General features: G+C 33.8%; 1 protein-coding gene across 1 annotated transcript; it reads right to left on the bottom strand.

Moving 5' to 3' along the window:
* Positions 1–24,334: 24,334 nt before the first annotated feature.
* Positions 24,335–238,160, bottom strand: LOC118188415 (rho GTPase-activating protein 100F-like). The gene is given in 14 exon segments (XM_085827589.1): positions 24,335–24,466; positions 24,468–24,571; positions 45,837–46,035; positions 52,478–52,638; positions 52,808–52,968; positions 56,695–56,943; positions 57,695–57,994; positions 60,497–60,666; positions 63,058–63,239; positions 86,393–87,338; positions 99,806–100,083; positions 104,446–104,824; positions 125,550–125,679; positions 234,820–238,160. Coding segments are annotated over 13 exon segments (3,240 nt in total). The 5' UTR covers positions 125,637–125,679; positions 234,820–238,160; the 3' UTR covers positions 24,335–24,442.
* Between the last annotated feature and the right edge of the window lie 50,198 nt (positions 238,161–288,358).

Below are 288,358 nucleotides of genomic sequence, written 5' to 3' on the forward strand. Positions count from 1 at the left end.
GTTGAATTTTTTCCACAAGTTGTTCGTTAACAGTCGAGCTCATCCTCGTAAATGCTTGATCTTTTCAGCATGGAAATGGCAAGCAATAATCTTCCTAATATTTTTCGGGATTTTATAGCAATTTCTAGAATTTTGGCGGTTTTCTACAAATATTTTGGGTACGGTTAGCTATTATACAGTTGCTACTAATGTGGAATTTAAAGCCAAAAATGTACTCCTTCGTTGATTTGAGAGATCGCATTTCGAATTTAAACGGAAGTTTAAATGAATCTGATACAATCTTAGCACAGACTAGAAGAATTATTTCTCTGTGTTGGATGGATTTTTCTCACTTTTCTGCATTTGATAGATTAAATGCATAAAGCAGACACGCACAAATAGAATTTAAATACATTTATTTAAATAAATTTCTATTTTCATTTAAAATTTTTCATTATTAGCACCTCTCGCAGTTTTATGCAATCATAGAATTTTCCGAATTCTATTAGGTCGTTAACATAATTTCAAGGCCGAATAGAAAAGTGATAATATGGAAAGACTACGTCTTAAGTACCAATAGCCAAGTATTTGTAATTAAATAAAAATAAATATTGAATACCAGCCGCTTTCTTATTTATTTTTAGTCATATAACAAAAGATAAACAAGAATACTATTACATCTAAGAATTATTTAGTAAATTATTTTGCTAATGTTATATGAATGATGAAACACGTAAAAATGTTTTAATGATTGAATTCAAAGTTAAAAATCAAACAAACCCCAAAATTCCTTTTTCCCAAAACTTCGTAAAATGTTTTGATTAAATATGATTTGAATAAGTTTTCCAATTCTGTTTTGAGTGATATAAATGAGGATATAAATATTATTAAATTAGGATATAAATATTAGGATATAAATTATTATTAGTAATAATTTTTGTATTATAACTTAGCAGAATATCGTTTACCGTTAAAAATTATATCTAAAAGAATTAAATTTTGTAAAAGAATAAAAAATATAATTAACTGTTCCATTTTGTCCTCTATGCATCTATTTATATAAAAAAGGAATCTGGCTAGGGAATTTACGACTTATATATGAACTAAAAATTGGTATCTTGACAAAACTTGTCAGAGCATAAAAAGCGTATATTCTGTGATATTAGTGTATTAATCATACTTCTGTATCCGTAAATGCAGCTTATAATTACCAGCATTAGTATCATAATGGATTTTATTAAAACGACGAAAACTGAATGCATTATCAAAGTACGGCTCTTTATCCCGTTAAGTATTGCTTGGGTCGTAACCAACACGAGTTTTATTTTTGAAATATTATTCCAAATAAATCAGGAAGCGTTAAACTATATGCATTTTAAACAGTTTTACTTTTTTATATGCATACAAATGTTAAGTAGCTTTAAATTGTACTTCATTTCTGAAACTTCTGCGGTATTATTTTTAGAACAGATGAAGGACTTTAAAGAACAAGTACATTTTAGTAATATGCAACGTTAATGATATAGTTCAAATGTTATTGAAAAACTGTACGATTTGTAACTGGCACTGGAAGAAGCAAAATTTATCTACAACTTTCCCTTTCTTCCCAAATTCGTCTGATTAGCAAGGATTGAATAGATAATTGTAAACGTCTTTGCTAAAAATAATAATAATCGGGAAGAATCCTTTCTACCCCTGCCTCCTGGGAAAAGAAAACGACTAGGAAGGGAGCCTGATCTCCGCAGGCTAACTGACACTAAGGTCTCCAAAGACTATTTCTAGTCAATAGAGTTTTTTCATTGTAGAAATACTCATTATCTAGAGCTATCTTTTTTTCTAGCCATTGTAAGCTACAGATGTAGTGGGAAAAAATTCTCATTTTACATAATTTTCGGATAATTACATTTTACGTTAAATAATTTTAGATTTTGATTAACGCAATCGATGAATATGGCAGAATAATAGTTTGTTGTAAACATTGTAAATTTCAACGTTTTTTTAAGTAAAGATTTCAAGTAAACCAAACCAAAGATTATTAAATTAGTCTTATAATGTTTACTGTTTGGTTTTCAGTGTTCTGAATTTGCATTTTAAAAACATAATTTAAATAATCTTTCTTTACGCTAGTCGCTTTTAAAATGTTTACCTATGTAAACACTTACTAATGTTTAATGTAGCAACTTTGTATGTACTTAACGAAAGACTTAGAGGAATTTATAAAGAAAACTAGTTCACATGGAAAAAATCATGAAATCTTCCTTACAGCCAACGTATTGACCAGAAACCAAAACCAGGTCAAAATACTTATGATCATCTCTTTTATCCACATAGCCATCGGTAAAATTTTCAAACTTATACTTGTTCTTATTGCAGTTATGAACAAAAATGTGAACACTCAGATACTGCGCTTGTTAAAGTTAGTACAGTCTGCGGCTGATTCTATATCTGCCGAGGTGTTTTCGAAAAAAACTTGAAAGATAATAAATTATGTTACCTGCTGAGTCATCGAAATATTATATAATTGTTTATTGAAACTGAAAATTTTATAATTTTCTATAAAACTGCGATGGAATTATTGCATTGAGTAATCTTCAGTGTGATGTAATTAGTGTCCTAAATATAAAAGTATGTAAAAATCAAATTGGAAATTGCAGCAAATCAGTCCCTAGAAATATGCTATGCCTGTATTAATGTAGTAGCAATCAATTATTCATGAACATTATAGTATGTATGCCATATAACAATTTGTCAGCAGTACAGGAAACAATTTCGATATGCGCGCCTTTTCTTTTAACATAGTTTTTCTCTCGTTACTTTTAAGATAAACATATAACTTGAAATAGTTTTTCTTCCTCCAGCTTTCACTTATTTACTTCTTAAAATATCTCCACTAAAATCAGAGTGATATTATCAACGATTTTTCTTTATTATATAAATATAAAATTTATCCTTTATTATATAAATAATTGAAATGCTTAAATTTGACATTCTAATAAATATTTTATAGTAACTCTCTGAAAAATTTAACTTCTTTTAAAATGGATGAAAATGAATTAAATCGTGTATTTTTTCCAGTCTTAATGATAATAAAATTTTAGAATCATCAGTTATATATCCGTATTGATTATGAGAAATTATCTCATTCTTCTTTGAGCTGGAAATTGCTCAATGGATCTTCTTCCAGCTAGAATTTGAACTCGGGGTGTAAGTGATAGTAGATCGGACTATAGGATAACGGATGTTTCGTGTTTTTTTTTTTTTATTATTATTATTTTTCCTCGTAAAAACGCTATGTCTCTTCAATGGCACCCCAACGAAAACATGTCAGACGATAATTCGTTAACACATGAATTATTCCGACAGGGCCTCGTGCTTCTTCTCTCTCGCCCTTTAAATGAAACAAATAATAAAGGAATTATGTCATTCTCACTATCTTGTTATAAATGGAAGTCCTTCCAGCTAGAATTTGGAAGACCTCCTTATTAGAAGCACAATGAGGGCACTGCTGAATTTTCGCATTTCTTGCTTCGAAAAAAATCCAATGTCTCTGCATGGTATCTTTCTGTTTGTGCAGCATTCGAAATTATTCCGCTTTCGCAAATTTTTCAAATTTACTTTTTCTTGTATCATTTTTCCATTTGTCGTATATTGATAGGTGAAACAATGCAGATTTCTGTCTATTTTTTTAGTTTTCGTATTTTTTTAGTTTTCGTGTCGGCAGAAAAATATACTGTCGCATTTAAAATTGGTTTTAATGCTGAAAATGATTTGTTTGTTTGGTTCTATTTTTCCTTTTTCTTCCTTTAAAGACTTATTTTTCTTCCATATACTTATTTATTTATTACATTTTAATCTAATAGTCTCCCCAAAACTAAAGCGATGAAAAAGTTCTTTGATTCCAAGATAAAAGAAACTTTCATTATGCTTTGAATTTCTTCAGCAATCTTTCACCAGTAGGATTTATTTTCTTCTTTCACCTACTGATACTATGTGATTCTATATCTGTATATGTATGTGTGTAAGTATGTCTAATGGTTTAATTGATATATATATGTCATCAATGATATATATATATATATATAATCAATGATATATATATGCATTCATATTTTAGCATATGTATATATTAGAATGCATATATATATATATATATTTCATTTTATAATTTCATTACACAAAAATTTTATACCTTAGGGAGTATATCTTTTATAGTAGATTTTGGGAATGCTTGAATTTTGAGTGAAAAGGAAAGTCAAGATTTCTACTACTTTACCCCGTTCAGTGTTTTCTCTTTTACTAAGGAATTAACATCATAGGAGGGCTGTTTTTGCCCAAATGTTCGGCTTTTGTGGGAAAGGTTAGGGGAAACCGGAAAAGCAAGAAATAATTTTTCATTCATGAATTGACATCTTCAAGAAGCATTGACTCTCAGTGAGTAAAAGACAAACATCTGGAAAGATGTATTTAAGCATAAAATGGTTTTCGAATCCAAATAACATTAATTTAGAGAAATTTTTGTGGATGCAATATATAATATTGAGATAAAAGTATAAAAGTAAGTACAAGAGGGCGATGTAGAGTGATTTCACTGTTCGACTATTCGATACACTATTCGACTATGTTAGAGAAAGGCCTCAAACATAGTACTGTCGGCTCTGTGTTTAGATTTGCTAAATTTACTAAAGCACACGATATCTATCTACCAAGATAGAGGTATTCTACTTCCGACGAGCTTTCTAAGAAACACTTACAAGCATTTAGTTTAAATGTTGAGAAAAATCATAAAAATTCCATGCAGTTGATCTATTTCGTCGCTGAAAATAGAAGCCAAGAAGAATCGATAGTGTTCTCTGGCTTCAGGCGCCTTGATTTTTCACTTTTAATTTGGAATTAGAAATATAATTACAAATGTCTCTACTAGGGGAGATCAAAATTCATTATTTTTTCCAACATGTAAAATCTGGTTAAATACATTTTCTCGTTTATAAATTACAGAAGATTGTTCAATAATTCCTGATATTTTAAAGGAAAGTTTTGATGTATTTGTTTCCTGTAACAGGTCTAAATAATCATTCATTACAGCCACACTAATTTTAACGATCTGAAAATTAAGAAATGAGTTGAACTCTTTCATAATTATGATAAAAAACTTAATTTGGGTTTAAAATTACCTCAGAAGTGAATTTTTTTTTATTTCTTAATTTAGATGCCTTACAATCCAACAGTTATTTCCCCTATTAAAATACGGAGATATTAGTGGCCGGTAAATACTGGTAGTTCGACTTAGATTTACACCCTGACGAACAAATACGATGGCTGAATGGTATTTTCCCATGTTTTTTCCTATGTATAACATGAATATGAGACTTTTCTCGTTAAAAAGTCCTCTACGAAGGCATCTCTTTCCTTAAAAGCAGATAGTCCTCGTGTGTTTTGCTGTATTCAAGTAATCCTAATCTTCAAACTACGGCACCTGTCACACTAAATCAAGATAACAGGTTTCTAAACAAGATTTTTAATCGGTCTGCGGGCCCCAATGGCCAAGCGCTAAAACCGCTGAGTACTGGTAATCCTACATAAGTTCAAATCCTGTTGAACACGCTTGTTCGGTGAAGGTTTTCTACGTTCAATGTGAAGGAAATCTAGTTTTCCTTAGAAAGTCCTCCCTGATAGTTTCCGTCCTCTTGCGCAGATGCCAATTCCATTAAATTTTCTGCATTAAACACAATTGTAATTCTTTCTTTTTAAAGAAATCTCAGGGGAAATAATTGTAAACATCAGATTCAGTGCGATTATGAATTATTATTTTAAAGTAGTTAACATTTTGAGTGGGAAAAGCATTTTTAATACGCTCATAAACAACCCATCCTCTAAACTGGCATCAAACTGTGTCGATTTCTACAAGAATCTATATAAATACGTTTCCAAAAAATTCTGCTAAAATATTAAAAGTTGTATTTGTAGAGCATTTATTAGTTAGACTACCTACTCAACTTTTGGTTTTCATAACCTATAAGCTATTTTATCCCGCCTTCTTAGCATACCTTCGTGGTGTAATGGTCAGCACGCACGGCGTGTATTCGAGAGGTTGGTGGTTCGAGTTCCGGCGAAGGCATTGCTCCTATTTCACATGTCCTGCTTCGAAATAACCTAATGTTTCTATAGTGGCACCCAAACCAAAAAAGGTGGTGGATGATGATTCTCCGCCGCAAGGATTTGGCGTTTCGGTCCCCTAATCCCCAGTCGCCCTTTAAAAGGGGGAGTATATACGGTATTTTCTCCCTCCCTTTTAGCATGCCTTCGTGGTCTCAGTACGCTCGGCGCGCATTCGAGAAGTCCGTGGTTCGCGTCCCGGGTGAGGCATTGCTCATTTTTCATGTCTCTTGCTGTTAAAAAAAAATGTAATGTCTCTACAAACCTTCCATTCATCAGAATAGTAATAAAGTTATGAAGCATAGGGGGTAGGGGGAAAAAGGAATTTTAAAGAAAAGATTATTTTTACAAAATGACTCAAAATTTCTTGAGACAGTATAAGTAGTTATATAACTCAAATAATTAAATATTTGACCTCTTAATTTTACCAGTATTTCTGTATAGAAATAAAACATAATTAAATATCTTTAATGAGTATCATAGATAGTGGAGCACATCGAGTGAGCTTCACAATATTTTCAAAAGCAGCCACTTTGACAAATGAACAGAACTGTCGGGAATCGCTTATGAATGTCACTTACACGTTTCATAATGCCAAGAATGTTATAAAAATAACGGTTATGCTATATCAACAACTTACCGATCTTTCCAAAGTGCTTAAAAATAGAGCTGTTCCAAAAATTGTATTCAGTTCATTCACGGTGTTTAATCAAAAGCTCGTCGTCGATTTTTGAACTACTTATCGATAAGCTATTGAATTCAAATTTTGTACACACACCGTTTACGGATGATAATAATTCGATTTAGAGTTTTTAAAATTTAATGTCGAAGAAATTTTTTGCGCATATTTCCATTTAAGAATAAACTAAAAATCTCAAAATTTTTAAGTTTGCATCATTTTACAGAGCGTAAAATAGCTTTTGAAATAAAATTTGCATGAAATTCGTAACCTAATTTCTGATTTTGGGGCGAATTTTGTTTTAAATTTATATATCTTTTCGATTATTTGAGATAAAAGGATACTTGGAAGTAAAAGACTGAACCAATAGTAATAATAATAATAATAATTTATTGCATAGATTAATGGTAATAAGAGATTACTTAATAGCTTCTTTGCTAAATTCCTGTACAGTTTTATAAGAAGAATCATAGGTCCTTAAATTACGAAATCAAATAATTGAATCGCATTGTCAGATGCATAATATTTATAAATTTATCAAGACAGCCTCACGTTTTTGTTATTCGTGATATAAATTTGTAGATAAATTTCTTAAAGAGAATTATTTAATCTCGTATTCCCATTAAATTACACGATACATTATTTTTAAAACAAAGGGCGTTAGCCGAGAAGGTCTATTAACTTCCTTTTTTCATTTTCCGTTGAAAACTATGTCAGTTCACTTTTCAAACTGTTGCTACCACATATTACAGCCCTGTATTATATTTAAAGAAATTAAATAATGGTTTTGGTTTATTAGATTACGGCAAAGCACTCGAGGCTATCTGCCTTAAAATTAAATAATGAATAATCTGCATAAATATAAGTATGTTTCTCGCATTGTGATAAAACAACGGTACCTAGACCTATCCAATTTTGAATAACGTACATTTCCACCCGAATATGGGCATCTCGAAGCCGAGATTTGGAATTTGTTTTATTATATGTTTCATATTTCGTAAAACTTCAATGAATTTTTAATTAAGAAACTCAACGATTTTAGAGCGAGCAAAGGCAACACTGTATGAAAATAAAAATATAAAAAATTATCTTCAACGGACGAGACTGTGTATCGGAAATTCTAAAGATATGCTCATTTAAAATTTATTTTGCGGTATTGCTGTTTAACTGAAGTTTTATGGTTTAAGTGCGAAGAACATGATATTTAAAAATAAAGGTAACCCACAAACCGTTAAAAAACGCCCTTTGTGCTTAATGTAAAATCTGAAAGATTTGCATTTTCAGATTTTTATGTTTGCATTTATTACTTTTATTTTTCTCGTTTTAATTCATTAATGCTCTTATAGGTAAACGTTCATTTTATAAAAAATTCTATTTTTTATTCAATAACTGCTCTAAAACGGAAATTCTTAAATCCCTTTACATATGCATCCACTTTGTAACTGGTAATAAATTTGTTTCTTTAGAGTCAGTGTAAGGCCTTTATCCCAAAACATCAAGAAGATTGCTCCCCACGCTAATGACAGCCATTACCCATTGTCGTCAGAATTGCATGGACCCTTGTCGCTTTAGGCATTGGGGGTTGGAAGACATACAAAAATACGGGCTAGTCCTTTTTAGCGCGTTTTTTCGATAATACAAAAACACGGGACTGTCCGTTTTCGAGGGTACATTTAAACTAACAATAATCCGTAACGAACCGTTAAGAGACCTGCATAAAAGAACGAGAAAATCCGGGCGAAACCGTTAATGGGTTAAGCCAATTCTAACATATGCGTTCTGTTAAGGAATCAACACCCTAAACTTCATATATCTCTTTGTAAGGCTCAGTCGCTTTGATAGGAATATGTGGTCATTTTAGCTTAATTCATGCTATAATGTGTTGAAAAATGTAAGTTAACTACTACTATGTTGGATCATTATATGGAATTTATATTAATTTACATAATTAATTACATGTCAAATGCATGTAATCCAATCTCCAGTCGCCCTTTAAAAGAAGGATTATATAAGGTATTTTCTAACTCCTTCCGGCATTCCTTCGTGGAGTAATCGGAAGCATGCTCAACTTGTGTTCGGGAGTCCAGAGTAAAAAAAAAAAAACCTAATGACTGTACAATCTGAGCAAATGTGTATTAAAACGTCCAATAAACCACTAAAACAATAATAAGACATAAAATAGTGTTTTTCAGTAAAGCCTTGCTGTCCATTTTTTCATCTTCTAGGTGACATTAGATATCATAAAAATTCGTAATCTGTAAGAAATTTAATTAAACTTTGTAGAGACATTAGGTTAATTTTAGGAAGCAGCAGCGGCAGGCGTTGTGGTCTTGCTAGCACCAGCTCTAGCCAAGCTGTCCACAATTTCATTTCCAGCAACGTCGACGTGGGTCGGAATCCACTGAAAGTGGATCCGATGAAAAAAAGGAAAAGTTGTTTTAGTTTCCTGAGGATGTCTGCACTTGTACTTTCCCTCATATTATGCTAATCAGCCAAGTGCTGGACGGCACTTCTACTATCCGAAAAGACCCGGATATTTTTTAACTGTGGAAGTCCACACCCTCCAGAATTGCAAAAAGCTCGCTTCGAAATATCGAGCAGAAGCCTGGATTTCTTCTTTGAATTCTTATTTCTTGATCCCGAAATCTAGTATAAATGCCACTTCCAGAACTGTCATTAACAAGTTTACTGCCGTCCGTATACATGTGGACAGCATCCATAGGAACATTACTAATTATTTCAAGAGCTAACTGTTTTAAGTAACAAGGCAATTCCATCTGTTTGCTTACTTGGACAGAAAGGTTAACAAGAAAGTAAACCCCATCACATCATTCCGAGGTGTCGATAATCTGAGGTAAGCTGTGATAACTGGCGATAAGGTTGTGAGAAACAATCTGTCCAAAGGGACATTTGAGCCACGTTTGCCACGTTGAGCCACGTTTGAGCCACGTTGAGCCACGTTTGAGCCACATTGAGCCACGTTTGAGCCACGTTGAGCCACGTTTGAGCCACGTTGAGCCACGTTTGAGCCACGTTGAGCCAAGTTTGAGCCTCTGGTTATTGCTCCATAACTCTAGAAATTTCGAGGTACGATTCTGGAGGCCAAACCTGGAGAGCTTATTGTAGTACTTCTAAACATGCATTTCTCCTAAGACTTAAAGGCTGCAGATTGGCTTCATAAAGCACAATATCTTTCGGGCATGAATTGCGAAGGCCAAAAATAATCCTTGCAGCACTAAGCTGTACACGCTCAAGTTTCTGTAGGTTTGAATTAGAGGCACAACAGAAGATGGCGAAGCCGTACTCCAAAATGGGTCAAATAAGGGAAATATATGTGTTTCTGAGGTTACTAGCATCGGCACCCCAATCACTGCCCGAGATGTACTAGTGTATGGCAACTGGGGGCCAGGGACAGTTTTGCCTTGGTCGCAGGGGTAGGAATTCTAACGATTGAGGCTTGACGACTATTTTACGACACCCTAACGAGTGCGTTCTTTTGAGGGATTCCGCTAATGGGTAGGGGTAGTTGTCAGTAGTTTGAACTCGCATGACTTGTTTGCGAATTCGGTGTCTTCCGAGAAATATTTTCTCAAGGGGAGAGAATAAAAAGACTAATTTGTTACTTCGATTCTCACACGTTTGCGTTTTAAGATCTTTCTTCAATTTTTTTTTCTTTTGCAAATACAGTTATAAATTCTTTGAGTTGATATTTATCATTTTTTCGAGTTCGGTATTAAATAATGGCTAAACGTAAAGGAAATTTTCTTTGTTTCATTCTTTTTGTAATTGTTTATTTCAATTTATTCCAGTTTTTAATGTGCATGTAAAGGCAGTGTAATGAATATAAACGTTTCAGGTGATGAAAATTAATTTTAATGTTATTTCTAAATGACATACATTCCACGACTACTGTTTACTTGAGTGAAATTTTGGTTTGTTATGTTCTAAATTATAACTAGCGGCTGAGCGGATAAATTTTCTTTAACACTAATAATTCAACCCGGGTTCAAATTTCGAAGAACGGATTGACTGCATGAACCTTTCGTATTCTTTCATGTATATGAGCCAATTTCCTTCGAACGTCCTCCACAAAAGCCTCATTCGATTAGGCAAATAATCTTTTCTTTAATCAGACGAATGAAAATAAAATTATATTCGAAATAAGAAAGCTATGTTTATAAGCGTCTCATAACTATATTTAGAAACCCTTCCTTTTATGAATAATTTTGATGACAAAATGAATTTCGACTGTGCGATAAATGAAACACGAATTTTTATTAAAGCAGTTAGTAAAGAACATTTTATAGTTCAAAATTTAAAAAAGTTTCAAAACTTATTAATTTATCCGTTGTTATATGTTTGCGTCTATAAGATGATATCTGTATCAATTCTTTCAGAAAGTAGATACGTTAGTTTAGATTAATTAAACATGGGAAAACACACGAAGGCTGCCTTTCTAAGGGAAAGGATACCTACCTATCGAAAAGGATGCCTTCGAGGAGAACTTTTAAGGGAAACTATCTCGTATTCACGTTTCACATGGGGCAAACAACGAAAATGCCATGCAGCCAATCCAATCGCCTGGCTTCGAACCCAATTCGAACTACCAGTATTCAGCGGTTTTGACCACTCAGTCACAGGTAGTGTTCAAAAAGTAATTAATTTTTACGTGAGAATTGTATTTTGGAGGGAATCAAACGATATATTAGGATACTAAGGATGTATAAAGTAATTGAGATGTGTACTATATTTTAATTCCCTGAATTTAATCCTCAGTACGATTCTTTATTAATATTCATCAACTCAGTATGAATCTTCATTCCGACCTTGATTACTCCGAAAGAAAGCAACAATAAAAAGCTTGAGATCTGAAAATTTCGCATAACAATCTGATACCTCAAAGGCGATTTTAGCTTTCTGAAAATGCAGATCATAAAAAACTGAAGAAATATTTCTCCATTCGACTAAAATGTTTACTTTTTAAAATTTTAATGTGTTCCTGAATATGCAATTTTGCTTTTGAAGAAAAAATGCAGCAACAATATAAATCGACGAACAACTATTTCCCTTCTATTCTAAGGTAAAAGCAATATATAATATCTCTAAGGGGTAAACCTAAATTTTTGTTATTGAATACATTGAAACTCTATTCAATAATTATTCAATAATAATTCAATATTATTTTCTCAACATCCAGCGTTGCGTTTGATCCTGCATTTCTTTACCGAACCAAAAACTGTGAAGTGGTTAAAAAAATTAAAGATCTTATATCCCTGATATGAAGGCAGATCAAGCTTGGGAACGCTATTTGCAACGTCACATAGAAGAAAAATTTATTTAAAAAATTCTTACCTCGTGCATTGGTAAATTTTTGTTAGTGCATGTTTGTTAGTGTTGTTCAATAATGATTCAATGCAGCACAAACGTAGTTACCAATTTCTTTCTCTCCAGAAGTTAATTTTACAGAAGTGTAAATCCAATAACACTCATTTGGGAACTCGAAAATGCTTTCTAAATGACACTTATAAGAATTAAACTGTATTTAATTTGCTCTTCCATATCAGGATAATTATAATACTTAAAATGAAAAGCTATATATTCTTTGAAGGATATGTTTGAATATTTTAAATCACTAAATTCTCTATACTGTGACAAGTCAATATAGGTAACTCTGTTTACCTCGCTTATTTTTCAGTATATAACCTATGTGCAAATTTAAAAAGCTATTTTAACCAAAAAATGAACAAAATTTCTAGTTGTAGCATAAAACATTTCGTCTGAAAATAAAACAATAAATTACGTTTCGTGGGAAAACTGCATACATCTATCTGCAGTGTGAAAGCGATTAGAATACTTCCTTCATTCTATCGCCTAGAGCTTCGGAACTGGACCGAAAAGAAATGCTGACCGTTTCTCTGCATGCCAACAAAGAGCACTAATCACCTCGTCGTTAAGACTTGATCTGAAAATTTTTACCCCCTTTCCCTAACCGCTGAGCGAAGAGCCCCCGATGAAGGAATACAACTATTTTTCGAGCCCACGTGAAAAGATTAAGGATATTAATGCGTTTCCTAGCTCTCAAAACAAGATGTTCCAAGTGACTATTACCCAAAATCTCAGGGTCCAATAAATGAAGCCCAAATATCTTGGGTGTTTCTCCACTTCCAATGGCTGAGTGTTCAACAACTTATCTTAGAGAAGTTAAAAGAAATTTATAAAGTTTATATTATATACAAATTTAAGAGAAGTTCAACAACTTCTCTTATATATAAATATTAACTTTATAAACTTATATATTCTCCATATAAGTTTTCTCATACTTATATGGAACTATTTTCTAAATGTAAGGCAAAGAATAAGGCCGTTTGGATAGTCCCACCAGTGCACCCATGGTATCAGAGTAAGTGCCCTGATAGCTCGTTGGTTCAGAGCAGCAATAGACGAGATCAAACTGCACTTACTAGATCTGGTTCAAGAACCCCTTTTTCTACTCGACTCTTTCAGGGTGAATGAGCTCATGGACCTGATCTAGCTCTGCTGGTCACGGGTATGAGAAACAACAACAACAGAAACAGCAGGAAGCAGCAGAGATGAAAAATATGCAACGCCTTCGCCGGGAATAAAACCACGGATCTCTCAATTACGCGCTAAGCGTGCAGATCACTACACCACGAAGGCTCGCCAAGAAGGCAGGAGAAATACCTTATATACTCCCCCTTGAGGTTGATTCCTTCTCTGTTGTCGGCCGTGAGTCAGAGATACCATACGAGGACGGTTGTAGGAAAAAATGTCACCCGGAAAAAAGGGAAACGGAAAGAATATCCACGGAAAATAAGGAACGGAAAAAATGTCACCCTTCGTTTGCAATGGGAAATATAAGGCATGTTTAGAAAGATCGCCAATCTGGGTGATAAAAGTTTTATCTCAACAACCGTAACTTCGGATGACCGGAAACATGTGCGAGTAGAAGCAAGAAGACGTGTTGGCTGCTTGTTTCTTCCATGGAGCCTACCTCCATAGTTTCTTCGCTAAGGTTAAAAATAGAGGGTTGTTTAGAGAGGGAAGCTTTCGCGACGGACGCCAGGGGAGAAAGGCGGGTTGTCCAGCGTCGGTCAATGTCAGGTCTTTAGTAATTACTCTCCTCGCACTGCATGTAGTTATAGCCTTAAGCTGCGGTTTAGTGAAACATTTATTGACGCACAACAGAAAACTAATTCAACCTGAGCTTTGGTATAAGAAACAGTTGTAGATGCAATTTCAAGGTACGGTTTGCGATAAGAATAGGACTAAATTTTTTACCTAATTAATTTTCGCATTTTTTTTTCTCATTTGATTTTAATTAAAAGTAACGCATCTGCACAGGAAACATTTGTTTAAATTTGCACTTAAGTTTGAAAACAAGAATACCACAGTTATTAAAATTAAGTGGTTTATTTCAAAATTATTAGTCTCTGAGGGACTAATGTTTTTATTTTGCGTCGAATCACTCTGAATGTCCGTTTCACTTTTCAAATTGTTGCCACCAAATATTGTGATAAAACAACGGTACCTACAGCCATCGAGTTCCGAATGACGTAATCCTACTGCGAATATGGGCAACTGGAAGCCCAAATTTGAAATTTGGAATTCGTTTTATTATCGATTTTATATTTTGTAACGAATTTTTGATTAACAAACTCAAGAATTTCAAAGCGAGCCATGGCAATGTTGTACAGAAAAAACATTTTTATCTCCAGCGCGTGAGACTGTGAATCGGAAATTCTAAAAATGTGCTCAATTTAAAATTATTTTGCGATACTGCTCTTGAACTGAATTTTATGGTTTAAGTGCGAAGAATATGATATTTAATAAATAAAGGTAACACACAAAATGTTAAAAAAAGGCCCCTTTGGACGTAATTTAAAATCTGAAACCTTTCAGATTTTTTATTTTACTAAAATTTTAAAATCTAATTAAAATGGATCCCATAACCACGCGATCTGGATTTAAACATTTAATATGCAATGAACCCTCTTATGGCGACCTCTTCCAAAATAATTTCTCAGAGTAGAAATTAACACTTGCACCGAGCATTATCTCTTTAAGATGACCACTTCCACCAAAGACCAAAATAATTAGAAACGTGGATGATCGTATTAGAGAGGATTTAATGCATTTTACAATGCACCAATGCGTAACCTACTCAGAGCCGGACCATCTAGTAGCCCATAAACGATTAGCGACCATCTCCTTAAGACGATCACTTCCAAAAGTGACCGGCATTTCTATAGGTATAAACAAACACTTGCACTGAATATCATCTTTCTAGGGTGGTGATCTTCACAGATATCAAAAATCAACTAGAAACATGGATGGATTAGGATTATTCAATTATGGCAAAGCGCACGAGGGCTATCTACCTAAAGGGAGGGATGCCTTCGTGGAGAACTTTCTAAGGGAAACCGGCTTGTATACATATTACACATGGGGAAAACCACGAAAGTGCCCATGCAGCCAGCCCGTTCGCGGGATTGGAATCTCGGACCGAAATACCAGTGTTCAGCGTCTTTACCGCTCGGCCGCTGATAGGCTGAAATCTGATGGATATCTTAGAAAGGATTTTTACTTATAGTAGTTATATTAATTACAATTACGTGTAGAGCTTATGAAAACTTAAAAGCGGCCGAGCGGTTAAGTTGCTGAATACCCTGGTTGTTATATCTGGGTACGATTCCTAGCAAAGCAGCTTTTTGTAGTTTTTCCCCTATATAACGTGGTTACGAGCTAGTTTTCCTTAGGAAGCCCTCCACGAAGGCAACCATTCTCTTAGGCAGATACCTTTCGTGCGCTTTGTTATAGTCAAGTAAACCAAACCAAATTAAAGAAGCTTATTTATTCTACTCTCCAAATTGAGCTCCAAATAAGTCATACGTGGGAGCTTTTCGTATTCATAACGTAAAACGTATCAAAATGGGGAAATTAAATAAATTTAATTATTTAATTTGGTTATCTAGAATTCCAGTTTTTTTTTTCCAGAACCAAATTTTAATTTATCTCTTGTTTCCAAAAATCTGAGTATGAATAAATGTGTAATAAAGCATAGACAGATAACTTTGAAATTCAGAGAATAACTTAAATGACCTTTGACCACTAGCAGCCGAGAGGTAAAAATAGTTGAATATTGGTAGTTCGACTGGCACGCCACGCAAATTTCCTGGTAAGCTGCTTACCAGGAAATTTTCGTGTTTTTCTCCTGTGTAACATAAATACGAGTCAGTTTCTATTAGACGTATGAAATAATTTTTGTCAACTACTCGCTATAAACGGTCCTCCATGAAGGCATCCATATTCACTTTGGCAGATAATCTTATGGTACTTTGCCATAACCTAAATAATCTGATTTGGTGATTATGCTAATTTTTTCTAATACTGAATCCTGTGATGCTTTAATTAATGTTTTATTTATCATAAACTGTGTTAACTGCTTTAAATTAACCAAATCAGGATTTTTTCTGTTAGATTTCCTTTTTGAAATTTTTCACATCATTTTAGAAGCCTAAATATGTCAGATCGTTTTAGTAAGACGTATTATTTGTAACTGTTTTACATATAAGTACAGAGAATCTCATGACGGCGAACTCTAAAAGTGTTTCCTACAACATAAATAAACAGGCTTTTATACATTTGCCTCTCTAATGCAACCATCTATATAAGTGGCTTAAAAATCGCTTGAAGCCGCCGTTAGTGGTCGCATTAGAAAAGTCTCATTATATTTGCATTTTTGTGGCATTTAATAATTTCAGTTACATGTCTGCCTTATAAATTATAATATTGATTTTTCAAGGTCGTGTAACAACTTTCAATATAAATTAGAATAGTAATAATCTTTTACATTCCATTCGGATTATTGTATTCGTACAAAAGCCTTGAATCAATTGTTGATCATTCTTTTGTACGTATGCTATTGAAAAAATTTAAAAATTCTTAATTATGATATTTTCCAATATTCGGGCTTTAAATGCCCAAGTTATTTAATTTTATGCCAAGATTTAAACTTTGTGCATTTACAATAAGAAGGTCTTAATTCTGGAACTTTTTAACATCTGAAGCTGGTTAAAACTGGTTGAAATGTGTTGCAGTCGCAGTTCGTATGCAAAACCATTCTCGCACTGATTTGTTTTATGCTCAATTTATAGCAATTTCCCTAAGTAACCAAATTTTAGATTTATATCATTTTTTTTTTTTAAATTGTGAAAATAAACAAAAAGAAAGGAGAAAATTTTTCTTTCTTACATTATAATTTTTTTCAGTTCATCTTTTATGATAATTAGTGTATTTTTCAATTTTCCTCAACTGTCAAATCTTGTTGTATTTCTAAATATCTTTAGATTATTTACAGTCCCTGCAATTTTAGAGTTTTTATGTTAAACTCTAAAATAGTTATTAGAATAATTTTTAGAAGCATTTGGTGTAATTAATGACGTACGTCGCCCATAGATTCGCAAATTTTGAATTTTCAATATTGTTGTAAGCACTTGAGCAGAAAATTCGTCTTTTCTAGCAAATTGCAAATTTTAAAATTCAAAAAATTCAACTCCATCAATCCAATTTTCAGACTCAATTAAAGGCACTGAAGTTATTTAACATTTAAGAACTCTCGGTGATTTAGAACTCCCCGGAATTGGTACTCAAGAAATGCTTTCAAAAATGCTCTTCTACATCTATTAATAATTGTTCTATCCCTTGAATAGCTAGTATCTACTGCATTTTCTCCTCATTTCTTCTTTGGTGGTTATTTGAATCATGGCAAAGCACGGAAACTGTGTGTCTAAGAGAAGGGATGCCTTCGTGGAGGACTTAACGAAGTATGAGAATGGGAAACTTGATTGTATTTACCTTACACAGGAAGAAATAACTAAATTATCTTGCAACCAGCTTGTTTGCTGGGATTTGAGCCCCTGTCGAACTGTCAGTGTTAAGCGACCGCCAGAGTCGTAGCTAGGATTTTCAGCGCCCAGGGACAACTGAAGATTAATTCTACAATGTTGTAATATCACTTTGGCGCCCCTTGGATTCTGCGCCCGGGGACAGATGCCCCTTTTGCCCCCTTCTAGCTACGGCCCTGGCGACCGCTGGAGCGCTGATGAGCTGCATTATGTATTCTGCTTAAGAATATAGAACACAAATGACTGTCAATTTTATTATATCATCAGTGTTTGGTAACTTTCCCTATGAAAATAAAATTGTTAGAAATATGAGTGAAAAGACATGTAAATATTTTGAATTCGGATTCAATTTAATCCCCTTCATGTAACATATAATCCTGTAGTTTAAGTAATAGCATTTAAAATTTTTGAATATATTAACACAAAAGGATACGGCAATGCTGTTACGGCATTCGACAAAATATGTCTCGTTTACGTATATATATATACGTATATATTCTTTGCAGAAGGAAGAAAATTATAGCCAATGCAGAAAATTTCTTTTTTTATTTTAAGAATTTAAATTCAATTTCGTCAGATAAATTTTACATAAAATGAAAAAAAACAATTTTCAGTACATATAAATAATTAATTGAATGAATGTAAATTTTTACTGCAGAATGCATAAACTTATTTTCAGCTCAATGTAAAACTGTTCCCACGCAAAATTTATATTATAAGAAAAAGTTAAATGTCTGTTATGTCGAATATTTCTTCACTTAGATTGCAGAGACATTCGATAGTTTATGGAAGCAGGAGACTTGAAAAATGAGCAACCCCGTCTCCGGGAATCGAACTGCGGATCTCTGGAATACGCGCCCAGCGTGCAGACCACTACACCACGAAAGCACGTCAAGAAGGCTGAATTCTAAAATTTATGCATATTTAGTATTAATTCTATATTTTGCATATTAACATTTTAAAAATACCTGACTAAATTACTCCTGGACGATTGTGTATAAACCTATGGTTTGTTTGATCAAGTGCGACTCATTTGTTAAGTATTGAATGGTGTATTCCCTTAAAAACCTTGTGAATTTTGTTTTTCTTGAAAAATCGGCAATACTAAGTATGATTGCTAAATATTACATTCTTTTTAAGGGAAAATTATAGTATAATAATAAGAATATTTTCTCCTGGGATATACTTTTATCAATGATATTTTACTGTAGCGCAGTTTTGCTAAATTCCTATAAATCAGTTCTAATTATTCTAAGCTGATTTACTAAGACTTGGAATGATGCTCAAGGCCGGCGCTAGACGTTTTGCCGCACGGTGCCTGCTTTACAACTTCAAAATTCTGCCGCCCAGCTCTTTCCAAAGTTCTAAAAATTTTGCGTTCTCTCAATTCTGCCGCCCGGTGCGGCCGCACCGATTGCATATGCTCTGGCACCAGCCCTGATGATACTAGGAATGACTAGGAAACGATAATTCAGATAATACTTATTATCTGAATTTTCATTTCCTCATAAACATGATGCTTATTAAAAATTACAGATGTTTTAATTAATAACAACCTTAAACCTGGTTGTTAGTAGCTTTAATTTTGACTCCATACACTTGAACAATTAAAAAAGCCAAAAGATAGGAAGTTTCCTTGTCAGCTCTTTTTGAGTCCTTTTCTAATACTGCTAAAATTCTGCATGATATTTGTTTTAGAACTGCTAACAAACTGCTAACAAAATTTTAAATACAAAAGTTATACTGCAATTTTAAGTCTGAAAAGTAATTAATTCAGACTTGAAACCTCTTGAAACATAGAACTTGAGCTCAAAACAATAAGAATAGAATTTTGCATTCATTTTTTTAATTATACGATTGTTGCTTCATTGATAACAATGTTATAAATAGTTCATTTAGAATTACACTACAATTGCTGCATTAGAATCCATATTTCTTACTAATTATTTAAACATGAAAAATGAGAACTATAATATTTATATGTACTTTTTAATCTCCAAAGTCATAATAAAGTTTTCTCATAAATAGGAAATTGACTGTTTTCAACAGTTTAACCTCTTCGTCAAGATGCATTTCTTTTACGGTCCTAATTAAAAATTACAGAACAGCAGAACATAATCTTCTATCTCACGAAATTTGCTAAAACAAATTCTTTCGCATTAATTTTGAATTTTATTTAACTCTAATTTATTCAATATTTCGAGTTCTGGATAATCAAATTAGCGGTATCATTCTAAAGCTGCAAAATGTAATTAAGAAGCTCAGCTTCGTTTTTAATGATTCATTTTACCACGCCACTGGGGGAAAAAAAAATATCTGAGTTTTCAGATTTTCAATTACGTCCAAAGGGCGTTTTTCTTAACATTTTGTGTGTTAACTTTATTTATCAAATATCATGTTCTTGGCACTTAAACCATAAAATTCAATTCAATAGCAATGCCGCAGCATATCTTTAGAATTTCCCATACACACTTCCGCGCGCTGGAGACAAAAAGGTTTTTCCCAGCCGTAGAGTGTTGCCATTGCTCCCTTTTAAATCGCTGAGTTTGCTACTCAAAAATTCGTTAAAGTTTTGCAAAATATAAAATCGATAATAAATCAAATTCCAAATTTCAAATTTGGTCTTCCACATGCCCATATTCGTAGGAGGATTACGTCATTCAAAATTCGATGGCTCTATGTACCGTTGTTTTATCACAATGCGAGAAATATACATACATTTATGCAGATTTTTCATTATTTAAAGGAAAATTTGAAAGCTTTCATATTTCATATTGCGCCCAAAAGGATTTTTTTAACGTTTTGTGTGGTACCTTTATTTATTAAATATAATGTTCTTCGCACTTTACCATAAAATTCAATTCCACAGCAATATCACAAAATATTTAAAAAGCGCAAAATTTAAGAATTTCCAATACACAGTTTCGGGCGCTGGAGATACATTTCTTTTTTCGTACAGTGTTCCCGTTGCACGCTTTTAAATCGATGAGTTTATTAATTAAAAAATTCGTTAATGTGCTGCAAAATTGGGAATAGCTAATAAAACAAATTCCAAATTCGGAATTTCAAGTGCTCATGTTTGGTTGGAGTACTGCGTTATTCAAAATTGGATGGCTCTAGGTACTGTTGTATGAAAATGCGGAAACATTCATGCATTCATGCAGAATCTTCATTATTTAGTTTCTTTAAATATAATGCATGGCAATAATATTTTGTAGCAACAGTTTGAAAAGTGAATCAACGCAAAATGTCGTTTTGAGACTAATAGCCCTTTGGGTCTAACGCCCCTTTGGGCTTAAAAAAAAAAAATGAATGTTAGATTAGCAAGTTAAAAGTCAGAAATAGCAACATTTAACCGATAAGAAAGTCAGAACTCTTTACTACCTCGCTCGAAAAATGCAATTTTGAATAAAATGATAATTTTGCTTCTTTATTAAATTATTCGTATAACAGGGTTTGCATGAATGGATTATATTCTACTATAAGAAATTTTTTCATACCAATAAATTGCCACAGTTAGAGACAGAAAGTACAGTAAACCCTTTCTAAGATGACCACAGGTTCATAAGATTTTGGGCTTTTGCGAATTAGAGAAATAGCTCTCAGCACCGATGTCCAAGTTCTCAGAAATACTAATCATCATAGGAAGATAATCACCAGAAGAAAGTTCACTGTTCACATTCGGAAGTGCATTATTCTATAAATGAAAGTACATTAAGCCGATTCGATTGCGTGTATGGCCGTATCTATTTATATATAGGAAAAATTTTAATATAAAATAAATGTAGCGTAAAATATATGTTACCGTTAAAGCGTATAATTAAGTTATTTCCTCGAATAAGTAAATATTTGGCGGGGGGGGGGAACTAGCCAAGCCGGTTTAGCTAATTATTTTAAAATAACTATATTAATTAGTATAGAATATAATATTCTATAAACTAACCAATGATAAATGCCGCTCAGACGGTGTAGTGGTTAAGGGAGCCAACTTCGATACCTAGCGTCTTGGGTTCGAATCCAGGGGAATGCATAGTTCTAATGGTCCGTCCCTTCATAGAAGGCAAAGGTGGCCCACCTATTAGGTGACTGCATAATAAAGTGACAACTGCTTCTGGTCAAGTCGAAGTCGGCTGAGGGACCATCATTCATGTTTAAAAAAAAAAAAAAAAAAAAAAACTTTATAACAAACAAAAAAATCTCAAAGGTTTCAGGTTTTAAACTACGTCCAAAGAGGGCGTTTTTTTTTAACGTTTTGTGTGCTACCTTTATTTATTACATATCATATTCTTTGCACTTAAACCATAAAATTCATTTAAATAGCAATGTCGCAAAAGAATTTTAAAAAAGCATATCTTTAGAAGAATTTCCGATACACAGTTCCGCGCGCTGGAGATAATTTTTTTTTCGTATAGTGTTGCCATTCCTCGCTTTTAAATCGTTGAGTTTGTTAATCAAAAATTCGTTAAAGTTTTACAAAATATGAAATAGATAATAAAACAAATTTCAAATTTGGGCTTCCAGATGCCCATATTCGCAGGAGGATTACGTCATTCAAAATTCGATGGCTCTATGTACCGTTGTTTTATCACAATGCGAGAAATATGCATATATTTATGCATATTTTTCATTATTTAATTTCTTCGAATATAATGCAGGACTCTAACACGAAAAGAATGGTCCTCCAGGATCAAAGTCTCTTACACCTAATGATAAACCGTTAAAGTGGGGAAAAAAAATGACACTATAAAATATCTGTTGTTTTATAAATTAACTGATGATAAACCGTTAGTGTTTAGAAAATTATATTTCATATTACGGATAGATTAAATAATAACGGAATGCATAATATAATATTATTGCTAGATTCGTTAAACCGTAATAAAAAATAACAAACTATACTACGCCAATAGTTCTGTTTAGCAGCTTTCGTGTGCCGTCTTTACTGACAATTCGTCATTTATCAACACTGTGAACAAGCTGTTAGCTTTCAGTTAGGGATGGATGAAATTTAGTTTAAAGACCGGCAATCATTATTTAACAGAGGAGAAACATTTGCTCCCCGTGAATTCTTTCCTTCCGGGTGAGGTGGGTCGGTTTCTTTAAAGAAACCGGTGAAGCAAACTACGGGGGGAGAACATACGATTTTCCCGCAGGCAAGTTGGAAAAACCTGCTATTGAAATGACCTTGCTCAGCTGCAGCCAGCTCAACGTCTTACCTTTAAAACCTCCCTCAAGAGAGCCCGCTATAACCCTGCCCGTTTGGCAGGTTTCCCCATCTCCAATTGGCGACATTATTTGGCGAGATTTTAGAGTTCCTTTTTTTCCGTTCCTTATTTTCCGAGTGACATTTTTTCCGTTCCTTATTTTCCAGGGACATTCTTTCCGTTTCCCTTTTTTCCGGGTGACATTTTTTCCGCACACCTACGAGGACTGATGCAGATTAGAACTTATTCATAGGAAATTTTAAATGTCCTAACTGTGTGAATTCCAGACTGTAAAAGTTTTAAGACGGTAGGCCAGTTTTTATTTTGTCTCAAGTAAGTGCCAAGTTAGAGTTGTATTTACTTTAAATTACTTAAGCTAAGATATTAATAAATGTTTATCTCCTGTTTTTGAGTTGCTCAGGTTAACAGCTATGAGTAGATGCTAAATCAAGACAATCTGAGGAGAAATCATTTAATTTAGAACTATACACACAATATCCTTCATTAAACAGACGTGACTAGCCTGTTATGAGAATTTCTCAGCTTAGCCAGTTGTTTATGGGATTACTGACTTAAAAATGAATTTTTTTAACTAAAAAAGATTTCAAAATTGGGAAGTCCAGTTCCTATATAATGAAGTTCCTTTGAAAAATCTTGCATATTTTTCCCGCGATATTTCATACTTTTTCACGATATTTCTTTCTGGTTTAGCATGTTTTAAGTTTACTAACTGGAATTTATTTAAGCATATCGAGAATTACTATTTGACTTATATGAAATAACTATTTCCGCTGTAATTTAGGAATAATAAATTTATTAAATCTTTTCAAATCAAATTGATTGACTTTTTTCCTCAAGACGACTGCCTTTTTGAACAAAAATGCGCCTTAAATTTAATGATTTTTAAAGTATACTTTAAATAATATGTGTACTCTATGCTTCATGAACACTGCATTGAATGCCATTAGCAAATTTCTGATATTTTAGCAGATATAGGAAAAATATATGTAGTTTTGTTTTATTTAATTTTTAATCCTTTTTGTATATTTAGCAGATGCTACCTTTATCATTTCGCCATTCAGTTTTCGTTTATTTTTTAAACTCAACATTTCAAACTGTTTCTCTCTCAGCTTTTATAAATGATTTACGTTGTCACGTTGCAGCTTCGTAAAAATATTTTTTCAGTAAGAAGAATCTGTTTCTCAGACAGAGAATACAAATCCATACTTATCTCTAATCAATCAATAATCTGATTAGTAATCTCAGACAGAGAATACTAATCAGATTATTGATTTATGTGAGAATTTTGGAGCTGTTTTCTGCGAGGAAGTACTCACATATTATTTTCAAATATGCAGAAAGAATAGCTGGTGAGATAAAATTAAACAGAGGTCAACAGGGCAGATACTTTTTTTTATTTAATATCAAACAATGACACGTCCAACTAGAGGGAAAGGATTTAACAAAGAACTTCTTTCCATGCGCATCAACATTCACTAGGTTTAGTATGGCACATGGTCAACAAGAGGACTCTGGAAGCAGTCGGTGTCCTAACCAGGCTCCGTCCAACGACTCCAACAGCTCGGATAAGACGCTGCTGTCCCAACTGCTGCTGCTACTCGACCAAGACGCTGAAAAAAGAAGCAAATAATGTTCACAGAAGATAGATGAAAAAATCAAATTTAAAATTTCGAAATTAAGGAACCTTATGCTATGTATGAGGGATTAGACAAGATTTTTCTTGTTCTCAATCACACTGAAGGACACTTTAGTTTTGAAAACTTAACTTCGATCTCTGTAGACAGTAAAGAGTAAATCGTTTCAATCTTTTATATGCAGAATGTTAGGTTCAATGCAGCAGGGATATAAAAATGATATAAAAGTAGAAAATTTTTAAATGTTAATTTTTTTGGTACATTTTAGTTTAAACTTTTGTTACTAAAATGGCTTAGAATTCATATTTATTTTACAATATTATTTTCAAATATGAAGTTATTTATGGCATTGCAATAGAGATCAACCACTTTTTTTTAATACTTCCTTTTGTTTATTTTTATTTCTCTATTTCATTAACATTTCATTTGGTAATCAGGTATTAAATTACCTAATTCAAGGAACAAAAATTATAAGATCAGGTAATGAGAAAACTAGGAACAAGCCACCAAAAATTATCATAAAGGAAAGAAAAAAATACATATTCGTATAATGGCAATATCCTTTATTAAACAGACGTGACTAGCCTGTTATGAGAATTTCTCAGCTTAGCCAGTTGTTTATGGGATTACTGACTTAAATATGAATTGTTTTTATTAAAAAATATTTCAAAATTGGGAAGTCCAGTTCCTATATAATGAAGTCTTTTGAAAAATCTTACATATTTTCCCCGCGATATTTCACACTTTTTCACGATATTTCTTTCTGGTTTATCATGTGTTAAGCTTACTAACTGGAATTTACTAGGCATGGGGATTGCAATTGTGAATCTATTTAAGGTTTACCCAAATAAATGTTATAAATTTTATTTCTTAAGAACAACTGAATCTGCACTGAAGATTAAAATGGTGTTAATAATGAATAAGAAGAGGATAAGGAACAGAGAATCCAAACATTGCCCTTTTCCTGTTTAAAAGTTCAGCATGGACAGAGAAAACAGTATGCATTTTCTTCCAAGTTGAACTGATGTATTTTCTAAGCAAAGGGTAATCTAAGAGGTAAATTCTATATAAACTGACTGTGGATCCAATTCTTCAAATCCGAGCAAAATGCGGTAGTGTGGATTTTCGTTAGAAAAAACAGTATTATCTATGAGCTGCCTTTTACGACATTTATCATAATAAACAAATTAATTCTCGTCAGTTGTTGAATTAATGCTAAAACATGCGAAAACAAAACTGTTTAAATATTTATAAAAATTTTTGATTCTACAAGGGGTGATTAAGGTCTGAAGAAGAAAGGATATTGCATTAAAATTCATATTTTGCTATATAGTTTAACAAGAATAAAAATGAACAGGAATAATATTTTGTCAGTCAATGTTTCTGGAAATTCTATTTATGTAACTAATAACAAATAAAGATATATTTTGCCTTTTTAAGGGCTTGACAATGCATTAGATTCTCAAATTTACATCCTTAGGCCATACTGAATTCCAAAGGTGCAGAGAACAGCTCAGAGAATTCTTCAAGAAAATGTTGAAAACAAATATTATCCATGAATGATTATGAGAAAAGATGTCTCAATAATCCCGCGTTTAAATCAATTCATATCTGGACTTTGACTCTTTCCCACTTGTTACTATGAGAAAAATATCCCTTCTTAAGACAGCTGTATTTGTGGAGAAAGAGGATCTCGAGAACACTACCTCTTCTCATGCTCATTAACACATGTACATCACAGAGTAATTCGAGTTTCAAAGATTCGAGTTTCAAAAATTTCATCAAAAAATGAACAATATTGTAAAATACATTTTCGAGCAAGCGCAAGATATTAATTAAAGTGTTACGAAAAAGTATTTATATTAGAATAAAAATTTTTCTAATAACTGCATGAAAATGTTTTGTAGAGCTTCTTTAGGATGCTTCAATGGACCAGTAGCAATACGGTACAGTTCCTGTATTGCTATACGGTAAAGTCCTAGTGGCTCTTATCTTATTCCTATCCTGTCCTCTCCTGTCAAGTGGAAGAGAATTTCGGAAATGTAAAAACCAAAAGGCATCGTCAATGAGAATGAGACCGACTCCATAAATATCTTTACCAAAAATATCCTGATCTTTACCAAAAATATAACGTTCATTCGTCAGAAATGCTTTGGAAATAATGATAAGCAATGGTGATTCTCAAGAATAATGCAAATACGAAATGAAATGAAAACAAATGAGCTTTTAATCAATTGTAAAGAGTAAAGATCTAAATTGTTTGTGAGGAAAAAATCCTTGAATTATGATTTTAACTAGAAGTTATAGATTGCATTTGAAATGTTTAAACATAGAAACTAAAATTATATATATGTACAGTGGCACAGGGTGTTAAAATTAGTTCGGTTACTAATAAACTCCTTGTTCACTCTTCAAATGTCCATGAAAGTTTTCAAAATGTAAAAACTGCATTTGTTTGACCAAATTCCCCCTTTCAAACCAACTAATATATTAAAGGCTGGCTCAAAATTTAAATACAAAATGCAGCAAAATATAAAAGTAAATAATTATGGAAATTCAAAACGATCAATTTATATGCAAAGTAAAATTAGGTAAATGCATATGTGAACTTTCCATTTCTAAGTAGAATTACTGCATGACCGTAGCAGCAATTTGCACTTTTTTCACGAAATCTGAATTCATGCCCTAAGGTAGAAATGCTTTGTATGCTGTTTCCTTGGAAAATGATTTAAATAACAAAGATGAAACTTTAGTTTCATAAAATATGGCTGTATGGAAAGAGCATGGAAAAATTAGCATTAAGCAATTAAATGGTTTTCTTTCTCCATTTTTGTATTGCAAAGACACTTGATTATGCATCCTTGACCCCCATGCATCAAATATGAATGAGATTGGATCATGAAAAAAAATGTAAAATTAGAAAATACAAAAGTGCAAAATAATAATCAGCATAATTACAATAAAAATAACTACATTAAAACTGCGAAATAGATTAGTAAATGACTAATTTAAGCATTAATAATAATAATAATAATAATAATAATAATAATAATAATAATAATAATAATGATAATAATATATTAGTCTCTGGATGTCAACTGTATCAATGCTCTAGCCCGCCAATATCGATTGTATAGGTTTTCTTCCTTCAACGAGGAAGATTTTTAGCAAATGATTCTCTGTCCATCTCAAAATTCTGGTTGTACAAAGTACACAAGAGACTGTCATACATACCAGTGCAAGACAGATGTTTAGTGAGACAATCATGTCCGGTCACCAAACAAAATACCGCAACTGCGATGGATCTGGGAGTGTCCGGGATATTATAACTCGAATCCCTTCACTTCTTATTCTTAATTTCTTCAAGTAATTTAACTTCAAAATTAAACTGCGATGGATCTGGGAGTGTCCGGGATATTATAACTCGAATCCCTTCACTTCTTATTCTTAATTTCTTCAAGTAATTTAACTTCAAAATTTTTCCTCGGGGTATTTTTTCTATTCTTTTCATTGATGTAAATGGTACTCCACTATTATTTTAATTGTAAAATTTCAGTTTCCTTTTTAGCTAGTTTATCAGCCCGTTCATTACCAGTAACTCCAACATACTCTGGCATTCACTGTAAACAACAGTCATCTCTTTTGAGGCTAGAAGATAAAAAATTCTTCTGAAAGATTCAATACTGTTTTATTCCGAGATATTATGTGCAGAAATCGCTTGAATGGCTGAAAGAGAGTCTGATAAAATAACAATATTTTTGAGTTGGATTGTTCCAACAATAATTTGTTCAGTTAGAACTCCAATTGCCTCCAGTTCTCCATCGAAATTGGCCCGAAATGGACCAAGAAAAGAATAGTGGAATGCAAAAGCTCTGAATACACGCCAGCTCCAACTTTGTCGGCATTTTCGATTCAACAGTATATATGGGAAGCCTATTATTCTTTGGTCACCTGGAGTAAATTTTCTCCATAGCAGCTGCTTTAGTTCACTATGATGATGACTTTGCTTTAGCGTACACCAAATAAAATTCAATTATAACAGATCCTAGTGAGTTAGACGTGTTAGTTATCATAGCTATTCTGTGGGAACATCCAGGAGTGAATAGTCTGATTCCAATTTTAAAACCTTTTGAAAAAAAAAAATCCATTCTGATTTTTCAGTTTTCTATGTCTGGAGATATCACAATGTCTCCATAGCTCTGTCGATGGTAATCTGATTAATTTTTCGTATAGTATTAAAGCTCTCTTCCGCATAATTCCCTTCAATGGTTTATTGCCTGTGAGGGCAAGCATTGCCTATATTGGAGTGGTTTTCAAATCATTTTTACAAATAAAGATGTTGAAATTTCAGAACGTTTAACTGAAGCGAATATTTTGGCTGGCATTAAAATCGCAGCTAAAAGGATAATGAGGAAGATGCGGAATTGAAAATAAAATTGAATTTAGACGGCTTCACTCTATGGGCTAAACATGCAGAATCCAAAACGATCCGAGATTTGTGCGAAATAAAGGGTTGCAAAAAATAAAGTTAAACATTCTCTGTCTTATTATTAAGCACCAAAGCAATACAACATTCCTGAAACAAGAATGATCTTAGACGCAAAAATCCGAAGAACTATAACAACAATCCTGAAAATACGAGCCCCTTATTGCAATGTAAAGGGTGATGAAGCAGTAGTCAAACTGTTGAAAGAGAGGATACAAAAATGGATATTCAGCTCAATAGACGCTCTTAATTCTAAATCTTATCTAAACATAAAATACGAAAGTTGCTTCTTACACAGTTGCAAACTAAACAGAAAAAATGGCTTCCGTGGCCGACACTTTTCCCCTGAAAAATAACGGCAGTATTTAAATTTGAGTCTTCTACTGCCTTCTTACGCAGTAGATGACTCGAAGCTTTCATCTGAATTTCATGATGCTTGTCAATATCTTTCGAGTATTGCTCTGGGTATCAACAATACTTCTGTTTGTTTGTGGACCATTTGATATGGTTTATTTCTTTAGATTTGTCCAGAATACCATCAGAACTATTGATGGTCAACGCAAGCTGCGGCTGCAGTATTGGGTTTATCAAACTCGTGCAGTAAAGAAAGTCTCGGATGCTTTTATTGGTTATTATTTGAAACCCTTGAACTCGTGAGTTATTGGGAACAACTCGGTGCCTCTACATGTTGTATTTGATAGTGAAAGATTGCTGTCACCTATATTATCATCACTACGCTATTTGAATCCTAAACTATATGCTATCCTACAGTATTTGCATCTATAAAAGGGGTAGAACATTTGTAAATACCCATTATATACTACTTTATATCAAAACTGACTGATTGTCTACTTCATGTACTATTCATGTACAACTATAAATATGTTGCTAAATATATGATATTTGTATCGTTCAAATATAAAATTCAGATAAATAATTTAAATCAAATAAGTATTAAGCTAATTATAATACAATTTTACGCTTAAAAGGCATATATTACAACAGAAACTTACAAGCAATTATCAAAAAGAGAAAACGTTCGTAGCTTAACTTTAAAAGATTTTTCTTAAATTTAAGCAAAAATTTATTTTTAGTAAACACTGAATTCAATTTACATGAACAACTGCCAGCGAATTTCTGCATCCCTGCAAAAATTTAAATTAAATCATGGTGTGTTATCTGATAGATTCCTAAATGTATATTCTTTTTTTCAAATAAATTTTTTTAAATAAAACAAAAACTTCATTTGGCGTATTTATTATCAGTCGTTTTCTGCAATTTACTTTGGAAATGAAATAAAAAAGCATCGAGTTTTTTTTTAATGAATATAGTTTTTGTGAACGGGTTTTTCTGCAGTCATATTTTAATCAAAAGTTTAATGAAAATTTTAATTTTTTTCACTAAAATATAAAAATATAAATCTAAGTGATAGTGGTTACAAATATACTCAGAACTAGTTTCGTAATCAGTCAGTTAATGAAGAAAACATTTGATCTACCGAAAAAAAATTGCTGTTAAAAAAAATTTTTTTTTGAGTTAATGAGTTTTGACCGAGATTTCTTATTTTGAATCTGAGACTCTGATTTTTTGACTCTGAATACTGACAATTTTGAGACGAAACACATATGTGTTTCGTCTCAAAACTGTCAGTATTTGCAACGTGCTTAAAAGCAAGAATATTTTAAGAACTATCTTTGAGAAAATCTGAATAACGATTTCAGTTTTTCTGGAAACGTTTTCTAATAAACATTCAAATTTTATAAGAATTACCTTATTTATAAAAGTTTACTAAATTTTAATCTCATATATAATAATCTGTATCATCAGACTGACTGATGAACATTTACAATTTATGATAGTTTCTACGTTTCCTCCAAGGTTACAAGCTTTATCAAAATCAAAATGCCATGAGTTGTTGAAGTTGAAAGTCGTAATAAGAAAAAAAGGAAATTTATAATTATTTATGCGCAAATATATGTAATTACATAATGTCAAATATATCAAAATTTAAGATAAAAAGTTTTAATTTTACAAGAATTACTTTTTTTTATTAGAGTTTACTAAATTTTAATCTGATATACACTCTTCTGGAGAAAAAAAAAATCGAAGCACCATGAAGGAAGCGGTTTGTTTTGATGAAACTGAATATGTGTATAGCTCATAGATGGAGAATAAAATGATTAAAAAATCAAGGTCATAGTACCTGTTTACGGCTCATATCACCCATTGAGTGTTAAAATTAGTAGTTGGTCGAAACGTCCCTGGCGGCAATGCATGCTTGAATTCGTCGAGACAACGAGTGGTTAAAGGTTCCTAATGTCATCCTGCCAGGCATTCATCAGTTGTCGCTCCAGATCTACGATATTTTGTGGAGCCCGAATCTGGCGGCCAACGACGTCCCAAAATGCCCGATTGATGAAAGGTCTGGTGACCTTGCTGGCCAAGGAAGAGTATCAACTGCACAGAGACAGTGCAGAGATATGTGGCCTTGTATTATCTTGTTGGATAATGGCCTCAGAATGACGTGCCATGAAGGGTACCGGAATGACGTCAGAATGACGTGCCATGCAACCGGCCGCAGAATGATATCAACATATCGTTGAGCTGTTAAAGATGTACGGATGATGACTAGAGATAACCTGCTGTCATAAGAAATAGTGCACCACACCATCACACCAGGGGTTATGGCTGTATGCCTTTGTAAAACAAAGGCTGAATGGGACCAATGGCCTTCATCCTCTCCAGAGACGAACATGGTGGTCATCTGCTTCAAGAGTGAAGCGGGATTCATCGCTGAACACTATACGATGCCAGTCTGATGACAGCCAAGTTGATCGGCTGCGACACCACCTCAGACTACTCCGCCGATGTTGTGGGGTCAAAGGCAAACGTCTTAAAGGCCTCTCTGAGTGTAACCTCGCCTCGGATGATGGACGGTATCACGGGAGGTATAGGTGAGGCTGTAGTGCATTGAATAGTCGACAATGATACCGTTGGGCAGTTCGGGCCTGGCGAACAATCATGCTATCTTGTCTCGCGTTTGTGCTCCTTGGCCTCCCAGAGCCTTCATTTCGTTGGCAGTTTCCTTTTAGCAACCATTGCTGCCAACATTTTTGCACAGCAGTGTCTGTACGCTGCAGGTGGCGGCCTATTGCTCGGTATAACCACCGAACTTCACGCACCCCGACAGTGTGACCATGTTCGAAGACGTTTTAGTTGTCTGTAAGGTCTTCGATATCGTCGTAATGACATATTGAATTCCGTCTTTACGAAATTACTGTGGCAGCAACAAAAAAGATAAATTTTTCGATTGCGAATTGCGCACCAGACAGGCGCGCTATGATCACAATTACTGTTCATTTGCCTCGAAACTTTGTTCATTCGCATGCTCGATCAAAATGTTTTTACATACCAAATTTCGTCACGATCTCAAAAGTCCTTCTTGAAGCTTCAATTTTTTTGCAACAGAGTGTATAATATTATGTATGCTTACATAATGTCAAAAATATCAAAATTTAAAGTAAATTCAAATTATATAAGAATTACTTTTTATTACAGTTTACAAAATTTTAATCTGATATATAATATTATATATACTTACATAATATCAAAACTATCAAAATTTAAGGTAAACAGAATTCAAATTTTATAACAATTACTTTTTATATTAAAGTTTACTAAATTTTAATCTGATATATAATAAATAATATGGGTACTTACATAATGTAAAAAATATCAAAATTTAAGGTACAATATTCGTAATATAAGAACAAGCAGAGATTTATTATAGTAAATCTGGAATTTATTAAAGTTATTTTGTAACCATGTTTATTTCACTCATGTATTATTTGAAGTATGTAATCCATTAAACATAGCTGTTTAGGGAAATGAAAGGGAATCTTGGGATTTATCAAGCGTGAAAGCAAATATCTGGCATTTATTTATTACGTTCTCGATATTTATGATTTTTGAAATACAAGTAAAAGGTTTTGTCAAAACGCTAATTGTCAGTTATGATATTGCTTTTTTATCTAAAAGATAGATGTGATAATGTTTCATTTAGGGTTTCAGAATATGCTAAAAAATCCCTACACATATTTTTTTTGGAAATTATTCAATTGTCTGAGGTCATACAGATAACAAATATTACACTATAAAATACATAAATCAGCCTTAAGTACACCAACTCTTACATTCAAAACGAACAAACATTAATAAACTACAAAATGTACACAGCATGCTATATCTGCACTGGAATTATTCATATTTAATTATATTCAAAAATCACAATAGTGCATAACATTTTTAAAAGTGTTTGAATGTGCTTCGTGAATTTTTCCTTCGGGTTTAAGAAATTCATGAAAATAGGTTTTCATCAAGTGCAGGTGATTTTAAAAAAGTGCACCTGAAAAAAAGTCATTTCTTCTATTTTACGAAAAGAATACAAAAACCACCTTTATTTAAAAAAACATGATTAAAAAGAGAAAAAAAAATGAAAAGACATGAACGTACAAACGCCCAACCTGTGGTTGAGGCAGGGTTCCATTAGCTGAGGAACATCTCACCAGAGGGCCAGAGAGTGATTACATTCTGTAGACTTCGCCACAGGAGGCGTCGTACCAGAGTCGTGGGCCTGCAAACAGCACACAGAGATAGATATCAGGAAAAAGGGGAAAATGTGAAGTGTCAAGATGGTAAAGGGATACATCTGGTGTTTCACCACAACTGAAGTTAAACCAAACGATACTGAATTTCTTTCTGTTTTACTCTCGAAAACAGCGTGCCTTACTATCGATTACTAACGATTTTAGATCAGTTAAATCCTCCTCTTAAAATTTCGAACTGATAAATTTATACTAAATATGTGAATTAAATATCTGTATAATGCTCGCAACAGCAAACGGCCAAGTTTACATGTAACTTTTGTTACATCAACGCATCGGATCTATCATGCTTTTTTTTTTAGAAATAATATAAAAATTTTATGTTTGAAGCAGCAAAGAATATCTCAATTTGAAAATATTTGAATTTTTAAAATTATACTAAGCTTTTGAGAATATCAAATTTAATGCACGGGAGGGTATCCTAAACATCATTTCAAATAAATTACAATGAAATGCTATAATTGAAATGGATGCATTTTTGATAAACCTACATGTACTCATCTGATTGGAACATACGAGGTTGTTTTTAATTAAATTCTGATAAGCTTGGAAATAAAATTACTAATGAAGAAAAGCGCTTTAAAATTCTTCAAAACGATTAGATTTCCCAATTAGAAGCAGATATCTTTCCGATTAAAATACTTATTACAACGCCACCAATTATGGTATGCCTTTGTCATAAGAGCTTGCCGCTTAACCATTGTATATCATCAGTCCTCGAGTATTTCCTTCTCCACGTTTCTTTCATGGATGTTTGTTCATCTTTCTTGAAACTTCATAGTATGCGCAACACTATCAATAATGCAATTCTTTGATAAGACGTTTATTGTCACGCAAGTTTGTAAGAAAATTTCTTTTAAGCCATAAGTGCTGCTATATTACGCGCCAGTTGTTCCCGTTCGTAGGAGTTTAGAACCTCTAGAACGAAGCATTTTGGAACATGCATTCAGTTTAAAATCTTTTCTCATGAACGAAGTATCTAAAAAAGTGATGTGAGATTCGAAAATTATTTCTTTTCCAAATATTTTTTCATCAGTCATAAATGCCTGAAATTTTTTGTGTTAAAATTGCTGCCACAACTTTTTGCAATGTCTAAAAGAAAAATGGAAGTGTCACATTTAAGTGAATCACATAGCATAAGAAGAAATGTTGGCGAAGGAGGCCTCAAAAGAACCTTTGCCAATTATCAATTCACTGACATATCTTGAACTGCATTCCATTAGAAGACATGCTGATAGGCAAATTTGGATCGTTCCCCCGAGTCATCCCTGGTATCAAGCTGATTGTCCTGGAAGGTCCCTTGCTATGGATTGCGAAAGATGTGTTCAGACAACACTTTCCCGATTCTTCAGTGGGCACCTGAGGGGACTTAGTGGTATCAAGATGCACCCAATTTGTTCTAAGTGTCACAATGCACCCGCATCACCGGCACATATCCTTGAGTGCCTGGAGTTGTCTCTTGTGGACCTTTACGGGTCTCCTAAGCTTGTTTTCGATTTTTTAAAGGTGAATGGACTCGCTGACAGGCAAATTTGGCTCGTTCCCCCGAGTCATCCCTGGTATCAAGCTGATTGTCCTGGAAGGTCCCATGTTATGGATTGCGAAAGATGTGTTCAGACAGCACTATCCCGATTCTTCAGTGGGCACCTGAGGGGACTTACTTTTGAGAGTGGTATCAAGATGCACCCAATTTGTTCTAAGTGTCACAATGCACCCGCATCACCGGCACATATCCTTGAGTGCCTGGAGTTGTCTCTTGTGGACCTTTACGGGTCTCCTAAGCTTGTTTTCGATTTTTTAAACGTGAATGGACTCGTGGACCTCGTCTAGTATATTCCTAGGCATGGAGATTAGTAACAACAACAACAGCAACAGAAGAAACCTGTTGCGAGGCTTAAAAAATTCTAATAGTATCCAGAGGAACAGTTGAGATCTTTCAGAAAGATTGTTTAGTAAGTTTTAGGATTGTTTAAGAAGAAAGAAAAGTTGATACCGAAGAATGCACAATTCAGTTTAGTGAGCGGAATTAATTTAGCTTTTGGCAACAATCCTTTTCGTTTCTTCCTCTCAACAAACAACAATCGTTATTTCAAATACATACTTCACCTCGTAAGTACTCAAAGAACTGCCACTCGAATACGGGTTAAGCGGCAGTCAAGGTGTTGATAGGCGATGACCAATCTGCGATGAGTTCCAAATGCGTTTTAGCTTTCAGAGTGAATAGAATCTCCAGACATAATAAAGTCCTCATTCTATTGGTGTTTTGACTCCAATAGGCGTAATTACTCATACACTAAACAGTCCTGAATACTAGATAGAAATAAGAGTGACTAAGCATTTGTATTAACGTACTTGAATAACATAACAAAGATCTAATTTCTGTCAATCCTATGTTTATTCCCAAGCTCTTCAAAATTTAATTAAAAACAGCTCTCTCGTTTTTCGAGTAAGGACTGAATTAAATTTATCCTCCTGAAAATTGCTAATATTTAATTTAAATACTGAAGAAAATATATCAGGATCATGCTTAAGCAATACAATATTTTTTTGAGTCATTTCATACATTTGAATCAATTATATTTTGTTTCGAGAGTAAAACATGGAAGATAACTGAAAGCAGGGGCAGGTGCAACATGCAAGGAACAGCAGGATTAGCTCTACGTTAGGATGAATTTTCAGCCACCTAAAACAATACATAATTCTTTGACTGAAACATCCAAATGCTGTTCTCATACTTTAACAAACAAACATCCAGAGACGACAAGAATTTCAATTTTCATTACTACTGAGATTTTAAAAATTAGTTGATAATTATTCTCTAACAACATACTACTTACTTCAAAATCCAAGTAACATATTGCTGGTATTTAGTAATAAAAATGCAGAACTCAGAATGCTTTCATCAAAGGTGTAGATAATTTTTTTAATCGATAAATAATTGTTCTGACATTTATTGGAAATTTGAAGATAAAAGTGTTGAGCAACATGCCAAACTGCATCCGTAAAACATAAGCAAGACAAAAGAAACAGAGAATACTATGAAAAAGAGTTAATGATAAATAAGAAAAATTTCAAGAATATCTATATAAGAACTAATTATCGAAACTGAACTCTTAATTGAAAGAAAAATATGGTAGATTGCAGAGTGATATAACCAGGGACAGATTAAAAAATTATTCTGCTTCAAGAATGGAACATAAGAACCAATTATATGTCTTCCTTTCCTAGGGTAAAACCAAAACGATTCTTGTCAAGAATTTAAAAAGAATTTTCCAACTGTTGAAAGGATTCAAAATTTACAAAAAAAATTCGGAAAAACGTAAGAAAAAATTATATTCAAAATTCTTGTAATAAAATACTGAATTTTTTTCAATCAAAATTCCAAAATTGTATTTCAAAAATACCTTGTATCGTTTAAAAATGGTGCTGAAAATAAGCAAAAATTATCATGATTTTACACCGCTTTGAATATTAGTAAAAAATCTTCATTTTCAAAATTATTGTCTGAATTACTTAACGAAACTAACGATTAACGTATATTCGTGCAGAAACGTATCAAAAACAATGATAAAATAAATAACATCGTGCTACAAAATAGGGAATGATCATGCACATGCTTTTCTGCAAAAGGTGAAGTTTACCATGCAGTGTCCTGAAAAAATTAAAGCAATTAAATAATTTCATTCATATAGTATTTACATACACACACACATCATTTTTAGAAGCAGACAGACATGCTTAAATTATTGACAGATACAATAATGTGACAAAAATAGTATTACATACAGTAAAGTATAGTTTGAAAACAGGTAATTATTAATTAAACATAGTAACTAGAATGTTCATTTTACAAGAAACATTTTCGCACATTATGTGCAAATTCAGCATTTACCACAAAACATACAAGTGACACACTGCATTTAAAAGTGAAACATGCATTACTTAAATGCAAATAGTAAATCAAAATTTAAAATATTTTATACACATTTTTGGAATAATTTCCAAATTGCATAACGTTTCGGGAATAGTAATACACAGGAAGTTGCTTAAGGTTTAATGTTTTATACATAACTGAAATCTAGTTTTAAAAGGTTTATAAAAGTAGCAGTAAGTATGGTTAAAGATGAATGAAATTTTTCTTTTACCTATTTAATTTAATTTTCTTTTACCTATAAAATTTCTTTTACCTATTAATTTTACCTAATAATTTATTAATATTTTTAGCTGAAAATACTAAAAATATTATAGCAAAATAGTTGTTAGAAATAAAAAGCAGTAATTAATTAACAGATGCAGTACAAAACAATTTTTTTTGTAATCAATAATATAGTGTACCACAATTAAAACTGTTTACTGTGTTTTTGAGTTCGAGAATAAATTCTATGCAGTATTAAGTTTGCTTAAAAATTAAAATACACTGAGAATGCGTTTAGACCGAAATATTTCGATACAAAAATGAAATCGCAGCGGGGGAAGGAGGAGGAAGATTTATAAAGAATTTATTGTGCTTCTGTTTTAAAATCCTGCTTTAACTGTAGAGTTATACAGTTACTTTATTCCAAATTGGAAAAACTCTTTAAATCTATTAAAAAAATAATTCTTAGTCATTTACTACATTTCTCATTAACAATATTTTAGGACAAAATTAAAATTTAGAACAAATTTAAAACTATCTTTTCTTTTTACTTCCTTGTACGAAGTAAAAAGGAAGTATTGTAATCGCGAAAAGTTTCAGGCAGCATATTTTAACGAAAATATCCATTTTGACCGCTATCGAATGCAATTTAACGATGTTCTTGCGTGATGTCTGTACGTAAGGACAGAATAAAAGACTCGTTTCCTCCAAAAAATATAAAACTGCTTTAAAATGAATTCTGAAGAGAATTTTTCATGGCATCTGTACGAACGTATGTACGTACGTATCTCGCATAACTCAAAAACGAGTAGCCTCAGAACGTTGAAATTTTATATATAGGACTGATATAACATCTAGATGTGCACCTCGTATTTTAGTTGCAATCGGCCGCGCCAAACGTATATAAATACATTTATAAATATATCCACTCTGTTACCCTGCTCAGTGATCTCAGTTTCTTTACTCGTATATGTTTGTAAAATGTACATTTTTTGCTTTAAAAATGATTGAATTATGTGGTTTTTATCTTCCGGTTAAGGGTTTTATGCCTTTACTAAATCTGTATGCAATATTTTTAGAATTATCAACAATTTTAAAGTTGTTTAAGTGTCGCTAAGCCTTTTTCTTTATGGCGGCCATTGATTGTTTACATTTGAAAAAGCAGACTAGTGGATTTGTTGCCAATCTAGAGAAACTTAGCTTCGCAACGACAAAGATAACGCCTTCCTTTATTATTGCCACTTAAATCATGCTTAATCCTTTCTGGAATTTTTTCGAGGAAATAAGTGTTTAAGATTTACTTCGTAATTTTTAATACAGATATTTTGAGTTTTTATGTATTTTTGCCTTGTCGCGAAGTGAGAACTGAATTAATTGAATGAGAAATACTCAATCGTCTGTGAAAAACTGTTTCCTTTTTCTTTTGTTTGCTTAATTTCTTTTATACATCGTTCTAGCTTTATTATAGTATTTGAATAGAAACATGTGGCAACGATTAGATAATTCTATTCTTTAAATGATATAAATTTTGTGCATTGTGAGCTATAATATGAACGAAATATAATACTGTTAAGTGAATCTAGCGCCAGAGTGTCGCTATGGTAAACAAATATTAGAGTGAATTTTAAAGAATGCATTTATTCTATTGTGGTTTATGCGCTGTCGGCGGAGTAGATTTAATTCAATCCAATAAGTTTAAATGAAATGCAAGAAAAATGTATATAATTTAATATTCCGTACAAGGAAGTCATGTGGTGTACACATCAGATTTTTTTCCATATACGAAAACTAATTAGAAATCTTGATAAAAGATTAAAAATATCTTGAAAGCGTACTGAAGAAAATATTTACTTTAAAATAAAAAATGTTTCCTCGACTGCTGCTACCCATAATAACAAATTAATTAACATTTTTTCATGAAAATTGCTTTTAATTTCTCCTTTTGTCAGTAGAGAAAACCCAAAGTAGCGAAAAAACTGACCTCTTACCAAAAGGTGTACATAGTTTCTTTTATCGCGTTACTAAAAGAATTTTACTTTTTTTTGCACACTGACTAATTTAAAAATTTAAATAGATATTTAGAAAGATTATAAGTTACTATGATTAGTGTTTGTTTTCATACTCATCATTGTTATGATCGTGTATTTCTTAATATGTCCACTGATATAATCACATGAAATTATCTAATGTTGGTTCAGAGAAAAGACCATTTAAATATTTGGCGCTTCCGTAAAAGTCAAGTTGTGATTTTTAGACATTAATTCTTTTATATGCTTTTCATATAAAATTAACTTCTTTCTCTTTTAGCATAGCATAAAATCTGCTAAAGGATCTAAAAAGTACGTTTAGGGGAAATTTCACACTTTTCAGTTTCACACACAAATTCAGTTTTGGGGTTTGCACAAATTCCCAAATTCTTGGTCAAAAAATATTCTTGGTTTTTGCAAATTTCCGTAGTGCTTTTTGCTTGAGTTCAATGCTTTGAGTTTTAAAAAATAATTCTTGTCTACAACTTCGCATTTCATTCTTCCAATATTTTAATCTATTTAAATGAACTGAAATTAATGCAATATGGCTTTTGAATAATTTCCGTGCAATAATTTCGTTTAATAATTCCATTCTCTGTCGTCCTTCCACGTCTCGATGGTGTTTATTAAGAAAATCTAACATTGTTGACTGCTTGAAATTAATTTTATTATTTCTCTTGATTAAAGCATGGATTTAACCCTATTCGAATCACATTCATCCGCTTTTAATTTGTATTTTGTCCCTTTCTGATTTCGACTGCAAAATAATCTGATGTGGACACATGATCTGATTGTTAAAATGGATATTTATGTTGAAACATAATACCCAAAAAATTTCGTGATTACAGTACTTTGTACAAGGAACTGAAAATGCTCTCTCCAGAAGAAGATATACATTAGTCAAAGTGAATAACAGTTTACATATACTTGTATTAAATAAGGCATGTTATTACAATTGTAAGTGGAAATTTTGTGCTTTGACTTAAATTAAATCGAATTATTTTCTGTGTATTACTCATTCTACGACTTTGCTTCCGGTTATTATTGACAGGATTCTTCAGATGGTAAATAACAATTCCTAGATCTATATCTGTTAATCAACAGGCGCGTGTAGATATCCTGGCTGGATATAGTCATGGATAATATACAGATCGTAAAATCAGATAAATGGGTGAAACTAGAAGAGCGGTTCTAAGCGTTCATATCAAGTACGTTTAATGAACAGCATTATAACAGTTTAAGTTGTACATTTGACCTACCAGCAGGAACATCTGCTAAGACAGCAGCATCTGTTGTAGAAATACAATTTTATTTTGATTATCAGTTTGTTAGAGGATTGAAAAGTTAAAAAGTAAAGTCAAAGAAAACTAAGAAAACACAGGAAATGATAGCTTAGTAGACTGAATAAAGGAAATTCCAGGCTGAGAGGTAACTACTATTGGTGATATTGACGAATACGTGAGAGAGGTTGATAATGATCACCTGCTAGGAATATTGAAAATGTTGTACTGATATAAGAAAAGACTGAAGAACTTGAGAATGAGAAAGTGGAAGACGACGGAAAAGTTAATGAGGTGATGCATGTAGAAGAACGTTTTGCATCTTATGAGAAAATCCTATATTTTATTGAGTTAAAACGGGCTTTTGTAATGGATATTATAATCCTCCTTTGCTTATATGATAAAGCAACGCGAAGAAGGAATGAATATGAAAGACAATAAGATACAACAAATCTTTTTTTCTGCAACTGTAACCATTCTCCTATAAACATAAACGCCGGCTAGCTTTAAAAGTACTTACTAACAAGAAAATATACATCAGAACAGAACATAGACCAAAACGGAACAACTAACATTTAGAATTAACGTTAGAGTCACGAAGACATAATTTGATTTTAAATTTTCTAACAGCAGATTACAAAGACAGCTGTATATAGAACAAGCAAAAATGGAAGAGACCATCAAAACTACACACATCAAATTCACATTATAATCGATAAACCTATTTTGTGTCTCGCCTCCTGATATCTCTCCCAGAGTTATCAGCAATAAATGCAGGGCAACGACTTAGATGTGAGGCATCCATTTCCTTGTGAAGTTTGCACAATTTACAAATTGGAGTTGGGATAATGTTCATTCAATGCAGATGCTTTAAAAGGCAATCATGGACAGTAGCAAGACAAAAGATAGCAAAAGATTTCTTTCTGGACCATAAAAGAGTGTAAAAAAGTCTGCTAATCCATACTTTATGATTGTTCCTTCCCGTAATGTCTTTCCAAAAAACTTCTTTATAGTAATTTTTTATTACTCGTTTGGCAATGTAAGAAAAGGATGTGGTTGTCAGTTATTTGGAGAATATTGGTCCTTTTCTTTTCCAACAAATCTGCCTTATTATTTCCATAAACGCCACAGTGTGATGATATCCAGACCGGAGACATAACACTGGACAGTCTATCCTCATCGCAGATGGAGATTGACTGCTCGAAGTTGTTCTCGTCGCCACTAGATGGCGTTCGATAAAATAGTTCGGTTACATCCAAATACTTCTGTTACATAACGAGGCTTAATTGTTTTGCTTACATATAATTTTTATACCTAACTTTCAAAACACAGTAATTGTTGTTTTTGCAAGATTACATATGTTCTTTCGTTTTATATGCAATCAAAGGCGATTAACAGATGAAGTTATAGTTAAGTATGATACGTTGTAAATACGTTTAGTACTTAGGTATTAAGAGACAGCCACATCAGATTCCAAAACTCGTTAAGTAACTTTTTGTTTATTCTATATTCTACAGTATTAGGTTTTTTTTCCTCCCAGAAAGGGAAAAATGAAAAACCCTCAGTATGAAGAGGCCTTCAGCATGAATCAAACCACGGATTTATCTATTCTACAGTAGTAGTAGGTTTTTTTTCCCAGAAAGGAAAAATGAAAATCAACTAGGCCCTATTTTCCATTCTCTAGTTAAATGTAATGATTACTACATCAAAATGTTACGCATGGTAGTAATGCTATTATCCCTTGCTATTTCTCGCATTTCAAAGACGAATGATCAGCAGAATAAGACTTAAGTTGGTCAGATCCAAGTTGCAGCGAGTTAAATACAACTTCATTTCGGTGCCGAAAACTGCAGAAAGGTGAGATAGGAAAATCAGAGTGTGGATTTACAGAGAGCTGAACCATAAGTCTTTCCGTAACTAACTAGGTCTAAAAACTATTATACTACAAGAGTGTTCCCAGGACAAATGCTACATTTCCTTACAAATTTTATTAATCAACTGATATAATTCAACGCAGGTAATATGATATGAAAATATTGCTTTGCTAAGAGTCATCTTAAAGATACTAATATAAAACAGAAGAAGTGTTCAATGTAACTGCCGTGATTAGTACGCAGTAAATGGTAAACCAAGCAAAGTCATAACACATCTGATCTATTGAAAACTGTCAAAATAGTCTGTATACAAATTGCTTAAATATGGACTCCAGGGCTGACAGTTAAGAAATAAATAACGCAGTTATCTGATTAGGGAAACGTTACTCCCTTTTCAATTAATTGTTGTAACAGTAAGAGGCTCTAGAATACTAATAACGAGTTTTTCTCTGTCTTACATGAGCGATTGAGACCGCACATTCACATAATTGTAGTTGGCGAGTACCAGGTTTTCCAACAAATTAACTCAGTTATGCTGTATCTCATCCAGCTTAATATCTATCTTAATTTAATTCCATAGAAGTAACTCTTATTACCTTCCATGATCCTTTTTTTAATCTCAATTACGAACTTTGTCATGTTAGGATAGAAAAAGATATGCCTTTTTCGTACGAGTTCTACACAGGATGTGGTTTTTATAACCCGGGTGCCTGCTGATAAGTGTTTCTAACACCTGAGTCTAATGTCATAATAGCTGATAAACTTCGTGAAAAGACCACAAAACTTGATTCCTTGATAAAGGTTAATTTTTAAGGACATCACTGGAATCTATAAATATTTAAATCTGATGTCGCATTTGTAGAGCAACAGAATGAACTCTCATTTTAACAGGACACGATGATTATTTCAGCTTGTTTTATAATCTTTAGTTTATTAAAATATCATTTATGTCATTTTCTATGCTAAAGAGTTAGTTTCTCATCTTAAAATCAACTATGCAACCTGTAAATAAGATTCTGAAACGTTATAAAAATCGAAAATTATCAATATTAGAATCATGTTTAGCGAGATAATTCTGATTTTATCATTACAAACGGCACATCATTCTTATTTAATGAACACCTGTTTTAAATCTTTCAAACATTTACGCCATCCATGGCAATCGTATAAAATTAACTCATCCAGCTACTTTGTGCTAAGACCTGTGTTTCTGCTGTTAACAAATATCAATAGCTTTTGTTATTAAAAGCATTAATCATATCTATTACCATATATAATATATATGTATCTTGAATAGAATATTTATAGTGTATTTAAATGCAAAATATCGAGGTTTACTCGATTTTATATTAAGCGGTATAAAAAACATTTTTGAAGAGCTGAGTAAATTAATTTATCTGCTAATTAATTTTCCAAAATTTTATCGTCAACCAAATGCTTAATTTTTAAAGCTGGTATTAAACTTTATTCTTTTACTTAAGTTCAATAGAAAAATATGATATCAATTAACTTTACGTTTTATATTTCCTATAGATTTAAGCACGTAATAAGTATAAAAGTGCTATGCACCTAAATAACAGTAAGAGGTTAGTATTGTTTTCTAAGTTGTTGGAAATCTAGAAACGATTATTATATTTTTAAATAATAAAGATTTTAAATAAATAAAAAGAACATATAAGAGTAAATATTTATTTAAGAAATGTTTATAAAAGAAAAAAAAATTGAATAAAATTTAAATGTAAACATAGCAACAAAAAGTGCTTAATGAGACTGTCAAGGATCAAATCTGATTATATTACAACACATCATAATATTAACTATTAAATGGGAGAAGAAGCTACTGTTATTCGGCCTTAATCTATAAATAACATAATCTTCGTATATAAGGGGGAAAATACTGTAGAAGTACAATGTGTAAAATATTATGCTCATGACCATTCAGATTTTATCTGACATTTAAGTGGTTGCTATGGAAATACATCACAATAGGATGCAGGTGTTGAAAGGTGTATTAGGATTTAAAATTATGGTTATATAAATGAAAAGACAGACTCAAAAGTTTTTTTTTTCTGTTCCCTGATATTTCGAAAGATCTAAATTAAAGCAAAATTCTAAATTAAAAACGCTTATTTCTTAAAATGTATTTATTACGACTGTTTAATTTTTTCATTGCTTATTTATTTATTTTTATTTCTCATTTTGTTTCCTTTCTTTTTTGATTTTATTTATTTAGTGGTAATACTTTCTTTCCCTTTTTCTGGTATAATTCTTATTTGATAAAAATGACTGCAAGAGTATGAATTATTTTTTTATTTCGTAATTAGTTGACTACAGATATGTAACATAGTTTCACGTTATGGTTTTCCGAACATAACGTATTTCAAGAAATTTAAAATTATTTTGTTTATTCGTTTTTAAAAATATAACGTTTTTATTCCACGGTTTTGAAACTTTGTTAGCATGTGACTAACTTTTTCGAAGAGTGTTTTCAATGCTTTTCATATGGAAAGGTTAAAAACGGTAAATTTAATATGAAAAAAAAATTATTATTTTGCAATTTTCAATTCAGATATTTCTGAATTGCTAAACCCAAGGAGTTTATGCATATGACTAAAACTAATGAGCAAATTTAGCGTCCTTTTAACGTCAAACATTAAATCTGATAAATTTATAAGTTTCGAACATATTTAGGTTTTTTTATAACATGAACAAAAAATTACGTATAATGATTTGTTTATGACACTGCACTTAAAAAAGATTGCAAAAGAAACTTACTTCTCTTGTTGGGCCACATTTTGACCAAAAAACTCATGATGTCTATGGGTTTTCGTATGTCAACAGTCGCAGTGGGAGTCTCTGCGTGGCACATCAGTACCGGACCAAAGGCTGTCGCCAGTCCCTGAGGCGTCATCTTGTTGCGGTCACAGTGAGTGGCGACCAGCCGTAAGTGATCCAGCAGTAATAGGACAGTGCACTAAGAATACGCAGAATGTTATGTAAGATTGAAAACTAAAGACCAAATATTTATATTTAACTTTTTACAAAACCGTTACAAATTTTACAATTAATTTATTATTTGTAAATTACAAAATTTAAATTAGTACAAAAGAAACAAATTTCGAGAAAAAACAATCTTTCTTGAGAATCCAGATTAAGTATCAAAAGATACCAGCTGTAGTTACCTGAAGTAATTTATTATTTATTATACTCCTCTATCAAAACGGCTCGCCAGGTTTCGTTGTATTTGCAAATTTCATCTTCGCAGCATTTCTTTGCAAGGAACAAATGGATACAGCAAGCGAATTGATATAGCAGAATGCAAAACAGCGAAATAGTTATTTGCTTAGCTGTATAATTTTTTATAAAGCACTCTTAAATTTGTTAGATTATTTGAATAATCCTAAACGTTAAGATTTCCTCCAAAAATATTATTGCCATTATCTGGAATTTTCTGTTTATCTAAGAAAATTTTCTGTCTCATTAACAATATTCCACGCTTTTAGTTTAGATCAGGTACTTTATCGAAATTTAATGTGCGCTTCATGACTTAGTAGCCTGTGCATTCAGCGCTCAAAAACCGTCTGAATGTAATGGGTGCAATCATATAGAACAGTGGCTAAAGTACCAAATTAGTCCACAAGTACAAATTGGTAACTTCAATAAGCAGGAGCAATTTTCAAATATTAAAAACATAAGTAACTTAAAAAAATTTTCAGGTAGTTCTACTAAAAGAAAACTAATTAATCATTTAATAAGATACATCGAGATCTGGGACTCTGCAGTAAAAATAATAACATGTATAAGTTTAAAATGGAATTTTGTAAATTTCATTCTTTACAAAATATGTTTATTCTATTATTCTTATCTTTATTCTATAGTAGTTTTCTATTATAAATTATTCTACTTTATTCTATAATTATTTTTATCTCTATCTTATAATACTTTTCTATTATAATATTAGTCTATCTTTATTCCATAACATCCTTATTCTATCGTTACTTAAATAATAGCTTTAATTCAGGTGGCTGCAGTAAAATTAATAATACACATAGATTAAATTTATATTTTTAAACTGTGTTCTTTCAAAACTATCTTTATTCTATTATTATTATGCTTATTCCATAATATTATTCTATCTTTATACTATTTTATTTAAATAATATCTTTTATTGAGGAGGGCATAATAAAAATAGCAATATGCATAGGTCAAATTATAACTTTTTTAATGTGTTCTCTAAATAATATCTTTATTCTATTTCTTATAATATCATACGAAATTCATTCAATTAACAATTTAACAATAATTTAACAATGAGAAAAAATAAAACTCCACGAAAAGTTTTAGGACTCCAATATTTTCCAAAGAATTTAGGCTTTAATTAAAGTTTTTATTCTAAATTTTTGTTTCGAAATTATAGCAATAATTTAAATATAACTTTACGTAATGTTTGAAAATGTCTTATGCAAATAAATTTAAATTTAGTGCGTTCTGTAACAACTTGGCATTAAGAAATGTTAAATGAAGTTAGAAAATTAGCTATTTTTCATTTCAAAAATTGTAAATCTGTGAAGCGAATTGCTAAAAACTTGAACTGAGTACTTTCAACACGTTTCAGTTTTATAAAGAGATTCAAAAAAGAAGGAAACAGAATTCTAGCCAAGAAAAGAAAAGAAGCCATCGTCCATAGAAGCAACGCTTTTACTTAATTTTTTTTAAAAAGAAATCTAGGCTTGAAAGCTATACAACTTTCTGCAAAGTTTAATGAAAGATTTAAAACACAAGCTTTTATTTATGAAATCAATCGTAAATAGAACTTAATTTCATTTGATGTTAGGTCGTTTTTGTATATGACAGTAATACAATTTCAGGTGGTCGCATTATTGTTTGGCGAAGGATGATCTAAGTTTAAACAGTTTGGTATTTTTATGGCATAGTGTAATATTGTATGTCTGCATTAGGGTAATTTATTTATTTCTTATTGATATTGAAGAAGATAATGAAAAAATTACGAGCATTCTAAAAGAGAAGATGGTGACAACGGCGCAAAAATTGGCTATCACAAACATTATTCTTTAGATCTTGGCAACAACACTAAGAATGTCGATTTAGCCCGTTCGCCAACAATGTGTTAAAGGTCAACAATGTGTAAATGTTACTGTCTCCCACAGACCTACAGTATATTTTTGTACAATAATACCCAAAGCTAATTCCATTATGAAAATTCAGTGTTTTATAATCAAAAACATAATTTTAATATTCTTTTAATAATTTTAATATTATTTAATCCTTATAAAACCGAAGTCTTCGCTAACCTGTACGCTTAAAATACTGAAATGCCCGGCCCGTCCATTACACGTCCCTTCCGTTTCCTCCCTTCCCCGTCCATTAATGCACAAAGAATTGTGAAGATTTTGAATGACATCCTTTCTACTTTCTAATAAAGAAACTATCTTTTAAGCAAACTGTTAGCCTTTTAAGACAAACTGTCTGCAATAAACTGATACAGTGCATTTGGGGAAACTACAGCTGTTACTGTATACTTTAGGGGAAGGGAAGGAAACAACATCGAAATCTCGGCCAATTCAGGCGTTTGTGGTGTTTGAATGAAAGGACGTGTCGGGCGTTTTGGCTTTCAAAGGGTTAAACAAGTCAAAGACTGAAACCCTGTTTCACAAATATAAGTCATAGCTTTGGATAGACCACTTCTTAATATAAGTACATTTTTAATGGACTTCATCGGAAAATTATAAGGAGACTATGCTTCTGCTACCGTTTCACATATGAGTAGCTGACTGTTTGAGGAGCAAACCAAATAGCTTATATAGGAGCCGCTCAGTAGCAAATGCTTTAAATTTTTACTTCTTGTTGTTGTACAGTTGTTCAAAAGGAATAATTTAAATCCAGTTAAAGATATTTGGTTTGAAAAAATACTGGATTAATTTTAGTGCAGAAGTTACAAAAAATGTCTGTTCAGTTTATACCAAAATTGTTACAATGTAGAAAAAAGCAAACGAATGACCCACGAAATAATAATCTTATAGAAGTTAAATATTTTTAGTGCTTTTTAGCAATTTCTTTTCAGTATCTCAAATCGACAATGGAATTTTATTTGCATTCTTGATTAATTTTTATTTTTTTAAACTCGTAAATTATTACTTAAAATTTTTTATAATATTTTATAAGGAAGAGAATAAAAATATTATTTAAAAAATTACATTAATAATTTCTGTTTTAGTCTACTAGTATTTTTGCTGCAGAATTTAAGATAATCCAACACTTTTGATAACCACTGTGGTTTGGAAAGTTTCAAATAATTTAAAAATGTATACACTTCAAAAACTACATAAATAATATACCTTCGAATCTTCCATCTATTTTTTTAAATGAATGTTGAGAAACTGAATATATTTCTACAATTAAATGAAACAGCAATGAGAATATTTTAAAATGTTATCTCCCACAACCAAATAATATCATAGTACTTTATTAGAATCATAGTAATACAGATAGAAAAATAGTTTTTCAATTACTTAATATCTAATGCTTTAATGTTTAAGAAATATGTAAAAGTATGTAACATTTAGATATGGTATGCTTAAAATTAATTCTATATATTACTGCTCCTTTGGTTTCTAAATAAATTAAAAATATAGATATTTTATAATAAAAAATTTCATTTATTATCCAGTCTATGATTTTTTTATAAATTTCCATACAATATTTTATGATGATGGAAACCAAATCATGAGCTAGAAGTATTAAAATAATAGAATATTCTTTAAAATACAGAAATCACATCATTATTTCGATGTTTCTAACATTCAAACAAAAAAGTATAAGAAGTGTATTTTAACAGTTATTATTAAAAATATCATATTCTTAAAGATATAATATATTGGTATTGTGTTAGGACCGTATTGCTGCTTGCATTTTCATTGCATAAATGGAAGTGCTAAAGTCAGGAAATAAATTAGTAAATTAAACCTAATTTATATGATAATGTAATTCATAATTACAATAAAACTTCGCTACAAAATTTGCTCCAAAAATCTAGACTGAAAGTGCACCTTCATGCCGTTTTCCGCAATATTTTCTTATCATGTGTGTGTGTGATTATGGCAAAGCCTCTAGGGCTATCTGCCTAAGGGGAGGGATGCCTTCGTGGAGGGCTTTCTAAGGGAAACTGGCTCGTATACACGTTACACATGGGGAAAACCACGAAAACGTCCATGCAGCCAGCCCGTTCGCGGGATTCGAACCTCGAGCCGAACTACCAGTGTTCAGCCACTTTACCGCTCGGCCGCTGGTAGGCCCTATTTTCTTATCAAGCAGATGCTGTAGTAAACCTTCATTTAAAATTTCATTCAAATTTCTTCCGACTTGATGACAAATTATTTCCTTTGTAAAAGAATGGTCTTTATAAATAATAGTTTTCGTAAATAAATTAAATCCTTAGCAATGAATTTCTCTCAAATTCAGTGCTTATTAAAGAAGATAAAGTATTATGCAATTCATTCTATATAACTTCTATAAAATCATCTATAATATGTCAAATATGAAAGTAGTCCTGGAGGTATAATAGGATGACTATTTTATTCCGAACTTCAAGGGTACATTTTCCGTTCTCGCTAAAGACTTGATTGTTTGTATGTGTTCTTCTCCTTTCCTTTTAAGCGCACTACTGTTATACCCCTTATGATGCACCTTGGGTAACATTCTGGGCACTACTGGTATACCCCTTATGATGCACCCTGGGTAACATTCTTGGAGAGATGGCTAAAAGAACGATAGGTTAGACCATTCCCAATGAAATGATTTAGTTAAGCTGTTGGATTAAAATATTAAATATAGAATAAGATAAAAAAGTATCTGAGAATTTAAAATTGTGCATTCATCTTAAAAATTAACTGACTTTTAATGTTTTGGTTATCTGGGATACTCAAGTATAAAATTATTTAAAGCTTCAGAATTTACTCACTCACATTAGAAATGCGATTGCACTGGAATAGTCGAATTGCAAGTCGAATAAGAATTTTGCCACAAAATTATAAAGACGTTATCACTGAACACCTTTTCCTATTATTCTATTTGCATTAATCTTATACTCGACCTGATATTTTTTAGAACTCTATGATTGTTAATGCACGGATATGCTCTTTAAAGTAATAAAAAGTGCAGCTCTCTGAAGTTGAATAGCAAGGGATAGGTTGGAGTATACGTAGTTATATCTCAGGGAAAACAACTTTTAAAACATTTCTTATGTATATACATACCTAAGAAGACATTATGCAACAATTGCGTATGTTATTAATATATGTGTAATAAATCTTTAGAGCAATAATTTCATTATGAATTCTGGTCCTTGAAAAAGTTGCTGTGACTGATTTCATACGTGTCTCAAGCTAAGTGTCTTGTTCATTTGATTTTTAAATTGAGTTTGCATTATTTCACGCTACTAATAAAACAGTTACAAAATACAGGATGTTTATAAAGTCCCGGACCCATTTTGATGTTTAATAACTCATAAAATAATGAAGATATAAACAAACTTATGGCATTTATTGATGGAATAACTTATATATTTTCCTTTTCAGGTTTGAATATCTTTACTTTTGTAAATATCGTCTGCAGGTGTGTTTAATTTCAGATAATTTCATTTTCCAGTCTAAATATCTGTACTTTTCTAAATATGTCTGCATATTAATTGCATTTTTCTCTCTTTTGTTTTTGGCATCTTTCTGGCAATGTTAATAGCCATAATGGGCTCATATGGGGATATGAAAACCACCATGAATACCGTGAGGCACAAAGGGATTCCCCATTTTTACAGAAAAGACGGTCTCATCAGTCGTATACTTAGACATGTTGGAAAACTTCGTATTTCCACAACTAGAAGAGCTTCAGCCACATGTCTTTTGGCAACAAGATGGTGCACCACCTCATTGGGGTACCATCGTTCGTAGTTCTTTGAATGACCATTTTACAGGAAGATGGATTGAGCAAGGAAGTCCAATTCCTTGGCCACCCAGATCACCTGATATAACGCCGCTGTACCTTTGGAGATTTTTAAAGGACTACGTTTACAGGAGGAGAGTGTCGAACATTGATGACCTGAAAGCCAGAATTGCAACCGCAATAGCCTCTGTGGATGCCGACACGCTTGCCGGTACCTGGCGTGAAATTGAATATCGACTTGATATTCTCCGTGCGACGAAGGGGGCACACGTGGAAGTTCATTGACAAGGGTCATGAAACTTTTTGAGTGTATATAACCATTTATGTTATTAATTTTAATCTATCTTTACTATTTTATGAGTTATTAAACATCAAAATGGGCCCGGGACTTTATAAATACCCTGTATTTATTTCCAGTACGTTTATTCTGAGTTTGAGAAGGTAAAAGCTGTCTTCTTACCAGGTTAGCTTTAGGTAAACATTCAAGAATACTGAACATGAGTTTGGCGTTGCCATCCGGATCATCCGGCAGACAAACACTGAAACCGTCAACTAACATGTCGTAGAGACTTTTCGTGAATAACGGTTCTGGCAGTTCTCGTAGGTAATCTTTTAACAAACCTGGAAGAGAATAAAAAGGTAACTCAGTCAGATTCAGACAACATGAATCGAGTACGCTTTTCAATGATGTGTAAGGTTTCTATGCTTCATTTACGATTAAAACACTTCTTCCTCAATATATGAGCCATTTTCTTTTAAAGAAAAAGGGACACCCAAGAAAACTGTTTACTTGTAACAACATTAATATCGGGAACGTGTTCCACTGAGAGGTTGGCCAGGAGTGTGTTCCTTTCAAATTCTTCCTTGAGAAGTCTCTTCCTGAGAGCGGATCCACACAGTCGATAGATTCCAACAATGTCCAAACCTCTGCGTTCCACCTCTTCTGTGCACCTGAAGTTTGAAAACGGATTATAATTAATAAAATATTATAATTAGATAATTTCAGTAAATATTTAATGATGTGCATTATTGCCTTTCTTCACATGATTCAAAGAAGTGTGGATTATATTTATAATTTTTATTTAATCGTTAATAGAATCACAATTTTCTAATAAATATAAAATTAGAGTTCGTTGAAATCAGGATTATCATTACAGCATACAACTTTGAAGACTAAATGCTTCATTTTAATAACGTTCATGGCAGTAGTTTTATAATGAATGAAGTAGTCTTGTAAGGATTTATGTATTTATTTTTGATTAATAAATTAAATTACCAATTTAATTTGGAATTAAAGTACTTTTCTGTCACTCTCCTTTTCGCTCACGCTTTTCATGCTAGAATGCAAACGAGATAACGAGCATTTATTCAGATTGAGAGAGAAAAAAGGGTTTCGCAAGCTGATTTTAGAGCGTGTTCTGCCTACTGGAAAACCACGTTGTTACCGTGACTAAATAGAGATTTGATTCTGTGGCGTTAAGTGCTTTCAGCCGTTAGGCTAGTCTCACCGGTTTTCTAAATCCACAGCCTTTTTGCGCGTTACTGTATTCTGTGAGCCGTTAGCCTAATCTAACTACATTTGATTTTAGTTCAGCATAACTTATTTAAGACAGAAATATTGGATTACGTAAGCCCAAGTGGGGCCATCTGTTGAGATCTTTGTGTTTGAATAAAAGGGTCTTATACACCCTTAATCTGACTTTTGCTTGTGTCATAAGATTTGAAGATAATTCTTCTCAGTATACTAGATACTATAATCTTATAATAACTACATTAATTTGAAATATCTTACAATCATGGTGCTTAAAATACAACACAGGCATGCATACAAATGAACTGGACAGAAAGATTTATTTTCCTTTTCTTGGAAATGTATTTTACTTACTTATCGTATGGCTTAAGTAACCTTTTCCTTCATCTAAGAGAAACAATTTTTGTCATTTAAAGGAATCAAGTTTTATTAAATTTTTTACAAGATAATGAATGTAATTTAATGTGGTTTGAAAAATTTATAAAAAAATCTCTAATTAACTCGCTAATTCCTAATCTTAAATAAATGATGACAAATGAACCAGTGTGCTTTCAACGTCTTCCATACTTTATTAATCAAGTGATAAATTCAATACGATAAGCATCATTGAAAGAAGAAAAGAAAACCATTTTTACAAAGTACGTTATAAGTGATAAACATCTTCCATTACTTAGAGTAATATATTTTAATTTATGTCAGTAATTTATATTTTTAAAATAATAAAATAAAAATTTAAGCTATTAAGAAATACATTAATTACTTTTAAATCCCTCACTCTGCTAAGCAGTTACAGACTAATTAAATTAAACATCTTAATTTTTTCGAATGGCAACACTTTAATCATTGGCTATGCTCTAACCGCATTAAAGATAAATTAAACATCATTCCTTCTTTCAGTGGTAATGCCTTCCGAAATGGGTATACGCAAGGCGTATGGAAAACAAATTAACTAACTTTGATTTTCGTTCAGTGGCAACAGTTACTAGGAGAGAGGGATGATATATCAACAGTAGTGTAATATGACGCTCCAAAAAATGTTTTTGGAGACATTCGTTTATGGATGTTTTCAATGTCAAAATGATGGAAAGAACTCTGCTAAGAACATTTCTGGCATCAAAATTTAATCGATGGACCATAATTTTAGACAACATTCTTCGTTTGTGGCCGGTGAATTAGAAGATGATGACATCGAACTAAACCACATGTCACTAGAATGAAGCAGTTAGATTAGAATTTAGTTAGGTTCTTTAATTAAAAATTACACTGAAGCAGATCGATGCTGACAACTGGTTGGCTGACTATTAATGATGGTCAACCAGTAAATCACAACTGTAGAACAAAATAATAAATTAAATCAGACTGGTACAATTGTATATGTTTCAAGTATTTTGATTGCTCGCTATCCAAGTTTTCGGGTACTTAGAATAAATTCGTAGGTCCCCGATGCAGAGAAAATTTTAAATTTAGAGAAGCGTTTAAAATTAAATCGTAGTATACCATTGCCCGTCAATATTATTAATAACTAGTGCATGTTAATGTTCTTCAAACCGGTGAGATGCAGTTTGGGGATCATTGGAGGTAAACCTATAAATCTTCAATATCGGGCAGTACGATAAATTTAGATATATTTCAAAAGTCAAAATTAAATTAGAAAAATCGAGGCTTGTAAGACTTCTTTTCACCAATGGCCTACGGGTTGAGGATCGTTTGAAATCAGTTCATAGGTCCCCACTGTTGAGTAGTGCATGAAATTTAGATAAATATTTAAATTAAAATTAGATCGAAGTACACGTTGCCGTTGCCCAACAAGATTGCTGGTCATGGGTGCCCTTTGAGGTCAGCCATCGGCCTACAGTTTGAGTGCCATTTGTGGTAAACCTATAGATCTCCGATGTGAGGCAGTGTAGTAAGCTTATGCAGGTATTTTAAATCAAAACTAAATTACAGCATATCTTTTCATTTCAAGGGTATTAGTCACCAGTGATCAGGAGGGCAATACAGTAAATTACGACGATGCTTTCATTAAAATTGAAGAATATCGATGCACCTCAAAGTCATAAATTACCTACAGATCGAGAGGCGCTTGATTTCATGTGGAAGCAGTATAATAAATTTTAAAATTAAAACTAAGTCGGAATATATAGGGGAGGTACAAGTTGAGGTCATTTCAAAGATCATCACTGTGGTAAAATGTTGTACGTTTATACAGCTATTAATTTAAAATTTAATAGAAGCATATTGATGCTTTCAAGGCTGTTGGTTATGAGAGTTCGTCAGTACTCCTAACAGTCACTAATGACTGCAGTTTGAAAGTAACTTCATAGTGTCAAACATAGAGCATTTATGCGGGACAGTGCAATAAGTTTACATCAGTATTTAAGCTAAAATTAAATCGGAATACATCAGCGTGTTTGAATGTGTTCGTCATTGGTAACCTACACGGTAAGGATCACTTAGGGTCAACTCATAGATCATCACATTAGGGCAGTGGAATAAAATTAGATAAATATTTAAAATTATAATTCAGTCGAAGTACAGCAGTGTCTGCCAATTCCTGTCAAGGTCATTGATATCGTACAAGCGGAAAATGATTGGAGTTAACCAGTGGGTATATAATGTAAGACAATGCACTATTAGTAAATTTTTTTTTAAAATTAAAATTGCATGGGAGCACAATTATACCTGGAAAGGCTTTTGATTACTAACGACCTGGAGGCTGACGGTCACTGCTTCTCACCAGAAACTGAATCAACAGAAATCAATAAATCATCAAAATGGGCAGTGTAATGATTTAAGATAAATTTTTAGATTAAATAGAAACGCAGTTCACCATTGCCCAAGGTCGTTGGCCACCAGGGATCTATATTCCTAAAACTGCCTTATTTTCTAGCTAGCTATTAAGTGACAAAAAAGAATGTGCTCAAAGTCAGGAAAATGTGTTAAAGGTAAAGAAAATCAGTTTATAACTTAAATCAGAGCTTACTGAGACGTAACTGAGAATCACAGGTCATACATCAATTTTTTTCAGGTGCAGAAATAGGCATATCATCATGCTTCTTTTCAAGTCTTATCTAAATTTATATTGCTTGATCGAATATTGGGGTTTAGTTAGTTAAAGCAGTGCAGAAGAGTATTATAAAAAATACCTTTTGACAATGAGAGGCACTCCGTATCCTGAATCCTCTTTGACCAGCACTGTTTCTAGATCCACCCCAAAAACACCCTCATCTGCCGTTGCCGGCATTCGCTGGAAAGTTTGCGTCGGATTCTTGTAACGCAGCTTCAGATACAGTGTTCCTCGGGGCTCCAGCTTCAGCGCGAGGCTGTGCACAGGGGACTCCCGGAGTAGGGCAGGCAGATGAAGGGTGCCCTTGTAGCACAACTTGTGCCGAAACCTGTAATAGCACACCAATTTCTAACTTTTAAAGGTAATCCTAAAAAGAAAATTTTAACAAAAGTTTAAACTAGTAAGATTTAATCTGAGCATTAGAAAAATTCCCCGTGATGAACTTGTTTATCCCATCAAAAGCAGTCTATTACTAATTTATCGGCAGTACAGAATTCCGTTAGTAGTTTGCTGATAGTTTCTGATCAAGGAAACAGCTGCTGCTTTCAAATTTTACGTGTAGATAACTTCTATAAACACTTAAAAAAGCAGACATTATGATGTCTACGTACTTCGAAACAGATAATAATGCGTACGCACGTTCACCCCAACAAAGCAAAAACAAAAGGTTCTAGTAATAGCTTAACGTAAAATTTTTATTTTCAGAGGTCCTGCCACAAATTGATAATTTTTAGAGCACTGAAACAATTACGTACAACTTTCTTGAGATTGAAATCAGCGAATCATCGGAACCTTTGTTTGAGATTTATGCACCTGATTATTAACTGACAACTTATTGTCAGACATTCGCTGGAGCGATAAATAATTCCAAAAGGACTGGAATTTAATAACGAAGACAATTTAAAATTAGCGTCTTTAAAACATCTTTTACAGTTCCTTGGTCCAGAAAGCTTAAGAATCTCCACAAATCGGAATGATAAAAATACATAACTGATATACGGTTAGATGGTACTAAACAAAGTAATTCATTTTTAATTTGATTTTGCGGTAGGAACTCAAGACATAATGAGTTTACATACCTGGGGTCCCAAGTGTAAAGTAGGAAAGCTATTTCTCTATTTTCGACGAGGTCGATTTCGAAGACCTCGTCCCAGTCGAAGCTGTGCTCGCCCGTTCGGATAACTGTTCGCGCTTTGTGAACCCTGTCGCACTCGATGACGCAATACAGGTCACGGAAGTGGTCCCCGTGGGTAGTTGGCTTGAGGCCCCGTCCTGACAGTAGATGGATCCAAAGCAGACCGCTGTAGCCTTTGGGAGCCTCCATCGGTTCTCGAGGGCCCACGCTGATAGGAGTGACCGTCGGCCTAGGCCGATACTTGCTGCAATTAAATTTTACTAAATTTTAAAAACTCAATTATGATTATAAATATTACTAAAACATTTTTTGGGTACTTGCTCTTAACGTACGATGCTATAAAGTTCGGATACACGCAGTTAGATTGCGATGCTGAAAAGTTCTGAAAATTGTAGCTTAAATGTCACATGACTAAAATAATATTTAATGTTGGTATAACCAATAAAATTCCATATTTTAAAGGCTTTCATTTCTTAAAAATTTAATTCTTATTGGAAAACGTTTGCAACGTGAAAATTTAATAAACTGATTTGCTGCACTTAATAGCTTATACATACAAATAGTTTATATATATATATATATGCTTTGTAAGCAAAGTTTCAAGCTTGAATTTCATCATTCTGAAGAGGGCATCTTTGGTTTGCTTAATCAAGAACCAATTAAAATGGATTCCATAGCAAAATAAAGGAATTATTCAATAGATCCAAAGATACAAAAGATTTGTTCAATAGTTAGATTGCAACAGATTTTACGATATTTTTTAATGAAGTGAACTTTGCTAAGGAAAGAAGCTGTGTGAAATATGGTAATTGTCTTCAAAAACTTGTAGTGTACGTTTAGAATATTTAAAATAACCGTGAAACAATGTTTTTTCTTGTGCTAACACTTATTGTTTACAACGAAAGGATTACAATTAACTACAGTTAAGCCTTTTGTGCCCTGTTTAGAACGCAGAAATTCAAGATAGAATCTTCTTAAGTGACTACTTAAAGGCGTGAACCAATCGCTTTGGATTGAAGCAATAGCATACAATTAGATTCATTGGCATTTCTTAAAGTTGACGAAATGTGAATCTATTTCACTATTGTATTACAAGAGCTGCTTAAAAAAGTTTTATTTTGATTTAGTACATTCTTCTTACTGTCCTAAAGGAAGTAACATGCTTATAATTAATTTATTATTTCTGAAGTAGAACGTTGTCAGATGATATTCGTATAACCTTATTATTAGGGTTATTAGTGTTATATGCTATAGAATTTGACTTTCTTGAGGAGCATATACTAGTATCAAACTCCTAGCAGACTTGGAGCGAATTATCGCTTGGTCTGAAGTAAGAACAGAGTGCTAAAAAGGTTTAAAACACCCTTTTTATTTAGTAAGAACTAGTATATGTATTTTAAACTAGTATATGTATTAAGTATTTTAAACGCATGTCTTGTGCTTAAGGAACAATTACATTTACGGCAAAGAAACTTAAAAGTAACAGTCCAGGTCAAATTGAAAACTAACCTAGTAGTCAAAGACAATTGATTTTAAATTCTCAATTGACTCAGAACTTCTCACCGATGTAACAATTAAATAACCGCAGCAATAACACAAAGTCGAAGAATTACGTTCTTATCAGAGATAACGAAACATAGTAACGTGGATCGCGAGGCAGAAACTGTCTTACAATCCGAAAAACCTCAGCTTAAATACTATCTAACTAAATTTGCAATCTGATGAAGGAAAGGAAAGGAGAACTGATAATAAAGACTGAAATTATAAATAACTTGTTAGGAAATTGCAATAGGATTGCGGTAATAACCCTATAACGCATGTTATCATTACTTTTTTTCCGTATTCTGACGAAGTCAAACAAGGTCCAAAACACTGCTCTTTCTTAAAGTCGAGAAGAAGAAAGCCATTGGTTTAAATATCCTTTCTCGAGAAGTCCAAACAGACCAAAATATATCCGGCAGAAGGCTGATTTTCTCAGCATTTGGCGCATATTGGAAACGATTTTCATGTCCTCCTTGAAAGAGAAGCACTTAATGTGACCGCTGGCAATATGTGAGAGCGCAGCTTGCGAGTTCCTGTCCCACTCAAGGTCTACAATACATAAACTTACATAATAGAAAAAACATACCAATTTTCCAATTACCAATGTTCACTGGTTTTAACCATTCGGCCGCTGATAAAAACACATTATTTGAACGGTTCGAAAAAACGTATAATGATAAAACAAAACTCGTAAATTTAAAAACTGAGAAAATAAGTACAAATTCTAATTTTTTTATTATTTTATATTCTTTGGGTCAAGTTGACCAGCGACTTTCCGAGGTGAGGATTTTTATTTCTTTAAACATAAATTAAGGTTAAACTTAAATTAACGCACATAAATTAGAGATGCAGAGACTAATATAAGTTAAAGTTCAGTGATAGAAAATGCTGGATAATAATGGAGTTTATCTATCTTCGCGCTTCATATGTTGCATAATACCGCATACGGATGTTGCATTATCGTGCAATATTTTATCTACACAACTAATTCGGACACATGCAGCTTTCATTAGCGATTTTTTATCCTAAGCATTCCTTTTGTCTTAAGCTATTTTAGCAATTATATTTCGTATTCAAAAGCAAATACGAGGTATTACATGCAGCAGATAGTCTTCAGAGATTACACCATAGTTTCAAGAACTTAAATTTTTTAGTTCTAATATCTGTTATAGCAGATTGCAATAGTAACGAAATCTGAACTTACTTGAAGTCCCTGGGGTCCAAGCTGACTAGGTGCAGGCGATCCTCCGAGGGTTTAATGGGCGTGGGGTGGGGGACGGACAACCTGGGTACGTACGTCCCTCCCGCTGGCAGTGAATCTTCACTCGGAGTGTGGAGACGCCGGGGAAATGTGTAGATTCCTCGATACTCATCCTGAAAGATAAAAAATCGCATTTCACATTAAATACTGTCTATAGCGATTAAACATACGATTAGGCATTTTTTATTTAAAGCCTATACTTTGTAGAGACATTAGGATTTTTTTTTTTTTTTGAAAGCAAGAGAGATTGAAAAATATGCAAATGCCTTCACCGGGAATCGAACCCCGGACCTCTGGAATACCAGCCCAGCGTGCAGAGCCACTACACCACGAGGCATGCAAGGAAAGTGGGAGAAATACCTTATATACTCTCCCTTTCTAAAGGCCGACTGGGGATTTAAGGGGACCCAATCGCCAAATTTGGGTGCGGAGAATCATCATTCACAGCACCATTTTAGTTCGGGCGTCATTGTAGAGACATTAGGATTTTTTGAAAGCAAGAGAGATTGAAAAATATGCAAACGCCTTTGCCGGAAATCGAACCACGGACCTCTGGAATACCGGCCCAGCGTTCAGAACCACTACACCACGAAGGCACGCTAGGAAAGTGGGAGAAATACCTTATAACTTACTAAACTTTAAAGGTCTTAAAAAGATTATTGTCGTGTCGTAAATTATATTTCTAGCTTCAAAACAAGTTAGGTTTATGCTGGTTTTCATAGTTTTCTAATGTGTAATGATAAACAATTTCTCTCGGCGAGACCTTAAGGGGTATCAGAAACCCCTATACCGACAATGTTAAATTGGCCATTTTCGATGTACCTTTTCTCAAAATCTGCTGTAGATACAAGCTTGAAATATTTTCTGTAATTTAAGTATACCTATCGGATTATACTGAAATGAGCTTCTGAAACATTTTGAATTTTAGAATAAATTACAGGATATTTTGTTAGGGATAGTAAAATTTAGCACTTTTCTCACACAAAAAAATTTAAAAAATTTTTTTTTCTAAGTTTATTACAAAAAGCTCATTTCAGTAAATATTAGGGAACCTAATAAATAAGCCATAAAACGTTTAGATACCTGTGAGCAGTAGCTCCTGAGAAAAGGTACATCGAGTATAAAAAAAGTCACGTTTGGAGAAAAACGCGTTTTTATGTAAAAATCCTCATTGACCAAAGAAGTAGATGACAAATTAAAACTAGATTTTTTTACAGTTATAATTTTCATAGAGATTAAAGAATGGTATTTTTAGAAAGATAAAAGTGTAGAGAATTTGAAAATGTAAAAATCTGAAATCACAATTTTTTGAAGATTTTGGGGTTCCAACTCCTTTTAACAAAATATTCCTCCTGTTTGACTTTTTGCTATAACAGAAGCTACTGTATTTCACATATCACGAACTCACGTAATTTGATTCGTTTCGTAATTGACTTCTATTATTTTTATTAATGAATACTTTCCATGTGCTCTCCTATTGTATGGTCAATGGCTTCACCTAAACTCGAAGTTTAAATCCAGTTTTCGACAGCAGCACAGTTAATAGTTTTGAAATTGCCTGCTTCAGAAATGACTAATAACACTATAATTGCCGCCGACATTTTTTAGTTCTAATATATGTTACAGCAAATTGCAATAGGAGATTGCAATAGGATTGCAGTAGATTGCAATAGGATTGCAATTTGTTATAGGAAAGGGATTTACATCACGAACTTGATTGACTTAGTTGACTAGTCCCCCCGGGGGGTCGACGTAGAGAACTCTGCGAAGCTACTGGCTAGGATCTGTACCTAGGCAGTCTCGGTCACGGGGGTATAAAATCACGAGCCTGGCGGTTCCAGAGCCCGGGGTTGGGTCATATGTATGGCTGGACCTCGGGGGAAAGGCGTAAGCCGTATACCAGATGGTTCTGTAGCTTGGTGTGGGACGGCACCACGGTGTTGGACGGCACCGAGTTTGCTAGGTAATGTCCTGATGGGACGCGCTGCCCGTGTAGTACTGGTGGGAGCATTTAAACGACGGGTCAAACCGTCAAGTCAATATTTTGCCCATCCGCGGCGAAACCTGAGAGCCGGGAGTGGTGACCCCACGCGCCCAGGCGTACCCGTGGACTTGGAGGAAAATTCAAAAAGTCTGCCACTTCGGATTGGGTCCCCGGAGTTGCAACAACGCGGACTTTCGTTCCTCTCGGGAAAAAGTTGACTGCGATCCTCCCCTTGCCTGATATGGGGGTTTTCAGCTGGGTCCAGTCCGTGTAATACCTAACAGAAGGTGAGGCACGTAAAGATATTAATTAATTAGTCGACTAGTGCCCCCCCCGAAAGCAAGGAATTTTGTCCTAAAGGAAGTAAAAATATTTTTAAAAGATTGCAAAATACGATTAACAATTGAAATAGAAACTAAGAATATGAGATAAATATTTTAATAAGTCTCTGCCTAAGAAAACGGTGAGAAACTCTAATCAAGGCTTAGTAGATACCAAGCAAAAATGTATCGTCACTTACTTGTCGCATGGTGTCCAACAGGGACTCCGCACTATGTGCGATCCTTCCCAATGTAGATGTAGCCTGGTGACCCCGTCTTAGCCTTTCGTATATTGCTGAGGTGGATGGAGCGCGGCTCATCCATGCTTGGTACTCGTTCGATGTGAACACACTCGGTGATCGGCGACTACCGTGAGGAGGTGCTGTAGGGAGAAACATTAATGGTAATTAATGGTAATTACCGACATTACTTGTAAAAAGAGGACCAAATGAAAAAATTGATTTCGGTGATAAAATTAGTATTACATTTTCTACGTTTTAGGAACTCATCATCTTTCACACAAAAATATAAAATTTACAAAAATGAAAGTTTTAGAAATGTGTAGTTTGGCTCTTTTACAAACACAGACTTTGAAACTATTTATATTTTCGTCCTTTAGAAGCACATTAAGCATAAAGAATGGAGAACATTTTTACAAGTCATTACATTTTTATAATGAGTCATTTTATAGAAGGACAGCCACAATTATAATATGATGATATATAATAATATTAAATGCATAATTTTCATATTGTTTAACTTCCGAAGCCACCACGCATAAATACACAAATGGAATAATATTCAAACAATTATTCACTATCCTTAGAAAATTAACAGTTTTAATAAAAAGGGAAAGCTACTAAAATAAAAGCATGGATGCATGGGATTCAGATTTAATTTACCTACTTTACATCTATTAAACCTTTTTCACATCGGGAAGTAAAATGCAAAATTAATTGCATATCCACTTTACGAAGTGAAACATTTCCCAAAATAATAAACCCCTTACTACAGAAATAACTCCAATGAATTATTTTGTACTTATTTTTCCATATATGGATCAGGAGAAACATAATTAGAAACTGAAACAAAGCTAGTACCATACACCAGATACGCCAGATGAACATCCCCGCTTTCTAATTATGAGTCAAAATTGCAAAGCGTCAGATAAATTCTTTCGTAACCATATGCAAAGAAGAAAAAGCGAAATTCATTTGAAGTCTTGTTAAATAAGTTGATCTTGCCCAAGAAGAAAATAGTGAAAATTATTACAAGCAATAAGAACTAAAGCTGTAAATAATGGCACTAAAATCCTTAAATAATTTATAGGAAATCTCGATTGCTCACTAAATATAAGCAAATTTTCATGCCCATTTCAAAAGTTTTTCTTTTAAACATAAAGTTTTATACAATAAACAAGTGATTTCTGATCGTTTTCTGTTTGCAAATCTCTTTTCCAATAACATGGAAGTTGTAGATAGCAATTTTTCTTGTAAGTATCCTAACAAAGGCCATAAGCACTGAGCTACTTATGGCTTTCGTTATGTTTTCAAGTGAGTTATTTTGAATATGTTCAGTAGCATAAGTAGTCATTTCAGTAAAAAAACAGAAACGGAATTTAAAGATTTAACACATTAAAATGATGCATATTTAATATATTCTGAATTGGAATTAACATACTCAGCTTTTTTACTTTCATTTCAAAATTTCATATTAATATATTCTGCTTAATCGTTTAGTTGACTGGATTGAATTTGAAAAACTGGAAAACACTTCGATTAAAACAGAGCACTCACAAAAAAGGATGTAAGACATATAAAATGCAGTTCGAAAATACTCATATGATGCTTACTATGAAGCACATGTCCATAGTAATATACGTGATTTGGAATATGAAATACAATTTTTATGCGACACATGACTGTTACTAAAGGAGAAGAAATAAATAATAAATGAAATTTATTAATACGTAAAATGCAATTTTATTATTTAATTATATTAATAAAATATCGGAAATATACGATCTCGAAAAGTGTGCTGAGGATTAATACTTCCGTAATGAAATATTAATACTTCCGTAAAAACAATCTCTGTTAGGGGTCCGCCGATAACGTCGCAGCAAAAACATCGTGGACGAAAATGTCGCGGAGAAAACAACGCAAGGCGAAAACGTCGTACTACAAACATCGTGGGAGAAAACATCGCAGCTCTAAAACATCATGGTACAAAACATCGTCGTCGAAAATAAAGCGGTTCAAAAACTTCGCAGTTTAAAAACATCGTCGTCAAAAATATCGTGGTAAAAAATAAAGTATCTACAAATCATCGCATGACGATAACATCGCAGACATGCTTTTTTCAGGCTTTAATAACTGTAAATGGATATTCCCATAATGATTTGTGAGCGCAAGATATAAAGATGGGTAATTTTTACTTTCACGTTTTTTATTAACTAATAAATTTTTGCTGAAAACGTAAGAAAGAAACTTAAGCATAGAAAATTAAATGCAACATATAGATTATACTTTTCATGAAAAATTACCAGTAAAAACTTTATAAAAATGATTTATTAATGGTCTTTGTTAGTTAACTATTTCGGTTTAAAATTTTATTAAGTGCTATAAGTTGCATTACTTTTCTATGCTTAAGTTTCCTTCTTATTTTCTCAGCAAAATTTATTAGTTAATAAAAAATATGAAAGTAAAAATTATCCTTCTTTCCATCTTGCGCTAACAAATCATTATGCGAATATCCATTTACAGTTATTAAAGTCCTGAAAAAAGCGTGTCTACGATGTTATCGTCATGCGATGATTTGTAGATACTTTATTTATTACCACGATATTTTCGACGACGATGTTTTTAAACTGCGAAGTTCTTGAACCGCTATATTTTCGACGACGATGTTTTGTACCACGATGTTTTAGAACGACGATGTTTTTTCTTTGCGATGTTTTCTCCCACGATGTTTTGTAGCACAACGTTTTCGCCTTGTGTTGTTTTCTCCGCGACGTTTTCGTCCGCGATGTTTTTGCCGCGATGTTTTCGGCTGTAACCCTCTGTTAACTGTGGAATCTTATCAGACTCCTTTTTAATTCAAAAGAGTATTGAAATGTAAGGAACAGTTCTAAAGATAAATTTATATTTTAGTGTTAAAGAATAAAAGTGCCCCAGATGTTTATATCTTTTAAAACTATTATTTCTAATTAACAGAGGGCTTTAATCTTAACCTTGATTTCATTTCCACCAGCAGCTGAAAACAGATTGTTCGTCAGTCTAAGTTCGAAGCAGATTCGAACCCCGTCGAACGGGCTAACCATGTGAAAGCTTTCATGTTTTCCTTAAAATGTCCTCCGTAAAAAGCATCCTAATCCTGGTGAATACCCTGGTGCATGTCCCCATAATCCATACCTAAGAAAAACTTTTTCTCTTGAAAACCTAACTTTTCCCGATATTTATCTAACCTGTTCCATTTAATGGGTTAAAAATTCACTTTACAATTAAGTGAATAAAGTGTAATAATTCCACAGTATCTCTGAAGTAGAACTTCTTAATACATTTTTTATTATAATTATTTTATTAAAAATGATGTTCGCATAACAGTTACACACTTATGCGAAAATAAAGTATGGAAAATCGAAGTATGAAGCAGTCTTATTGTAGTAACTATAAATGAAACCTGGTAGTTTGGACTGTAAAATTACGCATGACTTGTACCTTTAGTTGATAAAGATTTAGAGAAATACTACATGCATTTTGAGCGAAACTATCACACGTTTCTTTTCTTCTATAGACAAAGGAAAGTAGTTTTATCAATGGTGTAATAAAGGTCCGGAATGACTTCATTTAGCTCTAGGTAAGTGTTATATAATTAAATTTTGTTTCTGATAAAGTTTTAACTCAAGATCAGAATAAGTGATTTTTCATCTTTCTAGAGATGAGGGTTAACTCTATTTGCATATAAAATATGAAAGAAAATTAATAACTGATTACTAACTGAATTAAGAGTATACTTTTTAATTCCTGCTTCTAATTTGACCACATCTCAGTCCTGGAATCTGAGTCACTTACGTCATTAATTTCATCTGCAATACTCTGTAATACGAAAGTACTTGTTCCAATCACCGTTTAAAACTGAAACAAAGGATTTTGAGGCTATATAAACCTCAGTTGCTAATATAGATATTCCCCATTCTGTGCAGCAGTCTTCAGTTATTTGCATTAACTTTTGGGGCTTTCAGATCACTTGCGTTTCGCTTGTTGATTTGACTGCCAAGGTGGTATCATCATCATAACCATGAAATAATTTGTATAATTTATTGGTTTGGGAAAGCCCATCACGTGGAGGAGGTATAAAATAGGGCCTAATATAGAACCCTGTGGAACTCCAGCTCTGATTTCTCTTAAATCTCACTGTTCTTTATCAATAGTAACTGTAAATTTCTTCATTTATAAGGAAGGCCACGATTAAAAATATTATTTCATTATGGAAATTCAAGTTTATTAATTTGTAAATTAGTCCTCATGCCAGACACCGTCGAATACTTTCGCCAGTTCCAGCAGGAGCAAAGCAAATTTTTGACGATTACTAAGCTTGCTAGCGCGTCTCTTCATAATCCGTTAATAATATCGCTTTCTACATATATTTGCATAACGTTTCAGTGACAGATTTTCATCTAAATTTCATAATTAATTAAATTTTATTTTTAACTAAATTAATCTAAATTTAATTTCCTTCCGTTCTGTTGTACATTTCTCACACATGAACGTAAATGTGAACTTCAGAACTACGCACTTTCTGTTTTAGGAAGGGTGACTTCGTATGCTACAATTGCTTGGTTGAATGATATAGGACTGTTAAAGTGATAAATTCTGAAAAATTTAAAGGAATAAGATATTTAAAATTTACACGAGTATTAAATTTGTAACTAATATTTTATAACAAATTAGCTAATTTTTTTTAAGAAATTTTCTCTTTGCTTGCAACAGCCGCAATAATATATTACGGTGGTACACTGTCATACGGAAATCCTCACATAATGAAAGTTCCACATAACAAACAAGCACACGGATCTAGAATCGTGCCTCTTAACGAACTCTGTTCCACATTACAAACTGCAAGCGAATTTCGCCGTATATTATTAAAGTGTTAAACGTGAAACTAAATTATTTTAGCTTCTGTTTAAACAACCGAAAATATGATGAAATATGATGAAGTAGCAAGTGAAATTTTTCTTTGATGAAAAGGAGGAAGAAGGAGGCGGGAGCGCAATACAACCACGAAGGCCCTTCTACGGATATGAAGGGATATCCAGGTCTTTAGCTAAGAAGTAGTATTACAATCAAGCTGACGTGAGAGAAGAGTAGCAGCTCTGTTCAATAGTAATGGCAACGCAATGCACTACTTCAGGACTGTCTTGAAGGAAAGATTTAATTAAGACTTTCTGGAATCTGAATCTATCCAAAAGCCGAATATAGATATGTAAGAATATCAAGGATGTCCTTTGCCTCCAGTGAAAGATTGAGAGTCTCAAACATCCATTCCTGACTAGAATAGAAACTGTTCTCAGGCTGCGCATGCTGTTGAAAAGACTTTTGGGATTCTGGGTTACTATAACCCACGTGATTTCAGTATAAGACGAGTTTTGAGTCTTGTCAGCTAGCGGGTGCTGCTGTCCCAGTCGTTCTGCAATAGTTCGCCAGAATGTTTCAGTTGGGGAGAAAATCTGGAGAAAGTTCCAGGATACATTTTATCTTTTCACCAACACTGAGGCAACTTATCCACTGGAACGTTAGCATATAGGTCCAAAACTGTTGTAGTTGGCCATAATACAATGCCTAGAATGCTTATGCTTGTAGGGTTTCTGCCAAATACTTACATAATGTAGTGGTCGAGGAAGCAAATGCATAGTATTGTAACAAATTACTAGTAATTAATGGCTGAAAACGGAAGATGATCAAATACCACAGAATAAATAAATAAATAAGAACTGAAAATAAAGGATAGTTAAATAAATGATAAAACTTAATGAATAAATAAAGAGGTTACGCAAAATCAGTTAGTGCGTACATACTTACAACATGCAGTTACATAAATACATAGTGGTCAAGTTTCGACATACTGCATACAGTAATTAAAAGCAGAAGAATATGCTTTAGAACAAATTGCAATTATAAACCAAAGTCAATTATAAGGCAGAGTGACTGCATTATAAACCTGTCATAATGAAGATTTCATAAAAACACAAATAGCTAAATAAATAGGGACCTTATTGTATTATGATAATGCAAAAGAGGTAAATTTAGGATTATATATACAATATAATTCTATTACATAACAGGGAAAGATACTCAAAATTGTCAACACAAAATCGTGGTAGCAAAAATCTCAGAAATAAAGAACAGGGAATGAATGATATGATGAAAAAAAAAAAAAAAAAGGCAAAAAATACAGCAGTACATAAGGTAATACAAAAATGAATGGCAGAATCACATAAAATGCACTTATTATCATAAATTTAAGGAAAAATTACAAAAATCTCCATTACTGAAAAGATTACATGTAGAATTTTATAAAACTTACCCACAGTATACAACACATAGTAAGGTATCAAATAACATAAAAATAAATTACCAGACAATTATGATAGTATAGAAATCAGTAGATGTATAAAATGAAAAAATCGAAGATGTAAGTTTACTATAGGAAACGTACCTTCTATATAGAATGTGATCGCCTCTAGAAGCAATACAGCGCATACAGCGATGTGTGACGCTTTCAGTTATGCGGTCTATCAGTTCCATATGAAGCGAGAGCCATTGCTCTTGCAAATCAGTTGCAAGCGCGGCAAGGGTCTGAGGGGGCGGATTGAGAGCAGCTAATCGTCTCACTAAAGCATCCCAAACGTGCTCTATAGGATTTAAGACCGGGGATCGAGCTGGCTGCTCCATGCGTGTAATTGTTTCCTGTTGAAGATAATCATCTACGATTCGAGCCCTGTGTGGTCTTGCGTTGTTGTTCTGTAACAGGAAAGCATCACCTATTGCCCCGGCACATGGGCGCACATAAGCATCAAGGATGCCATCTCTATAAACCTGAGCATTACCGGTTCCCCTCGGAAAGACATGGAGGTCTGTGCGTCCACCCAAAGAGGTGCCACCCCAAACACAGACACTGTCTCTTCCGTATGCATCTCTTTCACGGATGTTTGACATATGATAACGGGTTCCAGGTTCTCACCATATCAAATAACGCCTACTATTGCTTTCTAGACTAAACCTGGACTCATCCGTAAAGAGAACAGTCCTCCGTTGATCAGGCGTCCAGTAGACATGTTGTCGTGCTCACTGCAAACGGAGCCTCTTATCCCGTCACGTGAGCGGCACGCAAATGCCTGATCACCTCGCGTACAGACCACCTTCGTGAAGTCTTTTACGCACAGTTGACGTCGACACCAACTTTTCGGTGGCTGCAGCAAGGGAGGATCTAAGAAACGTCGGAATAGCAGTTCTATTCCTGCGTGCACATAATGTCAAACATCGGTCATCGGCGCTCGTCGTAGCTCGTCGACAATGGAAAATGCACGTTTCCATTTTTCTCTGTGCCTCTACGCACGGATACGCTCATCGTGTTGTGAGCAAAAGCAAGATTTGTCAGTAAAGACGACTGCACGCGAATGATGCATCTTTGTATGTTGCTGAACGCACCATTTTTAATACTCTTTTCAGACCTGTAGCATTACATGAAGTCAAAGATGATTGCTCTGCTAACAATCCGTGACGTTTTACAGGTATTTGAGCCATGCATGCACCTAGATAGTCCTAATCCAGGGTGCGTAAATATGGCTGAATGATCCTTAATTGCGATGGGCTCAAAATCGAATTTTTGAGTTTAAAGGATAAAGAACCTCTTTATCTTCCTGCCTTAGATCACTCCATGAGAGCTTTTACTGTCCTCAGGCCTTAAATAGGATCAATTCAGTGTTCTGGTAAGATACACATAGTAAGCTGAACACCAGGAATAGAAAGTGAATAGTGAAATAGTGAAATAGAATAAACTTCGAAGAAACTTCGAAGTTTATTCTATTAGAAGTTTATTCTAACTTAGAAATAACTTCGAAGTGAAATAGATAAAATATCTAAGTTAAAAAGCAACGAGAAAAAGATAACTGTCGTACCGGGCATTATCGAATGGATGTCACTGAGATCTTATATAATGCTCAGGGTAGCTATCCTGAACTCTTTAACCCCTTGATTATGGGATATATTTGAGAAAAATGTGCCAAAAATTGAATTTTTTCTCTTTAATTTTGTTCGTTATTGCCATCAAAATGTAAGAAATAGATTATTGTTTTAAAAATCAAAATTTTAAACGAAATAACTACTATATTTAATATTTTCACACATTTGCGAAATGTTAATGGATTAGAGCAATTTTGTGTTCAAATTATAGCAAAATAAATCAAATGAAATAATCTTCAAGATTAATATAATAAACTAATACAACAATATTATTAGACTAGAAGAGAAACACGCTAATGTGACAATCAAAATCGTAAAAAACAACCTTATATTTAGCGTAGGTATAATGAAACACTCAATCGATTTCGTATTTCGTACAAAATTTGAGCGTAATGTGCATTTGCCCCTCGCTCCCTATTTTAACTTCGCTAATATTTCTTTATGCTTGTTCAGACAGCCTGGCTCAGTAAAAGTAGGCGGCCAGTGCAACTCTGATTAAAAATCTAGTTATAACCGCGTGCAGTGCTGATAAGCACCACGTGTTTCTGTGATTCCTATTTTTTTCTTTCTATGTAATTCTTTCTCCTGATGAGGAGGGACCTTTAGCTGCCCTCGAAATCGATTGAGTGTTTCATTATACCTACGCTAAATATAAGGTTGTTTTTTACGATTTTGAACAATATTATTATTTGTATCAATTGTCATGAATTTCATATCCCAGATTTTTACATGAATGAGCCAAATTTTGTGCAGTTTTGGATTAGGGTGTGTTTCAAGGTCGATTCCTTCATTGTTCACATAATGTATAAATATTTTCTTTTTTTGGAATCTGTCGTAGTACATAACTTTGCGAAAGCATGAAGTTTCAAGACATGTCTTTTTTTTAACCATTTTTGATCGGTATTTTGGCTTCAGGTATTGCCTTTCAATACATTGCTGTGCATATCTATTTTAGTCTCTTCCGTAATAGCGTGAATCAAATAGTCATCGAAAAATAGTACAAAATATTGTTTTTCTTGAGTAAACGTAAAAGTGTCAATTGTTTCACCCACTTGTGGTCGTTGGAATGGGCATCTTGGAGCGGCTGGAGAAGATTATTCAAACATAGCGGCATCTAGTTTCGGTATTGAAGGTTTCTCTTTCGTCGCCACTTTCAGAATAGTCATACTCTTCCGGTGAAATACTGGTATCTGAACATGAAGATCCTAACAATTATTTTTCATCATCGTATGATTACGACATTGCAAACATAATGTGGTTTGAATAAAATTTGGAAAGAAATGCAAAACAACAAGAATCCAAAAAATGGCTCGAAACTGCCGAACATTTCGCTGGGAAGCATCACGATCTATTGGAAAAATGGTAAATTACATATTATGCATTGGACGAACTGAGTTTGGGATTCAGGGAACTGAAAAACCGATTTTTCTTTTGCCCGGATTCAGCTCGGGCATTCCAAAATTGACGCATTTGTGTTGCCCGAACTGAGTTCGGGCGTCACAGGCAAGGGGTTAAAAACTCTCACAACTGTCATTGGATCTTGACCAAAGCGAACAGCAGTTGCACGGTACGATAATATGGAATACCAGCAGGCTGTGATTCCCCTGCTGTCTAATTCTGGGATACGTTGGCATGAGTTTCTTCTTTTTACACGAGGCACAACATGACAGCCATCGCATAAAACAGCAATTAAATGCAATTTTCGAATCAAACATCGGCATTTCACCCTACTTTCTTACATTGCTTCGAAGTGTCATAACTTTTACCTGCAACATGCGCATGCAGTGAAGTGTTAATCATTTACATATGATGCTTTGCAGTTCATGTAAATTTCAGGTTTATGTTCAGTTCTCTAGTGCCACAGCACTTTTAATGGCCATAAATCTATATCTATAATTAAAAAATTAGCAAATGCCTAGAATTTTCAGCATTAGTAATGTTTGTAATGTTCTTTGAAACTTTTTACTCTGCTTCACGAATTTTGACTGGGCTTGGAAATGGTTAAAAGCATTCTAATAGTAATAGTAACTTAATTAAAAAATTAGCAAATGCCTAGAATTTTCAGCATTAGTAATGTTTTCAATGTTCTTTGAAACTTTTTACTCCGCTTCACGAATTTTGAGTGGGCTTGGAAATGGTTAAAAGCATTCTAATAGTAATAGTAACTTAATTAAAAAATTAGCAAATGCCTAGAATTTTCAGTATTAGTAATGTTTGTAATGTTCTTTGAAACGTTTTACTCCGCTTCACGAATTTTGACTGGGCTTGGAAATGGTTTAAAAGCATTCTAATAGTAATAGTAACTTAAGAGGAAAGAATCTCGCATAATGAATAAGATGCATAATGAAAGCAGTCTTGAAATAGATTACTTTCGTTAAGACGAGGTACCGCTGTATTTGTCTGAATATTTATTTCATATGTAAATAAGGATTTTGATGATTTTGATTTAAGAGGAACAGTCTAAATATATCAGAAAGAGAAGAAACGAAAGAAGAAACTCCTTCCTCAAGGAATAAATGTTAATTACTTCTATTTCTCATTAGACCTTTTGTTTCTATTACTGGTATTTGACGTACGCCGTCTTTTTTCTGATTTTATATTTCTATTTTTTCTGTAGCGCTGTCTTATTTATTATTATTATTATTATTATTTGTTAAACAGAAAATCTTTTCAAAATTTTTAAAAGTTCTTAATAGCTTGAAAATTAAAAAATTACTTTTATGAGGTAATGTTCTTTTAGCGTTGTAGTTGTGACTAATCTCGTATTTCTGACATCAAAGCTAGCCCACGAAATTCATCGGTTCAAGGGGGCAAGGTTGTGCCTATCGTTGGCGAAAACCTTGGGCGCCATACAGGTGACAATTACGAGTTTGCTCATTTCTGCTCTTAATTTTGAAGAAGAGCCCGCCAGAGCTCCACTCTTATTTTCCTACCAACAACCTCTTCAGAAGACTTTCGGCTCGTATCATATTTTATGTGCCCCCACGCCGCACAGATACCATCCACTTATAAGCATCACTGGGGTTCAAACCGGGGTCCTTCGGTACGGCAATCACTATCCCGGTTGGAAGCATGAAGTAATGTAAATAAATATGTAAATAAGTATGCAAACAGATTCTTCATTTTCAAAATATGCAAATTGTAATAAAAATTGCGATTAAAACAGGATATTTAAATATATCAGCGAATTAGCATATTAGTCAGATATATGTCTCTTTAGATGGTCAGGAATGTTCTGAGAAATTCTTTAAGTAAAGTTCTAAAATATTGAATTCTTTATTGGTTCAATGTTTGATCATCTCTTGTTGCGCATGATATAGATAGAGATGGCTACAGCCTTTGTTTATTATTTACTAATCCTAAATCTGTCCCTATAAATAGAGTTTCACACAATTGCATAGAAAATTCTAAGGAAACACTCTCAGCACAGCAAGTAAAAAAAAAAGTTTCGAAATATAAAAGTTTTTTTTTTTTTTTTTTTTTTTTTTTTCCCCTCCGCTACAAAGAGGAAAACTAGAATCAGTAAAATATTTTTTTTTCCCTCCGCTACAAAGAGGAAAACTAGAATCAGTAAAATATTTTTTTTTTCCCTCCGCTACAAAGAGGAAAACTAGAATCAGTAAAATATTTTTTTTTTTTCCCTCCGCTACAAAGAGGAAAACTAGAATCAGTAAAATTTTTTTTTTTCCCTCCGCTACAAAGAGGAAAACTAGAATCAGTAAAATATTTTTTTTTTTCCCTCCGCTACAAAGAGGAAAACTAGAATCAGTAAAATATTTTTTTTTTCCCTCCGCTACAAAGAGGAAAACTAGAATCAGTAAAATATTTTTTTTTCCCTCCGCTACAAAGAGGAAAACTAGAATCAGTAAAATATTTTTTTTTTTCCCTCCGCTACAAAGAGGAAAACTAGAATCAGTAAAATATTCTTCATGATTTAATAAACCAAATATAACAATTTTCATATTTGTAAATGTGAATTTCGCAGAGATATGCTTTATTAATATTTGTGTGCGACAAGTTTCAAATTAAAAAATGTGCATTACGGATACTGAGTCGGAGGAAAAAGTTAAATCTGAGAGAGAGGAAACTCCAGTTCCTGATAACAGATATTGAAAAATTAGCTTAGTCTGTTACGTTTCTTTTCGAATACTTCTTCGGATTTGCATCATTCCGCGAATTTGACTCTTTTGTATTCAGAAATTACATTCGACAGTAATCAAAATAAATATTTTCGTTGAAATATGATACCCGAAATTTTTCGCTATTACAATACTTCCTTTTTACTTCGTACAATTAAGTAAAAATACTGAGCTTACTAAGCCGAGTAACAGAGTGGGTATATATATATATATATATATATATATATATATATATATTTGTAATAATAAAATTCCATAGTCAAAAATACACTTAAAATTCTAACTGTATGTTCTTTTCATTTTTAATGGCGACGTTCTCTTATTTGAAAGTACGTGGAATTAAATCCACAGCCCCGTAGTCAAGTTGTTTTTCCCGCCTTTTCTACACGTACAGTTTTAGAATGTTCTGGAAATATTTAAAGCAAACTGGATTGGCTGACGAGGCTGACGTCATTTCTTGGAAGCTCCGACTTTCCAGTGGCTATAAAAGGACTCACAAAGGAATATCAGGGGCTTTTTCTTAAATGTCATGATGCAGTAAACTTCATACAAAATGTTATTAGTAGATCTTTTTTATTTACTCCGGATATCTGATTATGTAACTGCTATTTCTCCTGACCAATAATAAATGGATCCTGTTTTTTAAACTTATCGTCTGATATTTTAAGCTACGACTACATTTATGATTCTTCAACAATGTATTTATTCCTGACAAAAGCTGGTACATCACACACACACACATATATATATAATATATATCTACAATATATATATATATATCTACATATATATATATATATTAGATATAAAGGACTGTTCCGAATAGCATGATATGCGTTATTCGGAACAGACACGTACGGTCTGTTATGTAGAGAAGAATATGCTACAATTTAAATTATAAGCCATAGATAATATTTCATGTAACCAGTCAACAAAATGAGATTTCTAATAGATAATTCTTTAGAAAAGTTCCTTCATCTATAGACTGATATTCCAGAAAATAAAGGAAAATCGATATTCTGCGCTAAAAATAATGCCGGCATTTTTTCTTAATGGTTTCGTAAGGTTTCAGAACTCCGACTCTTTCTGACGTAACTCCATTCGCTGTGCTGCTAAATTTATCCTTAATCGCACTTTCTTTGCACCGATGGATTCAATTTCCGCCGAGAGATCCATCTGTGGCTTCCAATCACAAATTTGGATCGAGCCTCAGCTTAACTTCTGTTTGGCGTTTGAGTAGAGGTTTAGGTAGTAATAAATTTTATTTAATGGGACTCATGCTTCTGCAGTAATTTCACGAGGGCACGGATTAATGTTGCTTATTTAAAGGTCTGTTAAATAGTGTCCGTACTTGACTCTGCTACTAAGTTCCTTGATTCAGTGTTCATGCTGCAAATTTATATGTGGCTTTTAGAATTTAAAATATGCATTAACATTGTGTAATAAAAGATTTAAGTCTGGGGAAGATTCAAAATAAGTTAAAAGAAAAAAAATATGAAACAAAGGTTTCTTTTGAAGTCAATAATTTTACATAAAAATTACGAGCTCACCAGCGGCCGAGCGGTAAAGTCGCTGAACACTGGTAGTTCGGTCCGAGGTTCGAATCCCGCGAACGGGCCGGCTGCATGGGTGTTTTCGTGGTTTTCCCCATGTGTAACGTGTATACGAGCCAGTTTCCCTTAGAAAGTCCTCCACAAAGGCATCCCTTCCCTTAGACAGATAGCCCTAGTGTGCTTTGCCATAATTAAATACACCACACCATAATTAAATACATAAAAATTACAGCAATCTGGACAAGTCCACAAAGTTTCCTGTATAACAGAAAGATATCGTGATTTTTTTTCCTCAAAGGAGCATTAGCTCAGATCCTCGATACGGGATTTTGCGTTCAATGACTTTTTACATTGTAGCCACCAAATATTACCGCCCTGTATTATATTTAAAGAAATCGAAAAATAAAGAACCATGAATGTATGTACGCTTCTCGCACTGTGAAAAAACAACGGTACGTAGAGTCATCAAATTTTATATAACGTAGTCCTCCACTCGAATATGGGCATCTGGAAATTGGAATTTGGAATTTGTTTTATTATTTATTTGTTTGTAAAACTTTAACGAATTTTTGATCAACAACTCAGCGATTTCAAAGCGAGCTATAGCAAAACTGTAAGGGAAAAAAATGGCTAATCTTTGGAATATGGTAACAGGTAGTTTGGCGACATTTTGGTAAGGCGATAAAGGTTACTAGCTAGGACTTTAGCAGTGTACATGGATAAAGTCAAGAGTGTGCGCAATGCCATTTTTGTACAATTCTGGAATGTTTTTTTAAGTGAAAATAGGTCGACGTGTACATAGATACTGTGTATGTGCAATTCTTAAAAACGCGGCAAGCAGTGGGCGATTCTGCACTTTATCTCAATTTCGCACCTAATCTTCGTCATGATTAAGCACTTTTGTTCCATAAAAGTTCTAGCATGAGCGTAATTCGGCTAGCAGATTGTTGGAAAAAAAAAAATAAAAAAACCTATCATGCCTTTACTTTGTGAAAACAAAATGGCGTCCAAAAAAAACTAGCAGGTTGCTGTAGCAGGGTTGGTCGCCAAATTTTCGCCAAAAAGTCGCCTAATTACCATAATTCGAAGATTAACCCAAAAAATTATCGTAAATTCTAAAGAGAGGCTCTTTTTAAATTATTTTGTGGTATTGCTGATGAATTGAATTTTATGAGGTTTAAGTGAACAACATGATATTTTATAAATAATGATAACACACAAAACGTTAAAAAAAAACCTTTTTGGACGTAATGTAAAATCTGAAAGCTTTCAGATTTTTTTTTTTTGTTTAATTATTTATCTGTTTATGTTTTTAAACCCAAAAGGGTCGTTAATCCCGAATGAGATATTAGATTCGAAACGGCATTTTGCATTCAGTAACTATAAACGGAGTATCACTTTTCAAATTATTACCATCAAATACCTAGAGCAATCAATTTAATTAAATCAAGGAGACGGTACCTAGAGTCGTCAAATTTTGAATAACGTAAACGATTTCAAAGTGAGGAATGGTAACACTGTGCGGAAAAAACATTTTTAACTCCAGCGCCGAGACTATCTATCGGAAATTCTAAAGATATGCTGATTTTAAACTAATTTATATATTACTGTTGAATTGAATTGTATATGGCTTAAGTGCGAAGATAAAGGTTAAAAAAAGGCCTCTTTGGGCTTAATATAAAATCTAAAAGCTTTCAGATTTTTTTAAAAACATTTTCTGAATTAAATGAGACCTAAATGTCTGAAGGTTTTACTTCTTACAAAATAATTCTGGTCACAAAACCCAACAAATCGTACGAAAATAATGAGCTGTAGGGAAAACATTGTTTTAGTAATTATATGCTTATTTTGATCACAAAAATACTCATTCTAAAAATTAATGTATCCTCTGTATTGTTAAAATTATTAATAGTTACCTACAACAAAAGCGTCGTTCTATAAACATTAGGGCTGCATTATTGATTTGGCAATGAAAAGTTTAAACTGAACTCGCATTGAGCCTTTCAAATTTGAAGGGTCAAACGTTGTGCTAACATTTTAAGCACAAATAATGTCAAATTAAATAGTTGTTAAAATATAGATTTAACTATTTATTACATTCTTATAAACCTAAAACATGTGAAAATTTTATAACTATTTTTAGTGACAATATGAAGACACTACTACATAAAGTTATTCTACATTTATCAGTCACTACTTCATTTAGCTTAATACGTAATAATCAAAATATTACAAACAGTAAGCAAGAATATGTAGAATATATAATCTTAGCAAGAGTATATAATCTTAATTAGCAACAAGAATGAGTATATCATATAACAGCAAAATAATCTGAATTAACATTTGCAAGGAATTTTCTTCTTTTATACCATGTGCCGTCTTGGTATAATTGGAAGCACTTCGGGGTGGCAATCGGGAGGTCGGTTCGGAGTTCAAATCCGGAAGAAGATATCGCTGAATTTTCTGTAGTTCCTGTTTTGAAAAGTACTTGATAACTCTACAGTGTGATCCGAGAAAGCGGAAGAAATTAACTGTCATTTCGTTGTCAAATTAATTGTTTTACTTCCTTGCACAAAGTAAAAAGGAAGTATTGTATTCGCGAAAAGTTTCAGGCAGCATATTTCAACAAAAATATCCATTTTGACCGCTATCGAATGCAATTTAACGATGTTTTTGAGTGATATCTGTACGTAAAACAGAATAAAATACTCTTTTCCTTCAAAAAATTATAAAACTGCTTTAAAATTAATTATGAAGAGAATTATTCGTGGCGTCTGTACGAACGTATGTACGCACGTGCGTACGTACGTACGTACGAACGTACGTACTTATCTCGCGTAACTCAAAAACGAGTAGCCTCAGAACGTTGAAATTTTATATATAGGACTGCTATAACATGTAGATGTGCACCTCGTATTTTGGTTGCAATCGGCCGCACCAAACGTATACAAATATATTTATATATATATCCACTCTGTTACCCGGCTCAGTGACCTCAGTTTCTTTACTCTTATATGTTTGTAAATTGTACATTTTCTGCTTTAAAAATGATTGTATTATGTTGTTTTTATCTTCCGGTTAAGGTTTTTATGCCTTCAGTAAATCTGTAAGCAATATTTTTAGACTTATTAACAATTTTAAAGTTGTCTAAGTGCCGCTAAGCCTTTTTTTATGGCGGCCATTGAAGTTTACGTTTGAAACAGGAGACTAGTGGATTTGTTGCCAATCAAGAGAAACTTAGCTTCGCAAAAACAAAGATAACGCATTCATTTATTATTGCCAATTAAATCATGCTTATTTCTTTCTGGAATTTTTTCGAGGAAATAAGTGTTTAAGATTTAGTTCGTAATTTTTAATATAGATATTTTGAGTTTTTATTTATTTTTGCCTTCTCGCGAAGTGAGAACTGAATTAATTCAATGAGAAATACTCAATGGTCTGTGAAAAAACTGTTTCTTTTTTGTTTTGTTTGCTTAATTTCTTTTATACATCATTCTAGCTTTATTATAGTATTTGAATAGAACATGTGGCAACGATTAGATAATTCTATTCTTTAAATGATATAAATTTTGTGCATTATGAGTTATAATATGGACGAAATATATAAGTTAACTGTTATATTATTATATAACAGTTAACTTAGTTTCCGTTATGTAATTATTATATAAGTTAACTGTTATATAATAATTAATACTGTTAAGTGAATCTAGCGCGAGAGTGTCGCTATGGTAAACAAAGTGAATTTTAAAGAATGCATTTATTCTATTGTGGTTTATGCACTGTCGGCGAAGTAGATTTCATTCAATCCAATAAGTTTAAATGAAATGCAAGAAAAAATGCGTATAATTTAATATTCTGTACAAGGAATTCATGTGGTGCACACATCAGATTTTTTTTAAACGTATTGTTTAGAAGATAAGCTGAAAAATCGAAATATGACAAGCTCAATTCAATATGCATGAGTAAAGAGATAAGAATGTTTAATAAAAATAGAAAAAAAAACATTCTGAGAACAAACGCTGTTCTCCATTTCAATGACCTATTCAGTGGAAACGATTGTCAAAATGCTCCATCTGTATTTACCTGACAAGTATTGCTTGGATTCAAGTGAAGATGATTTTACTCTTAAGACACATCATAGACATTATGCGAACGGTAAAAATGTATTGCAGTTATAAAAAATCGTATTTTTACTAGATACTATGAAAAGGTTTCATTTATACGAATACATTTTAATATTTTTACGCATGAGCCAAATGTTACAGAAGAATGCTTTCTGCACATGCGCATACTGACTTTCTGTCTTTACTAAATCACGATTAAAGGAATTGATAATCAACATAAACTGACTGAATTTTTTTCTATTTTATCTATTGTAGACACTTAATAGTGCAAGGTTTCAACAAAATTGGGGTTTTGAACGAAATGAAGACAGCAAAGATATTCAAGTTTTTCAGTTCCACCGATCCCACGCTTATACATATGTTAGCAACCGATAGATGGCATTGTAGAAAAGCCGCCGATAGGGGGCGCACGATGGCAATCGAGAATCGGGAAGCGAGAGAATGTGATTAAGGTTAAGAATGTTTCGTAATTATATGTATAAATGTATGTATTTACTGTAATAATAAAGCATTTATAAAATGCAAGAGTTATCCAGATTGAATGAAAAGTGAAAGCCCAACTTACCCCTAGCCGTCCTGAGATTAATAACGGAGATTAAAGATAACACATATCAGGATCTTTTTGATTCGGAGATTAATTTCCATGGTGACTGTGTAGAGACATTAGGTATTTTTAGAAGGCAGGCAAGATGAAAAATTAGCAACGCCTTCGCCGGGAATCGAACCACGGACCTCTGGAATATGCACCCAGCGTGCAGACCACCACACCACGAAGGCATGCCAAGAAGGCGGGAGAAATACCTTATAACTGTATGAATATAAAGTGACGTTGTACTGTTGATAAATAAATTATACTCGAACAAACGTGAAACTGATATTGAACCGTAATGAGAATTGAGAATGTCAAGCATTCCTTCATATATTTAGACTAGAAAAATCTGTTAAAAACTCACAAAATTTCTGAGTTCCAGAAAATGAAGTATTTGTCAATCGTCAACGGTTACTAGTTAGTCTTAATACATTACCTAACTGTCGGAATTCAGTTTCATCCAGAACAATATCCTGCAGATGATAATAAGGCTTAGTCTTTATATAAACCATAAAGCTAAGCGATCTTTGGTTACTCATGAGGTTAAGGAGCAGAACTTTGTCCAAACTCAGAATCGTGTGACTACGAAGGGTGACTTATTTTAACTTGTAAATGCATTTGACTCTCGATTGCCGTAAATTATATAAATAAAGTGATAAAAAGCTGCTATGTATGTGAAGCGCTAACCATTGCGCCATCGGGCCTTCAAGAAAGTGTAATTGCAAAATAATAAACATTTGCTTTAGTCTTGATTAAAATTTCGGTATTAAGGAAGAATATCAATTGAACATAACAGTAAGTTTGAGATTCTCTTTCAGTGATATGTAGTGTAGGGTGTTTAAGGCTTGGTAACTGACAACTTGCAAGTGAGAAACTGCCTAGTAAGTAGTACAACACATATTTTTACAATATTCGTCTACGTTAAACATCCTGTTTACGTAATTCAGCAGTGTTTATTTTTATGTTTAAGTAAAACTTAAATTTTTACAATATTCGTCTAAGTGAAATATCCTGCTTACATAATTCAGCAGTGTTTATTTTTATTCAGCCCGTTGGAATTGGAATCAGCAATAAGTTATTGCTGATAATGATGTCTGTATGACTTAACATTTAGAAATCAAGGTAACTGTGCATCTATTCAAATTTGAAAGGCGAGCATCGACAGCATGACTGTTCAACTGATGCAGATTGTTGAAGTCAGAAAGATGCGCTATAACTCAGGGGTTAACTTCGTTTGTCGCTCTTTAAGGAGTAAAGAGGTCAGGGGGGTCCCGGGGTGTCGAAGCAGGAAAACCGGTGGAGCTACTGGCTGGGATCTGCACTTACGCAGTTTTGGCCACAGGGGTATATAATCACTCTTCACAGGAATAGAACCAAAGATCTGTGCTAGAGCTCCATTCATTCGGAGGATGGTTCAAGCCTCGGCAGGGACCATACTCTACTGTCTTGTCTGTCCCTTGGCTGTTCACTTCATGAACTAAGTTCAGTCGTTTTAGGCGCCTGAGTAGAAACCCTATCACAGTGTAACAAGTAGATCTGTTTCCGAATATCGTCGATCATGAAGGTCCTTTGGACCCTTGGTTTGGAATTTTTTTAATTCTTGTGTGGGGGGTCGTTATACTTTTAGATATTGTGGCTATCCTTGGGGGTTTGGTTCCATTAGATCCTTTGCTGGAGGACTGACAGAGTGGATGGAACATCCTTATGAATGTTTGTGATGCGACCGGAGTGGTGCTCGGAAACAAAGTTGTCATCGAATTTTTTAATTCATGTGTGAGGGTACTTTTTCCCAAGCTTTTTCCAAGGACCGCGGGTGTTGCGCCTGCATGGATGGTCTCCGGATTCTGGACGTTCTCTCCTGAAAGGTATATAAACGGGGCAGGAGTTCATGTCTGAAGTTCTGTCTCTTTATGGAAAGCAGTGGTAAGCATACACAAAGAACATTTAATTTTTAGAAATACATCCGTTACACAAGATCGTAGTAAGCATCACTAAACGGATAAAGAATTCGACATCCGTCTCGCCAGAGAAATATGGTAAACGCCCAAAAAGAGAGATGTTACATCAAATTATATTTGAATTTATTGCTAATTCTTCTTATTCATGATTAAGAGAATTTCAAAGTGGATTGTAGAATAAAAAAACATGATATGGAGTGGAATAATCGGATGATAAAGAATCATTGTTATTATTACGGCGACGGAGGATGGATTTGCCTTGAACCTGGGAATGTTATCATGAATTGCGAATGATTATACTAATAGACTGAAAATTAAATGCGTTTGAACTGCATGAGGCAGTAAATCTACCATTTAAGTTAGAGAAGAATGTTTCATAGTGTGGAGTGCATTCCATTGGCATATCGATGAGACTCATTAGTTCAAGTAGATAATTTTTTGGTAGAGAGGGTCATACATTTCTAATTTCAGTCATTTTTTCTAAGAAATCCATGCCGTGCATAAATGACAAATTGTCTGAATGAACATTATCCTGAATTTAAGGTGCGTTTTTCAAATCAGATCCAACTAGATGACTTGCGAAGTATTCAACAAAGAGACTGCATTATGGGCAACCACAGAATGTATTTATCATTTCTTCCTGATAAGGAGTGAAGCTTTTATTCGACTCGATACCGTATCGAGTACTTTCAATTATTCGAGCACTTGGAAGAGCTGGTCATGAGTTTCTGTACTTGTCTTTCTGACTGTACTTGAACCCAAAGCAATTCACAACCTCTCAAAAGTACCTTCATCGTATATGCCCATTCAAAAAAGTTATCAGCATATTATTAAAGTGAGCTGTCATTAAAATCTCTTACAGGGAATGAGAGAGTGGTAAATTAATAAACAAATAAATAGTTAATAAGCTGAAATTTAAAAATAAAAACCTTAGGCACAAATTGTCACAGAAAGCATTTACCTTGTTGTTCCTGACGAAATTTATGAATACATTAATGCCATACATAATTGTTTATATATCACTCTCATAATTACAAATAAAAATAATTTAGTTACCTATAAGTAGAAATTTTAAAAAAAATATTAGCAGGTTCAAAAGATATATGTAGCATTAGTTACTGATAAAAGGCGATTAAGCGATTGCAGTAACACCTTTTGGCTTAGGACTATTAAGTGTTAATCAAACTTACTGTATATAGAATTTATAATTTTAAGATAATTAGCTTCATCATACAGTGAAACATGAATTTGTGCCAGCCATTTCTGTTGAAATAATACAGACAGCAATTTGCTAAACAATGTTGCTTACAAAATTTTAGAAATGTGAAGTGATAATTCCTTTTCATTTTTTCGGAAAAATCTTATACTTGTACAAATTTGACAAAAGTAACCTAAGCGATTTTCCTCTTTGTTAAAATGTAAAAACATTTTCCCTTTAAATAACGTTTTTTTCTTTCTTTTCTTTATAGTACAAAGGGGGCTTTGTCCCTGAAGGACTATTTTCGTTTTGCCTTTTTGCGTTGAATCATTATAAATGCCCGTTTCCCTTTTCAAACTGTTGCCACCAAATATTAGAAATTTGTAAAACTTTAACGAATTTCTGATTAACAAACTCAAGGATTTACAAGCGAGCAATGGCAACACTCTATGGGGGGGGGACCTTTTTATCTCCAGAAACGAAAATACCGGAACTGTGTATCGGAAATTCTAAAGATAGGCTCATTTTAAAATTATTTTGCGACATTGCTATTGAACTTAATTTTATGATTTAAGTGCAAATAACATGATATTTAATAAATAAAGGTAACACAAAAAATGTTAAAAAAAAAAAAAACGCCCCTTTGGACGTAATTTAAAATCTGAAAACTTTCAATTTTCTTTTCTTTTTCAAACTTGGTAATTTTGCTAAGGCATAGATTAGTATTTAATGACGTAGACCGAAATTTAATATCTTATTTTGAGTTGTCTGTCCTCTTTTATCATATCTATTTTTAACTTCACCAAAATTTTTAAGCTAGAAGTGCTAAATGTTGTGGAAGAAAAATGCAAGAAGAACACTGATGGTTTTTGTTAAGTCGATCGCCTTTAGCTTTCAAACTAAATTTTACACTGCCTTGGAGAAAAATATTGTAGAAACTGGATTTTTAATTGATGATTTCATGTATGAGGATACTCTTAACATACGGAAATTTGGTTAGAAAAGACTCAATGAATGCGCGTGAAAATACGTGATACGTATTTCAATAATGCTTATAAAATTTCTTTATGGAAAATTAGTAGCATTTTTAACTTGTTACATTGACTTCGATACATTTTCTAAAGGGAAATATTATCTTACGCTTAAAAATAGCTCACCTCTATTAGAATGAAAACTGTGAGGTAGACTTTAAAGCATCAGGCCTTTCACATAACACCAGACTGAATCTTTATATTTCAGATGATTTGCTGACAGATAATTCTTTACATTTCACATGATGTGTTGCTAGTACAAGATTTGTTGAAAACATTTTCTTTCCAATACAATGCGGCTAGACGTTCTCATCTCGCGTGCTTGACAACCATACGAGAGGGGTGCAAGCGTTTCATTTAAGCGTCTCCTGTCCATATTGATTATGCCTATGTGCTGGCTACATTGTTAATCGTTTCGGTCTTCTCAGTTAATATAGAGAACCATTGGCAATGTACCTTCTACCAACATGATGTCTTGCACTCTAAAGTTTGAAAGAAAATATTCATATTATTTAAATATGGGAAAAATGGATGGTATAACCTGTAATTGAATCTGATAGTCCGCTGTTCGCATTGAGGTATGTATTAGGGGGTTGCTGGAAAAAAGGTATAATCTAGAGAAGATTTACTGGATTAGTGCAAAACATGTTTCATCTTCAGTTTTAAAGCACAGCATAATATTTATATAGAGACATAGACTCACGCCTCCTCAGCGATCTTGTGGCTGGAAGCTCTGGCGCGGAGACGGCCCCGTCGCTCTCCTCCTGGGAATCGTAAGGCAGGGAGGTGGTGAAGCGGACCGCCTGGCGACGGTCGAAGCCGCTCCTTAGAGATCGTGGCAGTGAATTGCTGCGGCCACCATAGTGACTATAGCTGCGTCGGGAACCACCCATCGTCCAAAAGTCTTGTGCTTCTGTGTCAGACGCACTCTCGAAGCCGCCGCCTTCCCTTCCGGCGCCCCTCCGACGCAGAATACCCCCACTTCGGGGAGGCTCTTCGTACCGGCGGACGCGACCTCTGTGTTGCATAGTGGGTGAAACATGGAAGCTTCTTCTTGGCGGCATGCGATAATCACTCTCTGTCCTCAACATACCTGTAGATCGTCGCAAAGGGGTGGTTGCCTCTATATCATAGCCCACACCGCCTCTGCTTGGTGGAACCATACTTCGAGTCCTACGATGGTGTGGTTCATATCGGTCACGTGGTAGCTGTTCTTCGGGGTAGAACGAGGGCACCCTCTCCGCAAGCCGTTCCATGCTCTCCTGTGGTTGGTAGGACGGCCCGGCCATCTTGGTAGGCTGCTCTGTAACGACAGGTGGTACCACCCATCGGGGAGCGGTCGAGGGCGGCTCCTCTCTTCTCCTACTGGCAGTGTACTGTTGGTGCGAAGGTGGAGGCTGATGGTAAGGGCGGTGGTGATGGGTAATCTTGGGCGGGTGGTGCAGGCTAGTTGGAGGCTGGGAGTTGTAATAGAGATCCTCAGGCGGAGGCTGCTTCGGCTGTACGTATCGATGACGTTCTCGTTGATGATCTCGCTCACTTAGCTTGACAGCGATGGCCGGGACTTCAGGCGGTAGACCCTTGGTGCGGGCTCGTATAAGGACGCCGTTTTCGCTGTTCTCCTCCATCGTCAGTTCTTCTGAGGTTTCCTGAGAACAAAATGAGAATAAATGCCCTCAAACTAACGTAGATACTAAGTTAGGTAACTGATTACAGCAAATCAATCAATATTTATGTGATAAGAAAGTCTGATTTCGTGATACATTTTTCTCAGGAAAACCAGCTTTCATTTACATTACGCATTCTCCAAATACATGGGAGTTCGATTTCGATCATATCGACTCACTTAGATTATCAAATCAGATAATTATTCTGTAGTGCTAACTTTAGAATTATCTGCTATCTATTTTGCGCTTTAATATATAACTAAGTTATGATGGAGAAAGTTTGTCATGTATACTTACTTGTCCAGTGCGTCAAAATCTTCAGAAATTTTTTCATGACACACAGAATCCTTTAGTTATGGAAGTCATAATACTGAGCTTAAGGAATGTTTGGTACGCTGTTCTTTCTTGTTGGATTCTAGGACATGAGCGGATAATAAGATAACAGACATGATCATAAAGTCTGTTGTGGAATTACCCAGTCGATTTATTTCTTTTAGAGATATGACAATTCACAGTAAGCTAAACATTCTCAATAAATGGTAACTTGTTTGGGATTAGCATCTAAAACGTAAACTGAGACGTATTAAACTTTGAGTGGGACACTGGGAGGGAGAGATTAAGTAGCCTTAAAGTTGATCGCTTTCGAGTTATTCATACTTAATGTTTTCAAAGCTGAGACTAAACCTATTAGCTCAATAGTTATATATAGTTCTATCTATTATATAGTTCTATCTCATTTTAGTAGATTGCCTGTGCTTTAACACAATTCGTTTGAAGAAATTTAGCAGCTCATGTGTACGCCTCGACCATTTACTCGGAAAAAGACATAAACTTGTTTCAATATTTAAGACAGACTGGTTTTTATTACCCCATCTGAATTGGATTTAATGTTGTTTATTAGGTACATTATATATTTTAATGTATTTAATTTATTGAGATTTTACTTTATTTTATACTTGTATTGATCGTTTTTTTTTTTTGAGATTTTTACTTTATTCTATAACTGTAACCATCTTTCAGGTTTTATTAATGTTATGTATCTTACTAATAAATTGCTATGATACTGTTCAAAAAACTGTTTTCGTTATTTTATTCTCTCCATATTCAACGTATATCAGGCGTATGAGACTTAAGATTATGCGCCGTAAATATTCACTAGCATATTCTACCCTAATCTTATAACAATATTTTATCATATTTGATAAGTTATTCAGACGTAGTAAAATGTTACTATAAGATAAATCATAAAGTAATTAAGATATACATATTCTACAGAATATTAATTTATGGTGGGTTAATTAACTAATGAAAAGAGAGGCGTTTCCATATCATTGAAGAAGAAATCATGTATTTATAACATTACAGATTTCCATGAAATAATATTGGAACATTTGCTTGAGAAATCAGGTCATTAATGTTAGGGTATTTGCTTGAATCATCAGTGAACGTCTTTTATTTCCTGAGAAAACTGATTTATTTAAACTAGCATTAATATCTGAATAGGAAAGAGTGTCTTAAGTCATAAGAAGAATTACCTTCATTCATTTTACAAGAGGGAAAAAAATGTAATTTTGGATTTTGGAGTTTAGCCTAGCAATCTTTTCAGCAATTCAGGAAAAGCATTGCAGTCATATCACTCGCAAAATTGGTTATAATAAGATTAGTTGCAAGATTTCGAAATTGCTGATTGAAGAAGCTGATGGTAAAATTATCAGGCAACTAAAGTGAAAGTTACTCTTTCTTTTCTTGTTAACTTTCGCGTTTATTCTTTTCTAGTGTTATGAAAAGTCTCTATGTAAAGATTACAAATCTCAATTTGTAAAGGAATATCATTCTTTTTTTTTAAGCTAACTCTTTTGCTCAGGCTAGTAAATTTATAATTAAGACACGAATGTACCACTAAACAAAAGCGCTTAAAGCGTACCACTAAACTAAAGTGCTTAAAGCATACCATTAAACAAATGTTCTTAGCTCTTAACCCTTTGACGCGCGGTGGTTGCACCCTGAAACCACCAATTTTCGAATTTTTTTCTCCTCTTTCTTCGGAAATTTATGAGAAAATAAATTGATTACTGATCTTTGATCTCTAAATAACATAAAATGACTACAGAATCATACATGTTTTAGGTCTTAGTACTTCAAATAGGATGCCTTTTAAAATTCGTTTTCAATGAGACAAAATAACTTACTTTTATTAATATAAACAACTTTAAATTTCAAAAGTTATTCATCGCACATCATGATTTCTATCATAAACAATAAAAAATATCAATAATTAAACTGCATATATAAAAAAAAACCCCTCTATATATATGGCATTTGCTTTGTGGTTTCAGGGCTCGACCACTGCCCCACTAGAGCATTGTGTCACAATGCTCTAGAGACTTGGTGGTCGCGCCTTGGAACCACTGCTCTTTACAATGGCGTTTGCTTGCTTCTCAAATAGGAATGTTTATTTTTACCCGGATATAGATAAGGGGTTTTGAAATCACGGAGTTATTTTATTACTAAACAATACACTCACCTGCCCAGTAAAAAGGCCTTTCTTTTCCAGAGACTTTTCTCTGACCTCAACACACTTGCTCCCCAAGCTAGTATTGTGATTTTATTAATTATTTCCTGTGGTTTAAATTTAATGTAAATATACTTTGCTGTAATTAAAAATAGAAAACGCGTAAAGTTTTATTTAAATTAAAAATATTTTCTGAATATTTTGAGACGAAATACGAATAAAATAAGTATGAATGGGAAACGAATGATCCGTACCAAAGCCAAAACGACCAAGCCCTCCCCCTCATTAACATAAAAAAACCACAAATGTCATGTGCCAGATGAAAAGAAACTAAATAACGCTGGGCATAAACCGGGGAAATTTAGATCCAATCAGTGTACATTTTGTAGCACAAGGAAGAAACATCATGGAAGATAGTACATGTGCGAAACATGCAATGTGGGTCTATGCATGTACTAAAAGGTAAAACATGCTTTGAACAGTGTCACAAAAAATATTTGATCTTTGAAATTTAAAAAAAAAAAAAAAAAAAAAAGTCTGAGTCTTTTTTTTTATCCTTATTTTACTGAGTTTTTTAATCCATGCAACCAAACGTCCTTATTATGTAGATACTTATACATTCACTGCTATAGAAAAATTACATAAATGTTTATTTTTAAATTTTTTCTAACGATTTAGTTTGTAAAATAATGTAAAATATATATATCATGCAATTCTTACATGCATTTGTTTTAAAAAATTCATAAATTTCGTCATTTATTGGAAACGCACACGGGAAAAGGTAAGTTTTTTTTTTTCCTACTACCTAGGTAAGTTTCGAAGTCCTAGACGCGCGGTGGTTTCACAGTGCGACCACCACCCACAAAAGAATGGACAAGAGTAGTTTTTTTTTAATTCATATATTATTTGTCTCTAGGATCATTATATTCAATTTCTATAGTTTTTAGTTAAAAAAATTATAAAAATAATATCGCGCGCGTCAAAGGGTTAAAACTCAAATTTAACAAAGTTATTTTATGATCGTTAAGTAAATTCTAAGAAAATGATGCCAGTCACGTATCTTAGATGTATCCGCTAATACAGAGCAACTTGGCTTTCAATAATTAACGGCAATGGAGCCGCCTGAACTCTTATACGGTATGAGATGCTCACGTATCCGAAATTTACGTATGAGTATAATAATTCAAAGTTATCGCCGTGTAATCCGCCGAACCAATTTGTTGCATTTGTACTATCTAAATACACTGAAGTGACAAAAGTCATGGGATAGCAATATGCAAATATACAGATGGCAGTAGTATCGCGTAGAAAATGTATAAATGCGAAGTGATTTGGCATTGTTTTCATTTGTGTTCAAGTTATTCATGTGAAGAGGCTTTGACGTGATTATGGCCGCACGGCGAGAATTAACAGCCTTTGAACTCGGAATGGTAGTTGGAGCTAGACGCATGGGTTTTCCATTTCGGATATCGTTAGGGAATTCAACATTCCGAGATCCACAGTGTCAAGAGTGTGCCGATAGTATCTAATTTCAGGCATAACATCCCACCATGGACAGCGCAGTGGCCGACCACCTGCACTTAATGACCGAAACCAGCGACGTCTGCGTAGAGTTGTCAATGTTCATAGACAAGCAACACTGCGTCAAATAACCGCAGAAATCAATGTGAGACGTACGAGGGACGTGTCCGATAGCACAGTGCGGTGAAATTTGTCTTCCTTGGGCTATGCCAGCAGAAGACCGACTCGAGTGCCTTTACTGACAGCCACACGTCGCCTGCAGCGACTCTCGTGGGCTCGTGAGCATATCGGTTGGTCCCTAAACGAATGGAAAACCGTGGCTTGGTCAGATGAGTCACGATTTCAGTTGGTAAGAGCTGATGGTAGGGTTCGAGTATGGCGCAGACCCCACGAAGCCATGGACCCAAGTTGTCAACAAGGCACTGTTCAAGCTGGTGGTGGTTCCATAATGGTCTGGGCTGTTTTTACATGGCATGGACTCGGTCCTTTGGTGCAACTGAACCGATCATTGACTGGAAATGGATACCTTCAGCTACTTGGAGATTCACTTACAGCCATTCATGGACTTCATGTACTCAAACAACGATGGGAGTTTTATGGATGACAATGCGCCATGTCACCGGGCCTCAATTGTTCGCGATTGGTTAGAAGAACATTCTGGACAATTCCAGCGAATGATCTGGCCACCTAGATCGCCCGACATGAATCCCACCGAACATTTATGGGACATCATCGAGAGGTCAGTTCGTGCCCAAAACCCTGCACCGTCAACACTTTCACAATTATGGACGTCTATAGAGGCAGCATGGCTCAATATTCCTGCAGGGGACTTCCAACGACTTGTTGAGTCCATGCCACTTCGAGTTGCTGCACTTCGCCGTGCAAAAGGAGGACCGACAATATATTAGGAGGTATCTCATGACTTTTGTCACTTCAGTGTATTCGAAGCCGGTGAGTTTATAAATTTATGAAGCTTTTCGTTTAGAGGTCATAAGATAACAAGAAAGCAAGGAAAAATGAAACTACCCCTACCGACGAAGTGCATTTCAAAGATATTTTAAATGTTTACGAGAAGTATAAAACCTTGAAATTTTCATCGCGCCTCAAAATCGATTCGATAATTTCATAACCGGAAAGATTGCAGAAAAATTGGAAGCAGGCCTCACAATCATAAAAGTTGTCCTAGGTTTTGATTTGCATAACGTGTTATCTCTATGTTTTGGGCAGCCATTTAGATTATTGAAATGTATTCCATATAACCGATTGTCAACAAGACGACCAAAATTTAGTGAAAAATAGCTAAATATAAACGAAGTCATATAGTCATATAATATAAAATCGCCTCTATTTCAGCACAGGAACTAACATTCTCCGTCAAATTGTGACTTAGAGGGGTTAAGAGTCATAACATAAGGCAAAGTATGATGATTGATAGAAGTACTGAGATACAGGTACTGGACAGTGACACTACGATATACAATCAGTATTTTAACCATTATTAAAGGCAATTTTACTTTGTTTTATGGTGCTCCTGGCGAATCATTTCTTTTTAATAAGTGATACTGTTATGTCTCATTGAAAAGAACAGCAGAGTATGTCTTAGGCTGCTATCACACGTCGGTTTGTTTCGGAAGAACAACTGTTTGGAACAATTTTTCTGCTTTGTCACCACAGCCAATCACCATAGGTCGCTTTGAGGTTAATACAGGGAAAACTGGTTCCCCATTACAAACAAGCTGATAGCTGATTGGTTGAAAAGGAACAACTTTGTGATACTTCTTTGGCAATATGAAGCAACTCCAATGATGGAACACAGAAAAAACTTTATTTAGCACTCAAATGGCGACATACAAAACAAGAAGAAAAAAGAATACTAGCATTTAAAAATAATTTACATTCTTCGTGCGAGAGTCGCACGTGGCACTCGAGCCTGGTTTCAAATATCGCCATTCACAAATACCTTAATGTTCATCTATTTAAATTATTTAAACTACAAGATTTTAATAATATTTAAAGCTGTTACAACTTGCAATTTTTTGGAAAGGAAGGAAAAAGTCGCACGTCTTTCTTTCAATAGTAAACCAGGCAGAAAAATTGTCCGAAACAGTTGTTCGTGTGAAACAAACGCCGTGTGATATGGACTTTAGAGAGTGAGGATATCCAGCTTGCGTATACAGGGTGTGCCATCAAGACCACCCAATTTCTGCACAGCCATATTCCTTGCTTGAAATACATAAAAATTGCCTAGAGAACTGCACCTGTACGATCCACAGTTTTCAAGATAAATTCGAAAGAAAAATATAACGTCACATCCAGTGCAAGGAAACAAAAAATGTTTTTTTGGAAACATGAATATCTGTATTTGCTTATAGGAAGACATTCAAAATGACGTTCCACCGTACATATCGAAGCATTTATAATGTCTTGATATGCGCGGTTTCCAATAGTTTTTTACCTTGCTCCAGATATGACGTCATACTTTTCTTTCGCATTTATTTCGAAAACTATGAGTCTTACAGGTACAGTTCTTTGGACATCTTTAAGTATTCTAAGCCAGGAATGTAGCTGTGAAGAATTTAGATCGTTTTGATGGGACACACTCTATCCCTATACAGCATAGTGTACAGAGATGAACTGCAATTGGCATTATTTTGGCGGAAAATGAACAAGACCAATTTTGTTATCTAAAGGCAGAATGCAACAATATATAGCAAGAACTTTCAAGCCATTTAGTAATGAACGTACCATGACGATGTGACTGTTTCATTGTGACTGTTGGATTTCCGATTGAAAAGACAAACCGTCTGGCCATTTTTAAGTAATATTTGTATTTTTCTTCCATCCTCGACTTATGTTCATTGCCTAGAAGTAATGTTTTTTTAAACGACTTGCTAGGATTGCTTTGATTCGCTCTTTCAAAAAGGCTGAGTTCGGTACCAGAAAATAAATATTTTCATACCTGTAAATGTAGTCATTTAAATTTTGGACACGTGTATACATCATATTAAGCCACTTAACCGTCACTTAAGAGCTCTGTATAGCTAAAGATTATACATCAGACTGTTGAGATTCTTAATTCTTAATGTTAGTTATGGAAATTCTTAAAATTCCGTTATACGTAGCTTGCTCTATGACATGTCATAATATAGACTGCAACGTATTTTATTTATTTTCTGGTACCGAATTAAGTTGATACAATTATTTGAATCTAATCAGTAATGCACAATAAATGATTTTATATGTATTTATTGCAATTTAAAGGTATAGGGGATGATTGCATGAAACGCTGGATTTCAATTTACGTTCAAAATAATCTACTGCTGCAATACAGATTATTTTTTCCAAAGTTCCAAACATCTTTTTTTTTTCTTAAGTAATATTTGTGAAATTCATTGAGTATTTACAGCGAAATTTACATACATAAAATAATTTACCTACATAAAACGGTGAAGCAGTTTTAACGGCAGAAATAAGAAAAAGTTACATGATGTCAGATCAAATGAACAAAGCTTGAGAAGCCATATTTATTTAAGTTTTGGCAAAATATTTATAAATGGTAAAAGAAATTCTAGTTGGTTAGAAACCAGCAGCAACCTCAAGCTGAATGTCGCACTCCTATGGACTGCTCATTAGTTCTTTTTATCAATGGGCAAATCTCAGGATGAGTTAATATGTTGTAAGGATTATGTTAATTTTATTAACAGTTAAATTTTGAATTAAACTTCCTTTCCTATCGCTTCTTAATTTCAACTTTCTACTTCCGGCCAGAACGTAGTTTCAGAATCACGTGTGAATGCTAGTGAGGAAGAGCGGTATTTAACCGCGAAGTTCTACTGTCTTAGTGAAAGAGATTGGAAGAGATACCAGATATTCTGGTTACACGCGTCTGTCTTTTTGGGCTACTCTCTCGTAAGCTATTATTACGCTCGGGCGTACTTTAGGCGCTTGATAGCTTCGCAGTCAATTAGCGCTAAGGGGACAATTCTGCAAGAATTTTGATAGCTTCGGCTATATCTCTTTAGTTAAGATTAGTTTGATTCTTAGTCTCTTAAGTTCAAGCCCAAGTATCGGCTTTATTGTACAACTCCAAGACGGAGTTCTGTTAAATCTTAGTTGAATAATAAAGGGTCTTTTAAAAACCCTTTCCAAGTTTATTTATTGTCTCACGAACTCAAGCGATTATTCGCTTGCTAGTACTTAAGATTCCTCACTTTTAACTGTAAATTAGAATTACATAGTCGGGAATCCTGCATTGTAAGCAAAGTAATAAGCACTCTCATTATCATGGTTAAAAACGGAATTGTGCTACCGCAGTGCAGGGTGTTTTCTCCTAATTATTTTAAGAAAATGCCCCAAAATATTAAAATGGTATTTTTTATTCACAGTGTTTTCAGCAGTTGGTAAAAATTCGCATCGGAAAAGTCCAAGAAGTGCCTTGATTTTTGACCTCACTTTGACATGGCCTTGTCGGTTTTGCTTCGTGTTTCGAACAGCATTCTCTCGATTGTTAATATCAAAAGCTTACTTATCAAAAGTAAATCAAGTTTCTATTACGGATTTTAAGGATGTGCCTTAATAAAATGTGTTTCACGAGTGATTTGACCAAATTGCATATTTTAAGGAGAAAAATTTAAAGTTTTTGAAACAACTATAGGAACGAAGTGCCGTAAGCCTAATGATCTTTCAAAATTGCTTTCTTGAATCCAGCATATCATGCGTATCGCAGAGAAGATTGTGGTAAACTTTGTAGGGTTGTACTTGAAATAGTAATGTGAATTAGACCAATAAACCTAAGAGATAAGATGCGAATAATGGCATAAATGAGAAGGTTAAAATAACTTTTTTATTTAAACATACTTTAGAATACAAATTAAAAAATACGCAAGCTGAATAATTCAAAAATATACTGTAGTACAAGAATGCTACACTATATGCCCCAACTCATGGTGATACAACTAAACAGAACAATCAAATCTAAGTTAAACTTTGAACAGTAGTCAACAACTGCGCAATTAGCTATTACTCGTAGCTGGCTCACTAGTCTACCAGGGAGTCAGAAATTTAATGTCGGCAGGAATTGCCGACGCCGAATAATTACAAATATAAAAGTTGATAAGAAACTAACATGTAGTATGTACCGGAAGCCAGAGACAAATTTTTTTGTCTTAAAATCCAATAACCTCAGCTTAAATATTGGCTACATATTTGTTGTAAAGAATATAGAAAGAAGAAGTTATAGAAAAGAACGAAATCATAATAACTGGTTATTTTAAAATAATAACCTTACAACTTTGACAAAAAAGAAATGCCAGCTTCATTGGCTTTGAGAAAGGGTTTCGACAAAATTTGATACCATAATCTTATTTATAAGCTCATGGAACTTTACTCTCTCTCTCATTTATATGATTGCTGATTATCTCATTTAGGCAGAATATTTAATGAAACGTAATCTTCAATATTACCAAGCCAATTAAAGCTCGAGTTCCCCAGGGTTCCGCACCAGGACCATAGCTCTTCAATTTGTAAATTAATTACTTCCGACAGATAGTGTAATAAAAGTACATGCAAATGACACTGTTCATAATGGCAAACTCTTTAAGACAGCAAAATACAGTTTTCAAGCTCCAAGCAGCTTTCAACAGTATTGAACATTGTTACTTTAAATACAGAATGTAAGTAAAAAACGCTCAGTGAAATATCTTAGTTGATACTTTTCTGAAGACACAAAATGCGGCCAGTATTAGTCAGTAATATTGCTTTCATTTGTGATATACTTATGTAATAAGAGTTAAATATTTAAGAGTCCTACTGGTTTCAAAGTTTTGTTAAGAAATAAGGGACAAGTGCCATCGAAAAATCTACTGGTGCGACGACGCCCTTGTGCTCTTAACGTGGATGGAAATCTAATCTTGCCATAGTAACTAAGAGATTTACCTTCATCTTAAGATTACGTCCATATTTACATACGCCTGGCCAGTTGGGACAATAGCAGTAAATTCACACAGGAAAAGATTATAAACATTTCAAAAGGTCCTTTACATAATCCTTAAGGCTTTCAGGTTGGTTAGAAACCAGTAGCAACCTCAAGCTGAATGTCACACTGCTATGGACTGCACATTAGTTCTTTTTATCAATGGGCAAATCTCAGGATGAGTTAATATGTTGTAAGGATTATGTTAATTTTATTAACAGTTAAATTTTGAACTAAACTTCCTTTCCTATCGCTTCTTAATTTCAACTTACTACTTCCGGCCAGAACGTAGTTTTAGAATCACATCTGAATGCTAGTGAGGAAGAGCGGTATTTAACCGCGAAGTTCTACTGTCTTAGTGAAAGAGATTGAAAGAGATAACAGATATTCTGCTTACACGCGTCTGTCCTTTTGGGCTACTCTCTCGTAAGCTATTATTACGCTCGGTCGTACTTTAGGCGCTTGATAGCTTCGCAGTCAATTAGCGCTAAGGGGACAATTCTGCAAGAATTTTGATAGCTTCGGCTATATCTCTTTAGTTAAGATTAGTTTGATTCTTAGTCTCTTAAGTTCAAGCCCAAGTATCGTCTTTATTGTACAACTCCAAGACGGACTTCTGTTAAATCTTAGTTGAATAATAAAGGGCCTTTTAAAAGCCCTTTCCAAGTTTATTTATTGTCTCACGAACTCAAGCGATTATTCGCTTGCTAGTACTTAAGATTCGTCACTTTTAACTGTAAATTAGAATTACATAGTCGGGAATCCTACATTGAAACCAAAGTAATTTTGTCGCTACCGAAAATTACAAATACAGAAGACCAAGAATTATTTCCCACAAAGAGGTATAACAAATGCCAGCTCAAAGTTTTAAGCAGCGCAAATGTCTTTTCGTAAATTTAAAAAAATGCTACTCTCTAAAGTAAATGACTTAAGAACGAAAAGGCAAAAGCAGGAACTTGAATATTCTTCACATCCTAAAGAATCTAATTGATAGTGGAATATGTTCAGTAATGTCTTAAACTGTTAAATAATGATAACTAGAAGCAGATCGCTAACTGAATAGGCACATTCTGCGTTAGTTGAAATCAATGGTCCGTCAAAGCGTGCTAAATCTTCTACGAGTTTTTTTCTTGTTTAAACGTACTCAAATCTACTATTTTCTTCTCTAAGCTACTCAAATCTATTATTTTCTCAAAGGCATGCTTTTGATCAAGCCCTCTCCCAGAGATGTTTTGTAACGTTTCAAATACTTTCGTAGTAGAAATTTCATTGCAAACAAAAAAAAATTGATTAATATTCCTTCCTCAATTCAAATCAAAATTTGAAAATGTTCAAAAAATTCCAAATTGCTAAAGCAAACACTTGTGCCTTAAAAACGAGTTTATTTGCAAATAACAAAATACGTGAAATAAGGACTGTTACCCAGATATTAATGAAAATCGTAACAATTTCTGGAAAATTTCTGCAAGCGATTTCTTGCAGCTGTGTATTTTACATGCATCATAGCCGGTGTCTTTTGATCCCAGTAGTATCGCTTTTAATTATTTTCCAAGCAGACAATATCCTTAATGATTATTCCAGTAGTTATCATAAATCGTATTTTGGTTTAATTAGTTGTGTAAAGTGTCATATAGGATTGGCATCATTTTAAATTACCAGTATGAAAATTTATTACATATATTTCTATGACCTTGACAAAAAAAAAAAAAAAAAAATTAGGCAAAAAATTGTGCCCGTATAAGACCCCGAAAAACAGTTTTTCTAGGCATAATATTTAGTTTGCTGTAACCGCTCCATTTTGAAAACCAGAACTCGCGAACATAGAAAAAATACAAATCACGATATTCCACAAAGTAAATATCTAAAATTTCTATAATGAAATGCATATGCTAGATAGGAAAGGAGCAACAAAACAAAATAAAAGGGCAAGAAGAATGAGAATGGAAGAACTCTAGACGCTATATCATTATCTGCATGTTTTAACCCCTGTTTAATAAAAAAGATTAGTTAAATAACAAAGTGGCATACTGTGTAATTCTTTGAATTTTAAAATATGCACAGATAAAGAGGAAAAACTTCATATCACTCAGCGCCAACAAAAGATGATGTTTTGTCAATTTGTTATTGAATGCAGCTATTTCATTTTCATCGGTGCTTTGTAAAATGTTAATAATTTCGTGCTTGTAAACATTCGAAAAAGAATGGTATTAAGGTTACCAAAATAATAATTCATTTGAAGAACCACTAAACATTTATTTCAAGAGCCACCAAAATTACTCAAACATGCATTGAGTGTGAAAGAAATTTCACTCGTACTTTATAAGGTTTTTAAAACATCTGGAAAAAAGTGTTTTTCTTTAACATTTCTTTTCCTTTTCGCAACATTAAAGTATATGATACGATTTTCAAGATGAGTAAAATAGTACAAAAAAGTATAACGTTTACCTTTTTTATAACAACAACAGGCGGCCTCCCTTCCTGCGGCTTTCTAGTCAGCTCCCTAATGCGCGTCCCTCCACTATAGATTCTCGAGCGGATGGTAAGGACAAGGCGTCGAGGGATGGACATGATGATTACTACATCGTCCAGGCTCATGTGACGAACGTCTACCAGGTTAACGGCCAGGATTTCGTCGCCTACCCTTAGTAGACCGCTGTTGTACACTGCCGATTCCAGGGCTATTCGGGAAATGAACACTCCTTCAGTCTCCCTTAAGCCATCACCTATCAGAAGACAGAAATCATTCGTCTTGGATATTGTTCAGCCATAATTATGTCATTGAAAATACATTCATTTTTAGATTCTAAATTGGCAAAGTGTACTGTAATAAAATTCCATTCGGTTAATATGAGGTTAAAACTGCAAGCTGTCATGGCTTGCAGCCAGGAAAACTCATTAAACACTCATTTCAGTGAAACAATTTATGAATCTTGAATAACAGATTGAAATCTGGACATGGACGTTTGTTGAGAGAAGGCAACGGAAAGTCGGTTAATTTATTTATTAGGATAATTAATGTTTGTATTAAATGACATTGCTTATTTCACTGTAATTTTGTTATATGTAATACATTTAAAAAAATTTTTTTTTATATATATAGTTCTTCTGCAAAATAAAATTCTGAGCAGTTTTTAAATTTAACGTTTGGTGTTCCCTTCAGGAATTTTTCGGGTACATTTAAAGGCCAGATGAAGGCTGGCCGCGTAGCTGCTAATAAAATATATTTTAGTGATATTCAGTTCAAGTTTTATTTGCAAAGATAGCGTACTGCATTCTATTTCGAGAGAAGTGGCAACAGTTAAAATCGCAAATGAGAAATAAACCTACTTTTGAGCTCATTGGTATATTTTCGTTAATCTGAAAGATTTTTTTTTTAGATGTAAGACACATGTCTTAACTCCTGAGCATCTGGAAATTTTCGGTTCGTTCTGAATACTTCTTTTTAATCCTACATGAACTTGCATAACGAAATCAATTTTGTATTAAATATATACAACGCAATGATATTTAATTCCAGTTGTATGAAGATATGTTTCCACACTTCTTAGATTATGTAACTGAGAAAATGCTATTTGCATTGAAAGACGAGGAATTCTTATGCCTTTTAGTGTATTTGTCCTCTTTCCTGCATTACCTACTTGTCTATTAAAATTCATTCTAAAGGCTTATTGCACCCGGTAACAAGCAATAGCATTAGAAGGCTAGAATTATTATCTGCTCTGAATTATTCTGCTTTAGAATTATTCTGAAAGTAAAACTTCTAAATAAAAACTATTTATGCACTTTAAGCTACAGGGTAGCCACAGTTTTACAGATTTTTTTAAATATGTTGTTCAATATAATAATTTCTTTTGGAGAAAGTATTCAACAAATACTGCAAGCCTTTACAAAGTCAACTGACCGATTCATTTAAGCAGAAATATTGTTATGATCTACGGGTCCGTGGATTTCGAGTATTCGGGGAGTTTAAGTAACTTATGATAACACTTGATGAAGAATCAAAACGCAATTTATTTGCCAGTTTTACACAGGACAGTTCCAAAGACGAGGTTTACGTTCGTCGAAAAACTACGACAAGCACGCTGAAATAATCAGCAAAACATCCTTCAGGCTATAACGGTGAACATAGCTTCAAGGCGAGGTTCAAGACGAGGTTTACGTTCGTCGAAAAACTACGACAAGCACGCTGAAATAATCAGCAAAACATCCTTCAGGCTATAACGGTGAACATAGCTTCAAGGCGAGGTTCAAGACGAGGTTTACGTTCGTCGAAAAACTACGACAAGCACGCTGAAATAATCAGCAAAACATCCTTCAGGCTATAACGGTGAACATAGCTTCAAGGCGAGGTTCAAGACGAGGTTTACGTTCGTCGAAAAACTACGACAAGCACGCTGAAATAATCAGCAAAACATCCTTCAGGCTATAACGGTGAACATAGCTTCAAGGCAAAGCAATAAAGTTCAGCTCCTCAGTTAATATCTGAACTCAAGACACTCCTCTCTCTCACAGAACAGGGAGGGTGTCTATAACTTTAACCTTCCTTCGAGAATATTCTCGAGAAAACCGCTAAAAATTGCGTTTTAGAATGTTCTCGCTTCGTCTGTGACATATCGGCATACCAAATATTGCCAACTGGGCAATTTCGCGCCGGATCTGGTAATCCTACCTTTCTCTGCCCCTTTCTGGCAACTCTGCTTTCTGGCAACGCTTTGCGGGGAAACTATCTCATAGCGCAGCCGCTAGGCATTTCCCAGCAATATAAGAGCCACTTATATTTCCCAGTTACTGTTTCTGTTATCAATTAAAAAATTAAAAATCCTTTGTAAAAGATAAAGAACTTAGAGTTTGTGAAACAGTTATATTTTTTCCTTAAACAAGTTAGTATTAGCAAAACTTGAAGGTGTCCGCAGATAACATCGCGAACGAAAACGTCGCGGAGAAAACAACGCAAGACGAAAACGTCGTGTTACAAAACATCGTAGGAGAAAACATCGCAAAGAGAAAACATCGCAGTTCTAAAACATCGTGGTGCAAAACATCGTCGTCGAAAATAAAGCGGTTCAAAAACTTCGCGGTTTAAAAACATCGTCGTCGAAAACATCGTGGTAAAAAATAAAGTATCTACAAATCATCGCATGACGCTAACATCGCAGACATGCTTTTTTCAGATTTTAATAAATGTAAATGGATATTCCCATAATGATTTGTGAGCGCAAGATGTAAAGAAGGATAATTTTTGCTTTCACATTTTTTTATTAACTAATAAATTTTTGCTGAAAACGTAAGAAGGAAACTTAAGCATAGAAAATTAAATGCAACATATAGATTATACTTTTCATGAAAAATTACCAGTAAAAACTTTATAAAAATGATTTATTAATGGCCTTTGTTAGTTAACTACTCGTATGTCGGTTTAAAATTCTATTAAGTGCTATACATTGCATTAATTTTCTACGCTTAAGTTTCCTTTTTATTTTCTCAGCAAAAAATTATTAATTAATAAAAATTATGAAAGTAAAAATTATCCTTCTTTCCATCTTGCGCTCACAAATCACTATGGGAATATCCATTTAAGTTATTAAAGCCTGAAAAAAGCATGTTTGCGATGTTATCGTCATGCGATGATTTGTAGATACTTTATTTTTTACCACGATGTTTTCGACGACGATGTTTTTAAACCGCGAAGTTTTGGAACCGCTTTATTTTCGACGACGATGTTTTGTACCACGATGTTTTAGAACTGCGATGTTTTCTCTTTGCGATGTTTTCTCCCACGATGTTTTGTAGCACGACGTTTTCGCCTTGCGTTGTTTTCTCCGCGACGTTTTCTTCTGCGATGTTTTTGCCGGGATGTTTTCGGCTGTAACCAACTTGAATAATGAAGTAAGTGCGTAAAATATATTATGGGTTTGAAGACTTGAATCTAATATCTCTTTGCTTACAGGTGTCTCCCTGATAACTGTTTTGAAGTGATATTGGTTTCGTTTCATCTTATAGTTAGTTAATAGCCAAAGTATACCTTCTTCTAACATGGAAGAAGAGTGTGTTGCCTTATAAGTAGCTATGCAAGGGAAATTTTTTTTAAGTCTCATATCTTTTATATTAGTATCATTATAAATTCATTTGAAGCAAAATTTAAGCATGATATCTTTTCACATCAGAATCCATTTTCTTTTAGTTAGATTATTAACTGGTACACATATTTGCCTTGCTTACGTACATAACATTCTATGTACCTTTTTAACTCAAAATACAATATTATATTAAATTACCAAATATTGCATGTTAAACTTTACAGGGTCTCCTTGAAATCATTGAACATCATTTGGTATTAATTTTTATTTTCAGATACTATTTCGTCGTTCCTTGCTAGTGAAAGCCTGTCAAAGGATTTATATTACTGCACTTTCAGATTCTTTTAGAAAGTAATTAGCTTAGGTGTCATTTGAGTACAAGCTAACTACAATGTTTATATTGTTCTACAGTTCATCATTATAATCAGCGTGGACAGCTTGTACGCTATTTGTGTAAACGATAAATAAGTTTAATCTTATTTCATCTAGTTAACTCTCTTTATTAATACTAACGATTTCTTATATTCAAAATTATATAATTAATATCATGTGTTTTGAAGAATAGGTTAAAAGAAACAGACAGTTGGTATAGTTCGACCGCCTCATTCGCGACCATGAGCCCAACATGCATGCGCCATTCGGACCGAATTATTCTCAAAACAGGGTGGGAGGATGGAGACTTTCTTTTCCTCGAGCACATAAATTCTCTTTTTCCGGAGAAGAGAAGACTTTCACGTGAGATTTCACGTCGCAGCAAGTAATAACGCCCCTTTTGGACGAGTCTATGTCTTTTGGCAGAATGCCAGCCAAGGTTGAGGTTGAGCGGTCGAACTATACTTAAAAATAGTTTTGAATTGATTTAAATTTCTTTGAGGCAAACATAGATTCGCTCAACGTAAACTACGTAACTAAAAGGTGATGAAATTGTTCGTTGTGAAATACTGGCAAAAGTAACTCAGCTGTTATTTTTTGAGTTGATGGTTAAGCATAAAAGAATCGTATTATTACCTTCTCGTATATAAAGTCCAAGGGTCTGTCCAGGCCTTTTGATGATCTCGACGAAACGAACGACGTGAGTGGCGTCTGCAGCACTTAGGTACTTTCTGTAAGATTCAGCGCCCACGCGACCCAAACTGCAAGGGTCGAACATGCGAATCAGCATCTCGCCCCCTCTCCTTTCCACTGCGTCCACGTGGGCTGCCGTCGCTGCGTCGTAGTCGTTTTCTACGGCCTCGATCTGGCGGAAGATATCAGAGCTGATGCCGCTCACTTTCCGGAAGTCCCTCTGTACCACGATGCCATGATGCGGGGGTGGTGGACGGTGCCGAAGCACACGTCGCATACCCCCTTCTTCCGTGACCGTTTCCACTGTGTCTCCTCTCGAATCCTAGTCAAGAATTATATACATGTATAAGATGAAACAAACAGCCATACAAACACAAAAGTTGTTCACTAAAATATCCAAATTAGTTATCCAAACTACTTTAATAATAAAAAAAAAACAGTGGAGTTAGCTGAAGATGGGATATTCGTACCCTCGAATTACAAGAACCTCTCTGTTTTTCTCTGTTCTCTGTGTTTGTTCATCATTTGAATATTTTTAATCTTAATCTAAAACCATTAAAAGCTTTAACTTAAAAGTCCAGAAAAATCAGTTTAATTAATAACCAAATCAAACCTTCCATTTTTTTTTTTTTTTTTTTTTTTTTTTGCCAAAATGCCATTTTTTGCAATTTCAGCTGATTTGGATTATTGATATCATCTCGCGAATCACTTCTGCCACATTCCTAAATTTCAAGAGAGAACACTGCGTTCTATGTTTAACATTTCTGTATGTTAGCTTTTGAAATAACCTTCTCCTCTCTCCATTTGCTTTGATTTAAAAGAGCTCAGAAAATGAGAAAATGTCAGATGTTGCTCAATAAGTTTTGTCAGATTTATCTTTAGGGAAATGAATTCCAAAATGTTTTAATTTATATACTTAAATTACTAAATTTCATGTGTAGCCTTTTTAATAAAGTTGGTGCAGAAGTCTGTCGGATTTAAATCCAAACGACTCTGCTGCAGGTAGAATATACAAGGCTGGGAAACATTTTTAAATGGTATTAAAAAATTACCTACTTATCTCATGTATTATAAATTATATGTATTAAAGTTATATCATTTATTTAAATCTTTAAAACAAAATTAAAATGCAGGTGCAGGTAGAAGTGGGCGGGATACCAGAAATTCACCTCTAGTCGTACAGATATAATTCCGACACACTAACTGCGCAGTTCCAGCTTAGGATTTGAGTGAGAACGGTCAGAGGATTTTTTACTTCTTTTTCCCTACTAGTCAACTTCTGGAGAGAATATCGGCTCGTTCTGTATTTTGAATGCCGCGCAAACACCATACACTTACAAATACTCATGACTTCTCCAAAATTCAGTGCGGCAGTCAGCGTCACTAACTATTATGCCCTCTGGGTGGTAAATTAAAAATCAGTAAATTTAGGCAAATATTTGAAATGAAAATTAAATAGAAGAGTACTGGGGCCTCCAAGGCTATGAGTCACCAATGACTGTCAGTGCTAAAACTACACATTACCTGAATAACAGTTTCCACCCATCCGCAAGCTGAGGTCAGTTGTGATTAATGAGACTATTGAAACCATTAAGACTATTGAGAGTCACTTGATGTCAATCACAGGATCACCGTATAAGGCAGTAAATTTTGATGTAATTTAAAATCGTAATTGCATCGAAACATATTGGCACTTTTCTAGATGTTAGTCACGGTTGAAATTTACTGGGATCAATCAATAGATCACCAATGGGGAACAATGAATTAAATTTTGATTTGTATTTAAATCAAAACTAAATCGAATCGCAATTTGCTCGCCAAGGTCGTCAGTCACCATCTCCCGTTAAAAATTTCCAGAGTCATTGATTATTTACTGGCTGAATGGCATCTAAAGTTAACCTAAATTTAGATAAGTTGAAAACTTAAAGCTAAAGCTAAATACACAGAAATCTTTTAAGAAAACAGAAATCTGCTAGTTACCAGCGACCTATGCAATGAAGGCCATTAGCGGGATCAATTTGTAAGTGACCACTGTAGCACAGTGCAGTAAATTTAGATAGATATTTAAGCTAACTTTAAATGTAAGAACAGGGATGCATTTCAGGACTGTTGGTCAATGGTGAACATCAATGTGCTTTGAGATCACCATTACCTTGTAGTATGAATGTTTTGGAGGTCAATCCATGGGTCTCCTATGTGAGGCAAAACAGTAAGTTTAGATAAATATTAAAACTAAGACTATGTTGTAGATCATGGGCCCATTTTAAGCATGTTGGTCATATAGCTTGAAAAAATATAGGCCGCCATTGTAGTCAGCGTAATAAACTTATACAACACTGACTACAGGGGGTGACACATATTAAAATTAAATCAAAGCAAGCCCATACCCATCAAGATAACGTGTGATCCAATGGATTAGGGTCACTAAATTTAGATATATTTTTTTAATTAAAATTAAATCGGAATATATCGAAGACATTTAAAGATTGTTGACCTGTAACTTGAAAGCCCCTTGCAGTCAAATTAAAAGTTACCAGTATGAAGCTATGCTGCAAATTTAAGTAGATATTAAAATGAAAAATCAGTTGGAAGCTCACCGAAGTTCGTCAAAGCTATTGGTCAAAACTACTTATCAGTGTCCTTCCACATCACCAAAGATCTGCAGTTAAAAGACCATTTGATCTTAACTCAAATGCCATCCATATGGAACGTTGAAGTAAGTTTAGACAGATATTTAAATTGAAATTAAATAGAAATACACCATTGCCTTTCAAGGGTATTGTTCTCTGCTGACATACAAATTTAGTGTCTTTTGGGGCAACTCAGAGATTGCATGATGGAGCAGTGCAGAAAATTTCTACATATATATTTAAAATTAAATTGGAGTACACCTATGCTCGTCAAGCCTGTGTGTTGGTTACCAATGCAAATCTACGTAAATGTGATCTAGATGTTGGAGGATCACTTGGAATCACTGGTGTAGGGCAGTGCATTTAAATATATTTTTTTAATTTAAATTAAAATTAAGCACATCAATACCTTTATTTCTCTCAGTTCTCTTAACCTTTTGAAGACGAGATGGCCATTATAGTGGCCCTAGAATCCTCTCTTTGAAAAGACGGGGTTGTTCACTTTAGTGGTCATGTCTTTTTCCCCCATTTTCCAGGCTGAAAAGCGGGGTGTAATGTCAAATTTGACGTCCCTGGGGTTTTAACCACTTATCTCTTTCAAAGGTCTTCCTTTTGCGACATAGATGCACCCTTCTGAGAATCCATTAAACTACACACAAGAATCTTTGTTGTAAATACGAGGTGATTCCTTAAAGGGGGAAAGCATTCGGTTCAAGATTCCCCGTTCTTTGGTAGCTTTTACTGCTACCGAAGCCCCGGCCTCAAAAGGTTAAGTCAGCTGTGTCACACAGTAAATTTAGATGGTTATTAAAATTAATGGAAAATCAGCAATGGTCGCCAAGATGGTTTTGTTGGTTATCAGCATCCATCAGTGTTATTAATGAATACTAATGACAAACTGGAAAACATCTGGAACAGTAAACACGCTTAAATATATATCTAAATAAATATTCCCAGCACATCGATGCGTTTCGCAGATGTTGGTCACTGGTTGCTGTAAGCTGAAGATGGTTTGAGTTCAACTAATAGGTCACTGGCGTAGTCAGTTAAGGTACACTTTTAAATTAAAATGAGAGGAAAGTGTAATATAATAAGAAAGGCCATTATTCAGTAGTGATCAGCAAGCTGGAACTAATCAGCAACCTAGAGATCATCGGTTACTACCCTTACATCAATGACCAGTGTTGTATGGTGCAGAAAATTTAAACAAAAATTTTAATTAACATGTAAATGAAATACAACAGTGTCCGTTCGAGCTTTTATTAGTGATCTATGGATTGATATTCAATGAATGTCGAACACAGACCATTAATGTAGAGGAATGGAATAAAATTGAGTAAGTTTTTAAAATAAAATCGCACTGAAAGACACTGCTGTCAATCAGATCTGTTCTTCGTTTACGCGTTGGTCACCAGTGACCTGTAGGTACTGGCGAGAATCCATAAGGTACTCGTAATGGGCAGTCAAATGAATGAAATGCTACAGAAGAACAGCCTCACTAGTCACTGGTGACCTATGGGTTTTCACTTATCAGAATAGGGCAGTGCGGTACTATTGTAGTAATCATATTTGCCAAAGAAATGAAGTATGTCCTAGATCATAACATGATGCAAAAGTTATGATTTAAAACGTTATAAGGTTTTTCTCCCACTTTCCTAGTGTGCCTTCGTGCTGTGATGGTTCTGCGCGCTGGGCCGGTATTTCAGAGGCCTGTGGCGAAGGTGATTGCTCATTTTTCATCTTACCTGCTTCCAAAAATACCTAATGTCTCTACAGTGGCGTCCGAACTAAAAGGGTTGTGGATGATGATTCTCCACACCCAGGACTTGGCGACTAGGTCCCCTGAAACCCTAGTCGCCTTTTAAAAAGGGGAGTATATAAGGTATTTATCCCACTTTCCTAGCGTGGCTTCGTGGTGTAGTGGTTCTGCACGCTGGGCTTGTATTCCAGAGGTCCGTGGTTCGATTCCCGGCGAAGGCGGTTGCTTATTTTTCATCTCTCCGGGTTTTTCAATTAGCCAAATGTCTCTACAAAGTACCTGTTACAGACGTTTCTAACGTGAAAACTAATTTCTTGAATATGTTTTGGAATTCTTCAGGTTTTGGTTTTCTGAAAACTTATCATCCGTCCCACATCTAGAGGAAGGGAATCTTAATTGTTTTCTTTGAGGGGGGAGAAAAACACTAAAATGTTTAATGGTTCTAAATTTGGAAGAAAACATGGTAATGTGATTTATGATTGTTATCTCTTACGTATAAAAAGTTGCCATTATGTTTAATTTAAACTGATATACTAGAAAGATTAAATATATATGAGAATTAAATTTTGAAGATTTATATCCAGACATATTTCCAAATTTTGATTATTTTTGTTCTGTAGTAAAATGCTGGAAGTAGTGTTACGGTTTTTGTATTTACTTAGCTATTTTTAATAGAATTTGTAATTAAAATTGTTTTATATTCCCGTGCAATGCAACGCGAGACTTATTCGAAGAGACAGCTACGGCGGAAAAATTAAAACACAGGAGCACGTGCATTTAACATTTTAATAACAGATATCTCGTAATTGTACACTTTTGCTATCCAGAAAAATCGAGAAAGTACGAGAATGTGCTCGTGCACAATTAAAAAGCTTTAAAAGCTGGAGGAAAACGTCTCAATTCAATTGTTGTTTGGGTAACTGTAGTTGTTTACTTATTGCTGTTAATGATTGTAGTATATTTGCGGTAAAACCGGATTAGTTTTCTGTGTTTTGAATTAAGTTCTGTTGAACGTTTTAGTAGTTTGAAAGATAACTACTGTAAGATATTGCGATATTGTACGAATATCTTTAAGGAATTTTAAGCATTTTGTTTTTATTTGTTGTTATAAGAATAAACGGTACTATTCAGTTTCGAGGGCCGTAAAAAATCGCCAAACTATTGTTGATGCCAATGCTGCCAAAAATAATTGCGGCAACCCTAATAATTGCCGCAAGAAAGGAAGTACAATAGTAAATAACTATCTAAGATGGATGTTTTAATTTAGGTGAAAGGTTAATTTCATATAATACTTTTTTATTATTATATTTTATATGAAAAAGGCTAAACATGACTGAATGGAAGCATAAGAAGAAATAACTATTTCAGATCATTATTATAATTTATATAAAAATTGGGTACTTTTCCGTTTCGCCGGCGCAAATCTCGCCAAGCAGACATAATTGGAGACAACATACAGTATACACATAAAAAATATTAAAAAAATGTTAGTTCTAAGAATTCTTTTTTTGAAGGCATAAACATTTTAATATCGCTTAAAATTTTATAAAAAGCCAATAAATAAAGACAATAAATTTATAAAAAGACATTAATTTAAGAATTTACTATGTTTTCATGGTTTAACATCCTGATTCGCCGGTTCATATCACGTGACCCCAAGCGATCTCATCTCACGTAAACTACTGTACAAAAATTTAATGCTCTCAGTAATTATCTACATTCTACATTAATTTTAAGTTAAATCTTAATTTGGAACACAAGTTTAAATGCAAGAAATATTTCAATTCGTACGAATAGCTTACTCAGAAATTATGTAAAACTGCAGTGCTTTACTTTGCTAATGCATTCTCATTAGAATTGATGAATTTAACCCTTGACTTTACCTTTTCTATATTTTCGGCTTCGGGTAAGCGCTATGATTGCATCCTAATTGATTTAATTACCGAAAATGGCCTTAGACATAAAACTGAACTATCTGATAAATATTCTATAAAATTATGTGCCAGTATTGAAAGAAACAATCAATCTGATAGGAAAAAGCTGCGACTTGTTTTGAAAATGAGACGTAAAAGGTTACCAGCGAGAATATTTCGTTTGGCATCGGTTGTACCATTATTGGCGACTTTATCGCTTGCGCCGGCAAAAATTGCTAAAGATAGCTGAATGGATGCCTGCATTGCTATTTTGCTACGGAGTCATCTCTAAAGCATAATTTCATCTCGATGGTTGTTCAAGCATAATTTTCTATAATAAATGATGCCTTTTGTTTGAAAAAATTCTCGGTAAAGTGCAGAATCGCCCACTTATTTGTTTGTCGCTTTTTACAAGGGTAAAAACAATTGGATTTTTGTCAAGTTTCTTTTACTCTTCGAGTGAAAATACGTCGATGTGTACATAGATAAAGTCAAGGGTGTGCGCAGTGCCATTTTCGTGCAATTCTGGGATTTTTTGTTTTTTAAAGTGAAAATAGGTCAATGTGTACATGGATACCGAGTATGTGCAATTCTTAAAAACGCATCAAGCAGTAGGCGATTCTGCACTTTACCCAAAATTCTATTTCAGACTTTTCATCACGGGTAATTCCTAAATTGTTAAATCCATAGGATATCAAAAAAAGGATTTAAAATTAAACTAGTATTTCAATGGAGTCTTAAGAAATATAGAACTATGTAAACTTGTGCAATTTGAAATCAGCGCGTACGCTAGATTTGGCGCGCTGTTAAATGGGCGCGTTTGCTAGATTTGGCGCTTTTGCGCATACATTTTCGCTGCAATTTTTTTACGGTCCTCAAAACGGAATAGTACCGAATAAACTTTATTCGCTTCTCATCGGACTTGTGCATTCAATTTGTTACGAATCCGTACTCATGCGACAATATCAATTTTATTCATGTTAATGAAAATAAATATTTAGTCTTTTATGGCTACAAATAACTGAGTAACAGAGTTTTCTCACACATTCCTTCATTTATTGATACTTATCTCACAAGTTTGGTTATAATTCCAAAGGAGTAGAACGTTTGGTGATATGAATAATTCATTTATATAAAATAATTAATTAAATACGAAAGAACGAACGAAAGAGTTACCTAATAGCTTTTATAAACATTTTCTAGATAAAAAGTTCCTTTAAAATTTCATTTATTTGCAAATAAAACTATATACTTATAATAATATATTGTATCGAAGATTTGAGCTTGTTGTATGATTAAAGCATGTTAGTATGTGTAAAATATTACATAAAGGTAAATTTCAAATAAGTCAAAATAGCTGAAATTTTTATCGAACATTTTCTTTGTAGTTAGATTTAAAATTTTGGTGAATTAATAATTGTTACTACAGCCTTTATTTATGTTATGTTTGAAATAATGTAAACTTGCGTGTAATGAATGGGTACAGGGAATATATATCACATCTCTCAGCGATCATCTTACTAAAAGAATCATTTTCTAATGTTACTAATATGTCTCTGAAAATAATTAAAAAAATTTACTTGCAATCTGAAAACCTCAAATTAACAACTTGGAGAAACTGGAGGAAATACAATTATTAGCTATTAGAAATGTCCTTTTATCTTGAAAGTTAAAATAGATAAAAATATATTAAATTATATTAGAATATAAAATATATATTTTATATATGATTATATGATTATATATATATTATATATATATATATATAATTTTATATATGATTATATTAGTATGAAAATATATAAAAGAAAGGGGTATTAAAATGAATACTTAAGAGAATAAAAGCATTCACTTAAAGCATTAATTATAATGAAGAAATTTCGTTCTGAAAATATCGGAACAATTTTTGAATGTATTGATGAACCAAAAAATTATGGGCAGTGATGAGATTTAGGGCGGCTTGCGCAAGCCATTTATTAAATTTGTCTCTAATTTTCTAGAACTTTATTCTTTTTGTTTGCTTATTTATTTAATTCATCCAAAATACCTATCGTCTGCGTCAGAATCAAAATTTCTCTCTTTTCCTAAGATTTAGGGTCTCATGTAATTTCGTTTGAATTCTATCAAACGATTTGCGAATGGTGCAAAGGTCTGTTTTCAATAAAATTATTGTTGGATATCAAATTGTTTTAGTTAAGTTGATGGGCTGAAATTTCGTTGCTTAATTTTCATTAAAAGATTTCGACATAGGAACTACCCCTAAGTTACTTAATTTAAATTATTGAGGTCACTGAATCCAAGCCAAATGATCTAAGATGTGGCCGATTGATCGATGCTATAGGTCGAAGAATAGGATCTTCTTTGATTATAAAAACATAGTTCCAATTTAACGACATTTTTCTTAAACGAGAAATTCTTAAGAAACTTTGTTTCTAGACTTCACGTAAAACCTTCTTCGAAACATCATCGCTCGGTACCAAAACTCTATAAAAGATTAACTGACGTGAAATAAGAAAATAACATGTAACAGCTTCCGGCATAAATTATGCCGCATAATGAAATTTATTAATTTTTTCTGTAATTTCTGTAACATTATATGATTTATTTATTTTCCTAAATTTTAAACAATTTTCTTATTTATGCTTCCTTGAGAATCCATTTTGTCCTTGAGCAATAAGTATTTTCTTTTACTTTCAATTTTTTGGGTAAAAATAATATATTTAATTACAAAAAATTAATATTTTTTCATATAAGAACACTTCCTTAATTTTTCGTAGTTCAAGAATGGCTATGATTACCCGTTTGCGATAAGAATGCATACACTAACATGCATCATCTACATTGGAATGATGCATATTAATGTGGAAATATTATTGTGGTTGCGGAGGTGTTGAGGCATAATTGTCTCCACTACGTGTGCGTGTAATGTGTAAGGCTGTTTATGTTAACAATTGGAGATATTGCGAAATATTTGTTTCCACTACGTGTGCGTATAATGTGCAAGGCTGTTTATTTTAACAACTTCGATAATCGCCAGACTGAGATGGCCCGAAGGTAGTAAAACGTATCTACTAAGTATTACCGCTCATCATGTGTACATTAGTTGCCGCTGTTTTTATCTGTGAAAAATCGACTGACAATAATGAAGACAGATGGTAGACGCCAATAAATTGGACTCAACGCGTGATCGACAAATGTCATTAATGTCATGATCATCATAAACTGTCTCGCTTGCAGAAGGCAAATAGCTGACAAGTAAACGGCAAATAGTAAGTCAACCAACGGATAAATACAATGCAAGTCTACGTATAACTGTACCTGAGAACATGAAGAAGCAGATTGAGTTAGATTTAGAATCTGGAACAGATTTTCCTTTAATGTGCTTCTCTCAAACACTGCACTATTTACGTTTACGACTACAGGTACAGGATAAAGAATGGCCGGCACCTATGTGCATCCAAGTAAGCATATTAGGTACAGCTGTGTTTTGCTAAATGCCAAGCTTCAGCCCCCAATGGAATTCAGAGAAGAGACTGTACTTGAGAACTGAATAATGGGAACTGATTTTTTATAATTTTTATGTAGCTAAAATTACAGTCTCTCCCCTTCAAAGTAATCTCCTTGCCACACAGCGTTAGAGACGTTGTTTTTCAATCCATAGCAATACTGGAAATCGGATACTGGAATTGCCGTCAGTTGGTTCGTCATGTTCGTTTTAATTTGTTGTAGTGTCCCAAAATGGCATCCTTTCAGGTGCATTTTCGATCTGAGGAACAGGAAAACGTTACATGAATTTAAGCTCTGGGAGAAGTAGACTTAAATTGAGTAGACACAGGGAGGTTTGTACCTGCCCCAAAACTCATTAAATGAAAATACACTGTAAACAAGACGCATTTTCAAGGTACAGCATCCAGTTGGTCTTGACTCTTGGTTAAACACGCCGCATGACCTTTTTTTTTTCATCATCTGTGGTTCATCATCTTCAACATCTTGTGGTACAGTCCGAGAGTTTCCCAACTCTTTTTACCTCCTACCAGACCTCTCGACAGGATTTCGGCTTGCCGTGTATTTTGAATGCCTTCTTTCCAGACAGACATTATACGCTTACAAGGAACCATGTATTCTCCTGGATACGAACCTAAGCCCTTCGATGCGTCATTCAGATTTTCTAACTACTATCTCGTCTGCGCGGCGTGGACTACTGTGAGTCTGTGTGCATCGTTACTGGACAATGAAAGAATTAAAAACTGGTAGGATGAAACACGATCACATCCTCTACATCACATCGAAGGCGATATTAGCGTACGTTTTTTTTCCATTCAATCCGTTGACCGAAGCATGTATTGCGGAACATAAATAGGCGGATGGTGGATATACTATGCTTGGATAATATTCCCAAGGGTTATCATGAGCATCGTGTTTGTTGTTCAGTACACCATGACATCAGTCAAATGTGAACATCATCTTTTAAAAGTAATATATTTGTGAACATACTCGTTTAAAGTTTCTAACTTTCCATCAGAAATGGACTGTCCTTGCAGGACTCTTTAAAGATCGGAATTATGCAATGGTATAAGGAATTGGCAGATGAATTCTACATGATGTCTTGACTACATGATGAATTCTACATGATGTCTTGACTACATGATGAATTCTACATGATGTCTTGACTTCCTAACTCGCCTTATATTAATCATATTAAGCACATGCAGGATATAATTAGCAAAGCAACAGCCTTGTGTTTGGCATAGATTTTAGTCAAGTCTTCATTGATTTCAAGGACAAAGAGATACCGTTTCCTCTTCATCTGCATTGAAAAGGAATGAGCAACGAAGGGAAAGCCACAGTTGTATTCATGCCCAAAAGAAGTAAAGTAAACGAGAAGGTAGCGCCATCTAAGATTTCATAGATTGCTAGCTCAGGCCTCTAACCACCTCTTTGTAATCTAGGAAACCTCCATGGTCTCTACTAAAAGGCACTCTGCTTTCAAACCTCGTACAATCTTCCTTCAAACACTTACCAAGGAATTGTATGACACATGCAGGTTGCAACTTTTTCGAGTGCTAAATATGGAATACGATTGCATTAGAAGTATGGTCATAACGGTTTTAGCTGATCAATGGGTCTTCTAGGATCAATATTTACTACAGAAACCATTACATCCGGCTCACAATTTGCCATCAGTTAAACTGACACTAGGTCTATTAGGAATGCTTCTTTCTTACACGAACTATGAGAGATTTCTAAAATGTCATTGATATTTAGTACCACCAATGAATCAAGTTCTATAAGTTATTTGGGGATTGCATCGCTTTAACCCTCCAAGGTTTATGGACGTAAAATTCCGCATGGAAGGATGGCTTTGCAGTTCATTACCCATGAAAACTTCGGCCTGATACTGATGTATCAGTTTTATTATATTACTGATGTGTCCGATAACTAAGTATAGGAGGTTCATAAATAAAGTAATGAGATTGGTTTGGTTTTGGTTTAATTAATTATGGCAAAGCACAATAGGGCTATCTGCCTAAGGGGGAGGGATGCCTTCGTGGAGGACTTTCTAAGGGAAACTGGCTCGTATACACGTTACACATGGGGAAAACCACGAAAACGTCTATGCAACCAGCCCGTTCGCGGGATTCGAACCTCGGACCGAACTACCAATGTTCAGCGACTTGGTAATGGACCGCTCGGCCGCTGGTGGGCACAGTAATGAGACTGGAAGCGTAGCATTGGATTTGGCAACACGTTTGGCGAAAAAGGTGAAGGTGTAGAGACATTAGGTATTTTTGGAAGCAGGGAAGATGAAAACTGAGCAATCGTCTTTGCCGGGAATCGAACCATGGACCTCTGGGGTACCGGCCCAACATGCAGAACCACTGCACCACGAAGGCACGCTAAGAAGGTGGGAGAAATACCTTATAAAGGAACATTCGATGCACAGCCAAGCAAGAATTTTAACTGCAGAAGTTAACTCTTGAAGTTGCCCGTAGGATTTCTTTTTTCGCAAACTGTTTTATTATAGTGCGTTCTGAAAATGAGTGACATCAATTTAAATAATATTGGGCTATCAAAATTTGCTAATATCTTTTCCAAAGATTTATCAGGCCCTTGAAGACAATGTTTTATAAAAGACAACGTTTTCAGGTGGTTTAAGGCATTTTCAGAAGGAAGGGAATTGTTGGAGATGGACCTCACAGAGAAAGGCCTACAACTGTAAGAACTGACGAAAATGTTGTCAGAATCCGAGATCCTATGAATTTTGATCATCGCTTCGCAGTCAGAATGATAGAAGAAGAGTAAAATTACAGCATCGTTCATCAGATTTTGACAAACGCATTGGGAATGAGGGAAATCTTTGAGAATCTGGTCGGAAAAGCCTTTCGCAAGAACCAAAAATAAACAGGATGAACAAATGCTTTGACTTTTTGGAGCGGGCTAAAAATGATCTTAACTTTCTAGAACATGGCACTACTAGTGAAAAATCTTGGGTGTTCTAGTGTCACCCAAAAACGAAGAACCAGAGCTCAAAATGAAAAATATTAACTCGATATGACAAAAAAGCAGGAATGAACTGCGTTTTCGATAGCCGGGAAATTGTCCACATGTTTTTGCCTCCAGTCCTAACTGATATGTTTACAGAGATATTTTTGAAAAAAAGGGTCATGCTGCGTGTTTAACCAAGACTCAAGACCAGCTGGATGTTGCAGCATGAAAATACGTCTTGTTTCAACGTATTTTCATTTAATTAGTTTTAGGCAGGTAAAAACCTCCCTATGGCTCCTCAATTTAAATCTCTTTTTCCCTTAGTTTAAGTCCATGTAGCAGTTTTCTGTTCCCAAGATCAAAAATGCACCTGAAAGGATGCTGTAACAGATTTAAATAATATTAAAATCTTGTAGTTTAAATAATTTAAATAGATGAACATTAAGGTATTTGTGAATGGCAATATTTGAAACCAGACTCGAGTGCCTCGTGCGACTCTCGCACGAAGAATGTAATTTATTTTTAAATATAGTATTGTTTTCTCTTCTTGTTTGCATGTCGCCATTTTTTTGAGTGTTAAATAAAAGTTATTGCTGTGTTCCATCATTGGAGTTGCTTCATTTCGCCAAAGAAGTATCACAGTCTTAATTATTTTGGAGGCACCGACCAAGATCGAATAATCGTGCGTATTTTTATTTTATTAGTTCATCACTGAACATAATATTAGTGATACCAGATTACTACTTCCTGTTCATATAGAATTGCTTTATTTTATTAGTTCATGACTGAACGCAATATTAGCGATACCAGATTATTATTTCCTGTTAATATTAAATTGTCTTATTTTATTACCGTATTTGATATTATATTTAATATTTATTTTAGTTGTCCAGACGGTAGATATTTATATTGCTCTATGTTATTATTCTTATTTTAATCACAATTAATGTGGTAGAGAGAATGAACTTCATATAATTTAAATATTTCATTTTTGAGCTATTTTGAGGAAATATAAGGAACACAGTGTTCGTTAATTTTAAACGTAGAAACAATGTCTTACTTAGGAAGAGCTCGTAAGGAAGATTTGCAAAATCTCGCAGCTGAACTGGGAGTTCATGTGACCGCAGATTTGAAAATAGTTGATTTAAAATAGAAAATTGTTGAAAGTAGAGATTATGATGAAGTATTCGTCAAAGGAGTCTTAGACACAGTAAGAGAAGAACGGAAAGCGAGGGAGGAAAGAGAAGAACGGAAAGAGAGGGAGGAAAGAGAAGAACGTAGGAGACAGGAAGAAGCAGAAGAGCGGAGAAGGAACGAACAGTATGAATTAGAGAGATTAAGACTTGAAGCAGAGACAAAGTCTCAAAATACCGGACAGATCCGGCCGAAAACGGAGCTGCGTCACCTTATGCAGAAATTCGATGACAAGAAAGGAGATATCAGTCTATATTTGCTATTGTTTGAAAGGCAAGCAGAATGGGCTAAAATTGATAAAGAAGAATTTGTATCTCATTTACTAGGACTACTTCCTTACGAAGTAACCCAGTTAATAGCTAGAGAACCCTCCGATAAAGCTAAAGACTATGAACACGTGAAAAATTTATTGTTAAGACGGTTTAAACTAAGCCCGGAAAAGTTTAGGCAGAAATTTATGAAACATCAAAAAAGTACCGAATCCACATGGGTGGATTTCAATTATGAAATAGAAAATTATTGCAAAGAATGGGTGACTGGTCTAGGAGTTAAGACTTTTGATCAGTTGCTAGATTTGATGGTGCTTGACCAACTTAAACGTCGAGTTCCTCCTGAAATTCGAGATCATTTTCTTGATGAATGGGTAGAGATTATTTCATCTAAAAAATTAGCTGAAAAACTTGATGCCTATGAAAACGTTTGCGGAAACTTTCAAAAAAGGCCTGTAGTGGATCGGCAGAAAGAGAGATACAATGCACTAACTCATGGTAAATTGAGTTGAGATAATAAAAATAAAACTGAAAAAAAAAATTGTCATCAGGATTTAATTCACAAAGCTGGTTTCATAGACCTAGAAGTCCACGTCCAGATGATAAATATGAAAAACGAAAAACGCCACAATGCTATCAGTGTGGGTCCTATCAACATTTAAGACCCCAATGTCCAAAACTTAAGAATAGTACTGAATCTGCTGCTAATCTTAACAGAATTAGTGCAAAACCAGAGGATAAATTTCTATTACCTTATACTAGTATGGGTTACGTAAATGGTCATAAAATTCCTATATTAAGGGATTCAGGTGCTAGTATTGATATAGTTTGTCGCAAATACATCACGCCGGAAATGCTGACAGGTGAAAATGTGTGGGTGCAACAGCCATTAGATTTAAATCCAACCTGTTTACCATTGGCGGAGATCGAACTAAATTGCGATCTTGGACGAGTAATAACTAAGGCTGCCATTATTAGAAATGAACTCGACAAAGGAAGGTATTTATTAGGCAATCGAACTTTTGCACTGGTTAATAAACAAGGAAAGGAACCTGATAGTTGTCCTCACCAGGTTAATGCCATTTCTACTAGAGCTCAAAGGAAAAGAAAAATAGCTGAAGAGGAGATCTTGGAACCGATGAAGGAAGAAAATAAAGCATCGAGAGATGTATTTGAAGAAGAAGTTAAATCACCAGAATTAAACGAGGAAGATGTTCACGAAAATTTAAAAAATGATAAAGAAATTAATATTGAGAATCATTTTGCAATGCAGCGTTATCATCATCTTTCGGCTTTTGATTTAATATCAAAGCCGCTACTAATAGACGAAGAAAACAATTGTCGAAAGCAAATGACAAATGAATATTATCCGAAAGGCACAGATGAACTGAGGAAAGGCTTTGCTGTGAATTATAGCCGAGGAACTGGTCCACCATGGAAGAGATCTAGGCGCCGTCAAGAAAAAAAAAAAAGAAGACTAATTTGAACACTATAATTTGAACACTTCCTATTTAAATGTGGTGTAAAAATATTTGTTTAAAACTTAAAATTTTCGGCCTGAAAATTTGGAAACTTATAAGAGAAGTTTTCTTTTCTCTTTAAGCAATTGAGCAAGCCGAGCTTATAAACTTTCGAAATTTACAGAACTTTTCCCTTTGGTAAAAGTCTCTCCGTTGGGGAAGAGGTTGTAACAGATTTAAATAATATTAAAATCTTGTAGTTTAAATAATTTAAATAGATGAACATTAAGGTATTTGTGAATGGCAATATTTGAAACCAGACTGGAGTGCCTCGTGCGACTCTCGCACGAAGAATGTAATTTATTTTTAAATATAGTATTGTTTTCTCTTCTTGTTTGCATGTCGCCATTTTTTTTTAGTGTTAAATAAAAGTTATTGCTGTGTTCCTGTCATTGGAGTTGCTTCATTTCGCCAAAGAAGTATCACAATGCCATTTTGGGACGCCATAAAACATTAAAACGAAAATGACAAACCAACTGACGGCAATTCCAGTATCCGAGTTCCAGTATTGCTATAAATTGGAAAAATATCGTCTCTAACGCTGTGTGGCAAGGAGATTACTTTGAAGGGGAGAGTGTGAGACTGTAGGTTTAGCTAAATAAAAGTTATAAAAAATCAGTTCTCATTATTTATTTGCACACCTCGTATATTGGAAGTAAAGGAGCCAAATTACAAAGTAACAAATTTATTTGGGAATTATAATCAAGAAAATACCACTTCATGATAATTCGGAGAGCTTTAAAATTTCAGGGCCAATCCCGTAACGCTCGGAGGGAAAGCATATTTGCTTTTCTAATGAATCACATACAAAGTCACTTTTGCCCACAACTAAAAGTTACAAAATTCTTTTCTTTCCTAGAACGCAAAGAAAGATTCGTTGAAAAGAAACTCTTTACTGATTCCACTACAGAATATTGTTAAATAGATTGAGCAACATATTATTAATTACTCAAAATATACAAACTTTCTACCATCTACAAAGCAATTACATAAATAACTAGCTTGAAATTAAATTGGTATCATATATATTTTTTATGCTTGCATCATTAAGCCAGGCGAATTCTGGCAGTGTTAGCATGATTTCCATTTTAAGCCAGCGGTTTTGATACATTGTACTAAGTGTGGCTTCCTTCTTTACTGTAATGTCTATTGTCTTCTAACACGCTTTTAAATTTACCAAAGGATCATTAGACATCAAGGATTTTTGTGGATTATGAACAGATAATGGATGACGACTTGAATAACATAGCTATGTAGTATATCCCTAAATGGTAAAATGCATACTGAATTCGTGTGGTCAATGGTTGTAACATTCAGAAAATGATTAAATTTAGACCATAACAAGCCATTAACTCTCAGAATCTTATCTGAGATCACTATTTGTGTATATTTCCTATTTGTAAGACAAAAGCGGCATTCTGATTAATCCTAAATGCAAAGGTTATTTAAAATCATACTTTTTTTAGCTTAAGAAAAAAGCGATAATTTTGGCACTCCAAAATTTCGATAAACTTTCTCAAAGTATGAGCCTGACATAAAATCTTGAAGATTATTTATGGATTCAAATTAATTTCTGGTTTAGATTCTGTAATGTGATTATTATGCAGTAGTACATTTTCGCAGGTTTCTGATAAAGATAGTATTAGAAAGGCTTGAAAATAAAAAATATACAAATAACTGAACAATTATAACAGAAATTAAGAAACAAATCTACCTTTTTGTAATTTCAGAAAGTACTTTAAAATAACCAAAACTGATAACGAAAATTCATATCGCCATAAAAGTACTGCCCAAACTGCAGCTTGCTGAATGGGGCATCCAAAGGCAAGCTGAAGCATATCCGCGTTCGAATCCTGGAGAAGCGTAGATGCTTACAATACATGCCCATAGGTTCTGTGCGGGAAAGGTAACTTAAAATACACGGTAAGCAGGAATTTTCTAGAGAGGCTAACAGGAGCAGAAGAGGAATGGAAAACCCCCGAACCACCCATGGATATTCTCCCTTGGGTGGCGGAAGCTTAACTATTAACAAGGTCTGGACCTAATATGCCTACATGAATGCGGCGGCCTCGGTTCAGTCTTTTTTGTACGTGCAAATCTTGGCAGGTTATTTACGAGTATTTATTATTATGTGTTCCGCCATTAGGCACTACAGGAGAAGGGAAGGATGCTCCGTGGAAGACTTATAAAGGAAAACTAGCTCGCATTCATGCTAAACACGGGGAAAACCAAGAAAACGTTCATGCACACAGCCCATTTGCTGGGACTCGAACCCCGGACTGAACTACCAGTGATCGTTGGTTTTTACCGCTAGGCTATTGTTGGACAATCTTGCCAGTTGAAAAAATGTTTTGTTACTATACTTCTAGGCATCGCGATTTAGCCATTGTCGAACTGGCTTTAAATTCATATAAAAACAGGAATGATTTTAATCAATAAAATATTATGGCAATGTTATTACCACTTTGAAGACACAATCTTTTTTTTTTTTTTTTTAACTATGAGGAAATCATAATATTTTGATTCGGAGTTTTGATAAATTTAAGAACAAAAATGAAGAATTCAGAGCAAAATATGAAATTAACTGTACATTATATTTATCCATAACGATCATATAGGTTGATATTAATTCTTTTTCAGTTTCATAACTGAGGGGGGAACATACGTCCCAGTTTAATTTATTGCGTCGATTCACTTTAAACGACGTGTTTCTCAAGATATGCTTTTTTAAAATATTTTATAATTTTGCTGCAGAATTGAATTTTATGTGGCGTGGCGAAAAATGTAATATTATATAAATGAAGTTAACACATGAAAAGTTAATAATAACAAGAAAAAAAAAAGTCGCTAGCCTTCTTAGTAAGAAAAATAAGTATTGATATGATGAAATGAAAAGAATATAAAAATGTATGCCAAAACTTAACACTGCATAGGGAATTCTAAACATATGCTGCTATACAGATTCTAAACCTTTTGTGATTTTTCGCGTTCAACTGTACGTGGCACAAGTGTGAAGAAAACGATAATTAATAACAAAACTAAAAAATGGGGGGTAACAGGAATGAGAACAAGAGCAGCCCGGCTAGAGTGGTGGCTCAATGAGAGCATACAAATATTTAGCAAACCCTCTTGGGCTGTTGTTGAATTCTAAAAACCTTTCAGTTTGTTTTTTATTTCCATCTTTTTTTCTTTTCTCTCTCTCGCTCTCTCTCTCTCTCTTTTTTTTTTTTTTTTTTTTTTTTTTTTTTTGAGTACTGTAAATTTATCGGGAGGCCTGAAGAAAATATTTTGTATAGGGACTCAAGAGTTCTGGTTATGCCACCGCCTGTAGTTTTTATTCTCGTTCTAGAGTGTTAATTTAAAAACCGGCAAGTGGTCTTAAAAAACGATTAAATGAAATATTTATTTTGTAGAAAAAAAGTGTATTAGTATTTATCAAATGTAGATAGTTTCGAACATAGCTGCTGAATGTTCTTTTGCATTCAATACTCTGAATTCAACTTGAACGTTAATATATTGAAATATTGCAGAGGTTTTACAGATTGCCGATAGATGGCAGCACTGATAACCCAATAATCCCTTTAGAGTATGATTTCTCTGTGTCAGTTACGGGATTGATTGCAGTGCCTCTCGAGCGGCTATTTTAACATTTTCCGAAACTTAATCTAAAATTTATTACTGAACTTTTATCAATTTTTAATCACCAGAGCTATATCAAAAATGACGAAGATTGAATAAATGAAAAGAAACCAATGTAATTATGAGAAAGTTTTTGGAAAACAGCGAGAGCATTAAGAAACTTTGTAAACTAATTCAAAAACAGTTTGATTATGAAACGACTGAACGTCAGGAAGTTTTTAAAAAAATAAGGCAGTTTAGTCTTATCTGAAGTAAATGTAACTAGATCAGATTATTAAAATATTTAGCGTTTTATCAGTTTTTTAGAGAATAATTTAAACCTATCTGCTTTGATCTAAAATCTAGTCATTAAATGTTTATACAATGATATACAGCAATAACATTAAGCATGAAATAGGTATGAAATGGAAGTAAGGGAAATTTAAATGTTTTATTTTAAAGGAGCTCTTCGAATACTTTATCAATAATACATTTGAGAGAACTATATGTGTAAAACAGCTTACATAACGTTCTACTTTTACGTATTTATAGAATTTAAAGGGAGAAATATTTAAGTAATAAAGTTTCAAAATTTAAATTTTTTAAGTCTGTAGTTTATAAATAAATGTATCATTCAAATTTTAAGAAAATTTTTTATTTTTATTACCGATTTACGATTGAAAACTCATCTGTCGTTTTAATTATTCAAATCATTTACATACAGTCAGTTCATTTCAAACAAAATCAGTTACACACAGCATCGAAACATCAAAACATAACATTCAAAGCATATTAGAAGAGAAGCACACCGAAATGAAACTGAAATTAGTAAAGACACAATCTCGTATTTGGCGTAGATTTAGACCCCCCCCCAAAAAAAACTATTCTATTAATTTAAGTTTTCAATTTTCGTTTCAAATTTTGCCGACAGATGGCGCCACCATCATGTTCACTACAGTAGGGTAACAATAGAACCGTTACGCCCATTGCTTTCCAGTCTTGTAAATTTCTTTGCTTCTGGTGAAGAGGGATCTGTTTGCCCTCGAAATCGATTGAGTTTTAGTCTAAATCTATGCCAAGTACAGGGTTGTTTCTTTATTAATTTCATATTCAAAACATGCCTTGAGGAAAAGAAATTATTGAAAAAAAAAAAAAAAAAGGGCCATGCTATCAAAAATAAAATTTTCAAAAAAGTAAGCTGGAATGAATAAATTTTTTTGTGATCGTGAATTTTCATGAAGCTTATATTAAAGAAAACTTACCCGCATGTCAGGTTTCAAGCAACAGCGGAGCAGAGAAGTTAATAACTTGGCATATAAAAAGCGCAAAAGCGTGAGACATCTTAAATTCATTTTCCATTTTCTGAGGTATTAGAAAGATTTCTATACTATTAAGTTCTACACGGATATAAAAGAACAGTCACTTAAAACGGGTCGCAACGGCATTGGAATAAACTAAAAAGTTTGAAAGCATTAATAAGACTTAGTTCTAAAGCATTGATGTAATATCTGTAAAGTAATAGTATTTTCTTCAAACTGGTTGTAAGGCAACGATATTTTGCCCTTCCAAGTAAGAACTACGCTTTCTAAACACTTACTGAATTTTACAGTGTTTAACAGGATTAACTGGAACGAGATGAATTTAAGAAACTCTCTCACCTTTCGTTTTCCGCAGCAAAGCATAGTGGCAATAAGTATGTGCTTTACTTTTCGTCGGAGCCGCGGTCTGTTAGCAAACGAGTTCATGTGGTCCACCTTGGCCGACAATACCGCTCACACAGAAAGACACCTGCAATACCGAGAAAAGAAATTAGAATTTTGTTACAAATGGGCAATAAATGGAGTTTTTTTTTTTAACATTATTGTAGTTACCGTATATTCCGGCGTATAACGCGACGCGGGCTTTCGAACAATGGTATGCTAAGTTGAAAAGCGATAAAGGGAACTAGCGGGCAAGCCCGCCAGCTGAGCGGGCTGAAGCCCGCTTTCGTTGGCCTTTATTCGAAAGTTGGACCGATGAACTACCAGTGTTCAGCGATTTTACCGCTCAGTCGCTAATGGGCCTTTTTACAAAGTGTAATTGCAAAACTTTTCGGGTATCATATTCAAACAGCAGATTCGTTATTAAAATTCCTTTTGATAAACTTCAACATAATCACACACAAACATGCTTCATTGTACATTAATGTAATTAATAATTCATAATTATTTATAATAAGAAAAATTTCCATGTACCATGTCCAAGGAACACAAATTCAATTTAAAACCCTGAACGAAAAAAAAAATTTAGTCAGAATTTAAATTAGTATTTTAAGTATTTTTATTTTTAGATATTTTTTTTTTACAATTAAAATTTAATTTAATATTAGCTTTATTCGAATAGAGAACATTTGTTAAATTCAAAATTACAACAATATATATATATTAATGGGCCCTTGTACGAAGTATAATCCCGAAAATTTTCGGGTATGATATTCGAACAGTAGACACGTTATTAAAATTCCTTTATTTAAATTCTTTTTGGTAAATTTTAACGCCTGTCTATAAATTTTATACCCAACATCTCTTTTATAACTTTGTTTCATAAGACTAAATATATACTGGAATTCAAGTTATACGTATGAGGAAACACTTGGGAGAATGAAAAAAACCTGCAAAGAGGGTGAGTTGTATTGTAGGTGTGCACAAGAAGGTTATCCTAGGGTTTCGAAAAAAGGAGGTAATATGGGCTACGAAAGTATTTCCGATTTGAATGAATTCTTGGGATTAGGAGTCAGGTGTTTTCTCTGTCTGCAGTCATTTGAAGCCGTGAATTTGAAATGAACATTTTTGAAGTGCAAATCGCATTTGCTTTAGTTAAAATATGGTTGATGCAATGTTTCTTTTAGTAGTAAATATAGCTCCTGGCAAACGAAATAAACATAGAGCTGGTTTCAAATGGAAAGTCATTTTCAATTTGCGAAAAAATATAGAAATCTTGCTACAGTAAAGATGTTTGGTATTGGTGAAATCTCTACGTAAGTGGAATCTGTACGTAAGTCTCTACGTAAGTCTATACGTAAGTGGAAGAAAAAGGATATCACAATAATTAATATACTGAAGAATGAATGTGCTTTGCAGAAAGAAGTAAAGGACGGGCCTCTTCTAGAAGAAACTGTTACGACCTGTGTCCTAAAAAATCGCCATTTAGGTACATAATTAAAATCAAATTTTTGTATGCTCTTCTTTTTCTTACTTTTAAATCTATCATTCTTATATTCGGCGTATAAAGCCCACCTGTAAATTTTGATTTAATTTTCATGTGTTAATTTCCTCTCTCATGTATTAAAAGTGCTCATCATACACCGGAATAAACGGTATATACATAAATGGCAAGCATTAGATCTGCTGTGTTCTAATATTGAACAAAATGCGAAATGTTATCCAAGTATCAGCGCAGTATTAGTGCATTGCGTGACATAGCCTTTCTTCAAACACAGCGTGATATTTGCACCAAATAGTCACTGGCGATCAATCTGTTGCGAAAGGGATGGCTTTCCTTTCCATTTATGGAAATAAAAACCTATATTTAGTATATTTGGTCTATATAATTTTCTATCATAAACTGATGTAAAGTTCTCTAATTTAAGGTAAACTTGAATACAAAATGCTTCCAAACATAGAAAGCCTGGAGTTCTTGCTATTGTAACCAGGTGATCAGACGTCCCACTTTTCGAGGGACAGTTCCGACTTTTAACAAATTGTCCCGCGACGTTTTAAAAAAGTTCCAATTTTTGGAAGCCTGACGAGCTAGTAAACGGATTGAGAACGGGAAAGAAATATACACTTTTCGGCGGCCATGTGGCTATGCCACTAAGATATGAGTTTTATATTATTTTTGTTAATTTTATTACATTAAGGAGGCTCATACACCTTAAACTCCTTACGATCTTCGAATATGGGACTGTTGCAAGAATTGGGATATTTTATTTATTTTAAAAGCAATTGCTTCCAACGTTTTACAGCTGACTAACAGCTTTGGGAACTAGTAACCAGAAAGTTTGTGTTGCCACAAATAGTTTTATAAATTAATCCACTTTGTGACAAAATATTTCGTCATATTTCCACCTTGGCGCATGATATTTTAAAAATGGCTAATGGTACATACTTGAAAGTTGATGGAATTTATTATATGGGCACTATCTTCTACCTGAACGAAAAATTTGATGAATATTTTAATATTAAAAAATTTTATGCACAAAAACATTACAGATTTTTTTAATAAAATACATTTTATAAACTCAACTTCAAATAAAATAAAAATTTAACATGAAAGTCTTAGAATTTTTGGTTCACAATAGTTTGCAAATATTATGAAAGCTACATATTAAATATGGAATCAAATTATGCAGCAGAATGTTTTAAATTGTGCGCGCAAGGTGGAAGCATGACGAAATCTTTTGTCACAAAGCGGATTAAATTATAAAAATATTTGTGGCAGCACAAACTTTCTGATTACTATTTCAGGAAGCAGCTATACCTTGTAGTCAGCTGTAAAAAGTTGAAAGTAATTGCTTTTAAAGTAAATACGTTATCATATTTCTTGTAACAGTCACATATTCGAAGATGTTATAGGTTTTAAGGTGTATGAGTCCCCTTAAACTTTAATAATAATAAATAATTGTTGAGAATAGGTTGTCAAGAACTCTTTATCAAATTTCGAATTGTTGATCAGTTGTTAGAATTCGACCACCATTGTTTGGACTTAATGAACAATGGCATTTTGTGGCATTCATAACGACAGAAACATTTTGTAGCTGTCTCTCAGACGATGCAAATCGTACTAGTGCTAGTTAAACAAGTGATGTCAACAAATGAGCTATTTAGATAATTTAGGTAAATAATTTATTTTATAAGTACATAAATTTTCTTGAATTTATTAGACATTACTCGCATTATTCATATTTAATAATGGCGGCACAAAGCCTAGCGCCGGCCTTGAAAGTGACACTTACGACTTACGTTACGGTAAATTCAGAGCAAAAATAATAAAAGTTAGTATTGTTATTATTTAGAAAGAAATATACAATTAAAATTAAAATAATTTTTAAAATATAGTCATTTTAAAACAATCAAATTAATTTAATTTATAAATTAACAATAAAATATGTTCGTGTAATTATGTACCTACTGTGTTTTTAAGCAATATGTATATAATAATTTATAATAAAATTTTAAATTATTTTTTTAGATTTTTAACATAATGAGTAAGAAAAGAGGATGTAAATTCAACCATAATGTAGGATGTGAATTTCCTTTTATTATAAAAAAACAAAAGCGTTTACATGGTAAAATGTAATTGTGAATTTTCTATGTAGTTGTGAATATTCTTGAACGGCGGCATGAATGATATTTCAAAGTACTTGAAGACACAGAAACATAAAAGATATTTAAATTCTACTGCATTTTCCTCCATAATACAGGAATATCTTCAGAAAACATCTTATGAAGACGAAGAAAAGAAGTTAGCATTAGCAGAATGACTTACGTCTTTTCATTCTGTTAATCACAATCATTCTTTCAGATCTATGGACTGTACATCACAAGTTGTAAGTAAACAAGTTATTCTACAAAAAAATTTGCCTGTGTTAGAATAACATCCAAGGCAATTGTGTGTGATGTGCTTTCCCTATATGCGTTTTCAGAATTAAACAAAAATCTAGAAAACATTTATTTTATACCCATACATTCTGAGGCATCTAATCATAAGGATACAAAGTTATTTCCAACCATTATTAGATTTTTTGATTCGGAAACTGGAATAAAAATTAGAATTTTTGATTTTGTTTCTTTGCCCGGCGAAACTTCTAAAATAATTTTCACTATTATTAATATTTGGGAAAAAATAATTTAAAACATAAAATGATTACATATTCTGCAGACAACACGAACGTAAATTTTGGAGAAAAAGCGGGAAGAGGTACAAATAATATTTTTTATAAATTAAACAAAAAATATTGGTGTTAGTTGTGCAGGGCACATAATGCATAGCGTCATTCAAACAGCTGCTGACTTGTCGCCCGTAGATGTGGAAAATATTGTTATTAAAATATATTCTTATTTCTATACAAACAATATGCGCATTGAAATGCTTAAAGAATTTTGTGAAACTGTCGAATATCAGAAAATACTTGGATACAGTAAATGCGCTGGTTAACTCTTTTGCGAGCTGTCGAAAGAATTTTGAAAATATACGATACTTTTAAATCCTACTTTCTATCACAGGATAATTGTCCTAGAATTTTAGAAAAGATTTTTGTCTTCAAAACTTTGGCTAGAGTTTGTACACAATCAAGCAACTCTTTTTCAAAATGCTAGAAAACTTATTGAAGGTGACAAAATTTCGGTAATCGGTAGCAAACGAAATTAGTAATTTGAAATTTCAGTGTCAAGAACATTTAGAAAATAGTTTTCTTCCGTTAATTATCCGTAGTAATATAAGCCAACTAGAAGAACAAGAATCGTACAGAGATCATGAATCATATTAAAAAGTTCATTCTTATGACAAATTTCACCTTTTAACCAAAGACAGCAATTTACTAAACAAATTCAAAGAAATGAGAAATATGCCAAGGGATAAAATAATACTAGTATATATAATTTTTTATTATGGATGTATGTATTAAATTTTACTATGTATGTATTAATTTTTATTATGTATTATGTATGTATTAATTTTATGTATATAGGGTGTTTATAAAGTCCCGGACCCATTTTGATGTTTAATAACTCATAAAATAATGAAGATGTAAACAAACTTATGGCATTTATTGATGGAATAACTTATATATTTTCCTTTTCAGGTTGAATATCTTTACTTTTGTAAATATCGTCTGCGCGTGTGGTTAATTTCAGATAATTTCATTTTCCAGTCTAAATATCTGTACTTTTCCAAGTATCGTCTGCTTATTAATTGCATTTTTCTCTCTTTTGTTTCTGGCAACTATTGCAATGTTATGGACTTTTTCCTTTGGGGATTAGTACAGGACAGCGTTTACAGGAGGAGAGTGTCGAACGTGGATGACCTAAAAGCCAAGAATTACAACTGCAATAGCCTCTGTGGATGCCGACATGCTTTCCGGTACCTGGCGTGAAATTGAATATCGACTTGATATTCTCCGTGCGACGAAGAGGGCACACGTGGAAGTTCATTGACAAGAGTCGAGTCATGAAACATTTTGAGTCTATCTAACCATTTATGTTATTAATTTTAATCTTTCTTTATTATTTTATGAGTTATTAAACATCAAAATGGGTCCGGGACATTAAAAACCGCCTGTATTTTATAATGTAACTGTTATATTTGTAAATTGTACTTGTGTTGAAATTTTAAAAATGTATTAAAATACTATTTTTGCGTTCTATGAAAATTTTAGTTGCATAGACCAAATTTTTAATCAAGAACCCTTCCGCCCGGTCAACGGTGTGTCCCGCTTCACCAATGTTAAAATTTAGTCACCTTATATTAGAACCAAATAGTTGCCCCCCCCCAAAAAAAAAAGAAACTGAGCAATATTGTTAAAAAATATAAACAAGCTTTTGCGAGTATAGGTATTTGCAAATCAAAAATTAAATAATGGTTCATAAATAAAGTGTTGGTATTTTTCATTACTTTTTTAACTGAACATTGATGACAGAGCTATGAAACTCGAATCAATGTCATATTTTATTTTAAAAGCCCAATACGTAATTCTAAAATTTATGATTTGATTTACAATTTTTTTTTCTTAACTTTTAAACTAAAAATATTCTAAAGTCTACTAACTAAAGTCTGCTAATATATCATATTTTTAATTGTACCATCCTCTAGGCTTACCAGACTCTGAATGGATATTGAACAACAGTAGTTCTATCGAGATTCAAATCTCGACGAACGATCTGGCTTCTTTTGTCTTTCGTGAATTTACCTACGTGCAACATGAATGCGAACCTCTTTCTCCTAACAAAACTTCCTCAAAAGCATTTATCCTCTTAAGACTTTTTTATCTTTGTTGAATTCCATTAAATAAACCAACCAACCATTGTTTTCTAACTGATATTTCCTTCATTTAAAGCAAAAACATATTTAATGAATGAAACTAAACAGCCCCAAATACTACATGTAGATTTAGCTTTCCAGTCATATAGGATAGCTAAACAGGACTTTACTTCTCTTGTACATCGTAATTTGAAATGCTAACATATATGTAATGTAATTATATAAGTCTATTTCTCTTCAGAGTGTTTCATGCAACATGTTGATTGCTGTATTAATATTCGATTTTATATTTAGTTCAAAGAAATATAGACTGGAAAGCATAGGCTCCATTATACTTCTGGTTATATGGTTAATTGTCATTTAATTATATTGGTTATTGTTTTATTACAAATTTATATTTACTGCAATTAATGACACTTACTCATGGGTGAAATATTAATGTGTTAGTTACATTAAACATATTGCATTTTGTTATAGTTTACATACTCATTTAATTGTATTCATTTCATTATAATTTTTATTGCCAAATGCTTCCATCTGCATCTCTATAATGTGCAATATTTGTTACATACGAATGTCTCTCATACAAGAAGTCATACGAATATAAAACAGGAATTTTAAACAAGAACACTTCTACTGCCACTAGGGTATCATCACCCTGCTCTGAATTTATTATGCTTTTCGGGTAAGATGCATTTCGACACTTATGTATATGGCTGTCCAAATATCCAATATTATTATCGGCTATGACGGTTACAGCACATACGTATATTACATTCCATCTTAAAGTTCATAAGCCACAGTGGATGATTTGATCATCAACAGTTTGCGCCCAAAAATGTAGTTCAATTAATGTGCTATGATACTGTTCCATGACATTGTAACGAACAATTTCAAACACCCTTTTACAAAATCACGAGGATTTGCATTTGAGGAGTTGGAAACCAATTACCACTAACAGTATATTCATTGATGAAATGAATAGTACTTCTTATGAATCATTTCAATAATTTTCTGTTTCTAGAATAATATTTCATGATGCATGAAGGTATTTTCTTATAATCCAAATCTTTCTGTTTTCATTGTTTACATAATTGTCCAGATGCGCACATGTAAAGTGAAGGATTGGTCAATTCCAACAGCTGTTACTGTCGTTGATATATATTTTATAAAACTCTAATCAGTGGGTGTAGTTGTGTATAGGACAACTTGGTTTTATTTTAGAATAATACATCAAAAATAGAAAATATTTATTCAGTTAGAACGTTTGTTTGCTATCGGACTGTATGATGGGAAAAAAAGCAAAAGACGATATGTCTGGAGTATTTGAAATTATTACATTTCTAGATGAAAAATTACTCACTATTATTCGAACTGCTTGGAATTTTTTCAGTTCCATTTCCTTTTCGCAGCAATCTGAATCTTTTTCTTTTAATGCCCTCTGGATATTACTAGTCCAAAGGGGCAATTAGCGACGAAAGACTATTAATTTCGTTTTGGCATTTTGCGTCGATTCATTGTAAACGGCGAATCGCTTTTTGAATTCTCGCCACCAAATATTAGAGCCCTGTATTATATTTAAATTACTAAATAAGGAAGAATCTGCATAAATGTAGGTATGTTTCTCGCATTGTGGTAAAACAACTGTACCTAGAGCCATCAAATTTTGAATAAAGTACGTCTCCACCCGAATGTGGTCATCTGGAAGCCCAAATTTAGAATTTGTTTTATTATGTATTTCATATTTTGTAAAGCATTTATGAGTTTTTGATTAAGAAACTCAACGATTTCAAAGAGAGCAATGGCAGCACTGTACGAAACAAAAATTTATCTTTTATCTACAGCGTGCGAAACTGGTATCGGAAATTCTAAAGACGTGCTCTTTTAAATATTTTGTGATATTGCTGTTGAATTGAATTTTATGGTTTAAGTGCAAAGAACATGTATGTAATAAATAAAGGTAACACACAAAACGTTAAATAAGCGCCCTTTTGTGCGTAATATGAAATCTGAAATCTTTTAAATTTTTTATTTTATTTTATTTTATTTATTTATTTATTTTTAAGTGGGCTCATACACATTAAACCCCTCATGATCTTCAAATATGTGACTGTTGCAAGAATTGGGATATTTTATTTATTTTAAAAGCACTTCCTTCCAACCTTTTACCAACTGGCTACATAATACAGCTGCTTTGGAAACTAGTAACCAGAAAGTTTGTGTTGCCACAAATATTTTTGTAATTTAATCCTCTTTGTGACAAAATATTTCGCCACGTTTCCACCTTGCACGCGTGATATTTTAAAAATGGCTAATAGTACGTACTTGAAATTGGATGGAATTCTTTATATGGGCACTATTTTCTAACTGAACAAAACGTGTGATAGATATTTTAATACTGAAAAATTTTATGGACGAAAACATTACAATTTTTTTTAATAAAATACATTTTATAACTTCAACTCCAAATAAAATAAAATTTTAACAAGAAATTTTTAGAATTTTAGGTTCACAGTGTTTTCCAAATGTTATAAAAGCTATATATTAAATATGGAATTAAATTATGCAACAGAATATTTTAAACTGTGCGCGCAAGGTGGAAACATGACGAAAAATGTTGTCAAAAAGCGGATTAAATTTTAAAAATATTTGTGGCAACACAAACTTTCTGATGACTATTTCAGAAAGCAGCTATATTATGTAGTAAGCTGTGAAAAGTTGGAAGTAATTACTTTTAAAATAAATAAGTTATCCCAATTCTTGCAACAGTCACCTATTCGAAGATCTTATGGGTTTTAAGGTGTATGAGTCCCCTTAAATATTTTTTCTGTTTTCCTTTAAAAATAGCTTCAGCATAAATGTCACTAAATTGAAATCTACATAAATAGTTTAAAAAAAGTAAGTGATAAAACTAATTATTTCGAACAGCTTTGTTCTGAAAAAAGTTAAAAAAATTAGCGTTATTTTGCATCAATGCAAATGAGAGCTTTATATATATATATATATATATATATATATATATGCATTACTTTCATTAAATAATGCAAAACACATCCAAATAAATATCATTTAAAAATATACTCTCTCTAAATCCTTCTTGACCTAATTTTTTAACTTTTATTTTCTTTTATTTTCGTATTACTAGCAGGATAATTTCATTCTGGACACGAAACAAGAGTATGTGGAGAGGAATGCATTTGAAGACTCTCCAAGCGGCTCCGCTCTTCTACATCATCCGAATCTTGGAAGAGTGCCAGGAAATTTCATCCACTTTTAAGGTTATTCATTCCTGTTTGCGTATGAATGCGCTGAGGAATGTATTTATTTCCCCAGCATCTCTTAGATTAGAAGCATGATATCACTCAGCGCTTTTATTGTATTAACAGTCTAAATGCTATTTATACATTATTCTAATGCATTTATTTATTTTTTGTCAGATATTTCTGAAGTCACAGTTTGTGATTTAATCTAAAATGGTTCTACATATCTCCTTTAGAAATGTCATTTACTCTGCTGCACATACATAAACAGTTCTGCTGTTTTTATTGCTTTTTACAGCTTTCTAGAACAACGGGGCGCTACTGCAGAAGAGCTATTAGTCTCAAAACGGGATTTTGCGTCGAATCAATATAAATGGCTGTATCGCTTTTCAGATTGTTGCCACCAAATATTATCGCCCTGTATTATATTTAAAAGAAATTAAATAATTAAGAATCTGCAAGAATGTGTGTATGATCCTCAAAGATATCATAAAAATTTGAATAACGTAGTCCTCCACCCGAATATGATCACGTGGAAGACCGCATATTAAATTTCAAATTTCTTTTATTATCTTACTTCATATTTTTTAAACTATAACGAATATTTGATATTAAAAGGTTTTTCTCCCACTTCCCTAGCGTGCCTTCGTGGTGTAACGGTAGCACGCTGGGCCGGTATTCCAGAGGTCCGTGGTTCGATTCCCTACAAAGGCGGTTGCATATTTTTCATCTTTTCTGCTTCCAATTAACCTAATATCTCTACAAGTGGCGCCCGAACTAAAAGGGTTGTGGATGATGATTCTCCGCACCCAGGATTTGGCGACTAGGTCCCCTAAAACCCTACTCACCCTTTAAAAAGAGGAGTATATAAGGCATTTCTCCCACTTCCCTAGCGAGCCTTCGTGGTGTAGTGGTTCTGCACACTGAGCCGGTGTTTCAGAGGTCCGTGGTTCGATTCCCGGCGAAGGGGTTGTTCATTTTTCATCTCTCCGGCTTTTTCAAATTACCTAATATCTCTATTAGTGGCGCCCGAACTGAAAAGGTTGTGGATGATGATTCTCCACACCCAGGATTTGGCGACTAGGTCTCCTAAAACCCTAGTCGCTCTTTAAAAAGGGCAGTATATAAGGTATTTCTCCCCCTTTCCTAGCGTGCCTTCGTGGTGTAGTGGTTCTGAACGCTGGGCCGGTATTCCAGAGGTCCGTGGTTCGATTCCCGGCGAAGGCGGTTGCATTTTTTTCATCTTTTCTGCTACCAATTAACCTAATGATTCTACAATATTAACGAAGATGCTCAATGATTTCAAAACGAACAGTGCCAACACATTGTGCCTAATAAAATAGTTTTCTTCCTAGCGCGTGAGACTCTCTTTTGGAAATCTTATAGAAATAATGCTTCTAAATATTTTTAGCCCAAATGCTCTCGAAACATGTATGTATGTGTAAACTAAAAAAACACCACTTTGGCCGTACTATTAAAATATGATAACTTTCATATTTTTTTAGTTTTAATACCTTTTTTATGCTTATGTTGCAACTCTGTTATTTCAATTTTAATTACGTTTACTACATACTTAACTGTGCTCGGCGATTCGCCTTACCGGTAATTCGCCTTACCGTGCTAACGCATATTTTTGTAATAATAATATCATTAATTCTGAATTGTAAATTATGATATGCTAGCAGTTTCGCTGCCAGCCTTCGTCTGACTTTTAAATGTACCAGAAAAATGGCTGAAGGGAACACCAAACGTTAAATTAAAAAACTGCGTAGAATTTTACTCTGCAAAGCAACTTCATAAAAAAAAGTTATTCGTATAATAAAATTACAATGAAATAAGCAATATCCCTTAATTAATATTAATTATCCTAATAAATAAACCTTTGCAAAATCTTAAAAACTCAAATGTTATATAGGAGGTTAAGAATTTTGTTTCCTAAAAAATCACTCAAAACTTTTCAGTATCTTAAAAACAGTGAAATGAGCAATAAATAACATAAAAGAATACAAAAAACAAAAAATTATGAAAGTATAATTAATTATATTTTATCTTATATTTTTAAGAGAAAAAAATTACAATGAAATAAGCTATATCTCTTAATACAAATATTAATTATCCTAATAAAAAGATTAAACAACTTTCCGTTGAAGAAAAAAAGATCATGCAAAACTTTTCGATATCTTACAAATAGTGAAATGAGAAAAAATAATATGAAATCAACTCAAAAGCAGAATTTTACTCTGCAGAACAACTTTATCAAAAAAAATCAATAAAAGTGTATTATATATATAAAAAATGACAATGATATATGACAATCTTTTAAAAACAGTGACATAAGAAATACGATGAAAAATTGTTCTAAACCCATATTTCTAAAAGAATGAAACTATTCAAAATGATGCGATTTCATCAAAAATCTATCAACAACAATAAGACAGGAAAATTGTTGCCAAAATAACATTTTTAAAGATGTGAGATGTGGTGTATTTAATTATGGCAAAGCACACTAGAGCTATCTGCCTAAGGGGAGAGATGCCTTCGTGGAGGACTTTCTAAGGGAAACTGGCTCGTATACACGTTACACATGGGGAAACCACGAAAGCACCCATGCAGCCAGCCCGTTCGCGAGTTTCGAACCTCGCGACCGAGCTACCAGTGTTCAGCGACTTTACCGCTCGGCCGCTGGTGAGCCCAGATATGTGATGTGAGAAGTGTACTCGGAAGCTCCATTTAAATTTTTTTTAAATACAAAATATTATCATTTTTCCAAAATTCTTTTTGTAAAAGCATTCGCAAGGATAAAAGTTTAATGTGTCCAAAAATCAAAGAAAAATAAGCTATACATTTTTACAAATAAACTTTTTTAGAAAAATCCCGTTGAAAAGGTGTTAAGCTCCCTTTGTTAAATAAATTCGTATTTAATCGATTTATTGAAACACGAAATTTATTTTAAGTTCGTAAAATAGCTAAGTGCCTTTGTTTTATGACGATGTGAAATTGGAGTGTGTAGAGTAAAATCTCGCTTTCCTATAGCCCATTATGTCTCAAAATGACGCGATTTCGTCACAAAAACCTAAAATAAAAACAACTATTATTCGAATTTTCAAAAAAGCGTATCGAGGTGCACTGGCTCTTGTCTACATGCACCTCTGTACCAAATTTCGTAGCCATGGGTCTATTAGCTTACGTGCAGCGCGAACGAAAGACACACACACACAGAGAGAGACTCTTTCTTTTATTTTTTATATGTAGAGATGAATGGTGTTGGTGTACTTAATTATGGCAAAGCACACTAGGGCTATCTGCCTAAGGAGAGGGATGCCTTCGTGGAGGGCTTTCTAAGGGAAACTGGCTCGTATACACGTTACATATGGGGAAAACCACGAAAACACCCTTGCAGCCAGCCCGTTCGCGGGATTCGAACCTCGTACCGAACTACCAGTGTTCAACGACTTTACCGCTCGGCCGCTGGTGGGCGTAGAGATGAATGAAAACTGATCAATGAAAATTGCCTGGAACATTTAAAACACTTTACATTTCTCACTTTAAAGGGGCCGGAATAGATCGAAGAGTTCTATATTAATACCAGACCAAATGCAGTTAGATAACGAAAATTAATTAAGAGTATCTAGCTAGAATATATATATTACTAATTAAAATACATGCAGAATAAACAGATATTGCTATACAGTATATTTTAGGCAAAACTTTACATCACAATTAACACATTAACTAAGGAGCAGTTAAAGCAAACGAGGGTAAGAAAAACTTATTAAATTCTGTGCTCGTCATTAAAGACTGTTCAGAGTATTACGTTCTGATATGAGTATGAGCAGTGACAGCGTAACAACCTGCATAAAAAAGTATGGGAGAATTCTTTTATTTCCCATTCTACTGCACCAATTTAAGAAACTTAAATAGCTTTCTAAAGCGTGACTTTGGTTATATAGATTTATAAATAGCGTTGTTCAACCATAGGTATTTTGACATAAAATTGGACTTTTCCTGAAATGACATAACGATGTTTTTTCCATATTTCGATTCTAAGACTCAAATTAGACCAAAGTGCCAGTTTTATAAAAATCGTACGAGTAGTTTAAATAAAATTTTAAAAAAATTTTTAGTTCTTTAATGTTAATTGTATCTGGTATATATTAATTAATATCTCTTTTTATTAAACGTACTTGATTCCTTCTTTTGGAATTCGGAATTTAGGTTTAATCGAAATACAATTCGCAGATATTTTTTGATTTGTATTTTTTGTATTTTAGAATTTGTACTTTTTAGTAACTTTTTGTAAATCCTTCGAAAAACATTTCGTCATAAATTATCACATTTTAACCTTATACTTGATGTATTTCTAGGCATACCTGCAAAAAATTACAGTTTTTTTTATTCAAATTTTCCAAGATATACGTGAATTTATGTATTGGCGAGTTTTGAAATTTGGCATATGTGTTATAAGCGATAATAACATCAAATGTTATTTATGTACTTTATTAAAATTAGTTGAAAGAATGAAAGTTGCACCTTTTTCCGCTCGTGCACAATTAAAGGGAATTGAAATAGGTTATCATAAATTAAGAATTTCTCTAATTTTCTCGGGGCAAACTGAAAAAACAGCGGATAGGTAAATTTTTTAAATTATCGCTAAATTTGCATGCAACCAATTTAAAATTTAATATTTAGGCATAGTTTAAGTCGTCGAATCACAACATGGAAACAATCGGTAAGTTTTTTCCAGAGAAAGTCGGACTTAATGATAGAATACCTATGTTAAAATATAGCTACTAGGTCGCTACTAATCAAATATAGCTACTAGGTCGCGCGTTCGATACATGAAAAAAAAGCAAATTAAATTTTGTCAATCGGCCAAGTCAAACGGGAGATGCAGAACTGCCCCCCTTTTTTTAATGTGCAACGTGTATATATACCAGAATGATCACCTACCAAGAATATGTTGTTCTAACGAACGTCAGTAAACCGTACTAAACCTGAAACATTAGAATTAAATTAATGTTTGCTTTTGTTTTGCTCTCTTTAGCACATTTTTCGATATTATTGTAGTATTATTATAGATAATTTCAGTATGAAACTGCTTGATCGACAGGTGACAGGTGACGGAGGACGGGGACGGCTCGACCTTCCATGCTCGGCTAGATGTCAAATATAAGGTTCGTCCATGTCCGGGTGGAGGACGATGTTATTCAAACTTTGATGGCTCTAGGATTCGTTGTTATTTCAGAATGCGAGAAACATACATACATTCAAGCAGATTCTTCATTATTTAACCTCTTTAAATATAATATAGGGTGATAATATTTGGTGGCCACAATTTCAAAAGTGAAAAGGACACTTATAGTAAACCGACGCGAAATGCCGTTTCCAGACTAATAGCTCTTCTGGCTAAGGCATCTTTGGTCTAATAATTTGCATATAAAAATGTATTTTTAAGGTTTAGCTTATATAATTTACGATATATCAAGCTCGTAATTCTGGTACATATTTCATTCTTAGGACAATTCACAAACTAAATTTCTTCTGGTATATACAGGGGTTGGACAAAAATATGGATACACCTTTAAAAAAACATGTTTCTTTGCTTAATATGGTGTAGGAAACCCGTTGGTATCCAAAACAGCTTGCAGTCTTCTCGGAATGGATAAATGCAGTTCCTGTATGTTTGCCAAGGGAATATTATACCATTCTTCCTGCAAAACGGTGGCAAGTTCAGATAACGATGTTGGCGGTGGATAACGAGAACGCACTTTCCGTTCCAATGTAGACCACAAAGGTTCGATAATATTCAGGTCTGGTGACTGTGGTGGCCAGGGGAGATGGGACAACTCATCCTCGTGCTCAGAAAACCAGTCCTGGACAATGTCAGCTGTGTGAACAGGAGCTTTGTCGTCTTGGAAGACACCATCACCATCGGGGAACAAAGTTTGTACCATGGGATGAACTTGATCGGCCAAAATGTTCACATAAGTCTTGGCAGTCATGTGCCCTGACACAGTTATCATGGGGCTAGCAGAGAACCACGATATGGCTGCCCAAACCATAACAGAACCCCCGCCATGTTTCACTCTTGGCAACAAGCAGTCTATATTATAGGCTTGAGATGGCGTTCTCCAGACGTAAACTCGGCCAGAAGTAGGAAACAACGTGAAAGAAGACTCGTCAGACCATATTACTCGCTTCCACTGCTCTATAGTCCAGGCTTTATGACTTAAACACCACCTTTTCCTGTTACGGGCATTAGCATCACTGATGAGTGGCTTCTCAATTGCAGCACGGCCAGCAATTCCCTGTTTATGAAGCTCCCTTCTAATTGTTTTGGTACTCACAACATTAATTTCAGCAGTAACTTTTGCAGCTGTGGTCTTCTTATTTTTCGTCACAATTGCCCTTAATGATCATCTGTCACGATCACTCAGGACACACTTTCGTCCGCGCTGTGATTTAGCAGATGATGTTTTTCCGCTTTTCAAATATGCGGAATAAATCTTCGATACAGTACCTCTTGAAACACTAAACACCTCAGCTACCTTGCTTACGGAAGCACCTACCATACGTGCTCCAACAATTTGCCCACGTTCGAAGTCTGTTAACTCTGACATAATGCAATGACAACCTCACATAACAGTACTCCGACAACAACTGAACTGTTTTAGCACATTTACGAAGTTGTATAGGTGGCGTCAGTAGTCAAAAACGCCAGCGCCAACTACATATTTCATTAAAATCAATCTTTCTTTTCAAACATGCATTTCACAAGGTGTTTCCATATTTTTGTCCATCCACTGTATACTGCTGTATACCTCAGGTTCAGAATATTTATTTGCTAACTAATTAACGAGTGTGTTACATTTTTAACTATGGATAGGTTAAAAAAATCATATTTATAAATGCATGCGATGAGTTTTCTGCAATTTTAATAATTAATTGTATTAATATAATACATGAGAATATTTGTATATATACTGTTTGTGTAATCTGGTCTAAAATAATTCTATTTCCTTAAACTGTTATTCGACTAAAATGCATCCCAGTTCTTTTACAAGAAAACAAAATTTAATTTCCATTTATGCAGATAAAAGTTCCTCTGTTTCTAACTGCTTTCATTCTAAACCCATACAATAACAAAGAATGACATTAGTTGTTTATATAATATAAGAGTTAGAATCAAGGATATTGATTTAGACGTGCAGCGTCTTTGAGTGGGTGCCTGAGAGCAGCGACGACAAGTTGGCGGTGATCTCCTTTCCCTATAGGGGGATGTCCGGAGTAGGATAGAATTATTCAATGGAGTTTAAGACTAAATGATATATGTCAGCTATTTAGGACAAAGTTGTTTGCCAGCATGATAGAACAGGAAAATGGTGCTTACTATTTGCTCGGCCTTACTAAAGCAAACTTTCAATCCCCTTATGTAAAGAGAATTAATTCATTTTTGCTACTTTTAATTCTATGTGTACTGATGTGAACACCACATGATTTCCATGTACGGAGTATTAAATTATACGCATTTTTTTCCTGAATTTTATTTAAACTTATTTACTCAAATTTCATTAGAGATATATTTCTCATTCAATTAATTCAGTTCTCATTTCGCAGCGAGGCAAAAATACATAAAACCCCCAAAATAATTTTGTTAAAGATATTATATTTTATTAAAAATATAGAAAAATATAAATCGTCAAACACAATTCAGAAATTTTTTTAAAGAAATTCCAATTAAAATTAGTTTCTACGCAAAAACAAGCAATTCGGCCAGGGTACAAGAATGCAGATTTTTTGATGCATAAAACTTGTAGAGACATTAAGTATTTTTTTTGGAAACAGGAGAAATGAAAAATATGCAACGCCTTCGCCGGGAATCGAACTACAAACCTCTGAAATGTATTGTCTCAGTGTGCTGACCACTACACCACGAAGGCACGCTAGGAAGACGGGAGAAATACCTTATAAACTGAAAGTTTACTTTTGGTCCCACTCGGCAAAAAGACACCGAATGTGCAGAAACTGACTTAAATCACTATTCTGTTAAGTTTCAAATGGAAACAAATATGGCTGCCATGCTAAGAAAAATTAGGCTTAGCCGCACATAAACAACTTTTAAATTGTTGAAACTTCTACAACTATTACATGCAGATGAACTGAAGACATATAAACCTTAACCGGAAGATAAGAACAAAGTAATTCAATCATTTTTAAAGCAAAAAATGCACAAATTACAAACATATAAGAATTAAAAATCTGAGCTCATGCAGCCGAGTAACAGAGTTTGTATATGTATATATACATATTTATATACTTTTGGTAGTGCCGATTGAAACCCAAAACGGGAGGGTCACATGTTTTAGCAGTCCTATATACAAAATGCCAACGTTCTGAGGTCACTCGTTTTTGAGTTATGACAGATATATACATACATACGTACGTACAGACGTCACGAAAAAAATCTCTTTTGAATCCATTTTAAATCCTTTTTTCCAACCCATTTCGGGCAAAAGAGTTCTTTATTCTTTCCTTACGTATAGATGTCACGTAAAAACATCGTTAAATTGCATTCGATAAAAAAGTCTTGAGATTTTTGTCTTGAGGGGATAAAAGTGATAAAAATTTTACTATACATTAGTTATTAAAGGGCACTGAAGTAGACTTAGAGGATAATAGAATGGTTTCGGTTACACGGGTATAACGAATTATTTGCATAGTATTGCTTCATAATTGCGTTTATGGATTTCTGTTTTCCTCGGACATTAAGAGTTTCACTATTCCCTCAGTCTTGGAAAAGTAAATATGCTTCAATTACGAGATGTCCGTATTTAATATAATAGCAGAAGTTCCCCTGTGTTAGCAAGGAAATCAACGTTAGGCCTAATAAAAGAAATCTTCTGGATATTAAGCATCTTTCAGCTATTAAATATTAATCAAATAAGTATTCACTGGAACCTTATCGTGGACTGAATGTCTTAATGCACAATGTATTAGTTACATAGGTAACCTACCTAACTTTAGACCTGTCAATCTTCAGGTGAGCCAAATAATTATGGTACATGATAGTGCAAGCCACAAGAACAAAAACAAGAAGAATACTCCCCATTTGGTAGCAGAAGGATACTCGCCATTAAATAAGTGTTGAAAACACTCATTATCTTTTTTCCGCAACCAGCTTTCGGATGTCAAGATTCCTGCTGATTGCACTAACGATTTTCAGAAGATGAGGCTACCCACGTCACTAAAATTTTGCTTTAGAACTGAGTCCCACTAAATCTCTATTAATTCCATTTCTTAAAAGGCTGGTGGTTTCAAAATGTGAGTTGAGAAACTGTTTTTTTAAAACAAGCTGACATTCTTTTAACATTGATATTCTTTTAACAGGCTTTTAACATTCGAGTTAATATATATGCGTCGATATTGGGTGAAAATACCATTTTTTGTTATTATACTGCAATTATATAACTAGCCCCAAAGAGATGTTAGTTCTGAATGGGATATTAGAGTCGAAACGGTATTTTGCGTTGAATCATTATAAAAGGTGTGTCACTTTTCAAATTGTTGCCACTACATATTATCGTGCTATATTATATTTAAAGAAAATAAATAATGAAGAATTTGCATGAAAGTAGGCATGTTTTTCGCATTGTGAAAAAGCAACGATACCTAGAGTCATCAAATTTTGGAAAACGTAGTCCTCCACCCGAACATGAGCACCTGGAATTTTGAATTTCGATTTTTTTATTATCTGTTTTACATTTTATAAAATTGTCACGAATTTTTTATTAACAAATTCAATGATTTCAGAGCAAGGAGTGGTAACAGTATACGGGAAAATGCATTTTTATTTCCAGCGCGCGAGACTTATATCGGAAATTCTAAAGATATACTGTTTTTAAATATTTGTGATTTTGCTGCTGAATCGAATTTTATGTGGCATAAATGCCAAGAATCTAATATTTAATAAATAAAATAAATACAGAAGCGTTAATAATAAAAAAGTCAAAATAAAGTTTTGTAAAGCCATCTTAATAAGAAAATTGAACATTGATATGATAAACTGAGAAAGACTGAAAAAACAGAAAAATATATGCTAACATTTAACACTGCATCGGGAATACTAAACATATAATACGATGCTGCTTTTAAAATATGTGTAATGTTGCTGTTGAATTGTATATGGCGTAAGTGCGAAGAAAATTATACTTTAAAAAAAAATTGAAATGTTTCAGATTTTAAATTACTTCCAAAGTGGCGTTTTTTAACATTTTGCGTGTTACCTTTCTTTATTAAATATCATGTTCTTCGCACTTAAACCACAAGATCGTGTTCAACAGCAATATCGCAAATTAGTTTTAAAATGAGCATATCTTTAGAATTTCCGATACAGAGACTCACGCGCTGGAGATAAAAATGTTTTTTCTGCACAACGTTGCCATTGCTCGCTTAGAAATCCTTGAGTTTGTTAATCAAAAATTCGTTAAAGTTTTACAAAATATGAAATCGATGATAAAACAAATTCCTAATTTCGAATTTGGGATTTCAGATGCCCATATTCGCAGTAGGATTACGTCATTCAAAATTGGATGGCTCTAGATACCGTTGTTTTATCACAATGCGAGAAATATGCATACATTTATGCAGATTTGTTTTCATTATTTAATTTCTTCAAATATATTGCAGCACTCTAACATTTTGTGGCAACAGTTTGAAACGTGAACCGACATTTATAGGAGTCCGACGCAAAATGCCAAAACGAAAGTAATAGTCCTTCGGGGTACTCAAGTCCCTTTGGGCTAATAATAGGGCTAAAAAGACCAAAATCATCATCAGCAAATTTGACATTCGTGTTATATATAACGCATGCCATAAACAAACCCGTTTCACTTGGAAAATTCCCCACATCGAGAACTTGGATTAAATACTAAAAGAATTTTTATAAATCTGAAACGTTCTCTGATTGCTCTGAAACTACAAGGCATTGTCGTATCATTGATAGAAATCAAATTGAGTATTCGTCGCACGTCATTAGAATGTTTTGTTTTGAAGACTTAAACATGTGCCATTCATGTGTAGACAGACCATTGTGAAAGTCCTTGTATTAAAATCCTTCATAATATCTGAGCAAATGAAATACGAAAAGCATTTTCTGCCATTTTGACGATCTGTTTGATTTGCTACTAGAAGAATCCATTCTACAGATTTATTTCGCCACGTCTTACATAGTTTCTGTTTCTTTTTATCATTTTGTATGTGTAAAGTTTACGGTTTTCAGTATTCGCGTGTGTAACATTTTCAGCGTCCATATGTACATGCAGTTATTTTAAAGTTCATTACGTACTGCATATTTTACGGTAAGCAAATGCGTAAGTTATATAACGACTGTATTCGCATTCGTTCACTTCTCATCTCTAGATATTGCTAATGTCTCTGGGCATTCGAATAAACATAAATGCGCCGGCATTAGACTTTAAATTAATGTGTATGTTATTCCATACTAAAAAGATATAAGATAAACTAATTTTGAAGTAAAATATTTCTCATATAGCCTATATATCCTATTGTGTTTCAGAATTTATTTTTATTCTAAACGGGAAATTTAGCATGAAAACGTGTATGTTTTAAACTATCGATTTTTCGTTATTAAAAAGGACATTTATGTCTTTGAAGATGTGCATGGATATACTTGATGCAGAACTATTACTTCAGTCCTATAACCCTAATAAAAAAAAGACGTAAAACGAGTTATCACGATGTACGCTATAAAACGACAAAGGTCTTACTTAGATCATAAAATAACTTTTTTATGTAAACAGAACTTTGAACGTATTGGCAGGATTATGTGCAAAAAATTACCACAGCTTATGTGAATGCGAATTAAAATAATAATAGTTAACTCAGATCAGTAGTTACAACCTACTCAGTCAAATACTAAGCTGGAAGCTCAGATTACAGCATCGGCTACAAAAAAACGCAAAGCCGAATAATTACATCCATCCAGTACTGGCAGAATCTAACCACACAGCGCGCAATGTTAGAAAAACCACTCTAAGTTTCGATCAGGTGACGCAGCATAAAAGTTTCTTGATCAAACAACTTGCTTTTATAAAGAAACTAGTCAAAATTATGGCTAGAGGCATTAGGAATTGACCTGTGCAGTGTGAACTAATACCCGCCTTGCCCAAGTTACCCGCAAAATGATATGATTATGTATCATGAATATTATTCTACTAGAAATCAGTATCAGTAATTATATGTACATGGAAAAATTTAGTTGTCCGATTATGTATTATGAATGTTTATCTATTATGTATCATGTATGTTTATTATGAATCAGTATGTTTATCTATTATGTTTATCAATTATCATATGTATCATGTATGTAAGTAAAGTATGACATGTTCAGTGTGAACTAACGCACGCCATGTCTAAATTACACACAAAGTGATCAGATCACACACACCACAACACACTAAGCTTGATTTGTACAATTCAGTATTTGTATGTAACTCAGAAATTGTGTAAGGCAGTAAATCGTGCATGAACTGCACAATACTTTGCTTTGTATAAAACATTTAGTACTGGATTATGGAACGTAAAATATATTCATTTACACTTAAACTTGGACTCTAGAAATCAGACTTGATTCTTTCATGACTTTACTTTGTTTCAATAGCGTGCAGATTCTGAACGTGGTGTTGATCAGTATTGTTCATTTACTTGTGTTTTTCTATTATATATGACTGACATTTATCTAACTTTGATCTTCTACTTTAAAAGTTTTGCATTTATTGTTAACATGTTTGTTACTGTAGACGGCTGTCAATTCCTGTCTTAACTATTCTGGAAAATCTTAATATAATAACTTCAGATGTATTTCTTCAACGTATGCAATATATCCAAATAACTCTGTATATTGTACAAATGTAAACTTTGAAATTTGACATTGACATATAATGCCCGTGGCCCCGACCGAAGGTTGTAGCCAGTAAACAGTAGATGGTTTTATCTCTGAGCAACAAATTCCGTTTGTTGCCTCTAGGCTAACTAAGGTCGGAAGTTGCTCAGTAGGTCAGTGTAGTAACTGTATGTATGGCACGTTACAACTCAGTAGTATGAGTATGTCTCATGTATAATTTTGTATTATGAATCAGTATGAGTAATGGCACGGAGAAATTCATTTGTATCATGTATGTTTATCTCATGTATGTTAATCTATTATAAATCAATATGGTGTTTTTTACTTCCTTGTACAAAGTAAAAAGGAAATATTGTAATCGCGAAAAGTTTCAGGCAGCATATTTCAACGAAAATATCCATTTTGACCGCTATCGAATGCAATTTAACGATGTCTTTGCGTGATATCTGTACGTAAGAACAGAATAAAATATTCTTTTCCTTCAAAAAAATTATAAAACTGCTTTAAAATTAATTCTGAAGAGAATTTTTCGTGGCGTCTGTACGAACGTATGTACGTACGTATCTCGCATAACTCAAAAACCAGTAGTCTCAGAACGTTGAAATTTTGTATATAGGACTGCTATAACATGTAGATGTGCACCTCATATTTTGGTTGCAATCGGCCGCACCAAACGTATATAAATATATTTATATATATATCCACTCTGTTACTCGGCTCAGTGATCTCAGTTTCTTTACTCTTATATGTTGGTAAATTGTACATTTTTTGCTTTAAAAATGATTGAATTATGTTGTTTTTATCTTCCGGTTAAGGATTTTATGCCTTTAGTAAATCTGTGTGCGATATTTATAGAATTATCAGCAATTTTAAAGTTGTTTAATTGCCTCTAAGCCTTTTTTAATGGCGGCCATTGATGTTTACATTTGAAACAGGTGGATTAAACTAGTGGATTTGTTGCCAATCTAGAGAAACTTAGCTTCGCAACAACAAAGATAACGCATTCATTTATTATAGCCAATTAAATCACGCTTAATTCTTTCTGGAATTTTTTCGAGGAAATAAGTGTTTGAGATTTACTTCGTAATTTTTAATATAGATATTTTGAGTTTTTATGTATTTTTGCCTTGTCGCGAAGTGAGAACTAAATTAATTAAATGAGAAATACTCAATCGTCTGTGAAAAACTGTTTCTTTTTTGTTTTGTTTGCTTAATTTCTTTTATACATCATTCTAGCTTCATTATAGTATTTGAATAGAACATGTGGCAACGATTAGATAATTCTATTCTTTAAATGATATAAATTTTGTGCATTATGAGTTATAATATGAACGAAATATATAAGTTAACTGTTATATAATTACTGAATTATATAAAAGTTAACTTAGTTTCCGTTATAAAATTATTATATAAGTTAACTGTTATATAATTATTAACACTTTTAAGTGAAACTAGCGCTAGAGTGTCGCTATGGTAAACAAATGCTAGAGTGAATTTTAAAGAATGCATTTATTCTATTGTGGTTTATGCGCTGTCGGCGAAGTAGATTTAATTCAATCCAATAAGTTTAAATGAAATGCAAGAAAAAATGCATATAATTAAATATTCCAATTTAATATTCCAATGGAGGCACCTAATAGGCGGCCACGTTACCTCCTATGAAGAGACAGTCACTTTTACATCCATGCCTTCTCCGGGATTCGAACACGGCCCTTTGGTATCGCAGTCAGTTTTCCCTAACCACTTCCCTCCGAGTTGGTAACCAATTCTGCATGGATATATCTATACCTGGGTCAGAAGCCAACTCAGCGGTTTACCTCCCCTAACCACTATACCGTCTGGGCGAGTCAATCAGTATGTTTATCTAATATGTGGATAAATTATCCTTCGTCTCACGTATGTAAGCAAGTATCAACAAAAATTTTTATGTACGATGCAACCAGCAATTGTACATCAATATTCAACCTTTCTGTTTTAGGGCGTTGTTCTGGACAGTTGAGGGATTTCGACAATACCCGACTAGTCTGCGTAAGCCGACCGGGTGTCCGGATCGTGCTCTCAATTGTAAGTTGTCAATTTTCTCTCTCAAGATCCAGAAACCTCAACTTAAATACATAAACAACTAATTTGTAATCTTGTGATGAATACGGAAAGGATAAGTTATAGTAAAGACAAAATCATAATAGCTGGTTATTTAGCAATAATTAAAATGCACGAATAAATAAACAAATGCACGAATAGATATTCTTCCTTCACTTCCAGTAGCCAACGTATTTATGTTGGAATTTTTAAAGATGCAAAGATTTGCAGTACAGTGGTAAAACGTTTAAGCGGGAAGATCACGTTACAGCGTGAGTTGTAATAATTTATAGTAACAATCTGCCTAATTCTAAGAATCGCGATAGTTTTAATAGTTGTTTGTTTGTTTCTTTTCTTATCATGTTGTAGTGTTAGTTTTGATGTACATAAATTCATGCTTGCTGAATGTGTCAGTAGTATATAATGAGAGTTGGGTTTATTTGTTTGAATGAGGTAAAACAGACGAGGGCTACCTATAAAAGGGGAAAGAATGTCTTTATGTAAGATGCAATAAGTGAAATGGTGAACTTTATCAGAAGTACATTTAAAAGATTTCATGTGTAAGGAGGAAAGATAAACATGAGATATTCAGTTTTTATTCGTTACACAGGAGACTTTAAAACGTAATCAATTTTTGCAGTTTGTCACACTGTACATGATTTCACTCATTATTTTCAGCAAAATGAAGCATTCCTTAACGTGTACAGGCAAATTAAGCTCTTCTGTAGAGTCATTAGGTACTTTAATGGCTGGAGACGTTAAAAGTGTGCAATGCTTTCGCCGAGACGCATATTTCACAAGTGCACATCTGTGTAGCCAACGAGGGAGTGGCTTCTAGGACGGACCAATGAGCATCCAGTGATATTTCTGCCATGTCACATGACCTATCGCATGCTTTAAGCAAGATGGTTGAAAATATTCTGCCACGCAATTTTCTATACAAAATAATTAAAGCATCGTCAATTGCTTCTAAAACTTTTCAATGCGCAGTTATATCAAATATAGGCAATTACGAAGATTTCACTACTTGGTTGAAATAAATACAAACACATGTTGGATATTTCGACAAATATCGATGTGAAATATTACTTAATAAGAAGTAAATAAGATGAAGAAAGAAATATGTGATAAACATCTGAACCCAAATGCAATCCTTACATAAAACTATGCGTATGAGAAAAATATTTACACCAGTTATATACGTAAATAGAATCTCTGATTTTTATTACAGTCTATATGAAAAAGATCTTCTATATATTCTATGAAAGTGAACTTTACTAATTTGCATTCGTATACATTTAGTGTGTTTAATTTCACATTTAATAACTGGCTCACTCTTAAATGTACTGTCTACACAAGAAATACTCATGAAAGAGTGAATTTATCGTATTCACAACGAGTATATTCAATTTATTCACATATAATTTTTAATGTTAACAATGGATGTAATCAGATTATATGTGTTCTGAATCTTACAATTTAAAAATCAAAAGAATGCAAGCAGTGAAATAAGGAAACACTAGATTCGTTGTAACCCTTTCAGTCATTCTCAGCTCAATTAAAAAAATATACATTTGAATTCTCTTAATCCACATAATATGCCGTGAACATCAATCCAAATATTAAAAATTGCGAAAGTAATAAAAATCGCGTGGTAAAAATCACGAAAGTGAAATGTCAGCGATTAATTGAACTCAGAAATCGAAAGCAGTACAAGATTTCTACTATTACGCCATATATTTATAACTGCGAAACAAATGCAAATTAAAACGTAAACAACATATACTCTCATGCACGAAGATTTAGCGTCACAAGAGCAATAGCAGCTCATTGGTCCATTTTCGAAACCCCTCCCTCAGTGGCTACGCTGATGTGCACTTGTGAAATATGCCTCCGGGACTCGAACCTGAACCTCTCGAATACTCACCCGGTGTTCTACCATTACACCAGGAAGGCTTGTTGGAAGGAGGGACAAACTGCTTCACATATTCCCCCTTTTAAAGAGAGACTGGGTATTAGGGGACCCAGTCGCCTAATCCTGGGGGTGACGTATTATTGTCCAACACATTTTAGTTCGGGAGCCACTTGTAGTGAAAATATGAAAATCTGAATATCTGAAAAGTGCTCAATGCCCTCTCGAATTCACTGCGAGTGTGCTACCGTTACACCCCGAAGCCATGAAGGAAGGAGGGAGAAAATGCCTTATACCTTCACTGTTATAATATTAAACCGTAAATAAAAAATCGCATTGTTGATGTATAATGATAAAAACAAAGGTTCAGAAAACCTTTACAGGGAGTTTTTACAAAACCTCAGTAAAACTTATAAGCAAATTTAATACGTGAGAACATTCTTGAGCATGTGGATTCCTACAGAGTTTAAAATATCAGATACTTGTATTATATGTGTTATTACGATTATGTACGTGATTGGACAGCTTAGACTTCTTGTGACCTTAGAGCGTTCAGATAATACTATGGAATGACCTCCAGGCGGATCACATAGGATAATCTTCTTGTCAGTTATCTTAATAAACACTCAGATTTAGAAGACGAATCCATTCCACCAATAAAATTAAGCAGCGTGTCTCCAGCTTTCTGCTATTGGCGTCTTAATAAAGTTTTCTTTCTTCTACAAGAAAAAGCATTCTGATTGGATATTTCAAACTCGACCGCTCGCACACGATGAGTAACATCTCCTCTCGCTCTGCCCTGTCTTCTTCTAATCTTGAATAAAAAAGAAATGTCTCAGGGTGAAGGGGGTCAGTCTGGGACTCGGCGCCACTGATTCTAGACCCCAACATTCGTCTGCCTCTTTTTCTTTGCTGTCATCCTACATTTCACAGCTTCCCCCTCTAGACTTTGCCATCCGAATTTCTGTTCAGCTCTCTTAGGAGATGCCTCGACCCGGTGCCAGCTTACATCGATCCGTGTACAACAAACAATTAGAATGGAGTCACCCAAGAAGGAACCAGAGGAAAAGTTCAGAAGGCGAAGATCAATCCTTTTGGAAGAGCTGCGATTGTTTCAAATTAGCCTTTCGCTATAACAGCAAAGATAACTCTGTCTAAAAGTCACTGAATTTTGATAAGCAATAATAGAACCCTTTTTGAATTAGACCTTGTATTCAATTCTGGCATTAAATCATTAAATCTCTTTGTAGCTGACTTCGTTGTTAAAAGTGGTTGAGAAGTTAATACATTTGTCTTAATATAAGAAAATTAAGCGTATAGCTTTTATATTTTTAATATTGGGTTGGAGGGAACGTTCTGTCGTATTTTAAAGAAAATATTTGAATTCATTTATAAAAATATGTGTTTAATATTTATCAATTGTATATGCTCCGTTATTTGTTACAACCTGTTGCCATCTTCCAGGTAACCTGTAAATTCCTGTTTTGTAGAAGTTCTCATCCATGGAGTTAAAATAGTCAGCAACTGCCTTAGAAACACTTTCAAAAGACTTGAATTTTTTTCCCGTTAGATAATTTTGCAGAGATCTGAACAGGTAATAATCACAGGGTGCAATGTCAGGTGAATACGGGGGGTGACTAAGGATTTCCCATCCTAACGCATTCAGTTTTTGTAGTGTCACCACTGCAGTATGCGGGCGAGTATTATCGTGATGGAACACTATTCCTTTTCTGGACGCTAATGCTGGCCTTTTTTCTTTGTTAGCTGCATTTAATTTATCCAGCTGATTGCAGTACAGATCCGCGTTGATGTTTTTTCCCTGTTTCAGCAACTCGTAATACACTGGACCTTTCCTGTCCCACCACAAACAAAGCAGTACTTTTCGTTGATGGATACTTGGTTTTGGAACTGTTGCTGATGATGTTCCTTGTTTGCAGTAAGATTTTTTCTTTTAATATTCTCGTAAAGAATCCACTTTTCATCTCCAGTAACCAGCCTGTCCAAAAACGGCTCCACATTGTGTCTAATCAGATGTGATGAACATATTCTTACACGATCAGACAAATTCTTTTCCGTTAATTCATGTGGAACCCAAACACTTTGCTTTAACACAAACCCAAGAGATTTAATGTGATCTCCAAGAGTTGTGTGATGAATGCCAAACTCTTCTGCAATTTTTCAACTTGTTAAATGTGGATTATTTTCCAACATGGATCGCAAAACATCATTATCGATCTTGGATGGTCGTCCAGATCGAACACTTTCTTTGAGGCTCAGGTCCCCGGAACGAAATTTGCTAAACCATCTTTGACAAGTACGAACATTTACAATATCTTTTCCAAATACCGCACATAAATTTTTACATGCAACAGATGCGTTGCTTCCTTTTTGGAATTTATATAAAATGCAGTGTCGTAAATGCACTTTATCTACCGACATGTTTTTCCCTTTAAATATTACAAGTAAATGATGAACGGTAAAAAAGGCCATCTTTTATATTATACAGCAGCTAAAAAAACAAAACAAAAAAAATCCGATTGACTCACTAGCCAGATGTTTTTTTTATTTACAAGAAAAATCACCTGCCTATTTAAAATACGACAGAACTTTCCCTCCAACCCGATACTAAAAAGAAAGGTTTCCTGAACACGTATGAAATATATTTCACATATGTCATTCTATATATGTTCATTGCTGTGAATTTTTACACATGTTTTAGGCTTTATTATGAATTTTATTTAAAGGCCCAATACTGCCATTTTATAAAATCGCATTAAGTGGATATATTATTACATTACATATTAAATCAGTTTTTCCTTCGATGAATTAAAAGATAATTACTGCAATTTACAGGTTAGAATTAGAGAAACATTGAAGTTTCCTGTCGCACTGAATGAATTATATACTTTTATAATACTAATGTTCATATAAAAATGGTGCAAGACAATGTTTAAGACTTTTTAAAAAAAACTTACTAATGTTCATCAGGTCATCATCATACATTGGTTCTAACTAAAGGAACACGACTAGTTTATTAATTAGGAATGAATTATTTATTAATTTTACTTATTTATACTACTTATATTATTTTGTTAACCCTTTTAAAAGCCACCAACACATAATGATCGGGCATTGCTTTCTTAACTCAAACCATAATAATGTTTCAGGTATTAAAAAAACAAAGCTCCTAAAATACATTTCTGTCGAAATAGAATATACAGGGTGCTTATAAAGTCTCGAACCCATTTTGATGTTGAATAACTCATAAAATAATGAAGATATAAACAAACTTATGGCATTTATTGATAGAATAACTTATATATTTTCTTTTTCAGGTTTGAATATCTTTACTTATCTGTAAATAACGTCTGCGCGTGTAGTTAATTTCAGACAATTTCATTTTCCAGTCTAAATATCTGTACGTTTCTAAATATCGTCTGCTTATTAATTGCATTTTTCTCTCTTTTGTTTTTGGCATCTTTCTGGCATGGTTAATCGCCATAATGTGCGCATATGGGGATTTGAAAACCCCCATGAATACCGTGAGGCACAAAGCGATTCCCCAAAGATTAATGTGTGGTGTGAACTAATGCACGACCGAGTCACTGGGCCTTTGTTTTTTACAGAAAAGACGATCTCATCAGTCGTATACTTAGACATGTTGGAAAACTTTGTATTTCCACAACTAGAAGAGCTTCAGCCACATGTCGTTTTGCAACAAGATGGTGCACCACCTCATTGGGGTACCATCGTTCGTAGTTCTTTGAATGGCCATTTTACAGGAGGATGGATTGGGCGAGGAGGTCCAATTTCTTGGCCACCCAGATCACCTGGTATAACGCCACCGGACTTTTTCCTTTGGGGATTTGTAAAGGGCAACGTTTACAGGAGGAGAGTATCGAACATTGATGACCTAAACGCCAGAATTACAACCATAATAGCCTCTGTGGATGCCAACATGCTTGCCGGTACCTGGCGTGAATTGAATCTACCTAACCATTTATGTTATTAATTTTAATCTATCTTTATTATTTTATGAGTTATTAAGCATCAAAATGGGTTCGTGACTTTATAAACACCCTGCATCTTTTTCTTTTAAGCTATGTGACATCCGTAAAACATCCGCTATGTGCAGAATATAAGTGCACTCTGCACAAACAAAATGAGACAGTTCTCTAGCACCCTTTCTTTTGCACCCTTTATCTTTGACGAAATGTAATTTGCGTTTTTCGTGTCTCGAAAGCGCGACTTATGATATGTATTATATTTATATATAGCACTGATATTATACAGATATCTTGACACAAAATCGGATTTTTCTAAAATGGCATATCGAATTTTTCCATATTTTGATTCTAAGACTCAAATTTTGCCTAAGTATCAAATTTTGTAAAATTTGGGGAGAAACGTTTTGAGACATTTACAAACTTATCTTGGCGCAGTTTTTTCAGTTTTCGCCAAGAAATAGTAAATTTCCGGCACTTGGCGAAATTCTTAATTTATGATAACCTATCCTTTCCATTTCGTGAAGCACAAGCGGAAAGAAGATGCATCGTTTCGTCTTTGAAATAATTTTAACACAGTGCATAAGCCACATTTGTCGTTATTATGGCTTATAAAAAATATGCCAAATTTCAAAACCCGCCTTTATGTGAATTCATGAACATGTTGGGAAATTTTGAAACAAAAAAATAATTTTTTGTATGTATGCCAAGAAATACATATACTCTAAAGAGTGTTGGTAAACTTTTAAAGGTTATGATTCAAGATTGTTTTGGAAAAAATTTCTAAGAAGTACACATTTAAAAAATAAATCAGAAAATATCTGCGAATTTTATTTGAACTTAAATTTTGATTGTGAGAGAAGGATTCAAATAAGCGCAATAAAAACGTGATACTAATAAATATATATACCAAATTTAATTAATATTGAGCAGACCAAATTTTAATAGATAATTTTTTAAAAACTACTCTTGCAATTTTTACAAACTTTGGCAGTTTGTCATTATTTGAGTCGCAGACTGGAAATATGGAAAAAAGTAGACGTATAATCTCAGAAAAGTCCAATTTTTATATCAGAATACCAAAGTTAGAAAACTTCTGTATATAAATCTAGACTATATCCCAAGTCGCGCTTTCAAGAGATGAAAAACGCGAGTTAAATTTCGTCAATCGACCCCAGTACAGCGGAAGATATAGAACTGTCTTTCCCTTTCTTTGTACAAGGTGTGCTTGTAAAATAGTCAAAATCACTGTTAATTCTAAAAGATGATTATTGGCATACAAATTATTAGTTGAAATAATTGAATAAACTTCCGTAAAAATTTTAGGTGTTCCATATATCTCGATGCGTGTGGCTTTCGCTGTCAACAAATTATGTAGTAAACAGTAAAATCGCGATAATTTAATTCATAAAAAATTATAAAACATATAAAAAAAGCTATATGGTAATCTTTGTTGAGGACATTCCCAAATATTTCCTTTTAATTAGTTATCTGCTGTAAAAATGAAAGCAAGAAAACGTAGAAACAGTTGATAACGACGGAATAAACAAGAGATTCTCCGATAAAACCCGAAAGGTTTCTTCTAGAATTCATTTCTTGAAGGTCTCTACCAAGTTTTCCAAAAAAAAGAAGAACGCAACATAGATTTTTAAAACATAATACCACATGCTAGTTTATTAGCACGAAATCCGAAAAATCATGAGTGGCCTCTGCACTATTCGAATCTTGTGCATTCCAGTCGGACTTGCTGCAGTTTACATGACGAAATCACTTGTGATGAAAGAGAAAATTCATTACATTCTTCCCTACTTAAGGGAGCTCATACACCTTAAACCCCTTATAATCTTCGAATATGTGACTGTTGCAAGAATTGGGATATTTTATTTATTTTAAAAGCAATTTCTTCCAACTTTTTACAGCTGACTACATATTATAGCTGCTTTGGAAACTAGTAACCAGAAAGTTTGTGTTGCTACAAATATTTTTGTAATTTAATGCGCTTTGTGACAAAATTTTCGTCATGTTTCCACCCTGCGCGCATGATATATTAAAAATGGATAATGGTACCTACTTGAAATTTAATGAAATTCTTTACATGGGCACTATTTTTGAACTAAACCAAATATCTGATGAATATTTTATTATTAAAAAATTTTATGGACGAAAAAAATTACAGATTTTTTTAATAAAATACATTTTATAAACTCAACTTCAAATAAAATAATAATTTAACATGACATTCTTAGAATTTTTGGTTCACAGTAGTTCCCAAATATTATAAAAGCTATATATTAAATATGGAATTAAATTATGCAACAGAATGTTTTAAACTGAGCGCGCATGGTGGAAACATGACGAAAACTTTTGCCCCAAAGCGGATTAAATTATAAAAATATTTGTGGCAACACAAACGTTCTGATTACTATTCCAGAAAGCAGCTATATTATGTAGTCAGCTGTAAAACGTTGGAAGTAATTACTTTTAAAATAAATAAGTTAACCCAAATCTTTCAATAGTCACATATTGAAAGATCTTATGAGTTTTAAGGGGTATGAGTCCCCTTAAGATGTAAATAAAGAGCGAAGGGACTCCATCGCAAAATGCAAATGGTGACCAATTATCGTCCACTATATTTTATTCGGACGCTATTGTAGAGAGACTAGGTATTTATCAGAGTCAGCCTACCAAATTTGAGCTACCTCCTCGCTGTGCTTCGGATTTTCAGACAGCCACCTGAACGTTCTACAAGTTACATCTAGAAGGCGCGCAGTGAAGAAATAGAAACTTCCCTAAAATCTGACAAGCTTGAAAATGGAAATAATCAAGACACACGTACAGTAATCCAGTTTATAAGATAACTTAATGTAGAGGAATAATATCGACTTACAGGGCAAGAATGTATATGAATACTATCGACTATACCATAGATGAATATTTATCGACTTATAGGGCAAGAATGTATTGCGTTAGCAATCATACTTATAAAAGTCAGTTTTAGGATAAATATATGTTTAAGTCAAGTGGCATTTTCTTCAGAACCATGTATAACCCCGACGCTCCGCGTGATGAGATATTTTTCAAAACCAAAGCCTAAAGTATTGCTTTAAAAACACCAGATGTGATACCATGCTCTAACTTTCATCCCATCTGAGTACTGGAGTCCCTCGAATAACTGACTGCTATAACAAGGAGAGTAACTGGGACATCAAAAGCCTAAAGTATTGCTTTAAAAACACCAGATGTGATACCATGCTCTAACTTTCATCCCATCTGAGTACTGGAGTCCCTCGAATAACTGACTGCTATAACAAGGAGAGTAACTGGGACATCAAAAGTTGCTATTCCACTGATGATAAGCCCTGCGCATTTGAAACGTTCACGACTCTGCTAGGAAGTACATGAACAGCATGCTGCTTGGAATGTATGTTCCTTTTTGAAACTCTTTTGTGTCCAGGATAATCTGCTTTTCTTGGCAAATCAAAAATAATGTCATGCCACTATAATGCAGCTTAGAGTTTCCGAAACTGTTCATGTAAAATGCTTCTTCGGAGTTTTAGAACTGTTCATTCTTTAGAAGCACATTATTAATGTACAGGAGTAATTGTCGATTGTATATCGAAATTCCTTTTTACTTGAAAGTAAAGACAAATAAATTTATAAGCCAATGAATTTTGACATTACACTGAATAGAAGGATTTCGCTAAGAAAACCCAAATGTCCGAAGACTTAAAATGAGAAAGAGAGATGAAAAATGAGGGAGGTATATTTAATATTACCCTGAATTTCTTGGACGCATTTCAAGATGCACGTATATATACGTTCTTAGGGACACCACAAAAAATATTCTATGCCGTTTATATACGGCCTTGCCGGTCAGAATGTTTTAAAGTGCCATCAGTTTCTTAAACGTACTGAATTTTATTTCCGACAAATGCGAGCTGCTTATGAGTTTTATTTATATATCATTTTAAAAATTTAACTGTAATTCATAAGTACTGATTTCAACAAGACGAGAAACATTTTCATATAAAATTGTAAGTGTAATTCCCGCAACAACTTTGTATTTTACTGAAATCGAATTCAGTAAAATATAAAGTTATAAAATTCGTTTGGTAAGCAAAATCATTTTCGCAAAACTTGCATATTCTGCAATCTGGCAAGCGGTAACTTTAAAAGCTGGCTTCTTTGAAAAGATGAAACATAATTTATTTGGTTAAAAGAAAATAAGTAGTTTTTCTAACACGATTTCTACGCATAATGCCACGAAATCAAAAATTATTAAATCTTGTAGAACTTTTTATCTTCTAGCCTCAAAAGGGGTGACTTTTGTGTTGCAGTGAATCCCGTCTATATCCCGGCTGAATGGACTGATAAAATAGCTAAAAAATCTTATGTGTACACCACATGACTTCCTTGTACGGAATATTAAATTATACTCACTTTTTCTTGCATTTAATTTAAACTTATTGGGTTGACTTAAATCTACTTCGCCGACAGCGTATAAACCACAATAGAATAAATGCATTCTTTAAAATTCACTTTGTTTACCATAGCGACACTCTGGCGCTAGGTTTACTTAACAGTTTTATATTTCGTCCATATTACAACTCAGAATGCACAAAATTTATATCATTTAAAGAATTATCTAATCGTTGCCACATGTTCTATTCAAATACTATAATAAAGCTAGAACGATGTATAAAAGAAATTAAGCAAACAAAACAAAAAGAAACAGTTTTTCACAGACGATTGAGTATTTCTCATTCAATTAATTCAGTTTTCACTTCGCGACAAGGCAAAAATACATAAAAACTCAAAATATCTGTACTAAAAATTACGAAGTAAATCCTAAACGCTTATTTCCTCGAAAAAATTCCAGAAAGGATTAAGCATGATTTAAATAATAAATGAAGGCGTTATCTTTGTTGTTGCGAAGCTAAGTTTCTCTAGATCGGCAATAAATCGGCTATCTTGCTGTTTCAAATGTAAACAAAAGCAATGGTTGCCATCAAAAACATTATTAGGCTTAGCGGCACTTAAACAATTTAAAAATTGTTGATAATTCTAAAGATATTGCATACACATTTACTAAAGACATAAAACCCTTGACCGGAAGATAAGAACAACATAATTCAATCATTTTTAAAGCAAAAAATGTACAATTTACAAACATATAAGAGTAAAGATACTGAGATTAGTGAGCCGGGTAACAGATTGGATATATATATAAATATATTTATATGCGTTTGGTGCGGCCGATTGCAACCAAAATACGAGGTGCACATCTGCATGTTATAGCAGTCCTATAGACAAAATTTCAACGTTCTGAGGCTACTCGTTTTTGAGTTATGCGAGATACGTACGTACGTATACGTTCGTACGTATACGTTCGTACAGACACCATGAAAAATTCTCTTCAGAATTCATTTTAAAGCAGTTTTAAAATTTTTTGGAGGAAAAGAGTGTTTTATTCTGTCCTCACATACAGATATCACGGAAATACCTCGTTAAATTGCATTTGAAAGAGGTCAAAATCGGATATTTTAGTTGAAGTATGCTGCCTGAAACTTTTCGCGATTACAATATTTCCTTTTTACTTCGTACAAGGAAGTAAAAAGGAACTTAAAGTTTGCAATCAAATAATAATGGGGTACAATTTATATCGATGAAAAGAATAATAAAAAATACTCTGAGGAAATGTTTTGAATTACTTAAAAAAGTTAAGAATAAGAAGAAGACGGATTTCGATTTGTAATATTCTAGACTCTTCTAGATCCATCGCAGTTGCAGAGTCCCATTTGGAAACTGGACATGATGATTGTCGCTCTAAACATCTTCACCGTACTAGTATATAGTAAGTTATGCATATTTTGTAATCAGAATTTTGAGACAGACACAGATCGTTTGTGGAACTGTTCCTCTTTGAAGGAAGAAGACTTGTACAGTTGATATTGGGATGCTAAAGATTTGTTGCAGTTGACATCCAGCGACTAAATTCTTTCTAAATATTTTTTATTGCAAATTTACTTGATTTTACATCATTAGAGTGTTGATCGAGGAGGCTTGAGATTGGAGCATAAAAAAATACAAAAAGATAAAACAATTTATTCTTTTACACATGTTATTCTTTTTTTCAGTTTCGATGCAGTTACTTAAAGAGGTTAAAATTGTTTTATCTTTTTGTATTTCTTATGCTCCAATCTCAAGCCTCTTCAATCAACTCTCTAATGATGTAAAATCAAGTGCATTTGCAATAAAAAATTGTTTTTGCTACCACAAAATTCGATTTCAGTAAAATACACTCTGCACAAAAAAATGCAAGTTTTCTCTATCTCCCGTTCTAAAAATTTCATTTGTTTACCACTTTGTTTGTTGAAGTGAAATACTGAAATTCTATTTTTTATAAACATAAAACGTGTAATTTCGCCTCAATATTTCTTCCCATTTAGATATCAGATATTCAAAATGCTTCTGAAAACTTCACTTGTGTAATTTAATGTTGAAGAAACAGCTTTTAGAAAGATATTCCAAAAGACATGGAACATCAAGACAAAGCACATGGGCTTGCGTATAATTACGCAGTCAAGTCGAAAAAGACATATTACATCACTATCATTGTGTTAATTTGATCAAGAATTTATTCAGGAAATCATGTTGTGTGCCGCAAGGCAATAAAAAGGCAATTTAATAAGGCAAATTCAGTGTTCAATAAATAATGCAATAAGAGATTTATTCTTTCATTAAATATCTTCATTTATTTTTAGTAAAATACATAATTATTTAAATTTTGATTATTCACTAAGATAAATATTTTACATATTTAATAAATAACCTGTATCTTAAAAAGCTCTTAAAAGAATTTTAATTATTCTTACCACGTTCTTTAAGAATTTCTGACAAGACAAATTCATGCGAAAATTTCTGTTGAAGAAATACCAACTCATAATTAATCATGAAAATTACCGTCATATTCTGAGGTTCTTTTAATCATCTGCATCATTAAAAGGGCTTGACATCAATCAAAATATTTACAACGAAGAGAAAAATTACTTACGTAATAAGTACTTTAAATGAGAAAATATTTTAGTTGCTTCATACCTACTGAAAATGTTTTGTTGCTGCTAACAGACTCTGAATTTTGTAGTAAAAATTTCTGCAGCATGTTGTTTGAGTCAAGAAATAACTATACTGCTTTTAAATTCTACATCTTTTTTAAAAAATTTAGTTCTTAAATAAAAGATGAGAAAAATTTATTTTAAATAATAATATTATTTGAACAAATCTGGAGGTTTTAGTGTTTTTTCTTTTTGAAGGTTAAGTTAGCTCTTTCGTATCGCTTTCCAGTTCGTCCAATTTTCTTTCGTGCATTATATATGTTGAAGACTTCAGAAACGTCTTCAGCATATATCAGGTAGACTAGTAAAAGCAAAAGAATAGTGATCGAGCAGCACTGAGTTTTATTTCTTATTTTACTGTTTTATGATGATTTCCCAAAATCCGTCAAAACTGCAAAGCGCAAAATATACTGCATAAAGGAATGAAGGATACAAATATATCGGGTTATTCAAAATAATGTGCGGTATTTTAACGTAAAGTCAGTTTAGAAGTCAAACAACAAAAATAAGCGTTATATTTACGAAATTTTCACAGGACTAGTTTCGATGGTTTTACCGAACCACCATCCTCAGCTGCAAAACCGCAAATGAACAAGATAGGAAATAATGATTAGATAAGATAAGAAAGCCTGGACAAGAATAAGCATGTGGCGCCATCTGTTGGTGAAACCAGAACTAAAACATAATTTCTTTAAAGACCGAATGTAAATTTGGATTGGAATTAGGATCGTTAACTAGAACAGAAAGATTTTTATGAATGTGAAATGCCTCTAGAAAATCCAGTTCTCCAATGGAAGATGTTTTTTGAATAATTTTGGCAGCAGAAAAATTGAAAGTGTGATTTTCGGACCAACAATGTTGAGCAACATATCAAACATAGAAGGAAACACAGAAGTCATTTCATCGCACGATCGTTTAGACATGTCTCGTATTACTTAAGTACAGAGCATTCATTACCTATGCGTGTTCGTAGGTCCTGCAAGTTGCCAGGTAGTGGTAGCATATGCGTTTTGTTTTTATTGATTTCTATGGGGGCTAAGTAGAAATGCCGCTCTTATCTTTTCCACATTCTCCCTACTAACACGTGGCTTCTTTGTGATTTCGCCTTTAGAAAGACAACCTGTTTCTAATTATAGATTCCGATTTCGCAAATTGCAAGATGCAAACTGCCTTCTCACCTATAGACGCCATTTTTCGTTTTAGCGATCGCAGTGCCATCGCACCGTCCGTATACAAAACAAGCCGAGGGGGAAAACATTTTGAGATTTCCTTCCTTTTAAACCCGTTGAGGTATGTCTCTGTTTAAACTTAAATTTATTATGTCGTCTAAGACACAGTACATCATTTTGAATAATCCTGGCAGCTTTGGCATACAGGCACCTTTGCTTGCAAATTCTGCAGTTTCGAAAAGGACAATAATCATGAAGGAGTTACTTATACAACACTGCCGGCCAAAAAAGAGAAAATTTTTATTGGAACGAATTCTTAACTTTATTTAAGAAACTTTATAGTCATCATTACTTACTTATTTTGCAAACATTTGTGTCTATGAAATAAATTCTTAAGCCGTTCAACCCGGATAATGGTTAGAAATGCTGCCTGCCGTACCGAAGGGCGCGGATTCGAATCCCAGAGAAGGTATGAATGTTTGTAAATGTATAGTGTCTGTGTGGCATGGGAGCACTCTAAATATGTTGCGAGCCGAAAGTCCTCCTGAGGGATTGGTGGTAAGGTAAGAGGGGATCCGTCCCTCCCGACCCTTCATCATAATTGAGGGCGGAACTGAACAAAGTCGTACTGTCATCTATATAGTGCTCAAAGTTCTTGCCAACGACAGATGCAATGTTGTACACACTGCCGCGATGAAATTTGTGGGGTTGTGATGATGTTATTGTCAGACAAGCGAGCTAAGTTACCACAACGAAAATACATAAATTATTGATTATAAGAGTGAAATTTCGATGAAAAATATCCTCTTTTAACAGAGTATAAATCTAAATATTTTTTATCGAAAGCCGAATATCTGAATACAGATAATTCGTTTTCGAATGTTTGCTGTACGTATTTTGAGTTAGCAAAATAAATCAGTAAATGAAAATTAAACATGGATTTTTTTAATGCTTCCCAAAATTATTAGAATTATTACGAGAAAAAAGTTAAAATAGAGGCTTGGTGTATAAAAAAAAAACATTTTGGCATTTGCTGAAATTAAGAATGTCGTTTGTTTCGGAATTAAAATAATTTTTATGTCATATTAACTGCAATTAATATATTAATCTTATTAAATGTTGTTAAATAATATTTTTGAGTCTTGATCTGAGTTAAAATTTGTATTAATTCTTAAATTAATATAGTTACATGTTCACAAATCTTTCAGTTTTCAATTGGACAGTATATTGCCAGAAATAGCTTTAATTCTTGAGTCATAAAACTTAATATGATTAAAAACAACTCAAACTGGTTAGCGGAATAAGTAGTGTTACGAATTTTGTATATATGTAAATAATTTTAGTGAAATTATATGTGAAGTAATAGTATCTTTTGTATAATGTAACATGAAAATTCCGAAGAGATGAAGCTCTGCCGAAAAAATAAGATTACAGGTAAAAGTCCGTTTAACATTAACGTAAATGGCTACCTGGCTAAATTGGCGAGATATCGCCAAGATGGCGATGGTTTTCGCGACTAATTTTGTTATTAAAACTTGCTAGCAAAGTCGCCAAATTTGGCGAAATTTCTTTCTGGTCCCTGTAAAACTCTCATTATTCCTGTAATTGATCCCTATATGTAACTGTAACAGTATCCGGCCCTTTGGCGAGGGTGTGTGTCAGCCCCTTCAAGTTGGAAACGACGTATCACCAGAACCGACCGCTGGCGGTAGGAGACCCGGGGTTCGGTCTAGACCTTCTGAGAGTGGTGCAGCTGGCGGGGAAGTGACGCGCTGCTAAATAGCCTAGCCTCTCCTACCAACACCTCCTAACAGAAGAGAGCCAGGACACTGAAGCAAGAGGAAGCTCTGACGTCACAGGTAGTCTTCTGACCCACCTCACTCCTTCCAACAATCTTAAAGCCCCGTAAGTTAGTGACGCACATGGCACGATTATTTACGTGAGCGACAAACGTGTGATTATAAATTGTCTCGTGATCTTATAATTTTATAGGATGGCTCATAAATGTGCTGTAACTACATGTCGTAAGAATTTTAAATATGGCGCATTTTTTTTTTCATCTGAGCCTGAAATAAAACTTAAATGGATAAGAATTTTATGAAGGAAAGATGGTTTTCAGCTTACCTAACATATCGAAGTAAGTTCAATTTTGTTGCATTTTTTATGTTTTGTGTCTTTATCAAATTTTTATTACTTTTATTGATACATCTATGATGTGTGTTTTCATTATTAGATTTTGATCTGTTGATAAAATGTTTATGGTTAAAAGATTTTAATCTCACCTGTTTTAATTATTTCTAAGAAATATTTTCCTTCAAAGTGAAAAATTTTAATCAAGAAAATTGTAATATATTTCTTTTTTTTACTAACTTTCTCTAATTCTTCATTTCAATAATGATAAATATGAATGAAATAAAGTTCCATAAAACAGGAAGAATTATAAATTTAGTAGTTACATAAAAGCCAATAACATGTAAATATTTTCTGCTATGTTGTGTAGGCAGGTTTTGCAATTATACCAGATTCATCATAATTTATATACCAAGTAATTAACAAATGATGGTAATAGGTTTCATTTTAAAATTTTCATAATGATACATATAAGTTGGTATTAATGTAATTAAGGTAATTGATTATGTTCGATACTGAGTATTTGTTATAAACAATTATCTCAATTGCATAAATTTCTTTAAACGTAAATAAAGCTGTAATCATCATGATGAGCATTCTAGATACTATAGCTAATTAAGAAACTTATATATGTAACTGAAATCATATTGCTGACTTTTTAATTCGTATTTATTTATCAAAGTACTCATTTAAATCATAGGGCTGCTTGACTTCTGTTACTAAATATATACATGTAACTATTGTAATCACAACATGTTAATTTTAAAATATTTTGTTTTATAGGTGTATGATTTGCATTTTTGAGGCGGATAAAGAACATTCAAGTAGCCCTCACCGGAAAATAAAACTCACATTGTCAATAAATAATTAGTAAATATATTCTAAATCCATTAGAAGAACACAGCAGTAGAGTTGGAAATGGTGTACATAATAATGTGATTCCTGGTGGGAAAATCGACTCCAACTATACATGCGATCTCGTCGCCATCAAAAGTGCTCTGGAGATTTATCTCTCTAAAGAAGACCAGAGTTTCAAGGGCATCATCATGTTCTCTGACTGCAGATCAACATTGCAAGCGATCCAGAAGGGAAAATGTTAACTCAGTCATCAGATCAATGAGCTCACAAACAAAATCATTGCTGCCCAAAGATCCTGCATCTTACAATGGATACCGGCTCATGTAAATATTTTTGGTAATGAGAAGGCCGATGAGCTTGCAAAGGCATCCCGTGATTCTTCTCAGCCATCCAACTGCCTAACCCTCGTTGATGCCAATGCAGTTGCCAGCCAAAGACTAACCGGAATTCTAAAGATATGCAAATTTTAAAATTATTTTTCGAAATTGCTGTTGAATTGGATTTTATGGTTTTGTAAAGAACATGATATTTGATAAATAAAGGTAACACACAAAACGTTAAAAAAGAAGCCTCTTTGGGCATAATGCAAAATCTCAAAGCTTTGAGATACTTTTTCGTTATTTTGCTAATTATTTTATTTTATTTATTTATTTATATATTTATTCAATCTTTTCTCAATTCATAATATCAGTGTTCACATATCTTACTAAGATGGCTTTACAAAACTTGTTTTGCCTTTTTATTATTAATGTTTTGTATGTGTACTTTATGTATTAAATATCATGTTCTTAGTGCTCATATCGCATAAAATTCGATTCAACATCAAAATTACAAAATATCTTAAAATATATATCTTTAGCATTTCCAGAATTTGAAATTCAAAATTCGGTCTTCCGGGTGCCCATACTCAAGTTGAGGACTACGTTATTCAAAATTTGATGGCTCTACGTACCGTTGTTTTTTCACAGTGTGAGAATCCTGCATACATTCATACAGATTCTTAAATGTGTAATTTCTTTAAATATAATACAGGGCGATAATGTTTGGTGGGAATAATTTGGAAATCGATATGCCATTTAGAGTGATTGAACGTAAAATGCCGTTTTAAGACTAATAACCCGTTCGAGATAACGTCCCTTTTGGGATAAATATTAAAATAATTTTTAGGAAACTATGTATATTGCTTTAACCTTTAAATTTTACAGTGAAAGCCATTTTATTGATTTTGGAATGAAACAGTGCGCGGAAAAAAATTAACGAAAAGAATTAGCTTAAATTGCCCGTAGAGTATGTTTCTCTGCATTGGTAGTTATTCAACAGTGAAGCTTACTGTCAAATGAATTTCCCGCAGGGTATTTCTTCGCGCTTATAAATCAGAATTATTATCCTATTTAAAACACGTAAAAAACAGGAATAAATTCTACTTTTTATATAAATAATGTACAATTTCTATTGTATTAGAGGTTTTCGTCTTATCTTATAGCATTGGCTCTGAAGAGAAATTTCTTAGGTAAGAATATATCTAAGTTAAATCATAAGTTATTGATATAAATTTTTAGTCATAAGTTACGAATTTATTCTTTAATTTTTTTAATTGAAGTCCTCCGTAAACTAATTTCGTTCTTCTGTTTTTATAAAAGTATTTTAAATATTTGTGGTTACTTATGTTTACATTTTTAGGAACTTTTTCAGTATTGTGATTTATGTCGAATTTTATTTCTTTTTTGAAACAGTTTTTCCCATTTATAGCCCCAAATAATGTTATAAAGAATCTACTTTATTAAAAATATCTGAAGGCATTAAGATTTTACATTACACCATAGAACGATGTTTTTTTTTAACGTTTTTGTATGTTACGTTTATTTATTAAATATCATGTTCTTTGCACTTAAACCATAAAATTCAGTTCAACAGTAATATAGCAAAACAATTTTAAACTATTTAGAATTTCTTATATACAGTCTCACGCGCTGGAGTTAAAAATGTTTTTTTTTTCGTACAGTGTTGCTATTCCACGCTTTGAAACCGCTGAGTTGCTTAATCAAAAATCCTTTAATATCTGGAAAAATATGAAGTAGATAATAAAAAAAATTCCAAATTAGGGCTTCCAGATGCCCATATTCGGTGGAGGATTACCTTATTCAAAATTGATGGCTCTAGGTACCGTTGTTTTATCCAAATGCGAGAAACATGCATACATTTATGCAGATTCTTCATTATTTAATTTCTTTAAGTATAACACAGAGCGATGATATTTGGTGGCAACAATTTGAAACGTGAACCGACGTTTATAGCGAACCAACGCAAAGTGCCAGAAAGAAATTAATAGGCCTTCTGTGTTAATACCCTTTGGGCTAGAAATCAGTTTAAACTTAAAATTTTGATCTTTGATGAAATATTTTAGAGCTTAAAGGAAAAACACAAACATAAATTGACACAGATATTTTACAAACAAAACGGCAAAGTTTTAACCATGATATAAATTTAGCACTTTAGTTTCCTGAGCATCCTGTATTATACTAATTGCGTAGACTTAAGTATTTGAATGCCTGTGCAAGAACTAGAAATACTTTAATCTGAATTTAAAATATTTCATAGAATTTCTTCAAGCCTTTACAAGGTATGCTCAATTATAGATAACTCTCTGATATTTCCGTTGAGTTCAAAATTAATTTGAAAAGCAATCAGTGAAATTTTGATTTTGACCAAAATTCAAAATTTACACAGATCAAAATTACTAAAATATTATACGTGGATTTGAAAATTGCCATAGAGGATAAACATTAAAAACATAAACTTAAATACACCATTACATTTTACGCATTTTACAACGAGTTGATGATTATCACAATTAATATTAATGCAAGTTATGTAACTTGTGTTATGATGCATGTTAATATTTTCTTCTTCTAAATAAAAATTAAAATACGTTAAACATTAAGTTACTTGCAAGACGAATAGGGTAAACATATTTTCTATGAAACATTTACTAGCTTCATTAAAAGTGATCTCAAAATGAATATTTCATAATTATTCTTCTGGTAAAATCCTAGAACAAATGTTAAAAAGTCCGTAAATCATATGTTTGATGAAATAAGGAGTTTCCCTGTTGATTATGGGGAGTTCGTGATTAGTTTTTAGTATGAATGAATATTTAATTTACTTTTGATTATATTGTAAGTATTTTTATACTCTTTATCGCCTGTCTTCTTGGTGTGGTCGGAAAGCTCGTCCGAGGCTAATCGGAAGGTCTAGATATCTAATACCGGCTAGGCCTCCGCACATCCTTCCCGCTTCGGCTTTAAAATAAAATGCCTAATATTCTGTACAGTGTTTATACTAAACTAAGAATCTGAAGCCAAAGCAAAGTTTATAAGTTCTGTGTTCACATGAAAAATGTATAAAACATTTCAAGATGAATGAAACCAGTTCATTCTTTCCAAGCAACATTTAATCCATAAATAATTTTTTGTTGCCAAACAGGGAGACAAAGACTTTTGGCACTTCAGATTAATACGTATACTACATCGTCAGGATTTAAATTTAATTTAATATGATATTTCTTCAACATCAATAAAAGAATTAAAACGGCAATCGTATCTTAAATTGAAACAAAAAAGTTGCCAACAGCAGCTATTTATTTAAAACATTTTCCACATACAATGACATCACGTGTTTTCTTCAACGTTAGAATATGAGCTTGTTCAATAATAATATGTTTAATTTTTGGCAGTGTTATTTTATTATTGTAAAACATACAAATGTTTGGTTAACAAACTCCACTATTTTAAAGCAAACAGTGGCAACACTTTTTGAAATAAAGCAAAATAGACCACGAGACTGTTGTCACTCTAAAAAATTAGCGTTATGAGATAATACCTCGGCTGATTAAAGTCGTGCGAATAGTCGAAATAGCTTTCTACGAATTTTCGGAATCTTGAGGTATCTCACAAAAGTCAATTCTCCACCGTTAGGGAGGACATGATGTTACAAATAAACAGATACACGTGCACCGATTTTAATTATATAGACAGACGGTTTTGTAAAAGCGTGTTTTAAAGCATTAAGCTAGGAAACGCGAATTAATAATCTTTCCCCATTGTTTTGACTACATTAACTACAGAATTCGATATTTAAAAAAATAACGTTTATGTATATTAACACTCCATAAATTATAACGCTTAAAAAAGACAAATTTACATAAGTAACACATGCAACTTCCTATATACCCCATTTACATATAACTTTATCACGATACAGTTAAATAATTACATTTAAACAGAAGTGTTGAATTTGCAAGACTGAAAAAATTATTTTTAAAACTAAGTCACATTGCAATATACGAAGCACTTTTTCACATGAATGTAAAACCAAAACGGCTGAACGCACGAAATCACAAGGGAAACAGTTAAATGTAAAACAAAAGATTTATTTTAATTTTAATAATTGTTCAGGAAAATTTTGAAAGCTTTTGTTTTTCATGATACACTAATGTATGCAGCTTTATTAATCATTCCATTTCATCAGAAGTAAAATGAAAATCAGAGAATTTATACAATCATAATTTCAATGCTCATAATTTAAATATTTTATGCCAACTGATAAATGCATTTGCTGGCGATGAATAAGCATTGAAGCTAGATTTACGTTATTGTATTAAAATGTTAGCATTTCGTATTTTTGTCATTCGCCGACAGTGTTTAAACCACAATAGAATAAATGCATTCTTTAAAATCCACTCTAGTATTTGTTTACCATAGCGACACTCCGCTAGATTCACTTAACAGTATTAATAATTATATAACAGTTAACTTATATAATAATTACATAACGGAAACTAAGTCAAGTGTTTTATAATCCAATAATTATATAAGAGTTAACTTATATATTTCGTTCATATTATAACTCATAATGCACAAAATTTATATCATTTAAAGAACAGAATTATCTAATCGTTGCCAATTGTTCTATTCAAATACTATAATAAAACTAGAATGATGTATAAAAGAAATTAAGCAAACAAAACAAAAATAAACAGTTTGTCACAGACGATTGAGTATTTCTCATTTAATTAATTCAGTTCTCGCAGCCTTCGCGAGAAGGCAAAAATACATAAAAACTCAAAATATTTATATTAAAAATTACGAAGTAAATCTCAAACACTTATTACCTGGAAAAAATTCCAGAAAGAATTAAGCATGATTTAATTGGAAATAATAAATGAATGCGTTATCTTTGTTTTTCCGAAGCTAAGTTACTCTAGATTAGCAACAAATCCACTAGTCTCCTGTTTCAAATGTAAACATCAAAGGCCGCTATAAAAAGGCTTAGCGGCACTTAGACAACTTTAAAATTGTTGATAATTCTAAAAATATTACACACAGATTGACTAAAGGCATAAAACCCTTAACCGGAAGATAACAACAACATAATACAATCATTTTTGAAGCAAAAAATTTACAATTTACAAACATGTAAGGGTAAAGAAACTGAGATCACTGAGCCGGGTAACAGTGGATATATATATAAATATATTTATATACGTTTGGTGCGGCCGATTGCAACCAAAATACGAGGTGCACATCTACATGTTATAGCAGTCCTATACACAAAATTTCAACTTTCTGAGGCTACCCGTTTTTGAGTTATGCGAGATACGTACGTACGCAAGTACGTACATACGTTCGTACAGACGCCACGAAAAATTCACTTGAGAATTAATTTTAAAACAGTTTTATAATTTTTTTGAAGGAAAAGAGTATTTTATTCTGTCCTTACGTACAGATATCACTCAAACACATCATTAAATTGCATGCGATAGCGGTCAAAATGGATATTTTCGTTGAAATATGCTGCCTGAAACTTTTCGCGATTACAATGCTTCCTTTTTACTTCATACAAGGAAGTAAAAATGGGACCAAAATTTACGAGTGGGCGTTATTAGTATAAGAATTAGATTTTTACATGCACGAAAATGCTGTTTATTTAAAAGGTATGACATACCATTTGAAATTAAACATTTTCATTATCAGATAAAGTGAAGAGTTCGTAATGTTCAACTTCCATTATATCTTTAGGCGTATCATTGAATTTTGTTTCATTTTCCCCATCATTGTTATTTTAATACTTTAATAAATAATCATTATCCGTTCGATCTTTCATCAACACCAAACATCCTTGCTGCAGCACGATTTGCATTTTTCTTTCGCAAAATGAATGACTTCGCGTTTGATACCAGCACTGTGTTTATTTCGTTTTTCGGGAGCCTTATTTACTGCTAAAAGGAACACTAGATCAACTGTATTTCATATAAAGCAAATGGGATTTGCTAATGCCTTCGATTTTCACTTCAAAATCAAGCTTCAAAAGATTACAGGAAGAGAAAACATCTAACTCCAAATTCCAAGAATCCATTCAGATTGGAAATGCTTTAGTATAGCATTATTTTGGACAGCTGCATTGAATACAATGCACCATCTTTGCCGGAATATTTATTCCCTCAAATATTTAACCTACGCACATATGGTTCCCCTTATCGCTTGTGAATGCGGTTTATCATTGTTTGAAAGTCTACGATAAATCTTTGAATAAGTGACCTAAAAAGATAAGAGCATTGCATATATATATTTTAGGTTTCTTCGTGAAGAACTGGGTGCGTGTTATATGGCGAATATACATAAAAATTAAAAGAGGTAGCTTGAAGTTATAGATGAACGTTAAACACCGGCATGCGTTATATGCCGAAAAATTCGGTACATTTGTTTTGTGGAATAATGTTCTAAATATACTTAATTAGACAAGGTTCAAAAGCATAAATCGTTTTCTGCACATGGAAATACTTTGACTCACGTCCCTCAGTTTGACTAAGAGACAAAACTTATTTAGCGTCCTTTTGACTAATTTTTCTTAAATAATAGTGATCTGGACAATTTTAGATTCACATACTCCATAAATAGAAAGAAAAGGTACAGAAGTTAAAGAAAACAGGAAAAACTTTTGAAAAAAAGACTAAAAATTTATATCATTATTTAAATTGATACATTCAGAGGGAAATGAATAGCTTCAAGAAAGTTAATTATGGAAAATACTTTGATAAAAACGTGCACAAGATAGATTTAAAGCTTAATCAGTGAACCGATATTTAATTAGCCTGCTTTTACGCATAAAGTGTGTGTATTTCATTCTGCGAACGTTTTTTTGTAATTTCACAGAATATTTTGTTCGAATAATAAATATAGAACAAGTTTGAAAAAAAATGTTATAAATTCGTTAAAAATTTAACTCGGGTATACAAACATTACGAAAACATGGCCGTCATTAAAGCTGAGAAAATAACCTGAAGGTGAAATTCTGTAGAATCTCCATACTTTTGATAATAATAAAAAGAGAAGCTACGATAACAGAAAGATTTTGATATCATTAAAAAGAACACTGATAAGATTATGCTTAACTAATACAGTGAAGGTAAAACTAAAGCGTTTTTTGACAAGATAAATGCACAAAACCAGTAGATAAAAATATTCTTCGAATTGAAATAAAATAGAAAACAATATCAGAATTAAAATTATATGTGGCTCTAAGATATTAATGTAATGCGAGTATGCTGCAGCCCTCCTGGCCAATACTAATTGGCCTCATGGTTAACACAGCCCACCCAATACATACTAAACCAAAAATACAGTTAAAATCATTAAACAAAAATTCCCAGTATTGTTCTATTGCCATTTATAAAGTTCATCAAATAGTTTTCAAATTTAAACTCTTTTCTGCGGAAGTAGAACTCCTTTACGTTACCACGTTATTCCCTAACATGTCGCAATAATACGCAGTATTCCACGGAATATCGTGCATTGCCTTCAGCATTACAAGATTACAAAGACTATTATTTTGAATATTTAATCTTTTTAGGTACTCCGAGGAGCACCGGTGCTCGGTAATTATTTGATTGTAATCTAAATCACATATCATTCTCATATTTTTAGAAACTTCAAAGTTCAACAAATAATTTTTCCTTTTTCCCGAAATGTTCCATTTCTCTTTCCAACAATCATAATAGAAATCATCGATTTGACCAGTAACAATTCCTTTTGATGCCTGAATGTCGAACGCATCCTCGACATTACCCATAGCAGCCTCTTAGGCTAGCATATGGGCCCTTTCATCGCCTATAACACTAATATATAACAATAATATTGGCTTTTATCCAGTCCATTTTCACTACATGACGCTAAGACAGTACATATGTTACCGTGAAAGACCGAAATTGGAGAATGTCGACTTTCACCGCAGAATATCAACGTTCACCAAATACGTCGGTGAAGGACCGAATTTTTCACTACATTCTTGTATATTCGGACCCTCACCGGTGTATGTCGACAATCACAGATATGCTCTGGTGAAAGTCGAAAAGAGAGGTCATAAAGTGCCATAATAGTTTAAATTGTTGCAATAAATAAGATTTGAATCACATAATTTAGTAAGTTTTTTATGACTGTTATTTTATTTTCTCATTTAGAACGTACTGTATAATAAAGTAAGTTTTTAACTTCGATTATTTTCCTTTCTCATTTGGAATGTATTGTGTGTTTTAGGTTCTCATGTTCTTAAGTTCTTATTTCAGGTTTCAAGTGCGTTTATTCGCGACTGAATTACGGAGAAGAAAATATAATATTGTTATATATGATCAACATTCACCATTAGTACATGGTGAATGTTGACATTGACCGGTGTAAGTCAGAAATAAGACTATTTGGAAAATATTTCGGTCATACACCAAGAGACTCTGTGAATGTTGACATTCACCGGTGAAAGTCGACATTCTCCAGATTTCGGTGTTTCACCGTAACATATACATACCTTCATTTTGCGAAGTCAATAGTTTTTCAAATAGAGGATATGTATCTACTTGCGGATTTTCGATATTAGCTCTCATGTATAATTACTGTCACAAATTTATGACTAATACCCTATTATGATACGGAATGTCGCCATTTCGGGGTAGAAGAAATAGACAGCCAAAAATTATTGCCGTTAACAAAGTTTATTTACTGCTTCATATCCTTTATGCATGTTATTTGCTAATTGTTAAACATCTTTCTTTTAAGCATTAAGGCCTGCTTGCAAAATAGGGAAAAGCGTTTAAAATGAAGTACATTTATTTAAAATAATGGCGAGCTTTGTATGATGATTTACGTGATAAAAATGAGGAACATTGAATTTTAAATGCAATGGTATGAAACTGATATCACAGAGCAGCCTTTCGAGTGTAAATAACTACTATTAGTTATCTATACTATTAAAATATGTGCTCATTTGTCTGTCTGTTTGTTTTTTATGGCATTGTCTTCTTTGGAACGGCGAGGAATTGAGTTTCGAGAGAGATATACTCCCACCCGCGGTTTTCAAAAATTCGTGGGAAGCCATTTCGACCATTCTCATCTTCATACGGTTTAAATAAGCCGAGATAATAATTAAAAACTATGAAAACGCTAATTTTCTTCCTCATTTTTCCGAGTGGCAACAACCTCGCACTCTGGAGATAAAAGTCTGCTTTATTTAGACAATGTGATCCTCAGTAAATCTCTTACATGGAACCCACACGTTACACATATTCTCAGGAAGTTTCGAGCTAGTAAAGCTTCACTCTTCCCCTTAATTGCTCGAAACAGTGTTCTATCTATTGATAATAAGTTGCTCATTTACAAAACCATGTTTCGTCCAATTCTTAGTCATGCATGCCTCGTCTGGGCATACTCGTGCAAAAGTTTGAGAAGGCAGTTACAAGCTGCCCAAAACGGGGTATTGCGTATGATACATTCGGAATAGCCAAATTCGGAATAGCCCCTGATACATTCGGAATAGCCAAATTCGTAAAGAGTTAAGAATAGAGGATCTTTGTGATTTTTATTGCCGCCTATCTAGGGCATTTTATGATAAACAGGAACTTCTGGACAATCCTGTGGTTGTTAACTATTGTTATGATACTAGGGACCCCAATTTCAGTAAACGCCCAAGGGCGATCCTAAATGTTAGTAATATGTAATTTTGTATATGTGTTATGCAAATTGTTGCTCAGGTTCTTTATTGTATATTGTTCTTTTTTCCTCCTGATCGCATTTTGTTTTTACTAGTGGCACTAAGGTGTCGCACTTCGTATTTTGTTTCTCTTGTGTGTACATGTATTCTTCTGTGAAATAGTTTTTAAAAATAGTTAATTATGTATGGATTAGTAATTAGGTACTTAAGGAAAAAATGTGTATTTATTTAATTATTTAGCACATTCAGTTATATTTCTCATAATTCGAAACTTAGATCATGTTATTCGATGAGGGGTAGGGCTATGCGCCCAAGCACCCTGGTGGTTAAGCACCGCAGTTCAATGTATGTATTTAGACAAGTATTGCCACTGTTCGCTTTCAAATCGTTAATAAAAATGTATTTGTTAAGTTTGTTAATAAAAACTTTGTAAGTTTTAGGAAATAAGAAATAATAATTTTAAAAAAATCTGAAAGCCTTCAGATTTTATATTACGTCCAAAAGGTAGTTTGTTTAACGTTTTGTGTGTTACCTTTACTTATTAAATATCATGTTCTTCGCACAAAATTCAATTCAATAGCAGTATCGCAAAATAATTAAAAAAAGAATGTCTTTAGAATTTCTGATACACAATCTCGCTCTCTGGAAATAATTTCGTAAAGTGTTCCTATTGCTCGTTTTGAAACCATTGAATTCCTTAATAAAAAACTCTCAAAAGCTTGACAAAATATGAAAGAGATAATAAAGCAAATTCCAAATTTGGGCTTTCAGATACCCATATTTGGGTGGAGAAGTACGTTTACCCCAAATTTCAAATTTCGGGTTCCACATGACCATATTCGCCGTAGGATTACGTCATTCAAAATTGGATGGCTTAGGTACTGTTGTTTTATCACAATGCGAGAAATATACATACATTTATGCAGATTCTTCATTATTTAATTTCTTTAAATATATTACAGGGCGATGATATTTGCTGGCAACAAGCCAAACATTAAATATATTATTATTATTATAGGTCATTAAATATATAATATTATTATAATATGTCAAAATAGGGAAAAGCGTTTTAACTAAAATGAAGTACATTTATTTAAAATAATGGCGAGCTTTGTATGACATTCATGGAAGCACGAGATTTCATGTGACATTATTGTATGTCGAAAATGCTTGGTTAATGTTGGCATTTTAAATACACTCATGTCCATAAATTAAAGATAATTCGGAGTCACGCGGAAATCGAACTCTAAAATAAATATATCACCTGTAAAATCACTACACACATCTTCAAGAATAGTATGCAAATTTCAGAAAGTAACCAGATGACACCGATGTTACCTCACAATGACGAGAGTGTAAGAGAGTGATGTATAAGGAATACAGACAAAGAAGTAAAATTGTTCGCAGGCGCTTTATAAGCATTTCAGTGCAATAACCGAATAGTTATGACACAAAGGACGCATTTGGATGATGTTTTACGTGGTAGAATTATCGACCGTCCGGAATGTGGGCGTACCCAACTGGAAGTATCAGACGAACTTGGAATTGCCCAGAGTGTCATCCCCTGGCTTCGGCAACGATTCCAAGATGAGGGTAATGTGAGTAGATGTTACAGCACAGTTCGCCCCAGAGTTACAACGGCGAATTAGAACTGGTATTTCGCAGTTACTGCCAAAAGAAATAGGCGGAGCACAGCCTCAGACCTGTCTCGTCAGCTCTCTTCAGCCACTGGTACAATTTCAAGGCAGACCGTGTACAGACGCTTAGGGCAGATTGGTCTATATGCTCCTAGACCTGTCAGATGCGTTCCACTTACTGCAACTCATTGTCGCCTGCGGTTAGCCTGGAGTAGAGAACATGCATTGTGGACACCGCAACATGGGCTTGTGTGACGTTTTCTGACGAGTCCAGGTTTAACTTTCAGTCTGATTCTCGCCGGACATTCATATGGAGAGCTCCAAGTACCCGTTACCACCAAGAAAACATCACTGAACGACACCGTTAAGGTGGTGCAGGAGTGCTCGTTTGGGGTGGAATTATTCTGGGTTCCAGAACTGACCTGCATGTTCAAATTGGAACCATAAGAAGCCAAATCTATCGGGACGTCATTCTGGAACAACATGTACGTTTGTTTCGGGGCGCCATGGGCGCACAATTTGTGTTTATGGATGACAACGCCCGTCCTCACCTTGAAAACATCGTAAGCGAAAGCCTTCAATCGGAGGATATCACCCGTATGGACTGGCCAGCATTCTCACAGGACTTGAATCCAGTAGAGCACGTGTGGAACATGCTTGGCCGACGAGTTGCAGCCCGTCAACCTCCTCCTACATGTCTACCGGAACTTCGGAGAGCATTGCTTTTTGAGTGGTATAATATCCCCCAAGATCAGATCGATAATTTGATACTCAGCATGCCTAGGTGTTGTACGGACTGTATTGCATCGTCTGGGAGACATACAATGTATTAACAATCATACCAACCGTGTAATATTGGTTTCTTTGTAAATAGGGTTTTTTTTTTTTTTTTATTTATTTATTTTTTTTTTTTTTTTGTAATTTGCTCCAGGGAGAAAAATCGCTAATTTTGTTAATAATATCAAACATATAGCATCTTGTTTTGCTCTTTACCTTTTGTTTAATAAATAAGCTTTACAAATAAGTCAAATTTGTTTTGCTTCTAACTCTTCCTTTGCCTGATTTTGCATTATTCTTAATTTATGGACATGAGTGTAAATAGCTAAGGCTGGCAACCATTTTATTTCAGATTAAGTTAAGTGAAACGGTATATTATTGATGTTTTAATTCTTTTATGTATATTGAGAAAACATTTTTATATTACATATGAAGTCGTACATATACGTATTTACCTGAAGAGTCCAAAGATTTTATTTCCTGGTTTGGCAACCAAAAATTATCTACGAAATGTTTTTTGTTTGGAAGGAATGAACTGACTTTATTCATATAGAAATATTTTAGTGTTTTTTCTTTGGAGGTGTACATTGAACTCATAAATTTTGCTTTGGTCGCAGCTAGAATTAAATTAATAATTAATTTCAGTTTCCGTTTTTCAGTACTTATAAGTATTGCTTGGGCCGAAGCCAGCTCATCAGGGGCGCTTGCTCACTAGTCTCATTATAAAACTCTCAAAATTAAAACAAAAGGATTAATTTATTGCCTGCTTTATCGTGAACAGTAATTCAACTGATTGCAAAAGGATTTTCGACTATATATTACAATCTCTTTAGCTTAATTTGTTCGATTTGTATATCACTGCACTTTCGGAAATGTACCTTCTAATACGAAAAAATAAACTCTATGTGACAATGAAATCGGCCGTAACAATTGCATTAAACTTCAGTTCTGAATATAATATACCAGCATGGCTTTGTTAAGGATTAAAATAAATTAATAGCTCTCGAAAATTTCGCTGTAGATCTCTTATCTGTAAAAAACTGAAAAAGAATTATAAGCGGACAGCAGGTTTCTGAATATTTATCACGCAAACTGCAACCCAAAAATCGCTCTGCTGACGCAAATAGCATTCATAAATTCATTTTTTCTACCTCAAAATGCTTTTTCCTGCAAAGGGATAGGCTAAAAAAAGGAACCTTGCTACTAAAAAATGACAAATGCTTGCTATCACGTGATCACATCCAACTCCATTAAGGTTTCTGTACCAAAACCTATGCTACGGAAAAGAAAATAAATACTACGTTTAATGCTTGTCCTTTTCTTTAAAAAAAATGTACTGCTGGGTTTTTAATAGAGTCGATTACATCTTGGCAAAGAAGTACGTCTTCTAATCGTCAGAAATAAAACTGATACGAAGGCTGACAGGCAGGAGGGAAAACTGCAGAAGATATGTCTTATCATTATTTTGACTCACGGAATAAAGATGTTACTTGTTGGGCCATTTCTCTCAACTTTTCTACAGCTGTGAAAATTATTATAAAGAGAAGCTTAAAATAATTTTGAGTGCTTTAGAAAACTATGCATAAAATTTATTTGGGCTATAACTCTGAAATAAAAAAATCAGGTGTGTACACAGCATGGTTTCTTTGTACGGTCTATTAAATTATACAAACTTTTTAGAAGATTTCATTTAAATTTACTTCCTCGAATTTCATTAAGATATACTTCTCATTCAATTAATTCAGTTCTCACTTCGCAGCAAGGCAAAAATATGTAGAAGCTCAAAACACCTTCTTTAAAAATTGTAAATTACGAAAAAACATAAAACACTCAGTACAGATAAAAACAGTTAAAAAATTTACAATAGCCTTCAGAATTTCAAGGCAACAACAAGCAATTTGAAAGCAGGCAAGAAGACAGATTTTTTTGATCCACAAAACTGAAAGTTTACTTTCAGGTCCCATTCGGCAAAAAGAAAAAGAAGTTGGTGCAGAAACTGAGCTAATTCACTATTCCAATAAAGAATTTCAAAAGTACGCAAATGGGGGTTTCTTTAGGCTTAGTAGCACTTAAACACCTTTTAAATTGATGATAACAACTATTGCATGCAGATTAACTAAAGATAGATATTATTTTACAACTATTACATGCAGATTAACTAAATACATAAAAAACTTAACCAGAACACAAGAACAACATAATTCAATCAATGTAAAAAATGTGCAATTTACCAACATATAAGAATAAAATAAACTGAGCTCACTGACTCGGAAAACAGAGTATATATATATATATATATATATATATATATGTATATATAACGTTCGTGCGGCCGATTGCAATCGAAAAGGTAGATGCACAAGTACATGTTATAGCAGTCCTATGTACAAAATTTCAGCGTTCTGAGGCTATTCGTTTTTGAGTTATATGAGATACATACATATGTCTCGAAAAAATATCTTCCGAGTAGATTCTAAATCCATTTTAGAATCTGTTTGGGGAAAAAGAGTCCTTTATTCTATCAGTATATACAGATATCACGCCAAACCATCTTTCAAATGGATTCGAGAGCCGTCGAACTGGATATTTTCGTTGAAATATGATACCCGGAAGCATATTTCACAAGTACACATCTGTGCAGCCACCGAGGGAGTGGTGATATTTTTGCCATGTCACATGAACGTTCACGTGCTTTAAGCAAGATGGTTGAAAATATTCTGCCACGCAACTTTCTGCACAAAATAATTAAAGCATCGTCGATTGCTTCTGAAACTTTTCATTGCGAAATTATATCAAATGTAGGATATTAGGAAGATTTCACTACCTGGTTGAAATAAATGCAAACACATGTTGGATACTTCGCAAAAATATCGATATGAAATATTACTTAATAAATGGTAAATAAGATGAAAAAAGAAATATGTGATAAACATCTGAACCCAAATGCAATCTTTAAATAAAACTATGAGAAAAATATTTACAGCAATTATATATGTAAATAGAAGTCAGCACTTTTTATTGCAATCTATATGAAAAAGATTCTATAATAATAACCAATGCAGAATTTTATTAAAAGTTAACTTTACTAGTTTGCATTCGTATACATTTAGTGCGTTAAATTTCACATTTAATAAATGCTCACTCTTAAATGTACTGTCTAAATAAGAAATACTTATCAAAGAGTGAATTTATCGTATTCACAACGAGTATATTCAATTTATATACACATATAATTTTTAATGTTAACAGTGGATGTAATCAGATTATATGTGTTCTGAATCTTACACTTTAAAAATCAAAAGAATGCAAGCACTGAAATAAGAAAACACTAGATTCATTGTAACACTTTCTGTCATTCTCAGCTCAATTAAAAAAATATGCACTTGAGTTCTCTTAATCCATATAATATGCCGTGAACATCAATCCTAATATTAATGCGTGATAACAATTGTGAAAATGAAGTGTCAGCGATTAATCAAACTCAAACGAAAGCACTAAGAGATTTTCTACTATTACGCCATATATTTATAACTGCGAAACAAATGCAAATTATAACGTAAACAATATACGCTAACATGCACGAAGATTTAGCGTCACAAGAGCAATAGCAGCTCATTGGTCCATTTTCGAAACCCCTTCCTCAGTGGCTACGCTGATGTGCACTTGTGAAATATGCTACCCGGAATATTTCGCAATTACAATACTTAGTTTACTTCGTGTAAGGAAACAAAAATAGTACAAATAAACTTGCATTGAAGAGATTGTAACTATATTAAATGTATTCTGTATGAGCTCGTTTTGGAAATCTTTGGTATTGTTTACTCCTTCTGCAAATCCTCTACAAATCTTTGGTATTGTTTACTCCTTCTGAATGAAGATGTTTTACGATTTAAGGGACGTTTTATGAGGTCTAATACTTTCGAAAGTATTTCGGAGGCGAAAGCAAAATTTGAATTTTGACGTAGCACATCGAGAATGTTCCATTATTAAGTATTCAAGCAAAACTCTGCCCTTAAAACAAGAGCGTGGTATAAATTCTTTGGATGAATATAATCATCATCCCAGCTGGCAGTTCATCAGCTTGCAAGAATCAATTTTCGCTATAAGGATGCGATATTCAATCAAGTAACGTTGAATTTCAGTGCTGTGGTGTTTAAAAAACATCAGCGTCAAGGTTGTGAAACATTTCTTTTACTCCTTCATTCTGCTACGTTTATTCTAATGAGTTTGGTCTTTTCTATTAGAAAAATATGATGCCACACAAGTTCAGCCATACCAGATCAATAAGGAATTACTTACCTGAGTCTGGAGTTCTGTCATAATTATATCGCTAGCTCGTAATGTTATTGAGTACATGGGATGTCATGTAACTCGTTGCGAGAGAGAAAAATCTTCTATCCTCGAATACATTATTTTCCGTTTTGCATACTCTATGCTGCCGCTTGCCTACGAAGGCTACTTCACACTCTTTTAGTCCATAGTTTTGCAGTTCTATGAAGGGCCAGTCATATATTAGGCTGGTGCGCCAGTTCTTTCGGAAGCTCAGACTATCGGCAATATGTCTCAATACGGTTACACTACTATATGTCTTTTAAGTCATTAGTTATAGAAAATTAAGATATGCATGAGATATTATTAGTCTTCGGACTGCGAACATTTTAGTCACATAATCCCTTTTAATAAAAATAACAAAAAAAAAAATTGAAAGCTTTCAGATTTTATATTAGCACAAAGGGGTGTTTTTGAACGCTTTGTGTGTTACCTTAATTTATTTAATGTCATGTTCTTCTCACTTAACCCATAAAGTTCAACAGCAATATCACAAAATATTCAACAGAATATATCTTTAGAATTTCCGATACACAGTCTCGCGCGCTAGAGATATTTTGTTTTCGTACGGTGTTGCCATTACTCGCTTTGAATTTGCTAATCGAAAATTTGTTAAAGTTTCACAAAATATGAAATAGATAATAAAACAAGATCCAGATTATAAATCTGCGCTTCCAGCTACCCATATTCGAGGGGAGGGCTACGTCATTAAAATTTTTATGTCTTTAGGTATCGGTTTTTTCACAATGTGAGAAACATACATATGTTCATGTAGATTCTTCATTATTTAATTTCTTTAAATATAAATCAAGGCTCTAATATTTGCTGGCAACAATTTAAATTTGGCCGTTTTATGGTGAACCAACGCAAAATGCGAAAAGGAAATTAAGAGTCTTTCTGGGCAAGTTAGCCGTTTGAGCTAATAATAAAATATTTTTCTGGTTCTTGCAAAAATAATTTTTACGAACTACAGAAAGTTTACTATTGAAAACTGTTTCTGTCAAACAAATCAATCAAATAAATCTATAAATATTCATTTTCGCACGATCCCAAACTACTCGAGATATGATTCATTCAAAGTTTGGGGTACAACGCACATGTATTGCTAATTGTAAAATAGATACACAGGTAATATTATGATTTTTTGTGCGTCTGCATACATTTATAAACATGCAAACACTTAAACATAAACTTATTTATTATTCTGTCTGGATACATTTATAAAACGACATACACATTTAAACGTAAAAGCGAAAGACCATTCTGAAATGTACCATATTTTTGGATTATGCTACTTTAGAATTTCAAACTAGTCCACACACGGGAAGAAATCTAAGAACGCTACACCATCTAAACAAGAAAATAGAAATAATATAAGCCGACAAATAAATCAGCCCTCTAAGGAGGTTGTAAAATGGATTCGGCGAAAAGATTCAGTTACTTTAAATCTGTGAAGAGAGAATTTCAAATAGTTGCGTCTGCGTGTCGTGTAGAGAGTGTTCCCCAGGTACAACAGCGAAACCATTTTTTTACGTCCCCAATGGCCCCAACTTAAAAATAAAAAGTGAGAATGACGATGTTTCCATAACAAATGAGAGTGCTGACTTTTTTTTTATTTTTATTTACTTATTTATGTTTGTGTTTGTACTAAAAGTATTTGGCGACATATTTTATGTGAGAAACAAGAGTGCATGCGAGTCATCAACACGTCTACGTCTTGTTTTGGAAAGCTAATAAACAGTTATATCGTGAACAGTAATTTATCCATGGAAATAAACAGTTGTATAGTCAACAGTAATTTATCCATGGATCATCGGATTAGATTGGCTGTTTTTAAGCTCTCCGCTCCTTGTCGTAAAATGTAAGTTTGCAGTCATATCTTTTTTAGTTTATATCTCTTTGATTTCATGAGCGCGCATTTTTATTAAAATTATTTTAACTATTAAATTGCTAGCATTTTAATTGCTTTAAAAGTTGCATGTTTTTACTTTTGCAACTGAACTTTATGCAATCTGGGAATTTAGCTTAAATAATTGGATGCAAGCCTTGGCAAGAATATGCACTTATCTGGAAGGTATGGTTTTGGTATATAACATGAATAGAGATATTCAGATAAACATAAAGTTATATTACGAAGCAACTAATAATATAAATTCCATTTACTGTAACTGAAATTATTCATTTTCAGCAACAAAGTCATATGGAGGAGTGAATATGCAACTTCTGCTAGTTTGGAGACAGGAGCACCAAAAGGTAAAAGACTGTCTTTCACCTACTGATTTTAGCTGGCATATTGGAATGGCCTTCACGCCTAGGGTGATCCTAGCGCCAAGAACATCAGACGTCTGCCGAACACATATTAAGCTGCTTGGCCTCTCTAAGGAAGGATATTTACTTCAATCCCCATCCTTGTGCTCGACTTTCTTAGAGTCAATAATGTGATTAACAATCTGCAATCTTAATTTGAAAATCTTAGAAGTTCTTTGTTGCCATCAAAGCTTTATAAACTGTGGTTTAGTACATAGAGCTATTTAATTTTATATATTTAAAGTATCTCTAAAGTTATACGGTATATCATTTCAGCAAGCCTTACCAATCAGTTTTTAGTTCTTTTTGAACAAATTGAAAAAAGAAAACAGATTTCAGGGATCAAACCAGAATTATTACTATATTGTTACGTTATTTCTTACTGACACCAGTTGTTAAGTTATTTTCTTCCTTCACGTTCCTACGGGGCTCGTCGATTTTGAGTGAGTAATGAAGTATCGAAACACACTTTATTTAACCAATATTAATCTGGACAGCTCCAAAGTCACGTTTTACAGTCATCGAAGATCTACTATACACTCGCTGGAAGGATCGGCAACACAGCCTTCAGGTTATCAGGCTATAACGGGGAAGACATCTTCACTGCAAAGCACCAGAGTACAGCTCCCGACTCTGCTTGGTCGTTCTCGGAACTCCACCACGTACTCTCGAGATTCTCCACGCTACAACTCGCGATGCACTGCACTCGACGGCACACAGAGCACAGCTCCCGAATCTTCGGTTCAGTCGTTCCCGGAGCTAAACACACTCTCTCGACGATGCACTAACCGCAATACACTAAGAGACTCTTAGATGCACTCTACGACCCACTCAGGACTCGCTGCCAGGCTGTCAAATTGATCGAACTAACTCGGGATTAACTATCTCGCACTCTAGACGAAGCAAACACTGACTGCGTAGCTTTCGGCTTGTGTTCGAGAACGTTCTGGGCTAAACCGATAAGAATTCGTTCCAGAAGGTTCTCCATCCGTCCATAGCATATCGCCAATTTTGTCGCCCAAATGGGCGACTTCTCGCCAAATGTGGCAACCCTGTCTTCGCTTGCCATTTTATGGCAACCCTAAAACTGCTTTTCGGGGAAGCTATCTCACCGCGCCTGGACATTTGGTAACAATATATTTGATTAATCATATGATAGCAGTACTAAGTTTAGGGAAGTACTGAGAAACTGCTAACGGAATGGCAAAATTTCAGATTCAACAACAATATACTACAATGTCAACCAGAATGTGTTTTGCCTCAAACTGCCCACACTTTTCGAATGTTTCTACACCCCTTACTGATGGTTTTGCATCGAGATGTTTACCGTTGCAAAAACTGTTTTCTCCACTTTTGCATCGTCGATGACAATAGTGCTATATTAAAATCTGATTTTTTCAGTCTGACAGCTTCAAAATTATTCTGTCTGTAATCGTCCGCGCTGAAATTATAGCTTGCTAGTGGGTGTGCCAAGGCCTTATAAGGTATTTTACCCCTCCTTTCAACATACCTTCTTGGTGTAACAGTAGCACACTCGGCGGGTATTCGAGAAGTCCATGTTCGAGAACTGGTTAATTTCACTAAAATAAAGAAATGAAATTATTAATTTTCCTGTCCTCAATTACGTTGAGTCAGCTTTTCCGGTTTATAATTCTAAACAAATTATAGGCGTATTCTAGTTTTATCAACCTTAGAATTATTCAGTTTTCCTCAGCTGTATTTAATAAAGAATAAATACAATTTTTTCTCTTTAATTTCTAAAAATTGTCATGGGACAAGTACTCCTCATTCCATTCCTCAATCAATTTTAATTATGATTTTTCAAATTCTTTTAAAGAATGACTAAAACATTTGAACTTAGTATTAAATATCAGTTTATGCATTCTTTCTCCTTTTTCCACTATGTGGCATAGTTATATCACACAGAAGGCAAACCTTTGATAGGATTAAGAGAAAGCGTTTTGCAAAAGTTGCTTGCAAATCAGATATTATTCATACAGTTCCATTACATCCACAAATGTTTTAAAAAGGAGTGCACGTTCTCTTGAAATTGAGAAGTATTTTAACATTTACAAAAATAAATTTTAGGTTTTAGAAGAAATATTTCTTAAGTTGTCATACATACTAGAAATTCACATTTAATTCCAAAAACAAAAATTCAAAATACGGAGTTCATTAGCAAGGTAAAATAGTGAACACTGCCTAAATATATTACATGTACCATCTAAACAAAATTTGAAACACTTTTAGTACCACCATTCCATTTTACAATGATTACTTTTCAATTTCTCAATAGATATTTTTACGAAATGTAAAGGCGCGGTGAGATGGCTTCCCCGAAAAGCAGTTTTAGTGTTGCCATAAAATGGCAAGGGAAGGCAGTGTTGCCACATTTGGCGATAAATCACCCATTTTGTCGCCTAATGTCGCCAAATGGGCGATTTCTCGCCGAGTGTGGCAACTTTGCCTTCACTTGTATACAGTATATTAAAAAAAGAATATTTTGCCATTTGCATTACGCCCACCAGCGGCCGAGCGGTAAAGTCGCTGAACACTGGTAGTTCGGTCCGAGGTTTGAATCCCGCGAACGGGCTGGCTGCATGGGCGTTTTCGTGGTTTTCCCCATGTGTAACGTGTATACGAGCCAGTTTCCCTTAGAAAGTCCTCCACGAAGGCATCCCTCCCTTTAGGCAGATAGCCCTCGAGGCTTTGCCGTAATTAAATAACCTAATAACCTAACCATTTGCATTACATTTTGGCTATATTAAATGTGCACACATAAAAAATATGAGATAAAAAATTAGTCACCATTTTAATTATCAAAATTTAAGTTACAATACGTTAATTCTAAAATTTAGTGTGAAATTCGGGCCTGTATAAAGAGAGATAAATTTCTTAATGTCTGGTCTTGTTTCACTTAACTTTAACCGTAAATTAGGATTCAATTTTAATTTTTTTCTATATTTCTTTTTCAAATAAAACATGGAATAAAATACTTATTCACACAACCAGGTTGTGCGAAAAGGCAATAAAAATTTAACGGCTTTATTTGAAAGGCCTTTAAATTCTTTTTTTTTTTTTAGTCCAAAGGGATTTGAATCCCGAAGGACTATTAGTTTCGTTTTGGCATTTTGCGTCGGACTCATAAATGTCGGTTCACTTTTCAAACTGTTGCCACAAAATGTTGAGCATGTGGAAGACCAAATTTGAAATTTGAAATTTGTTTTAGGATCGATTTCCTATTTTTTAAAACTTTTTTTTTTTAGTATTTAACAGAGTGTCCTCTAGAATCACATTATCTATAACCAAACAAAATCTGCCACTTTGCTTTCGAAAATAGTACATGGGAGAAGCCGCATTGTGCAAGTAGTAAGCAGAAACTGGAACACTCCAACTTTTATTCAGCATTGCGTTCGAGGTTTGTTTAGCATTGCCTTTTCTTTCAAAATTGTTAGAGTTGAACATCAGTTAAAATTTACAAGATATTATTACAGATGGAGTTTAGTAACTACCACTTTAAAAATAAATTATTGTTGTAAAAAATATTTCCAGTAATGTAACTTACAAAGTAAAAACATTTCATCAAAAAGTTGTATTAACTGCCTAGGTTTGCCAACGTTGCTTTGATTTCATATTTTTTATTGATTTTGTATTCAAGCACTTAATAAATTTTCAGTTCTCATTTTTCCTTTATTCATGTTCTTTCACATTAATACTGTAATAATGATGATTAATTAATGATTTTTCACGATAACAAATTCAATATTTTAGGCTAAAGGACAGAATCGCCCACTTATTTGTTTGGCGCTTTTTACAAGAGTAAGAAGAATTGGATTTTTGTCAATTTTCATTGACTTTTTAAGTGAAAATAGGTCACTGTGTACATGGATAAAGTCAAGGGAGTGCAAAATGTCATTTTTGTGTAATTCTGGGATGTTTCTTTAAGTGAAAATAGGTCGATGTGTACCATTGATACCGAGTATGTGCAATTCTTAAAAACGCGCCAAGCAGTGGGCGATTCGGCACTTTCCCTATATTTTATGGTATTTTTGTAAGTATTCTTGGTACTTCTTCAGCTGCAGCCACCGTTCAGGAAGATTATGATCAGAACCGCAGAAACCATGCAAATGTGTCTGCCAATCGAAACAAAATGTCGTTAAAACTTTTTTTTAAAATCTCCAAGGTATCCGACAAGTCTACGATATCGAATTTTAATATGTAATATAAAGAGTAATAAGAGTTAAATAATTACTTCAAATGCGTGTATTAACAATCATTCTGACATGATTACGGGTATGTTCCAATTAGTTACTTTTAATTACTTATTTACATTGAGTTTAATTACTTAATTACAGATACTTAATTTTCAAACAAAGCTTCAGTGTCCGTGGTTCTTTACGTCATCGGATTTCACACCAAAGGAATTAATAAAATACGATCTTAAGAGAAATCATGCATAAGCAGATTTTAAAATATTTTCAGATTGAACAGAAATGTTAGAAAAAGAAATAAATCTGTAGATGTTTTTCATTTCTGCATCTGTTATTCCAAAATATTGCAGAAATACTTACTTTCTTGCAGAGTCCTAGCTTTTTTTAAAGCAGGAATCGTGAAAATTGCACAATGCCCTCACTGTGACTCGAACTGAACCTCTCCAACACGCGCCAAGTGTGCTACCGTTACACCCCGATTGCATGCTGGAATCACGGAGAAAATACCTTATATACTCCCTCGTTTAAAGAGCAACAGAGAATTAGGGGACCCAATTGATAAACCCTTGTGGGGACGAATTATTGACACCACCTTTTGGTTCGGACGCCACTACTCACCTAAGACTCTAGTCTTAGGTGTTTTGGAACAGGAGTCGTGAAAACTGTGCAATGCCCTCGCCAGGATTCGAACCTGGACATTTTCAATACACGCCGAGTGTGCTACCGTTACACCAAAAGCTAATGCTGTATGGAGGGAAAATATTTCATACTGTATTCAAAAATTAAAAATTTCATTTATAATTTAACGAATAAGTTTCATGTATGAAGCGGCAGGAAACAGAAGAAGTCATATGCTTGCAAAACCTTTCAAGCTAGATAAAGAAAATCCTGAAATCTTCAACTTTTGAATTCTAAATTTCATCTGGTCTGTTAAGGTTTTAAGTAAACACATGAACGTTTTATCAGTCGTTTACAGGAATAAAATAAAACAGCTCACAGGTTTTAGGTTTGATTCTCGAAAGCAAAATCTTATCAGTGGTATCTAGAATAAGTAGAATCCATCGATGCTTGAGACTGATCCCTCCTCTCAGGCATATAGTCCTCGCGAGCTGTGCCGTAATTAAATAAAAGTTATAGTTACGAACAAAGCCTATAACTAATATTCTCCGAAATTCCTGCTTGAAGTGATGATTTAACCGCTTATCTCTCAATGTTCCAGTTTGGCATGTGATCTTGGGAAAGGCGTACTTGGCCTTAAAACGATGATATGAATCTGTTTGGGTCACAAATTGGGAACCTGCTTGCTGTACAAACATTATGAAGAGCTATTAACTGTCCTGGATAGTTTATTTAGTAAGAATACCTGACACAAATGTGTTTTTGCCAAATGAATAATTCAGAGTCGTTTACAGTTTCGAATAATATGTATATGGTAAAACTAATTTCATCATATACTTACACTGTCCAAGGAATTCTGCATTAGCACAGACATTTTTATAGTCCCTTTGGACTAATTTGTCCATTTGTTGTGCCATTTGTCCATTTGTTGTCCATTTGTGTAATTTGTCCATTTGTGACATTGTCCATTTGTTTTGCGGTTTTGCGTTGAATCACTACAAACGACGAATCACTTTTCAAAGTGTTGCCACGAAATGCTAGAGTCCTGCATTATATTTAAAGAAATTAAATAATGAAACATCTTCCTAAATGTATGTATATTTCTCGCATTGTGATAAAACAACGGTATCTAAAGACATCGAATTTTGAATGACGTAATCCTCCTACGAATATGGGCATGTGGGAGACCACATTTGAAATTTGGAATTTGTTTTATGATCGATTTCATATTTTGTATAGCTTTAACGAATTTTTGAGTAACAAACTCAACGATTTCAAAGCGAGCAATCGCAACACTCTACTTGGAAAAAAATTCCTTTTTATCTCCAGCGCGCGGAACTGTGTATCGGAAATTCTAAAGGGATATGCTTATTTTTAAATTATTTTGTAACATTTCTATTGAACTGAATTTTATGGTTTAAGTGCGAAGAGCGTGATATTTAATAAATAAAGGTAGCACACAAAATAGTTAAAAAACTCCCCTTTGGAAGTAATTTAAAATCAGAAACCTTTCAGATTTTTATATATATTTTCTTTATTATTATCCATTTCTAATGGTAGATTAAGAAACCTGCAGATAGAACAAGCAACGACAAAACAGACCATCAAAACTACAAAAAACAAAAAGAGTCCGCAGTATAATCTATAAATCTGTTTTGCGCCTTGTTTCTCCACATGCCTTCCAGAATGATACAGCATTACGTGCAGGCAACGACTTAGATGCAAGGCATCCATTTTCTCACGAAATTTGCACAATTTACAAATTGGGGCTGGGATAATGTTCAATCGATATAGATTTTTTAAAAGGTACTATTAGACCGATTATCTTATATATATCTTATGATTACAATTTTCAAATATGAAGAAAATAATTTCTCATGTTATACAGAGGCTGTTCACACATGTTTAGACGATATATATTGTATTCACAAAACTAAATTACATATAATTCTTGTGTTTTAAATGTTCTGTTTGACATCCCTTATTCTGAACTATCTTTCGCCACCGCAATTTCCAGGATAATAATGCCTTTTGAAGTGGCTGAAGAGGTATTCTATCCCATTCCTCCCGAGCAGTTTTCCAGAGTCCTGTTAGGGTTTTGGGACAACGTTTATCTAATGCAGTTTTTAAAAGTCCGAAAGCACAAACATCCATAGGCGACACATCGGGAGATTTAGTAGGAATATCAGTGAACGGCCTTGATACCAGTTTTTTGTTCCGTTTCTTTTAGGAAATTTACAGTGCATTTTGATGTGTGACTGCTAGCTTTGTCCTGATGGAGTCTCACAGATGGATGGCACTGTGGGTAAAGCGATGGTATTTCATTTAGAAAAATTGGCGATAAAATATGTTCCTGATAGTATTTGGAGTTAATCTTGACATTTTTTGGCACTCACTTTATTTTTAACTTGCCATTATAAGAAACACCAGCAACAATCATGAATCCCTTAGAAAAACTTTCTTTCGAGTCTTTGAACCATGTACTTAAATTTTTTCTCCCCTTTTATGATAATAAATGGCTCTTTTTTTGTTACAATCATTTAAATACGCCCATTCTTCATCTATTCTGACAATTGTTTTCCATTTTTCTTTGGGTAAGTGTTTCTCATATAGAATTCTGCAGCGTGTCCTGCGTTGAGCGATATGCTTTGTAAGTAGACGATGCACATTGCGTTTTTTCGTTTCTTTAAGATTTAAATCAACGTTTATCATTTTGTTTACAGTGGACACCAAGCATTTTAATGATTTTGCAACTGTCCTTTGCCTAAGGGATTTTCTTTTAACATTAAACAACGTACCTTTGCAATAGTCGAAGATGTCCGTTTTTTCTTTGGATACTTGTTTGGAATTTTTGTCCCACTTGAGGCTCCAATTTGACGTTTTTTTCCTTTCTTGTTTATGATATTACCTATCGACGCTTTAGATATCACAAAACCGTGACTCTCACATCGTTTTTGGATAACAGAGTATGCATATTTCTGTTCGGAAAGAGCGTAAATGTAGCCTTCGAACCACTGCTTTGTTAAATTCGCCATTTTGAATAAAAACAAACCTTTCAAGCCGCAGACGATAATTTTGACTTTTAAAAACATAGTACAATTGCAATTACTTCTTTTGCAGCAAACGACTTTTATTACCGCTTATCAAAATCGTCTAAAAAATAGGCGAACAGCCTCTGTAGCGCTGAAAGAACGTTTGCAAAAGTGTCGTTAAAGTGAAGTCTTCCCATATCATATGAACTGAAAGATATCATACTTTTCTCTAAGCGTTGAGTAATTCTCATTTGATGAAACATGAATCATAGTTTACTCACCGCTTGGGGAAAAAAGTATTTATTTTATTTCCCTCATCAATTTCGCGTAATCATAATAGGTTTGAACTTCCTACTTCCCCGCATTTCTGTACCAAAATACTACTTCTACTGAGCGATTGTAGACCCACAAAGAACAACGAACGGAGAGCAGGGAAAGAGATTTTCGAAATGAATTCATTCTCACCCCTACCGTGAAGTATTTCAAACGAATTAAGGTGCAATTAATTTCCGTTATTGCGCATCAAAGAGTTTATGAAATCGTTGTAATCGATTTTTAGAATTTTCAAAATTGAAAGTCTTTCATTTACAGATTCGTTGCCGAGGAGATCGGCATTTTAATTCAGTTTCTCTACATACTAGTGAATACCTAATGCCAGTTTTAATAGATTATAAAGGACTTAAAGGCATAAGCATCAGACGTGCATATAAAGCAAAAGTTCATAGAAGTGACTTACCTTTCATCTTACCAGTCGCGTGTACCATAATTTGAACTCTCTTGAGTGAAGTTAACTTTTACGAAATTTTAATATGTATATAAATATAATGCTTTAAAAGTATGGAATCAATTATTCAAATGTTATTAACAATTTAATTTTTCTGTTTATTTTCCAGGATTCAAGTTCGGAATAGAAATTTTTGTATTTTCTCTAGAACATTGCAAATAAAAAATGTTGTCCAAACTGTCTTCTGCAGACCTCCATTGGATAATTTTTACTTCCTTGCATGAAGTTAAGGAAGTATTGTAAACGCGAATAATTTAGGGTATCATAATATATATCAACGAATATATTCATTTTGACCGCTCTCGAAACCACTTGAATGATGTGTTTGCTTGACATCTGTACGTATGGACAGTATAAAAAACTATTTTTCCCGAAACGGATTGTAAAATGGATTTCAAATGGATTCAGAAAAGATTTTTTTCGTGACATCTGTATGGACACATGTATTTCGTACAACTCAAAAACAAGTAGCCTCAGAACATTGAAAATTTGTATATGGGACTTCTATGACATGTAGTTGTGTTTCCTGTTGCAATCGGCAGTACCAAAAGTATATATATATGTGATGTACCAGCTTTTGTCCGGAATAAATAGATTCACGAAGAATCATAGATGTAGTCGTAGCTTAAATTATCAGACGATAAGTTTAAAAAACAGGATCCATTTATTATTGGTCAGGAGGAATAGCAATTACAAAAATCTGATCTCCGGAGTAAATAAAAAAGAATTACTAATAACTTTTTGTATGAAATTTACTGCATCGTGACATTTAAGAAAAAACCCCGATATTCCTTTTGCGAGTTCTTTTATAGCCTCTGGAAAGGCAGAGCTTCCAAGAAATGACGTCAGCCTCGTCAGCCATTCCAGTTCGCTTTAAATATTTCCAGAACATTCTATAACTGTACGTGTAGAAAAGGCGGGAAAAACAGCTTGACTACGGGGCTGTGGATTTAATTCCACGTACTTGCAAATAAGAGACCGCCGCCATTAAAAATGAAAAGAACATACAATTAGAATTTTAAGTGTATTCTTGACTATAGAATTTTATTATTACAAATATATATCCACACTGTTACTCAGCTCAATGAGCTCATTTTTTTTATTCTTATATGTTGTCAAATTGTACCTTTTTTGCTTAAAAGTGATTGAATTTTGTTGCTCTTATGTTTCGGTTTTTATGCCTTTAGCTAATCTGCATGCAGCAGGTGTAGAATTATCAACAATTTAAAAGTTGTTTAACCGCTACTAAGCCGCCAGTTGTTTACATCTGAAACTCTTGTAGTAGAAAAATGAATTAGGTCCTTTTCTGCACCAACTTCAGGTGTCTTTTTGTCGAGTGAGGCAAAAGTAAACTTCCAGTTTTGTGCACCGAAAAATCTGTTTTCTTCCATGATTTGCTTGCTTTTGCATAGAAATTCTAATGTTAATTGTAAAAATGTTTTAACTGTTCTTGTTGTATTTGGTGTTTTATATTTTTCTGTAGTTTACAGTTTTTAATGAAGATGTTTTGAGTTTCATGCATTTTTGCGTTGCCGGTAAATGAGAAATGAAGACTTCGGTGGAAGTCACGCGAAATCAGGCTCCTGGGCGTAAGCCTCATCCTGAGTGGAACGACGTAGAGAAGCGCATAACTTTTTCTATGACTTAACGTGGTAAAAATTCTTAGGGTAAAATTCTCAGTTCAGCGGTAGATAAGTCAATCTTAGAGTCACTCTGATAAGCAATGTCTTGGTGTAATGGCATGGGATCAGCTACTGAATCAGCAATAATGGCAGATGTTGAATGCGGGCAAGCTGCTTGACCTCAGATGTCAAAATGGCAGAGGAGTAGTTGAAATCTGTGTTAAACAGGTCAGGAGGGCGGAGCTAACCGGTTCAGACGTATTTCAGCCAATGGAGAACCTGGAAAAAAATTAGCAATCGCCTTCGCCGGGAATCGAACCACGGACCTCTGAAATACCGGAAGAGAAATGAATTGAATGAATGAGAAATATATCTCTAATGAAATTTGAGGAAATAAAGTTTAAATGAAATGCAGCACAAATGTGTATAATTTAATAGGCCATACAAAGAAGTCATGTATTATGCACATCAGATTTTCTTTTAATTCTCATCTGATGTTATTGAAGTTCCGTGTAAATTTATCCTCTTATTGTTCGCGTAAAAACTTCCGGGCAACAAAATCCGTAAAGAAGGGCTCTCGGATGACGTAACAATCAATACCGATGAATGAGTAAAAGGTATCGATTCGCTGTTCCTTTGCCAATCACCGGAAATAACTCTGCAGCTAGATCCTTGGAGCAGTGCAAAAGCCGTTATGATTCAGTGAGCTAATACTGGTGGGAACGAACGTTATTTATCGCTTGTTTTACTTTGTGAATGAATCACGTATACAACAAACGATGCGTTTGTAATCTATTGAATTTCGATTGCAGGTCTCCTTTGCTCCAAATAAATATGGAAGTTTTCATTCACCATAGAACGGTAATAATCATACACAAAATCTAGCTGTTTCTGTAACTGCAGAAAATCGCTTTTTTAAAAACTTGTAGAAATTATTAAATGAACATTATTAAAATTACATTATTAACATTATTAAAATGAACACTGAACGGAGTCATCAGATATCTTGCAAATATCATATAAATCATTTTTTAATTTAAATCCTTTATATTGCACTATAAAAAAATCTGCAAGGTATATACTAATAGTACATTATTACGTTTATATTAATACATTTAATACTTTGATGTTTAATATAATTACTGAAGTTTGCCAATTTTAACGAAATAATTGAAAGTAAAAGTTTCAATAAAACAGTTTTTAGTCTAGCTTCATGACAGCAAGATTACAAATTTTCACAATATAAGGCGAGTGAATTAAAAATTTTAATTAGCATTAAAGGTTCTTTACGTTTCTTCTGGGAAATCATTGCTTTTTTATCAAACGTAAAGAAAAAGAGACATCACGAAACAGCAATATATTGATGTTAAAGAAATATTAATATTCAGTAATTCAACACAAAAATACGAAATGCAATAAAAACTATAAACATCTGAAAGCATTCAGATTTCGCATTAGGCCCAAAGGGGCGTTTTTTTAACGTTTTATGTGTTATATTTATTTATTAAATATGTTCTTCGCACTTAAAACATAAAATTCAGTTCAACAGCAATATCGTAAAATAATTTTAAAATGAGCAAATCTTTAGAATTTCCGATAGACATTCTTGCGCGCTGGAGATAATTTTTTTTCCGTACAGTGTTGCCATAGCTCGCTTTGAAATCATTTATTTTGTTAATTAAAAAAAAAGAAAGAATTGAAGTGTTATAAAATATGAAATCGATAGTAAAACAAATTTTAAAGTCAAATTATTGTTCCACATGCTATTCTATGGAAGATGACGTTATTCAAATGTTGATGGCTCTAGGTACCGTTGTTTTATCACAATGCGAGATACATACGTACATTTATGCAGATTCTTCATTATTTAATTTCTTTAAATATAATTCATAGATCTAATAGTTGGTGGCAACAATTTGAAAAATGAACCGATATTTCAACGCAATAATAATCCTTCTGGCAAATTGCCCTTTGGACTAAAAAGAATTATGTTAATCATAAATTTTTACTTTATTCATTACGATTCATTTTATCATTTTTATAATTTACTTGGAGAAAATTAAAAATATTGTCACGGAAGCGTTTAATCTTGAGACGTTTGAGTGTAAATTTTAATTTTATTGAAACACATAAAACACTCATCTGAATAGCATGCCATTAAAACATATCGTTCTTGCTTAAGCATATTATTAAACATCAGTTAAAAATTAATTACTTATTAACAGTTACCAATTGTCGAGTAATTACCATAATTATTTGATGATTGAAAAACTGTAAGTAAAAGTAAAGTAACAAACATGAAATATTTTTCACAGGCATTAAATTTATTTCTCAATTTGATAGCAATACATTCCAGCTGAAAGAGGTTGTTTTTGCTGATGAGATAAAGTATTTAGTCAGAAATTTACAAGATGTCTCTAAAAAATAAAAGAATCATGTAACGAATCTTGAAATGATAGCTTATACTGCATGTTGCACTTTTCTGATCCGCAGTATACCATACAAGAAAACGCTCAAACCCTGTAGAAAAGTTTATGATATCTGATATCACAAATTTTCTGATATCACAAATGCTCTTTTATTTGTTAAAAAAATTATTTTATGATTGATGAAATTTTAATATTGGCTATAAGCTTGTTGGCAACACAGAACCATTGACGAAATATCTAATGTTATTAAGAGTGATCAAACATTTGAAGTAAGGCATTCAAAATAGGCGTAGATCTACCTTCAAGATAGTGACTCTAATCTGGCAAGGTAAATGTCTGCGTTTAAGTTTTATACCAGTACAAAAGCCCGAGGTAGCTCTTAAAATTACACACCACTTCAATACGTAGAACTGTTGTTGTTAATTCCTTTTGGATATGCATTGATAAGCAGGGTAATTATCAGGATATTAACAGTACAATTAAATTTGAATTAGGTTTAGAATGCATCTTTTTATCTACAGTTAGATTTGTCCTTGTTTCCTTTCCATTTCTGTCTCCTAAAACGAATTAGCAGTTTCATAATTTTAGAAATGGTCTTTGTATAATAGAACTGCACTCTTATAAAACATAAAAGGGGAAATTTATGTGGATAAGATAAAAATAGTGTGATGTTTACACAAGAAAATTTATTCTCGAAGACAAAATGATCTGCCAGCTAGATTTTTAAACGTAGTAGTAATGAACTTAATTTGGTCTTAAAAAAGATGATAAACATAAGAAGTTTAAGTATAAAAAATACGTATCAAATCAAGAAAAACAGGAGGCCGTTTTTATATCACAAAAGTGTAAAAACTTGCAGAAAATGAGACGCATTATAAAAGTGTTCCACAAAACAGATGTTCTTAGAACAATATTGTGTGACATTCAACGTGGTCATAGAAAGTTAAATATTGTTCTATGAAACACTGTGGAAGACAGTGTGTTCAGTTTTATTGGCATTTTATTTTTGTTCCTTTATAAAGATTTCCTCGCTTAGATATTTGGGTCCATCTTAGGTAAGCCAGGGAAATGAAAAAAACAAATGCTTTATAAAGCTACATCTTTTGTCACAATGACTATTGTCAAAACTGAAAGTGAATGCTATGTTTCAAAGATTTTGGATTTATATTCTTTAGGAAACATAGAAGATATTCCTACGATTTTCCACCGAGAATTATTTAATTATATTACGAATAGTTTAAACATACCATGCACAGAGAAACAACTCTTAGAAAAATAGAATTATTTTAAGTATTAAGAGCTTGAATAACATTATTCAACAATATTAAAGTTGCAAATGAAAATGAAGATGATGGTAATGTAAAACATTGAATCAAAAACAAGTATTTGTGATAAGGATAAACGTAATTCTTAAAAAAAGATTGTTTTATGAATATAATAGTACTGTGTTTGGATAGTAAGAAGTCCATCAAACTATTTGATAGTGTTGTAAGTCACTCGTACAGGGTTGGTAAATATTGAGGATATATCAATGCCTTAGTTCTAAGTGGCTGATACTTATCAAAGGATCTCTGTCAGGTTCTATCAAATTGCCGTTTTATTTACATAGTCCAAATATAATATTAATTTCGGAACTAGTCTAAAGAAATGTAAAACTCAGTAAAATTTGCTCGTTCAGGTTAATTAATGCAAGGCAAAGAATATATGAACGAATATTATTTCTTCTCTTGGCAATGAGAAGAATCTCAACTTTATAATATCTGCATTTCCAATAAAGGGAAGAAAGAATTAGTGTAATAGTAGTAATAAGAAAGTTTAGAAATCTACAGAAGAACGAAAATTATATGAAAAAATGATCTGATGTTTTCAAACAAAAAATAAAACAATAAACTAGCGAAACCTTTTTTTGAATGCTTAGGAAATATTAATCGAAATAATATCTTATATTTGAGATATTTCAAATCATAAATCGAACTCATAGGAAAGTATGTAAAATATATAAATTATATTGAATATTGTCTAAAAAAATCAGGCAAAAAGAAAAGTATTTGTTCGAGTTCATTGAAACGTTCATAAATCATGAAGTATAAATAATGTCATTAAATGCAAAGAAGGTGATCAACAAATGATTAAAACCTGGGACAAAGTAAATAAAAATATAAAATTTGGTGGCAAAAGTGTTAATTGGTGGTATTCCATCAATATGAAATTACATAAAATCTGATGAAAGCACATGTCCGACAACGTTTATTCATCCGAGAAATGATATAATCTGTGTTTTGGTGTATCTTGAGATATTTTTGGCTAGTATAGATTCTAGGGAGGATGATTGGGGAAATTTATGTGACTTCCATGTGTGACCCATACATGTGGAAATCATCGACGACCGATGCTGACTTAGCGAATTACCAGCGTGGTGACGTCATCCCAGCTTAGGACAGTGTGGAGCAGACGAGTCCAACAGGAGATAGCGTTCAGACGTGGACGACAGTGGAGCGCAGCAGATGCGAGCGGATGGCTTGCTTGTCCTCAAGAGTTGGAGGAGACAGATGGTCTTCTTTGGTGTTTACGTGCCTTTGATGCTTAAGTCAAGCTGTCCATATTGCCTTTGATGCTTAAGTCTAGCTGTGGATATTAAGAGAATAACGTATTCTACCAACGCCGGAGGAACTAATAGTGTCCGTGAATTTTTCATCATTACATGAATCCTGCAACAGTAATCTTCACTTAATTTACCTTTATTAGTTTTATCTATTTCTTATTAGTAAAATAAAAGCATTTAACAATGCAATATTCCTGCTCTATGAAAGTAAAACCTACATACATGCTCATTAAGATTCAAGTTGGATCTATATTTTAAATCCATGCAAGCAGATTTTTGTATCCTAATTACTGGCCAACAATACCAGATGTAACGTTGATATTAATTCTAGCCCGCATTTCAGTTACAGTACCGTGATTGTAGATAAGATGTGGAAATCAGCGAAACATCGCCACCTGTAACTCGTTCCAAACCATTAAATCACAGACAAACCTTTAAACCCTGTCGCCATCTCATAGATATTAATGTCATGATAGCAAGTTCCGTGCGTTATTCCAATCAGTAACACACAAATCAATCTGCAGAGTATATTGTGATTCACATCTAAAGAGCAGAACACACTGTTGTTGAGGAGTCCATATGCTAAGGTGATCTTGAGACACATTTAAACCACTTTGTATGAGGTTTTGAGCGGGGCTTAAGCCACTAGTCCTGTTGTATAGTTGAACTGCATACAGTGGTTTGTAAACATACATGGGATGATTTCCTGTCAATGCTGCAAGATCGGAACCAAGCTGATGTGCAATAATAGATTTGTGGCATGGTGCTTGTTAGACAGGGAATCCTTGGAGATATACCTATTAGTCTTCAAGACACTAATCCTACCAGTTCCATAGGCAACACTACGCCAAAAAAAAAAAAAAAAAAAAAAAGAAAATAAATAAACAAAGCGCAAACTAGAAAATATTTATTACCGCGTTGGTTAAGAAAAGATAATGCGTATTAGTTTAATATATATAAATATTGGTTTTCAATTCCCGCTATCACGTTATGGTATTTGTATAAAAACTATTTTTGAGTTCTCAGCAGATACCACCTTCTTACAGTTTGGTGAAGGAAAATTCAAAGTTGCAAAATATCTTAGTTAAATGACTGTCTCCTTAGATCAAATCTAACTTGTTATTCATTCAAGTTGATCATTTCCAATCAAAAAATTAAGCAGGCCGGAAACGATGTAGTTCTTCCTTTCTAATGCTTGTTATTGACAAGTAAAATCAAAATGTAAATATTTTAACAGTTTCGAAATTGGTATTTTGAAAGTATACTGCTTAGATAAAAGTATTTAAAGCCAAATATTTGTAACAGTATATTATTCAAAAAATCTGCCAGGCATATTACAAGCATATTACAAGCTGTATACTGCCTAGATAAAAGTATTTAAAGCCAAATATTTCTAACAGTATATTATGCAAAAACACTGCCAGGCATATTACAAGCCAAGCATATTACAAGCTGTATACTGCCTAGATAAAAGTATTTAAAGCCAAATATTTGTAATAGTATATTATGCAAAAACTTGCCAGGCATATTACAAGCATATTACAAGCCAGGCATATTACAAGCTGTATACTGCCTAGATAAAAATGTTTAAAGCCAAATATTTGTAACAGTATATTATGCAAAAATATTTCCCATACATTGCTGTTTTCAACTTCCTTGCTTGAGACGCCCCAAAAGAAATATACAATCATTACATCAATTTATAGCTCTTGCTAATATTAATGCTGAAGCATTAATCTTTTCCTAAAAATATCTTTGAACTAAAACTTTCTATTCTTATGAATACTTTTAAACTATAATGTTCATAGCAGTTTTTTTTTTTTTTTCAAATATGGTAATGTATTATATCTCTGAATTCGAAGAATTTCCGACCAAATTTCTGTAGGCACTCTTCCATCGATATTTGGCTTTCTCGAGGGAAATATATCATCTCTCTATAGGTCGGTTCATAAACCGGAACAATGGAAGTCGCAGGTTGTGAAGCCATCTCATTTTCTTATGGACATTTTGTATGAGGTCTTTGATGACAAGAATCCGTTTTCAAATAATGCTTGGAACGAAACTACGTTTTGATACGTTGGTTGTGTACTGGTATTCAGCAATAAATTGGTTGTCTCTGTTCTTACCAGTTCTTGAAACTAATTCTACATGAAGCATATCATTATATACTTCATGAAACTGGAAAGAATTCTGAGTAAGAATACACCACCTAGCTCCTAGAAAACGAGTCGCAATGTGATTAAGATTTGATGTCAGTTCCAGAAAGTCAGATTGAAGTCAGATTGAAGATTAGAAGTCAGTTCCAGAAAATGCGACGTATTCAGCCCTGACAATAGCTCTGTGACTACACTCAACCATTTTAAGGGAAGTATGGATAAATTACTTTCGTCAAAATATCTGAATGGGAATACACCTTCTAGCCCACAGAAAACGAGTCACAGTGCCTACTTCCAAGCTAGAAGCCAGTTTCAGAAAATGCGATATTTTCAGCATTGACGGTAGTCGATGTTTCTGATTACACTCAAACTGTTTTAAGGAAGGTATGGACAAACTACGAGTTCTAAATATGAAAAGAAACTATTTCATCAAAACATGAGTAGGAATACATCTCCTACCGCACAGGAAACTGGTCACAGTGCGTACTACTTTAAGGTCGAAAAACAAAAAAAGCAAGTGAAGAAATGGAGAAACCCAACACGAAGAAGGAATTCCCATAATCGAAGTGAATCATATTACTTTGAACAGACCATGTATTCCATCATTTTCAGCACTAGACACGTCCAAAAATACTTCCGTAATTTTAAAAATTACTTCTTTTGTTTCCATTTACATTTCGATGACTTTTAGAAGAACTTTCATATTTTAAGTATATTCAGCAAAACCAAGAATTAAGTTAGCCCGTATAATGATTAGCAATTATTTTTATTTTCTTGAAGATTTTTTTTGGATCCTTAAAACACATTGGATGCAATTTAAAATAAAATTAAGCATGACTTTTATACAACAGTCCAGGACAACCAGGTTATGCAACAGTATGCTGGAAGATTTTACTACTGTATTCATCAGGAACGATGGAGAAATAGCATAAAGAAACTATGTTTTCCATCTGGTTCTGATGTATAATATTGATTTACTATCGATAATACCCAACTTGCTCATGCATTATAAGTACTTTTTTTAAATGGCCGGAAGCTTTATTTAATAGCCTTGCGCCACTATAAGGGCTAAAAGGGGTAGCCATTTTATTATGGAAGCACTTAATAGGCGGACACCGTTGCCTTCTATGAAGGGACGGATAGTTACAACCATGTCTTTTCCGCGATTCGAACCCAGGGCCATCACTACAGCTGTCAGAATCACTAACGGCTATACCGGCTTCAGCCAAACAAAGCATTCCGCCATTAAAAAGCATTTAAGAAATAGCATAAAGATACTATGTTTTCCACCTGGTTCTAATGTATAATATTGATTTACTATCGATAATACCCAACTTGCTCATGCACCCTAAGTACTTTTTTTAAATGGCCGGGAGCTTTATTTAATAGCCTTGCGCCACTATAAGGCCTAAAAGTGGTAGCCATTTGATTATGGAAGCACTTAATAGGCGGACAGCGTTGCCTTCTATTGAAGGGACGGATAGTTACAACCATGTCTTTTCCGCGATTCGAACCCAGGGCCATCACTACAGCTGTCAGAATCACTAACGGCTATACCGGCTTCAGCCAAACAAAGCGTCCCGCCATTAAAAAGTATTTAAGATGCATGGTCAAGATGGATATTATCTACAGTAAATTAGGATAGTTCGGTAAGAATGCGTTAATTTGTTAATTCTAAATTTCATATGGAACTATGTTTTGAGGACAGAGCTTCAAATTCAGACCCACATCTTTTTTTGGCTGTATGAAATTTTTGGTCAAAATTTTAAATGTTGTTTTGTGGGTTTCTGATTAATACATGCATATCATAAGTAGAATCTGAAATATATACAGTACGTCTTTAGTGATGCTCTTAGGTTATACGATTCTTTTTAACTACTTAATATAATTAAGTCATTGTTTGTATTGAAATCTCTTTAAATTTAGCGGTTTTTTGCCAGTTTGAGTCTCGAGAGAATTGGCTTTTCAAATGAAATTTGTTTATAAAAACATTTGTAATTCAAAACTAATACTATGGAACTAAGGCTAGAAATATTGATGAGTGATTTCTTTTTCCGTTAGATGACTTCGAAAACGGCCATGGAATTGACAACCAAACTTTGATACGATATTGCCCGGCTGTCAACTCGATATTTCAAGCATTAGAAATTAAACGTGTAGTTATTGGCAAAATATTTTATTAGATACTAAAACATATTTTTCCCTTACAACTAAAGTTATTATTCCAGTCTATTAATTTATTATTTATTATATTTAGTCTCGAAACAGCATTTTACGTCGAATTACTATAAACGGCTGTATGACTTTTCAAATTGTTGCCACTAAATATTATCGCCCTGTATTATACTTAAAGAAATTAAATGATGAAGAATGTGCATGAGTGTATGTATGTTTCTCGCTTTGTATAAAAACAACGATACTTAGAGCCATCAAAAATTTAATAACGTAGTCGTCCCCCCCGAATATGGGCACTGAAGGCCCGAATCTTCAATTTCGAATTTGCTTTATTATCTATTTTATAATTTTTTAAACTTTAACGAATTTTCAATTAAGAAACGATTCCAAAGCGAACATCGGCAAGCACACTGTGAGGAATAAAATATTTTTATCTCCAGCGCACGAAACTCTCTATCGGAAATTCTAAAGATATCCTGCATTTAAATATTTTTAGCCCAAAAAAACCTTAGTCCAAATATTTGCAAAACGTATATGTATCTGTAAGTGAGAAAAAAAAATCTTCTCTTTGGGCATAATATAAAATATTGTTGCGTTTTTCTCTTTTCTACTTCTGACACCAGTTGTTACGTTATTTTCTTCCTTCACGTTCGTACGGGGTTCGTAGATTTGGAGTGAATAACGACTACACTTGATGAAGTATCGAAATACACTTTATTTAGCCAATATTAATCAGGACAGCTCCAATAACACTTTTTACAGTCGTCGAAGATCTACTATAAACACGCTGATATGATCAGCGACACAGCCTTCAGGTTATCAGGCTATCACGGTGGAGACAGCTTCCTGGAAAGCACCGACTCTGCTTTCCGGAGTACAGCTCCCGACTCTGCTCTGTCGTTCTCGGAACTCCACGTACTCTCGAGACTCTCCACGCTACAACTCGCAATGCACTCGACGACACACGAGCACAGCTCCCGACTCTTCGTTCAGTCGTTCCCAGAGCTCAGCACCCTCTCTCGACGATGTACTAACCGCGATACACTAACAGACTCCTTCGGTGCACTCGACGACCCACTCGGCACTCCCTGCACGGCTGTCAACTCGATCGACTCCGCAGAGATTGACTCGCTAGGTGAGACATCAACTCGATACTAACTAACTCGCACTCTAGACGAGGCACACTCTGAGATACTACTGCAGACCAGCAGGGTTTATATAGCTTTCGGCTTGTGTTCGAGAACATTCTGGGCTAAACCGGTAAGAATTCGTTCCAGAAGGTTCTCCATCCGTCCACAGTATATCGCCAATTTTGTCGCCAAATATCACCAAATGGGCGATTTCTGGCCAAATGTGGCAACCATGCCTTTCCTTGCCATTTTATAACAACCCTAAAACTGCTTTGCGGGGAAGTTATCCCACCGTGCCTGTACATTTCGTAACAATATAAAAGCCTTCAGGTTTCTTTTCTTGTATGTTAATGTAGATAAAAACTGAAACGGAAAGTATCTAGCTTGCCATGCTTTAAGTTCTGGAAGTAAATTCTTAAACTAAAACATGGAATTTAATGAAAATCTGTTATTTAATATAGAGTTTCCGTTCTTAGATCTATGTGTGATATATTTCATAAGATACTTAATTTCATATTATATGTTAGACGTTTCTCGGGTTTTAGTGAGATGTAGTAGTTTTACATTTGTTGTAATGATTATAAAATGCCTATCCCATATCTCTGACTAAAATATATTTTGGATCATTCTCTGAAAAGAAAAATTAAGCTCAAACATACAAAAAGTAAAATGTTGCTGTTGTGAGTATCTTGCCATTCATTGGAGGAAAGACATACGTAAAACAAAAATTATTTACTACCTACCAGTTGCTATCCTTTATTGTTGTTGTTGTTACTTATCTCACTTGTCTGACAATAACATCACAAGAAGCCCACGAAATTCATCGTGGTATGAAGTGCAAGATTGTGCCTGTCATTTGCAAGAGCCTTGAGCACCATGGAGGTGACACTACTACTTTGCTCATTTCCAAGGGTCTCTCACCCGTTTCCCCTTACCACCAACCTCTCGAGAGGAATTTCGGCTCTCGCATATTTAGGGTGCCCCCATGCCGAATAGACACTATGCATTTACAAGTACCCATGCCTTCTCCGGGATTCAAACCCGGGCCCTTCGGTACAGCAGTCAGCGTTGCTAAACACTGTCACGGCTGGGAGCCAATTGCGAGGCTTTTAAATAATTAAGTCACACACTGCTCCCTTATGGGCAGCGGGTTTCATAGCATGTAAGAATTAGCTCCAAGCACTTCTAAACTGAACATTTCAAATCACTGTTGATACTCGGGCTTCTGAAACACAAATTTAGCGAAGCAATAGGTATTTCTTTCGTCACAATATCATCTTAAATCCTCTTCTAATAATTATTCTAATAGTTCTTAAATTCTAAATCATTGCAGCGATTCTCTTTAGCTGCAAAAGTTGGACAATCGCAACATAATTCAGTATCAGAACAGCTGCATAAAGGATAATAATCATATTTATGAAAAATGAGAAACATAATATCGAGCAACGCGTTCAGAGTTTAATTTCCTGTCATCTTTGTTGACGCTAGACATACCTTAAATTGCTCAAGTCAAGGCTCTCTGGCTTGGCGCTAATTAAATAATTATGATTGCAGACAGATAACCAAAATGAAATTTCTTTAGTACTATGCATGTTGTGTTAACACACAGCCTGCATTTTCTCTTATAACATCCTGCTTAATTTAACAAAATGTTACAGGAAGTTTTAGTTAATTTAAAAATACGTCTGCTTACAATGTTAATTAGATTAAGCAATAAGTTTAAGTTACCTATCGTTGTTTAACCGGTAATTAACGCAAGCGTGTGACAATAATACTATTTACCTAAATTTTGTTCTTATCAGGAAGTGTATCGTGAGTGAAGAAATAGGGGTAATCTATTTAAAACTGGCTTAGAAGCAGATTTATGAAAAGACTTTTAGAAACATAAATTAGATTGACTTAAAAGAAAATAAACAAACCTTTATCATACAGTGGGACGTCGCTCAGAAATGTAGAAAAGAGCCTTTTTGATTCAAATATGCATGTGCTTCTTGCTGATTCATATTGTTCTCGTTCCTGAATGTTTTCTATCCTTCATTAGAATCATAAATGCAATAAAAAAGTAAACCTGATAAAGTATGGCTCTTCAGCTTCAAAGGAAACTACCTATGTGAAAGCATTGTTTACCAATCCTTAATTAGGCCACAATATGTACCTGGCACAGAAGCAAAGAATATCTGCAATAGTACCAATAAAAAAAATAGCGTTAAAAATTCTTGATATCATATTGAGTGACTGTCTGGTCTATCTTATTGTAGATTTCCTATAAGGTTATCTTAATTAGATTTAATTGTACTACAAGTGAGTTAGCTATTTAAATTTAGAAAATTACCTGCAATAATTTTTACGCCATAGGCGAGCACTACGATATAAGTTTTATTACATTTTTTCAGAAATATTTTATTAGCGTTTTAGCGAAGCAAAACAGAACATTTTGTGGTAAAACGCATACGAATAGAACGCTTAATAACCTTGCGATAAAATGCTTAGTGGAATTTTAATTTTATGCATAAGTGTGCAGCTTATTAAAATTCATTTACTAATATTTATCTCTATTTATATTTGTTTAAAAGATGTAGAGTCATTAGGATTTTCTAAGAAGGGAGAAAATACTTTATATACTCCCCTTTTTAAAGGGTGACTGGGAATTAGGGGAATCCAAATCCTGGTGGTGAAGAATCATCATCCGCCACCTTTCAGTTCGGGTGCCACTTTTAGTTTCATCATCCACGACCTTTTAGTTCGGCCACCTATCATTAGATATTTCTTAAGCCGAAGACGTGGAAAATGGGTAATGCACTCACCAGGACTGGAACCTGGATCTCTCTAATATGCGCCGAGTGGCACGAAGGCATGAAGAAAGGAAAGAGAAAAGAGAGAAAATACCTCATTTAAGAACCTTGAACTTTTCTGCACTTTCTGGTCCACATTACCTGTTTGATTCACATAACAATTACTGCATCAACCAATGCAAGTTCAAAATATATTTTATAGATTTCTACATTCACAATATCTAATTGGTTTTCTGTGTTATAAGGTCATTTGTCATTTGCAGAGCTTTTCTAAAATTTACTGTATGAATGTGTATTTCAGATCTAGATAGTATCAAAATAAATATTCTTACATTCAAAAGGTTGGCAAAAGATTCTTGTGAATAGTTCAGTTATAACCTAGTCATAAAAAATTATATCCATCGGAAAATTCTATTCTAGCGCTCCAGAATTTCTTGAAAACGTTGGCCAAATGTCCTCTTCGGGTATTCCATAAACTGGCCGTCGTTTGCAGATTGAAGTCTGTGAACACTTTAGTCTCACAAAATCACCTTAGATGAAATATGATAGCACGTCCAGAGGTTACGATATCTGGTAAATAAGGTCATTGTGGCAGGATCTGATCAAACCCATATATCATAAAACCATATATGTATCTGATCAAACCCATTCGAAGTTGTTGGCTCAAAACCCTTTGCTCAAACTGGGTGCATAAATACTTTAATTCTGTTTACAGTACTACACGACGTAAGCTACTCCGGATTTTGCCTCTTCATAAATATAGAGAGGAATAGACTATAGAGATAGTTTAGAGGTACTATAGTGCACTTCATAAATAAAGAGAGGAGTAGACTATACAGATTCTATAGAGAGGACTTTGATGGCTTCTGAAAGCCAGGATTAATAAATGTCATGCGCGTAAGATAACTATCTCACTAACATTTCGAACTCACTTAATATTATGCTAACTATCTCACTAACATTATGCATAATGATTCTTCCGGTTTGTCTTCAAAAGTCCTAAAGTTTAAACGTGAATTTTAAAATTTGCATATCTTATTATCTTAACGCATTTTAGGCTTTCCCAAAATCTTCGGGGATTGCCCTTCAGTTGTGAGGTTTATTTATGTTAGTCAACCAGTTATTTTAGGTCCTTAACCTGTACTGTCACTTCTATTTTTCCGTTTTTCTACCAGAATGCAAATTAGCTGGCAACGTATTAAAGTGAGTGTTTGAGATTGTTTAGACAGAACGCTTTCTACCTGCTGCAGGCCAAGTTACAAGTTTGCAACTCTAAGATAAAGAGTTGCTACCTGTTGTTTTATTCTTGCTGATAATGTCTCGACGCCAGTGTAAGTTTAAGCGCCAACTTTCGCGTTGTAAATACTCTGCGTAGCCTTTAGCTATTTGATACTTAGGCTTAACTTTAAATTTATATTCTAGTTTGTGTTTTCGATGTAATTTCTGGCTTATTTGTAAACACCAGGTGCGCATCCTTTTAAAATTACCTTTTAATTCAATTTGTAAAGTCATTAGGTTATTTTGAAGCAGGATATGTGAAAAATATGCAATGCCTTCTCCGGGACTCGAACCTGGGCCTCTCGAAAATGCTCCGAGTGTGCTACTGTAACATCACTAAGGCATGCTAGGAGGAAGGTGAAAATACCTTATAACTTAGTTTTAAATAAAAGCGTCTTTTACACCTTCATAAGTCCCATTTGCATTTTAGACAATGCGATAAGTAAATCTTATTGTGGATTTGCCACAAGTTGCATTTAGTAAAACGCATATTCTCTTTACGCAGTTTCTGAAAATAAAAACAAGTTTAGAATTCATAATAAAAACACAGTTACCTTCGCAAACCACATTACAATTGCCATTATTTAAATACCAATTCAGATCTACTCATTTCTGAACCCTGGTTTAACGAAGTCCTAACTAAAAATTTTAACTAAATCCTAACTAAAAATTCTCTGTAAGATGCGACTCTGTTAAACAGAGCAGTATGTTTTTGTACCCAGTGTGATGGAATATTTAGCACTTCGTAATGCAAAAATATTCATAATATGAGTGATTAAAATTCCATATGTCAGACTTGTATGCATAATGATCCAACGCTACAATTAACACTAATATAATATTCAGCAGGCTGTCTTATAAATCCAGGCAGAGATTTAAGCTTCAGAAAGATACGAAAAAGGCTAAATGGAGGGGGGGGAAATCTTCTGTATTATTTCCTAAAACTCTCTTTTTTTTTCAGTAGAGGGAGAAATCATAATTTTTGGCACATTTCCACACGGAAAAGAACCTATTTCGACTCAACAAACATTTGACAAAGACAAAAAAATATCGCTTCCGCTCTCTTTTCTGCTCTTAGCGTACATGCTGGAGGGGGGGGGAAGAAAACGCACGATCGCGCCAAGATTTGGCGATGATCTGAAGCTGCTTTTCAGGAAAAACGTTCTCATCGTTAATGCAGTTGAGCTTGCTGCCGTTGCATCTTAATAAAAGCAATCACTTGATTGCTTTCTCGTTTGATTTTCCTCTTGTTTTACCGGTACGTAATCGATGCTATTTCTAAAAATACTGATATGTACTAGAACACGATTACATGAGGAAAATATGAAAAAATAAAGCAGAAACACTTGAGATAGAAACATAATGGATGGAAAAAACCACAATAAAAAATCAAGAATTCATGAAGAAATTCTGTTTGGAGTAGGGAACAAGAACAAGCTCCAACGGGAAAATATAGCACAAAGGATTTAGATTAGAAAATTAGCTTTATAAAAGCGATTCATCCTATAAGTAAACGGAGAATACTGCATGTAGGGCTATCACATGACTTCCTTGTACGGCTTAGGAAATTATACACACTTTTTGTTGCATTTCACTTCAAATTATTTCCTCGAATTTCATTAGAGACATATTTCTCATTCAATTAAGTCAGTTCTCACTTCCCGGCAAGCAAAAAATACATAAAAAACGAAAACATCTTCATTCAAAAAAACCTAAAACATCAAATAGAATTTTAAAAAAAGTTATAGCAATTAAAATTAGAATTTCTATAGAAAAAACAAGCAATTTGGCAAACGAGCAAAAAGACATAATTTTCGATGCACACAATTGAAAGGTAACTCGCACTGGTCCCACTGGAAGTCCACAGTGGGTAAAAAGAGATTGAAGTTGGGGCAAAAACTGACTTAATTCACTATCTTACTACGATTTTGAAATGTAAACAAAGAACGCATTCGTTTGGAATAGTACCACTTAAACAACTTTTAAATTGTTGATAATTCTACAACTGTTGCATGCAGATTAACTAAAGGCATAAAACCTTAACGGGGACATAAGAATAACAAAATTCAATCACATTCAAAGCAAAAATTGTACTATTTACCAACACAGAAGAATAACAAAACTGAACTCATTAAGCTGGGTATGAAAAAAACTCTACTTCAGCCAGCTTTCATCTAGAATTAGAATATCAGCTAATACACTCCGAAATCTGAGGATAATATTACTTATCGTGCACCATGGACCAGCTTAACATAATATATTCATTATAACCTTGAGATTATGTACCTTTCTTTTTCTATTAAAGAGGTCCACCAGCGGCTGTAGTCGCTGTAAAGTAAACTGGCTGAAAGCTGGTAATTCGACCTGATTTCAGTTTTAGAGAAAGAAGTTGACTAAATTGGCACTTTCGTGGTTTTCTCCACGAATAACCTTTGAGCCAATTTCTTTTAGAATGTTCTCCACGAAGGCATCCCTTCCCATAGGGATATAACCCTAATGTGCTATGCCATGATCAAAGAACACAAATCTTCTCTTAGATATTTCGCCACCCTTTAAACTGTCAATACTACCAGAATTCTGAGATTCATACCATTCTTTTATTTAGATATATATGTAATAATAAGTATTATTCAAATCAGTCGTGTCCCAGAGGTAAGGTATCTTCCTCGGGTATTAAAACCCACTTTTGATGTATTCTGTGCGGAAGATTTTCTGTGCGGATCAACTGGCACACTTACATCAGTAGCCATCTGCGACGTAGTATTTACTTATTATTATTTGGCTGATTGAAAACTTCGTGATTCATATATGTCTTTATACTTTGAAGCATTTCAAGATTATCGTCAAGACATCTTTAAAAGATTGATAATAGAGAATTTGTTGCTCGTGGGTACTCATAGAGGTCCCGTGAAAATGGAGTTTATTTTAAAAATGTTTTAACTAAAAATGTATTAGAAACGATATTTGGAATTATGTATCTTTCCCCTTATTTGATTAAGGTTTGTACCATCTGCTATATTTTAACATAGATAATTTGAAATACCTAGACCAATGTTTATTAATTTTAATATATATTTCTATATATCAACAAAATGTACTTTGTGCAACATTTAGCACTGATATGCATCTTAAGATATTTTCTTCCTCCTTTCTGGCCCACCAGCGGCCGAGCGGTAATGTCGCTGAACACTGGTAGTTCGGTCCGAGGTTCGAATCCCGCGAACGGGCTGGCTGCATGGGTGTTTTCGTGGTTTTCCCCATGTGTAACGTGTATACGAGCCAGTTTCCCTTAGAAAGTCCTCCACGAAAGGCATCCCTCCCCTTAGGCAGATAGCCCTAGTGTGCTTTGCCATAATTAAATACACCGCACCTTCCTCCTTTCTGCACGCATTCGTAATGTAACGGTAGCGAACTCGGCGATGTTAGAGCCTAATGCTATAGATGGCATGTATCAAAGCGACCAAATTAATCTTGTAACATCTACAAATCATATATAATCTTTTCTTTTGTACAACTTTATGTAAACTTTTAGTGGCAACAGTGGAAACGAAAATAGTTCGTAAGATGATATTGTTTAAAAAGGAACGTCTTTAAAAAGTGAATAATAAATTATTTTCTTTTAAATATAGTAGTTCTTAAAGCAGAAAAATAATGTTTATGATGTAGCAACCGCTACAAATCATTATACATCTATATTTTATGTATACAATAGAGTAATCTATCACAAAGATATATAGATAGATTCATATAGATCATAAATATTGTAATCTATCATGTAATTCATATCATGTGGTGTACAAGTTACAGATTTGATTACTTGTTATGAGAAATTACTGATGAGCTTGCTTTATCACCGTAATTAATGTGAATTAACTTATGACATTCATTTATTTTGTATGGCTTATTACATTTCATATACACTCTTATTGTGCATTATTTATATACAAATCATTTTTCATGCTTCTGAATAGTATATTTTAGTGTATATGTATAATGTATTGCAGTGTTTTAAATTTGCTTTTCGCAATGTTTTGTACATTTTTCCCGCTAATATTCTATAAACACAAATGCCACTCATCACGAAGAAATCAGGTCACGGATATATTATCTGAACAGAAAGCTAAGTTCGTATAACGAACGTTGTCTCTAGTTACAAACACTCAGGTTTTCAACAAGTGGTTATCGAAAAAGAGTTCTGAGATAACCTCTGACAAAGAATTGGTACTCAATGACGTCTTGAAACAAACATTTAATATTTTTTGTTGCTAACATCTCATTAACAAAGGCTGACAGAAAGTAATTAGCAAGACTATGCAATCGGCCCAACGAAAATTGTGACTAGATTTCTTTGCTGGCAGAGACTTTGAGGGATTTTACACCAATGAATATTTCGTTATACATGACAATGCAGGAAGCAGTCAAGGATACTGAGAAGGAAATATCTTCAGAGGAAGAGGATAGGAGAAAAGAAAAAAATCTGAAATGTTTCAGATTTTAAATTACGTTCAAAGGGGCGTCTTTTTAACGTTTTGTATGTTACCTTTATTTATTAAATATTCTTTGCACTTAAACCATAAAATTTAGTTCAATAGCAATGTCGCAAAATAATCTTAAAATAAGCATATCTTTAGAATTTCCGATACACAGTTCAACGCGCTGGAGATAAAAAGGTTTTTTTTTCCCCCGCAGAGTGTTGCCATTGCTCGCTTTTAAATCGTTGAGTTTGTTACTCAAAAATTCGCTAAAGTTTTACGAAATATGAAATCGATCATAAAACAAATTCCAAATTTCAAATTTAGGATTTCAGATGCCCATATTCGCATTAGGATTACGTCATTCAAAATTGGGTGGGTCTAGATACCGTTGTTTTATCACAATGCGAGAAATATACATACATTTATGCAGATTTTACATTATTTAATTTCTTCAAATATAATGCAGGACTCTAACATTTTGTAGCAACAGTTTGAAAAGTGAATCGACATTTATAGAAGTCCGACGCAAAATGCCAAAACGAAAGTAATAGTCCTTCGGGTACTCAAATCCCTTTGGACTAATAATTTTGGCTATTTATCTGTGAAATTTGCGCAAAAAATGAAAAGGGAAAAGTTTTATGGAATTATACCATCCTAAATAAAGCAGCAGCAAGCTGCAGCACAAACATTTTCAATGATAATGCATCACTTCAAACTAAAAAAACATTTGGAAACGTCAATAATAAATCCCATTGAGTAAACTTTGAATGAAACGAATATCCACTAAGTCTCAAGCAGAGTTAGGTGGTGCTAAAAGACAAAAATCTTGTTTTTGGTTTTATTAAATTACCGCAAAGCACTCGAGGGCTATCTGCCTTAAGGGTGGGATGCCTTCGTGTAGGACTTTCTAAGGGAACTGGCTCGTATACACGTTACACATGGTCAAAATCACGAAAACGCCCATGCAGCCAGCCCGTTCACGGGATTCGAACCTCGGACCGAACTAGCAGTGTTCAGCGACGTTACCGCTCGCCCGCTGGTGAGCGCTCTAAGAGACAAAGAAAAGATAAAGAAAATAACCAGAGAAATGATTTTCTGATATTTTTATGGCCACAAACAATAACGTTGTAGAGTTTCTCACTGTTTTTGTAGGAAAAGGAAATGTGGAGAAACCTAGTGAATTGTTACTCGACTTATTGCTGAGTTCAAATAACTAAAGACGTAGACTCAAGAAGGGTTAGCTACCCTTTATTTCACTCAAAATTAGATGAACAGTTGGCTCCTTTCTCGGGCTTACACAAAGCCTTGACTTGGGCTTAAACTGGGAATAGAAATAAGAACTAAGTTAGACCTAACTAAGAGAGCCAAAGCTAAACACAATTATCTAACGTAGTTGGCCCTTAATTTAAACTAACCGGCGAATATCAAAAGGCGCGTATAATCCGGCCGAGTGTAACAGCTTCTATAGGGACTTAGCCCGAAGGCAAACTCGCGGTACTCACCATTCCCAGCTCTCTCTCACGAAGTAAGTTGAACTTTCTTTAAATACTACTTCTAACTCATTTGCATTCAACTCTATTCTGAAACCTCATTCTAGTAGGGAGTTGCAAGTGAAAACAAGAATCAATAGGAAAGCATTCTTAAATTAAAGTAACTGTTATAAAATTAAAATATACCTTACAACGTCTTCTCTCTTTCTTTTCCTGAACACTTTCCATTTAAAGCACAAATAGAACTTGTTTCCATACAAACACGGTAAAATAAAAGTAATCTATTAAAATAATTTATACTCCACTGTATCTCTTTTATAAAGTATTTAGCCTTTCTGTGTTAGATTTAATTAATTCCATTAGTTTTGAGCTATGATAATGAGTCAAAGTAGCGTTGTAAAGTTTAAATAAGCAATAAACTGAGATTTAGGAATGTTGCATACAGTGGAACCTTGAATCACTAACGCCACTCATCACGGAGGAATCATGATAGAAAACTAAGTTTCGATGGGCAAAGATTTCTCGAGTTACGAACATTCAGCAACCATTAGCAAACCATTTTCAAAGGGGTTTTAAAATAAACTCTGACGCAGACTTAATATTCAGAAACTTCCTGGACATCATTTTAATATTTTCTGTTTTTTTAATTCTCATTAACAAATATGGCATCAACAAGAACAAGAGCATGAATTTGGCCTGGAGGAAATTATGTTTCAGGAAACATCTGACAGCTTTGGCATTGAGGACGTTTTTGTGTTATGTATGATACTGGGTCTATATACCTGAGCTTGGTTAACAATGAACAGGAATTCCCTGAAGACCATTAAAATAAGCTTAGTAAAAAATATTTGCCACAAATTTAGAAGCAGAAAGAAGAAGGTGATTGTGAAGAAAGGTCTGCGGAGGAGCAGGGAGGAAGGTAAGATTATTTTAGTTCTTTGACCGGCGAAGGCAAAATGGGTCAAGATGCACTGTTTTCTTGTAATGATAACACCTTAACAAAGTAGTCCAAAGCACTTCATATCCACTTTCATTGCCAATGTTATGTCTCACTTTAGAAACATTTTGAAACGCAGACAGCAACAAATCACATGGGGAAATTTATGAGTGAAACAGAAGCTCAGTGAAGGAAGATACGTGATGTTTAGTATTCAAAGGAACTTCTCATTCAAGTAATAACATCCCTTTGCTTTTTCTTCCTTATCACTTTTTACATATGCCGTCCTCTCCCCTTCGTATAAATAAAGTAAAATTAAATTTCACTTTAGTTTGTTTTATCTGTCTAATTTTGTATTATCTGTCTAATATTGTGTTTAGCTTTTTTGCCTTATTTTAATAATTTTAATTGTAAATCTGTACCCCAAACACTGTTGTTAAGTTAAATAATTAAATAAGAATATACTTTCTATATTCCTAATTTGACGAAAATCTGAGATAAGGAGTTCTTTTGCATTCTGCTTTTTTACACTGGAACTGCATCATCTTTAAGTTACTGGAACCACGTACTTAATTACTCCTTCTGTGGAAATTGTTTATATTAACAGATATATACCGCGGTATTTATAACTTTAAAAAAATCTGAAAGATTTCAGATTTTAAATTACGTCCAAAGGGGCGTTTTTTAACGTTTTGTGTGTTACCTTTATTTATTAAATATTCTTTGCACTTGAACCATAAAATTCAGTTCAATAGCAATGTCGCAAAATAATTTTAAAATAAGCATATCTTCAGAATTTCCGATACACAGTTCGGCGCGCTGGAGATAAAAAGGTTTTTTCCCTCGTAGAGTGTTGCCATTGCTCGCTTTGAAATCCTTGAGTTTGTTAATCAAATTTCTTTAAAATTTTACAAAATAGGAAATCGATAATAAACCAAATTCCAAATTTCAAATTTGGTCTTCCACATGAACATATTCGTATGAAGATTACGTCATTCAAAATTCGATGGCTCTAGTTACCGTTGTTTTATCACAATGCGAGAAATATACATACATTTATGAGAATTTTTCATTATTTAATTTCTTCAAATATAATGCAGGACTCTCACATTTGGTGGCAACAGTTTGAAAAGTGAAACGAAGATTTATAGTGATTCAACGCAAAATCGCAAAACGAAAACAATAGTCCTTCAGAGACAAAGCTCCTTTGGACTAATAAACATAATTTTATAAGCCATTGAACTCCCTAGACTGTCTGGCTTTTGAGAACAGAAAACATGCAAAATTCTTTGTGCTTTAACGGGGTCTGGAACCACATGTCTTCCGGCTGCTAGAATGTGCTAAGCATACTCCATCGTACGACATAGCGCTTCATTTCGATTATAAATGAGCATACTTTCCTATATAGGTAATTGGAAACTTTTATCTTAAATAATGAGTCTTATTTCTAAACACGCTGTTATTAATACACACAAACTTTTATATGCAGCGTGTCCGCAAAACTTCTTATCCAGCCTTTATTTTCCCAGTCGTTGCACGTAAACGTGCGCTTCCAATCACAAAAATATTTTAAATGGCGTAAAACTTCACATTTTGGCATTTTTACATTAAATAAATCAAATATGTAAAAATTACCAAACCTAAAGTTTTATACATTCTTCCCGTCCCTAAACTTACATTTAGGAAATTTATTTTATTCATAATAACATATCTGATATCGACACCACTGGACTTCCTTGTGCGGCCTATTAAATTATATATATTTTTTTCTGGACTTCATTTTAACTTTTTCTGGTAATTTTTCTAACTTAATTAACCGATGTGCCAAGAGAAGTTGAAAATGACACCAAAAACTGCAAATTTTGAAATTAAATATCCCGGTCAATTTTTATCATGTGGGAGTCAAACTTCTTATAATTTTATTTTTTCATTTCGAATATAAAGTTCTCCCAATTATAGAGAGCTGCAATTAGATAAAAGTTAGATTTCGTTATTTGTCGAAAATTATTTTTTTTAATTGGTTATGGCCAAAACATGAATATTTTCGCCATTTGGAACACTTCTGTAATTGGAAGTATATAACTAAGGACAAAGATTGCGAACCTAAAGGCCATGTGAGGACTTTTAAATGGGCTAAGGGGGCCTATATATATCTGTCAACTTTAAAATTTGACACTTTTAATATTTACCAGATACCTTATAAGGTATTTCTCCCGCGCTCCTAGCGTGCCTTCGTGGTGTAGTGGTCAGCACATTGGGCCGGTATTCCAGAGGTCCGTGGTTCGATTCCCGAAGAAGGCGCTTACTATTTTTCATCTTTCTTGCTTCCAAAAAATCCTAGTGTCTCTACAGTGGCGCCCGAACTAAAAGGGTGGTGGATGATGATTTCTCCCCACCCTAAAAACCCCAGTCGCCCTTTAAAAGGGGGTATATAAGGTATTTCTACCCTTTTCTTAACCTGCCCTCGTGGTGTAGTGGGCGGCACACTGGGCCAGTATTCCAGAGGTCCGTGGCTCGATTCCCGGCGAAGGCGTTTGCTATTTTTCAGCTTTCCTGCTTCCAAAAGATACTTAATGTCTCTACAACCTTTTTCCTCGGATGGGATAATCCAGATTTCTATTTCTAATGTACTCAGACTACATATGTATGTGATATTTGGCAGTTGGGCACATCAATGAAGCTTGGCATCAAAGTCCCGGACATGGCTGAGTGGTTGACAACAGAAATGATGACACCGAAAGATTTCGTTTTTTAAAACTCCATAGCTTTATTCACTTAAAATGGCAGATCATTATTCTTTCAGATTATCCAAAACCTACATATCCAATAATGATTTAAATTAAAATAAGGTTAAGCTTTCGGCTCCATAGCTATTCTAAAGAAGGAAAGAAGAAACGACAGAGCAGGGCAGCGATGGCAGGGAGCAGTCTCATGAAAAATGGTGCCAACTCTGACTGATGCTTTTGAATATTCATTCCAAATAAAATTCGCTGATTTTTTATGATTTATTTTTAAATTTGTATTTTTAAATAATTTTTATAAATTTTCAAAAAAACCTTTTGAATAATAACCTATAAAACTTTTTGCCAGCATCTTAACGTAGATGTATTTCTAAGCCTACCTGCAAAAAATCGCAGTTTTTTATCCAAAATTTCCTAAGATATAAGTGAACTTACACTTTGACGGGTTTACCAAATTTGGCGTATTTATTTTAGAAACCCCGGCGGTCATACGAAATGACCGCTGTTCTAGATGTTATAAATTGTAATTAAAATGATTTGTGCAAAAGGTGTCTGCTAATTCAAAATGAATTACTCAGGCAGGCGAAGAGGACGCCTCTTTGCTTACTGCCTCACGGGGTTTCCCCCTTCTACTTGCTCGATTGTTTAAAGTAGAGTTAATCACTTAAAGTAGAGTATGTTAAATCACATGTCAAAGATCTCTTTGTGCTCAACATTTCTTGTGTAGATCTTTCCATCATTTTTAAGCTCGCCTTGAATTTTACGTCCGTTCTTTCACGAACTCTTGAACAGCGTGCCCTAATTCTTAAAGTTGACCGTGTCCAAATGCAGGCTCAGAGGTAAAAAAATGCCCACACGCTTAAGCGTTTGGCCCTGAGACTTATTGATGGTCATAGCAAAGGCAAGTTTTACAGGAAATTGTCTAGGTTTCAATTGAAACGGCAACCCTGTGCCGTGGCAACTTCACCCCATTGGCTAGTACAGTTACGCAAGCAACCAATAAACTATCGGCGACAAACAGACACTTAAGCCGCATATTTATATAAGGTGAGGTAACATCATCTCCTCCGAAACGGCTGGCTCCCGGGCTTAGCGAAGCACACCGTTGGATTCCGCAGGTCCATGGCACGCCATTTTGGCCATTCGCGTCTTCGAGGGACTTCACTTAGCCGAAATATTAATGAAAAACTATTTTTCTCCTACGTTTTCCCTACATTTTCCACTTTCTTTCTTGGGTTTTCCCTATTAGAGGGATTTGTCTACGTGCCAAATTCTTTTTTCGCGAATATCTACGGAACGGCGCCGAGTTGAAATTCGAAACGCGTATCCTCGGATTCCAAATAATTCTCCGAATCTATCGATACTGTTCTCATCTTCGTACGACTTTAATCGGCCGAACTGCGAAAACGTTAATTTCCGCGCTCATTTTTCTATCGGCGACAAACACTTAAGCCGCTTACATATAAGATAAGCGATAATAATAAAAATGTGGTTTATGCACTTTGTTAAAATTATTTGAAAGTATGAACGACGACTTTTTTCCCACTCGTGGACAATGAAAAAAAGAGGTTACTATAAATTAAGAAGTTTGCCATGTGAATTATTCTTGGGTCAAACTGAAAAACAATCTGCCGAGATAAATTGTTACATTTCTTCATAATGTTTTCACCAAAAACTACAAAATTTAATATCTAGGCATAATTTTTGTCGTAGAATCGAAATATGGAAAAACAGTGATATGTTATTTCAGAAAAAGTCCGATTTTGTGTCAAAATACCTATGTTAGAGCAATGCTATATATAAATCTAATATGTATCCTAAGTTGCGCTTTAGGGACATATAAAAAGCAATTTGAATTTCGTCAATCGGCCCAGTAGAACGGGAGACATAGAACTGTTCCATTTTTTTGCGAAGTGTACATATAAACCGAGTGATACAAAAATAACAAAAAATTTAAAATTCTATAACTCAGAAAGCGAAGTGGGATTATATTACTATCACGCAGGATCATTCTCAATATGTGTTCTTACAATGATGTCTAGCACGTATACGTAGCTATCATCGATTTGCAAACTTGCTTTTCCACAGACGGGAAACACTGTGAACTGTCTGTCAAACGGTTTATGGAGTGCTCTTTTCAATGAATGTAAATGTAAACGCACAAAGCTGCCGCATCTGGATGAGAGAGAACCTACAATGGATTGTGGAAGTATATTTGTATAAGTCAAACATAATGCAGGTTAATTGCGCCGTTTATCATAGGCTATTTTGAAAGAGTCCACATAGAATATTTCAGATTGCTTCTTTCACACTGGAACGTTATGAAGCCATCATTTCCTTCTTGCAAGCGAGACAAATCTTCCACACTGATGCAGGGTGGCCCCCTTCTGCACTGGTCCTGCTTAACAGTTGCTGTGATCGACATTTGACAATGAACGAGTCTCTCAGACGTTCTTCCTTCCAAGAATGCCCACTAAGGTCTACAAATCTTACATCTGGTGATTTTTGGTCTGCTTAAAGTCACAGGCATACAGAAGCCGACCGATTTATTGGCTTTGTTGGAAGAAGTTGTTAGCCCTCATGGTACAAAAATTACACCTAAACCCTCATTAATAGAAACCAGAGTGTCTGACGACTATTCTCATGAATATCGGCCATCACGTTGATAATTTGTAGCCTTATCTGCGTTGCGAAGTGTGTTGATTTATGTTTGGAACACTAAAGAAGCACCTGGAGAGGGCAAATATAACTAGTGTGACGATAAAACCTTTTAATTAGTCAAACTGTGAAGTTCCACCCTTTTATCTAGCAACTAAATGTGGAGGAACCTCGTGAAGAGCTAAGCGAATAATTGCCTAAATAACAGAAACGTAAAACTCGAGATGGGTTAATTACCCTTTATTGCTCAAAATAACAATGAACAGTTGGCCCCTTTTTCAGGGCGTACAGCAAAGCCACCCCTTGAACTCAAAATAATAAGAAATAAGAACTTAAATCTAAGTTGTTGGTTCTTAAATATCGAATTAGCTAGCAAAGCTATCAAGGGCTTGTAATATGGCCGAGCGTAGTAACAACGTAGCGAGACGTGGTCAAAAGACAAAAGCCTTCTATTCAGAAACTCTGAGGCTCTCTCTCGAAGTCAGTGGAACTTCGACTTAAATACTACTCATTTGCATTAAATGCGATTCTTAAAACACATTCTGGTAGGAAATTGTAAGCTGAAATTAGGATGGATAGGAAAGGAGCTTTAACTAAAAATAGCTGTTGAAAACTTAGGATAAACCTTACAAAACAAACCTTATATATTTATGTGCAAATAGCGTCGTGCTATTGTCTATTCTTCTGGAATTATAAAATTTGTTCCTTTTCTATTACTACTTGATTCCTCCCGGATATTTAATTACATAAAAAAATCGACTTAAAAATGAAATTACACTAGATTCCTGTGTTGAGATACGAATTTACTCTTTTATGAAATATTTGTAAAATGTCTGAGGTCTCACCTTTATCCGACAAGAATATCAACACAAAATTTAAGCACTTTTAAGACTATAAATTTGCTTTGCAAAGTTATATTAATGACTTGAACTTTTCCAGATTTACAGATATTCTTACGTCAAACATTAACTATCGGTGACTGGACAAAACCTTTTTTTTTGCAGTTCTCATACTAGTTAAAGACAGAAAAAAAATCACAAATCTATAAACTATCTTATGCTTTCAAAAGAAAGATAAAGGAAGTGCCAGTCTCAGATGCCCGTCTTACTCCAAACATATTTCCTTTTAATATACAAGATAAACACGTGTCTTTCTTGCATATCTTAAGTGCAACAATAAATTGGAAACAGCATATTCTCTCCTCAAAAAAGAGGGACTTCGAGGGTATCTTAATCACAAATCAGGATTTTTCAAATTGTAATATAAAGATGTATGCACAAGATAACCGTACATTAATTTGTGCTGTGTGAGAAGAATATAAAGAAGACGTAAATGTCTCTTCTGCAATTTTAATATAATTTATATAGTACCAATTAGAAGTAAGAAAAAAGGTTTCTTCTTAAATCATAACCAAAGGTAAATAATTATATCCTGTTCATTCCAAACATTGTCTTTTCGTGTTCGTTGATACGATAAAGCACTGATTCGGTGTTATTGGCTTTCAAATTCGAACCATAAGTTAAGGTTATTTGGGGCCTGATTTGCTTCCCTTATTTATTCTCAAAAATAACTATATTAGAAAGAACTTTTCTCGGATTGTACAGTTTAGTTACACGTTTTGACATCAATGCACCATTCATCATTGCTGAGAATTTTTAACAAATTTTAATTTCAAAATGTTTGCAATTTAAATATTATCTCTCCAAAATAAACAAATATATTACATTTAATTTAAAACTGATGCCAGAGAAATTAAGTGCACGAGTTATTATTCTTAAATTACTCAGAATTATATAAATTAATTTTATATGTTTGCTTTTGGCAACTGTATGATACACAGAAGCGAGAAATAAGTGATTTTAACGTGGAAATGTGCTCGGCCCTTCCCTTGCCCTACTTTTGATGGCTTCTCCTTTCTTGGCAAAATGCCAGAGCAATACTGTGTCGTTCGTCTGCCACAATCGAACCCTCTCACCTCGATTTTTATCACGCATGCGCATTGTCCGGCGAGGGAATGGACCTACTAGGAAGTTTTCTGTCCGATCACGGTTATAGATACCTATTTCCCTCGGTTCATTGCTCACTAGAGAGAGATTGTAAGTGCCTGTTCCTTTCAAAAACATTGAGCTTTCATTTAGAAGCAAACGACTTTTGAATAGGAAATAAAGTGCAATGCGTTTTACGTTCACCTTATGGTTTTTGTGAATCAAATAAAAAGAATAACATGCTCGTTTTTATCAGTAATTGTTTTACTACACAGTTTAATAACTTTTGCTATTAACAATGAAAAGCTAACCGAAACAATTACAAACGAAAGCAATGATTATTTTGCTTAAATGATTATTTTGCAGCATTTCGGCACAAATATAAAAAATTGATTTTATTTTAACGTAAAATTGTTTCATAAGGAATGAAATATCTGTAATTTTATTTTATAATATCATAACACATTTGTGTACCAATTAATCCTTAATTCTCAATGATTAAATATTGAATATGAATATTCGCAATTCGTAATGAACTCACAATGGTTAAAATATATTCATTTCCTGGTGAAGTTTCTCAAATCTTAGAAAATGCTAGTATTTTTTCCCTTTATAAACTGCATTGTGGGTAGCATTCAATTTATTTTCAAAGATATGCAATATATTTGAAATTTATCCTCTTATAATAAATAATACTTTATAACCTAGCGTTCAAAGAAGAATGCCCATAAAGTATTTTAGAAGCATTTAAAGTAAGAAACAATTACATGCAATAAATTTTGTTACTATTTCTTAAACATCTCATAGCTATTTTCGTATTATTGGTTTTATTAATGGATAAGGTTCAATTCCAAAAAGTTCAGATTTCGAGTTACGTTGCATGATATGATATTACGTTACATATTCTATATACGCGATCTAGCAAGTGTTACTTAAGAGCGAAACGTTAGATTTATTTTCAAAGCGGCTAGGCGATAGTCTCTGAAAAACTTTAATTTAATTTCTAATGGGACTGATGAATAGTTCAATGGCAACACTCTGCAGTAGTTCTTGCCAGAAAATTGCCAACTGATGTGATATAAGATATTTAATTTAACTTTCAAATAATAGCTTTGTTTTTTTTTAATTTAATATAAGGAAATAAATGAACTACTTGTTAAATAATCGTTTAATAAGATACAAGAGTTACTAATAATAAGATGCTACAAGTATATAATTGATATAATTTTAAATATACATAATTCGCAATAATTCTGTTGTTAATTTTTATAAAAATTTTAATTGTTACTGTAATTGTTAAAAGGATAATTCTAATGCTATGCACTTCGTACCTGATGCAGAATCAATTATCGTTTTATCTGGTGATTTCAAAAAGCTGTCACATTTATATTCAAATTTTTTAAGAAAAAGCAAATTTTAATCAATTTGGTGCTAACATATGTGTGAGTAGAAAAAGCAAATTTAAAACTGAAGTACTGGGATTAGGAGACCCAATCGACAAATCCTGCTGGTGAAAAATCATCATGCACCACCTCTTAGTTTGGGCGCCACTGTAGAGTCATTAAGGTTGCTAAAGTAGGAACCACGAAAAATGAACATTGCCCTCGCTGGGACTCGAACCTGGACCTCTCGAATTCGCTCCGAGTGTGCTAACTGTTACACCACGAAGGCATGCAGAAAGGAGGGAAAAATATCTTATATAGTAAAGTATAGGAAAACTGAAACAACAAAAACTAAAGATTAAACTCTTGTATCAGTGACATGTATAAGGCATAATGACTCTTGAACTAAAATATATGAAATTTGGATTTTAAAATAACATTCACGTGTACATATTTTTTAATTTAAGTATTTTCTCTATTGTAATATTACTAAAATGTGTTGCAGGAAAAAGGAGCGAGAAAAAGGCAGTTTCTGAATTTGAATTAATGAGCACATACTTAAAAATGCCTTAAAAGCTGCCAATTATTTCAGTGTAAATTTGGAAATAAAGGAACTGAGCATACTTCAAGAAAGTGCAGAGGATTATTATTCATTAGTACAGAAATATAAACTGAGTTTAGCTTTGGAGTTATGAACCGAGCGATTTATATGTGAATTTTTGTCGGTTTATTTTATAGGATTTATTTTAAAGCATAAATCTATTTTTATATTAATGATACAGAAAATGAAAAATGTAGTTATTTTCGAGAATCTTTCGAAAAAAAATCTCAGAAAACCAAACATACCGAAAACGGGTATCAAGGTATAGAATACCTTTCTCCTTATTAAGTCAGTTGTACTGAAATTATATTTTTCTTATAGGCTGACCATATGGAAGGCATATGAACGAGTGCCAATATATTGGTCAATCAACAGCCAGAGTATTGTCTCTCAAGCTCCTAACTGAAATTGTCTCTCAAGTGGCATGAATTTGGTATGAATTGGTATGAATAACTAATTTATCTAAACCTTTTGAACATCATTCGTTCAAACTCGAAGAACAGATACTTTGTGAAGAAACTACTTCTGCAGAATGAAATACTGAAGTGGAATTAAATATTACTGCACATCTAAAGTTTAAAAGCAGGCAAAGTTTCGATCATAAAAATATAAGATAAATATGTATTGTGGAAATATAGGCTTTTGATGTCTTCTTAATTATAAAACATTTCCTGAAATTATCATAAAAGTTTTTAAAATGTGCTTTTTCTCCATTACTTACAAAGAAGATAAACTCGAATATAGTGAAATCACCTTCATGCATCAGGAAAACGATTTGTCACCTTTAAATACTTTTCTCATATTTAGGATAAATTTTCTTTTAATTCTGTTCAATATGCTTTTTAATATATTAATTTTAGGAAAGAAATTTATAATGTATTTTAATTATTTCTTTGGCTTAAAAAATTGGGCTTGAAAGGGCGGCCTGTTTGGTTTTTGGAGCTTTCCCCATGTGAATCGCTAATAAGAAGCAATTTTCCTAAGAACGTCTTCCATCAAGGCAACTCTTTTCTTAGGCATATCGTTCTTGTATACTTTAACATATTCAATTAACTAAGCGTAGCAGTTTGAAAATTATTACAGCACTGATTTAATGACACGTGAAAATATTTTTAAAATGAAAAGGTACGAATATTTACTTTCTAGCTGTCTTCTAATAGAGAAATATTTCTAAATTCATTTTAATTGAATAAAAATAACAAGTAAATATTTTATTTGTACAATAAAATGTTATTCATAAGCGTATTTTAAAGGCATATAAATATATTATATTATATTGTTGTAAATGGGATTTAAACGAAACAAATTGTTTCAGCAGATGCAATTGTAGTAATTTAAGTCAGAATTCATTTGAACACGATATAAATCGAATATTGCTCCCATGGCTTCTTAAGCAATCTTCTGTATCTTAAAAAGCCAGGGAAGTTATCAGTATCTTAAAAACATAAAATATTTTATTATCAGTATCTTAAAAACTGATAATAAAATGTAATTATCAGTTTAAAAATTAACCAAGTAATAAATAAATTTCTATCAAACCTAATGTAGAAATGTATGTTATGGTAATGTTGCCTTATATTAAATTTTATGCTTTACTGATTTAGAGTATCTGGAGTACCAAAGGCACAACAAGGTATTCAAAAGCACAATATGTTCATTCATACCTGCATCATAATTGCACGTTCGTAGAGTCACATACAAATGCCATTTATTGTTAAATTCTAAGAAAGAAATATAATTTTATTAAACGCATAAAAGAAAATATCTTGTAAATATTTATTATTTTCAGCTCGATAATACTTGGGGCTTCGTAAGGCTTCAGAGGAATTTTTATAGGAAGTGTTATGCTCAAGTCATCTAATAAAATAAATTCACATCTGCGTCTTGATCATTTCCTTTATTGAATAAGTATCAAATTTCTAAGCAACATTTATATAAGAGGAACTAACCCATTTTCTACTCGTTTTAACATATAAGGTGTTCAAAAATAAGATTTAAAGTTTTTAACCTTTAATTTTTAGATTAACTCTTAAACAAACAGGTCTACAGTAAATAATTAGATTAAAACTGTATCGTGTGTTAAACTAAAATTTGCATACCGATATTAAACATAAGCTTAGTTTTAATTTTATAATTTCTGCATGTTTAATTTAAAAACATTTTTGAAACTTGAAACTGAGGTACACTCTCTATATTAGATGGCAAAGCGAAGTTTTAGATCCCAGTTTTTTAATGATTTTTTATTCGACTTTTGTTACAGAGTTTAACAGTTTTTAAAAAAATTAATTTCTCCGCAATTAGTTTCGGTTTAATGTTGCCAGTTTTGAGAGATTCGCGATTTCACATTAATGATAAAATATTTTCACTACATTTCACTGCATATTTTTAGCCTTAAGGAGCTGTAGAACAGAAGGGCTAATAATTCTCAACATCGCATTTTGTGGCGTTTCACTATAAACAGCAAATCACGTTTTAAATTGTTGCCACCAAATATAAACGTTCTGTATTATACTTAGTAATAAAGAATCGGCATAAATGTATGTATGTATGTTTTTCGCATTATCAATAAACAACAAAACATACAGCCATCGCATTTTTTAATAACGTAATCCTCTACTCGAACATGGATACCTGAAAGCCCTAATGTTGAATTTCGAATTTGTTTTATTTTCTATTTCACATTTTGTAAAATTTGTCATTAATAAATTCAACGATTTCAATAGAGAATAATGGCAACACTGTACAGAAAGAATATTTTTATCTCCAAACGCGCGAGACTGTCGATCGGAGATTCTAAAGATATGCTGTTTATAAATATTTTGTGATATTGCTGTTGAATAGAATTTTATTTGGTTTAAGTGCGAAGAACTTGTTATTTAATAAATAAAAGCAACACTTAAAACGTTAAACTGTAGAGGTAAATTATGGGGGATACCAGCGATGTACCATAGGTCAACTGGTAATGCCTTCCCATACTAACTCTTAAAGAAAAAAGGGGTGGAATTGCAAGTTTTATAGGAGTTTACATAGACTGAAGCTTTCCAAAAGGTCTAGAGTTTGCCTATTATGGTACATTGTGCAATTCCACAGTACACTCTGCATCTAGTATTTAATTAAAATAATGATGTAAGACATAAGTAGATTACAAAATACAGTAAGACCCCGCTTAACGCTGTTTCGGTTTAGCGCTCTTTTATTTCAACCCGGGGATTCCACGAATTCGCTCGCAGCATACGGGGATTCCCCGAAATATTATGCAGGCATAGGTTTCAAATACATATCCGAAAGAGTGTACTTGTATTTCTTGTTTGATGCGGTATTGTACAGACATATTTTGAAGGGGTAAATGTGGAAGATGTCGAAGAAATAATTCAAGAAGCAGCGGCTAGTCTTTCTAATGATGAGCTCAAGGAACTAACTGAACAAGAAGAAAACAAAAATGTTGACTTGACAGCAGTGATTCAGAAGAAGAGCAAAAAGAACTTTCGATGGCGTTTGTAAAAAGGAGTTTGTCTACCATAACTGAAATAATGGATCAATTCATTGAAAATGATCCGAATTTTGACAGGAGTTTAAAATTAAGGCGTGGTGTTAGAGATGCTCTATTCGTTTATGAAGAACTTTTAAGAGAACAACGCAAAAGAAAAAGGCAAACAACATTAGATGCTTTTGTCACAAAATGGCAGAACACTGAAAACGCGGAAGGCTAACTAAATATGACTGACTGAGAATTTTATTTGTTTTTTTTAAGAATATTCGTTTTGTTATTTATATTTTGTTTTTATTTTTGCAAGAAATAATAATGTGGTATTAATTTGGGCTTTAAGAAATAAATGTTTGGTTTTATTTTTATTAAAAAAACATACTTTTTAAATTTAATACCTAACCAATTTCCTAGCCATCTTCCCCTAACCCCAATATTTACATGTAAAGATAGCCTCGTTTAGCGCTGTTTCGCATTACGCTCTACTTTGATGGAACGTATCCCCCGCGTTAAGCGGGGTCTTACTGTAGTCGGAATACAATTTGAGATTCACAACATAAATTGAACATCTTATTTGGTGCAACAAAAATAGGAGATAAACATAATTAATAAACAAGACATTAGGTATTTTTTGGAGCAGGAGAAATGAAAAATAAGCAAAGCCTTCGCCGGGAATCGAACCACGGACCTCTGGAATACCGGCCCAGCGTGCAGAACCACTACACCACGAAGACACGCCAAGAAGGTGGGAGAAATACCTTATAAAACAAACGCCGTTTTTTTTTGGCCTTGATATAAAATCTGAAATTTTCAGATTTTATATTTTTTTACTTCTTATCCGGTTCCAAATGGCAGCTGTATTTTGTTAAAAGATCTTGTATTTTTTCAAATGTCATTAATAGTGGTAGTTTACTACATTCGTAACTGCTAATATTTGAACACCATTGCGAGTTCCTACTACGTTGTTAATTAAGCAGCATATGTAAAACTGGTATAAATCAAAATTAATACTTTATATTTTCAGTTACATATCAAAGTATAATTTTATTTGGATTTCAAAAAAAATATTTAAATTAATCTATATTTTAAAGCTATGGTATTTAAATATATATAACAAGGAAAATACTTTAATATCGGAAAGAATCCTATTTTTATTTGCATCTGAAGTTCTCCAAAATTAAAATTTGCATAAAATAATGTATATGTAAATAATTTGTATAAAATATTTCCATCGTATTTACACAATATGTATTTTTTTTACTTATGTTTGTAGTAAAAGTATTAAAAGAATTTAAGTTCAATTATATATTGAGTTCATATCCCTATTTCAATAAAACACCTGAATTTAAAATGTTATTATAGTTTTATAACTTTATTTCCTAAGATAAACGAATTCATACATTTCAAAGGCACTTTATTTTAAGTTCCATAGATACAAAAATAAATTATTTAGTTTTTCTCAGCTATCAATGAGATTTTCTTTGTTTGACAGAGAGCATTATTTTTAAACGCTTAGTAAAAAACTGGAATTAATAACATTAGGATATAAATAAATATTTAAGAAGAAGGGAGATAAGATAACATATTGATGGTAATAAGAGATAACAAATAATCAGAAGTATCGGAAGAAAACATAACAAGCCTTAATACATAATTATAAAGATAAAAATTTTGGTTATAATTTAGAAAATTTTCAGCTTTTGTTATTTAAGAAAAGAAATCTTTCTCACCAATTTCTCAGTTTTCAATCATAAATATATTACTATTCGAGATATTTCATAGTCGCAGAATATTTTCGTATTATAATAAAAAGGTCAAGTAGTTATATGAGAAATATTTCAAAAGAAACATGAGGAAATACTCAATTTAGTTTTTGCACTTGCCAATATTGATCATAAAAATCCATTTGAACAAAAACTAAACAATAATTGTTTATAAACTAAAGAATAAAAAATAAATTCCAGTTCATTTGTATTTAAAATTATACTACAATAACGACCGGACTCTTCCTGTTAAAAATATTGCATTATTTGAGGCTACTCGTAAGATTTGTTTTCTTATTTGCAATAAAAATTTTGCATTTTGATGAAGAACAAATATGAAATCGAGATTTCAAAATTTGAAACAAATTTGAAGAAATTTCAAATTATATTAAGTAAAATTATGAGCAGGAAATTTAAAACAAATTCCATAAATTCCATAAAATTCCATTAAAAAAATTCTTTTATTATATTTGTAAAAAAGCTGTATTTTCCATGAATACAGTTAAGGGAACAATCATAGCTCAGATGTTCTGTAAATATGTCTTTCCTGCTTATACACTGTCACTGCAGAGAAGAGATAATTTCGAAGAATTCCACCAACAGATTTTTACGGGATTATTGTTTATTGCCACCATTTACTATTAAGACTCAAGAAAAATGAACTTGTATTTATATATTTTATAACTTTACAATTCAATTATACATTTAAAACTCACAGCATAAATTAATTTGTGGTTGTTTCATGTAAAATAGTTTTAACGTTTTTGTGCTTCATAACCCCAGATTTATATTGTGCTTTTATACGAAAACTTCAGATATGCATTGTTAGATTAATAATGTTCAGATGTACATGCATTAAAATAAGATACGTATATAAAATCCAGTTATGTAAAATTACTTTAACCTACTAAAGTATTGCATAATTATTATGTAATTCATTTCTAATAACAACTGAAATTAATTTAGTTGAATTAAAGCGTTTTCTATCCGCATTCGTTCCAGATTCCATAGCACAATATGGAGATGCGTGTAATTATGAATCGCTTAAAGTAACTAACACACATATTGTAAACGATTACTAAAAATTTCTAAAATTTATGTTCTACATAACTTCGAACTGATGATCAGTTTAAAACTAATAATAAACTTGTAAACAATAACAAGCTTCCGATTTTGGCATTTTGCCAAAAATGCGCGGTTCCATGAATTATGTGGAACTGAAAGTGATTAAGAAAGAGATTTTTGACCGATATCTATAAGTTATTGAAAATAATCTTAATAATTTTGTGTAAGAAATATAAATGTTTTGCAATTTAAGTTTTCAACGATTTCCAAAAATTTACTTTAATGGAAGTTTTGTTACGTATGGAAGAAAAAGGGCAAATCTGAACCGGAAATGTGAATCACTGACATCTTTACTCTCATGATGTGAATTTCTTTACGTGATCTCCTCATGTATTTTCCATAATTAAAAGGTTATATTAAGGAACTCTATTTATATCGGACATATATGCATTTATTTCGAAATTATGGTGGTTTTTCAGATTCGTATTTTCGTTTAAATATTCCAAAAACAAAATAACTCGAAAATAAAATATCGGGATTCACATAAACGGCCTCTGAAAGAGACTGCAGGAAAAAACAATTTGATTCGTCTTTCTAATGATAAATAATTTTCAAAATACTGCCATTTTAAGAGCAAAGCGGTAAATTACAAAAACTGTCTTTCACATAAACGTATATATACATATGCATATTTAAAATTGCTTGGACTTTTAATTTCATTTAACACCAATTGCCTTATGGATCTGTCTGGTGATTAGTGTTACTGTAAAGACATTGTATAGTTTGACATTAGTGTACAGCCTATCACAAACTGCAGCTTATATTTATCAAAACTATAGGTTATTTTTTATGCAAAAAAGTACTTTTTTATTTTGGTTTCACTAACAGTACATATTTTGAAAAAAAAAGGATAAATGAATATTTTCAAGAACTTTTTTTTAAAATAAATGAATAATTTGTAGACTTACCTACAAAATGTAGGCCTCCTCTGGCGACTACTTATTCCTGGCCGGCGGTCCGAAGACTGCCCTCTGTCCACCCGCCGGTAAATAGACCGCTGTTGCTTTTGGTTGGGGAGACATGGTTTCAGCTGCGGTAAGAAGGGGTTGTCGGGCCGGGGTAGGGTAGAACAGGGCTGAATAGCTCTTCAGCACATGAATCGCTCCAGAATTTTACTTAATAATCTACAGCATAAAAGTCGACTTTGACTTCAAATGTGATCCCAACAGAAAACAAAAACGGATTGTGCGTCTCGTTAAAAAGTTCGTGGGTCCCCCCTGTTCACCCTCCCCGATCCGCTCGCTCTTGGGGGTAAAGTAAGGGGGGCAAGCGATTATGTTGTTTTCGTGGTGTCAGGGGCAAGACGGGGACGAGAGAGATCCGTCTCTAAAAGGCTTCCGTCGTAGAGCGCTGCGGACGCTGACGTCACCAATAGTGATCTGCGCTTGCGTCAACAAGAGTTGAACGATGCTTTTTTTCTTCTGTCCAGTGAATTTTGATACTTTGTTTTAATAGCAAGTCAACCTTACGTTACACACGTTTTCTCTCTCCCGCTCGCTTTCTCTCTGAAATCGCTTTCTATCAGTTCTTTAAAGATCTGCAAGAACAAGACATCTTTTGCAACTATTCATTTCATTTGTTATATAGACATGTCCGAAACGAAATTTATTTAAATATTGTTCACATTTTGGGAATTGTCTGAGAGTTTGCATCAAAATGTTTGCCTTTCCTGAACTTCCAGAAGATCTGACATTTAAGTAAATTATTGGCTCTTAAAAATTTTCTTGAAATCTTTCTTTCCCGTTTATTCAGTTTCTGTTTCCTGGAGCAAATTTCAAACTCAATCATTAAAATTCTTCGAAATATAGAAGAAAAGAATTTTTAAGTCGCATATTATAGTTATGGTTCTTAAAACTTTTTTCACTTCCTTAATGTTGCTTTTTTTTTTTTTTTTTTTTTTCAGAAGTACAGCATTTGTTTTCAAAGAACAGTTACATTTTCTATATACTTGCTTGTTAATTAGCCAACTCAGTTTTTTCGTTTGAAGACGCTTTATTGTGTATAAGAGTTGCCCACTAATCCATCTCTAAACGTGTGCTTACTAATACAAGAGTTTCTCACTTATTCCCTATAATAAATAGAACATTCTTCGGCAGTGTTGTGCACATATCTAGTTCTAATGAAGCGAAATATTGTGAACAGGTTTTTATAGATTAAGATTGGTTATATTTATTAGCCTTTTCTAATTATATTGTTCAGAAGTATATAGTGCAGAGTTTTCAAAACATATCGTTTTTGTAATAGCTAATTTAAGTATTTTAATTTTATCTTAATTTAATAGCCTTATAAGTGCTTACAACTTTGCATAGAGAGATTTCTAATGCGAAAGCATTTTTTGATGCCTCAGTATGATCTGGTTTACGGATAATGGTAGACGATAATTACAGTAATTTCTCTGACGAACTAAATTCGAGAGATAGTTGTTGGAGAAATTCATGAAAATCAATGCACTCTTTCCATAATTCCATAATTCTTTTGTGTGCTTGTACTTCTAGAGATTGAACTGCGTGTGCTGCAAGACTGCTTTAATCTAAGCTAACAAACAATATTTTATTGTTTTAGTTCAACGAGCAACCGCTGTTCACAAATATTAAAAGCGTGGCTAAATTTTAGAAGCAAAATTGATCTCAAAACAACATTTAGTCCAAAGAATTTACAGTTTAACCACACAGAGCTTTAAATGAGTCAATGATAAAACAATACACTGCAGATATGTTAAAGTGCAAGCTTCATAACAAGGGTTGACCTCGAAATTTTTGCTCTTGGCGAGTTGGGATTTCAAATTGCTAAGTTTGAAAGCTCGTATATTTCTCTAAAGATACATAGATATATTTTAAGGCAATTAATTGCTTTATGTACTATTAAAGTTAACATTAGTTAGTCTCTTGCACGCTGTGGCAGGCTGTGATTCATTGTGAATTACATCTACAGCAACACTGTTCACATTTCAACATATTTCTATAACACGAAAGGTATCAGTTTCTAAGATATAACATATGGAAAAATTATTCCTTGTCGATAAATAATACTGATAAATTATTTTTTAAATATTACATTTATTTGAATTTAGTTAAGAAAGTTAAATGCTATGTAAGAAACCTAAATATTTCAGCCATGTATTCGTTATTCCAGTATTGAAATACCACGCATTATCACCTAGAAAAATTACCGTTAACTTTTCTTATAAAAAGGCATATTTAAACTTTGATTTGTTATTTCATGAACCATTTCAAAATTATGTGTATAAAACATTACTTAATTTAGCACTGATATGAGAGAATATGCGTTAAATAAAGAGCTAGCAATAAATTTTTAGATTCTTTCTGCAAGTTATGTTAATGAACAGTTTAAAATAATACATAAATTACTAAAAGTGTATTTATATGGCACTCAAATAATGTAAAAAATACTTAATATTATTTTCAAATAAATAAAAACGCACCAATTTATTAAAGCTTCATACTTCAAAAAAATTCCTAAATTAATATGTAAATATCTTAATTAAATAAAATCACTCACATACCTTACATAAAATTTAGCGTGACTATCATGTGTTACATCATTCATCCTGAGCATCATACGATATTATTCTCACTATAACTGTAACTGAACTCTTTTATCATTATTTTAATGACTGCAATAAGAAATACTTAAGATTATTGTGACAGAAGAACTTTTGGTGAATGCGAAATGAAATGTCAAAGTCACTAAACATTTATAAACACCTAACGGTGAATATCAAATTGAAAATTCGCATTATATAACTTTTAAGATTTCACATTCACTATTTTAAAGATTGCACACATAACTAAGAATATTTTGCTTATTACTGGTTTTGAGGGAATGCTTTTTAAATTTGGCCACAGTTCTGTTTAGGAGATCATTTTTATGTGTAAGCAAGGAAATATGAAAATATTTTCACTTCATTCTTTCAATTCTACCAACACTGAGCTATATCTAAGCGCCATGATCGCACCTATAGACAAATCGAATGCTTTGCAACTGATAGACCATACTTATACACATCCTATACACTTAAGCGGTATTCAAATAAAAAATACTCTAATAACTGCATCTTCTATTTTATCCAATCCATTCAGCGAAGAAATTATCTCCATCAAAAATTCCACTATATACTTCCCGTAGTAAAGCATCATTCATAAAAACCTTTACGAAGAAACACCTAAATAATTAATTAACATAATACACACAAACACGATGATCTGACTTCCCTTAGATCTGTCCTATGCGGATCATGGAGAGAAACCACTCATTTTAAGGACAGTGAACTCCAGAACTACTAAAATAACGCCAACTTTTCCCACGAGGAGGGGCTAGTGATCATCTCTTCCAACCTTCTCTTCCTACTGAAGGAGTGGATCACACCCGCGCTTTCAAATCGATCTCACAGTGCCAAGGACGATGAAGGAGTGGACTCGGCCAGATGTGGGGAGGGAAGCAGACATAAACTCGCGATTGATTGGTTAACCACCTGGAGTATACAGAAAGGAGTAACTCTGCTCAGAGGGGAAAGAAGCGCCCGACCTGTCGGGGTTGCTTGGCATCGATTTTGGCGATGTTTTTATGATATGTATTCATTTGGAACTTCAATTCTATACATTTTTCATACTCGGAAACATTTTTCCTTGGCAGACTTAATTAAAAATGATTTTGATAATTTTGAAAGTAGAAAAATATTTCACCGTTTGCCTCTAGACTTAAATAAAGACACTGGAGTTCTTAAGTAAAGATAAAATTAGGCGAAGCTTCATATAAATATGTTCGCATCAATTGTTCGAATATAACACACATCTTTCGGGTACTTACTAGCATATGCATGGATACATGTGTGTAGAAGGCTGCAAAACTTAATCTGAAATGTGCAGAAATTACAAAAGTTGATATACAATTTTCAAGACGCTTCGATGGTTATTGTGCTACCGGAGTAATGATACTCGTTAAATTGCTAATGTAAACTAGCAATTTAACTCCGTAAACTTTACATCATGACAAATATGTACACCGCAACTATAGATTATAACCACTATCATGACAAATATGTACACCGTACTATAACTACTATCATGACAAATATGTGCACCGTACTATAACTACTATAACTACTATCATGACAAATATATACACCGTAACATCATGACAAATATGTACACCGTATGTACACCGTAATTACACCGTAAACTTTACATCATGACAAATATGTACACCGTATGTACACCGTAATTACACCGTAAACTTTACATCATGACAAATATGTAAATTAAAATATCTGAAAGTTTATATTACGCCCAAAAAGGATTTTATTTTAACTTTTTGTGTGCTATCGTTATTTATTAAATATTATGTTCTTCGCACGCAAACTATAAAATTCAATTCAACAGCAATATCCCATAATAGTTTAAAAAGAGAATATCTTTAGGATTTCCGATACACAATCTGGCAGCCTTTTCATAAAAATATTTCCCCCTCCCGTGCAGTTTTGCTATTGTTCGCTTTGAAATCGTGGAGTTTGTTAATCAAAAAATCGTTGAAGTGTTACAAAATATGAAATTGATTATAAAATAAATTCCAAATTCCAAATTTAGATGCCCATATTCGGGTGGAGTATTACTTTATTCAAAATTTGATGGCTCTAGGTACCGTTGTTTTATCACGAGAGAAACATACATACTTTATTCAGATTATTCATTATATAGTAATTTCTTTAAATATAATGCAGGGCTGTAACGTTTGGTGGCAACAATTTGAAAACTGATAAGCCGTTTACAGTGATTTGACGCAAAATACCAAAACGAAATTAACAGCCCTTCTGAGCTAACGCCCTTTGGGCTAAAAATTTAAAAATCTTAAGTTTTCGATGTATGCACAGCGTGTTTTAAAATGTGTTCTTCTAAAATACAATTTAATATTATCTCATTTATGTTAAATGCAGATAAATGTTTAATAGCATAAAAAACTGTCCTACTTAAGAAAAGCTTATCCGCACAAAACAACAATTAGAAAAAAATTAAGTATTCAAATGAAATTATGCCGTTTATAAAAAAAGCTCGAGTCACATCCAAACAGTTTATGTAAAATCATACAATGCAGTACAAAATATAAGCAGCGAATAGCATATATATGTTACCGCTAAAGTTCACAAGTCGGTAAATGTGCACATTACCTAGTTTATCTGTTGATAACTGATTTGCTTTGTTAAAGTACGGAATTAAGAGTGTTCCTCATTTTACCTATGTAATGTGTACATTAACGGCTTGCGCATTGTTAAAGTTCAGGAGTTTGTTTCTGTCATTTTCTTTCCCTTCTATTCCCTTTAATTAATATGTAGCGTTGCGCGCCTCCAACTTGCACGCAACCAAGAGGTGACTGTGAAAACTGGATAAAAGACAGAGTCTTGTTAAGGGTTTAAGTCCCTTTTTATTCAACGTAATAAATTACAAGTGCGTGCTCTTGACGCTCACAAACTGCGCCAACTCGGCGGTCAAATAAAAATAATAACCTGAAAAGAAACTAAAGACAAGACGCTAACAACGAGGCTCTCTAAAAGTAACTAACTCACCGCGTTTTACAATACCGCTGCTAATTCAGCAAACTTGAAGATCACTTGAACGATTAACACTACTTCCAGGTAAGCATACAGGCCGAAACGCGGGGTTCTTCAATTTCTGGCCAACTACCTCCGCGCTCGTGAAGTAAGAATATCACTCCTCGAACTCGTTTCCTTTCTATTTAAATCAGAATACTTCCGCTGATAATTTGAATCCTTGCGCGTTCTACTAAAATTTACATACTCTGGAATTGGCAGTTCCAGGGAAAAGTAAGGCTTGACAGGAAAGATAGTTTAAACTTAAAATAAATGTTAGTTAAAATAAATATAAACCCTACAAATATAACGTTGTTTATTATTTTTTTATATCTAAAAAATCAGGTTAGTACAGCCAAACAATCAAAAGCTTTAGATGATAGAATCAATCATCAGTGAATTAAAAGCTATAGTACAAAGAATAATACAGTTTAAAATATTATTACAATTAAGGAAATTAACATAATGTTATTTATTTTTTTTATATCTAAAGAATCAAGCTAATACAATCGAACAATTAACAAATTAGCTGACAGAATCAATCATCAATTAATTACGTACCATAAATAAGTCCGCTTGTCGCAAAAACCAATTGCTATGTAATTCAAAGTGCCACTAGTCTTTAGACTACGCTAATAAACAATCATAATTTTGCAAATTCATTTCCTAATTGTATAAACCGTTTGATCCTTTGTATTAAAGTTTTCTTATTGATTGATGATTGATTCTATCAACTAATTTAATCATTCTTTGATTGTATTAACTTGATTTTTATAATAAGTAAATAACATTACGTTATAAATAAATAACATTACGTTAATTTAAGCGTACAAAAAGTTGATGTTGTTCCAGCAGAGAACTTATTATCCCTTTAACGAATGTCTAGTGGGTAATGTGTAGATTGTCTTAGGTAATTTGCAGGTTAGCTAGATAATCTGCAGAATAACTGATTTCCGCACTTAAGCGGTAGCATATATGCTGCTTGCTTATAATAGTAATATTTAAAGATCGTTGCAGATAATCTCTTTCAGTTCTATTTTAAAGAAATAAGTCATACCGGGGTAAAACTAATGAGAGTTTTATGAATCTTCTGAGGAAGGATTTCAAAAAGTTTTATTTGCTGTGTTTGTTCCAGTTTGCATTGACATGTATACTGGATATAACAGCATTTTATTTTTCCAGGCAATAGTCTTAAAGGAAATTCATGACGCAAATATGTAGGATAATTTGATTCTTTTTCCTGTAAATGAAACAAGAAGAGCAAGCAAAGATCTAGAAAAAATACCTAAATAATAGAATATTTATAAAATGGCTTTAGCATTACATGAAGACCAGCGCGAAAGAGGAACCAGTGCTATAGCAATTCAATGAAAAAAGAAGTGTTTTTAACCGTGTATTTTAAATGAAAAAGCTAGTACATAGTTTCTGAGACTATGGTACATGTACCATTAATGGTACGTTGCATTGTTTCTAATCGTGCAAATTTTTCACATATACATTTAAATAAATTTTCAAAATATATGCAAAACGGCGCCCTTTTTAATATTTTATTTTAATCTTCATTATTCGGATACACATATGGATTTCAATCTAGTATGCAATCTACAGGTTTTAGTTATTTATTTTTTAGATGGTGGCATTAATATCGGTGTCCTTTCAATCATTTCTTTTTTCGCCATTTTATCGCATAAAGCACTTGAATCCTGATATCTGATTTTGAAACCAAAGATTCTACACAACAAGCGTAGTGCCGATGCGTCCGCATTATCTCACAAATGCGTGATGGAGATCCTTTAATAAAAGTGCAGATTACTTTTTTGCTACACTACAAGATAGTCATAAAATGTATGCTGTTGAACAACTCATAGAAATGGCTCCTTTAAGGACCACTCCTGTTTTTACTTCGTAAAATTGGAAAGAATTAAAATTTACATTCGTACTCAGTAAAGAAGCAACAAAGGCAAAACACGGAATAAAACTAAAACTATTTAACGTACGTGCGGTGAAATACATTCGAGAGGTTAGTGTGATATTACTAGACCACACAGCAAACAATAATGTAAAGGCATACAAAAACACATGTATTACGACCATCTCATCGCGAAAGACCAAATGAGTCGGAAAAATATGCAATCAAAACATCACGCTAAAAATGGGTATGATCCCGCTAGATGAAATTCATGTTTGATAACGGTGACGTAATCTAGTAATAATGTCGTTGATAGCTTCTTGTGAGAGTTGATCGCTTGTTGTGGCTATTCCTGTAGAAATGCGTATCGGAGCTCGTGAGGGTGCCTGGCGGCACAAGACGACCTGCTATCCGCCGTTTCAGCATGTCTCACACATGCTATATGAGATTTAGATCCAGTGATATAGCAAGCCACAGTATATATGGAATGATTTCACTCTCCAGATCACGTCGGTATCCATTGCAGCGATAAAAAAGACAGACAAGAGGGTGTAGAATTTCAATCGCGATATTGGGCGGCTTGATATCGCGATTGAAATTCAACGACCAGGAAGAACCTTGAAGAACGACCAGGAAACAGGTAGATGTTAGTGCAACCGTATCCTAGGCCATGCAAATAAGCCTCATCCTTTGTAAAAGGAACACAAACCACAGGTCGTCGGCGTCCAGTCCACCTTCTTGCAGTCGACGCGACACAGTTTCGCAGGATATGGGCCATCCTGCAGCAGCAGTGACTGCGGAATAGCGTTTTATGCTAATTTTAGATACATCTTTGCATTCACCAATGGTACCTTTTTCTCATTCCACTCCCTTTGGCAGAAAACTTCACAAAACTATAGTACATTTGTCTCTTGACGTACATTTGTATCTTGAATTGCAGAGTTTTGCATATTTCTTCCAAAACCTACATTAGGAAATGTATTGGAGATTAAAAGAGGTTTGAAAAATATAGCCGACATACAATGAACAAGAAAAACTTCAAACACTACACAAAAATATACGGTACTAGAAAGATCATAAAATTAACAAGAAAATCCTCAAAACGTTACATTGTCCATGAGGGCATAAAATGTTTAAGGTGCTAATTTATTTTTCACTTATTACGTTAAAAATAAACTCAAATTTGCCATGAAATGTTAAAATTAGCCAATATCATAGCAAGCAAAATTCTTAACTTCAGTTATGCAAATTGAACAGAATTTGTGAAAATGTTAAAAAAAATCAACTAAGCAAACAATTCTAATTTGCTGGATAAATTTAGCTTCAGATATTTTCTGCTGCTGGTAGAACGAACTTAGGTTTTGTTGGTATCGGTTTAAAAAGTTCTGATGAAATCGTCTTCACGTGAATAGGATCTTCAGAAGTACTCGGCTATTTTTAACAATGTGTTATGCTTTATTGCAAACCTTAAATAACTATACAAACCATAAAATGCATAGGCAAATTGCATTTAGTTATGCAGGCACTTGTCCCAAAATGGAGATAAAAAAATCATGCAGTATGAAGAAAAAGATGTATAGTTTTACATATGCTGCAGAATTTTTGAACATTTCCCTTTTTATGAAACTTGTAGAGACATTATATTATTTCTAACCAGGAGAAACGAAAAATGAGCAATGCCCTCGCTGGGACTCGAACCTCTTGAATGCGCGCCGAGCGTGCTGACCATTACACCAAAGGCATGCTAAGAAGGCGGGAGAAATACTTCTAAACTTTAAAATTTTTATATAAACAGTATCCCGTAAAGCAACGTTAATAAAGGCAATGATAGCTGGATTAGCTATTATTAGAAATAACTGGTTTAATCTTATGATACCGATAAATACAAAATTTACAAATCTACTTTCTCTTCTTAATGAATCTCATTCTCAAGAGCAATTTTTTCCTCTAGCTTACTTTGTAAAATATCCCTCCTTCTTATTGCTTGTCTTCGTGGCGTAATTGGAAGCACATTAGGCTGGTCAGTTGGGAAATCCGGTGTAGGAATCCCGGCGAGGACAACGGCCGTTACAATTCTGGCGTAATTTTCTATGTCTTCTGCTTCAAGGGAAAAAAAACGAAACTCAGTTACTGTACAAGTGGCACCCGAACTAAAAGGTGGTGGAAACTAATTCGTCACTTCCAAGATTTGGCGATTCCAAGATTTGGCCCTTCCTTCCCAGTCACCTTATAAGAAGGGAAAAATGCAAGGTATTTTCTCTCTCCTTATTGTGTAGTTTCGTTGTGTAATCCAAAGCATGTCCGGCTGGTAATGGGGAAATATAGTTTCCGGATTTCGGAGAAGGTACTGAGCATTTTTAATGTCTCCTGTTTCAAAAAACTAATGTCTCTACAACTTTATTGAAGTACAAAATGCATATATATATATAATATATATATTAGTCTATTGTTTATATCAATGATTATACTTCTGTGAATTAAAGTTTCTTATTAGTTAAATTTTGAGGGAAGATAGGTTTTACATGTGGATTCAGAACTTCGTGGAATACGTGAACTCCTAACCTTCGTCTGTTTCAAAGAACGGCTGTAATTATGCTTTTTCCCGTATCTACAATCATTTCTGTGATACTGCCATACGATATTCAGTTTTCAAATTGTGTATATGCTACGTAAACGATTTTCGTTATTTCCGACCAAACTTTCCTGGCTTCTTTTCAAAAGCGATATAAATATTAAAAAACTACCATATTATTTTTTCCCTGCAAGCAGGTTTCCGTCAATATTTTGGTTCCTTTCTTCTTTGGCGAAATTCAGTAATTCACATACACTTTCTAATGAAAGCGCTCCGGTGGTGACCTCCGTCTGTTGTCCTCCTGTACTAAGCTCTTTCACTATTACTTAATTGCATAGCTAACATTTTCCCTCTCTCTTCTTTTTGCCATCTCTTACTTGATTAACCTTGACATCCTATATTCCTTTCGATGATAATGTTACTTGGGTAAATTCCCTTTATATTCTCTCTGGATGTGATGATTTGAATCCATCGGGAAAGAAATTTCTTAGGTGCCTAACTCTTTGAGGGGTAGGAAGAGGTAATTAACGTTTTCAGTAAAACTCTTGTTTTATTTACTATATCATGTGTTACAATGAAATTATTGGCGACAATTACACATATTTTGTCCACGACACATGAAAAAAAAATTACCACATCTGTTGGTTAGTGTGAGTGACCACCGCCCACAGAACACATCCCTACAAATCAATCTCTACAGTACTTATGGAAATAGTTTTCCTTTTTCAAGCAGAGTGCAACTTTGCATGTGCTGCATTCCCAGACTGTTCTTACAGTCTTTTTCTTAGTGCTGCAGAGTTCACATCGTCGGAATGTTGTCTTAGGTAGCTGATGCTCTTGAAGACAGATTGCTGCATCAACTACTGGCTTATATTTCTTGATTGCCATATAGTGAGTTACAAGGGAACTTCAGAAACGGTCAGTCTTGAAAACCACTCATGCGTGTGAGTAAGATGCTCAACAGAAAAGGTGGTTACTGTAGATAGCCACTGCCCTTCAGTGAGTTAACGAAAGTACCGTTTGGACACATGTTGCCTGATCCATGATTACTACTCACTATCTCCATATCTTCTTTGCTTTGTTGGCAAGAAGACTTTGCTAACGTGTCTTTGCTACTATTATAGGGCACTGTTTTTCATATACCTTCCATTTTTCCATCTCCAGCACATTCCTTCAGCCTTATACCTCTTTGTCTTTTGATCCAGGCTTTATTGAAGACTCTTTCCACCAGTATCTGCTTTCTATTTGAGTCAGCACTTGTTCAAAAAGTGCCCTAAGCTATAGTTTCAACTTATTCACCTTATTTTCAAAATTTAGTTTAAGTTGAATTATTTGTTTTTTTTTTTTTTTTTTTAATTTTCAGTCACAAAATGGACTATAAATTTATAATGGAATGTATTTGAACGGATTGATGGCAGTAGTCGTTTTGATAGTAGGAAACAAATTTCGAACGCTAATGGTGATCGTCAAAATAAATAGCTAAAGAGAGTACATTCACCCCAGGAAGGAAAACCCCGCTCAGATTCAATTAAATACAATGTTGTTAAAAAAATGTATCTCTGCCAATAATCCATATTATGTCAAATAATGTACCAGATATTGCATTATTGGATTCAGGAGCGCCAAGAAGTTTCGTGGCAGAAAATTTTTTTTTAATTAAATGGTACATACAGAATGTTCCTCACAGGAGTTATTGCAATCCAAGGCAAACACTGTGAATGAGTAGGGGAAATAACCTTACAGGTGCAACTGAAGAATGAACACCAAAAAGCAGTTTCTTTAAAATGAAAAATCTACAATCGAAGGTAATATCGGAGATGGATTTTTTAAAGGCGATGGGGGCAAAAATTAACATTCAGGAAGCTACTGTACAGCTGGAAATAAATTATATGGTGGAAAAAGAAGTACAGCCGAGAGCCTTGGACTTGAAAGAGAAAGGAGGCCGGGAAGTGATGGAAAAGATGAGAAAAAGAACAAAGTTCGACAAGTCAAAAAATAAGTAAATTACGAATAATGAGTGTCCAAGACGAAAGAAAAGAATACTGGAACGAGCCATCCCAGCCTATGAAGTTCCAGGCTGTACAAAGGAGGTTTCTGATGGCAAGTCAAACAGCAGGAAATTCCAGAATCCCTGCAATCTCAGAGGAATTCCAGAAGGAAATACGACAGGGCCAAAAAGCCCAAATTTCTAGTTCATGAAGCAGGAATCTAATAATGTTCTCAAACGTTAGGCGTTCAGCACACAATGGCCTATTCTTCCTGAAACCAGTTTATCGACAAAAGGCTGCAGGAGTGTTGTCGAAACAAAAGCTAAGTAAATTTCTTAAAGCTTTCTGTTTTAGTTGATAACTAAGTACAATAGTTATTCTTTGTATTGAGTGTTGCCTAAAGCAAGGACATTTCAGTTTTTACGCAACAAGAAGCTTTTTAATTTAATTATGCCTTTATCTGAAAGATTTTTTGTTCTAGTATAAACGTGATACTATGATTTTAGTCCATAAGACTATTTTTAAAAAAATTTGGCAGCTCTCGATTTCGTAAAATAGAGTTAAGCAACTTTTGTATCTTGTGATGTAAAGTGTAAATTAAGTAATCTTTTGCATGTAATTGAATTTTAAATATTTCAAGAAGTATGTTTGTTAACTGTTTTTTAAACATAAAAGTGTTCTATTAACCGTTTTATGAAAGTTAACTGTTCTGATGGGAGTATGATAAATTTAAATACAAGCTATCAAATGATAGTAAGTTAGATCAAAGTAATAGTTAAGCTCTCCAGCCAACATGAAAGTGTTAATAAATTTTATTTTTAAAATAAGGTGTTCGTCGAGGTTTGATGTATTTATGTTATTAACAGGTATGATTTCGGTTAGGAGGTAGTTGTGGAAAACTGTGTGCATTTTCACACGCACTTGTATGCATTACAATGAATCTTAAAATGTGTGCACGGGTGAGAATTTGATTGTATGAGAAAATGCAAAGTGTTAAAAAGGTGTTTTGTGAAGGAATAATTGAAATGTATGGTTATTTAAAGATATGTTTACTAAAATATGTTTGCGCTGTACTTGTAGTCTGAAACTTCAATAAAAAATTTAAACTTAGTATTAGACTTTTAAACGTATGATTTTGTAAAAATTGACTCGTATCGTAGGTTTAGAATTTAAAATCTTAGCAAGGTCGTTAAAGACCTTCATTACGATTGTTTAATTTCTGGTGGTCGAAACTCTAAGGTTATTATTTGAAACTACCAGTTATTTATATTTTTACTTTTACTGTACTTTCTCCTTTCCGTTGACTACGTACTTCCATACTTCCGTTGACTAGATACTCCTTCCACTTACTGTAACAACATGAGACGCTTAACTTCACATAATGGGGTATCTCATCTAAGCTACTAAAAAACCATTACAAAAAGATTACGGAGCGACAATCTGGGATGGTGAACTTACCTTTCACATGAGAAGATCCCTGCCCTCTATTCAGAGACAGAAGCTACTTCAAGTATGCAGGCTCTACCGTATCACGTCAACACTAGCCTTACAACAACTGGCAGGAATTCCTTCCCTAGATTTGATAGTTGAAAGGTAGGCAGCTATCTTAAAGGTTACCATGCTGGGTCAATCTTCAACACTCTGGGGTCATAGTTGTCACCACTTGGATTACGAGGAGCAAAACATCTGTAATTACTTTCATCCAGCTGCTTTTAATCTTTCCGATGGTATCAGCGTAAAAGACCAACCAATTCAAAGCGCCAGTAATAACCTATTTATAGACGACTTCAAAACGGAGAACGGCACGGGCAGCGCTTTCTGTTGACTGGAAAATGGTGTTGTAACTTTCGAGTGGAAGAGGAAACTAGGCTTGAACAACTCGGTATACCAAGCGAACGCACTTTCCGTACTCAGCGATTCGGCATCAAGTCTGGCGGCTATCGCGGGTTAAAACAGCCGGAGCCCCTTAGTATACGGAATTCAAAAAGAGCTTCTGGGAGTGTCTACCACACAAATACCCACTTTAAAATAAGTTCCTGCTCGTACAGGAATTCAAGGCAACGAAGCCGCTGAGCTCCTGAACAGCAGCAGCCAACTGCACAGCTCCTGAACAGCAGGCAGCCAACTGCACAGCTCCTGAACAGCAGGCAGCCAACTGCACAGCTCCTGAACAGCAGGCAGCCAACTGCATAGCTCCTGAACAGCAGGCAGCCAACTGCACAGCTCCTGAACAGCAGGGAGCCAACTGCACAAATTTATTAGAACGATCAACTAAACTTCCTTGGTCTCACATTAAACGGACAACTTTGACAAGTTTGCTACAAATTGACAAAGTAGATGGACAGAGGCAGAGGCAGGACGAAGGACATATCGCTTACTGCCACATGTTAACACAGAAATAAAGACCCATCGCGTTAGCCCAACACAATTCTCGACAGGTTATGGACCATTCCCAGTATACCTCAACAAATTCAGACTTAGGGATACTCCTTTCTGCGAATGCGGACAGAAAGGCGATACGGACCATTATTACAAGAACCTGGCATTTAAAGAAACCAGCGGACTGTGCCTGGGCAATGTGGACGTCTAACACGCTCAAAAATAAAGTAGCCCTTGGTGATAGAAAATCTCAAGACACTGCGTAAACAGAAACAACCGTGAATAATATTATAATTCAAATGTTCAGAATTTAAAGCAGATAATCAGAATAACGCTTGTTGCCTTCCGTTATCAAGCTATAGAAGCTGTTATTAGTATATTCAGCTTTGTTACTTTGCTGCTTTCCCTGCCGTGATGGTATATAATTCCATTTGGTTCGTGAAGCCATCATAGCGGTGCACTCCCTCACTCACTCTCCTTTCCGTTGCCTCATCTAAATGTAAATGAGGTTAGCTCGTGCTTAAACTGAGATTGGCGGATTGTAAGAGAGAGCGTATTTCTGGCCTGCTGCTCGTGTACACTACGTTTAGTTTCTGCAAGCTATGATAAGTTGTAATGATTTGGCTTTGCGTTATCGCTGAATTTGATACCCCGGTTAGAATTACCTATCCTGTTTAGATTAAAATTTAATTATGTGGTCTGTGACTACTAGTCTACTTTTTAAAATGAAACTGACTATTTCTATTTAATTGTATCACCACGAGCTGCGACTGACGTTTTAGCACACTAAAATGCATTTATGTTCCAAGCTTTGTTTAAATAAAAAGTTTTTTAAACCTTTTTCTGACTGTGTAGTTACTTTCGGATATAGCGATAATTCACTTCATGGTTAATCCGTTTCGGGTTTGGACTGATGATTACTGTTATCCGATCAAGGAAAGCCCCGCAGAACTCGTTGAAACATTGATCAGTTAATCGGGATTTCTGAGTTTATTGACTCTGCCTTGCGAAACAAACTCAGTGTTGCACTTCTCATGTTGGACGTGGTAAAAGATTTTGACCGCGTCTGACATGAGGGCTGAAACTTCGAATTCTTCGTGAACTGATAATCATTACTGTTCACTGGAACATCGAACATTTTCAGTGAGGCAAGATGATATCAGCTCTGATCCTCATCTCATACTTGCTGGAATTCCTCAACGAAGCATTTTAGGTCCGATAAACGAAGCATTTTAGGTCCTCATCTCATACTTGCTGGAATTCCTCAACGAAGCATTTTAGGTCCGATAAACGAAGCATTTTAGGTCCTCATCTCATACTTGCTGGAATTCCTCAACGAAGCATTTTAGGTCCGATAAACGAAGCATTTTAGGTCCTCATCTCATACTTGCTGGAATTCCTCAACGAAGCATTTTAGGTCCGATAAACGAAGCATTTTAGGTCCTCATCTCATACTTGCTGGAATTCCTCAACGAAGCATTTTAAGTCCGATAAACTACTTAATGTGCACGACTTTCGTAAGTTCTCCAGTGACCACAATTTCCTGCTCGCATGCTACGCAGATGACACTGAGCTCATTCAAAAATCAAGAAAACCGGACAACGCAATTCTTCAGTTACAACGAAAAATGACAGAAGTAGAAAATTGGTGTCGGATTGGTGGAGAACCCGCATAAATCCTGATAAGTCCCAGATCCTTCTTTTTCAGAAGATACAAGCTCAGGGACACTATTAATAACTCTGTTTATCTCTTCGGAAAACAAGTTCCTTTCGTAAACACTGCCAAATATATGGGAGTCGCCTTTAATAGATCCTTCACTTGGTCAACGCACATCAATACTAATAGGGAAAAAATCTACGCTATCATGCGGAAACTTTATTTTCTACTCTCAGAAAACTCAAGACTCAGCAGTGCTTTTTACAAAGTTTTCTACAAAACTATTTGGAGCTTCTTGAAAACTGGATGACGCTGTGGGGAATTGCCGTTAACACTGACAAAACCAAAGCCATTATTTTCAGAAAAGGAAAAACAAACTTCATTCCGCCTAATCCCATCTTCTTTGATGATGATATTCAGTGGACGGATCAAGTGAAGTATTTCGGAGTCACATTTGACAAAAAACTCACTTTTCGGCAACATTTACATGAAACTGTCAGGAAATTCAATATTTCAATAGCTACTATACTTCTTTCCCTCGGCAGACATAGCAATCTAACTATCAACAATAAACTTGTTTTATGCAAGTCCATCCTTAGACCTACTTTACTTTACGCCAGTCCGATATGAGGACACGCCGCTAAAACCCACATAAAAAAGATCCAAGTTATTCAAAATACAACCCTTCGTGAAATTATTAATGCACCCTGGTTCATTCCAAATTCATATATTCACAGAGATCTTTAAATTGATACTATACAAAATTATATGAAAAAACTTGCAACATTTTTTTTTTCCTTTCTGTACTATTACATCCAAACAGCTGTATCAGTTCTTTAAGATGCTCACCTTTTCCTAGAGAAAAACACAAATATCCTTCGGATATTCTTACCTAACATTTTGTTAATTAGTTGAAGTACTTACTACCTTATTGATCCAACTTTTTTTCACATTGCTTGTATATTTTCATTCATTACATCTTTCTTCGCCGACTGATGGCGGCTAAGTGAAATATCCCATTCTACCATCTCGATTCTTCTTATCATCCTTTTGTTGTTCCAGACGTTCTTTTATCTGATGCAGAGTAAAAGCGCGCTGCCACTCTCTTTCCCTTCGACAGAAGTCAAGTCACTCTCTGCTTGAATCTCTGCATGTAACTCTGCTTGTATCTCTGCGTGTATTTCTCTGCGTGTATTTCTGCGTATTGCTCTGTAATAAATATTTGTTTTTCGAACCACGGAATTTTCAATGTTCAACAACAAGCTATAATTCACACTTTATAGAGTCTATGACGCTTAGGGAATTTAAACTTTTAAAAAGGTATTTTGAAGAATTATCTGCTAACCTTGTGAAACTAATCAGAGATCAGAAGAAGGTGTGTATGAAACCCTTTATTCAATCATAAAATTAATAAATGACTCAACTTGTGTTACAACAAGCCAACACTTCTGGCTAACATAAATACGTAACAAATAGTAATTTCAAGATGTGTAGGTTAGCCTTAATGGCTAGCAGAATATTTAGTAATTTTATCACGAAATATAAGGTTCTGTTTTAAGTAAGGAATTTTGCAACAGTGCTTTATTATCGAATAATCAGACAATGAGTCACGACTAACAATACTCATAACGAAAGTAGTCATCTAAGTATATTCGTTTAGGTTTTATTTAAGACTAAATAGTTAGTGCAAGGAAGTTATGCAAAACGAAATAACGCTCTAACGCATCCAACTACATTCGAGCAACCTTCTGCAAGAGATGCATGTTGTTGCATTCTACGGGTTCTTGGATTCGGAGTGATTGATGACAACACTTGGTGAAGAATCAAAACACAGTTTATTCGTCAGTATTACATAGGAAAGTTCCAAAGACACGTTTACAGTCCTTGAAAAACTACGACAAACATGATAAAACAATCAGCAACACGGCCTGCAGGCTACAGTGGTGAAAATAGCTTCAAGGCAAAGCACAAAAGCACGGCTCCCGACTCGGTTTAGTAGCTATCAGAGCTCAAGACACTACTATTGAACTCAACATGCTTTCGATATTCTCACGATACGCTCAGGATGCATTCTAGATAGACTGCTGATCCACATACAGGCAGGGTTAATATAGCTTTTGACCTGCTATCGAGGACATTCTGGTGACAACCGGTATGAATTCGCTCTAGAATGTTCTCTCCCCGTTTATGGTATATCGCCAATTTAATCGCTAAATAGACGATTTCGCGCCAAATCTGGCAACTCTTCTTTTCCTTGCCATTATTTGGCAACCTTAAACCTGCTTTGCGAGGAAGCTATCTTGCGAGGAAGCTGGGTATTTCATAACAATATATACTTTGTCTTTAAAAACTGTATTAAAGCATTTCAACTCAAAATTTGAAAATAATTAAAATATTATTAAATTTTATTAAATGAGAACAAGCAAACCATAGTAATATGAATCTTTATTGGCTGTTAGTTGTGTACAATAATGACCCTGAAGTGCTATTCTAAAACAGCAGACCATATTTAGTAAACATCATATATTACAATAGTTGGTGACAATATGGAAATTGTGTGAGTAAAATTGCAAGTATATTACGCGTACTGGATTTGCCAAGGAAATCATAAGCAATACATCGATTGCGGATGATTTCATCTCTTTAATGAAGATGTGTGTTCAAAAATACTCCTTTAAGGTTCAAGGCTGAGAGGAAAACTTCAGCGATTTTCTCGTTCTGCAACATCTTGCTATTACCTAATGGAGAAAAGGAAAGAATGCTCTGTTTTTGATACCTAGTATCCGAAAAGAAAATTGCAAATTTCATCAGCAATATTAACAAAAAATATTGAAGTTTCTTCTGCCAAAATTGAGATTATCCATGGTGGTTGAAAAATATGCGATAAAAAATGGGGTTCATTTACCGTTATGCACCTATCACACATTTTCATAGTACTATTGTAACAATATGTGTGTGTGAATGCGTTTAATTATTCTTGGTTATACACATAGTCCCCAAATAGTGCTATCGTTGGCTCTCGTCATGTGTTTGTCTTCTATTTTTCAGGGACCAAAATGCGTGGCATAACGGAAATGTACCAAAAATATAAATGCAGGTAGAGGGAACCAAAATTATCATATTTTTGTAACAAAATTCATGGGTAGAAATAGTCATTGTTGTGGGATAGAGCCGTGCTGAGTGACAGAAAAAAACCATTCCCTAACATAAACTGTCATTCCCTGGGAAGATTTCAAGCATCGTTATATGAAGGCAGAGCATTAATAATAAACTTTTAAGGCAATACTCAGATAAATGGCATTCAACGATTTTTTTTCACCCGTTTAGCTGGTAAAATTTTTGACAGAATAGCAATAGTTTACTTTGTGTTAATTCACAGAAACAAACTGTTATTTCGAATCGAATCGAACCATATTATGCCACAAATGTTGCGGGATGCGCGACGTTTCTAGCTTTGTGAAAAATAAGGCCATATTGGCACATTACATAAAACTATCATAGCCGTAGATCCGAGAAGGGAGATCAATGTAGGAAGATAAAAAAAGGAGGGACACGAGAAGAACGATAAAGACCATCGCAATTAGAAAAGAAGGGCTGGAGCATGTGGGAAGCAAAGTAAATCATAACGTTATGAGTTAAGCCGTGCATAATCCGTAAGTTGCAAAAATAATGTACAGTTCAGAGACAGCATAAAATAAATAAAAACATCAAAGTTGAACAAACAGAAATACTAAAATGAATGTTTAAATTTAAATTTTATATACAAGTGCTATATATAAGATCTTATAATCTCATATATATATATATATATATATACACTGACTACCAATAAGTATTGGACACCTGTGATAGAAAAGAAAAACTAACTTTATTCAAAATCAATATTTGGTAGAGCCTCTACGAGAGGTAATTACAGCATGGACCCTCCGGGGCATACTTTCCACAAGTCTTTGTATGATAGCTAGTGGTATTTTCTTCCACTCGGCTTGGAGAAGACATAGAAGTTTCTTCACCGATTTTGCACGGGTAGTGTACCCCTGAATTCGTCGATGTAACTCGTCCCAGAGGTTCTCGATAGGGTTCAGGTCTAGACTCTGGGCAGGCCAGTCCATTCGATGAACTCCATTGGCACCATACCAAGCCTTGGTTAACGTCGAAACATGACAACTGGCATTGTCGTCCTGAAAGTAACAGGGGTCCAACCCGTAAAACTGCCACAACATAGGAAGCGCATTCTTATCCAAAATAGTACAGTAGGCATCGGAGTTGAGCTTACCATGAATGGGGACCAAGGGTCCCAGCCCATACCAGGAGAAACAACCCCAGACCATAATTCCACCGTCGCCGAACTTGACTGTTGGCACAATGCATTCTGGCAGGAGACGTTCTCCAGGTAGACGCCAGACCCAGACCCTGCCATCCGAATGGTAAAGGGTGAAACTTGATTTGTCACTCCAAAGAACCGGTTTCCACTGATCTACGGTCCAATTTCGATGTGCTTTGCACCACATTAACCGAGCAGCGCGGTTGGACTTTGTGATCAAAGGCTTATGGGCAGCAGCACGACCATGAAAACCAAGCAGATGTGCTTTCTTACGTATGGTATTCATTGAAACAATACTCCCGGATGCCTGTTGAAACTCCTCGAGGATGAGGGCCGTCGGTTGGGTGCGGTTCTTCCGAATTTCTCTGGGCAGCACTCGTCGGTCTCTATCTCCCAGTTTCGTTGGTCTGCCAACTCGGGACACATTCCGACAATCACCGCTCACCTTCCACTTCTTAATCACATAAGGCACTGTCGAGTTTGGGTACTTCAGATCGCTAGATATGTCCCTTAAGGATCGGCCACATTTGTGATACCCGATAATTATACCTTTCTCGAAATCAGAGAGCTCCGAACTGCGAGGCATCTTGCATGTGACTAAAGCCGATGCTGTTTCCTGCACGATATATACCGGCGGAGTCCGTGACGTACCTTAGGACAGCGGATTTGCATAGGAGCATATCATTTGCATAGGTGTCCAAATACTTATTGGTAGTCAGTGTATATATTAATATGAGATTATAACATTTAAGGAAACATTTTCGTCAGTTCTCAGATGTGGAGCAAATGGTCTAAGACCTAGTCTTCTTACAGAATTTCGTAGTTGAAAAGATTGAATGAATTTAAGTGTTTAGAACCAAGTGCCTTTGTCGTAAAAATGTCTTTATTTTATTCAGTACTATCTGGTTTAATGTCTTCGCGTAGTATTTTATTTCTGACATACTAATGAACATTAGTAATAATGCGATAACAGCGATTTTGAATTCTTTTTTAGTGTTAGGAGATCATTTTTTGTAGCAATTGTTCATGCAAGCAAGGCATAAACTAGAATTTTAACGATTGGAGTATAAGCAAGACGTTTCTTGCTGAAGATCATACTGGAATATTTTCCAACAATTAATAACTTTGCCTGCCTTATTCTTAACATTATTTATATGATAGATCCATTTTAATTTTGCTTTACACGTAATATCTAAGTCTTAAGCTTTCTTAACCGTAAGTAAAATTTCATTAAAAAGTTATAAGTTTTCGAGTAGTCTTTATCCTGGCTTTTTTTCTTCCAATTATTTAGCAAATGCGAACTTTGAGCATTAATTGCTATTTTCCAGAAAAGATACCAGTTCTCCATGTTGAACGTGTATAGATTATGTTAATTTTATTAACAGTTAAATTTTAAGTTCCTTGCCTATCCATTCTTAACTTCAACTTACACTTCCGGCCAGAACGTAGTTTTAGAATCACATCTGAATACATAATGAGGAAGAAAGGTGTTTAACCACGAAGTTCTTCAGTCTTAGGGAGAGAGATACCAGGTATTCTGGCTGCACGCGTCCGCCTTTTTAGGCTACTCTCTCGTAAGCTATTATCACGCTCGGCCGTACTTTAGGCCTTTGATAGCTTCGTAGTCTATTAACGTTAAGGGGCCAACTCTATTAGAATTTTGATAGCTTCGGCTAAACCACTTTAGTTTAGATTAGTTTAGATAATTCTTAGTATCTTAATATCATGCCAAAGTGTCGGCTTTATTGTACACTCCAAGACAGAGTTTTGTTAAACTTTAGTTGGAATAATAAAGGGTTATTTTACCCTTCTATCTTGTTGTTTTCTGTCACACGAACTCAAGCGATTATTCGCTTATCAGTTCTTAAGATTCACCACTTCCAATAGTAACTTTGTAAGGATCTTAAGTTTTACTAACGTTTATTTTATTTTAAATCTTTACTATCACTTCTTATTTTCTTCTTCCGGCCAGAATTAAAAGCTTTAACTTATTTATGCAAATTTGTCTTGCGAACGCCAAGTACTTAAGTTGTGGCTTTTTGCCAAGCAAGAGAGAGGAAGGAGTGATTAGGAGCAGGCCGCTTGCCATAGCAGTTTTACTCGGTTGCTGGTTGCCTTCAAGGCCAGAGGTTTAATCCTCTTGATAATTTTAAACGTATCGTAGTGTTAACAGTTCTCTGTACTACATACGGCCTTTCTGTTAATATACGGCCAATCTTCAAGTAAGCACTTGTTTATTAATCCAAAGTTAGTTTAGTTAGAGTTAAGTTAATATTTTTATATTCTTACGTTCAGACCACAAGTGGTTGGTCTCTATATACCGAAGTCCGGAAATCATTGTAAAGAGAGAAAAATATAGGGTTTCGTATACCCTTCTTGTGTGTATTGCCTACTTCCCACATTTATTGAACATAGCTTTAGTAAGCTCCCTGTTCCGAGTCAGGTCATTTAATGTTCCCAAAGCAAATAAGGAGGAACACTGAACCTGATAACTTAGAATTACAAAGTGAGGAACTCTACAAACGTTTTGATTGCATGATTAACACTAGCTGATCTTGCAGCAATCGTTGGTATAGCACCCAAGGATATAATGATGTGATGATTATCCTTAAGAAAATCAGCGACGTAGACTAGATAAAAAACAGCGCTAAGCATCCTTGGGAACAGACGTTTTCGCTTTAGATTGCTTATTATACAGTCAAGAGACAAAACATTATGACCACCTACTCAATAAAGCGTTGAGCCGCCTTTGTTCTACAAAACAGTTGCAACTCATCGTTGCAGGAATGCCACAAGTTCTCGGTAGGTGACTGGACACAGGTTGTACCAAATGTCAAAGCAGCGGTCTCGTCGAGATATTCCGATATGGTGGTGTTTGAGCTCTTAGCTGCTCCTCCATGACATGCAAATGTGCTCTGGTTAAGATTTGGCGAGTTAGGTGGCCAGGACATTAATTCTAATTTATCTCCATTTGCTCCTCGAACCACTCCAACACAATTCGAGCCAAGGGTGTAACTGATCCGCAGTTATGTTCAGATAAACCACAACTTCCATGGTCCGTTCTACAACGACTAAGGGCCCTAGAGCCGCCCATGAGGACGTGACCACTGAACTGTGTATTCCAAAACACTTTCATATGGCCCTGCATTGCATCTGGATGTCAGCTGAGCCACTGTCTGGCGCCAATTTTGCTGCACCAAGCGGTACAATCTCCAACGTCCTTTTCTTTGATGACGCGTAAACGTCCAACATCTTGGATTTGGCTGCTAGTTTCACAAACATCTATCCACTTTACATAAATACTAATAACGACAGATCATAAAAGACCTACCAGTCATGCAGTTTCGGAGTTCATTCCGAGTCTTCGGCGATTATAATTAGCCCGCTATTTAATTCGCGTAGGTCTGCAGCCTTTCCCATCACTCACAAAATTAAGTGCAAGAATAATTGCAAGAATGATTTAATCACATGTCCTATATGTCTTCCAGGCGAGTTCCTTGACAAATGTGGGAATGGTCATAATGTTTTTCATAGTCAGTGGAGTTCGCCTTTGTGAGAAAAACATTTGAGTCAAGCAGTTTCAAACGACTTAATTCCCCAAATGTGCTAGTTTTGAAGAATGGAATCGCCGAATAATAGTATATTTACGTTCGCTGACAGCAAACTGTCAAAGGACTTAAATGTACTCTAAATTCTAGTCTATAAAAGATATCAAGAACATGATTGCTTGAAAAGCAGAGATTTAACAGCCCAGTATTTTCTACATATACTACAATTACTTGTTTCATTTTAAAATGTATATTTACAGTTTGAATAATGGGAACATAAAGCAAAGTTTGGTTTAAAAAGCACTGAATATGAGTTTGCTGATTTAGCTTTTATTTCTTTGTACGAAGTAAAAAGGAAGGATTGTAATCGCTAAAAATTCGGGTATCATATTTCAAAGAAAGTAAACATTTTATCTGCTATCGAATGCAATTTAACGATTTTTTTGCCTGGCATCTGTACGTAAAGACAAAATAAAGGACTCTTTTTCCTCAAACGCATTATAAAACTGATTTAAAATGGATTCAGAAAACATTTTTCGTGGCATCTGTACGTACGTACGTATGTATGTATCTCGCATAACTCAAAAACGAATAGTCTCAGAACGTTGAAATTGTGTATGTGGGACTGCTATAACATGAAGATGTACATCTATCTTTTTAATTGCTATCGGCCGCACCAAAAATATATAAATATGTATATTTATATACAGTGGTGGCCAAAATTGTGGACACTTTTGGAAATTTTTATGTTTTTGAACTTTGTATGCTTATAGAAAATGTTACGTTTCGCAAAATGCAAACTTGTATATATCATTTTAAAGAGAATTTATTACCGAATTCAATACAAAACATAAAATTCAATTATTTGCAATACAAAAAACGTTATATGTACTTTAATATAAATAAAAAACACAGTTATGAAGTGGTTTGTAATGTCTAGCTTTCCTGGCCAATCACTGTTCTGAGAACCTATCAAATGTTAGTAACTGCCAGTAGAAGCTGACATCATGTTTACACTTGAAACAATTCATTATTTTGCTTTGTTCTGTAGAAGGAGGACCTGTTTCTTATACACTGCAATTACAAGTAAGAATTTTTGTAAAAATTTTTAATATTTAGTCAAGAAGCAATGACATCAAATAAAAGAGTAGATTGGACACCTAGAAAGAGATGTAATATTATTGTGTTACGAGAAAGTGGTCTTTCCTATGCTGAAATTGCAAGACAGGTGGGTGGTTCAGTGAGTACATCTGGAGTCCGAAAGTTTTGTTTACGATATCAGGAGACAAATTCAATAAAAAAACAAAGAAGGAAAAGGCCGAAAAAGGTGCACCACATCTATTGATGACAGAAGAATAAAAAGAATATGTCTCCAAGATAGAAATATGTCATCAGCGGCCATCAGATGCTGGTGTTTGTGTCAGTTCAAGAAGAATCAAGAGAAGATTAACAGATGTTGGACTGAGATGTAGAATTCCACGAAAAAAGCCTTATCTTAATTTTCAGCAACGGAAAACAAATTACAGTGGGCAAAGGAATACATTAATTGGACAGATGATCAGTGGTCACAAGTTATATGGAGTGATGAAACTAAGATATCGTTATTCGGTAGTGATGGGTGAAAATATGTGAGACGTCGAATAGGAGAAGAGCTACATCCTGACTGCATTCAAGCAACTGTGAAGAACCCAGTTAGTGTTATGATTTGGTCATGCATGTCAGCAGATGGTATTGGTCGCCTTTGTCATCGATGAGACACTGAATGCCAGAAAATACATTGACACTATTCTAGAACCAAAACTTCGACCTTCCCTCAGAGATCTCTTTCCGAACAATGCTTCGTTTATTTTTCAGCAGGATTCTGCTCCTTGCCACACGGCCAAAATATCGAAAGTGTGGTTTCGTACAAAGAGCATTAAATTCTTGTCATGGCCAGGAAACAGTGCTGACCTCAATCCTATCGAAAATTTGTGGCACCGTTTGAAAACTCTTGACCGAATGAGGCGCCCATTAAATGAAAGGGAACTAATTGAGGTTATAATTGTTTCCTGGCATCATGTAATAACGAAAGAAGAGCTTAAAACTCTTGTCAGCTCAATGAAACGTCGATGTGAAGCTGTAATCGAAAATAAAGGGTACCCTATTAAGTACTAATAACTCACTGCAATCATCACTATCTAATGTATATCGATAACTATCATCGTTTAACTTTTTTGTATTGCAAATAATTGAACTTTGTGTTTTGTATTGAATTCAGTAATGAATTCTCTTTAAAATGATATATACAAGTTTGCAGTTTGTGAAACGCAACGTTTTCTATAAGCATACAAAGTTCAAAAACGTAAAAATTTCCGGAAGTGTCCACAATTTTGGCCACCTTTGTATATATCCACACTGCTCCTCGAGTCAGTGAACTAAGTTTCTTTATTCTTATATATTTGTAAATTGTGCATTTTTTGCATTAAAAATGATTGAGTTGTTCGTGTCTTATGGTTAAGGATTTTATTCCTTTAGTTAACCTGCATGTTATAGTTGTGTAATTATCAACAATTTAAAAGTTGTTTAAATGCGGCTAAGTCTTATTTTTTCTAACCATAGCAGCCGTATTTCTTTACATTTGAAACTTTGCTGAATAGTGGAACAGTAGCCAATCTAAGGACACTAAGCTTCGCAACAACAAAGTAAAATCTTCTTTTATTATTGAGAATTAAATTATGCTTAATACATTCTGGAATTATCGTTTAAATTATTAAATTATCCCATATATTGACTCAGCATAGCTTCCACAACAAATTAATTCAGTTTATACGACTTTAGTCTCTTTTGCAAAGTGAGATCAAAAGTAAACTTTCAGTTTTGAGCAAAGAAAAATCTATCCCGCTGGCCGAATTGCTTGTTTTTGCATACTAACTGTAATTTTAATTTTAATTTTTTTAACTGTATTTGCTGTTTTATGTTTTTTTTATATATCTTCGAATTTCTTATGAAAATATTTTGTGTTTTTATTATTTTTGCCTTGCCGCGAAGTGAGAACTGAATTAAATGAATGAGAAATACGTCTCTAATGAAATTCGAGGAAATAAGTGTATCATATTAGCAGAAAATACTGTCGCTAGTCTGTTTCGGACAGAGCAGAATGTTTACGAGTAGAGCATGCGCATTAGGTAAACAACGCTGAATCGTGTATGAAAAACTGTTAATTTTCTTTTTGTTTAATTTCTTTTACACATCGTTTCAGATTTATTATAGTATTTGAATAGAACATGTGGCAACGATCAGATAATTCTTCAGATGATTTTTTTTTTCATTCTGATTTATGAACTGAATGAAATGTAACTCTGTTAAGTGAACCTAGCTCCAGATATCGCTATGGTGAATAGATGTAGTGAATTTTAAAAAGCTCATTTATTCTGTTGTGGCTTATGCGCTATCGACGATGTAGATTAAATTGAATTCAATAAGTTTAAATGAAATGCAGGAAAAATGCGTATAATTTAATATTCCGTACAAGGCAGTCATGTGGTGTGCACATCATATTTTTCCTTAACTGTTTTGTTTAATTAGGATTTAATTAAGAGAAATTCCATGACGAGATATTTTACTGTAAGCAGTTATTTTAAGCTGCGTAGTATGCGATACATAATTAAATCATAAACGTAAAAAGCGTCATTTAAGTTTTATTAAATTATTAAGCGTGTTTTATTAAATAAATAAAATCTTAAGCATATTTAAGTTTTATCTCTACATTAAATTTATCAATATGATGAAGTTCAGTGTTTAAATTATACCTAAAAACTCTCCTCTCGAAGATATTCATTATTTAGTTACATAACTCTTTTCGTGTTCATGTAAGAAATAGCTAAGCATTGTATGATGAGAAAGCTTTCTACAATTGATCCGAAAGATCAGTTTCAAGTCCACATAGAATATCTTCCAAACGCAGCATTAATGCATTACATTCGCAAACACTGCAGATATTCCTGTTTAGTTAGAGCAAAGGACTACAAAATGGTCTCTTATATGGATTTATAGAATTACAAGGAAAATGATTTTGTGTTTTATTCCAATGAGTGTGCATTTGGTGTACAATCGAAGTTTCTTCAAGCAGCATGATCCATAAAATTAATATACCATGGTGTTTTTGTGACTTGTGAGCTAGGTCATCACGCATGCAAAAATTCTAAATTTCTGTTTTAAAAATCATATAAATTAATATTAAATAAATGTTAACAAAATTAGCATAGCATAACATAATTTTAGTGTTGGAATATGTCGTTTCGTTAGATAAGCAAAGCAAAACAAATAAGATGAAAATGTTTACCCAGCTATCAGCTTCAGCACTGAGTAAAGAAGGTTTTATGTCCGATCGATAGATTCTTGGCTCTGATTCTAAAATCAAATAAGATCAACAAGGGAGGAAATGGAATTGTTTTGTAAAAGAAACTGTTTCAATTTTTTTAAGGATCAAATGATAGATATATTACAAAAACTAAGCCATGGCTTAAGATACCACCAATTATTTGCTGATTGCACAGTGCCAGAGTCTTAAGTCACTTTCTCCGATTTAATATAATATTAATCCGTTTCTCATGAAATTATGTTTTGATATGTAAGTGCATAAAAAGTGTATATTACTAGTTACTATTTTAAATAATAAGATACCAGTTTTTTCTCGTCTATTTCCTTTTAGTTGATGTTGAAAGGAAGCCTTAAAGAAATATTAATAAATAAACAAAACAAAAAAGGAGTGATTGGATAGAATGTATTTGTATTATTTGGACAGTATTTGTGGTTAAAGATACAAACAGAATTTTTAGTTCAAGAAATTTCTCCATGGGCTACGATATAAAATACAACCTATATTTTTGAGTTAGGTTATATGTCATGAGCCTGTATATGTCAAGGAGAAAAAGGTTAAAAAGAGAAACCTGAATAATTTGAGTGGAAAAACACAACTAAATTTTACCTTATATTATATTATTTCTCACTGTGTTTTGCAAACTTGTAAAGACATTAGGTTAATTCGAAAAGCCAGAGAGATGAAATATTAGCAACCGCCTTCGCCGGGAATCGAACCACGGACCTCTGAAATACCGCCTCAATGTGCTGGCCACTACACCACGAAGGCACGCTAGGAAGGCGGGAGAAATACCTTACATACTCCCCCTTTTAAAAGACGACAGGGGTTTGTAGGGGACCCAATCGCCAAATTCTGGGTGTGGAGAGTCATTATCCACAACCCTGTTAGTTCGGGCGCCACTGTAGAGACATTAGGTTAATTCGAAAATCCAGAGAGATGAAAAATTAGCAACCGCCTTTCTTCGGGAATCGAACCACGGACCTCTGAAGTACCGGCTCAGTGTGTTGACCACTACACCACGAAGGCACGCTAGGAAGGCTGGAGAAATACCTTACAAACTGTGTGCTCGTATATTATCACAGTTTCTTCAGTGTTGACCTTTAGCTGCAGTAAGCTTGGGGGGTCTCTTATTGAAAGCTTTCAGATAACTCCATAAATAAATATCAGCTTAACACATCTTAGAGTTCACAATCAGAGAGCCGACATACTGGCCGCTATGGGTAATGGCAGGGATGAGCTCGATATTCAAGCATCAAAATTAATTGTTATTGATAAAATCAAGGATTTCTATTATGATTGCTGGAAAGAGAAAAGGAACATTTCGGGAAAAAGGAAAGATGATTTGCTGAACTCTGAAGTTTCTAAAAATATGAGAATGATATGTGATTTTGATTGCAATCAAATAATTACTGGACATAGGAATCGTTTGATTGGAAAAAAATTAGAATGATATGTGATTTTGATTGCAATCAAATAATTACTGGACATGGGAATCATTTGATTGGAAGAAAAATTAGAATGATATAGGATTTTGATTGCAATCAAATAATTACTGGACATGGGAATCATTTGATTGGAAAAAAATTAGAATGATATGTGATTTTGATTGCAATCAAATAATTACTGGACATGGGAATCATTTGATTGGAAAAAAATTAGAATGATATGTGATTTTGATTGCAATCAAATAATTACTGGACATGGGAATCATTTGATTGGAAAAAATTAGAATGATATGTGATTTTGATTACAATCAAATAATTACCGGGCACAGGGCTCTCCCGGCGTACCTGAAAAGATTTAATTTGCAAAATAATAGTCTTTGTAGTTTTTGTAGTGCTAAAGGCAATGCACGAAATTCCGTTGAAGATTGTAAATTATTGCGACATGTTAGGGAAAAACATGATAACATAAAGAAATTCTACTGTCGCAATAAAGGGTTCAGATTTGAAAAGGATTTGATTAACTTTATAAGAACAAACAATACTAGGAATTTTGGTTCGATGCTTTTAACTGCAGTTCTTTGTTAATATGCGTTTAATCTTTTAATTGTAGTTTTGTTTGTGCGCGTTGAGTGTGCTGGGTTAATCATGAGGCCGATTATTGTCGGCCAGGGGGTTGCAGCACACTCGTGTATTACATTACATTACTTCTAGTATTATATCTCTAATACAAATCCTTTTTGAAATAAAAGTATTTTTTTCGACATATGTGACATCTAGATATTATAGTAATATTTTACATTTTCACAATATATTTAAATAAAGATTCTTTTAATTCCTTTTTTAAAATTGAGTATCATTTTTACTCCTTATTAATTTTCCTCTTTATATCTCGTTGAACAAACATAAACTTCATCAGTCTTAATGACAGGCTTTTTATACAGCAACTCTGTCATTCGAAGTGGGGTTCATTTGTCGGGTTCCAACCTTTTCTCTAACAGCTAAGTGTGTAGGAACCTCGTGAACAGGTAAGCGAATATTCGTCTTTGTTCAAAAACAGATATGTAAAACTCAAGAAGGATTAATTATTTTTTATTTCTCAAAATAAGAATTTAACAGATGGTCCCTTTCTCAGAGCATACAGCAAAGCCTCCACTTGGGCTTCAACTCAAAGTAATAAGAGATAAAACTTAACTAATGCTTAGCTAAAAAGATGTAGCCGAAGCTGTCAAAATTCTAAGTAGTTGGCCTCTAAATATCAAGTAGATTGGCTAAGTTATCAAAAGCCTGAGATACGGCCGAGCATAATAATAGCTTAGAGAGAGTGTAACCAAACGGCAAACACGCACTCAGAATCTGGCTCTCTAACGAAATCAGTGGAACTGCGACTTAGATACCGCTCTTACACATTTGCATTAACCGCGATTCTAAAAACACATTCTGGTAGGAAATTGTAAGCTGAAATTAGGAGGGGTAGGAAAGTAGCTTTAACTCAAGATAACTGTGTTAAAACTTAGAATAAGCCTTACATACTAAATTCCCTGATTACTGATAAGTGGATACAGCTTATGAATCATCTGTTAGTCTCGGTAAAGTTATTTTGTACTGTAGTGTGACCTGGAATATAAAACTCAAAACTTAAATTTACTTCTCTTAAATTCTCTTCTCTTCTCTAAGCAGTTAATGATGTGACAATATTTTTAAGTTTTAATAACAGTTACATTTGAATTAAATTCTACGCTATCCTTCTAGTTAATGTGGCAATATATGGTCAGACCGGAAAATTATGCAACTTAATTAGCATGTTTCATAGCTTAAAAGTCGATGTTTAATCTTAACTGTAATAGCCTATTTGAGCGCGCTCGGATCGACGCTTGTCACTTACGAAAGATAGAGTGTTACTTTAGAATATGAACTTCAAGTTTATTTTCAGCTCTCCGATTTGAATCGTAACTATGGGGGTAACAACTGTGTAAAATATCTGATGTGAACACCACATGACTTACTTGCACGGCCTATTAAACTATACACATTTTTTACTGGACTGGGATATTGGTAGCTGGACCTGGCAAACACAAACCAGGTCCTAACATGCTAGCTACATGGTACATAGTTTTCGTGGTTTTACTCCTGTGTAACGTAAATACGACCCAGTCTTCCTCCAAAAGTTCTCCACGAAGTCATCCCTTCTCTTATGCAGTCTCGTGGCTTTGCTATTCAAATAAATTAACCTAGTTGTTGTTGTCTTGTCCGAGGAGTCAGTGCAGAGGAGTCAAATAGGAACAAAAGTATCCAGCACAGCCGCAGCAACATCAATAATGTTCGAAGAATAGAAGAGTCGGTGCGAGGGAGAAAGAAGAGAAGCAGCTGAAGAGCTTGGACAAAATAGCAAGAGAGTCGACGAGATGGTTTGGAGAAAGTTCGATATCAGTACAGTGGCGATAGCTATTACAATTTCGTTGCCCATCAGAGGATATCTTCATTCCTTTCAAGTGTTTTGTCCTCAGCCTGGCTATGGTATTGGACATGGCATGGTTACAATTTAGGGCAAGAATGGAATTCTTCTTGATTGATTGGGAGATAAGTCTTCGGCTGGCTTTTGGGTCAACATCGGTAAGGATTAAGCTGTTGGAAAGTTGAGAACTATTTCGGGCGTATTTGGCGAGGCCATCAGCCTGCTCATTTCCGTAAATATCAACATGCGTTAGTATCCACTGTAGTGCAATAGTAGTTTTGTTCATGAGCATGAGAATGTCCTGGGTAAGTTGAGTGTTGCCTCTTAGGACACCTTATAGCGCAGATTTAGAATCAGAGAATAATAAGATGCCACTGGAGTTCTGGATTGCCTTGAAATATCTAAGGCCGTTTTGATAGCCACGAGCTTGCAGGTATAATTTGAGACACCTAACATAGTAAAGACTGTTTATAAAACTATGCTCAAGACGATATTGTGTATTGAAAGATCAGTTATCTGTATACAGTATATCTGAAGTTCTAAAAAATCACAAAAACAGATCAAGTGAAGAAGTTGCGCAAAGGAGGTACAGAGAAAAATTTCTCCCGAATGTCTTCTTTAAGCAGTTGCTCCATTTACGTAAGCAGACCTATAGATAAAATGCATGTCGTCGAGGTTTGCAAGCAATAAATACCGCCCATAATCTGCATATGGACCGACAATTTACGTCAGCATGACGTTTTTGATCTGCCGATCAGCAGTGCCCTGTACTACTTCAAGACTCCATTTTCGCACATACATTCCATTACGTAATCTGATTATTTCGGTCCACTCTAAATTCCTTTCCATTTTTGACAGATATTTTTTAATCGTGTTGATTAACAGAAGAAGTCAAAGATTTTGATAGGTCAGTAATATTGTGTTAGTCTGGAGTAGTGGAGCATACTTCTTTACTAGAGTATTGGAGCATACTTAAGTCGATATAATAATACTACAAAGATGTTCGTCTGTAAAAATTGTATCAGGGGCAGTTTCGGTTAAATCTTAAGCTGAAGATTTGCAACAATGAAATTTTTATATTTTAATACAGCAAACAATGTTTCCTACATCCTGACGATTACTAATAAGGACAATTCGGCAAAAGTTAGCAAAGTTTTTATATTTCAAAAATGGGTTGTTCAAAAACGTTATATTTAGTTCTCCAATCATTAAATAATAAACATTCCTCGAGGAAGTGCAGTGCATGCATTAATAAAGTATGTGATCCTGAACTTTACACAAATTTTATAGCGATTGCCCTTGCCTTCCTTAAAGATATCAACCATCGCAGATCCAAGCAACGGCCATTCTTTCATTAAGACTATTTCCAATTCTCTGAGACAGCTTGTAGGAGATAAACTTGCAGAGACTGGACACCCGAAGGCATCCCAAAAATTTTCAGTGAGATTAAGATTGGAAGAATACGGCGAGAAATATCGATACGAGAAATGCCGTTACTTTCCAAGCACTCGTTAATGATGTTGGCTTGATGAGGACGGACATTGTCTTCCATAAAAAGGAAATCAAGACCAGTTGCTATAACCTAGAGTCCCCCAATGGAGTGCAGGCCTTCATACCAATACCAATAAGCAGTCATAGAACCATCTTTAGAAGTATGGCAGCTTGTGCGACATACCATTGGAGTTCCAGCTCACATTATGATGCTGCCAACTTTGAATACTTGATGTTCAACGCTATTCTAAGCCTGATTCCGTGTTCTTCGTTTTCTACAGACGCTAGCAAGCTTATCATCTGATTCCAGGACAAATCTAAACTCGTCCGTAAGCAGGACGTTGTGCCAATCTTAGACAGTCCAAATGAGATGAACTACACCACTTGCACCTTTGGATTACACAGCTAGCATAACGGAAACACTTGGTATTTGGACATACAGCCCTTTCATGTGAAGCTTCCAGCGCGCAGTACTTAAGCATATTACCAAGTGCAACAGTGGATGTAACAGATATGAAGGTCGCTGACGATTCCACTTAGCTTTATAGCAATATACGAATCTTAAGAGGCATTAATAACCCTTGGTTGAGCAAGTACAGATCTTCGGACATCTGTTTGATTTGTTTGGAATTGTTTTCACATTGAAAAATCACCGAAATATCAAACACCAAAGAAAACAGCAACGTCTTCTGTCCTATTTCAATGTGTCTGATAGCACCCTAACGACCATTATCTAACATTCGTCCTTTTACAGTCATAAAACACGAATACCATCAAAATTTATCAAACTTCCGTTTGATTACAACACTTCATATCAACATTTAAATGAACCTCTTCAAATCTTCACATTGCTAGTTTTTTTCATCGATTGCCCAATGAGCATATTTTTTCACAATCAATCGGTACTGCCTATAACATACGTTATTTGCATACTACCATCTGCATCCGCAACTATTTTCAGGCATTCAGATTTTGCCTAAATTTGCTAACTAGCATTGCTTTTTGAAGCATTTTATTTCCAGCAATGCTCTTTTCAATGAAAAATGATCAACTAAGGAAGACAACGCTAAGTTTGATATTTTGTCGAACTCAGATTATTCTTTTGGCTTAGATTAGAATAACCATCCATGTAGATATTAATGTCCTTTTTCTAATTGTACCATTAAATCTTATTTTTAACTGCTTTAAAAACGAATAAAATGTTCTTATCAGTTACATCCTGCTAACATTTTTCGTCTCCCTTTATATAAATTTAAACTTCATACAAATTTTGTCATCCGTTATTACAGAGGAAAAAACAGTTAGATCGATATTAATTGAATAGCTCCTTTGGAAATGCGGATATACCGTTCTGCACTCAGAATTCGCTAGAAAAGGAAATGTAAAAATTTTTATTTTGTTTAATTTATTAATAAAATTTTGCTCTTTTGTTATGCTTTTTCTGCTTTCGCTCGCGTTAGGCATTGCTTTATATCTTTAGACAAAGCGTTGGATTCAAAATATTAGTCCGAAAGAAAGGTATGCTAATGCAAAATCATATCTGTTGATGATTCTCTAAAAGATTTCTTAATGTTCAAAAACGAAAAGCTTAGAAAGACATAAATTTAATTGAACGGCGGGGTAATATTAGTCGAAAGGAATTGCACTAAACAAAAAATGAAAACCTCAAGTTATTTCATACTGATCAAACAATTTCATGCAAATAAATTCATCCAAAACCCGAATGAAAAGTTGATCGTTAATAAAAAAGTGCACATCAGCATGATATTACCTCCCTTTTTATAAATATCTAGTAATAAGAATGAAAATACTGTTTCATACTCTAGAAACCTTATTTAATCTAACCAATTATTTTTAATTTTAGAAACTTTCCTTTCCTTTCTGATTCCAGTTTCCTGCCAGAATGTAAATTTTAATGACGTTATCTGTTCTTCCAAGACCTAGAGAGAATTCTCTACTTAGTCTTTTCAGTTGGGTCTACAGTGTATGATTCCAAAACATACTAGAAGACGCTACAGTATAAATAATTTACCGTATATACCCGCGTATAAGTCGACCCCCCCCCCACTTCGACATAAAAAATTCGTAGAAAATAAGAAATCCGTGTATAAGTCGACCCCCCACTTCCGAAATCGATCGAGAAACTTCGAAAATTTTTTTTAAGATACCAACATATCCAAAACGCAGGATAATTGGGGAAAAATGATCATATATAGTAACCTTCTAGAATTTGTTCCGGAAAAGATTCGCGTACGTAAAATCTATCTGCATTTTCCCTTTTTGAAAGTTAAAAGAAATATTCAAAACTGTTCAGTTATTGCGTGGGCTATTTTTTTAAATTTTGACGTCTATGCCTGTTAACAAAAGTATTCATGAATGAACAATAACTATTAAAAAGACTTATACGTACGTAAAAACTATCTGCATTTCTCTTTTCTTGGCGTGTTGGCGAAACTTTTTTATTGCTCGATATTGATCGGTTGTTCGGGGGCCGAAAATTCTTTGGTTTAATCGAAACTTACTCTAGTTAAAGCATGAAACTCTGTGATTAGTTCACATAATTTAAGTCATAAAATTACTTTAAATAAGTGACTTATTTCATAAGTCGTCCAATTTGAGTGCGGGAAGAAAACAACTGCATTATATAAAGAAATTTTTGAACTTCCGATTCTTTTAATTTTTTATGGCCCCGCGTATAAGTCTACCCCCCACTTTGAAGTCTTTTTTTGTCCAAAATTTCTCGACTTATACGCGGGTATATACGGTACCTTAGCGCAAATTATACAATAGCATGAGCCGTAAATTTATTATGCTACACTTTATGAAAATTTAGACAATGAATATCTTCTGGAATTCTGTTTATAACTATGGTAAAAGTGAGTGCTTTGAATAAGAATATTTGCTTCCAAATAAATAATTAAGGATTACCAATACTTAGCAAGAGATAATTACGTTACTTTGTACACGTTTCTTAAAATACGAATGACACAAAAACAAATTAGATGCATAGATAGTTCGTTCTACATGTGCATATACACGACTACGGATTTGTATATTTCTTCATAAAGGCCAGTATACTGCTATTCTTCTCAGCATAGCTTATTTTCAGTAACTTCAAAAAGCGTTACACATGAACTGAAACATAAAAAATTATTGCATTCGATACAAAACAGAAATATGAAACAACAATTCAATAAAATGTAAGAAGAATTTTGAAAAAAAAAAAAAAAGAACGGAAAGACGCAGATTATTAACGTTAAAAGAGACTGCTACCTCCTTAACTCCTACACGCTTAACACAAGGCGTTTTCATACGCTGTGTTGAAAAACCGGTGTGATGTCACGGCGGCAGAAGTGTTACAAAAATACCCGCAATTAGTCAAAATTTTACAAAAATGTTATGAAAAGGTATAAAAAATTGTATGTGCCTAGTAAACAAACATTCCTTAGATAGAAACCAATATATTGCGTTTTATTGATGCAATAATCCAAAATTTAAGACATAATGAAAATTAATCATTTTCAACTTTTCTTAATCTGGCGTTATTTAATTTACATAACAATTATTTTATGTTTGGAAATTTACTGACACTTCCCTTTCCGTTTTCCCATTAGAATTCAAATTAACTTGCGTGTATTCTTGCTTGCCTTTTTCAAGGCGAAAACACCCGAGACGACTTTTTATTCAAATGACCACAACCTCCCAAAACAACCGAGATTGCAATTTCGTTTCTCCTTCCCGTAAAGTATGTAATACAAAGTACTGTTTGCTCAAATGCAGTCTATCAAGACAGCTTGTCCTAAAAGCATTTATTTGGAATCTTTGTTAGGAAATAAAAGGGATGTCATTTGAAATTTTCATAGCTCTATGGCATTAATGGATGGGGAGGGGAGGAAATTATTGTGATTCTCGAAAAGCATTTAGAGCGTTTATGTATTTTAAGCATACAAGTTAGTGAAGGCTTCGAATTTTCTAAGGGTTAAGTAAGGGTTTGAGATTTTTAAGACAGAGCGTGTTCTACCTTTGAAGGCCATGTTACTAGTTTTGCTGTTCTAGATAAGGGTTCTTGTCTTCAGCGTTGCTTTTCGCCGATAGTTTATATTCACTCCGGTGAAATCCGAGCCAACTTCGCAATTAAATTGCTGTACTTAGATATTTAAATTTAGTTCTACATTTGAATTTCTATTTCAAGTTTCTTGCTATATGTACTGGCGGACTTTATAAGCACAGGAAAGCCTTCTGTTCATCTTATTTAAAAGGTCTTTTACACCCTCCGAAATTTTCAATTTTCTGTACGTACTGTCTTAGACTCAACCATAAATCTCTGAACGTCTTCCCAAAGATTAAGTCATATTTTACAATAATAAAAGACGTTAAACCTTATATTGGCGCCCGAATAAATAGTGGACCATGATGCAAAGAGATTCAGTTTTTAGTTTGCCCGCCATCCAAGTTTGCTAGCACCTCATCCAACCTTTAGTCCCATAGAGGGATTTGACTTCATCGTAGACAACATACGGGGCCTCTGTGAAACCCATAGTGACTTTTGATGGGAAAGTTCAGTAAATACTTTTCTTGAACTTAACTTCGCCTTTTCTACTTTATCCAGTACCAGAAATTCAAAACATTACGATAGGAACCGTATCACTTAACAAGGAAGGCACTAAATTTATATAAATGCATCAGCAAATTCTTGTTGGATAAACAGAAAGTGAGACTACAAATTTGAAATATTTAAAAACACCCTCTTAAAAGCATTGCCCGTTGTAAAAGACAGAGCCAAGTTAGAAGCAGAGTTTTTTAGTAAATACCATTTCAAGGTCGAAGAACTGACCGAGTTCACATCAAGAGAAATCCAAATCTCTAATTTTTGTTATGAAAAAAGGTCCGATGACGCAGATGTGGTTCAAGTTATTCTGCTTCGGCTGCTACCGCAGATACAAGATTTCTTCGAGTTCAAAAATCCAAACACGCTCGAGAATTTTTTAACTCGCGGTAAAGTTCGAAAGCAGGAAGGTTGCTTAAACTTCCTTAGCATGTGGCCAGAGATAGAATGAAAATTTTATAAAACTAACCCACAAGGCAGACCATAGATTTTGAAAATACACAAGAATTTTAAACCGCGAGAGGCGATTGCCTAGAAAAAGGGCAAAAAAGGGAAGAGGGAGAAGTATGGTTTTGTTTATCTGACTATGACAAAGCACTGCAGGGCTATCTGCCTAAGGAAAAATAGCTTCGTGTAGTCTTTCTAAGAGAAACTGGCTCGTATACATGGGAAAACGTATACGTATCACATAGGGAAAACTAAGAAAACGCCTATGCAAGCAAAAGGTTCGCCGGAATTTAAAACGCGGACCGAACTACCAACTTTCCGCGACTGTACTACTCTGCCGTAGTGGGCCAACAGAGGAGAACGAAGCAAAATTTTAAATAATCTGGGATATTGAATATAAGAGTGTACAGTTACCCCAGAGGCAAGAAAATCCCTTTGGAATTCAATGAAATACAGTAGTAATAAAAAATGTTGTCTCTGCTTATAATACAAATATTATTCAATAATCTTCCAACAGATGCATTTTTTAGATACCGAGGCTCAATGCAGTTGTATAGTAGAAAAGTATTTTCGAAATTGGTTCAGAAGATATAGAGAATTTAGGCTTGCTGGGGACAAGCAGATACATGCGTTAAAAAAGTCAAGTTAGACGTACAAAATAAAGAACGAATGGCAAGAGGTAGTGTTTTTCGTTGTAAAAAATCTCCAAAGTCCAGTAATTTTAGGGGTGGCTTTCTAAAAGGCGGTTGGGGCCAAAATAAATTTTCAGGAGGCTACGCTGCAGCTGGATATGAAGGAGATGGAGGAAAAAGAAGCACAAGCACCCAGAAATATAGTTAATTCACCTACCAAACCGAACAAGAAGGCAAACTGGAATGATGGTAAGTCATTTCTCTGAAGATGAAAAGACAGGCGAAACTCAAATTGTGAGCCAGAGCACCGACGCTGGAAATGATTTTCGTGCAAGAACAAAGCCTTATGACGAATTCAAAGAACAAATTACAGAACAACGCATACAAGAGGGTAAAGTTACCCAGGAGGCAATAAATCTCTCTGGAATTCAACTAAGAATAAAATAATAATTTCCATAAATAACCCTTACATTAGTCTTATGCTGTATATACCCTTACACTAGTCCGGTAGTCCTATGCTGTAAAAAGAATAACCTTCTACTCACAAACCATTAAGCATGACAATTCACAGTTGATTATACGATACTAAATGTCCTGTCTATCCACTGCACGTAATGAAAGAACTTAGAAAATTAAATCGTCAAATTACATGACAACATTAGATCTTTCTGCAAGCTATTTTCAAATCTGTGTAAAGCCAGAAGATGCTCCGAAAACAGTTTTTATCACAAAGTCAGGTGTTTATCTCTTTTTAAGAAAGCCGTTTCGCTTATGCTGAGCTCCCACTACTTTTCAAAGAGCTACAGACACGATATTAAGAATTGTCCTCGGAAAAGCACTTTTATTTATCTAGATGATATTATAATCATAAATAACGAAACGACAGGGATTCCCATGAAGTGTTTCCGCTTCTAAACGAAGCAGAATTAAAAATAAAGCTTCGAAATGTAAATTCACTGTCAAGGAACTTTGTTGGATAGGCTATAGGATATCCAAAAATAAATTGAAACAGAAGATTAAAATGATCCTTTACGTAATACAGCGAAAGTAGTGAGCCTATATTCAGGCATGTGTTCCTACTATAGGACTTTTATAAAAAATATTGCCAAGATAGCTGAGACACATAAAATTTTAAAAAAAGGAAAGAAAAACGAGATTTACTTGCTCAATCGAAACAAATACAGCACTTGAGAAGCTTAAACAAGCGTTAATGCAAGCACCAGGGTTTAAATTCCTCGAAGGCGATGAGAACGTAGAAATTGCAGCTGATGCCTCACATTACGAAGTTGGCGCCGCGCTCACTCAAAATAAATAGACAGTTGAATATTTCAATACAGATGAAACTCTTAACCCTATTAATTCATATACAGTTGAAACTCTTAACCCTACGTTGAGGAATTGTAGGGAGAAAATTGCGACAGAAAGGGAAATTTTAGCAGTTGTGTTAGGAGTTTAAAAATTTAAATCGTATTTTGGGAAGACACCGGTTACCATTTATTCAGATCATTATTACTTATTGTTAAAAATGATGGCAATAATTCTGTGCAGTTTTTAAATTTAATGTTTTTCTTGGATACTGGACGTGTGTTGAGAGAAAGCAACGGGAAGTTATTTAAATTATTTATTAGGGTGTGTCTTTTTTTTAATAAAGTTGTCCCGTAGGGTAAAATACTGTGCAGTTTTTAAATTTAATATTTGATGTTCCCTTTAGGCATTTTTCCAGTATATTTAAAAGCCAGACGAAGACTGACCGCGTAGCTGCTAGTCAAGAACAAAGAAAAATTACATGAGGAAGGGAAGAAATTAAAATATACTATGCTAACAGATAAAATTCTTGATTCTCTTGAAACTAATTTCTGAATTACAAACGGGCCCTGAATTTAACAAACCTTATGCTTACCTAGATGATTCTGATCATTTCGAGCATCAAAACGTAATGTCTGTTAAGAATAGAGTCACGAACTATGAAGTCATTTATAATCTCTTATTTTATGTAAAAGCAACTAAGGAAAGCAACGAATTAAGACAGGTTATTCCAGCTAGTTTAAACCTGAGCATTTTACAGTACTTGCATGATTCGCCAATTTCAGGTCACCTTGGCATAAGAAAAGCGGCCCACCGAATTCGCGTAACTGCTTATTTCCCACAACTACAACAGTTTGTTAGTCAGTATGTTAAGTGATGCGATATTTACTAGTTAGGTTAACGATGTTAATTATAACCCGGTCGAGTATCTAAGTAGCATAACAGCGATTTTCCCAAATAAATGAATAGGAATTGATTTATTAGGCCCATACTTATGTAGACTCATGTCATTGACCCATGTCAATAAAAATATATATTTACTCTTTATCGTGGATTATTTTTCAAAGTTGGTAGAACTGTTTCCCTCAAAACAGCCTCCGCCAAAAACTGCTTCAGATTCATTTTTAAATGAATACGTTTTCAAATCTGGAGCTCAGTTAAAAGTAATTTCGGATAACGAAAAACAATTTTTTATTCAAATATTCGACAGACTATGTGCAAGCTTTGGTATATGGCATTTAAGAATGGAATTTTATCGGCCGCAGTCAAATATAGCAATAACAATATAATTAAGTATATATGTAACTATGTAAAAAATTACTATAACCGCTGGAATAGCATCAACGAATTCGTATTTGCTTTGAGGACAGCTAAACATGGTACTACAGGGAAAACGCTAGCAGAATTGCGTTTTGGAAGAAAATTGGATACTCCTCTGGATAAACTACTTATCTTTCAAAAGAAGGGCTTTGAAATTTAAAATTACAGGCATTCAAAAGCTGGAATGAAGGGACTATATTCAGGGCCTTCTCCTCATTTTTCCGTCTTTCATACTGCTTATACTTCAACCGCTGCCTGTACCGAAGTCTTGAATGAATTTAACCTGGTGACGAATCTACACTTCCAAAGTTTCAGCAATAACCTTGAAATAGCTCTAACTTCCGCCCCCCAAATAAGACCTCAAAGCGTAAGGAACGCTAAAAAGAGCTGGTGAGAAATCTCTTCTCGCACATGCAAAAACCCACAGGTGATTACGCAGAGGGGTCTCCAACGATGGAATTTTAAAGGGGGTCAATGATGATCAAGAGATCGATAATCAAACATGCGCCGTCCATTCATTGACGTGATAAAATCCCATTAATTACAAAATAATAATTATAAAATTGGTAATTAATCATTTATTGATATAAAACTGAAATTGTAATAAGTAGTAAAGTAGAAACTATATTAAATTTATATAAGGAAAAATACGCAAACACATTTAATACATTGTTACCGATTTGTATTTAGTTTGCTAGTAGAATTGTAATTAAAATTGTTTATATCCACGTGCAATGCAGCACACGAGACTTATTTTAAGAGAAGGGCACGCCGAAAAAGTAAAAAATACAGGAACGCGCATTTAACATTTAATAAATAGATATCTCGTAATTTATATTTAAAATGAATAAATGCAATTGTGTGTTATCTGTAACTGCAATTCTACTCTTTTGCTTTCCAGAAATCTCGAGAAAATAAAAATTACCAGAAAGTTCTCGTGCACGATTAAAAAGCTTTAAAAAGCAGGAGAAAATCATTTCAGTTCAGTTGTTTACTAAGTTGTCGTTTACTTAGCTGTTGTTATTTTGAGATCAGATTAGCTTTCTCTGCGCTTTGAACTATGTTCTGTTAACGTTTTAGTAGTTTAAAACATAACTACTGTGTGATACTGTGATATTGTACGAATATCTGTGAGGAAAAATTTCAGCATTTGGTTTTATTTCTTGTAATAAGAATAAATTTTGTTAACTTTTTATCGGACTTGTGCATTCAATCTATTACGAACCCGTACGTACGCAACAATACTTTTAATGTAATAATATTGTTTAACTATATAACTTTTTTATGCAATAAGGGCCAAAAACCTCTTATCGAATCTACAATATTGACTTTTCTTATCTAGTAGAAACAGGCTTTAGCCAAGCTACCAATTTACTGAGGATAATAAGAAACAAGGCGAATATTGCTCATCAAGGTGGTTTAAAAAGATGAGCAAGTTTATCCCAACTATTAAAAATATTGCATTTACATATCAAGCGCAGTGATCGCTTTAGTTAAAGTCGAACTTTTGTGCAATTTGAATCTGGGAGTTTTGCTTTTGAAAACATTATAAGGTATTTTCTCCCACCTTTCCGCATGCCTTCGTGGTGTAACTGGAAACACACTCAGACGTGTATTCGGGAAGTTCGTAGTTCGAATCCCGGTGAGGACAGTTGCAAATTTCTTCTTCTCAGTTTCCTGACTTCGGAAAATTTCTCAAAGACTTTACAAATGGCGCCCGAACTAAAACCTAGTGGAGAATAATTCATCACCACCAGGATTTGTCGAATGTATCTCCCTAATCCCTAGTCGCCCTTTAAAAGGGAGAGCATACGAGGTATTATCCCCCTCCTTTCCAAATGCCATCGTGATGTATCTGGAAGCCCGCTCGACACGTACTTAGGAGGTCTGGAGTTCGAATCCCGAAATTCGCATTGCGAATTTTTTCAGTTTCCTGACATCGACAAATTCTAATGACTCTACAACGTGTTTATATTTGTAAAATAAAAATAATAATAAAATGCATGAATCTAATAAACCATTTTTTTTTTCAAAACTATTTTTCACATTCCTAGTCTAATTGGCCCGCCAGCGACCAAGTGTAAAATCGCTGAACACTGGTCGTTCCGACCTGGATTCGACTCCATGCGAACGGGCTGGCTGTATGGGCGTTTTCGTGTTTTTTCCCATGTACTTCCACGAAGTCATCCTTAGACAGACAGCCCTAATGTGCTTTGCCATAATCAACTAATTGGGACAGCTGCAGGGGTTGCCAAAAATTTTAGCAATTTTGATACTTCTTTAACTTATTATGATAATTTTAAAACTACCAAATATTTTTACACAAGGCATCTGAAAATAGATAAAGATAACACAAAATAGACAAAGAAAAAAAGAAAACTTTTCAACGAATTTTTTTACAATAGAAACGTTCATTTTACTTGTTTTACACGTGACGCTCTCAGTTCGTCAAAGGCCCTGCGTATGAAAGATCCGAGTGTTCTGGTAACACGTGCGGGTTGGGCCGAGACCTTCAGGAATTTAGAATGTTCGGGAATGTTCTCCAGTTGTGGCCAACACCGTCTCAAAGAGTGCTAGTAACTATTTAGGAGGTTTTCGCTGGGCCTTCTTTGACTTAAGTCGTCGCGTTCAGCCGTCTGGCCAGTGTCAGAAGGTCAGCCGTTTTATGCAGATCGTTTTCACAAGTTTGAGCGTCCCTCCACTCCATATATATATATATATATACGGTGCTGTTTCCCTAATAAAATAAGCGTTCTGTTGCTTTCCACAGTTATTTCGTTCATTTCATCAACAACTACATAACTTATTTTTATAGTTTAGTTATTATCTATTTTAAACAAGCCCCCTTTGTTTTCGCAGCAATAATCGCTATCAAATATTTTTACGAATCATGAATAAGTGGTTGAATTTAGGCAAACGAATTAAAGAAACTGAAAACAGTGCAAAAGTCATATCCGGTATCTAACACGAGCGCAGCTGAAATACCAAGAAAACGAAAATATGACGAATCCTATTTGGAATTTGGTTTTAATTTTTGTAATTATGATGGAATTGAAAAACCCATTATGCTTAATTTGTAAATAAGTTTTGGCTACAGAAAGCATGAAATTCGCCAAATTAAAGCGACTTCTCAATGGAAGCATACTGCACTTTGCAAGAAACCAGAAGAATACTTTAACCCTTTCCTGCACGCTACCTTTTAAAGTCGGAATTTTGATTAAAAAAAAGGGTAGGCAGTCTAATTAGGCCTAGAGGAGTACACAAGTAAAATTTCAATTTTAATAACGAATTTTTTTACAACTAATTGTGAAGATAGCACTTACCTTTTAATTCTGCGGGTGTGCCCAAAGTGGGCACACTGATTGAATAGAACTTCGAAAAGAGTGCTGAAACGAGCATTGTTGTCAATGAACTGACCTATGAGAGGCGGAGAAACAAAGAATACAGACTCTCAGCTGTCCTAGATTATCGGTGAGCCCGGTCTGGGCACACCTAGGGTTCGCCGTTTGATTTTAGGCCAAATCTCAAGGTAAAAATTTAAAACTAATATAGAATAAGGAGATTAGCATACAGCCAAAAAATAACATAGAAATTTCTTTTCAATTACCCTAAAAAAATCTGGAAGATTTCTTTGAAAAATGAGGATTTTAAAAAACTAAACATGGCTAAAATATATGGACTGGTTTGTGTTGAGCTGCCGTCTACTATAAATAAAGAAGGATCAGAGTAACCTATAAATCCTTTTTCATTCAATTTTTCTTAACAGAAGGAAATTTTTAAGTGTGTCCAGACCGGACACACTGTGCCGCAAAGGGTTAAAAGTATATTGAAATCATCAAATCAGCTAAAGCTTGTTGCTTTGAGAACTTTGTTATTGTGTATGAAAAGTATTTACTTCCACCTTATGAAGCATCCTATTTAATTGCAAAAACTAAAAAAGGCCTTTTCGATTGGAGGAAATCTAATATTGCCGACTGCTATTAAGATGTCCGATATAGCTCATGTCTAAAAGTACGCAGATGAAATCCGTAAAATTCCATTATCCAACTATACTGCTTCAAAGTGAATTTCGATAATTAATAAATATCAACATCACCAGCTAATAACTAGTCTCAAAATGAGTCCTAAGTTTGTAATCCAAATTTATCCACAGTTTAAAAAGGTTATTAAAATTGAAAGATAAAGTTCTCTTTCTAACCTAAAACTATGTTATTTGATTGACATATTTGAAAAAATAAACGAGCTAAATTTGTTGCTTCAAGGAAAACGTTGCAATATATTCATATTCAAATCAAAAATTTATGCTTTTATTAAGAAAATTACCATACGAAGGACTATGGTGGAAAAGGGTTCGTTAGAATTGTTTATCACAACAAGGGAACTTTTAAATGAAAATAGTCAAATAGATCATCAAAAAGATGAGTTATTATAATAACATGTAATAAATGAACATCATCGCTGTCTTGAGGAAAACTTTGAGAAATATTTCCCTTCAATTTTAATGCCGAAGTACTAATATGAATTGGGAAACCATTCGGAATTAATGTGGAAAATGTTACTCATTTGCCATTAAAAACCATTCGGAATTAATGTGGAAAATATTACTCATTTTACATTAAAATCACAAGAAGAACCTGCCGAATTATCAAATGAATCGGGATTGAAAACTGATTTTAATACGAAGTCCTTAGACGAGTTTTGGCTAGGAGTCTCAAAAGAATTTCCAACGGTTTCTGAAATTGTCATAAACTTTATTTTATCCTTTTTCTGCCGCATATTGTGTGAGACGACATTTTCGTCTTTAACCACCATAAAATCGAAGTGTCGATCAAATGTAAAGCATATTGAAGAAGTGCTTGGTCCTGCGGTGTCGGCTATTTTGCCAAGATTTTGGTAATGTAATTAAAAATAGATAGACACACCGTTCATATTGATAAATAATCCTCGCATATGCGCTGTTAGAAGCATATGTGCTGGATTTAGTTACCTTCCAAGTGGCTGCCCTTAATGGACAAACTATAGTTAACATGTTTGAATTTACCCAAGCAATTGAATTTATTTTTATTATTGTATTATTTTTTTAGTTAGTTATTTAAAATTTTCGCATTGAAAGTTAATGACCTAAAACTGCAATAGTACATCACAGTACAAGCGAAGAAAGTGAGTTTCACTCAAGCGTATGTCGGATTTGCCCAAGGATTATGGGGTCCCATAACATTTCATAAATTACCATGCCAAGGAGTGACGTATGAATATGACATGCGCAACTTCGTGACGATCTCTATTGCCATGTCTCATCATGAACTCTCTTGACGATAGGATGGATGAAACCTCAATGATGCATTTTTGGGGGCCATTCTATTGCTGCAAATACTGCGACTGCGCGTATCCGTTTGCTCATTCTGTTCTGAAAGCTGCGGACGGTGGCGAAATGCCTCAATTTGTACTTGTTGTTTGGTGCACATGCTTGATTGCTCCCGAAAATTTCATGTCGATTGTTGTCGGAAAGTTTGATAGCTTTTTTTTTTGTAAGCCGGTAATGCGTACTATCAAACGTAAAAGAAATTAAAGAGCATGTTCTGAGATATTTTGGCATAATTTTGACGTATTCTACACTCTCCCTCCAAAAAAAACATTGTAATCCAGTCTATGGAAACTCTCTTCATGTCAGAATTAGTTTGCATATCGATTAATTCTATCTACGTTTATAGAAGCATTCGACCATAATTTCCAGATAATTCTAAAAACAGCTTATTTTTTCCTTCATGTGGCCTTAAAAAACTGAATATTATTTTTTCTGCATTCTTTCCAACATTTCCCATCAACTCAAAATGTTTTTATGGAAACTCATTGGGAAAAATAACAAGACTCTGAAATCTTAAGCTGTTCTTGAGTCCTCCCGGCTATTACTTCGATTTTTCTGTTAAGATTGTTTTGAACTTCGCACAGATTTAAACGATTAATAATTAGTATATTCTTACGTCGGATGATCCACATTTAGACAATTAAAAAAAACCAGCACTTAATGATTAACAATATTTGATGAAATTGTAACATTGTCAGTTTCAGGTTTCCTTGACATAAAATAGGGGGAAACGGTGTTCTACCAATTTTCCTTTTTTTTTTTTTTTTTTTTTTCTGAAATTGTTTCTTCTGCAAATCTTATTTTGTTTCTTAGTCGGCCCATGGGCCACTTGTTGGACAAGCCTAATCTGGGGTTATGAATAGCTCCAATTTCTTATTTATTTGGTTGCTCCCTCTTCGAAGGGTCGGGCACAGAGCGGGACAGCTTTCCTGCATTTTAAAGGAGAGAGCAGATCAACCCGATGCGAATTTGCAGTGCATTTGTATTGCGCACTGCATAGGTCACGGGACTCATGAATGGCGTTCGTACCAAAAGCAGGCATTTACTACGGATGTGGGCGCGTCACTACTACCACTACTACTACTAATCAGCCGAATGACGTCAGAACTTCTCTGCATACTCCCGCCCGTGGAAAGGACATTCAGGGTTGCCAGAAAGGGAGACAACCGCCAAAACGGATCACGAAGTGTGATAAATCGTAACATTAAGGAAAAGTTTCGTTATTTCAGATCGATAATGGAAAGAAAGGAACGCGAAGCGCTATGGCAGTTGTGAGGGGAGGGCGTGTGAAGCGCAATGAGAAAATTACATTTTTTGAAAGAAACACTGCAAATAGTTTTATTGCTTAAGAAGAATTTACTGGGAATAATAAGCGGAAGATTAGGGAGCTTTTCCAAAGACAAATACGTTCACACAAAATACATAAATAAACGAAAGAAGCATTTGTATTAAGCTCCGATTTCAGCTTAATACCCAAACGATGTCACGAAAAGTACCTTCCTAGCTTAAAATGAATTAGTCCGTTCAAAAATTGAAATTTATTTGTTTTTAATGTTGAAAAATATTTATTCATTTATGCATGACATGTAAATTAAAAGGAAAATGGAAACTCCAATCACTGAAATCTGCTGTGGAGCAAACCAGCAAGGGATCATATAATTATTTGCACTTCCTTTTTTCAATAGAAGCAAAGTCGATTTTTTAAAATTAAGAAAATTTAAAAAGGCAGCTGCCTGTATGCAACTATTCAATTTTATCGCTTAGGTCTTATTTGTATTTCAAATAAATATAGAGGACATTTGAAGGAAAATAAAAATTATCTTTACAGTGGCAGCCAACTTAAAAATAAATAATTTAAAAAAATAGATCATGAAATGGAAAAATAGCTTCATATCGAGGCTATTTTTCCATTTAACAAATCAAACATTTCATTTATGTGATATACATAATAAACCATTTATGTGTTATACAGACACATATGACAAATCATTTATGTGATATACAGACAATCAAATGACGTTAGAAGCAGAAGGAGTTTTTTGCTTCGATTCCCCTTTTAAGAGATGAAATATGACACAGAAAAAGGATAATTTTAATCCTAAACAGAAACATCGGTATTTCACATGGTACGCATGATAAGTGAACGAAAAGGCGAACCCAGGATTTTGATCGGGTGGGGTGAGGATTGAGGTCATAAAAATTTTGCATCGTTGTGACTTCTCCAAATTTTATTGGAGTGAACCAAAGCGTTTTCTCAATCCATTATCGTAAATTCCTGTATCAATTATCGTAAATTCCATTATCGTAAATTCAATCCATTATCGTAAATTCCTGTATCAAACTGAAAGAAGTCTGAGCGATATTTTAAAGACCTTTTTATGTTGATATAGGTATAGAATATAGCATCCAATTTTGTTTATTATTAAATGTCATAACAAAATACATTGACATTAAATATTAAACTGAATAAGTTAGAAAATGACAGCAAATTATACGATAATATTCACATGACAGGTCTTTTGGCCTAACCTGTTAAGCACTTTGGTAGCATGAATGCCTATATTATAATGGGTGAGTCAGAAAAATGTATACACACTTTGAACTCTCATATAAAATTTATTTTCAAAACTTAACTTTCTCGGAATAGTAAGGTTATACTACAGTTTGAAAAACAAATGTACCTTCCGGTCAAACTAAATGTTCTACATGGTGTTTAAAATAAATGTTCCAACGGTAATCTTCAGCCTCGATACATTTCTGAGTACAAGTCAGGAGTGATTGCGTACTTTTCACCAAAATGTCCAATCGGATTTCTGCGCATATCGTTTGAATTTCATCCCAAAGTGTGTCAAGGTTACGTGGTTTACGACACATAACGATGGCGTTCGGGTCCAATTTTATGAATGGGTTCAGGAGATGGTTACACATGAATCGCGATTTATGGGTAACATTGTTTCGTTGGATGAAGCGCAATTTAAACTTAATGGAATTCTCAATAGGCATAATTGTGTGTACTGGATTGAAGATCATCCTCACATTACTGTTAAGAAGGCTATGAATTTGGCTGGTGCAAAAGTATCGTATGGTTTGTCTCCTAGGGTAATCATTGGACCTATCCGTTTTGAAGGTTATGTTGTAGGGTTTATATTTATTTTAACTAACATTTATTTTAAGTTTAAACTATCTTTCCTATCAGAATTATAGCAAGATTCTGTCTAAATTCCAGTTTCAACAGTCACCTCTTGGTTGCGTGCAGGTTGGAGGCGCGCAACTCTACATTGGCGCCCGAACACTTGTCGAACTGAAATGGCTGAAAATCGGATGGAAGCCGCGGACAACACCAAGAAATGGCAAGCCAATTGGAAGGATTTGGATACCTGGTCCAGACTTTGAGAGCGTCAATCAAGCCAAACGTCAATTTCGACGGAAAAAATTCGGTGGTGATATTTCTAGAAGGCCTAGAAAATCACTTTCAGCTCTACCCTGTGCCTGAAAGAAAAAAAGTTGCCATCGCCACATCTGCACTAAGAGGACAGGCCGCGCTATGGTGGAAAAATATAAGCAAATTTTTATTAGGGGAATTTGGAAGCCAGACATATACATTTGAAAATTTCAAAAAATCGTTAGTAAAGGCCTTCCCCATAGTGAAAGATCGAGCAAGGCTAGAAGCCGAACTATATAGTTTCTATCAACGGGATATAGAAGAGTTGACGGACTTTATTCTGCGAAAAATTAAGCTGACGGATATGCTGTATGGGAAGAAACCCGACGCGGGGATTATTGAAATAATCTTACCAAGATTGTTACCTGCTGTTCAAGACTACTTCGAAATTAGAAACCCAAGCACATTGCAGGAGCTCTTCGAATTGGCGGTGAAGTTTTAAAATCGCAGAATAGCGGGAAAAGCTAGAGGGGCATCGTATTCTCAAAATACCCGAAGGCAATCTTCAAATGAGCAAACCAGAAATGCAAACCGCTCTTATGGGGGAAAGAGCTATCAAGCTAACTCATCGAACCTCGAAGGTCAAGGCCCAAAAAGGAAATTCGAAAACAAACATCCGCGTACCCAGAAGGCAGAAGTTGAAAGGAAAGCTTTAAACGAGTAGAGGGGTCTGTGAAAGCGAGGGTCCAGACCCCGGAAGTTTTAAAAAAACCCTCAGAAAAACATTTAAATACGGTCATCGTAAAATACTCACATCTACCAATTATACAAGTCCTGGTTGGCGATGTACCAGTAGCAGCCCTCATCGATACAGGAGCAGAAGGTAATTTTATGAGCGAAACATTCTTCAAAAAGCATTTTTATAGGTTACGATTATTTAAAAACAAAAAGATAGAAATTATAGCGGCGCAAGGAAAAACCTGTCACTGCATCGGGAAAATATCATTAAACATACAGGTAAAAGAGGAAAGCCTCAAAGTATTAATTTTTGTAGTAAAGAACCTGCAAAATCCTCTTATTTTAGGTATGGAGTTTTTAAGGGCCGCGAGGGCCAAACTGAATTTTCAAGACAGTTCTGTTGTGCTGGAGATGGACCAGAGGATGGTGGAACCTGTGGAACAACCGAAAGTTGACCTTAGCCATTTGAATGACCATGAAAGTCAAGCCATCCAGCAAGTGGTGAGTAATTTTCTAACTTGTTTTCAGAAAAGCCTAGTAGCTGTCAAATAGTTACGCATCAGATACAGTTACCTGCCGAAAACCCTTGTAGGACTAAACCGTACCGTTATGATAAACAAAAAGACCTAATCATCGAAGAACATATTCAGGAGATGTTAAAGAATAAAATAATAACGCCCATAAATAGTGAGTACGCGAGTCCAGTCGTACTATGTAGGAAAAAGAACGAGTTTCCTCCTTCGGATAAAAGGGCTTGGAGGTTTGCTATTGATTACAGAAAACTAAATAGTATTACTAAATTCCCAGTTTACCCTTTGCCGGTTATAGAGGAAATTATTAGAAAGATCAAATCTACTAGATATATGACTACTTTGGACTTAACGTCTGGCTACTATCAAATAGCTATGAGAACCGAAGACATACATAAAATCGCGTTTATAACAAAATCGGGCACTTATGCATTTTTACGCATGCCCTTTGGGTTGTGTGGGGCCCCATCACCATTCCAGAGAGCTATGGACATTGTTCTAAAGCCTGTCCTAGGAAAATCAACTTTAATCTATCTAGATGATATAATTATAACGAGTAGAACGTTGGAACAACATATAAAAGATCTAGAAGAAGCTTTTAAATTATTAAACGAGGCCGGTCTTACAATTAACGCCTCAAAATGCAAGTTCGCAACTAAAAAACTTAAATATCTCGGTTATAAAATTCCGCAAAAGGGTATAAAAAACAAAAGCAATCAAGAATTTCCCACCGCCCAACACCGCCAAGAAACTTTCTTCTTTCCTTGGGTTATGTTCTTACTATCGGTCTATCATAAAAGATTTCGCTAATATTGTTCAACCACTGTTAGTAATTAAAAGAAAGAAAAGTAAATTTACGTGGACAGCGGAAGCAAATACCGCATTCGAAAGATTAAAAGAAGCGCTCATCAATGCCCCTGTTTTGAAATTCCCGGAGGGGGACGAAAAGCTGGAAATTGCAGCAGATGCGTCGGACTATGCGGTGGATGCGGTTCTTATGCAAAATAGCTATCCTCTGGCATTTCTGAGTAAAACGTTGAATCAGACACAAAGTAAATATATAGCTACAGAGAGAGAAACATTAGCCGTATTAATGGCTGTACACAAATTTCGAGTTTATTTCGGCAAAGCGCCAGTAACAGTCTTTTCGGATCATGCGGCTGTTGGTAGACTTTACTCGGGGAAAAACCTAACGCCCAGGTTAATAAGATGGGCTTTAAATCTCCAAGAATATAATCTAATAATAAAATATAAACCGGGTAAAGAAAACAATGTAGCTGACGCACTTTCTCGTATAAAACTGGACGATGAAGGAAATGAACTTAAATGCGCTGTGTTGACTTCAAAAATTTTAGATTCTAGAGATACGATTATCACTGAACTGAAAGCAAATCCTG

Source organism: Stegodyphus dumicola, chromosome 12, assembly GCF_044657685.1.
Source record: "Stegodyphus dumicola isolate Sdum_Otavi_A_Nest chromosome 12, ASM4465768v1".
Classification (NCBI taxonomy): Eukaryota; Metazoa; Arthropoda; class Arachnida; order Araneae; family Eresidae; genus Stegodyphus; species Stegodyphus dumicola.